Consider the following 288,358-nt stretch of genomic DNA (forward strand, 5'->3'; position numbering starts at 1 on the left):
TAAGGTACAGGCTGCAGTCCCAGGCATCTCATCTGGGAATTACCTCATCCAGAAAAAGAAAAGGGACCATGCTGTCTGTTCCACTGTTTTGAATGAGGACCTCCTCCCCAAAATGCCCCGCACACTGTGCTGGCCATTACTAAACCAATCTTTAAGCAAGAGGATGGTGCCCCCGTGGTGGTCCGTTCACAGCTAGATGGGCTGGACACAATAAGAAAAGTGGGGCTGTGACCCAAGGGGAAGGGGAGAACGGATGTTGGGTGGGCAGCCAGCCATGTCTACTGCGCATCACTAGGCATTTGCTTCAGTGGTTGTGATTTTAGAGACCCAATGTCCTATTTTTGTGTTCTCAGCTCTGAACCTCTGTCTCCTCATCTGCCTCCTGCACCACGCAAGGCCGCCATGAGGCCTGAGATAGCGCGTGGGGCCACAGAGGGCTGTAAACCTGGCAACCCATGAGCATGACCCTCAGAACGTGAGCCTTTCCTCCCAGCCCTGAGGTGTGACTCCTTCCAGCCTTGAACAGTTGTTTGCAAAGCTAGGCAGTCCTTGCAAGACCGGAGAGTGGAGACATCTCAGCACTAGGGTAAGAGTTCCTCTTGAACCTCCAGATATAATGAGACAATGTAAATACAAACCTAAGGAAATTAAACCAACAAAAGAAAAGATGCTCAACACCACTCACTCATCCTTAGGGAAATGCAAATTAAAAGTCTGGAGAAATGTCCCCTCACATCCGTTAGGATGGTCACCGTCACAAGTGCTGGCAAGGGGGCAAAGACACTGCAACCCTTGTGATGACACTGTTGATGGGAAGAGGAAACGGTGCAGCCATTATGTAAACCAGTAGGGTGGTTCCTCAAAAAATTCAAAAGAGTGTTCCCATGTGCTCTAGCCGTTCCACGTGTAGGTTTATAGACAGAAGAATTGAAGGCAACCGTGTTCAGCACCGTAAAAATAGCTAAAAGGTGGAAGCAATGCGGGTGTTCCTTGATGAGTAAATGAACAGGCCAAATGTGGAAGATCCAATGGAACACCGTTCGGCCTTAAAAGAAAGGCAAGCTACAGCATGGGTGAATCTGGAGGGCTTCACGCTCAATGAGATAAGCCCGTTGCGGGAAGACAATCACCCGTGTGTGATTCCACTTCTGTGAGTATCTAGAGTAGTCACATCCATAGAAAGAGAAAGGAAAGTAGTGATTGCCGGGGAAGGGAAAACGAGGAGTTGTTCAGGGGGTAAAGAGATCAAGCTCAGCAAGATGCGAATGTTCTAGAGATTGGCCGCTCCGCAATGTGTACGTACTGAACGCCACCGGACTGTACATTTAGAAATGGTTGAGATGGCAAAATTTATGCTATGCATTTTTTACCATAATAAAAAAAGTGTTACGTTAAAGTCTGATAATACGCAGCGCTGGATTGTACATAAAGAAATAGGCACTTACCTCCACCCTATAAACAGTGGATGGGACAAAGGTAGGGTAGTGAGGAGGGGAGGAGGGGGATTATCCGGGAGGAGGTCCATGAGGCCTGGATGAAGGATCATAATATAATAGGACCCTAAAAGCAGGAGCAGAGTCAGCTTCCAGAGACTGCCCAGTCTCTGCCCAGCAAGGACCCTCCGCAGCCAGCAGGAGGAAACTGGGCCAACCGCCCTGGCCAGTCAAGTGAACGCTGGATCTTTCCGGGGGTGAGGGCCTCCCTAGCTGCCTTTCCCCTGGCCATCAGGTAAAGGCCCCTCTCTTGTCACTTACTGGTCATCTTGGTGCAACTACCATCTACGCAGGCCCAGAGATTTGGCCGAGGCCTCTCTCCACTGCCTGTATCGGGCAGGGTTGGCTAGCTACCGAAAAGCTCAACATTTATTTTTCCACCCCAAGACAGAATGTTTCTTACCATTTTATCCAAATACCCGACTCTTTATGATACAATAGACCAAAGAAGACCACCTTCTTGCTCAGTAGGTGAAGTGTCTAACGGCAGCTCTGATCATGATCCCAAAATCATGTCAGGCTCCCTGTTCTTTTTTTTCTTTTTTTCTTTTTCTTTTTCTTTCTTTCTTTCTTTCTTTCTTTCTTTCTTTCTTTCTTTCTTTCTTTCTTTCTTTCTTTCTTCTTTCTTTTTCTTTCTTTCTTTCTTTCTCTTTTCTTTTTTTTTTTTTTTTTTTTTTTAGTGGCTTAACACAGTAGAGCTTTATTTCTTTTGTACAAGGTTCAACACAGAATTTTTTTTTTTTTTTTTTTTTTTTTTTTTTGGTCGAGCAGCAGCCCTGGGCAGAGAATGAGAGAGTTGGTGAGTATATACCAATGTGCCTGTCACAGTACCTTATGAGGACAAGCCCCTTTATAACAACCTAGAACACGGAGGCCCGCTGAAACGGAGGGAGTGCCTGTCATCCCTTCACTGCCCCCGGCGCCCCCCATACTTGGTTGGCTTTTCCAGAACCATCTCAAGAAACTTCCACGCCATTCCCAATTGCCATGTTTAATCATACAAAGGGGAAGATGTCATTTCTACTCAGACAAAACCTATTTTCCTCTGCTTCCACCTACAGGAATTTAATTAACGAGACCATATTTCCCAGTAGGTGCAGAGAACCCGGCAAACACACCGCAACAGCCGGAGGAACTGAAAAACATCTGCTTGGCCATTTCCCTGGAGGAGTCCCCTCCAGCCCTGACAGTCCAAATTCTACTGTCCACTGGTGGTACACACATCTCAAGACCTAAGAATCCTCTCCTTACTACTCAGCCCATACAGATCTTGCCCCTTTCTGCCTTACAAAACGATTATTATTTTTGTTACCATCATTGGAGATCTGGTTATCATTTGCACTGAAGTCCACATCTTTGTGCAACAAATATCTACTGAGCACACCAGGCTCCAGACTAAGAGATTCAAAGATAATACAAGGGAAACAGCTCGATGGAATATGCACGCCAGCGAAGGAGGTAAATGAGCATAACGTAAAGCTGAATGTTCTAGTGCTCGCAGGGAGGTACAAAGCATCTTGGGGTTCCAGAAAGAAAAGGAATCTTTCTGAAGAAGAAGGTGAGTTGGTGTGTTTGAAATTAAACTCTGGGGGATCCCTGGGTGGCGCAGCGGTTTAGCGCCTGCCTTTGGCCCAGGGCGCGATCCTGGAGACCCGGGATCGAATCCCACGTCAGGCTCCCGGTGCATGGAGCCTGCCTCTCCCTCTGCCTGTGTGTCTCTGCCTCTCCTTCTGCCTGTGTCTCTGCCTCTCTCTCTCTCTGTGTGACTATCATAAATAAATAAAAATTAAAAAAAAAAAAGAAAGAAAGAAAGAAATTAAACTCTGAAGAGTGCAAGAGGCCTTAACAAGTAGAGCCCGGGGAGAGCATTCCAGGTGAAGACAAGAATGGATGAAGGCACCAAGGTGTGGGAAAAGTTCAGAACGAGCAAGCTGTTCTGTATTCCCAGATAAAGCTGGGAAGGTGGGTCTAACAGTTAGGATTCTTTGAGCTGCAAGTAATAAAAGTATGTCCCAAACAAGCTTAGGCAGTAAGAAAAGATATTTCATACGTGGAGACCCCGAGAGGCAGGGGAACTTCAGGTGCAGTTTGATCAGGGCTCCATGTCTGTTTTTCTGTTCTTCTCTTGGTTCTGCTCTGCTCTGTGTTCTCCCTGCCCTGAGGGAGGCCATCCTCATGGTTGCAAGGTGGCTGCCAACTATATCCAGGGCATAGGTTCTTCGTGTTCAGAGGGAGAGAGGAAAGAATATTTTTTCTTTCCCAGAAGACCTGAGCAAACCTCTCCTCAGATCCCACTGATGCAAAATGTCTTAGGACGGCCTGTTCCCGAACCAATCAATGACAAGTGAACTACCATCAATAGGATAAAGTGACAACTTAAGCAAAACACAAGGTGGAAAGTGAGTCACAATGACTCCTCTAGAGTAGGCTTGGGCCGGTCTCGAATCTCAGCCTCAAGAGTCTGTGTGTAAAATAAAAAGCACGGGAGCTATTGATTGTGTTTCAGTAGGGGGGTAGATAGAACCAAGTTTAAGGGGAAGCTTTGGATGCTTCTACCAGAAATACCAAAGCAGGGGGAAGTGGGTGTGAAAGAACATTTGTCCGCTGCCATCCTGTCTTTTCCTTCTCTCCACGCGAATCACAGCTTCTGGGAAAGCAGCGGGTCACTCCCTTACATCAGGCGTAAATGACTGAGAAGGTCTGACACGAGTGGGAATGGAAACGAGAATTTTAATGGAAGAGACACTCCAGGTGGGACAGGGTGATTGTAGATGGGGAAAGAAAAACTAAAAATAATTCTGAAATAGTGGCTGGATGACTTAACCATGCAGTTCTGTGAACAGAAAGATGATCATCTAGGAGAGACAGTGGGGTGGCTTTGAGCTCACAAGTCAGATGCATGACTCATAGCAATGGTGATAACAATGAAATGATGCTAATAATGAAAAAATGATGCTAAGTAACAATAAAATTAGTGGTGCGGGGCCGTTAGTATATGTCAGGCACATAGCAGGTGTCCGGTGAATGTTTTTTCCCTCTGCTCTATGTGCGTATTCATTTATTCCTTACAACGGGCCCACAGGTATCCCCATTTTGCAGAGGAGGAAACTGAGGTTCGGAGTGGTAAAAGGAAACGATCCAGGGTCACGCCACGGGTGAGCACATAAGGTGGAATCAAGCCCAGGCCATCTGACTCAGGACCCTAGTCTTTCAGTCTCTATAACAATAGCTACCATTTATCAGGCATCTACTTCGCGATGGAACTTCATATACATTCTCTTTAATCCCTAAGAGTCAGCAATTAAAAGGGACAGTATCGTCCCCGCTGACCGGGTGTGCAAGCCCAAGCACGGGAAGGGTAAGAGACCTGCCCAGAGTCACACAGCTAGTAAGTGGCAGAGGTGGCATTCCAATTGCAATAGGCAGGGGCACCTGGGTGGCTCCGTGGTGGAGCGTCTGCCTTCCGCTCAGGGCGTGATCCCGGGGTCCTGGATTCGAGTGCCGCATCGGGCTCCCTGCATGGAGCCTGCTTCTCCCTCTGCCTGCGTCTCTGCCTCTCTCTCTGTGTCTCTCAGGAATAAATAAATAAAATTGTAAAAAAAGAAAGAAAGAAAACTTCTTCTTAAAAACAAATTGCAGTAGGCGTAGCTCCCAAACATGCGCCCTTTCTATGATGCCATGAGAAAGACAAAGGCGTCCTAGGGCCACAGGATCTCCATCCCTCGTCTCATCAGTGAGATTTTGCACTTCCAAGCTTGGGGACCCAGCCTTACACATTTGGGGTACGTGCCTGGTGGGGACCTGGCACATGGGTGCCTGGAACCAATCGAACTGTGAGGTCCCTGGGAATGTCTGCAGACAAGAAAAAGCTGGAAAGGCAGCGGGAGAGTCCCAACCGACTGAAACACAAAACTGGGGGAGGAGGAAGGGTGGATGGCCTACAGCGCAAGCCCGGCTGCGGACAGCCCAGCCCCTAACTCGGGAGGCTGGGAGCCCTGGGCCCAGCGCTGCACCTGCGGGCTCCAGTGTCCTCACCTGTAAAGTGGGGCTCATAGAGGCGGCCTCGGCCTGGGAGCTGCCCAGCAGGGACTGAAGATGAAGCAAGGGAGACACTGGGCTCGTGGCCTGGCGTAGGGACGCTGACTGCGGGCGGCGACGTTGCCACACTGGCTGTCGCGCTGGTGATTCCTGCAGGGGTGCGTGGAAGGCACGCGGTCCGAGCCTCGGGGACGCAGGGCCCCTGCTGCTTGTGTCTCACGGCGCCCCGCCCGCTTCGAAGCCCCACACAGCCGCTGCCCGGACCTCCAAGTTGCAGCGGGGACCTCTCCCAGACAGACGGACAGAAGCCCCAGCTGCTCCAGGGCAGAGGAGTCGGGGAGCAGGGCGGGTGCCGGGCCAGGGCTCGAGGCTCCTCCTCGGCTCTTCCAGGCCCCACCAAGCGCGGCCCCGGGACTGGCCCCGGCTGCACCTGCCGTCCAGTCGCGTCATCTGTGTTCCAAACTGGGACCGACAGCCGCTGGCCCCGGGCTCCGGCTCTCACAACCAAGAAGCAGCGGAGCTGTGAGGTCGGTGCTGCCCAGGAGCAGCTCCCCCTCTCGAGCAGGAGGGGGAGGCAAGCTGGCAGCCCGAGAGGCCCGGGGACCCCTAGCCGAGGGCCCTGGTTACCCCAGGGGGCCAGCTCTTCCCCAGCCCGGCTAGCCTAGAGCCGGCGGGAAGCAGCTTCCTCTCAGCAGCCAACAGAGGCTTCTGGAACGCTGTGAATCCACAAGGGCTTAGTCACTGAGCATTTAGGGCTGGCAAAGCCCTTCATCCAACAATCCCATTTTACAGGTAAGGAAACTGAGGCCCAGAGGGGGGAAGTGACTAGTCTAAGGTGGCTCCAAGGGGTGGGTGGGGCTGGGGCAGGAGCTTCTGCTGCACACGGGGAGCCCGGGGCTTCTCCATTACTCAAAACCACAGAGCCCGCCCCAGCCTTCTCACCTAAAAAGGGCGGGATCCTGTGATCCGGTTGGGACCTGGGACCCCAAGCCAAGGGGTATTTGAAAGAGGACCTGCCAAAAACAGATGTTGGGCAAAAATGATGGCACAGGAAAAAAAAAAAAATGTGCTTTGACAAGGAAACGTGCTCACCCTAGAGTGTGAGAAGCAGCAGCAGAGTCCCCAAGCAGAATTTATCCTCAGTCCCATCTGGGTAAGGAGCTCACACTCACTCACACACACTCAGTCACACACACACACACAGCCTGGAAGGATGAATAAAGCAAACTCTCTTCTGGGAGGCAGGACGATGGGTGGTTTTTGTGTGTCCCTTCTTTGTCCTACCCCTATTTCCTAAGTTTCCTACTTCGAGAGTGTTTATTTCTGTAACAACTGTTCTAAAAAGACACAGAATAAACAGGCAGGCGCCCGGGGCCCCAGGCCCCTCCCTCAGGCAGGCGCGCAGAAGCTCCCAGAACAGCCTGCACCCATTGCACAAGGCGTGGTGCTCTCCTTTCCGGTGAATTGGAAACAAGCTGAGACCTGAGCGCAGGCAGCCCAGGCTGGGAGCTGCAGCTCGGGCCCAGGGCACCCCTGGGTGTCAGGGGCGCCCCTGGGAGGAAGTGCCGGATGACTGCCCCCCCCGCCCCACCCCTTGCAGCTGGCTCAGCCAAGGCCAGCCCGGGGTCTGACACGTACGGAATGGGGAAGAGCAAGACGGAGGCCAGGCGGCCCCTGAAGAAGCCTCCCGGCCTGGTCGCACCCTCCAGGAAACCTCGTGGTCCGCTTGCACTTGCGGACCCACCTGTTGCACGTTTGCAGTCCCCTGCCCACTATGATGTCTTTAAGACCAAACCACTTTCTGGATTATTCCGTGATGCCATGCGGACATCCCAAGCTTCTTGTCGAGGACAGCCCTGGGAACGGCGAGCCTCGTTATCAGGGCCACGGAGCCCAGGAAGGCTTTATTGAGACAGAAGACGTCCCATACCCCATGCCCCACATCCACCCCAAGGCAGGACCTTGGTTTCCCACCTGATGACCTGCCTGGAGCCCATGAGAACATTGGCCGCCAGATGCTGCTTTCCTGAAGGACCACCACACGTTCAAGGGGCACCTCCAGTAGGAAAGTGTCCCTGGTCCCATAAGGGGAAGGCCTTCCTCGAAGGAGGAAGACCATGTGACAGAGATCAGTTCTTCATTCTGCCACCAGCTGGCTGTGTGACCTGGGGAAGATCACTTCCTGTCTCTGACCTCAGTTTCCCTGTCTTCATGTGGTGGTGACAAATGCAGAGAGAACTGAAGCCACCAGGTCTGAGGGCATCATGGAGCAGAAGGGCAGAGCGGAGGACCTGAATCGCAGCTCTGCTCTGATCCGCTGTGACCCGGGCCTGTTAGGGACACACACCCCCCGCCCCACACCACCTGCCACCGTTCCCCGCCCCGCACCCCCGCTCCCTCCCTGCCAACCTTCAGTTCCCTCGGAGGTGCAGGGAGGAGGAATTGGCTCTAACCTCTGTGTCTGGGGTCAGCAAGTTACTGCCCTCAGGTACCTGGCCTGCCACTTGTTTTTGTCTGGCTGAAAAGTATTTTGTTGTTTTGTTTTGTTTTGTTTTTTACAGTTCTAAATGGCTGTAAAAAATAAAACGAAGAGTACTACTTCACAATACACGAAATTTATATGAAATTCAAATTTCAGAGTCCAGACATCAAGTTTATTGGAACACAGCCCCGCCCTTTTACTTATGTATTCCTGCGGCTGGCCCTGGGCTGCAAACCGGGGAAGTCAGCGGTCGAAACAGGGGCCACACGACCCCCAAAGACTCAGACCGTTACTAGCCAGCTCTTTCCGAGTTTGCGGAGCCCAGATCCGATGGTCTGGCGCACAGCAGAAGGTCTGCAAGCAGGACTCTCCTTCCTCCTCAACTTCTTTTTGATCCTCTCTTCCAGGTCCCTGTTTGTCTTGCCCAAAAGATAAGGGGTATGGGCATCTGGGGAGGAGGGAGGAGGAGGGGACCCTCTTCACCCCAGATCATCAGGCTCCTGGAAGCAGGGAGACCGTGTCACAGAGATCGAACCTCCGTCGTGCCGCCAACTGGCTGTGTGCCCTGGGGCCAATCGCTTCCTCTCTCCGAGCCTCAGTCTCCCTCTCCTGTAAAATGGGATCGCGGGAACGATGCTCACCCAGCACCTGCCACAGGCCAGGGTTGTGCCGATCCCGTCAGTCGCTTCTCCAGCCTTAACAAACCTATGAGGTGGCCTCCAGCAGCACCCCACTTACAAGCACAGAAGGCCGCGCCACCGAGGCTGGGTAGCCCAGGGTTCAGGCAGCCCCGTGGCTTGGCGCTTGACAGCGGCTCACAGGCCTGCGTGCTTCCCGGGCTGCAGGGAAATCCGCTGAGACGCGGGACCTAACACCTCTGGCGTTCTGCGGCCACGTAAACTCCTTTTACCTTGAAGAAGAGGAGGGGGTGATGTTTCCCAATCCCTCCCTGACGGTGGCAGAGAGCGTGGCGGCACCAGGACGGAGGGGAGATGTGTGTGGGTGACAGCGAGCCACCCCCCCCGACGCTTGCTGCTTGCTGGCTCTCGGGAGTAGGAGCGAAAGCACCACCCCGCTCCCAAAGCCCCAGCCGAGTGTCCCTGAGACCCCATCTCCGTCGCCCCTTGAGTGATAAGCAGGAGCCACTCTGCTCCTCCGGTGGCTGGAAGCGGGTGGCGGCTGTCCCTCCCTGGCTCTGGGTGTCCGCCAGCACGTGTTGGGGCGATCGGGGTGGGCCAGCCCCTGTTGGCCAGCCAGGAGGCCGGGCCGGCCCCTCTGCCCTCCCGGGATGAGGGCGCGCCTTCTCCGTGGAGGGTTTTCTAGGCCTTGCCTCTGCTCCTGTTCCCTGTGCTTCTTCCCGCCTCTTGCTCTCACGTTAGATCCGGACAAGGATCGGGTGTCTGGGGTCAGGGGGCCGCCTAATTGATCCCCATGAGCATCTTTTGCCCTTGCTCGACGCTGGGAGGGCGGGGAGCTGGCACCTAAGGAGGTGGCTTGAGTAGTTCAAGGTCAACAGCTGGAGCTCCACAGCCCTAATCCTCCCACCACTTGCTGGCTGTGGGGCCTTGAGCAAGTCCCTCGGTGTGTCTGCACCTCTCTTACCTAGTGAGCAAACTGGGGACCGCGCCTCCCTCATCGGGGGTCACTGTGAGCATGGGGGGGATGCACGCGGGAGGCCGAGCCCTGCCGGGCATACGCCCCGTGCTCAGCACACACCATCGTGGGTCCCACCTGGCAGCCGCTTTAGCTTCAGGCACCTCAAGAGCATGGCAAAAGCCTTTTCCACATGGAAAAAGATCCAGCGGATCCTGGATCTACCCGGGATGTACTGAGGGCCTCCTAAGTGCTGGGCCCTGTTTTAGACCCAGAGAATGCAAGGATCTCGCAGTCAAGGGGAGTCTGAGCAATAGAAAGACATAGAAGCAGACCCCTGTGCTGCGCGGAGCTAGGGCCCGGGATGTGTGGGTGGCGGGGAAGCACCCTCCCACTCTGCAAGCACCTAGCGCTGGAGCGGGTGAGCACAGGGCGCGGAAGACCCACCAGAGGAGAGAAACCTGAAGCGGGTCCTCAGTCCTCCCTAGTCCTCAGAGGAGCAGGAAGACGGCTGGTGGAAAGACACAGCCCAGCGCGCCCTGTCCACACAGTCACCCTCAGGAGCCTCCCTAAAGCCCCACCATGGTGCCCAGCTGAGTACCTTGGCGTCGGCCCTGGAGGTGGGGGGAAGCATGGATGTTCCCTTTAGCATCTAACACTGAAGCCACAGCTGCCAGGATGGGGCAGGAAGAGGGAAACCCTGCAAACGCCCCAGCTGGCGGGGGGGAGGGAAACGAAGGGAAAGTGAAAGTGGGGTGGGATGGGGCAAGGCCAGGCCTCACTGCCACGGGGGGTGCCTCAGAGCAACCCCACCCTGAGCCCAGAGGACAGGCCACTGATGGCCAACGAGGCCCCAGGAGAGCTGAGAGGCCAACCTTTTAGTAATAAGGCCAACCTCCCCAAACCGCTCACAGAGGGAAGGGGACCAGCTGGGCTTGACGGAAAAAAGAGAACTAGTCCGAAGAGGTGCCATCCCTGCGGGTCTTGGCCTGGACATTTCTTCCTGGAGCCTCTGATCATGGGGGGAAGCCCCGCTGCTTGCTCTCGTAAGAACTGGAGAGCATCAGCATCCAGGGAGGTAACAGGTGTGGCTGCTCGGATGCCTGCCGCCAGCACGTCCTCCCTCCGCGCCTCCCTCCCGCCCAGGGAGGCTTCAGCCCAGTGCTGCTCAACCCCAAGCCCAGCAACACTCAGGTCTTCGACGTGGCCCCGGGCCGAGAGGAGAGAGTGCTCTCCGGGAAGCCGAAGCCCTGGACCCGAGTCCAACCTTTGCCCTTACCCAGCAGCCTGGCCCTGGGCAAACCTCTACCCTCACCGGCCTTCTGCGTCTGTAACCAAATAATGAGACCACACACGGCTTCCCCTTAGAGTTCGCTGTGAGGAATCCATAGGACGTGAAAACACACTGATGTGCTTTAACTGCAGATGATTGTGTTTTCGGGCTCCCTCACTAAGTGTGAAGTCCCCGGGGGCGAGGGGTTTTTCTGGTTTACTGTCGCATCCCGACATTGAGCACGCCTAACATGTTTGGGGGGTGGTTCTGCAGGACCGAGGGGGAAGTGGTTTCAGGCAGCCCCCCAACCTGCTCCAGCCTTGTGATCACCTGTAACTGCAAAAGCTACCACAAGCATCCCCGCGGCAACAATGCAGTGGCAAGGAACACGGCACCCTCTTCCTCACCTACCCTGCCCTTGGAGACCAGTTGCTGCACCGGACTCCCCATCGTCACCTGGCCTTCCTCTTGATTGACAGAAGTCCAGTTTAGCAAACTGTGGTTGGCAAAGCCAAAAGCTACATTTCTTACCATCCCTATATCTAGAAGAGCCACGGGACACAGTTGTGGCCAAAATGGTAAGAAGGTGTCGGATTGAGATTCTGGAAAACATCCAACAGGTTCATCTGGCGTTTTGCCATCTGCCCTTCCTCTTCTTACTGCCTGGAATATAGAATTGATGTTGGAACCTCAAGAACCATTTGTGGGGGCACGCCTGGGTGGCTCAGCAGTTGAGCGTCTGCCTTTGGCTCAGGGCGTGATCCTAGGGTCCTGGGATCGAGTCCTGCATCGGGCTCCCCACAGGGAGCCTGCTTCTCCCACTGCCCGAGTCTCTGCCTCTCTATGTGTGTCTCTCAGGAATAAATAAATAAAATCTTTAAAAAGAAAAAAACGTTTTGGAATCATGAGGACGTGATCCATATGCTAAGAATGACTGAGTAGGTCCTGGTGGCATTGTGGAGCTGCCATATAACCCCAGACCACCTGCTTTTAGAACTATAACCTTCCTGGGTGTTAAAGCTGCTGTTCTCTTCCCCCTGAAACCAGAGGTTAAGATGGGGAAGTGGAGTTTCCTATTTGTAGACAAGCACAGTTGTAACCGATACACCCTTTCTTCCAAAGACTAGGTCAGGGCCACCTTGGCCATCCTCTAGGACTCCTCTCGGCATTTACCATGCTGCACTGTGAGACCCACTTCCTCCTATTCAGTCCTCACCAGACCACAAGCTCAGGGAAGGCAGAGCCCACCATTCTGCGTTGATCACTCGTGCAACCCCTGAGCAGGACAATTTCTGGCAAACGTTAGCTTCTTTATATGCTTTTTTTGAATCAATGAATGAAAGAAGACCATAGAGATGCCTGGGTGGCTCAGTGGTTGGGCACCAGCCTTCAGCTCAGGGCGTGATCCCGGAGTCCCAGGATCGAGCTGTCCCGCATCGGGCTCCCTGCATGGAGCCTGCTTCTCCCTCTGCCTGTGTCTCTGCCTCTCTCTGTGTGTCTCATGAATAAATAAAAAATAAAATATTTAAAAGAAAGAGAAAGAAAGAAAGAAAGAAAGAAAGAAAGAAAGAAAGAAAGAAAGAAAGAAAGAAAGAAAGACCATAATTCTGATTCCAGGAGGTGTAGCTAACTTGCCTTAGCCCTAGGAACCATTATGTATGTCTGGCCAATTTTGAAACCTCTGTTGACACATCTTTGAAAAAGTCAGCTCTTAAAATGGTTTCCTAAAATACCAAAAGCTTTGTAAAAAACCTCTCCCAGCCTCCCACAGAACCACTGCTCTTCCTAACCACCCACAGCCCCTCGTGGCCGCCCTCAACTTGCCATTACACGACCCAGAAGGCACCTCACACCAATGCTTTGGCAGATTCCGATGCCAAGTGATTATCACAGCTGAGAAGCTGCGTACCCCACAGCATCTAGAGAGCTCGGAATGTACGGAAATGTGTGTATGGAAACGTTCACAGACATACTTGTCGGGTGGCTTTCCTATGTTAAACATCTCAGTTATTTCTAAACTTGTACAGTTACTTTCTCCCTGACTTCCGGAAGGTTCTGACAGTCTCCTCCTCCTCTTTCCTTTATTGTGACTCTCTCCTCAAAACCTGCTATTTTCGCTATGTCCCCAAAACATTCACACTTTTTCTGTATCCAATTTATCCAACTTAAATATCCAACTATATAACTTCATCTTCCTTCTTTTAAAAAAAGGGGGGGAAAAGATTTTATTTATTTATTTGAGAGGGAGCATGAGTGGGGGAGGAGCAGAGGGAGAGGGAGAAGCAGATTCCCCATTGAGCAGGGAGCCTGATCCCAGGACCCCGGGATCATGACCTGAGCCAAAGGCAGATGCTCAACCAACTGAGCCACCCACGTGCCCCGTCTTCCTTCTTTTTGAAAAGCACAGGAAGTGTGGTTCCTGGGTGGTTCAGTTGGTTAAGCGTCTGCCATCAGCTCAGGTCGTGATCCCAGGGTCCTGGGATGGAGCCTCGTGTTGGGCTCCCTGCTCAGCGGGGAGTCTGTTTTTCCCTCTGCCCCTCCCCCTGCTCGTGCTCTTTCTCTCTCTCAAATAAATAATAAAATCCTTAAAAAAAAAAAGAGAGAAAAGCATGGGAAGTCCATATACTAATACTGAAAATGCAAAGTCCATCTATTTCCAAACTTGGAGTTCATCTGTTCAAGATGTTTGTTGATAGTTATTGGAAGAAAATCACAGATGATGCAACAGAGCTGACTGCTAATGACCTCTTGGTTTCTTCTTTCTGGGTTCACACCCTCCCAGGAAGTTCAAGGGGCTACACAACCTGAGGTCTTCACTCTCCTTGCTCATCGACCAGCCGAATGGGAAGAGCTCCAAAGACTTAGAGGAGGATGGAGCCACAGAGGGAAGAAGCTTGGGCCTCCTGAGTGGCTACGTGAACCAGAGATCCACAGATCTGTACTAGACTGTCATAGATAAGAAATAAATTTAATGGTACCCAACCAGGACTTTGGAAATGTATCTATTATACCAGCCAGCATTATTTATAGATGACTCTTTACTTATCAGTAACCCTGTGTGTGTGTGCGCGCACACACGTCTATATGCTAAATGCTATCAGTTTACTATATTTTGGAGTTACTTACAATCCATGACTGCTGACTGTGAGTGGTTAGATCAATGGTTCTCAACAGAAGTAACTGGGAGCTTTTAAAATTTCCTAGCGTGTGGGTCTCCCCACAAGAGGTTGTGATTCAAGCTGTTGGTGGAGGAACTCAGCCTTTGCTATTTTCATAGCGCTGATTCTAAAAAGACAGGCAGCGTTAAAAGCCATAGTTCTAGAGAAGGGGTTCTCAAACTTGAGTGTGCATCAGAACACGTGACAGACTTGTGCAAGCTTTCTGGACTACCCTCCCTCCCCGCCACCGCCCCCCCACCTCGAGTTTCTGATCCAGCAGGCTTGGCATGCAGCCCGGGGAATTTTCATTTCTAATGTGTTCCCCCATGAGGCGGATGCTGCTGGTTCAGGGACCACACTGAGAACTACTGGTGCAGATCTGCGAATCCTCATCAATAAGAACAATCATACCTGATATCATACTCAGCAGACACTAGCCACTAGGAGTTGAGTGTATGATCCAACTGAGAACGAAGACACGCAGGCCTTTAAACTTGATAAAGTGACCCTTCTTACTCTGTGTTTCAAGAGTTGAAACATCTTGAACAGAAAACACATCTTGAACAGATGAACTATTTGCTTTGTTTTGCAACCCAACCGGAACACTGCATAGGGACAGGAAGAAGAAAGAATATTTGGGCAAGAGAGAATGTAATACTCTGGTTTGAGCTGGTATGTGGAAGCAAATACGTAAGTACCTTGTATGGACATGGCACCTGTAGATCTCGCCCTATTTTTATCCTTTGGTTACAGGAGATTTCCAGAAGAAGGAGGACTTCTAAGCATCTGGGACTGTGAGCAGTAGAACTCAAAAAGATGGAGGAAAGAGTGTCTATAGAAGGAATGACCTAAAATATCAATACACACACACGCACACACTCATTGAATTTATAGGGGAAGTGGGTGATCAGATTCGGTATTTCAATGAGGCACAAAATAGGTGGTAATTGAAGTACGGAAGTCTGATGACCTTTTGTGACTGCTCAATCATCTGGAACTCCTCCTCTGTCCCCAAAAGAAAAAAAAGAACCCTTTCAGTGATCTAAGTGGAACACCTACCACAGCCTTGAGTCTTCCATACAGGCGGACCTCACTAATCAAGAACTCTCTATTTGTGATATATATACATGCATATATACATATATATAAACACACAGGCACACTTGTAATATAAATGATCCTCATGGGAATAAAGCTTTTTAAATTGAGCGGAACGGACGACTTTGCACTTGGCATTGCTACCACTGTTTGTTTTACTCTTATCAGTTCTAGTACTCAATCTAATAACCACTTTTATAAGGCACTATATACCTGCAAAGAGCTATCAGTGAAACCTCCTTCTTACTTGAGGGTACTTATTTGCAAAATACAGACATTGATTCTGGCTAGTAGAGAGAGAGAGAGAAAGGAGAGAAAGAAAAGAAAAAGAAAAAGAAAAAGAAAAAGAAAAAAGGAGGGAGGGGGAATTTAAAAAGCATTGATCAGCTCACAAAACTCCCAAAGAGCCAATAAACCAGGATTAGAATTTACACAGCCAAGAACAACACACCGAATCATGCCCAGACTGGTCTCAACCAGATCCCTCCCCTGCCAGTGCTGGGCACTTGGCCACTTCTGCCTCCATTGCTGGGCATGGGCATTGCTGCTAATTGAAGCACTGCTGCTTTGGGGAGACAGATGAAGCTGCTCCTATTCCCTTCATTGTTGCCACAAGGATTCCTATTTGTTGGCTCCACTGGCCCTGTCTCTCATCAAAGCATCGTATGAGTGTGTCCGCTGGGCAGAAGCCCGGGTCACATGCAAATGCTTTCACTGCAAAGGAGCCTGGGAGGTAGTCTCTCCCTTCCACTAAGAGTCACAAGATGAGAAATTCTCCAAACACAGCAAAGACGTTGAGATGCTGGGTAGTCAAATGGAGCCATAGATGTCCATTTAGCTAGTTTTAGGATGTTAAGCACTATATAACTTTCATTTCCTTAAAAATTCTACTCTCCAGATATTTCAAAGTCATACAGAAAAATTTTTTAAATAATGAAAATGCACGCTAGTTCTGAAAGAAAGCATGTATTTTCTTGTTAGGAAAAACGCTTTCCCAGAGTCCCTGGATTTTAAGGATCCAGATCATGGATTCTGTGACTCTGAACATTTCAGTAAGGAACTAAGATGTGCATGGCGGGTGGCTGCAGAAATACTAGACCTTGTCTAGACTCGTTGTCTGGGTTTTCACTTCCTGAGACTCATTCATTCTACCTGCCAGAGTTTTGGCACCAAACAGATGGCCACTCACAAGGGTGATCGAAGAGAGTTTTCAGGGGGGCTATTTACAAAGGTGTAGATCTCCTAAGTGGAGACAAACAAGAGATAATGAAGCACCCTGGGGTTATAGGGCAAGAAGGTGTTAGGATGATTAGATCTGAAGGGGGAAAGGGAAGAAGCCAGCCCCGTGGGGTCCTGCAGCTGCGAGAGTGAGGGTGAGCGGTGACTACCACACCCTAGATACAATCCACCAGGCTTTAGCACCACATGGTGGGTGGTCCATGCACTTTACCAGGGTCCCACATCAAGGACAAAGACTGTTCAAAGAATTTCTCTGCTTTGCTGCTCCAGGCTTTCTCCAAGGTGCAAAAAGTCACTTAGTCAACACAGGTATATGGAAACTCAGAAATTCACGGAATTTGTGTTTCTAGGGGCAATTTCAATCTGTAATGAATAGGATTCAATGAAAAAATGGCCAAACTCCTTGGCCTCTGAGGAAATCCTTCCGAGGCATATGCTAACCGTTCCTCAGAGAGTCCCCAAAGTAATTGAGCCCCAGTTGTCCACGGCAACAACCAGATTATTAATACACACTCTACTGGCTTTTCTCCCTTCCTTCTGCTGTCTGGGACCAACTCCCAAGTAAACCACCAACACTCAAGTTCTTTTCTCAGGTGCTGCTTTCAAGGAAACTCAAGCTAAGACACGGAAAGCCAATCTTGGGCAGAAAGCACAATCACTGCCAATCTGCAACCTGACATGAAGAGAACTCGGGGAATAAATAATGGTATTGATCTCTCTCCACCCCACCAGTCCCTCCAGGGCCTCTTGGAAGACAGAGGTGAGAAAACCCAGGTGATGTGGTCTGTGGATATCAGTCTCACAGGGCACAGAGACAGATGGGGAATAGTAGAGTGGATTGCAGAAGCAAATCGAAACTCTCCATCTCAGCCACCCCTGTGGTCCCTCAGCAACTTCAACGTCCCTCAATGATTGTATCATTTGAGGGTGACGAATTCAGTCACACTGTCACCTGAGATCTCAAACTTTAGTCCCCACCAGAGTTTTTCCTATAAGGTAGTGGAGGAAAGTAGAGGCAAAGAAACAACTGATATAAAATTAGCTTCTACAGATCCCAATTCTATACCTAGCCATTAAGTCTAAGGCAATGACTATCATTTCCTCCTACCGCCCGTTCTATGCTTCCCAGGCCCTCTGCCAGCGCCATGTTTAGATGAAGTCCTTTACATTTGTGACCCAAACCTTCATTGTCACAGCTTGGGTAGGGCTCTCTTCATTTGGATCCCACAGTTATCCAATGATCAGGACTAAAAGGCAAAGAGTGCCAGGAGATGCCCCTGGTATGGAATTCCCCAAGCTCCATGCAGACTCATTCTTTTTTTTTTTTTAAGATTTTATTTATTTATTCATGAGAGACAGACAGAGAGAGAGAGAGAGAGAGAGAGAGAGAGAGAGAGAGAAAGGCAGACACATGGGCAGAGGGAGAAGTAGGCTCCCCGCAGGGAGTCCAATGCAGGATTCCATCCCCAAACCCTGAGATCATGCCCTGAACCGAGGGCAGATGCTCAATCACTGAGTCACTCAGGCATCCCCAAACATAGCCATTCTTGACCCCTTTGTAGAGCATCACCCCAATTTTTCCTTACTAATACAGTGACTCTCTTCTCTCTTTGTTCAGGTATATGAGGTTCCCATAATGGCTAGCAGCAAGCTCAAGCTTATGATTTATTAGAACCATAGCTGTGATCCCTGGGAGAAGCACTCCACCTTTGGGCATTAGGACTTCCAATCATATTAAGCTCAAGGACACAGGGAAGGAAGTCAAAAGTTTTTCTAAATAGGTTATTTCTTGTAATAGTGAGAGGGGACACTTTTACCTCCACCCTTGGGTTTCCAGATCTGTGCGTTCTCCAGGTGGGGGAGGTGGGATCACACGTTGGCTCTTAGTCAGATGCTACAGACTGTGGGACAGCATCCCTAACCTCACAGGGTGTTGCCTACCGGATAAATCCATAACTGAGGCTTCAGCAGACTATTTTACTATTATTTCCAGTGTGATAGGCAACCTCTAAAATGACCCCCAATGATCCCTGCTTCCAAGTATTCATGCCCTTGTGTATTCCCTTCCCCTTGAATGTGGGCAGGATCTGGTGACTCGCTTCTAATGAATAGAATTTAGCAAAAGGGATGGGATGTCACTTCTAAGATTAGGTTACAAAAGACTCTGGCTTCTGTCTTCCTCATTTTCTCTTGCTTTCCTGCTTGCTTGTTCTGATGGAACCCAGCTGGTCTGTCGTAAGCTGTACTCAGGGGAGGTCCGCATGGCAAGATACCATGCATTGGCTGGTATCTCCAGCCAATAGTCAGCAGAGATCAGCAGCCTGCCAACAGCCATGTGGGTGAGTGACTCCTCCCCTAGTTAAGTCTTGAGATGATTACAGTCTTGGCCAACATCTTGCTTTTAGCTTTGTGAGGGACCCTAAGTACCCAGGTAACCATGCCCCTTTTCCTGACCCATGGAAACTAGGAGATAATATTTGTTGCTTTAAGATGCTAAGTTTTGAAGTTATTTGTTAAGCAGCAATCAATAAATAATACACCCAGCCAGCTCCTTCTGGATGTTGGGATGTGTGGAAACACCAGTAAATTCTGTAGTCATGAACCTCATGTTATACTTTTGTTATAAAATGATTCCCTTGCTTGGAGCCAATGTTATATGGACACCATTCTCATATATAAAGCTCTCTATACAACCCCAAAAGACAGTGCTGGCAAAGTACTGAGGGTAAGAAAAAAAAACCTCTGTAAATGAAATGGGTATCTTCTCCTATGAGGACAAAACCCTATTTTCTCCATAATAGAAGGGACCCAATATGATCATCCTGCTACCAGGCTGGTCCCTCGGGAATGGAACCACATTACAGACTTATAATGGTTTCTCTTGGGGGGCCAAGTGGTCTTGGCCATGGTGGTAGCTCTATCAGCCTTGGCAAGGCAACATTTATGTTGTTGGGTCCACATATGTCACCTACTCCTGCTGCCATGACCCCTTCTTACATGAAGCCCAGGTCATCTTGAAGAAAGACTGACAACCCTCAGACAGATCATTGTGTTTAGTTGATTACTGGGAGATTCATCTGCAGTAAATGTCCTCGGTGAGAATATATAAGATACATTTATCCTCCCACTGTGTGGCTGTTCCCAGGGATCTATTCACATGCATCTCCCCAGCCTCCTTGTCACCAATCTTCCAGTCCTACTCTTTCCAAGCCCCTAACCTGTCAAAAATTCTACTCACGGCATTTCTCATCACCAGTCTTCTTGATATGCGTATGTCTGTAATAGTGTCCATGCACTTCTGTTGGTGCCAGGATCTCATGTAGACGCATCCATAAACTTGGTCTGTCATTGTCTTTTCTTCTTTAACTAACCACCACAAATTTCCATGAAATCATACATATGGTTGCAAGGAGAAGGAATAAATGCCATGGGGACTGAACTACTTGCTTTTGCAGAGTACTTGTGTCTTTCGGATCACACAGGCTTGCTGATTTTCTAACTGCATTCTTAGTCTGATCGATATTCAAAGATTTTAACCTATTCTTTTCTTTGTGAATGCATTTTTAGGGTCCTCAAAGTTAGCCAACCCTGTACCGTCATCTTTATAATCATCATTGTCACCTAAGTGACTAAGAACCACAGCCGTTGAGCTCAAGACAAAGCTGCACTGCATCGTATCCCCTGCCTCGGTGGAAATGATATAAGTATTTATAAGGCCACAGCACACCACAATAAAGAGCTCTCTTCCTCCCACAAGATAGCTGTATGTGTGCTTAATAAATGTGTTCGCAACTCAATCCCAGAATCCTATTTTGAGGAGCTATTTCCTTGGGCCTCTGCTGTACCATTTATTGCCAGTGCCCTGGCACAAAACAAATGGCACTCTGACAAAGGGATTGAAGGGAATTCAGTGAAGGTACTATTTACAAAAGTGTGGCACTCTGAGGTTGTGAACGAGGAAGTCACCATCACTCCTACATCTACAGAGAAGAAGAATGGAGTCATTCCTGGAACCTAGTGGGGCCTCTAGCTCTAAGAAAGAGCTGGCTTCCATAGAGGAGCACAACTATTATTGAGGCCTGGTTGGTGGGGTGCTGGGGAATAAACACTCTCTCATCCTGCTCTCCTTTCCCTTGGCCTTGTCTGCCATCAGCCATCGATCACAAGTCAGAGAGCAAGAGGCACTGCTGAAGCTGTACATACATATCAGCCTCCAGAATCCCAGAGCATGTGGGCAAGGGCAGCAGGTGGATCTGGAGGGGCAGATGGGGAGCATTCAGGACATGCCTCATCCCACTGCAGAGCAGCCCATCCTCCCAAGAAGGTAAGAATGGAGTTGACCTAAATGTTGGGAGGTTCCCTTTCTATGACCTTATCCCAATTCTTCAGTGTTCTTAACCTGTGAAAGGAGCAGGAGTTTCCGTGGTTGCCAAGCTGTCTTAGTACCAGAGGAGCTGGGACAGAGTCAAGACATGTGCTAGGGATGGAAAAAACTATGGCAGGATGTGGGTCATTTGACTTTTGCTTGAAGGTTTGCAAAACAGATCATTATGTCTTTAAAAATTTATTATGAAATAGAGCACAATGTTTTCAAAGTATGGTTGAAATAAAGTGAGTTTAGGGAGGTGAGGTTTCTCTGTTGAAGAAAGGCATCATTCTCACCTGCCACCAGGTGGGCTTTGGTGGAGAAATTCAAGAAGTACTAAATGACTCTCAAGAGCATCTGTCTCCATATCTGACCTCCAGGGCTCCTTAGATTCAGACTTCTCCAGGCCCCTGAGTTCCACTCCCTTAGCACTTGGATTCATTTTTCAAATAGCTCCAAATAGAAAAGCTCAAGTATGAGAAGGTAGGAAGCTCTCTCAAAAATGCATCTGAGTTTGCAAGTCCATCACACCTCAGCCCCACCCCAAAATATCTGAGAGGAATGCAGTGCTGCTCTTTGGTTAGCAATGAGCTGTTCCCTGGAGGGCTACTGGCTTCCCCAAGGGCAAGAGTTGAGTTTAAAAAAAAAAAGTGCAGGTTAAAAGGTAAGCAGACACTGGCAGCCTGGACTGTCATGGCAAAATTAGAAAGGGACAGTGGGCATAAGAGGTGGGAGTGGAGAGGAGCTCGGCAGTCGATAATGGGGGAATGGAGGTGACCATGGAGGTGGTGGGACTAATCCTGGGACTCGTGCTAAACTTCATTGTTGCTGCAATAAAGCGAAAGGAAATAGACCTACATCCATCTGGGCTACCGTTATTTACTGGCTCTGAGTCAGGCTGTGTGCTAAGAAGTGGGGACAGCAAGCAGGGAGTCAACTGCAGTCCTCCACTCTACCAGCTGAGCTATCGAAGGGATGAGGACAGAACCCAGATCGGGAAAGACGAATCTACTGGCTTGCGTGGCACTCACAACTATCAAGGTGAGGGACAAGAACGGAAAACAAGGAAGCAGACTGACTCATCAACTCAGACACTGACAGGTGTAGTGCATGAAAGAAGCTAGGGGATGGGCAGGGGCTGGCGAACTTCCCACTGAGGGTCAGATGGTAGTTTCAGCTCTGCAGGCCACCTGGTCCCTGTTGCTACTTCTTGTAGGTAGTACTCAACCCTGCAGCCGCAACACGAAGGCAGCCACAGGCAGTATGTAAATGAGTGTGAACAGATCTGACCTTCTGACCATAGTTTGCCAAGCCCTGGGTTAGGGCAAGCAGGAGGAGTGGGAGGGATGTTAGCAAAGCTCCCTGGGGACCTGAATAAAAATAATAATAATAAAAAGGACCAATCATGGGTGGTCTGGGAGAAAAGCAGTCCAGATATGACAATGAGCACTTGCAAATGCCCAGAGGTAAAGGACGTAGCATGTTCCAGGAACAGAATGAAGGCCAGTGCGTCTGGAAAGTATTAAACCGGGGCCAAAGAAGTACGAGGTGATGTCACCAAGGTAGGATGCCACTTAGTCTGGAGTTTTTCCCAGTATGACAGGAAGCCATTGGAGGGTTTTAAGCAAAGTGATGATCAGAAACGTCTGTTTCTTGTCAGAGAGAAGAAAGAGAATAGTAATTCCTTATCCAGAGAGCAGCTGGACAATGTTTAGTGCATGGCGGTAGGTATTACCTGCCTGTGTATTGGCTGGTGGCGGCACTGTGCCTCCAAAAGCCATCAAGTTCAGGAATGGATTTGCGGAATATAAAAATTAATGAAAGGGAATAAGGGGAAAGGAGAGAAAATGAGTGAAAATATCAGTGAGGGTGACAAAACATGAGAGACACCTGACTCTGGGAAACGAACAACAGGTAGTGAGAAGGGAGGTGCATGTGGGGTTGGGGTGACTGGGTGACGGGCACTGAGGGGGGCACTTGGTGGGATGAGCACTGGGTGTTATGCTGTATGTTGGAAAATTGAACTCCAATGGGAAAAAAAAAAAAGTTCAGGAATGGATGGGGGAGCATCGAAGCCAGCGAGCACCTCTCCTGTATTTTATTTTATTTTATTTTATTTTATTTTATTTTATTTTATTTTATTTTATTTTATTTTATTTTATTTTATTTTATTATTTCTCTCCTGTATTTTAGAGACCAGTGAACTGAAACCCAGAGAGGTTAAGTGCTTTGCCCAAGATCACCCAGTAAGTCAGCAGCAGAGCAGGCCAGGAACCCTAAAGAGAGAGAATGTCGGCAGAGAAGCTTGGCCCGATAACAAAGCATTCATTGTGGGAAGGGCAGGATGATTCTGGATCCAGTATGGTGATGTCACTTGGCTATATTAGTGAGCCCAACCCCATACGGGCCTAATGGAAGATCTCTGGGGAGAGATAAGCTATGAGAAAAACCCGAGCAGCAAGGGTTGCCAGGTGTCATGGAGTCGCGTGGTGGTCTCGAGCGCACGGACGTGGCCTTGGGCATGCTCGTTCTTCTGGCCCCCGTGGGCTGAAGAATCACGGATGTGGGACTCCAGTGGAAGAGGCCAGAAGTGGACAAGGGGACAGTAACAGGCACCAACTGGGAGTGACAAGGGCTTGTTTATGAGAGCCTTTCATAAAACCCCGAGAGAGCTCAGAAATACTTTAGTGACACTCCGAGAAGGGCTGACGTGTGTGGTAGCAGGTGAGACCAGTGGGACGTGATCTATTGCTGTCAAGTGCATCCCATTGTTGCCACCCTGTCCGGTGCGCTCTCAGGAAGCATGCGTCACGTTGCAAATTCAGCTGAGAATATTTGCACCCGTATCCTTGTGCATTCAGCAAATATACTGGAATCACCTCAAGTATCTATCTATTGCCTCTTCCCAAACCCTGGTTTCTCTGGGAGCTAGTACACATGGTGCTAGAGCCCCCAGACCTGTGCTAGAAGCAAGCTTTGGCAACCTCGCAACCCCGTTGGGCGGGACAGGACTATGACAGACAGAAGGGTCCTATGTTTCGTGAGGAATAGGGCAGGGCTGGGCAGCAGGAGGGCCATGCCCGGGGTCTTGAAGTCAGTCCTCAGGAGATGGGGCTCCCCTACAAACAGGGCCGCAAGGTCCCACCGGGGTAAGACCCGCCGGCCTGCCAGCCAGGGTAGCTTTCCTATTATCCCCAGACGAGGGCCCCGAGTTCCGCCCCTTGCATGGCAAAGCTAACTTGCTATTTTTAGGGGGGAAAACTGCAGTGAAATGTACTTTCCAATTTTAGGGCTCCTGCCCGGGCTCTATTCCTAGTGACCAACTGAAAAAATACCTCTCATTCTGCATGTACATATTTGAAAACTGGCCAGTGGTTTCAGAGTCCACTCCCTGGAGAGAGTTTGCAAGAGAGAATCAGTTCCAAACAACAACAGGCCCCTGCTTCCAGGAGAATGTCAGCCCGTAGTTTTGCACAGAGGACGCTAACCTTCATGGCGCCAACGTTACTACCTTCAGCCACAGGGAAATTGGAATCTGTGTTTTGCTTCTCGGGGAGATCCAGCTACGGCCTTGGGGCTTTCTGCTAATGAAGCTGACGCAACTGTAGAATGCATACGTAGGAAAAGTCAGAGCTCCGAGAAGAATGCCAGGCCTGTTGTGACTTTCTTCCAGTAGGTTCCATGTCCAGGAGGAATCACGGACCATGACAGAGGAGGCCCTTGATGCTTTCCTGAAAACAACACTGAACAGAAGATGTGCTGCATGGGCCCCAATTGCCTCTACTCGAGAGGGTGCCTGGGAAGGGGTGGATGGGAGGGAGCCACAGAAGCCAACATCGACTGGAACGTCAGATGATCTTCACAGCGGGACCGGGGCGGGCAAGGGAAGTCAGCTCTGTGGGCCCAATAGGACAGTTACATAGCTGGCGTTACTCAAAACATTTCAAATGTGCTTCCATTTTTAGGAGATGGAATCTGGGCCCTCCTTCAGGGGCTGATGACTCATCTTTAACCGAAGGTATACTTACTTAATGAGGCTGGGCAATGCCTCTGGAAGGGCCCAGGGCCTGGCTTCTCAAACTGGAGAACCTGTTCCCTGGGACTATGTGGACAATGACAGGGACACGAAGTTTAGGAAAACAGACCATATGTTTCTGGAACATTCTTTTCACTTGCAGACCGGTAGCTAAAAAATAACGTTACGGTATATAATGTATCAGTGAGGCCCATTGATGCCCATTTCCAGTGTTTCTCTATTGGGAAAATGTCCTGTACTGCGAGTCCTGCTGGAATTCACTCTTCCGTCTTCCCTTGTAGTGAGGCTGCTGGTCACGTCATAGGCCGTGCACTCACACAAGACTCCGCAGAAAGCCATCCAGGGAAGGGGGCCTTGAGGAATCCACGTTTGGGCAGCAAGGGGGGCAGAGGCATCCTTTTCCACGTGCGGTAGTTCTGGATCTTTGGTGTCATCCCCAGTGGGATCAGAGAGAGAAGCCCCATCTGGAATGAGCTACGGTGTTTGCGTTCAAGGCTGATGCCAATGGGGATTCACTGGGGCAGCCCCTGCCAGGTGGTTTGGACAGGTTTCCTGTGCGTGGAGGCCATGACTTTCTGATTCGCCTTCAAAATCCACAGTTGCCCTGATGTCTCATTGTGTCTGAATTAGCAGAAACGGGCTCTGCTGTTTTCAACCAAGAATGGGAACAGCCACACGTGGATGGATCATGGAGCCAAGTGCCATGTCCACCATCCAAATGCCAATGAAATTTCAACTTGTATTGAGCACTTTAAGCTAAGTCCTTTTTATTCTTCTTGGCTGGTAGGGACATTTTGGTGGAAATGTCTTGAATATCCCTAGCCTAAGGTAAAGTATGGGGATGGAGGGAGAAAAAAGGAAATAAATGAGAGGTGGGAAAGAGGCAACATAGAGGGAAAAGGAGGCACAGGAAGACAAATAAGTGGAAGAAATATTTGTGTACATACTTGCCCGCCTTAAAAAGGTGGAGACATAATTATCTCGTGTGTTCCTCCCGTCAACCTTGTGGCAGTCCCCATCCTGCAGATATGGAAGTGGAGGCTACGCAGGGAGGCTATGGGACCTGCCCAAGCATATGCAGGTGGATGGCAGTGTTGAAGCAGAGACTTGCCCGTCAAGTCCCGCTCTACCACACGTTGGGTCAGGTGCTCTGTTTCCTTATCTTGTTTTCCCCAACAGTAGAAGAAACAGCAGCCCAGAGAGTAAGAACCAGAAGGCCTCCTTCCTACCTCCCTCTCCCAGGGTCTTTCTCTCTAAAGCTTGTCCCCCAACACCCTCTCCACGCCAGGTGACCAGGTCATTGCGGCCCAGGGAGGCAGTCTGGCAGGCGTGGCTCTGCTCAGGCGCTGTGGCTTCAGTGTTGGAATCCCGCTCTGGGCAGCAGGCACTGTCCTCGGAGAGTGTAAACAGTCCCTGGCCAGAGGCCCTGTGGCTTCCAGGGTGCTGTTGCCTTTGGCTGGAACAGGAGCTCTGTGTCTTCTTCCCCTGCTGTCCCTCTCTCTAGGCAGTGTCACAGGGCCTGGGCCTCACACACACACATGGCTTTGTCTGGCACAACACATGCCCGAAGAGCCCTGAAAATGGGAACTGAGCTGCTGAGAGACAGCATCTCCTTTTGGAAACCTGTGCACTGCTCCGTGGCCTGTGTTGGCAGGACGGCTTGAGGCGAGGCTGAGAAGAGGGGAGACCCGAGCCCACTGAGTGCCTGTGCCCACAGCTTCTGGCCGCATGGGGCTGGAGCCCAATACCACTTGTGAGTGGGGCTGCAGGAGATACCCCAAAAGAGTCCAGAACTTAATTGCTAATAATTATGGCTATCATTTGTTGAGTACTTAGCACAGCCATTCTGTTGAGTACTTCCCATACTCATTCTATCTAAACAAAAACCCTGAGAATAAGTACTGTTGTAATCCCTGTTTTTCAGACAAAAAATGGGTTAAGGCATTTACCCGAAGTCCCACCATTAGAGAATGGCATACCAGAGATTTGAGGCAGGTCTTACAGACTATGAGAGCCATACGTACTTAATAAGTACTCAGCCTTTTGAGTTCTAGGTGGCTCACAAAACAAACAGATCTTTAGGAACAGTGAATTTAGTAGTGACTCTAAAATTTTTGTCTCCCCTACAGTTGTTTAAGGATTGTGCGTCCAAATCCAGGCTGAGCTCCTCAGTTGAGCTCCTGAGGACTCATCCATGGTGTTCCTTAGATGCCCACCGGGAACTCCACCTGGCACTCTCCTGTTCCCACAGCCTGCTAAGGCTGTCAAGAGATTAACCATGTTCATACTGAGTAGATACAAGAAACTGGACTGGTGGGATTTTCTTTATTTTATAGCCCATATGATGCTGAGTATGGGCTGGTAACATTTCAGTGCTTATTTTCAAGGCTGGGTTATGGTCTCAGACATCCTCAAGCCCTTTATCCCTCTGCCAGAGGGAGATGGAGTGATTTTTGTCCCTGTGCATAGGTTTCTACTCCATACTCCACTCCACCTCACCCCTATTTTGGGGATTACATCTCTGACTTGCAGAGGAGGAGCAGAAATAGGTAAGAGAGAAAATATCATGCCCCTTTGTCATATAAGAAGAATGCTAACTCAGACCCACCTTCCTCAGTGTCCGTTCAGCCCCTGTCTCCCTGCTAAGGTAGGAACAGGTTGTGGCAGATGGATTTTACATATACTACATGCAGGAGGCCTACATGGGTCTTGGGTCTACAATTAAATGCTGCTATGGAGCCAGGACAGAAAACTCAACCATCAGGATAACGAATACGTGGCCAGAGCTGACATTGCTAGTCAATCACAGCACTCCTCGGAATCAGGAGGTGACCTCTCAAATGCTCAAGAGATGCTCTCAGCAGCCATTACAAATCAACCAGAGTGCACGAGATAAGGCCTAGTTTTAAACATAAACCAGCCTGTGTGCTCCTTACAGGGAGAGATCCTACCTTATGGATGTTTTCATCTCCCTTCAGTGTAACCCAGTTCAGATTGGTAAAGTCTGAGTAGCCCTCAGTGCTTGTAGAATGCATAAAAGAATGAAATCGTGAATTAAGGTAGTTTTTAGACAGATGCGACTTAGTCTTCTTCTGGGTACTCGATCTTTGACGGAGGTCTTCTGGATACCAAACTTGTGCCTTGTTCACATAGATCCTCTCTTGCTACTTGAGCTCTACAATTTTCCTCAAGGAGCCCAAAGCTGAGGAGCTTGTGCATCAGTGTCCTAGAGAGCCGTTAGTGAAATAATCCTTTGCCTGTACCTTTCCTGTACCCTCTACCATAAAAGTCAAACAAGAGTCCATTGAGCTGTAGCCAGAAGACCCATTAGAATAATAGACACCAGGGTGGATTTTCTCAGCTTCTGATGACTAAATCTTTGTTCCCAGGCCAAGCTTCTCTGCTTGACTTGTTCTTCCCTTGGGATGACTTCTCTCCTAGGAGGCACCCCATGCAAATAACCTTTTAACAGACCTGCCCTATCAGTTCCTCAGAGTTTCCTAGTCATGACTAAATTCCAGCAGTGGACGCAGTGTATACCTAATCTCTTCCTCTTCCTCTTTAGCCCAGAGATCAGACGTGGCAGTTAGTTACTGCTACATAACAAACCACTCCCAGATCTAGTAGCTTAAAATAACAACCATTCCTTGCTTCTCACAAGTCTACAGGTCAGCTGGATGCTTCTACTGGTCTGGATTAGGCTTGGCTGATGTTGGCTAGGCTCACTCACGTGCCTATGGTTAGTTTGTTAGGTAACTGGGGGATAACTGGTCTAGGATGGCCTTGATGGGATGACTTGGCTCTCTTCCATGTGTTTCTGACTTACTTCCAGCAGATGAGCTTGGGCATGTTCTCATGATGAGGGCTAGGGTTAAAGAGGGAAAGCAGAAATAAATCCGTGCTTTTCAAGCCTCTGTTGGGGTCAAAGTTGATTATATAACTAAACAAAGAGTCAGTGTGAGAGTACACTAGTAAAGGGGAGATATGGAGAGGCATGAAAATGGGCATGAATGCAATCAGTCCCACTGCACCATGTTAGAGGATGTAGTCTTCACCAGTGGGAAACATTTGAAACAGTGCCTGGATGTGATCCTGACTCCCTCGCATGATGGGAAAGGTTTCAAATCAATGATAGTCATACTTCAGATGAATGTCTTAGGATCAAAAGCCTCAACTGAAATGCTCTCTGGTGTTGAGCAGGCTTTGACCCTGGTTGGTCTGCTAGGCTTTCCTCAAGGACCTCAGAAGATGAAGCAAAAAGGAAGGACTTCCCTGGAGAATCAAAGCTGGTTTGAGGGTCCCCAGCCACTTCCCCTTTGTGTCCTGAAATTACTTTATATTCACAATGACACAGACAACCAGCTTCTTGTCACTCTCCATCTCTGGCTCTTGTACCAAGCCGGGCTTCCTTCCACTTGCTTAGATTTCTACAGCAGCTGTCATCATCTGGTGATTTGGATGTAGTAGGTGTCAAAAGTGGGAGTGAGGATTCATTTTTGGGGCTTCCAGAAGCTCATTTCCTATCTGGTTCCAGTGGCCACTCTTTAGCCAAAGCAAGTTCTCAATCTCAATAGTGAAAGCATTCAGGAAGCTCAGAATGATTATGCCTTTCTGAAAGTTTAACTCCCTTCACTCCCATCCTGGACCAGCTGAGCCCTATTGCAGATTTCTTTTTTTTAAATTTTTATTTATTTATGATAGTCACAGAGAGAGAGAGAGAGAGAGAGAGAGAGAGAGAGAGAGAGAGGCAGAGATATAGGCAGAGGGAGAAGCAGGCTCCATGCACCGGGAGCCCAATGTGGGATTCGATCCCGGGTCTCCAGGATCGTGCCCTGGGCCAAAGGCAGGCGCCAAACCGCTGGCCACCCAGGGATCCCTGCAGATTTGATCATTCTCATGGGCTAGACTAAAATGCCCTACAAGGATTATTGCATGCATCAAGGTTGCAAACTGGCAACTACCTTTTGGGGAATCATCTCAACTGGAGAGATCTGAAAAAAGCAGTTCTTTTGCAAGTTTTTCACTCTTCGGTGAGGTCCCTCCTTTAGGAATGAGCAGCAGGATTTTAAAGTCTTCTCCTTCAGTGAGCAGATACATGAAAAGCCCCTATTTCTTATATCCTGACCCTTAAAAAAATCTGAAGCAATTCCAATCACCTTTCTCATTAATCTTGGATGTCAATCCCCCACCCTTTTCTTTGCAACACTCTGGGTAATCACTCCAATTGATCAGAGATGGCACCTGAAATGATAAAGATTTATCATATTGAATAAGGATGGACCAAAGATTCTAAGGTAGAAATGAGTAAAATGGCTTATTGTTATGGGTTGAATTGTATCCCCTAAAAATTTATAGGTTGAAGTCCTAGCCCTCAGAATGCAACTTTATTTGAAAATAAGCTTTTTGCAAATACAACTAGTTAAGATGAGATCATACTGAAGTATATGACCTAATCCAATTAGACTAGTATCATATAAAAAGAGAAATTTGCACATACAGGCACCCAGGAAAACCATTTGAACATGAAGACAGAGCTGTATAAGCCAAGGGAGGTCAAAGATGGCCAGCAAACCACCAGAAACAAGAGAAGAGGCCTGGAACAGGTTATCACAGCCGTCAGAAGGAACCAACCTGCCAACACCTTGATCTCAGACTTCTGGCCTCTAGAACTGTGAGACAACATATTTCTGTTGCTTTGGTGCTCAGTTTGTGGTCGCTTGCCATGGCAGCCCTAGAAAATCCACACATGGGTCAAAGAGAATCTTGTCTATGGAGCAGATTATTTCTAGAAAGTTCAAAGAGAGAGGCAATTTTAAAACAGAAAGGTAACTTGGAAACCAAATAGACAACCTCTTTCCCCGCAGCCACAAACCTATTTACAAATAAAGAAACCCAAGCCCAGAGAAGTCATGGGGTTTACCTACAACCACTGAGTCAGCTAATCAGAGCTGCGAATTAAGGTTAAGTCTTTTGACTGTCACCTCCCTGCGCCCAACTTCAGTGCGAATTTTGTTTTGCCATTTGCTTACGTGCACACCTCCTCTAATTTACCATGACACCTGGAAGGGAAGGACTGTATTCATGGACTATAGCATGGTGCCTCACTTGTAGCAACAAATAACATTGGTTACTTATAGCTAATTATTTCCAGGGTCTTCCACAGGATAATCTTCCTGTGGACCCCAGAAATGGTGCTTTTCCAAAAGCAATAGCGATTTTGGAGAGAGAACAGGAAGCAAGGTTCTCTAAGTGTCAGGCTGTGGACAGCAAGTCCCAATGGCCTGCGAGTGATCAAGCCCTGTCCTCAGTCAGCCTGAGCCAACAGCCTTCTGCTGACAACACGGTGCTCAGGGTGGAGCAAGCCACGGAGAGGCCTGCCAGGCGCCCAGAAGATCCTGGCCGGCTCCCTTCTGCAGCTACAAATTTATGTCTCCTCCCCGGCTGATATTCTTCTATCTTTGAGGCAGGAGCCCTCTTATTTATCTCTACACCCTCCACGTTGCCCACAGCCTAGGGGTGGACTCGACCATGGCAGATTCCCAGGGAGCGTGTGTCGGCTTGGACAGACCGTCTATGCAGCCGCCTAGCTGTCGAGCACAAGAGGAAAACTTACAAGGTGTTATTTTGCTAAAAATATACCTCTGAGGGCAATCTTGTGCCTTGTTATTTGTAACTCTTCCTTTCCAAAGCTAGAAGAGAGTTGAAAGAAATCATCATCAAAATGCCACTTTTCAACACTTAAAATGTCTGCCCAAGTTTAGAGAACAAAGCTTCAGCCAGTCCAGTCTCCCCAGGAAAATCTCACACGTGGCACACGTATGATGTAAATTGTGCACTGTGCTCGGTTTTCCACAATAAACAAGAGCTTAGGATGTGGAACTCGTTTTATACGTGTAGTAAGATCAGGTTCGTGATTATATTAATGTATTACAAATAGCAAATATATTAAAGGCACTTATGACCTCATAGGACTCACATTTCACTTTCACAATCCGTTTCGGTATTCTTATGGTTTAAATGGGTTCTGGGGAACAGAATATAATTTGCTATAATTGAACTGGCAGGAAGTCAGGATGGGCTTTATTTATGACAGCTATTCAAGACCTGCTCAGACTGTGTGCAACAGGCAGTCGCTGGAGTGTGTCTGGTCTGGCTCCAGAATTGTAGGGCTCAGGAGCACCGTGGACATGCAGCAGGGAAGTCAAGGATCTCTCCTCCCCACTGCCTGTCACCCCAACCCGTCGTGCCCTCCAGGAGGTTTCAACCTCCAGCACACTCCAGGGACACAGACAGGGGTAGGTGAGAGGACCCCACCAGGTTGAATACACCATGGCACCGCCAGCCCACAGCACTGCCACACTCTTCCCCAAGGTGCCATGGGGTCATCCCTCCCTGCATCTGCCCCTAGGTCTCCTACTGGGAGCAGAAGGGAGAATGGGGTCTCCTGCCCACTGGTAAGACCTGGTAAGCCGACCTGGGTGAGAGAGGCCACAGTCATGGAATGGGGGTGGGGAAGGGCAAGTCAGGCGAGGTCTGGGTCACTAGGGGCTGGAGTTGGGCTGCTGGACCACCAGTGAGCTGAGCTCCATTGTCCCATCACACTTCACCTATGAACACAAATTCAGAGATAAAAATTAAGAAATGCAAGACCGCAGCAATGTCTCGGGTTAAAGTCAAGCCAGGGCCCTTGAGCATGAGTCTCAGACAACTGCCCCAGTTGCTTGCCCAGGAATCCAGCCCCACCTGGCACATTTGCTTCGGGGCTTTCTTTTCCATATGGGCTTTACTAGATGTATCGGTCCCACGTTTAGCACGTACCGTTTCGCTCAATGCCACATAAGAGCTTGGCCAAACTAGCTTGTAGGATCTTTGGGAGTCATCCCTACCCTGGTTTCTCCCGAAGCACATAGAACGATGTTTTGGACACACGAGGCACTCACAAACACCACAAAAGTCATTTAAGTCCCAAACTGGTGTGCTGAGAGTTCAAATATCCCGTTAAATTACAGTTTTCATCAGGGCCACGTGGCCCTCCTGCCTGCCCACGGATTCCCACACAGCGTCTGAGTTAGAAAGGGCAGAAGGGGCAATCTCAAGGCACGATGCGGGAAGGGGGGCGGTTCTGAGAAAGATATTGGGTGCTGGCCCCGAGCCTCGGCGCGCTGATATACGTGCACCATAAAGCAATGTTGGGTCTTCAGGGAGAATTAGATAATGATGTGCCCTGGAAACCATAAGAAAAATGGAGACACGCCTTAAATGTTGTGGTTAAAAGCTGGAAACCACAACCTCTCAGCTCCTTACCACTGAGACTTCTTAATAACAAAATCCCTTCCTGACTCTGAGCATAATTGCCTGGAAGAGGGAGCAGGAGATGAGGTCCTTCGGCCTGCAAGGCTCAGAGGCCTGTTGGGCTGACTCACTGGCTCCCTGCTGCTTGAGGCCTCCCTGCCAAAGGGCTGCTGGGAGGAGAGTCACGAAGCCCGAGGATGGAAATAGCCCTGCTCGCTGGGGGAAAGAGGATCTTGGCGCGCTCTCTTCCCGTCCTCTTCCAAATACCGACGGAGCATTTTTGCACCTCGGCCAGTTGCCATGGAGAGCGTGTGGGGAACACATGTAAATACTCGGCATGGCTGAGACACGCTGAGGTCCTCCGGGCAGGGGGTTCCTCTTCCCCTTGGCCCTTCTCTAGCCGGCCGAGAGCTGCAGTCCGCAGCCACATCAGTAGGCCCCGTGGTTTCAGGCCTCAGACTCGGGCAGCTCGTTTTTAAGGAACCCGGCTGCTGGGAGGGACTGGGAAACACCCCACATCTAGACCATGAGACCTACGCTTGCAAGGCTGTCCCGCCGCCTGCTTTGCTCCAGTCCGTCTTCTCATCTGTAAAGTAGGGAAAAGAAAGGCCTTACCATGGGGGGAGAGGATGAGGAGAAAGGACGCATGCTTTGCAAAGACGGAGGTGCGCCGGGCGGCAGTCTTACGGCCCAGCTGGGCACCCCAAGCCTTGTCCCATCCAACCCTGTTATTGGGGGCTGGCCCCTGGACGGGGTGGCGTTCCTTCCTGGAGTTTGCACCTTGTCGTGCTGAAGGCAGGGCGACCGACAGCAGCAGCCCAGGCCCCAGGGCTTGGCCCGGGCCTCTCTCCTTCCACCTCCCGGGGTGACCAAGGCCCTCCTGCAGCCTGCCCCCCCAGGACAGCAGAATCGCTCAGCCACCAATCTCTTCTGACCCTTGAAGAAAACCAGGTGTCTTCTTATAACACAAATACCCGCCGCCCAAGGCTTTGAGAAGCCCACAAATCCAGCAGCAAGAACCTCTTCCTCAGGGGGCTCCTGAGGCCGGAGTGCCCGTGTGGGCAAGCACTGGTGGGGATTCCCAAGGGAGCCCCTCGGAGGCCAGCTCCTTGTGTGGCTCCTTTGGGGGTGTGGGAGGGGCGGCCGGGCCCAGATCAGGGTGTTGTCCTCGACGACTGACTGTCTGCTGCCACCCACGCTCTGGAGAGCTTCTTTCTCACCAGAATGTTCCTTTGTAGCTCCCTGACAACCCGACTCGATGCTGTGGTGACGAGAGGAAACAGTGCAAACCGGTCACCAGCGGGGAGGGGCTGGGTGGGCCCAGGCCTGCGGGGCCCCCCGTGGTGCCCACTCCCCGCTCCAGGGGCCTGGGGTCACGACCACTCAGCTAGCACATCACAGCCCCCAGGGGCAGCAGCCTGGCCCCGGCTCCCTGCGTCACACAGGCAGGTGGTGGGGCGAGGCTGGGACCCCCTGCCTGGGGCCCAGGCCTCCCTATCCAGATGTGCAGTCTGCTGAGGCCAGGAGCTCACCACACACTTCAGGGGAAGAACGGGGGGGGGGGGCAGGGAGCAGGGAGGTGAGGAGGGAGGGAAAATGAACAGGACCTGGGGGGGAAGGGAGACCAGCTAGGCCCAGGGCATCCCACACTCCCTTCCCCTGACACCCTACACCCCAAATCTCCCATCTGGAAGGAAATAAGACAGGCAGTCCTGACTTACGATGGCTTGACTTCATGATTTTTTGACCTCACGAGGGTGTGACAATGACACACTTTCAGTAGAAACCGTACTTGGAATTCTGAATTTTGATCTTTGCCTGGGCTGGTGATACACAGTGTGATCCTCTCCGGTGACGCTGGGCAGGGCAGCGAGCCCCAGCGCCCGGTCAGCCACGCGATCACCAGGGTCAGCGATGATACGATTGCAGCGATGAAATTATAGTTTGCATAATAAAATGACAGTGATAAAATTACAACGGCCATTCCGCTTCTCACTTTCAGCAGAGTATTTATAAATTACATATGACAGTCAACACTGTATTCTAAAACGGGCTTTGTGTTACGCGGTTTTGCCCAACTGTAGGCAAAGGTACGTGTTCTGAACACGTTTAAGGTAGGCTAGGCTAAGCTGTGGTGTTCGGTAGGTTGGGGTGTTACGTGCTTTTTAGACTTAACGATATTTTCAATTTGTGATGGGTTTATTAGGACATATGTGATCTATAATGTAAATACATATATAAATTATATTATATATAATAATATATAATAATATATATATATATATATATATCAGAATTTCCATGAAGTTGAGAAAGGAAGAATAATAGCATCTTGCAGGGTTTTTTGTTGTTGTTTACAACAGGAAACAACAGGAAAGGAAAGGAAAGAGAAAGAGAATTACAATATGAGACATCGAGAGAGGGAAGACATGATAGTAACAAGTAGGAGCAAGCTGAGACCTCATTCATTCAATTAGTAAATAGTGTAGGAGCATTTGCCATATACCAGGCCCTGTTTTAGGCATCGGGGATCCAGCAGTAAACAAAATAGACAGGCACTCTGCCCTCATGGAGCTCACATTTAAATGAGAGAAGCAGGAAATAAGAATGACAGATTTATTTTTTAAAATGACAAAATTACAAAAAAAAATTCCGAGTAAGTAAAATACATTGTGCACACACATACGCAAAAAGCAGAGGGAAAGTAGAAGAGATTTGCAAGCTTTGCTACGTATCCTAGTATAATATAAGCAGAGGGTCCTCGCTGCCAGAGGGGCAGCTGAATGAAGTCCTGACAGATAAAGATGTGAGCTGGGCTGGTTATCGGGAAAGAATATTCGAGACCAACAGGAGGCGGCTGCAAGAAGGGAAGGGGAGGTGTGGAGGAGAGAGGGTGGGGCCGCAGTGTGAAGAGTCAGTTCCAGGAGGGAAGGGATTTGCGCTTTCCGGGTGAGTTAAATGGGGAGATATGGGAGGGTCTCACGTAGAGAAGGGGCGCGAGGTGACTTCTGTGGAAGGGCCGCAGGGGCTGTCTCACGGAGAACAGCCTGGGGACTGAAGGCCGCAGATACTCTGAGTTCGAAGTCTGCTCTCCCTTTGTCAAGGAGGAGAACTGGAAAGTGCTTAAGAGGTCACAGACAGGAACACCACCCTACCTCGCTCCTATGTGATCAGAAGGGCTGAGAAACTGGAAATGAGATACTTTGGGTGTGATTCAGTGCTAATTGACGGTGTTCACACACAACCTGAAATCATCTTGGCTCTCACCGGTGGTTTATCTCCCGTCCCTTGGAAAGTGTGATGCAGAGGGCAGCCAAACATTCACCATGCAGGAATCCGTAATTTATCCGGTCCACGGAGGTTCTCTGCGGGAAGTTGCTGTTCAGCTACGACATAGGGGACGCTCAGCCTGACCTCTCCTTAACTCTGTCACCGGGGCTAAAATTCAAAATATTAAATATTTTGTGAAATACTAAAATTCAAAATATAAAATATTCTATTCAAGTGCAAGGCAGTCACCAATTGATTCACACGCAATCAGACATGCAAAAATATGCAGCTTCTTTGTGTTTTTTTTTATAGGCAATCAAATCTACTTCCCAACTCTATAGAATTTGGAGGAAAAGACTGGACTTACACACTCAGTGAGCATATTCTGGATTCTTGTACTCTACCGACACAGCACCTGGGTCTCTGGTTGGTGGAGGTATCATTGCTATGTGGCTGTGGGTGTGGGAAATAGCACGGTGAACTCTGGTCTTGGTGGTCTGTTTAGTCTGTGCTAGTAACCCCAGTTGCCCCCAGTCACCCCTGGTCGAGTTTGTTTATTTGCATGCGATGGCATCTCTAGCCAGAGGACCTTGACACAGCCACTGCCCCTAGAAATCAAACCACGGGATCTCACTGGCCTCCATTTCCAAACCTCAGGACTCTGCATTGCTGGTGATCCCTGACCTTCAGCAGATCATGTGGGACCACAGAGATATATCACCTCACTGTCCACCAAGGTCCCTCCTCTGCTAATACCACCCTATCCCACTCAAGCATGGGAGACATGCTGCCAAGACAAATGTGGGGCTTCTCCTAGGTGCTTTCAGCCTACTCCAGGTTAGATAGGGGAAAGTAGGTCACTTGCCCCAATATTGTTAGTCTCCCCATATTTTTCTGACTGCATCCCTGCTTCCCTCCCCAAGGCTTGGCCCCAAGGAGGAGGCAAGGCATCCTAATATGTGAAGGTCCTACCATGCCCCTACCTCTTTTCTCATTTCTGTACTCTCCTCTGCAGGAAAGAGTACCTTTCTTACCTTTCTGATAAGAATGTTCCCCTCATAATATTTCCCCTCTTTGCTACATTGACACCTTGCCTGCCCACTTCCTTGGGGCCATGATGGTGGTGTCAAGTGTACCCATAGAGAAGAAGACACTGGGGCAGAATTAAGAATGTAAGAGGTTTATTGGGTAGTGACCCTTCTGAAGAGAAAAGATGGAGAAAACAAGATTGCACAGGGAGAGCCTCTGACCACTCTAAGTTTTGGCCAACCTAATGGGGAATTCCAGAACACAGACCACTCATCAGAGGAAGGCCATGTTGGAAAGAAACGGCCAGGCCTGGCACCCGCTCAACCATTGGCTGGGGGCTGCCCCAAAAAGACCACTGCCCCACCTCAAAAGGTGAAGCAGATTCTAAGATGCTAATATCTTTTAACTCCACACCTTACAGCTGACCGGCAAATTCCTTCCTGAAGGGAGACCCAAGTGGCCTCCAGCACTGTCACCAGGGTGGAAAGGTTCCTAGAGATATGATCAATGCGGTGAACACTAAAATCACATCAGCTTAATATTTTCTACATCCTCCACATTACCCAAGCTCTTAAAGTCATCACTGAGCATAATCTTAGCCCACATCCTCTTCACTGCAGGTGAGGTTCATCCACTGACCACAGCATAGAGCAAGTCACACAGATTTGGCTTCTCCTTGAACCTCTGCTAAGAGCATCTGCACAAAACACAACGCTGGCGTGATGGCCCTCATAGAACCTTTGGCTTTTCACCTGAGACTTAGAGATAAAGACAAATTCCCCAAATGCCCATTTTAATTCAATGTTTGGAACCACCAGGTGCCCAGCAGTTAATCTAAATCCCCTCCCTGTTTTTTTTTTTTTTTTTTTTTTTTTTTTTTTTTAAACCAAGATAGCATTCTCTGTACTGCCGGGGAAACTTTAGTGGTTTCTCAATAGCAAACTAACGGTGATGGATGCTTACAAATCTTTAGCAAAGAAACTTTCTGTGAGTCAGAAGCCTATCATCCAACTGTCTGTTCACCAGGTTTCCTTCCTGTGAGTCACGGTAAGAAGCTTGACTTCTTCTTTCTCAGTTTTCAGCCCTTTTCTAATTCATTCAATGGCAACTGAAGTCACATTATAATTCTTGGAAGTGTTGAGAGATGCAGTTGGTCCTCTCTCCCAGACAACCCTTGGAAAGGAAGTAGCAGAGAGGAACCGGAAAGAGGTGAGAAAGAAGTCTGTATGGTTGGAGGGAGAAGCAATAAGAGACTAGAAGAGAAACCAAAGGACTAGAAATTTCTTGTTGCTTCAGAAGTCAAAATATTGTTTAGTTTTGTTATGGTTTATCACAAATTGGTGGCCAGTTTCTTAGGAATGATGTTATCAGGAAAAAAAAAAACCCCACAGGATTCCAGTTAAATCTGAATTCCAAAAAAATTTTTCATTATAAATATGTCTGATGCAATATTTCAGACATACTTATGTTAAGATTTTTTTTCATCGTTTATCTAGAATTCAAACTCAGTGTCCTGCATTTTTATTTGCTAAATCTGGCAAGCCTACCCAGGAGACATTTCTTTTTTTTTTAAGATCTTATCTATTTATTCATGAGAGACACTGAGAGAGAGGCAGAGACACAGGCAGAGGGAGAAGCAGGCTCCATGCAGGGAACCCGGTATGGGACTCAATCCTGGGACCCCAGGATCATGCCCCAGGCCAACTCAGGCACTCAACCACTGAGCCACCCAGGCGTCCCCCCAGGAGACATTTCAGTCTCATTGCCTTGAGTTGATGAGGGTGACAAGCTACCATACTGAAGAGGAAACAGAAGATAGCACCATACTCCTACTTTCTAGAAGAAAGATCCAAATTATTTGGACTTGATAGTTCCTTCTTTCTCGGGCAGCCTCTGCCTTCCAGCTCTGTGGAGCACTAAACACTTGAAACTGACCATTGGTTCAAACCAGCCAGTAGGTCACTGAAATTGGACTCAGTGTCCTAGACTTGGTCTCTTCCCTAACTAAGGTAGGCTTGAGTCCCACAATTCTACTGAGCCTCTCAATTCCCACCATGTTGGTCCTATCAATAGGATTCAGATTTTGCGTTTGTTTCTGCCTCTACGTGAGATACTGAACTCTAGAGCATTCAGTTATGGTTTTGACATCTAATCTATACTTTGCCATCTGACCCTTCCCTTAGCGCATGCCTAGGGTGGGTCTTCAAACCAAGCATGTCAACTGGGGCCCCAACTCCAACTCTAACCCTCATCATCCTGGAGCACAGGGGTAGCCAAACGATTTCTGTTAAAGGGTCAGACAGAACAATTTGGGGCTCTGCAAACTCTACAGTCTCTGTCAATTCTGGCACCATAGCATGAGCAGACAATATGTGTTCCAATAAAACTTTATTTACAAAAACAGATAATGAGCCAGATTTGGCCCACAGACCACATATCTAGAAAATCTTGTCTTTTTGCCCAAAAGTTTCCACTTAGATATAGATGTTGGCCTAGGAGCTTGTGCAAGTCACATCTTTTTACTTGATGTTATGTTGGCAGCTGCTCCAATTAGGGGGCAGTCCTATTTTATAATCTTGGTGCCCTGGTCTTGGGCCTGGCAGTTTCCAGCTTTCTTTTCTTTTCTTCCACCAATCTCTGAGGTCCCAGCATGTCTAGAGATGAGCACACTCAAGTGAGTCAACTTCTGCTTTTATTTCTACACTACAACCAGGATCCACCCTCTTTCTTTCCATTGACACTATCTTAGTTTATGACTTAGTTGTCTGTGCTTTGAACTGGTTCTGTTTCTTTTTTGCTCTTTGACCCAAGGAATCTTCATCTTTCTAGCACTGGTGCATAATAAATCAACGAAACTACCAACAAGAGTTAGGTTTGTCTTCTAATAGCTATGGATTTAGAGAAAACCTTTCTCTCTTAGGTAATTAAAAATCCCTGGCAGAACCAAGTAAAAGCAGCCAGTGCACAGCTTCAAGGATACACATGTAGGGCTTTACATTAAGAAAAATCAACATTATAAATCATATTGATGTTGCTATTAGAAGTAATATGGGGAGGCTGGGTGGCTCAGGGGTTGAGTGTCTGCCTTTGGCTCAAGTCCTTCAGGAATCCAGGCCCACGTCAGGCTCCCTGCAGGAAGTCTTCTTCTCCTTCTGCCTATGTCTCTGCATCTCACTCTCTGTGTGTCTCTCATGAATAAATAAATAAAATCTTAAAAAAAAAAGAAGTAATAATATGACCTTGGGAAGACCTTATTATGGTGTGAAAATGCGAGGTAGATTTCACAAGCAACTCAATACATGCATGAATAAATCCACCTATTCACAAGGGTAGGACTTTGGGATCTGACGAATGAATGTTAAAAATAAGGTTTAAATAAGAAAAGGACAGCAACTTTGAAAAACCTCTGCACAAACCTTGTCAATAATGCTGATTGATTGACACTGGCTGCTGCTTTGGGTCAGCAATTATTTTGATATCAATCCATTTGAAATATGCTTCAATAATTCACTCCTTTTTATTGCTGTGTAATCATTTGATAACTGTTTACTCATACACCTGTCCATGGACATTTGAATTGTTTCCACTTCGGGGTTATTAAAAATGTAACTTGATATGGTTATATGCTTTCATTTACCTTGGGCAAATACCCAGGAATAGAACAGCTGGATCACAGGTTAGGCGTGTATTTAACTTTTTAACAAACAGTTGAGCCGTTTCCTCAAAATGTTTATACTAAGTGTTGATTCAAAGTGCTTAAATTCCCACCAGTCCCCTGTAGGAGTTTTAGTTTTTCTATATCCTCACCAACACTTGGTATGACCAGACGTTTTTCATTTTAGCCACTCTAAGATGTGTGTAGTGGTATTTCAATACAATTTAATTTGCACTTCCCTAATGACTAATACGATTGAGAACTTTTTCATGTGCTTACTTGGCATCTGATATTTGATGTGATAAATTATCTGTTCAAATATTTTGCCCATTTTTTAAAAAATTGGCCTCTTTTGGGGGGGTCTTTTTATAGTAAGTTTGAGAATTCTTTATATAGTTTGGATCCAAATCATATCAAAATATGTAATTTACAAACATTTTCTTCCAGTCTATACTTTGAATTTTCATCCTCTGAATGAGGCCTTTCAAGGGGTTATTTTGTTTGATTTTAGTGGACTAGGATATGGATATCTTTCTCTCTCTCTCTTTCTCTCTCTCTCAAATAAATAAAATCTTTGAAAATTAAATAAATACACATATATGTAGAGGAAATATTTAAGACAATTATGTAAGGAAAATCGTAAAGAGAAATAGAGTGGTTAAGTGGCTATACTTTACTCAAACTAGTAAATGTTGATGTCAATAGACTGTGATAAGCTATGTGTATATAATGTAATACCCAGAGTAACCAATAAAAATACTACTATACAAAGAAATACACTAAAAAAGACTGCAGGTAAATAGGAATGGAATTCTAAAATAATATTCAAGTAACCCACAGAAAGGCAAGAAAGCAAAAATAGAGACATGAAAAACAGAGTAAAGGAACAGGCAAGATACAAAACAGCAGACTTAATGCCCTGAGATATCAGTAACTATATTAAATCTAATGGTCTACATAAACCAACTAAAAGACAGAAATTGGCAAAGTGGATTTAAAAATATGACCCAACTATATGGAGACTATAAAAGACTCACTTCAAACATAATGATGTAGGCAAGTTGAAAACAAAAGGATAAAAAGATATACCATGAAAACAGTAATCAAATGAAAAAGTGACTATATTAATATGAAATAAAGTAGACTTCAGAGCAAAGAAAATTAACGGAGCCAGAGAAAGACATTATAATGATAAAAGGGTCGATCTACTAAGAAAACATAGCAATCCTAAATGTGTACCCATCAAACAAGAGAGCAGCAAAATATGCGAAGCAAAATTGAAAGGACACATAAATCCAGTTATTCTGGGATACTTCAACATCCCTTTCTCAACAATTGATAGAATACTAGACATAAAATTGGCAAAGATGTAGGATTCAACAGCACTATCAACCAATAGGATCTGATTGCTGTTTATAGAGCACACTACAATAGCAGAATACACACTGTTTTTGAGTGTCTAGGAAGCACTAAAATCAAACAAAATAACCTCTTAAAAGGCCTCATTCAGAGGATGAAAATTCAAAGTATAGACTGGGAGAAAATGTTTATAAATTACATATTTTGATATGATTTGGATCCAAACTATATAAAGAATCCTCAAACTTACTATGAAAAAGACCCCCCAAAAGAGGCCAATTTTTTAAAAAAATGGGCAAAATATTTGAATAGATAATTTACCACATCAAGTATCAGATGCCAAGTAAGCACATGAAAAAGTTCTCAATAGTATTAGTCATTAGGGAAGCGCAAATTAAATTGTATTGAAATACCACTACACACATCTTAGGATGGCTAAAATGAAAAATCTCTTATCTGTTTACAAAAATTCCTTTAGCCCTTCTTTCAGGGTAAGGCTGGTGACAAATTCTCTTGTTTTCCTTTGAGAATGTCTTGGTTTCCTCTTTGTTATTGAAGTATATCTTTGCTGAATATAATAAGATTTTATGTTGTTAATTCTTTTCTTCCAGCACTTGAAAAATGTGTTACTTCATTTTATCCTCCATGGTTTCTGATGAGAAACCCACTGTCATTTGAATTGTTTTCCCCTTATAGGGAAGGCACGGCTTCTCTCTCACCGCTTACAAGATTCTTTGTCTTTAGTTTTTGGAAGTTTGACTATGGTGTATCTTAGTGTGGATTTATTTGGGTTATCTTGCTTGGGAGGTTTTTTGGCTTCTTGAATCTGTGGATTTGTATCTTTTGCCAAATTTGAGAAGTTTCCAGACTCTAGTACTTTTTTTTTCTTTTCTTTTCTTCTCTTTTCTTTTCTTTTCTTTTCTTTTGGGCCTGCCTTCTTTCTTTTCTTCTGGGACTTTGATGATATGGATGTTAAATATTTATTTTATTTATTTTATTTATTTTATTTTTTAAATTAAATTAAATTAAATTAAATTAAATTAAATTAAATTAAATTTTATTTTATTTTATTACAGTCTCACTGGCCCTGAGGCTCTGTTCATTTTTGGTCTTGTGTTTCCCAGGATACAACTGGGTAATTTCTATTGTTTCACCCTCCAGTTCACTGATTCTTTTGTCCTTCCCATTCTTCTGTCAAGCCCATTCACTGAGTTTTCATTGCAATTATCATATTTTTGTTTTAAAATTTCCACTTAATTCTTTAAATTTTGTATTTATTTGCTGAGACTTTGTTACTTTGCTGAGACATTCCATATTCTCATTTGTTTAAAAAAATGTTCCTAACTGCTCCTTGAAGCATTTTTATGAGGACTGCCATACAATGTTTGTCAGATCATTCTTACATTTTTGTCATTTGGGTGACAATATTTATTGATTTTCTTTTTCCATTCAGTTTGAGAATTTCCTGGCTCCTGGTATGACACGTGATTTGTATTGAAACCTGGACATTTGAATATTTTAAAACTCTGGATATTATTAAAGCCTTCTGTTTTGGCTGGCTTCTGCAACATCTTCCTGACAGTAGAAGAGGATAGGGCCACTGCCTCCTTACTGCCATGTTTCCCACTTGACCTCTATTGATACCCAAGGGGGGCTCCTCATTATTATTGGCTAAAGGTGGGTGTTCCAACTCCCTACTAGGGTTCCCCTAATATCTCCCTGGTTAGGAGGAGTAGGAGTGTCTCATTACTGTTTCCCATGGAGCTTCCACTGATACCACAGGAGGAGTGGTCCCACACTGCCACAGTGGAAGTACTGATTCTGCACTAGGCTTCATCTAACACCACTCCTGCTTGGGGGACCAGGGGTGGCACCTCATTATTGCTGAGTGGAGAGGCAAGGTCAAGCTTCCCACTGGTCTCCAATGATACTGTAACAGAGTTCTAATTACTACATGGCAGGATGAAAGTTTGGTTCCCTACTTAGCTTTTTCTTTCTTTTTTTTTAATTTTTTTAAATTTTTATTTATTTATGATAGTCACAGAGAGAGAGAGAGAGAGAGAGAGACGGGCAGAGACACAGGCAGAGGGAGAAGCAGGCTCCATGCAGGGAGCCCGACGTGGGATTCAATCCTGGGTCTCCAGGATCGCGCCCTGGGCCAAAGGCAGGCGCCAAACCGCTGCGCCACCCAGGGATCCCTACTTAGCTTTTTCTAACACTGCTCTGAGAGGGATTTGGGGAGGTAGGGGTGTAGTGTTAGGTGGCCTTGTTACAGCCTGGTGAGAGTAAGTCTAAGCTTTCCACTAGAACTTTGCCGGTATGAGTGGGAGTGGGGTCATAGTTTTTATATGGTGTTTGCTTAGAGGAGAGCAGTTATTATCCAAAAGCTCTCTATCTTGCTAGGCTACTCATTTCCTACAACTTTGGCCAGAGGGAGTAGACTTTTGTTGTGGCTTTTTTTGTCTGTGTCTGTTGGCATTTCCAGGTTGCCAGGTTTTCAGCTCCAACTCTGAAATATATGAGATGAAAGCTCACCAATATTTTGTTCCATGGGTCCTAATGTTCCTATATAATCTGCCTTTTTCCCTCCCATCTTAGAATCTTACATTTATTTTGTATATATTGTCCAGGGGTTTTTGTTGTATTTTTCAATTGTTCCTCTAGGGAAAAATATATCTACTCCACCTTCCCATCAATGGAGTCACTCATTTGGTTTTGTTTGTTTATTTTGGAGTTATTCTCAAATTTTGTGTATGAAAAATAATGTGTTCCAGCAGGTAATATTTTTGTCCTAGGTTTAAAAGAATTACATGGTATTCTTGTTTGAAAGCAGATAGTCACTTTCCAGTTTACTAAACCCTTCACATTGGGTTTTCTTAAAGTGTCACATGCCTGTGTTCAGAAAAAAAGTGCCTTTGATGATAGTGTATTCTAGTAGGCAACATAGCTGCATAATCACTCCCCCCAAAGATTCTCTATATGACAGCTGTTGTTCAGACATGGGCTCATCCCCAGAAGTAGTGAATTCAGCAGCAGGTTCTAGATGTGATTATAGTTGATCAGGAAATATGAAGATATTGTTTCAAGACAAGTTACTCTATAGTGAAGAACCATCTTCACTGGCCTTTCTAGGTAGACTGACCACTGGCTGCTATGTTACTTACAATGTCAGTTGTTTCTTTCCTCATTTCTCTCAACCACAGAGCTTATCAGCCCAAATATGTTTTAACTATTTCTACCTAGTTTTCACCACTAGGATTATGTACCAGTTAAATTTTAGAGTTGGGTAGATCCAAATTTGAATTGTGTAATTTTTCTCACTCCCACTCTTGTGGCTGGATGTAGACTAGACCCTGTGACTTAGCAGGGAGGGAGAGAGGGAGAAAGAGAGAGAGAGAGAAGAAAGAGGAGAGGAGAAGAGGAGGGGAGCAGAAGGGAGGAGAGAGAAGAGGAGAGGAGAGGAGAGGAGGGGAGGGGTAAGTGGGGAGGAGAGGAGAGGAGAGGAGAGGAGAGGAGGGAGAGAAGAGAGAGAATTGAGAGAGAAGATATATCCTCTTCTCGCAGACAAGATAGAAAGAAAGAGGAAAGGCCGAAAAAGGCTGAGAAGAGGAGGGGAGGGTTTTTTTGACTTTTTTTGCTTTTTTTCGGGGGGCTTCTCTTCCTTCGTCTTTATCTTGCTCTCGTCTCCTCTCCCTCCGTCGTCCGCTCCTCGCCTCTCCTCTCCTCTCCTCGAAAGAAGAAGAGAAGAGAAGAATAGCTTCTCCCTAACAAAGGATGCTCAGTAGCTCAGTGCAAAAGACCATCAAACTAGCTCACAAGAGAGAATGTTAGTCCAAGTCTGAGATGCAGAGCTGGTGTGTTGAGGACCAAATTAGTTGATAGGAGTTTTCCCAGGATGGGATGACTAGGCAGCAAAGATGGTAAGGACACCATCAGTATAGCAGTGAACAAGGAAAGACTGAAAACCAGTTCAGGAACTAACCTTACAAACACAATCCAGTCACTGTGGCATCCCTCTTATGCTCAGCTTGCTGTGAGTTGTTAGGGGAAGCCCCCCTCATATGAGTCCACGTTTGTCAGTGGTGATACAGAAGAAAGGGAAAGAGCCGGAGCAGGTCAGCAAGTCCTGTGCTGATGAGATTGTGTCAAGCTGGGTCACATATAGAGCTTTCCCTAGGACTAAGACAGAGAGCTAAAATAAGGGCAAGCAAAGGGCTTTGGTATAGATCTCATTCTCTAAGTCCAGGAAAGCAATATAAGAAGAGAAAGTGTCAACCTACATTGCTTTCTTTGGACCTTTAAAACATCATCTCTCTTAAGGAGATGACATTATCCACTTTTTTTACCCCCAAACAAGGCTCCAAGAGTGAGTTTGAGACCATTCTTTCAAGGACAATGTCACAAAGACCTCCCCAGACATTACATGGCGTCATGGAAAAGGGGGTGGGTGAGTATAGAACAGCTGCTGGGTAGAAGACCAGTAGAGTCTGTCGTTGGGGCAATTGGGCCATTTCTTCAATTTACTTCCCTCACTGAGGCGAAACCACAACATTTGAAAGGCATTTTAGGAGACATGGTCTGCATTCATGAGATCATGGATAATGCTGATGTTGTAATTCAGAGGCAAACAATTCCATTTTAAAATCCAGCTGTGACTCTCCAAAGAATATTTCCTAAGTTACATGTAAAAGCAAGTCATTAAAACATGTGACTCGCTTTTATTTCTATGTTTAGCCCGTAGTTCATCAAACCTCGCCCTCTGGGCTGGGAGCCCACAGATATCTCATAACACTTAATAAAGTGTGTAATAATTTGGATGCATTTGTTTATTTCTTTGCCTCTCCCATCACTTTTACTGTAAGACTCATCTGCCTTTTTTTTTCCATTCTTTCCGAGGCACACAGCCCCAAACCTGGGTAGTCATTCAAAACAAGACACTTAATGAATACAATGAGTGAATGAAAATCTTGGATGCATAAGCTATGAGGTAGCTCTTTGGAGTCCGAAAGGTACCTACTACTATCAATGTCTTTAGCAAATTTTTGTTTAGCACAAAAACATGGTTTTTGATTCTTGTCTCTGTGGGTTCTGATGAGGAGTCCCCTGAAATCCAGAGCGCTATGGGGAGAAGGGCCGGCGAAGGCACCCTTCCATAGACTTCCATAAGTGTTTGCAGGTGGAGTTTGGACACAGCAAAAACCGTTGCTTTCTTACCAGTTACGAGAAACAGAGAGTGAATGTTACTCACTTTTGTGTTCTAGGACCCTGGTTGAAGGTAAGGGGGGAAGGTTTTGTCTTTCAAACTCTCCAGGGATTTCAAACTTCCCAGTTCTTATTGCTGTGTGCTGAGTTCCCCAAGCTGACTCAGAGGGAACCCCATCCTGAAACAGGTGGGCACCAGCTGCATAAACACTGCCTTTTGCTTTCAGGTGGTGGGTTACTTGAATGACTGTCCCTCTCAAGTAGCCAAGCAAAGAGTCAAGTCTTTAGTGAATTCAAGAGAAAGGGAGAATGGGAGGCCTCAAGACAGGCACCTGCCAACTGGGACTTCGAAGACCATGGAATAGCTATGTCTGTCCATTGTTTCTTTACCACAAAGAGGAAGGGAAAGGAAAAAAAAGAATCAACTAAGAGTGGGAAGGAGTGGGTAGAGAAACCGAGTATGTGTTAGAATCATTTAAAAGAATGACAGCTAAGATGGGAAAATGATGGTGTCTCTGGAAAGTGAGACGAGGCGCTGGAAAGTTTACGTCAATAAACCCCATCTCTGCTATTGTTTCTCCAACTTCCCTCCTGCCCGTGGGTGCTTTTCTTGGCTGGGACTCCCTGAAACAAGTCCTAGGGAGCCTGAGAGGTGACAGTAAAGCTGAGGAAGGGAGAAAACCAGGAGGCACTCCAAGAGCTTCTTCCCTAACACTCTTCTTTGCTTCCCTTGTTTTTTGTTTTGTTTTTTAAAGAAGGGGAATATTTTTTTATTTATTCATGCTAGACACACACAGAGAGGCAGAGACACAGGCAGAGGGAGAAGCAGGTTCCCTGCAGGGATCCCGATGGGGGACTGGATCCCAGGACCCCAGCATCACACCCTGAGCCAAAGGCAGACGCTCAGCCACCGAGCCTCCCAGGCGTTCCTCTTCACTTCCCTTGTAATCTAGTCTTACAAATAAAGAGCAACCGTGGAAAGAGGTTGTGACTGCAGCCTTCCAAGGCTCCTGCCAGCTGTTTCTTTTCTTTGCTCAAACCATCAGATCCTATAAGGTTCTCATGAGCTTCCTAGCAGAGGCCCTGCTCAGATGATGACTCATTATAAGGGGAATGGAAAACATTATGAAAGAATTTTCAGCTAATGGGTAAAATGTGTAGGACAGCTCCTATCCAAGCTCCTGCTGCCTCGAGGACCACTTCTTCCATCCCTCAGTCTCCGGCTTATCCTGTGAAAGGATGTTCTGTTTGTCCAGGGCCTAAGCACTCTTCTGGAAGGACAGAATACGGTGGGCTGGACCTGTAGATAGGCAAAGAGAACCCCAGAGGAGGAGGCTGTGGGTGCTTGGCAAGTCTATACAGGGTGGAGAAGCTCACCTCTAGGTTGCTAGTTCAAGCCCCAACTGAAGGGAGAGGAGGAAGAAAGGTAGCTGGAGATGGTTGGTCTCCATTGAGCTCCAATTTTTAGGACACCATACTGCCCTGTGCATCCTCTCCCTGGAAATCAATCAGTCCTCTGGCGCAAGGCAAAATGAGGCCAATCCCTCCAGCATGGGGACAGCCCCTTCGTGCAGCAGAAGCAGAATTCAGGGCAGGGCTGATCTCAGAGGGCCCTTCCTTGGACAGCTTCTCTTTTCTACTTCTACTCTCTCCCTAGGGGATCTCATTGAGCCTGTGGCTTTATACACCAACGCCCAAAGTGACATCCTCAGTCCCAACTGCTTGGAGTTCCAGCCTTGTTATCTCCAACTGCATCCTAATAATCTCCCCTCAGATGTCTGACAGACATCTCAAACCAAACATGTGCAAACAGCATTTCGGAACCTTCTACCCACACCCGTTCCACCCACATGTCAGTTGACAAGAACTCTGTTCTTCCAGATGCTTAGGCCAAGAACTTCGACTCCTCTCTGCACACAACCCAAACGGTAAAACCTTTTTGTCTCTACCCTAAAATCTCACTGTCTTCACTGCTGGTCCAAGGCACTGTCGCCTCTCACCTGTGTCCCACTGCAATGACTTATTTTGCTCCTCCCTCTCCTCTCTCTATTCCCATCCAGGTCCCTGAGTGACTTAAAATTTAAGTCAGATCGGGTCATTCTTTCTGCTCAAAACCCTCCAGGAGCTCCCATCTCACTCAGAGGAGAAGCCCAACAGCCTTAGACTGGCCTAGGAGGCCTCATGATCTCAGGCTCCTATCCCATCTCTGGTCTTAGCTCACTCCTCTCTTGCCCCACCAGCCTTCTGGCTGTTCCTCCCAGCTCAGGCTCCCTCTGCAAAGGGCACCTTTCTCCCAGATGCCCACATGGCCACTAGTCCTCTCCTCTGGGTCTCTTGCCTTTGAGTGAGAACTTCCCTGACCACCTTCCACAAACAACAAAGCCTTACCCTTGGCACCCACTATCCCACAGCCTCTGTCTTATTTTTCTGCATGGCATTTGCTCATTTTTGTGTGTATTTTCTATCTCTACCAGAACAGGGCCTTTCCTCTTTTGTTCGCTGCTGTATCTGCAGTGCCTAGAATAACATCTGAGTCATGTAGGTGCTTCATAAATATTGTCAAGTGAATGAATGCATGAATTTCTGATCCACATTCACCCTCTGATCTCAGGATGAGTGTTGTTCCCAGGCTCAGCACGTCAGCATTCTTAACCATAAAGCAAGGGAGGGCAAGGTTTGGGGGTTGTATTTGAGGACAGTGTTTTTTAAAGACCTTATGAGGAAGACATTACACTTAAAAAAAGAATCTGTGAAAATCCATTCATTTTTTTTCCATTGTGACTGACTCATTTAGTGAGAACAAGAAGTCCACGCAGTGGGGAATGTGGATGGGGGAGTGATGTCAGAAATAAGGAGGGGAGCACATTTTGCCATTTATTAAAATGAGTGTTACCCCCTCATTTCATTTCTTTAGATAAACCATCTGTTTTAAGTACAGCATACACGGAGAAAGGTGCTCAAACTTGAAGTGAGTTATTGAGGAGTTATTTCAAAGAGAACACACCCATGTACCCACCTTCCAGGTCAAGAAATAGAACATTACCAGCGCCCAGAGTTCACCTCCCACCCCTTCCCACTACTGCCTTCTTCTTTAAAAAGATCACTATTCTACCTGGTAACACCATAGATGAATTCTGCTAGGTTTTGAACTTTATATAAATGGAATCAGACAATGTGCAGTCTTCTGTAAATAGCTTCTTTCATTCCACACTATAGGTGTGAGACTCACCAATGTCGAGGGCAGCAGTGGTTATTTTCGTTCTGTGCATATTCCATTCTATGAATATGCCACAGTGTCCTTACTTGTTCCACTCTTGATGAACATCTGGGTTGTTTCCATCTTGAAGGTGTTACAAATAATGTTACAAAGAATATTTTTGTGCAGGCCTTTGATGAACGTAAACTCTCATTTCTGCTGGATAAATATCCGGGAACAGATTTGACAGGTTTTGTACACATTATGTTTACACTTAGCATTCTGCAAACTTTGTCCCAAATGGCTGTATCATTTTAAATGCCCACCGACAAGGTATGTTTTCTAGTCGCTCCACATCCTCACCAACACTTGGTACTGTTGTTCATCGTTTTCACACTTGTGGGTGGCTAGTGATATCTCCATATAATTTTTATTTGTATTTCCCTGATGACTAGTTGAGCCCATTTCATGTGTTCATTGGCCATTCTATTTTTGTGAAGAACCTACTCAGGTTTTTTGCTTAGTTTCAAATGAGGTATCTTTCTTTTCTTTATATAGAGTTCTTTATATGCTCTAAATTTGAGCCTTCTATCGATTATCAGCATATCTTCCTCACTCTGTAACTTCAGTTTTTTTTTTTATCTTCTTAACAGTATCTTTGGGTGAACTAATATTTTTTACCTTAATAAAATTCAATATATAAATATTCTTTTTTTTTTTATTGGTGTTCAATTTACTAACATACGGAATAACACCCAGTGCTATGGTTAGTACTCTTTTGTGTCCTATTTACTGGTATTTGAAGCTATTCTCCTATGTTATCCATCCGAAGCTTTCATCTATAATCTACAGACCACAGAGGATTGATTTTTCGCTGGTATGAGACAGGAGTTGGGTTTTATTTTTATTTATTTCTTTCCTTTGGATATCCATTTGATGCAGGATCATGTATTGATAAGACTGTCCTTTTCCCACCACTCTGACGTGCTCCCTTTTTCATAAATCAAGTGCCTATACATGCATGGCTCTGTTTCTAGATTCTGTTCCGCCTATTTGTCTAGTGGTGTGCCAATGCCAGTGTCTTCAGCACTATCACTTTATCAAAAATCTTGATGTTCTTGATATTGAGCTGAGTAAGTCCTCCAACTCTGTTCTTCTTCGAAGCAGTCTTGACTATTCTTGGTTCTTTGTATCCCTACCTTACTTTTACATGGAATAGAAAGCATTTTTTTAATGTAAAATGTCTTTCCATTTTGGTGGAGCCTAACTTTGTCCAAGCCACCAGCTCTGAGCTGCCGTCCTAAAATCCATCCCACACTTCATTCCACAAGTTGCCTCTAGTGTGGTCTTCTCTGCCATGCCAGGCACTGCCTGGCCCATCCCTCCTTTTCCTCCTTCCTTTTTTTTTTTTTTTTCCAAATGGCACTTTCCTGTGTGTACAGTAGAGCAGCGCACCACAATGTTCTGCAAGTTTCTTCTATTAATACTACTTTCTTTTACTTCTAATAATAAATGAAGCATATCATGTTCTTCTTTTTATGTGAAGCATGTGCTAAGTGCTTCACATGCATCATCTGAGTTAATCCTGCCTCTCACCATCATCTCAAGGATCCTACTTCCCCCACTTACTGTTCCTTCTCTCTCAGCTTCAATGTCTCCATAGAACATAGGTTTTCTGAGCTAGAAGGAATCAGAGAGATATTTGATTTGAAAAAAGGAGAAATTAATGCCCAGGAAGGGAACTGAGTTAGATCTAGCCCTCCTTAGCTAGGTAATGGCAGTAAAAGGGTTAGAACTTGGGTCTCTGGCTTCCCAGTCACTATGCTTCTCCCACACACACATTTTCTAGTTCTAGCACCCAGAAAACAGACTCTCGAGCTGTTGCCCACTTGACTTCTTCCCCATTTCCATTTAAATTTCTTCAAAGACTTGTCTATGATGTTAGCTTTTTCCACTTCCTCATCTCCCTCTGTCTCCTCGACCCACTCCAATCTTACTTCCTTACAGAAACTGCTCTCATCAAGGCCACCTGCCACTTCTAAGGCACCTAATCCAATAGTTTCCCCTCTCCCTCACATTGCTAGACCTCTTAGCTAATTTTGACCCACCAGATTGTTTCCATTTCTCTTGCAATGTTCTCCCCTTCTTTTGCCTTCATTTGCTACACCTCCTCAGATTTTCTTCTACCACACTGACTGTTCTTTCTCAATTCTCTTCAGCTGGACCCACCCCCTCCCCTGAACATTAGGCTTCAGAGTGCCTCAGGTTTGCTCTTTTACCCATATTTCTATCCACACACTCTCTCAATGTGACTACATTAGTCCTATGGTTCCAAATGCACCTTCTGACGTTTCCCGAGTTAGTAGTTCCAATCTTGCCTTCCTTCCTGAGTTCTAGACCTTTAACTTCTTAATTGACATCTCCGTTTGGATGCTGTCTTAATTGAGTCCTCCATAAAACAAAGCCCAAGGCAAGGATTAAGATTCTGACAGTTTAATTGAGAGGTGCAAATCCTTAGGTATTGGGTATAAGAGAAAGAAGGAAAGGAGGTAAAGGTGTGATATGATGTGAAGAGCTGTTATTACCATCCTGGCTTCCACCACAGAATGCTGCCAAGAGACCCAGCAGGTCACTCAGAAGTTGTGTTCACACACCATATGGGACTTCTCTGGAAGAGGTGTCTGAAGATACCGTACGCTAGAGTGGTCCACAGGAGAGAGAAAAACGAAGACTTTGACTGGTTCCTTTTTAGCTCCCATTTCCCCTTGCTTATGGTTCACCTCCAGGTTGTAGCTCTACACTTCTAGTATGCATAACCTAAACCCTTGCTGGCTTGCAGGAAGACGCCTTGCAGAGTGATATGCCATTCAAGTCTGGACGTGGGGGAGTGACACAGAGCTGATGGAGCATGGGCTGGGATGGAGGAAAAGAATGAGGCTACACAATGTTTGTGGTCCAATATACATCAGACATATCAAAATGAGCATGATTAAACCAAACTCTTGATTTCTTCCTTCCAACCTAACAGATTCCCTCCTCCCTCCAGGCTTTCTCATCCTAGAAAGTGGCACCATTGTCTCCATTGCTAAACCTTAGTTGAGGAAGCCATTGCTGAAATGGCCTGTGAAGGGGTCGCCTCACTTCCCTTCTTGCTTCCTTTCAATGTATGCTTCACCCTACAAGAGTGACCTTTCTAGAGGCAATACATCAGGGCTCTTCTCCCCAGCACTGGGGCTCCGTTCCATCATTCGGCTCTGTGATCAAAACACTCACTAGGAAAGGCTTTTCCTGACTTTGGAAAGAGGCTCCCTCCCCTAACACTGCCTGCATTACCCTGTTCCACGCATCCTTAGTACTTACCACTCCATGAAATGATCTCATTATAACATGAGCTCCATTCAGGTCAGACAGTCTATTATCTGTCCCCCTGTATCCATAGCACCTTGTATAGTCCTGGGTACCCAAGAGGGCACCATAAATGTTCATTGAATGAAGAAGTGACATAATCAACAGTAGGTGAACTGAGGGCCTAATTGTGTGGCAAGGAACAAATCTATTTGCCTGACTTTTCATCCAGTTAAGTCTTTCTAAGACTAGAAATTCTTTTGAGCAGGGACTGTGGGAAAACTGAAGAGCATTATTTAGGTCTTGCTGGAGTTCAAGGTGAGTCTGGGGATAGTCAGTCCTTCTGACTCCTCTTGTTTTAAATTAAACTTCTGTTTAGAGATAATCGTAGATTCACACCCAATTTTGAGAGGATTCAGAGAGTTCTCTTACACTCACATTCTGTTTCTTCTAGTGGCACACCTCACAAAAGCTATGGCATCATATCACAACCAGGACAGTGATACTGATACAGTCAAGATACAGAAGATTTCCATCACCATAAGCATTCTTCATGTTTCTTTTTATAGCCACAGCTACTTATCTCCTGCCCCAACCACTGTCCCATGCTTCTCTTAGAGATTCATCCAAGTTGTTGCTTGTGTCAATATAAGTATATCTAATTTATTATTATTATTATTCTTTATTATTTTACAGATTGAAGGTTTGTGACAACCCTTCCTTAAGCAAGTATATTGGCACCATTGTTTCAACAGTGTTTGCTCACTTTGTGTCTCTGTGTCTCATGTGGTAATTCTCAACAGCATTTCAAACTTTTTTTTTTTTATAACAAACTTGTTATATTGAATTGCTGCAATGCCAGGATAAAATTTGAGTGGATGAGGAGTTGCTTCTTATGGATAGGCAAAGAAAGTGGTCTTGAGATGGAACCTACTCCTGGGGAAGATGCTATGGAGATTGTAGAAATGACAACTCAGGATGTAGAATGTTACATAAACTCAGCTGATAAGGAAATGGCAGAGTTTGAAAGAATCTAAGCTGTGGGTAAAATGCTATCAGACAGCATCACATGCTACAGAGAAATCATTTGCGAAAGGGAGAGTCAATGGGTGCAGCAAAATTCTTTGTTATTTTCTTAAAGAATTTGCCACAGCCACCCCAACCTTCAGCACCCACCACCTTAACCAGTCAGCATCAAGGCATCCTCCACCAGCAAAAAGATTACGACTTGCTGAAAGCTCAGATGATAATTAGCACTTTTTAGCAATACATTATCTTGTAATGTTTACACATTGTTTTTTTCAGACATGACGGTATTGCAAATTTAATAGACTACAGTGTAGTGTAATAGACTACAGTGTAGTGTAATTTTTGCATGCACTGGGAAGCAAAAATATTCATTTTACTCACTTTGAGGCATGCCTGTGGCTCGTTCCTTTTTTAGTGCTACATAATATTCCATGATGTGGCTATGCCGCAGTTTGTCTAACCATTCACGCATTGAAGTACAGCTGGATTGTTTCCACTTTGGGGATATTACCAATGAAACTGCTATAAACATCGTAGCACAGGTGTTTGTGTGAAAGTTAATTTGTCATTTCATGAAGATAAATGGCAAGTATGGTAGTTGCCTATTTATTTCCTAAGACACCGCCAAGCTGCTTTCCATAGTGGTTGTACCATTTTACACTCCACCAGCAGTGTATGAGTGATTCTAGATTTTCTACATTCTCACTGCCCTTTGAAAAATCGAGGGGTATTCCTTAGATTCTGCTAGAGTTTGGGGATTCACTGGTCAGCCTTCTTCCTCCCCTATTTTTCTAAAAAGTTTGGCTCAGTTGAAAATTAATGATAAAAGCCAACTATCATCTAGATAGAACAGTCCACCAGGCATTTTCCTTTAAGAGAAAAAGAAAGAGGAGAGGAGAGGAGAGGAGAGGAGAGGAGAGGAGAGGCAGGGATATTAAGGAGAGGATTAGATAGATAGAGTAAGTATGGAAGTCTAGAGAACTCAGCTGCCTCTCGTCTGCTCACGTCTTAGCTGCCTCTTTCTCTTGCGCTTCTCTTGCCTCTCTCTTCTTCTCTTCCTTCTCTATCCTCTTCTCCTCTCCCCTCTCCTCCCTCTCCCTCTCTCCTCTCCTCCCTCTCCTCTCCTCTCCGCTCCTCTCTCCCTTCTTCTCTTCTCCTCTCTTCGCTCTTCTCTTCTCTTTCTCTTCTCTTCTCTTCTCTTCTCCTCTCCCCTCCCCTCCTCTCCTCTTCGCCTCTCCTCTTCCTCCTCCGCTCCCCTCCCTCTCTCCTCTACCTTACTCAGCCAAGTCTCGAGAAAGCTCTCACATATTTCTCAGCCTCCCCAGTCCATTTTTAATAACATCAGAAATGGTGACCATCGCTTGAGGCTTTGGAGGAGTCGTCTTGGGGCCAGATTTCTGTCAAGGCCTTGGTAAGCCAGGAAACCACATACTCAAGTCAAATCAAGTGGGTAGAGGACACCCTGACAAGTCCTGTGTAGATTCTAGGTAGAGAGCTCTGTGGATGGAAGCAGCAACAGTAGAAAGTCATGATGCCTTGCCTGAGCCCACCCTGGGTTAAAAGCTGCTTCTCAGGAAGGGAGAAGTGAGCTCTCATAGGTAGGATTGGGGCCATGCTGGGGTTTTCTCTTTGGGGGCTTGACAGGATAAAACTGAGAAGCAGACAAGTCTGCTGTCCACTCCTGCCAGGATTGCCCACAGTGTGGTACTCTTGTTTCCTCCAGAGACTTAGGACACCTTAGCTCTCCTTTGCCTTGCCTTGCTCTCACCTTCTCAAAGTCATCTGTTTCTAACATCATAGCTCTTTGTATTTTATTCAGCACAAACTTTTATATGGTGGTTCCTATTTTCCAGGCATTGTTTCATACACATTAGCTCCACTAAAACTCTTAGTGACTCCATAAGGTAAGAATCATTAATGTCCCAATTTCACAGGTGAGGGAATTTAGATACAAAGAAATCAGATAACGTGCCCAAGGTCACATAGCTCATAAGTGACAAAAGTGAGATTCACACCCAAGCAGCCTGGTTCCAGAATCCGTGTTCTTAATCATTATATTATGAGGACTGTCTACCATTGACAAATATGCTTTAAATGATTCTCTTTTTCAAAGCCATTGGTATTTCGGTAAAGGTTGAGGTGCCTGGCAGGCACAGTCCATGGAGCATGTGACTCTTGATCTCAGGGTTGTGAGTTCAATCCCTCACTGGGCATGGAGGCTACTTAAAATAAAGATTAAAAAATAAAAATAATAAAAAATTACGTGGGTATACCAGTAAGGAAAACAGCTTTTTGCTACAGGAATGAAACATTTAAATGTGGGGCTTCAGACAGCATAAAAGAGACATCTGGAGGCACCACTGCCTTCTAGGTGCTTTTTATCTACATCATAGCCTGTCTCCCAGGTTAGGGCATGTACAGGACCCCCACAAGGAAGAATTTATTGCATATAACAGCATTATCTTGTGGAGGTTATTTCAAGGAACTACAACTAACATTTAAGTGGCATTCCTATGTGCCAGAAACTGGGCCGGGAGCTGTGCATTATACCAGCAGCTGTATGGGACACGGGATATTGCTTCCCTTTTAGAGATGAGAAAACTGAAGCATCACGTAGTGAGGGGCCGAGGAATTTGATTGCCATTGCTATGGCAGTCCTAGCTAGGTCTGTCCGAACCCAGTCCTAGGTCTATCTGGTCTCTTCTTCAGATTAAAAAAAAAAAAAAAAAAATGACTAAAAAGTTAAAGCTTCTAGTTTTCTGTTCTTTATTTTTGGTTGGCATGTCAATTTTGGCAACTGAAGGTGAGACTAGAACCTTCCATCTCCCTACCCATGAATCAGTTACTCTCCCAGGTTTTCACATTGCAGAGTATGGCACCGCCAGTAGCTAGGTGCTCAGATAAAAAACCCAGCACTCGGCCTCTATTACTCCCTTATCCTACCTCCTTTCTGCAAATTACCAGCAAGTTCTATCAATTTTGCCTCCAAAGTGCACCCCGAGTCCATCCACTTCTGTCCATATCCACCAGCAGCCCGTGAGTCCAGGCTACCACCATCCATTGCCTCAACATCGTCAGCAGCGCCTTCTGAGCACACACCTTGCTTCACCTGCAATCTACCTCCAAGTAGAAAATGTGTATGATCTTCTTAAGATAAGGATTTGATCTTGTCTCTTGCTTAAGATGCTTTCTATTAGATTTGAGGCCTGCTCTCTAACTAACCCCCAGCCAGAGAGAAGAGGCCATGCTCCTCTGCACTTGGGGTCGTGGCTGCCACTTTCTCAGAAAGTCCCACTGAATCTGCATTAGACACGCTCCCTCTGCTAAGATTAAACTTATCAATCCATCCACCCAAGACTCAGACCGGCACCCGGCATACAGTAAGCACTCAGTTAACGCTAGTTCTTGCTACTGCTTTGATCATTGTTCTAGTAGATACTCTAAGAATGTGTGTGTGGGTGATTAGCTATAATGAAGTAGGAAAGAGGACTAACATTATGATCTGGGCCCCCAGGAGCGTCTACGAGGGGAAGGTCAGCTGTTTTTAGAGGAACATGGGCTTGTAAATTCTTCTCTCTGCCTGAAAGTCAGAGCTCTTACTGCTATTGCCATGCACACAATTACTTTGTGCCTGACGGAAACGTGTAAAACAATAGCAATGTCAAATGTATTTTGAGAAAATACAAGAGTACTTAATATATGGTTAGAGGCAACGTTTAGACTTGTCTGATTTTCTTAAACAAATCTCACCCTGGCTCTTACAGTCTCGCATCACTTGTTTTTCTATTAGCAAAAAAAGTACCTAAAACAAAGTTTGTCCTCTTTTTAATTTTCCGGTATGCTTGTTAACAAACTGAGAAATAACTTCGAGAGACATGAGAAGAGGGGAAAGAGCGAAGAAACGTTGGGTTGAAATCACCCACGAAATGGATCATTGTTCAATTAAGAACTGCTTTTTAACAGTGGGAGAGGGGACAGTCCGGAGACCACGCCCACCAGGTGGCCCGGCCGGACTCCTCTTTGGCAGCCGGAGCTCTGCTTTATGCACAAAGATGTCCTGTCCATCGTAGCAGGCCTTGTAATACCTCCTGTCCAGTGCCGGGGCCTGCTTCCGTAGGTCACGGGTCAGCCATCTGATGAACTATGACAAAGCCACTAAAACGACACTGGCAAAGACCTTCCAAAACCTGGGGAAAGCCTCACGTTACAATTAAGTGCATAAAGGCGGCCAGTGAACAGCACGCGTGAAAACCATGCTAGCTGCCCTGTGACACTCACTTTATTGTGGGCATCATTGCCAAGTGTGAGCAGATATAGGACGGGCTTGGAAAGGGGTCAAGGTGGGCACCGTGCCATCGACCCCAAGCTCTTCCTCCTGTAATAGCCAGGAGTGGAGACACACCGAAATATGAAAGGTGCACATGGTTGCAGACTTTTCTGTTTTGTTCTTCTGCTTTTTGCAAGTGTTCTCACACTTTAAAAAAAAAAACAAAAAACACTTTTGGTCTCTTAACATTTCCCTGGAAACATCTAAAAGGCAGCTGCTGTGGTCTCCCATCATCCCCCTTTCCCCCGCCCCCAGACCCCCACAAATGTGTAAATAAAGCACAATCTTTATGGCTTTAATTTATAACAGGCTAAACTTTCCCCCGTAAGTTGAAACTCTGACCAGAAGTTTGTGGGTGGGTCGGGTGTTGTGGGTTTTTGTCTTTTTTTTTTTTTTTTTTTTTTCTGTCGTAGCCTCTTTTGGCTGATAAACTAGCACTTAAGTGTTTCCCTTTTCCAAACCTCCAAATGACAAGTGTCTTTGTGGGGAGGTGGCAGGCCAACCGTCGTTGCCAACACAACGGTCCTGGGGACACTTATTTTTAGTTCGCTGTTTAAACAACGGTTAGGCTGGGCAACCAGGGGCCTCGAGGCCCAAGCTTCTAGGATCCAGAGCGAGGGGCTCTTAGGGAGAGCGCCCGGCAAGGTGGGCAGCACTCTGCGGGAAGGCCCAAGCACCTGCTCCCTAGCTGGGCCAGACGCAAGGCAGGTCTCTTGTCTTGGGTGAGAAGATTGAGACCCACTTTTGACACTGGCGAATGGGATCAAGGATGCTCTGAAACAGAAACATGTGGCCTCCAGTTGGACGAACGCAAATCCAGGCAGCCTCAGGGAACTAATTATAGCGCCGAGGCTGATGATGAAACGCAGAGACCGTCGCAGACATCTGTTCTACGGCGTGCTCAGCATTCTGTTCATCCTCCCAACAAAGCCTGAGGCAAGGTGTCTCACCTCCTGCTGGTCAAGTGGTTGGCATGTCACCAAGTGAGGCCAATGAACTCTCCCCAGGGAAGAGAGATCCTGAGTGAAGTGACCTAAGGGACCTCCAGCCAACGGGGAGTCCATGCATTTCTCTGACCTGCTTCCCAGCTTCCTGGCCTGTACAAAGCCAGACCTTTCAGCTTTTTATTTGACCCTATGAGTTGCTCTGTGGCCTAATATGTGTGTGTGTGTGGTATGATAGGTGTGTGTGTGTGTGTAACTTTTCATTTGTTTTTTGATTAAATTAGCCAAAGTAGGTTTTTCTATGCTTGGAATTAAAGAACTCTACCTCAGATGAGAACCTCAAATATTTCAATATGCAAATATGCATATCTCTGGCTCTGGATGGAAGGTCTACTTCTCTCTCCGCCTCCTCCACGCCAATGTCCCAGCCCAGATACTTTCAACTTAGGGGAAAGTGAGTCCCCCCACCTTTAAACAGGAGCTGTGATATGCTCAGTTTTATGAAAGCATCAGTGATTTTTCTCCCCCTTCCTTTTTCTACGAATGCAAGCTTCGTACTATTTCCTAACCACAGGCAGCCAGGTGACTCATCTCGAAAGGACCCTTCAGAGAGGAGAGGGAGTGAGGGTCTGCCCAGGACCCGTTTCTCGTATTGCTGCTGTCGGACCTGACTTTGCTCATCCTATAGTCCTTGAGCTGGAAAGCAGGCTCTGGCATTAAGCTCAGAGATTGACCACCTCTAGCAGAAGTGTCTTGGACACCATGAGAGAGGTGTTGGATGTCAAAAAGCAGTGCTCTCGACAACACCGGGTTCTGTCACAGGTAGTGTAGAAAGAACTAGCCTCACCCATCTCAACAGAATCTGGCTCCTCTGTCACAGTAACTGCAGGGGCAACATCAACATAGGTGGCATGGGATGGGCAATGACCCCCTACCACCACCATGGCCACTGCTGCTGTTCCTTTGCACAGCGTGGACAAGATCTCTCATCTCCATAGCATATATTTAGGTTTCAAAGCATCTCTTACTTCGCTCGATGCACCTCAAAATCCCTTAAGATAGGAAAAGCCAGCAACCGTGGTCTCATTTTATGGATATGGAAACTGAAGTAAGTGCTGGAATGTCACATTCAATCCTATAGGATATTATCACTGACGGTTACAATGGTGGTCATAGGTGTCAACTTATCAGACCTCTCTCCCAGAATCTCTTTACAGCACAACAGAAACAACAGCAGTTCATATGTATGCTCTCTGTGGATTTCAAATTTATTCAAGTAGATGCAATTGTCCTCATTTTCATGGTAAAGGAACTGGGGCTCAGGAAGATTAAGTAGTCTGCCTACAACCACATAATTGGTACGTGGTTGAGTCAGCCTAGGGACTCAAACAGTCTGACTCTGAAGTCACCCTCCAGACTAGAAAGCCACATGTTGGTTGGCCCATTTTTAAAGGAAAAAAAAAAATCCACTACAATCAACTGGCCAGACCCAGAGGCTTTGTTCTGTTCTAATCTGACCCCCATTTGTAACACTCATTAGTCTGAGAGTAAACATCCCATACCCACCACCGGCAGAAGTGGCTCTTCACAATTATTTTCAGCTCAGAGTGAAAAGGTGCAAGAACTCAAAGGAGAAGATGTCCAAGCCCATCCCAGATGGCTTCAAGGACTTGAGTAAACACTCAGCTCAAAAATGCTAACAAAGTCCCCAGCCTTGGCTGCTTACCTCAGCCTGTGGGTGCCAGGCCAACAGAAGGAGTAGCCTGGAAAATGTCAAGGATCTAATCAGTTCATGCTGAAACCAAACTTGACTTCCCTCTGCAGTGTGTATCCCTGCCATGTTGGTCTGCACAGCCCGACAGACATCCAAATGTGGCAGGAAACCCAGTGGCCTCGGTCAGCGACATGTTCTTTTCAAAGCGGTGTCCGGAGGCTACGGAGGGAGTCAGGTCGGACAAGAACTTATGAATAACATATGATCAAAGCTTTGCTAAGACTTAATATCATTCAAATGACACCCACAGACAATGGAAAGGTATTTTGCTCTCACAGGCAACACAGGGCAACCCGGTGAGCGCAAAGACCTTGGTCATTGGCAGCTCTAGCGTCTCTCAGTGCCTGTTCTTCTCTTGGAAAGTCTTCTTCAGACAGTCATCGCCCCCAACTATCCTTCCTCCCCAGAACCAGGGCTTCTCCAGTGTCTTCCACACTGCCTGTCTGTCCTGCCTGGCCCGTCTCTATGCTGTTTTTGATAAGAAGGGATCATAAAGTGTGTTTCCCCTATGGCTGTTCACTCCTGCAAAGTACTAGTGACTAAACCAAAGCTGATAAGCTATTTCACGGTTTATATGCTGCCAGGTGATAGTAACTTAATCAGGTTTCTCAGGTATATTTTGAAATTTACCCTACTAATAACTAGTGGAATTTTCTGGTGTTCTGGGAGGTTGTGTAGCAGGGCTCTTTCATGCTTGCTTTTATGCAGCAATCCTGTCCTTTTAGACAGGGTCATGTGATGACGGCATGTGTGGCACGTATGGACTAAGGCATTTGTTTCTCAGCGAGAGACCTTCCAGCATGTTCTCCCTCTGTTATGGAAACTGTGAGTCATTTGTTGAAATAGAGGTGTCATAGGACTAAAGGCACCTGGATTCCTGAGGTATCATGTGATGTCCCAGAGAACCATCCAGACCCACAATGGATTTTGGGTGAAAGTAATAAGCTTCATTCATGTTAATCTGCTAACATCTTTGTGTGATTTGTTAGAGCAACACGGTCCATTATATCCTGACTGTTACAGCTGCTAACTCCTGACCACTTTCAAATCATAATCCATACTTTGGTTCCTGTCTACTGTTAAGAGAGATGTGTTTTGGGGCACCTGGGGGGCTCAGATGGTTAAGTGGCCGACTCTTGATCTTGGCTCAGCTCATGATCTCAGGGCCCTGGGATGGAACCCCAAAGTGGGCTCCATGCTCAGGGGAGAGTCTGCTTCAGGATTTTCTCTCTCCCTCTGCCTTTCCCCTGCTTGCTCACATGTGCTCTCTTTCTCTCTCCCTCTCTCTCTCTCTCAAATAAATAAATAAATCTTAAAGAAAAAAAGAAAGAAAGAAAGATGTGTGTCACTTACCTGCGTGACTTTGGACAAGCTACTCTCTTTTCTTTTCTTTTTTTTTAAATTTATTTTTTATTGGTGTTCAATTTATTAACATACAGAATAACCCCCAGTGCCCGTCACCCATTCACTCCCACCCCCCGCCCTCCTCCCCTTCTACCACCCCTAGTTCGTTTCCCAGAGTTAGCAGTCTTTACGTTCTGTCTCCCTTTCTGATATTTCCCACACATTTCTTCTCCCTTCCCTTATATTCCCTTTCACTATTATTTATATTCCCCAAATGAATGAGAACATATAATGTTTGGCCTTCTCCGACTGACTTACTTCACTCAGCATAATACCCTCCAGTTCCATCCACGTTGAAGCAAATGGTGGGTATTTGTCATTTCTAATAGCTGAGTAATATTCGGTGTCCAACGAAAGATGAATGGATAAAGAAGATGTGGTTTATGTATACAATGGAATATTACTCAGCTACTCTCTTTTCTTAGAATAAGTCTCCATATTCTGTGTAGGACAGGATGGCTGGTCTTCTGGAGATGTAAGATTTTACCTAAACGGCAATCCAAAGTTGCGTGGTACCTGTTCTCTAAAGATAACTACTGAATGTCAAGGCATGCTGATTTGTCCCAAAACAAACAAAAATGTTTCACCCAAGCCAAATACTTTTTACCTGATTGTTTCTATAAATAAGCATGAGGGTCAAAATCCTGCGTTGACAGTACATAAGCACATTTTGAGGAGGCTGGAGATTGTACCAAAAGGACACAGTATCCCATTCTCCTTTCAAACTGGCCATTCTAGTACCCTCGGCTAGCACTATTTGTCAAACCAGAGCTGCTTAACTGGAGCAGCAAGCAGATTTTTCTCAAGATTTATTTAGAAGTTAAATGGGAAAGTCCCACTTAAGAGGGCCACATCATCTTAAACAGTATTTCTCAGCCTTTTAAGCGAGGACTCCTCTGCAGTGCAAAAACTTTCCCTTGATGTGTGTGTGTTTGTGTGTAACTTAGTGTCCAGTGATCTAAAAATGCACTATTGTAAAAAGTAAGTTTTAGTGAATTGTTATTCATATATTTCAAAAATAGCACATATATTATTCAAAATATATAAACATATATATTCAGGCCACAGGCACATGTGTATACTTGCAGACCCCTGGCAATAACTCTGAGGTTCCCCCAGGGCCATTCACACCCAGGGGCTGGGAGCTGTAGACTTAAGGAATCTAAGAGAATGCTGCAATCTGTATTTGGTTCTCATTCGCTGCCCTGCCCCCCCCCCCCGCCCCCGTCTCTAGTTCTCTGGGAAGAAGATGCTAAGATAGAATTAGGGGGCAAAAGGTTTGGGATGGGGGTGGGGGGAGTAGCACATAGGAAGAAATGTGAGGAAGCAGGAATGGTCATGAGGAAGACACCTTATGGGGATACTGTCTCTGTTGGCCCAAAAGGTTGCTCTAGAGCAAGATCACCAGTTGGATCCAAGTCCTCATCAGGCAGAAATGGCCAAGTCGCTATTCCATGGCCCTGTTCCTTTACTGACTGGGGCCACTCAGAACAGAGTGTGGCTTTGGCTCAAAGGTTGCTCACAGAGGAGACTGTGAGCTAGCTACCGTCCCAGTAGCTGGGCTGTGAGCCCTTCCTTGAAGGGGGATCTGGGTTGTGTATCTGTATCTGCGACACCCCACCTTCCCCCTAATTCTGTGAGGCAGTTTTGCCCCTCACAGTTATGCATAACTCTATAAATGACAGTGTGAACTGCCCTTGGAAAATAGGCCATCTCTAAACCAGCAAAATCAGAAAGGAAATTATAACCGTACGTAAGCATAATTGAATCAGCTAAAAGGTGAGGTGCCCCGAGGATATGGGGCTGCATGTTGTTTAAGCAGAGTCTCCTTATGCCGAGGGAGCTCACTGCAAATGTGAAATAAGACCAGAGAGGTGCTTGCAGCAGCAATCTGCTCATCCTCTGCAACGGACGTGAACACTCGTGAGTCCGCGAGCACTGACTGCTTGGGGGGGGGGGGGGGGGGACGTCCCTGTGCTGAGAAAGCAAAACAGTCATGGGATGGTGGGAAGTGGCCTAGAGAAGGCATTTCAGGAGGGGGTCGAGTCTGTGTGTCAGTGCCTTCGCTGGGCCCCGGCTCTGAGAGGGCGTTGAGCACGTGGCCCGAAGAACAGACGGAGAGGGCTCCAGCTGGGGGGAACCGTCTAACACATCAAACCTGAGAAGTGGGGCATGTTGTGGGGGGCATGTTCTGTTAGTGCAGCTTCAAACATGGAACAGTTAACCCCCAAAGATTCATTTTTCAGGAGCTGCCCTGGTGGTTTCCCGGTTAGAGTTTGTGTAGACCAAGGAGAGCAGAGGGCAGATGGAATAAAAGGAAGGCTAGGCCATCCTTTACCCTTGCCTCCAGCCTCCTTCGGAAGAGTGGCCCCATCTCTATCTGGTGTACATGTTAGGATTTTGTGTAAGGTTACATTTAAGAAAGGTTGCTTGAGGAAAATGAATGAGTCAGATAACTACAGTTTCCACGGCCTCCCCTGAAACTTACTGAAATAGAATCTCCCAGGAATGGATGTGTGCTTCCAAAATGCTGCTCAAGGTTTCTCCGGGGAGGATGGACAGCTGGATGACAGATGACATAGAGAGATGATAGACAGATGATAGATAGATAGATAGATAGATAGATAGATAAATAAATAAATTTACCAATATAATAATGTATAATGCACAGTGTGCGTTGTGTACAGGCACACAAAAGCAGAAAATTTTAAATAAATATAATAGAGACTCTAGTATTTTCTTTTTGCACCCAAGGGATCATTTTCATTTCCCATGATGCACACACACCTTACACTGGAGCATTCTCAGTCTTGTCTATAAGAGCAAGAATGTGTGGGAAATGAGGGATGACCTACCACTGCTTACAGATGTAAATCCACTCCACTATTTTTAATGGCCTCTGAGACACTGAGATACTGAGTGGTACCCTCCATCCTGGCCTACTCCCTCCTCTGTTCCACGGCTAGGGCCTGGAATAGAGTACATAGTGACAATAGTTGATTACTACACGGTGGGAAAAGGGTACGTGTCTTTTTCCAAACCAGACTGATTCTTCCTCCCTCTTCCCTTTGAGCACAGATGAAATACAATTTAAGTGGATATTTCGAAACTGAGCTCTCTTCAGTTACCCATGTTTAGAACAGCGAATGGAGCTGCTGGAATGCCTCTAGCTCAGCTCTGAAAGTCAATCATAGACATGCAGTCACTGATAACTGGGACAACAACTAGAGAAGGACCAGTGTGAGACGGACCAGGGCAGCATCCCTGGATATCAACGGAGAGGAGATTGCAAGGCCTAAGCAGGCAAGGGCAAAGTTCATCAACACCCCAGGGTCTAAGGAGGCCTGAGACAGGCACCAGATGTGTTTGTGTCACTTCTGGGACTCAGCTTCTATTTTAGCTACCGATAAATAAAGGACAGTTTCCAGGTATGCTATGTTTGGCTAAACCCTAAACTTGGACATTAAGTATAGCCCTAAGGTTCCCAAGACTACATTGCTCTAAACCACAATTATTCCACACATGTTGGATTGAAAAGAAATTAAAATTAGAAGCACAAAGAAAATGAAATAAGTGCCTGTGGATTTCCCACACAACCTGCAAATCTCCCTTCACTATCAGTACAACGCAACAGTTCTGCTTCTGTTTTGACAGCTCTTTCCACCTTGGGGACCCATTTTCAGTATTATTTCCCCAATGGGTCTCCCCCTCACACACACACGTTTTGTTCATTCACAGTCTCTCCCCACCACCACGCCTTTCCCTCCAAATTCCTGGATGCCAATCTGCTTTTCCAGCCCCACCTCCAGATACATGTACAGGCTTTGCCCCAAAGCCTCCCCAGTGAGCAATATCACTTTCTGGGGATAGTAAGCACTGACTCATTGCCTCCTTCTCACCACAGTTTCCAAAACACAGTCTTATTTCACCCTTGTCTCTACCCAGATCTCCATGGGTCTGGGCCACCACGTTCATAAACAGACTCCTAATGGGGGATTCCCTGCTCATCTTCCCAACACCCTCTCACTCCCCATCCCTCCTCTGATGACTATCCTCCCAAAAGTTTGAAGAAAGCAGAGCTTAAGGAACTAGGACCCTTCAGAATCTATCCTTCTCTGTATCTCAGACTTTTGGTCCACAGAGGAAAACATGCTTCTGCAGTTAAAATAAGACTCAGAGATCCTTAGAGAATATGGCACTGTGAAGACAGGATGGTACCCCAGTAAGTTCCATCTTAGTGTCCCCACCTGGGCAGGAACAGAGTAACCTAAAGATTAGCCATGATTTTCACTGAAGTGGGTAGCTACATGAATTTTACTCTTGTTCTCTCAGCTCCAGTGAGAAATAGCAAGAGATTTAAATGTGAGTAGTTGAAGATGAAAGTTCTCAATTTTTTATGTGAAATACAAGTATATTTGTCCCTTGATCAGATCCATGCAAGACAACTCCTTTATAAGACACTGATCTGAGGGCTGCGTGTCCGAAAGGAGAATGATGCTATACAGCAAAATCCATCAGATTGCTCTTTTAAATGTTCCCAAGTTGAAGCAGCTTGAACTGGGTGTTCCTACCTCTTTCAATCCTCCCCCCTGCCAGAAAACTGGTCTCCTGGTGACTCAGAATTAGTTAAGGATGCTCCCCCACACCCTTACTGTCAAGATCAAGCCTGTTCCCTACTGATTTCCAACACTGATCCCACAAGCCCTCAGGTTTCACCTCTACCAAGTGTTCAGAGCTTTTTGTTTGGGAAGCAGGGGGCAGCATGTGTAACAAGCAGGCCGTGCCTTTAAAACCCCTCGAAGCTAATGAACAGCTCTGCCCCAGCCTTCCTGGAGGAATTTATTGAAGAATTCTTTAGTCCACCACACCTTCATTTTCCAGAAGAGGAAGTGCCTTCTTGTTCTTTGGAACTCCTGCTTGTCTTGGCTTAGATTTTAGAGAAAAATGTCACCTAGAACACTTAGAAACGCATGCTCATTATCAGATCACTGAAAAAGAACAACACCAAACCAACACACACAAAAAGGAGGGTGTGTAAAATGTCTCCTGTGAATAAAATAGGGTGTTGCCCCTGAAGTGATGCTAGGGGGACTGCCGTTGGGACAGGGTCCCTGCAAGGGGTCTGCTCACCTGGTCACCAGGTCTCAAAGAAGAACTTGCATTTCACAGGGCCTCCAGATGGTGCCCTGCAGATCATCCAGTGTTCCTTCCATGACATGTTCAATCATATTTGGGAATTAGCATCCAACTCAGAGGTTTCCCAGTAACACAGAAGCCTGCTTCAGGGTTGATCCGAAAATATGACATAAGCCCAGTGCTAGGTAGTCACAGTGATTCAAGTAACCAGAGGCAAATCAATCTCTCTTCTGCCTTCATCTACCTCCCAAACAGGGCTCTCAGCCAGGACTCTGTGGCTGCCTCTGTTCCCTTTTCTGATGCCATTCCTCCAGAACATGTGAAGGAAGCAGAGCTCAAGGAGTCAGGACTCCCAGAATCCAGTTCTCTTCTGCATCTCAAGACAGTGACCAAACAGCATTCATGATGTCAAGGAAGACTCGGAGGCTCTTAGGTAAATGGTATCATAAAATTCAGAGTAGTTGGTACAGTCATCTCGAACTCCAGTTCCCCACCTGGGCAGGAATCTCAAAGATGAGCTAAATTGCTCCAAAGAATGATTTCACTCATTCATGCGCTCACTTATTCAATTAACTTTATCTTTGTGGTCATGCAGATCTGAGAATAAACAGCCATTGGTGCCCACAACTCCTCTCATCTCCTTGGAAAACGAAGATTATACAGGCACTTCTCTGGTTTTTGTTGTTTGTTTTTAATTTTTTTCTAAAGCTGGCGACTTACCAGTGCCATTGAGAATTGAGGGTTAATTCGCCCCTCATATGTTGTATGATCCAGAATCCTTGAGCATAAGCAACAGAAATCAATGCTGGATTAGCTGAAGCAGAAAGGACATTCGTTGGAAGGGTTTAGGGACATTCGCAGAATAAACGGGAAGGCGGGAGAGTGAGGCTTGGGGAAATGCAACAACTAGAGCAGCTCTGGGGATAAGGGAACAATAAGCACCATCGAGATCATGTCTTATAAAGAACTCATTCAAGACATGCTCTTGATACTACCCCTGGTGTAGCTATCACCTCCTGTTGTCCCTGTCATTTCTGCTGATAAATGTATTTCTGTGAGTCCCTGCAGCCCATGCCATGACCAAGAAGACTCCATGACCTGTGGAGGAGCATCTGATTGGGTAAGTGGAGGTTACAAGCCCACGCTGCCAGAACTCAGAAGCTTCCTCTTCCAGCTTCTATAGGAGGAGGTAGGGCACTGGGTTCTAACACAAAACACATTGGGGTGGGGGAAATCCCCCCCCAAAAGGGAGTAGGAAGGTGGACAGCCAAAAAAAAAAATTAGTTGGCATATACCACATATTTCAGTCTCCTCTGAAAAAGCCAAATCTATAGTCACTTCTTGTTCAGTTCTCTCTCCAATCAGATCTTTTAAGAACCTGATCTTATACATAAGAAAAACCCTTAGCTTGGGACGCCTGGGTGACTTAGTGGTTGAGCATCTGCCTTTGGCTCAGGTCGTGATCCTGGGGTCCTGGGATCAAGTCCCACATTAGGCTTCCTGTGGGGAGCCTGCTTCTCCCTCTGCCTGTGTCTCTGCCTCTCTCTGTGTCTCTCAGGAATAAATAAATAAGTAAAATCTTTTTAAAAACCCACAAAACTCTTAATTAAAAGGCCCACTTTGGGCCACAGAGTATAGCCCAATTTCTCTCTCACATTATTTGGTCTCTTCTGCCAAATTCTGGTAAATACATTGTTTGTGCTCATATCTATTATACCCTCAGACACTTCCAATAAAAATTTGATGTGGCTCACAAACTTTAATATATTGTAAAACAGGTCAATGAAAAATAAGAACCAGTTAGGATCCTGTGTGGTAGCCACTCCTCTCAGTGTTTCCAGGAAAGAGGGAGGCTAACCAAGAAATATGGAGGCTGTCTGGGCTCTTGCATTCTGTTGATGGGTCGATGGCAGTGCTCTGGGCTGATAGGCAAGGTTTTATGAAAACGGAGATGGGTTGGTTGGGTCCATAGGTATGGAGCATGGCTCTTATGTATTCAGAGCAAGCAAGAAGTAGGCCAGTTAAGGGGCCTAGAGTCATGGCAGGGCTTGACCAGGTGGCTAAAGCAAGACCATGGACAATGGGCTGCAGGAGGAACCCCACAGGCCTACTGGTTGTTAATAAGTTATGGCTGAAGCCAACAGGGTAGGGATGCAAGGGTTGAGTTGAGGTCAGAGGACAAGGCTGGGATTTCACCCAGAGATAGGTCTCTTCTGGCAATGGGCTCTGACAAGTGCTGATCCTTAGAAGGGAAGCAGGAAGTGGTTCTTCCAACGGTTAACCAAACCCACTGCCATCGGAATGGCAGTTCTGAATCTTCATCTACATATTACTCTTTAATCAAACACACACACACACACACACACACAAATGTTATGTTTTGAAATGAAACTTCCGGACAGTTAGATATGGTAGGAGACCTGACTTTTATTTGAATCCAGCTCTTTCACTAACTAGCTGTGTGATGTTAGGTAAGTCAAATTTCTCAGGGTCTCAATTTCCTTCTATTAAATGAAATTGGGCCAAATATTGCCTAAAGATTCTCCTAGCTTTAGATATTGCTAGTCTACTTTCAAGTGCCTGAGTGTACATGTGCGCACACAAACACACACACACACACCCCATGGGTGATGCTCTAAGTGTGCTCCAAGAAGGAAGGCACAAAACACTAACGTTGCCGTGCATCATCTCTACCCTGAAGCTGGCTCTGGAAGAGGCGGACTTCCTCACAAACCACAGCTGTTGAAATGGCTCCAAGGGAGTTGTACTTAATTCCTGTTTCCTAACATCCTGGCTGCAGGGCCCAGCAGGACCGATAATGGGGTACTTCCCCCAAGTTACTAACCACAAACTGAAAGGGAGAAAACCATGCTACTCAAGGACTCAGCCAGTAGTAGGTAACTGGGGCCAGAAATAATAAGGCTGACCTGGACAGACTAGTTCACAGCTCGAGAATGCACCATGGTAGCCCAGCTAGGATTTCCTTTTTTTCCAAGACAAACCATGTCAGCTCTGATTAATCTCTTGGTTGTGGCTAAACACCTCTCCCTCAATCAGTATTCCCAAGATTGCAGTGTGCTCCATCATCAGGGGTTTTTGAGGAAGTCTTTGAAATTATTCAACCATTCTAAGTGACATGCATTTACCAGCCTCTCTGAGTGACTGGTTGTCTTTCTGTGTCAGGCCCAGTATCAAGCATCAGGAATATTACAGTAAATCAAGACTGACATGGCTTGTGCCTTTATGAGACCTGCAGTCTCACAGGGGAGTTGAAAACATACAAATAAATGTAAATCTACAACGAGTGACATAAAATAAGAAGCAGAGTGCTGTGCAGCAGTAGACAATAATGGGGGGGGGGGCAAATGGGAAGATATTTGCATAGAGCAACTAGAGGTCTCTCTGTGAAGGCGGCATTAGAGCAGAGATGTGAAGGATGACAAGGAGGAGCCAATTTTATGAAACACACGATAGAGTAGGAGCAGTGTACAGAAAGTGTGTGGGGGGTGTGTGCTCTGAATGTGTGCATGTGTCTGATGTGTATGTGTGTATGTGGTGTGGATATGTGCATGGAGTATGTGTAGGATGTGTGTGGCATGTGCTCTGTGTGTGTGTGTGCATGTGTGTGACACATCGAGAAGTGAGGAGAACAGCAGCCGACTGGCAGAGGGAAGAGAAGCTGGTAGAAAGCTCCACTGATGGAAAGACTGGAGAGATGTCCAGGAAAGACGTGTGCCTGGCTGGGGCACGGAGAAGATGACACGAGATGAGACGGGTGAATGGGACAGAAGCTCGATCACACAAAGCCTTTCCAACAATCTGATATGTTTTTCTTAAACTTGTTTTTCCAAATTCAATAGGGAGGCAATAAGACATTTTAGACAAGAATAATGATGATCTTGATTCCACTGTGTTTGTTTTATGGGCAACAAAATAAGAATACACATAAAATTTGAAGCAAGAAGTCCAGGTAGGAGATTATTGTAGTTCAGTGAGGAAAGGATGAGAACCTGGATTAAGTGAGTCAATTCAGCCCTCTGGGGGACACTTGGCAGTTGTGTCTGGAGACATTTTTGATGATCATGCCTGGGGGTGGGGGTATGCTGCCCGCATCTAATAGGTAGAGGCCAGGGATACTGCTGAACACCCTAAAAATGCACATGACAGCCCCCAAACAAGCAATTATCTGGGCCCAAATATCAAAAGCACCAATGTAGACAAACCCTAGGTGATGACTAGGAGAAATGAAAAGAAGTCATTGGATTTAAGATGCATTTGTCAGCTGAAACGCCAAAGAATTCCAAAGAGATTAAATGAAGAGCATGAGAGAAAGAAATAATCCAAAAATGGCTTTCAGATTTCTGTCTTGAGCAACATAACATGAAAACATGTTAGATGGCTAGGTATTAAAATTTCTATCTAGTAGATAAAATCAATCGCATAGTTTAAAATTCCAGATTTACCAACTGTGGGTTGCAAAACACACAAGGATTCTGTCACTGTCCTCCTATTGACAAAATGAGGATTACAATGTACCTACTCGAAAGGTATGTGATGAAGGTCAATGATTCCACCATGTAAAGCGTTTCAAACAGGACTGCCATGTGGTCAACAGTCGGGTTTTAGTTGTTGTTACTATTGTTAATAATAATATTATTACAGCCTAGACCCCATGAAAGCTAACCATTCAAGTGGAACATAGGAATTTGGGAGCCATCAGCATAGAGATGGCTCCACCAACATAGACATCCTCTAAAGCCTTGAGGTGAGTTTATACATAGGAAAGGTCCAGGGCTGACCTTGGATACCTTGTTGTTAGGATATTGGGGGTATGAGCTGAAACCAGCCAAGCAGACTAAGAAGGGTCAGACAGTGGTGAGAGGAAAGTCAAGGAAAGAGAGCATTTCCAGAAGTGGGTGCTCAACCAGGTTAAGAAGAGGATAGAAAAGCATCTCTTGAATTTCAAGGTCATAGGTGACTATGGAGGAAGGTAATTGAGGAGACATGATCACGATTCACCCATGAGCCAGATCCAAGCAATCAGAGGCATCTCACCTCCCTCCCTGTCTGTGGAACATGGAACATGGGTTCCACATGCCTTTCCTGCTCCCAGAGGCTGCTCCAAAGACACAGCTTAAGATTGTGATGTGGTGTCGAGAATGGTCTATGTGTGCGGTATTGAGGAGGTGACTGAACCCAACTAAAGCCTCTTTATAGACTTAGAAGATTTGGCAGCAGGGATCCATTCATCTTGCTGCTGCCCCAGTACGTCCTCTTTGCTTTTTAGAACTGCCAGTTCCCACTCTTTCTTTGATCTCTTCCTGCCCTCTGCATGGGGGGGCTAGCTTCAGATTAAACCCAGGAAGCTGGGGATCCCTGGGTGGCTCAGCAGTTTAGCATCTGCTGTCAGCCCGGGGTTTGATCCTGGAGTCCTAGGATCAAGTCCCATGTTGGACTCCTTGCATGGAGCCTGCTTCTCCCTCTGCCTGTGTCTCTGCCTCTCTCTCTCTGTCTCTCATGAAAAAAAAAAATAAAATCTTTTAAAAAGAAATTCGTTTAAAAAAATAAAAAATAAACCAGGGAAATTCCCAGGATGTTACGAACCAACAGTGACGTTGACAAAAATGACTTCAGTTAAGAAGTGGGAATGGAAGCCAGCCTGGACTGAATTGAAGCTTAAGGGGGAGAAGACATGCAATAGAGTATTGGGAACTTTTGGGGAATTTTGGCTAAGAAGAGCAGAACTGGCAGGGGGCCTGATATATATATATTTTTTTTAAGATTTTATTTATTCATGAGAGTCACAGAGAGAGAGGCAGAGACACAGGCAGAGGGAGAAGCAGGGTCCCTGGAGGGAGCCCGATGCAGGACTCGATACTGGGACCCCAGGATCACGACCTGAGCCAAAGGCAGATGCTCAACCACTGAACCACCCAGGTGCCCTTATTACATTGTTTTTTAAGATAAACACTATTACATTCTATTTATATACTGATGGGAATAACATGATAGAAGGTGAAACACTGGCAATGCAGGAGGGAAGGCCATAGGTAACGCACCAAAGTCCTTGTGAAGATGAGAGGAGGCAGGAGAGAGTGGTCTTGGGTGAGATGGGAGACAGCAGGTGGACGCCGTGTAGACAGGTTTGTAGGTTTTTTTGTTAGAGGAATGCAGGTAGCCCATGTCTGGCCATTTTAATTTTCTAGTGAAGTAGGGCCAGAAAGGACCCCCAGGGAAAAGTAAAGGAAGAGAGTGTCTTTCGAGTACAAAACGGTCACCTGGGAACTACGAAGGCTAGACTTCTAGAGAAAAGTGGTAGGCTTGCTTTGAGACTTTAGATCATGAATTTTAAGTGACCCCAGTGAACTTTACTCCTTGCTCTTCCCCTGCAGTGTCTGGTTGTTCCGACGGAAGTGCAGAGAAGGCAGGAGGTCGAACGTTGGATCCATTGAGGACTTGGGCTTTTGCCAGATGAAGAAGGCCTGGGGTGGGGTGGGGACATGGGGATTTGCAAGAGCCTGATTGTAATGGTGGCCCCGGAATCCAAGCTGAGATAAGAAGGGATGAGAGAGAGAGGGAGAGAGTTTGGTTAGCGAGAAAGCACACGTCGTAAAGGGCCAGGAGAGAACGAGAGGACATTTCCTCCCCACCTGGACTGAAGTACGTGGGGTGTGAGCGAACAAACAGCCTCTGGTTGACAGACCTGGAAGTGAGTGGTGGACTCGTGAGCTGCCAGGCCTTGGGGCCACCAAGTGGAATTTAGGGAAGAGGTCAAGTCAGCTCCAACCCCTATTTGCTTTGTACACGGCGAAGTCTTACACAACCCGAGGTCCAAGCCTGCTTGGTTAAAGCCTCTTCACTCCCATCCCCCCAACTCCCCACTTCCAGGAAGGGGGAAGATTTTCAAAAGTTTGTTGCTTAAATAACCACAGAGTAAGCTAATTAAGCAGCACCAGTGGTTTAAACAAAAGTCCATACTTAGCACCAATGTGGATTAGGTGGAGGTTGTTTTTATGAAATCCACCTTGTTTTGAGAGCATTCCTGCCCCCCCCACACACAAAGCCTTCAGTTCAAAACATACTTTTAAGTTTTGTTTTAAATACTCTAGATTCAAAATACCTTAAGAAGAAAAAAAAGAGAGAGAAAAGTTGTCCATTAACACCCTGTTTGCTGTGGCCTTTTATTTATTTTTTTATAAATTTTTAAAATTTAAATTCAATTTAACGTACGCTGTATCATTAGTTTCAGAGGTAGAGGTCAGTGATTCATCAGTTGCAGACAACACCCAGTGCTCATCCCATCACGTGCTCTCCTTAATGCCCATCACCCAGTTACTCCATCCCCTTGCCCCCCTCCCCTTCAGCAACACTGTTTGTTTCCTAGAGTTAATTGTCTCAAGGTTTCCTTTCCCTTCTGTTTTCATATTATTATTTTTTTTTTTCCTTTTAAATGTGATCTTCGTCCTTACATATGGCAGATCCCCCAACACTATTCATGGTGATAGTTTGAGATCAGGGATAGCATTGCAATTATAGTCAACACTTATTTAGCTCTGACTGCCTTAGGCATTGTTCTAGACCATGTTCCTCCATTATTGCATATGATGTTCACAACATATGCAACATATGCATGGGGTTTTGTCCTATTTTACAAATTAGGAAAATGAGACAACAAAGTGGTAAATGACTTGTCCAAGGTCACCGGTAACGAGGGGGTAATGACGAGGTCTGCAGAGCTTGCACTCTTAACCATTTGGCAATGCTACCATACACTGCAAATACACAGAATTTACTCTTCCTTTGTTGTCCAGAGCAGATGCCACTGGCCTGTCACAGAACCATCCTACCAAACTTGGTCCCTAATCTGTGGCTCTGGAAACTCTAGCTGATGAAGGTTGACACCAGAAAGGGAATCTCTCTGCTCTTCTAGGGTGACACCCTCCTCCCTTGGTTGTTTCTATTCTCTCTCAAACCCTATCTCTGCCCTGCTCTCCAGGTGCCACTTTGGCCCTCTATACTCAGCATATGGTCTTGGACTCTTACAAGTCTGTCTCAGGCTGAGACTTGTTCCCAGGTCCCTCTACCCTTCTTCTGGTTCCTCCTCACTCGCAGCGTGTCCCAGGCTGTCTCAGGGAGTGATTCCGTTGGTGTTGATAAGGCAACTGCAGTGCAGAGGTCAAGTAGTGGCAATAGGTAGGACAGAAAGGGATCCATCCTCCAACTCCTCAGTTCCAATTGTGCTACGAAGATTTCTGTGTGGACAGTAGAGATACAGAGCTTTAGGCATGGTGTCCTGTTCTGAAGCTCCTACAGTTGGAAACATACCACTGAATTATCCTGTCCATATCTTCTTACGTGGCCCAAAAATGCTCCCTCCATTTTAGTCGACTGAATTGTAAACACAAGAAAATCTTTTCATTTTGGAGGAAAAACTTGGGATATTTGTCGAGCATTGAAGATATTAATTGGGTGGGGAGGGGTTGAAAAGTAATGGGTTCTAGCTAGCTGTGAATGTTGGGAAGTTGTTGAGCCTCTCTGAGCTGTGGTTGGTCCATCAAGCAGGACAATTAAGTGGAGGGCCTCTCAGGTCCCTTCCAGTCTCAGCATTCTGTGTCAGTGCAGCCTGAGTTCCAGAGGTCCTTGTGTTCTCCCCAGTTACTCCCAAGGGTCACCAAGAGCTGCTCTACAAATATTGATGGGGCTTTTGTCAGTTTCCATAGGTCAGATGACATCTTATCTCTCCTGTTGTGGCTCTGCCCTTTCTTTTCTTTTTCTTTTTTTTTCTTTTTTAAGATTTTATTTATTTATTCACGAGAGACACACAGAGAGAAGCAGAGACACAGGCAGAGGGAGAAGCAGGCTCCTTGCAGGAGAGCCTGATGAGGGACTCAATCCTGGACCCCGGGATCACGCCCTAAGCCAAAGGCAGCTGCTCAACTACTGAGCCACCCAGGTGCCCCAGGTCTGCCCTTTCTTTCCTCCATGGCTGTTGCCTATGGTGTTCCCCGAATTGCTGGTTCTGTGGGGTTTAAAGTCTCTTTACTTACCACCGTCACGGCCACGGGGTATCCATGTCCTCGTGGTGCCAAAGCTCTTTTAGGACTTCTACACACTAGGGCTGAAACCTAAAGCAGAACTAACAAACTCTACCACTGACATCTGAACCCTGGCCACACCAGCTAAGAGGTATTGTCACGTTATTGTGAACTCTTGAGAGGGACCACTCAAACTCTGGGCTGCATGTCAGTCTCTCCTCTATTTACACAAAGAACAATATGAGTTGGCTGAAGACTCAAGACTCAACAAAATACAGGATTGATCTAATCTGTCCCTGGAAACTATTGAGACAATCCCATTATCTGAGGAGCCAGGACAAGTTATAATTAGAAGCCCAGTGAGTCACGGCTCACGGGAGTTAGCTCAGAGGCTCTCGCTCATAAAATGACAGTTTGACGTCTGTTGGGCTCATCCTGGACATCAGAATTCAGCCTTGTACAAGGACTGCGAGAATTTAATAGAGACGAGTAAGATTCATGGAGCACGAGAATATTCATGCTGGGCCCAGTCTCCCCAGGAAGACAGAGCATCAGACACAGGAAGTACAGACAAAGTGATAAAAAAGTTTTGCTAGAAAAAAATTCCCTTCACCGCACACAAGTTCTCTTTAATTTTTCTTAAGGAGGTACAGTTGCTAATTTAAGCCCTTCACATACTTTCCCAGCAGTGAATTAAATTTATGAGTTTACTGAACATCCTTCCAGGTCCGGTGGATTCAGGAGAATGAATTTTAGAATTCCAGCTTGATTACCCACTTGCTGCCTTTGTGATTGTGAATAAGCCGGTCAGACTTTTTAAACCTTTGTCCCCTTATTTACAAAATGAGGTTTGTATGAACATTAAAAAAATAAATAAAAATAATGCATGTAAAGCATCTGGCTCAGGATCCCACACATGGGTGTTCAGTCAGTGTGAGCTTCCTTTCTAGTGGAAGTCACCAGATGATACCAGCTCCAGGTCTTCTGTCGGACACAGAACACACCCATGCAAAGTGCTAATGCCGGTTCAGCGCAGCAGACACCTTGTCTCAGGAAAGCCATTAGAAACCCCCAAAGTACTATATTTTTCTCCTGGTAAGTAGCTCACTTCCCACAACTTCCCACCACTTTATATTAAGTGAGCCCAACAAATGAGTCACCACTACTTACAGACGCAAATTTGGGAGCCACACCCAAAACAGAGGTATCTTAACTTTTCACAAGAAGCTGTCAGTCCCACCAAAAAGAAGGCTCAGGGAACCCACAGTTAGAAAATCTCAAACTCCCAAGCTATCTCTGAATTCATATGCAAATCCAAAACCTTAGCTCGTTTTTTTTTTTTCTTGCAGTGAGTTTTTATTTATTTTTTTTAAAAGATTTTATTTATTTATTCATGAGAACACAGAGAAAGAGAGTGAGAGAGGCAGAGACACAGGCAGAGGGAGAAGCAGGCTCCATGCAGGAAGCCCGACGTGGTACTCGATCCGGGTCTCTAGGATCAGGCCCTGGGCTGAAGGCGGCGTTAAACCGCTGAGCCACCCAGGCTGCCCCTTGCAGTAAGTTTTAATGACAGGGGAGTCACTGGAGCATTCAAACTTTTGCTAAACTTGCTGTTTGAGGGTAGGTGGTGTGGGTCCAGAGGGGCCCAGGAAGATAGGCCAATCACTTTCCCTCTTAGGTAAACGGGCAATATCAAATTAAATTTAAAATAACACCCTACTTGTTGGATCATTTAGAAGGTGATTATTAACTTTTTGAGAACATCTACCATGCCATAAGTGAGAGTCACTGGAACATTCAAACTTTTGCTGAACTTGCTGTTTGAGGGTAGGTGGTGTGGGTCCAGAGGGGTCCAGGAAGATAGGCCAATCACTTTCCCTCTTAGGTAAACGGACAATATCAAATTAAATTTAAAATAACACCTTACTTGTTGGATCATTTAGAAGGTGATTATTTAGTTTTTGAAAACATCTACCATGGGTTTTAAAGGATGACTGATTTTCATGAAAATTTTCAAGAGTTTATCCATTGTAGAAAAATACAATTATTTGTATAAAAATACAAAAACAGGGGATCCCTTGGTGGCTCAGTGGTTTAGCGTCTGCCTTCGGCCCAGGGTGTTATCCTGGAGTCCCGGGATCGAGTCCCATGTCAGGCTCCCTGAATGGAGCCTGCTTCTCCCTCTGCCTGTGTCTCTGCCTCTGTGTGTGTGTGTGTGTGTGTCTCATGAATAAATTAAAAAAAAAAAACAGATCAAAGAAGTCTGCCATGTGCCAAGGTCATAGCTGAAGAAAAAAAGGTGCACTTGACATATAAACTCTCCCAGCCTATAGAAAACATAGGTATGGTATTTGAATTTATACCTCTTGTGTTATATGAAAATCCTACTCAAGGAATTAGCATAAAACTTGTGTAGAACTAGTGAAAGCCCTAGAAGCACAAACTAAAACAAAACATTTATTTATAGGCTCTTCCAAAATCCAGAGGACATGGGCCTTCTGCTGAAGATAAGCTCACAACACCAAAAGAAGAAAAATGATAAACTATGTGAGTAAATAAATACCACTGGAGAGGGTCATTGGGTTCCATAAAGAAAAGAGTTAGCACTTCAGGTGTTGGACTTGGTAGATCAATCTAGAAGAGACAACAAAATAAGTATGTTTAAAATAACTACAGAGTTTTAAGAATGGAGGAAGGAAGTAATAAGATCCATAGAGAAAGCAGAGAAAAGTACAGCAAAAGAAGACAAATTTGCAAAAGAACCAAAAGAAAATGCAGTCAGTAAAATAAAGAATATACAGAACATTAGAGATGCTGAGAAAATTAGTGATGGAAGACAGACCATAGAGTACATTGATTATATCACAGAGAACAGATGGCAAATACAAATGAACAGATAGGAAATATGACAACTAGATTGAGAAAATCCAGCAGATATAAAATCAGGCTGCCACAATGCACAATTCTAAAGGTCATTCCAATCACCAGGAATCCAATATACATTTTTTTTGACTTTTCAATATATCAGCCTTTATTTAATTAAAGCTCCAAAAGGTGGAAATTGAGAGGAGAGAAAAATGGGGATACACTGATAATTTTTTAAAAAGATAATAGATTTGAAATTTCCAAAATTGAAGAAAGATATAAATATTCAGTTCTCAGAAAATGTATATAAGATTCCTAGCCAGGATAAATAAAAATAAATGCACACCTAAACAATTTGCGAGGAAAATGAAAAACATCAAAAACAAAGAAAAACAACCAGAAATAAAAGAGATTACCTGAAAAGTAATGAGCAATCAGGATTACTGGCTGTATGACTGTGAACAAACCTGCTGAGCTTTCTAAATCTTGGTCCTCCTAATTTATAAAATGGGGTTTGTATAATGCATGAAAAAAAATTAACAATGTTAGGCAAAGCACCTGGCTCAGGATCCCTGATTTTTTTTTTTTTTCAGCAACACCATATGCCAGGAAATAATGACATATCTTTAAAATGCTGAGGTAGCAGTTCTGTCATTTAAAAATTCTAAATCAAGGATGCCTGGGTGGCTCAGTTTGTTAAGCATCCAACTCTTAGTTTCAGGCCATGATCTCAGGGTCATGGGATCAAGCCCCGAATAAGGCTCCTTGCTCAGTGGGGAGTCTGCTTGAGATTCTCTCTCTCCTTCTCCCTCTGCCCCCTCATCCGGCTCTCTCTCTAAAATAAGTAAATAAATTTCTTTAAAAAATTCTAAATCCAGAGACATTTCATTCAATAATAAAGTACAGTTCATTCACACAGCAGAAGCTCACAATAGAGAGAGCATTATAATACATTCTTAAGTAAAAAACAATTAAAAAAAACCTTTTATGTTAGGGAAGAGGGAAAATGGGTATATCTTTAGTTTATAGTAATAGTATATTAAACACTAGAAGGCTACCCAACAAATGAATATCTTGGTTACCTGTGGAGGGAGGAGCTGAATAGATGAGGATAAGAGTGCAAGCAAAATTTCTCACCAATTATACCATTGATTACCTCTTTAAAATTTTTATTTAATGGACAAATTTCTGAAACACAAAATCTGTTTCTTCTGAATCATGAAGAAACAGAAAATCTGAACAGAAACCATAACTAGAAAGGAGACTGGATTAATAACCAAACACCTTTCAACAAAGAAAAGCACAGGGCCAAATGGCTTCATTGGTTGATTCTACCAAACACTGAAAGAAGCATTAACATTAATCTTCCTCAAGCTTTTCCAAAAAATTGGAAAAAGAGGAAACATTTTCAAATTAATTCTATGAGGCCAGAATTATTCTGATACCAAAAACACAAGAAAAGAACACTACAAACCAATATTGAATATTAATGCAAAAACTTTCAGCAGAATATTAATAAACAGAATCCAACAGCATATTATAGGTTTAGTTTATACTATGACTATATAGGATTTATTTCTGAAGTGTAAGGATGGTTCAATAATATGAAAAGCAATCAGCATACTACATTAACAGAAGGAAGGGGGAAAACCCCACATGATTATCACAGATAATATAGAAAAAGTCTTTGGCAAAATTTAACACCCTTTCATGATAAAGAAAAAGCTCTCAACAAAGTAGGACTAGAGGGAAATGACATCAACATAATAAGGGAGTATATATAAAAATCCCACAGCTAATATCATACTCAAAGTGAAAGACTGAAAGGTTTCCTCTAAGGTCAGCAATGAGACAGGATGTACCCACTTTTGCCACTATTAATCAACACATACTAGAAGTCCTGACCAGAGCCATTAGACAAGAAAAAGAAATGAAAGGTATCTGAATTAGAAGGAAGAAATAAAATTATCTTTGTTTGCAGATGACATGACCTTTTATGTAGAAAACCTAAATATCAGACACACAACTATTGTAACCAGGAAGCAAATTCAGCAACATTGCAGGATACAAAAATCAACACACAAAAATCAGTTGCCTTTTTATATATTGACAATGAACAATTTCAAAGGAAATTAAGAATTCCCTCAGAATAGCACCAAAAAGAATAAAATACTTAGTAATCAACTTAACCATGGAGGCAAAAGACTTATACATTGAAAACTACAAAATATTGCTGAAGGAAATTAAAGAAGACACTAACAAGCGGAAAGACATCCGGTGTTTATGAATTAGAAGACATAATGTTGTTAATACCACCCAAAGTGATCTACAGATTCAATGTCCCATTGAATCCCTCCTCTTAAAGTCCCAACGAGTATTTTCCAGAAATAGAAAAAAATCCATAAAGTGTACATAAAATTTCAATGACTCCCAAAGAGCCAAACAATCTTGAAAAAAGAAGAACTAAGCTGGAAGTCTCACACTTCCTAATTCCAAAACTGATCACAAAGCTACAATAAACAAAACAGTGTGTGGGGTGGGGGTAAAGACAGACATACAATCAATGGAATAGAGTCCAGAAACACTCACAAAGAAGATCAAATGATTTTTTTTTTTTAAATTTATTTATGATAGTCATACAGAGAGAGAGAGAGAGAGGCAGAGACACAACAGGCAGAGGGAGAAGCAGGCTCCATGCACCGGGAGCCCGATGTGGGATTTGATCCCGGGTCTCCAGGATCGCGCCCTGGGCCAAAGGCAGGCGCCAAACCGCTGCGCCACCCAGGGATCCCAGATCAAATGATTTTTAACAAGGGTTCTCAGACCATTCAATGGGAAAGGGACATTCTTTTCAATAAATGGTACTGATAAAAAGTGGGTATCCACAAACAAAAGAATGAAATTGGACCCTTACCTTACATCTTCTACAAAAAAATAACTCAAAATGAGTCAAAGACCTAAAATATAAGAGCAAAAGCTTTAAAGCTCTTAGAACAAAACATAGGGGGGAAAGCTTGAAGACATTGGATTTGGTAATGATTTCTTGAATATGACTAAAGTCATAGATAACAAAAGAAAAAAATAAATTAATGAGTCTACATAAAAATTTGTAATTTGTGTGCATCAAAGGACACAATCAACAGAGTAAGAAGGCAACCCAAAGAATGAGAGAAAAAAAAATTTAAGTTATATATCCGATAAGGGGTTAAGGTACACAATACATAAAGAATGCCTACAACTCAACAACAAAGAGACAAACAACCCAATTAAAAATAGGCAGAGGACTGGAAAGAAGAGATTTCTCCAAAAAAGATATACAAATGGCCAATAAGCACCTGAAAAGGTGCTCAGCATCACGGATCATTAGGGAAATGCAAGTCCAAACCACAATGAGATAACACTTCACATCCATTAGGATGCTACTCTAAAAAGCAAAAACAAAATAGAAGATAACAAGTGTTGGCAAGGATATGGAGTCATTGCAACTCTGTGTGCTGTTGGTGGGAATGCAAAGGGGTGCTGGCACCCTCAAAAACAGTATGGCAGTTCCTCAAAAAATTCAAAATAGAATTACCATTTGATCTAGCATTTTAACTTCTGGGTTTATACCCAAAAGAACTGAAAGCAGAGAGTCAAGGAGCTATTTGTACATCCATGTTCATAGCGACATTATTCACAAAAGTCGAAAGGTGAAAGCAATGTGTCTGTGGAGAGATGAAATGATAAGCAAAATAGAGCAAATGCATCCAGTGGAATATCACTCAGCCTTACAAAAGGAAGGAAATCCTGACACGTGCTCCAACACGGATGAACCTTCAGAATATAAGGTAAGTGAAGTAAGCCAGTCACAAAAGGACACATACTGTAGGATTCCGCTTATATGAGGTACCTGGGGGAGTCAAATTCATAGAGACAGCAGGTAGGATGGTGGTTGCCTGGGGGTGGGGAGGGGAAAGTGAATAGTTATTTAATGGGCACAGAGTTTTAGCGTTGCACAATTCTGGAGACGAATGTGGCGATGGTGGCACAACAATGTGAATGTACTTAATGGTGCTGAGCTTAATTTTTCTGGTTATGATGGTAAGTTTTCTGTTAAATGTATTTTGTCATAATTTGAAAAATTATTCAAGTACGCTCCACAAAAAAGTAATTCAGGAGGCAGAGGTTAAATAAAAGGTCAGCTTAGAGGCACCTGGGGGGCTCAGTCAGTTAAAAGTCTGCCTTCAGCTCAGGTCATGATCCTGGGTCCTGGGATCAAGACTTGCATCAGGCTCCCTGCTCAGTGGGCAGTCGGCTTCTCTCTCTCTTTCTCTCTGCCCCCTCCCCCATTTGTTTTCTTTTTCTTTCTCAAATATATACATAAATAAATATAATCTTTTTTCTAAAAAAAGGTCAACATAAAGTATTTCTACCTAAGTGGGAAAAGGTATTTTTACTAAAAAGCTTTAACAAAAAAAAAAAAAAAAAAAAAAAAAACCACCTCTGAAAATTTACAATATGGTACAAGAAACAAATGTTCATTGTAGAAAATAAAAAATATATATAGGCAAACAAAAATAATAAGAAAATATTAAAAGCTCTATGGTTTTCCATCCAAATGTAACTATGGCTTTTTTTTTTTTTTTTTTTTGGTGTATATCCTTTAAATATGGTGTGTGTGTGTGTGTGTGTGTGTGTGTGTGTGTAAAAACATACCAATGAGAATTATTATCTGTGGATATAGATGCAGCTAGAATAGGCAAGGGGGTCCTTTCGACCCTCTGGACCACTATGAAAAGCTGCTTAATCCCCCAACATTTTATTATGAACATTTCCAAACAAACAAGAAGTTGAAATAATTTCATAGTGAGCATTGAACATCCACCACCTACATTCTACCATTAACATTTTATTATGCTTATTTTATCACACATATATCTATTCTTCTCTCCATCCAAAAATCTGCCTTATTTTGTAAAGTTGCAGATGCCCATACATATTATCTCAAATACTTCACATCATGCATATTATTGTGTTTTGACACATAATTTATAAACAGTGAAATGCATAAATCCTCAATTCACTGAGATCTGACAAATCCATACAGCTGTTTAATCCAAACCTACCAACCTATAGTTCTTGACCATTACCCGAGAAAGTTCCCTCCTGCCCCTTCCCAGTCACCTCTGCCCTCACTCTCCAGAGGCAACACATGCTCAGATTTCTTTCCACCATAGTTTAGTTTTACCTGTTGCAGAATTTCATGCAAGTAGAATCAGGCTTCTACTCAACATAATTAACATGTCTTACTCAAGAGCTCAGAGTGGTTTAGGGACAATTTAATTCCTTCTGGTCTCCAGAGACAGTGGGACACCCATTTAATGGTGCTGCCATCCCTGCCGGCCACTTGATGTAGCAAGCTAGTTGTGTGCAGGACTTTCCACAGTCTACAAGATGGATGACCATTCCAGGCCACCATTTGCTGGGGTCAGAGGAAAATGGAAATCAGAAATTAGGTATTTATGAATAATGTGCGGGAAATAGCAGTCACCCATTTAATTCTCCTGGAGAATATCTACAGTGTAGTCGGAATAGCCTTGTGCTGTGATTTTGTCATTAGTCATACAGTATAAATCTACAACTATTTATTTATTGTTTGGCAATACTTTAATTTTGCAATAAATTCTTTTCTTTTTAAGAATTGAGAGTGTGTAAGAAAGAAAGAGAGAAAGAGCACGAGTGAAGGGAGGCCTAAAGAGAGAGGGAGAAGCAGGCTCCCTGACTGAGGCAGGGCTCGATCCCAGGACCTTGAGATCATGACTTGAGCAGAATGCAGATGCTTGACCAACTGTGCCACCTGGGAGCCCTTGCAATAAATCCTTTAGGCAACAAAAAGCCATACATTTTTAACTAAACTAAAAGTGTACCTTTCATGAAAAATTAAATACTAAACTTCTGTGTCTCAAGACAGTCGATGATGACAAGGTGCACAAAACATGTTTGGCATTTACTATCCATGCAGAGGGTCACAGTGAAATCACCAACCATCTGGAAACCAGAAGATAAAAATCTGCTGCTGAAGACACATCAGCATCTATGCAACCCTAGGTGGGATTTAAAGAAGAACGTGCCCACGTTAAGAGTAAGCGGCTACTCCTTCCTTTTATATATATATGTGCAACAACATTGGCTGAGATGTGCCAGCTGCTCAGAAGTGCAAGGGTAGGAATGTAAACATCTACAGTTTTCATGGACCGAGGGTCAAAATCAAAGCATAGCCTCCTGTGTCACACTGAACTTGGAGGGAAGTATAAATAAGATATGTTCTGCAATGTATGAAAGCTGCTGGAATCTGAAGACTCTTCTCCTAGCCAACGATTGCCTTTGAAGTTTGCTCGAAGACAAAATGACCACTGGGAACAGCTGGTCTCATAATTTTGAGTATTTAAAGCACTGCAATTCCAGTCCATGAGCACTAATGTAATTTGCGAAAACAGTACACCCACAATTGGCATGGAGCTGAACACTTAACAAGATCTCTTTTCCACTAGAGTGTATTGTTGGCTAATTGCTCTCAGCCATTAGCTGGAAGAGACACGGGGAGAAAGAAGGCTTTGGAGGTGCACAGAGAACCAGGTGATTTAATTATTTCTCACATTTCTTTTTCCATGGTAGTTAATTAGCAAACATTCCTTTCTCTACCTTATCTCTTTGTTGAGATTGTATTAACAAATGTCTGGTCCAATTTGTACAAAACCTATCTGATTAATTCATAATGCAGAAGAGCTTATCAGGTTGCTTCCATTTCCCTTTGCCCAAGAATGATTAGCAATGAGATATTTCAAACATACAGAAAAATAGGTAAATAAAATCACCTAGCTTTAATAGGTGTTAACACTCCCCTGTACACACTTAATGTGATATTTTTAATAAAGCTGTTAAGTCATCACTGCCACATTTACAAGAATATTGGCCTTTAGTTATAACGTAGCATATGAACACATCCTCGTGTGAAAGTCTGACATATTTCTCTGAAGTGCTTGCCTCGTTTTCAGCCCCATGGTCTTTACTGTTCCAATATGGCCCGGTCTGCAGGCCAGGGATGAGACCAGATGGTGTAGTAGCTGCAGTGTGGCTTTGGGGCCATACATATCTGATTTCCAATCCTGATGACCAGCCTAGGGGTGGGCAGATGTTTGTACCTAGTTTCACATTTATAAGATGGGAATACTACTATCTACCCATAGATAGTATTCTATGGAATAGAACACTATAGTATTCTATATACTATGGGAATACTATATTCTATGGGAATACTACTATCTACAAAGAGATGTTGCGAGGTGATGTTAGTAAAGCATTGGAAGGTACCTAGCTGAGGGTAAGAGGCTGTTACCAGCTTGTGTATCTGTTGTACATGCTAATCAACTCCATAAACAATGGGTCTATCACTGAGGCTGTATTTACCAGGAAGCAGCCAACCACTAACCAGATAATTAACAACTTATTTGTGGATTAATGCATACTGGCTTTCCATGTGAGCCTGGATTTAGCAAGTAAAATGGTGGTCCTTTTTTAAGCAGCTGGGGGTGAATTTGCCCCATGCATCTGCTCTCAAAAAAATAACAGAATTTTATAGAGTTTTATAGCATTTACCATTATAGAAAGTCAAAATTAGCCCATGAGGTAAGGGAGCAGTTAGTTACAACCATGAAGCAAGCCTCTTTGTGACCATGGGCATTATTTGTTATTTCTGTGAGCATCTTCTCTTCTGTCCTTAGATGTATCTATTATTTATCTCTAAAGCAAATTGCCTTTAAAAGATCATATTGTTGGGATCCCTGGGTGGCGCAGCGGTTTAGCGCCTGCCTTTGGCCCAGGGCGCGATCCTGGAGACCCGGGATCGAATCCCACGTCGGGCTTCCGGTGCATGGAGCCTGCTTCTTCCTCTGCCTATGTCTCTGTCTCTCTCTCTCTCTCTCTCTCTGTGACTATCATAAATAAAAAATAAATAAATAAATAATAAATATCATAAAAAATAAAATATTTATTTATAAAATAAAAATATCATAAAAAATAAATAAATAAATAAATAAATAATCACATTGTTTAACATAGTGGTTCTCAACCATGGCTGAGCCTCAAAAATCATTGGTGTTCTAAAAAAATCTGTCTGTCCGTCCATCCATCCATCCATCCCAAGGCCCCCACCCCAGCCATACTGGGAATCTCTGAGACTGGAATCTTCATCTCCTGGATGAAGTGGAAGGGATTAATGTTACACCCAGGAGAGGCTGTTAGAGATCCAGGGTGGAGAATCACACTGGGTTAACTACCTAAAGTGGTACCTATCTGAAGGGTAGTTGAAGACTTTGGAATTAATCAGGAAATCTTTTTTTTTAAATGACTTTGCAAGCAAGATGATGCTATTCCAAATCTTCTGTTGCAAATTACGTCTTTCACAGGAACGAAGCATGCTCAGGGTCCATCCAAGCACAATGTAAATCAAAACACATGTCCACAGCTGGAGCAAAAGCATTAGGACCGTCTAACCAGATTCCATTGGAATGAGTCTGCGTGACACCATGTCAAAGTAATTGTGCACGATTCCCCTAAAGAAAGCTACACGAAGGATAGCCAAAACACAAAAAAACAACTGGATTTAACTCAATTTTCTAAAAAAAAAAAAAAAAAAAAAAAGTATAACATACACACTATCTTTTGCAAACAAAAGCACACCAAATGTCAGAAAGCAACATAAGACTACATCGTTTTCCAGACATGAAGCCCAGACTTTTATTGACCAGTGCTTCCAAAACTCACCTTCTCTCCCCCTTTTCTTTATCCCAAATAGCTGTCTGCTCTCTCAGGTAATCAGGCAGAGAAATGCATCTGAAGATGGAGACCATTAAGAAATCACACTTCCCTTTGTTTATTGGTTTCCATGGCAAGAGCAAAATAAAAGACAATTGTGTTTCAAAACAACAACAGTAAAAGAAGCAACATCTGTGTCAGACAGGCAAACCTCAGAGGGAAAGTAAAAGTCACACTGCCTGCCATGCCCTTCCCCAAACCAAGCGGCATGATACGTAATGGCATTGGCTGCATGTAGATGCTCAGTCCAGAGACTAAGCTACTCCTGGAAGGTACTATCTTTTATATTTTCTTTGGGGATTCTGTCGCTAAGCTTCTCTTTCATTTGACTCCCAGAAATCAGATAGTGAAATCTCTGGGGCTTTCCAGGCCACCTAATTCAAAGTAACCAGGAACCTGAGTTGGGTCAGGTTCTGCACTGCAACCTCATCCTTCTGGGTCCCCTCTGCCTCGCACCCAACGAGCCTGGCCCAGGTCAACTGCAGCTGTGTGCTTGCCTTTTCAAATAAGGGCTCCAAGTGTCAAGTCATCAGCATCCTCAACCACTCAACACAGTGATAGTATTCTCCTTGATTAGCCCCCACAGCCCTATCTTAGAAAAGTAGGAAATTAGGCACAGATTAGAATGGTGAAAGCAGTAGTTTCTAATCCCCTCCTTTTTTTCTTTTTTTAAGGGAGGAAATTCCCTCAGTGGATAATCCACTTAGAGCAAAAATGGTACCTCAGTGTTGGGCTTGCCCCTACATTCATTCATGTTGGTACTTTTTATTTAAGTTTTTATAGTAGGTTCCCCTCTGCCTAAAAACCCAAGGGAAAAAACCCAGTTCTTTAATTTACTCACATCCTGCTATGTTTTTTTCAGGCTATTCATTTCCTTACCCAGCCTCATCTTCAGAGGCAAGGAAGCTGTAGTTTGGAAGAAAGGGGGAGGCAGGTCAACCAGAAGTTGTCCCAATCTCAGAGGGAGAGGACCCTGATCATCAACACGAGGGGTGCCCTAGGCTATTTCGAAATGTCAGCAGACTCAATTCTAGAAGAAAACACCATTTACTTCCCAACGTGCTGGGGCTCAGTGGAGCATAAAGAATAAATTAAGTAAACTAACTGACAAAATTTGGCAATTGCCAGTTCCTGGGAACTTGAGAAACAGTAAGGGGTATCCTCAACCTTCAGGGCCATGAGGAGACTATCTTGAAGCAGTAGAAATAAAGGAATGATGTGCTCTGCAGATTTGGAGAGGTCCTCTCGGGTCCTGGGGGTACTCCTGTGTCCCTGGCTCTAGAAGACCATCCAACCACCAAAGTTGACAGTTCCTCACAAAAGCTGGCACAGATTAGAATGGTGAAAGCAGTAGTTTCACCCTTGCTCCACTTACCACTCGGGCCTATGGACTGCTTTTATTCTAGGGGTGATTTTTTAAATGCTTCTCCTCCTGCCATGGCTAGCACACTCTGCCCCATCTCGATCTTTGTATCCAGGTTTGATTACATGGAAATGAACTCTGAGCATCATCAAGGAGCCACAGATGGGGGAAGGAAGAAGAGGCAGTAAAGAGGGGTGAGAATGCCTATTTTGGTTGACAAAGATGGTCATGATCTTGGGGTGGGCTGGGGGGATTTTGTGTAGACAATATGTAAGACAGGATCATAAAATAAAGGTGCCCATTTCACTGCCTGGCTGGTGAAGCCAGTTTCACTACTGTGCCGTCACACTTTATATATGTATGAACCACAGGTTGGTTGGTTGGTTGGTTGGTTGGTTGGTTGGTTGATTTATTTATTTATTTATTTATTTATTTATTAATTTATTTATTGTCCTTGCTGGCAGATCCACTTCTAGCTCCTTCTAGGCAGCCTCCCTTGCTCACTAGTTAGCCATCAGTTGCCTCCAAAGTAAAGTTCCATGGCCTTCAAAGTATGGGAGCTCTGGCCACTTGCTATTTGTAATGTTGCCCCCTAAAATCTTTGTATCTCCTGAGCTCACACACTTCGGTTTGGCATTATATTCCTAAACTATAAAGTCCTCCACATTATGGCCATTCAGTAGGTTTATAAGTAGGTAAGACTAGTTCATGGAGGAGAAGGCCAATTTGCTCCATGGAAATCTGTTCCTTGCATTGCCCAGGACCTGTGAATAGTTAGTTCTCTTTCCCTAATAGTCATTTGACTTTGGAGAAAGATCTGTCTTTTCTCTGGATTTTCGTTTTCTCCTCTTTACAAATGAGAAGCTGGCTAGTCGATATCAGTCATATTTCTTTCAGCTGTATGTTCTATGCTTTGTAACTGTGAGGTTGAAGATCAGAGAACTTGCGCACCCCCAAAGGGCGTAAAAATAATAGTACATAACACACACTTTCCATGTATGAAGTCATTGAATTCTATGATCCCATGAGTATTATAATAATTATGACTCCTATTTGTTGGGTGAGGAAAAAGGCATAGAGGTCGAGCAGCTTAAACTGGGTCATGAAGTCACAATGGGGTATGAACCCCAGCTCTAAGCTACACTAGGAACCACAGCAGATACAGGATGAGAATCAATCACAAGTTATCCGCCGGCCAGTAGCAGTTACAAGGGAGCCAAGACTAAAGCTAGCCAGTGCCCTCTCCACCACCTGCTGGATTCTCCTGCACTATTTAGGGCACATGTTACCATAGACAAACACAGGTACTTCATGGCAGTGGTGTAAATTAGGATGATTCTGGCAGCAAAAATCTAGAATCACAAAGATGAAAATGACCAGTTTGGGATTTCTTTGCCACCTACTGACCTGTCAGTGAATTGATGCTATTTGAGGTAGAAAATACTCAAACAATCTCGGGTGAGGAACACAAGTGACCAGGCAAAGAGACCCACCCCCAAGACTAGTTTAGGGAAATAAGCTGGGTCTGCCAGGGTCTTAAAAACACAGCCACTCTTGAGGTCCTGACTGCCCTATTCTGATGTCCTAGGTGTGCTCCTCAAAAGCAAGTGCCTTTCACTGAAGCCAACCCTAGCCCACAGAGATCTTTGCACAGGAAAGATGACATGCTCACTCATCTTTAAATAGGTTCATTAAGAACCCCAAACTCAACAAGACTCTCTCTACCAGCAAAGTTCTTCCCAGTTCACTCCAAGAAGGTAGTAATGTAAATTTGTAAGGCTATTTTGAGTCTAAACGCATTGCCAGTAGGGCCTGAGGTTTTGAATTGGGCCTCTCTTCAATGCTTATTGAAACATTACTGAATGTTGAGTGTTGAATGGTGTTCAGTCTTGTGCCCTTTGGGTTTTTTCCATCTTAAATCCTTTCGGAGCAGGGTGGGGCTGAGCTGGGAACTAGTATAAATCAGGTTGCAATCGTCCTTGTGCAATCTAGCACATCCACAAGTTAACACCACTATTGGGGAGAAACCAACTCAACAGTGCTGCTTGATACAGCTTCAGACCACTCATGGTCACTGACAGGCCTATGGCCAACTGGGTAAGAATTCTATATATTGATACTTTCTTTGACCTTATCTACCCACCAGCTATGCGGCATACATGCTATCATACTGAGTGAAATACCTTTCTCTCCCTAGAGCTAAAAGGACACCATTATAAGAAGCTATATAGATTCTTTGCCACCATGTCACTGATTTACCTACCGTACTTTGTAGCCCAGATCTATGAATCATCCTTCCTAACTTTTCAGCTAACAAAACATGTTCCTTTAGATACAATCTCTTCTTTATCTAGAGTTATTTGTTCTGAATCTTGATGCATTCTTAGGGCATTATTTCTTACTGAAGGCAGCTCTCCCTCAGTGTTTCATGATAATTTTTATTTCAAGCTCTTTATGAATAGTAAGCTTGTCTTTTCTCAAGGCTTTATATTCCTAGGACTATCTGAGTCAGTTGTCAGATTTGTGGCATTCATCAAGTACAGGCAAAGGGACCGTATTTCCTTGCCTCTTTTCCATGGGTCACTGAACAGTGCTAAAATTCTGAATTTCTTAGAACAGAACTCAAAAGCAGTCTCTTACTTTCCCTCCCTTTTCTTCATTAGTTTTAATTTCTAAGTAATGCAACAGATCGTTTGTTCATTCCAACATTAATTGAAGAATTACGAATGAGGGAACACAAGCAACCAGGCACTTTGCTGGGGATACAGAGATGAAGAAACATGGTCCACTTTCAGGAAGCTCTTTGTGTCAGGCACTTTGCTGGGGATACAGAGATGAATAAAAGTGGTCCACTCTCAGGAAGCTCACAATATGGTGAACAAGATCAGATCATGATTAGAAAAGCAGTATGTGCTCCAAGGTCTGCAAGGCATTGATGTGCAGATTCCAGAAAATCCATCCAAAGGCCTAGAAACGATGCTTGACCTGAATGTTAAAGGATGAGTAGCAGTCACTTTGGAAGAGCCCAAACAGGTAGGCTGATGCGGGTGCAGCAGTGGAACATAATTTTTTTTTTATAAATTTATTTTTTATTGGTGTTCAATTTGCCAGCATATAGAATAACACCCAGTGCTCATCTCGTCAAGTGCCCGGGCACTGAGGTGGGCAGTGGAACATAATTAAGAGAGTGGCTAGAGAATCATGGCCAGATCATGAAGGGCTTCATCCCTTGGGCTAAGAAATTTGACCTTTATCTTAAAAAAAGAGATGAACCAATAAAGGGAAGAGACAGCAGAACTGTAATATAGAAATGGTATCGTGTATGAAAGAAAGAAAACTCTGGGAAGTTCGCAAAAGTCAGTAAGATTCTGTGTCCCCATTTGCTTCATCTGACATTGATTTTTGGCCCTTGGGATGGCATTACAGAGCATGTGGAGACTAGTCCGGGCTCCACGCCAGTTCGTGGTGCCAGTCTGCCTCTCCGGGAGATTTACCGCAATGACCTTCTTCAAACTCTCAGACTGCTGTGCTTGTTCTGTACTCTGCTCTGTACAGTGATCATCCGGGCAGCCGCCTTCCTGGAACACGACCTCTTTGCATAAGGTCACAAAATAAGGAATCCAGATGGTGGAGAGCAGTGTAAATGGCACTTGGAGACGGGAAGAGAATGTGTGTGCAGAGGCAGTCAGCATGCCCCACATGTGCATCTCAAAAACCGGGAGGCAGGAAAGGAGGTGGGAAACGTGGGGAAAAGCGAGAGGAGAAGATCCATTGGTTCTCTTCCATGAGAGCACTGCTGCACGTTCTATCACGCATTTCCACATAGGAGAAGGTAAGTTACACTGAGATAAACTGTCTCAGTGCAAAGATGAAGCAGTAGCAAATAAAACAAATCACATGGGTTTGCTTGCTTCTTTTTCCAATCTCTGTTCTCCAGGCCCATAGCAGTCTGCCTGTCACATCAAGTTAAACATTCTGCCTTGGAAATCATGCAGTCACAGAGCTTAAGGAAGCTTGCAAATGGAAATGTCATTACTTTAAAGAAAAAAAAAAAAAGGTCTCAAGTCCTGTCCTAATCACCTCCTATTATTGCTCCTATCTGTAGCATAGCCTGTGCACTAATGCACTTCAGACTCACCAAAAGCCTCGGAAACTGCTCGGGAGAACAATTTGATACCTAATGATCCCTGAAAAATTCCTTTCATGTTTTTCTCTGGACACTGACTTTATATATTTTCCTTGAGAAATTTTGGGTACGGCTAATTAATATACACACCAGAAATGTTACAAGCGTGTGGAAATTAGTTTATCTGGTTTCATGAATACTGGCTCCCTGCTCCACAGGAAGCCATGTTTTTTTCCTCTCACATACACATTTTATGAGAGATTTCTCATAATAAATTTAAAAGTTTAAAACTTTCACCCGAGCTGAGGTTCCTCAATTTTCATCAGTAAGTTCATTGGCCAGGATGTGTTACAGCGACAAAAGTGATTTCAAAATTGCTGGCTCAGTGACTCTCAGCATAGCAAAGAAGAAAAGTCTTTCATGTTGTTACTGTCCTCAAACATACCCTTTCTGCTCAGATGTAACCCCTAGTTCCTCTTATTTGGGCCACATTTCCTATTTCACAGCTATACAGAGACAGGTTCTGGAAACTGTATGGTAAAGGTAAGGTTCCTACGTGTAATGCAATAGGTATATTTCTACAAAACATGCACGAACAAGGGTTTTGTAAGCACCATTTAAAACTATTGGAAGGGTATTTTCTAGGGATCTTTCTGTGGATCTTTTCAAAAAACAAGAAGCCCTTTAGAAAAATATCCGTCTCTACTTCATGTGTTCTAATTTCAGGTTTTCATGGACTAATTACAAAAACTGATGGAGGCCACCATTCTTTTTCCTTGATTGAGCTGACTTCACACCCACATAAGAGCCAATCATGCTTGGCTGTTAAGCTTTACTAAACAAAGATATTTGCAATATAGACTACTGAAACAGAAAACTTCCCCATGAGTCAGTAGCCGACCCCAGCAAAAGATTTCATGGTTCTGACTAACCAGCCCACAACCTTTCGTACCCAGTTCCGCTTTTTTTGGTGGTCTCTACAGTCGAATTTCTAGTTAGGAACTGAAAAATTGGTTTGGTTTCAACTTCCGTAGGGTAAGTAGTGGTACTAGCCATGATACCCTGGGAGTTTCAGGATCTCAAACACGTGAACACTTCCCCTACCTGAAGCCCCCACTCTAATCTCTGCCCCATGGCATTCCAAACGGACATTGTATATGAGCAGAGAAGGCCAGGCAACAAAGACATCTTGTTAGTGGGACTCCTGCATCAAACCCTGGGGAGCTGGCTTGGAATGTCAGCACTCTCACTAAAGGATTAGTTCCTAATTCTCCTGAATCATCTTAATCACCTATGGAGGTCTGGGTTTTGTAGTTTCAAGTCTTGCCTCAGACCAATCTCCAGGCATAGGGCCCTGGATTCTGTATTTTAAAAGGCATATTGGCCACGGTCCCCACTACCCTGTCTCTCCTGTTCCCACTACCATGGGCATTAAGGAAGTATGGGTTGGAGTTGGAGAGTGGAAAGCCAGCGATGTCTGGAAGCTGCCTTATACCAGCTTGGGAGAGCTGACTGTCAAAAGCAGCAGACTGTTTCAAGAATTTTGCAAGGCCTTATTAAAAGCTAAATCATACAAGCTTATTATTTAATAATTATCAAAACCAAAAGCAATACTCACAGTTCATCACCTCCTACTCATTTACTATTATCTATGTTCTTACATAGATACACCAATGGTGTATCTATGTTCTTGAGGTTTTTCACATCTATTGTATCTGTACCAATGGTGGGCATCTGTACCAATGCTATATAATGGTGTACGGCTGCGTGCCTCTTCCCAACTCTGCGTTCAATGACATCACATTGGTAGCTTGAGGGCAGAGCATTTATACAATAGGCAAAAGCTAAAAATCAGGGCTTGATTTATTGTTGACTATCTCCAGGCTTAAGAAAGTGACAGGAAAATGTAAATAATGTAGACTGAACTTAAAAATATGTCACACGTAGGGGTTCAGGGTGGCACAGTCAGTTGAGTAGACTGACTCTCGGTTTCGGTTCAGGACGTGATATGGAGACCTGTGTCTGGCTCCCGGGCTCAGTCAGTCAGGAGTCTGCTTCAGATTCTCTCTTCCTCTGCCCCTCCCACTAGTGCTCGCTCACTCTCTCTAAAATAAAGAAATAATTCTTTAAAAAGCAAAGGTCACATCTATAGCTGGCAGATTGCGAATAGCACAAAACTTCAGGAAATACTCTTCCAGTATCTGAAAATGGCCCAATTTCAGTAAAGAAGTGGCTCTCTCTTCACTGACAAACAAGTGAAATTCCAACATATCCCTTTGTTGTTTTAACTTTCATCTTAGTCTTTCATATAAAGTAAAATCAAGCAACATTCCTGCTGGAAATCATACTTATTCATCAACTGCAATTACAGTTTGGCTATGGATAAAAGAGTTCCATAAAAACCAACGATTGCAGTCTGTGAGAACCAATGAGCTATATAAAATTTACAATAAAGAGGACTGTATGTTCTATTATTATTTATGAATTGCATATTTTATTGCATATTATTAATGTATTTATACATTATTATAATTCATAGTATATATATTCTATTCAATTTAATTGTATATTTTAGTATTTGTATCTCAGTAAAATTTATAATACTTACATTTGATTATATGTAAATATACATTCTCCCCCAGAGAGCCAGTTGTTAAACATTTACAACACACCACTGCCTAAGCCAAGAACAAAAACAGGTTGAACAGCTTCCTTGGCTTCTATCCTATAGGTCCACACCCTTATCTTAGCCGTTTAGTTTACCATTCTCCCGTCAAGAAAAACACCAAGAACTGTACAGGAATACAAATCAAAAGGAAAAGAGATTTTCCTAAAGATTCAAAACATAATTTAATCTACTTAATCCAACTCTTCCAAAGAAGGCTGCTTTCCAAGTAGGGACAGCTTTGGGCTGATCTGACCACACCTGCCACGTGGAACACAAGAAGAACCCTAACAGATGGCAGTTTTGGCATCATAGCCTAATACATATCATCCCCCTTGAAGCTACATCAGATAGTTCCTTGGGAGCAGAGGAGAGGTGAATATGAAGGCATCCAAGTAGGTAGCGAACAAGAGGAATTTGACTCTTACTGTCAACTGTGGTATATGTTTGGGGTACATAACAAAAGGATCAGTGAGGAATTCCACTTTTCATCAACCAGATTTCTACTTTTCATCATTTACACATGCGTGCCATGGCTCCTTACATATTAAAATTGTCATTGCTTGTGATTTAAAAATGTCTTTCTAAAGGTGAAACAGAACAGTTACCAAGCCAAGATGTACAGAAATCTTAAAAATTCTGTTACTTTGGGGGCACCTGGGTGACTCAAGTCAGTTGAGCATCTGATTCTTGATTTTGGCTCAGGTCATGATCTCAGGGTCATGGGATCCAGCCCTGTGTCAGAGTCTGAGTTGCGCTCTGTGTGGGTGTGGAGTCTACTGAGATTCTCTCTCTCCCTCTCCTCCTCCCCCCACCTTCGTGCACTCTCTCTCAAAAAAAAAAAAAAAAAAGAATTCTGTTATTTGGTAGTTTTGTTGTTTGGTAACTTTAGATCAATGCCAATAGCCAACACTAATCACTAAGGAGTTTCCTTTAGTGTTGGAAAAATCGATTGCAATTAAATTTTCAGGTTTTCTTTAAACTAGAATTTAAATAAAAACCTGAAATAAAAAAAGCTTTCTTAAAAAAAAAAAAAAAAAAGGCCTGTCCTATCTCTAATCAAATCAGATTCCTGACTGCCCATATTAATCTTGGCCCTTGTCTAAGTGTCTACTTAATTCCAAAACTATTTTTCCATTTGTTAGTCTTACCCGTCCCACCTCACCTTCTCCCTAATGATCTTGCTCTTAAAAACCAAAGAAGCAAAAGCCCACCAAATGCCTGTTGTTATTGTCTAGGTACAATGAGCTAGAAACCTCTGGTAAAAGAGTCATCCTTCATTTAGAGAGTGTAATTTTTCATTTATGAAAGAAACACAATTGATGCAGATAAAGAAGTTTTCAGTAAGTTGCTTTTGAATGTCTTATGTACAGTATTGTAGACATGAATGCACGAAGAGACCCCTCTGACCTTCAAGTAGAAGACTCTGCTACCAGCATAAAATGTTCACATATCTATCCACGAGAAAGGGAGACTGGTCTCAGACTTCATCCTCTAGATAGCATGATGTTATGTTAATCCTGACGAATGTTAACATTTTTACTTCATTAGTATGTTCTTGAAACCTAGTCACAGAACTGCTCCAACAAGATTCCCCAGGCCCTTCAAAAAGGAATGTTTTTGATGAAGGTCAGACCACACATTCGGGGATTGGAAGGAAGGAAGATGTGAGAAATCCAATCCGCCAGGAATCCTACCAGATAAGAGCCTTGTGTGACGTATTTTGAATTAATAGCCTTGAAGGTGATAATAAGGATGAGAGGGGTGCTGTGATAATACTTCAAACAAAAACATATCCAAGATACTTGCAAAACAATCCAGGAAAAATCAAGATATGTTTCTACTTACCTGGTATCTGTCTGGTATCTTATCTGGTATCTGCATAGAAAGAACATGTACTTTTAAGTACAAAGACACTTACTATGTTTGTTTTTTTTTTTTAATGATTAGATAGATATTTCTTTATCCATGACTTGTTATCTCATAGAAAAACTAAACAACTCTGGTCATCACCCAAAAACTTGCCCTGTATATAAGAATGTGTAGGTGTTGTCCTATTTGATTACTCATCCACATGAGCTACCATCACTTCACGAATCAGATTAAAGGAACACACCACTCGTTAATACAAAAATCTAGAGGACACTAAATGTCAGATTACTTTGGCTTTAGCCAGACTCATTTCTATGATATTCCTATAGGAGATGCTGAGTTCACAGAGAGGCATTTCCTCAACTCGTGTCTTTGTCATGTGCTTAGCTCCAGAATTTCCTGAGACTGGCATCTTTAACAAAATAAGTCTTTTGCAAGGGTCTGGGGCCAGACTGCCTGCCTTGACTCCTGTCATCACCACTTGGTGTCTGATCTCAGACAAGCTACCTAACATGTCCTCTGTGAAGTACTGATAGTTCTGATTCCTATCTCAGGCAATTGTGAGGATTTAATGAGTTAATAATACTTTATAAAGCATTCAGAAGAATGTGTGGAACATAATAAGTTAGCCATTTGAATCATATTATTATATTTTCGCGCTCAGCATGTGTGGTTGGAAGAAGAGAAAAGGTCTGCATCTACTTAATGAAAACCAATAACTAGAAAAACTATATCAAAATATCTGCCTGGAAAACATATGTCCTGAACAGGATTTCCCAAGTAAAAGAATACTTCGGTTTTTATTAATATGTGTTTATTTATTTTATCAGTTTTCCACTTTTAAAACACTTTAGGAAGCTATTCCTTCTAATACTTCCCAAAGTTATGAGGATTCCTTTAGGAAACGAGGAAGCACACATACCAATGCCCAATCCCCCAATGAATACTGAGTTTTCATTTTGCCAAATTCACAGGCTCATATATTCTCAGCATAAAGGAATGATGGCTTCTGAAAAGCGGCCAAAATTGAAATTTTATTTTTTATTTTTTTTTCAAAATTGAAAATTAAAAAAAATTTTTTTTTAATTTATTTATGATAGTCACACACAGAGAGAGAGAGAGGCAGAGACACAGGCAGAGGGAGAAGCAGGCTCCATGCACCGGGAGCCCGACGTGGGATTCGATCCCGGGTCTCCAGGATCGCGCCCTGGGCCAAAGGCAGGCGCTAAACCGCTGCGCCACCCAGGGATCCCTCCAAATTGAAATTTTAAAAGGAGAGTTTGAATCTGCTTTCAGGAACAGATATATCTATAAAACTTAGCATATATTTTCACTTTTCTGAAGTTGTATCAAAGCATTAAAGTATGAGAATACCTGGAAACTCAGTTCTGATTAGCATTTAATTAACAGGTTGAGATAAAATGCATTCTTATTACTTTACCAGTAATTAATAGATGACTTGGTGTCAAAATGAAATGCCCACGGATTGCATAATGTATTAAGTAATGAAGTCAAGTTAACTGCGGAGGAAGCAGAGGGGGGCTGCATAGGGCTCATGGGCAAATGGAAGTTTGCCTCAGAACCTACTAATTTGATACTTAGCATTAAAGATACTGAATTATCATTCATAAAACTTGATTTTCACTTGTTACTATCATTTTGCTCAGTTAGCTAGAGACGGCAAAGGTGATCATGATTCTCTGAAAATAAATTTAACAGATGGCCCTTGAGATGTGAAACAATGAGCTTGAAGGTACCTAAAGAGGTGTGTGTCCTGGCCGATGACTTACTCCATTATCAGAAGGCATTTGCATGCACAAGATACCTTCAAAAAAGCAGAGGCTGGACAAGAGGTAGGGAAAGAGGTAATATTAAAATATATTTCAATTAAACCAGGCATGAGTGCTTATTCCTAAACTCACTTAACCTTCTTTAGGCATGAAGACCTTGGCAAGAACATTTTCTTGCAGGTAAAGGGATGTAAAGTTTTCTCTGCCCACACAACTGCCCAAGGAGTAGCTCTCCTTCCAACTAAGTTTCTAAGTTCTGTTGGAGTTAAAGTTACTAGAAGGATGTGTATAGGTACTGGGTCAAGGTCATGCAGGATGGACTGCTGACACTTATACATTAGGTATGTAAAAGGTGCCAAATATTTGGCTACTGAAATTTGAGAAGTCAGAAAACAAAAGGAGAGGTGGGCTAAAAGCACTTAAAACCTGCTTCAAATGTTATCTCCTGAACAAAGTCTACCTCTCAACCCAGGCCCTATGCATATACTTTGAAAATGGAAGTGACCGAGTTGCCTATTGCTTATAGGAGTTTAAGTTGATTGAGGGCGATTTAGCTGTAAATCCTAAGTGCTGATGCACAGGAGATGCTCACCACTACCGAATGAATATTCAATTTCACATTTTACTTTTGCTTCACACTTTAGTTAACGGTCTCTAGGAAATAGGGGAACTTATTTGAAATGAAATATTTTCAATATTACCTCTAGCTTACACAGATTTCTGCCCACAAAGCAGGTCTAACAGAGACTGCTATGCTTGAGCTGTCTTATTATTTGGCGTTATTCCACCACCAAAATAATGACATCACATTTTATTCCCCCCCCCCTTCCTGGTTGGGCTTGTCAGTTACTAGTTCATTGTCTCCCAGCTTCAAATTTACCCTTCAATGCCTACTCTAAAATAATGAATGCAATTATTTTAAGCATTTCCCCTTTAACTGTAAGAACGATGTTAGGCTTACTCAGAAGACACACAAGGGTACAAGCAGGTGTCTTTGCCCCTGTCATTTGTCCAGAATGGCCCTGCCAACACCATGTTCCCATGGTCCTCTCAATATTCAGATACCATGCGCTCCAAGCCTCCCACCCACCATGGCACCCTGACCCCCGTGGTGTAACAGTCCACTGGCTGAGCCTCACCTGTGCCCTGTAGGGCTGCTTCCTATTTCCCTGGTGAATGTGGGCCTATCTGGCCTTGACAGCCCGATGGACTCTGCCAGACAGTGAATTGCAACCAGTATTCCCGACTAATCAGGTCAATATACAAGACTGGACCCTGACTGATATGGTTGTCATCACAGAAGTCTGGGGCCTCCACATGAAAAATGGGAGAACTACTTTTGCTTCTGAACTTGGGACCAGATTCTAAGGTATTTATTAAAAGTGAAATGTTCTCTAGATCATGTTTTTATCCTCAGAGGAACTCAGCCCCAAGTTTAAGTCTGTATTGTTCTAAGCCTTCCATTCAGAGGGAGAAGTTTTTTTTTTTTTTTTTTTTTTTTTTTTTTTCAGAGGGAGAAGTTTTAATACTGAAGTTCAGCACCTCAGGTGAACAGGAGTTGTCCATATAAAAACAAGAATACCTCAGCACTTTCTGCAACAATTACCAGAAACATACAAAGTGAACTACTACAGAAAAACTAGGAGCTGATTTAAGAGTGGTCACATAGCAAACACGTCAGTGTCAGGACTGAGGAATGGAACCTTCAGTTATTCCAAGTGGAAGACGTGTTAACGTGTGAAAACTGAACTAACTCGGCAACAGTACTACAATTCACACAGCTATATACTGCACTGTGGCAAGCTCGAATTTGGGTGCTGCACGGACCTGGGTTCATCTCAGCTGTGGCACCTGAGTTGTGTGTGTGTGTGTGTGTGTGTGTGTGTGTTTTGCGCCACCCGTGTGCCTTTAGCTAAAGGATATAAGCTCTGAGTTGGTTTCATCACCTCGTCTTGCGATGATGATGTCAAAATTGGATAGATCACCTACCTTAAAGAATTGAGAAGATGTTAAACAAGATCAGCAACCACTGTAGTTAGTTTTCCCTCTTGTTTCTTCATTTTATAGGTAAGAATACTGAGGCACAGAAATAAATAAAATTCTTGCCAAGAGCATAGCGGTTTATAGGTGCTAAGTGTGCAAACCAGGGGACAAAACATGTACTAAAGCAGTTCTATGGAGGAGAGTAATTTATTAAGTGCTATCCTATACTCTCTTGACAAATGTCATTCATTACCAGACTGTTGATGAGCCACTGAAACATAGAATGCAATTTATGCCATTAAACATTTAACGACTTACATTTATAGAATACTCTATAAGTGCTATGACTAGTATTTCACTTAATCACAACAGCCTTATCTTTAAAAGACTGATTTTTTAGTGATAAAAATTCTTTAGTAATAAAGAACTCCACAAATCAAGGAATTTTAGAAAAATAAATTATGTGTAAATAAAGGCAAATCACCACTAATTAATAACTTTGTGAATAATTTCTCAACTTTTAATAAAAGTCCAGGTTTCCGGGGATCCCTGGGTGGCTCAGGGGATTAGCGCCTGCCCCTTTGGCCCAGGGCATGATCCTGGAGTCCCAGGATCGAGTCCCACATCGGGCTCTCTGCATGGAGCCTGCTTCTCCCTCTGCCTGTGTCTCTGCCCCTCTCTCTCTCTCTCTGTGTCTCTCATGAATAAATAAATAAAATCTTTAAAAAAAAAGTCCAGGTTTCCTTTAGTTGTATATGCCATACGTAGTAGAGGGTAAGTTAGAAGTTTAAAAGTATCTAAAAAATAAAAAAAATAAATAAAAAAAAATAAAAGTATCTGCTTCCCAAGGAAGGAAAGGCTGCTTGAACATGTTGCAAAAAATATAGATGAGTGATAGAATGTGAAAGTAAGCTTTTCATATGATCAAAGAATAAAAGACTGCTACTAACAGAGGCTAATCATTATTTTTCAAAACACATCTTTATGCCTTATAATTTCATTCAATATTACAAGTCTAGACAAACCACACCTTTCCTCCAAACCTGCGCCTGTCCCCATCTGCTGAAACCAATGGAAGTGCTAGAAAACACAACATAAAAGTCCACAAAACAATTTAAAATTATTTTATTGGAAGACTGCTACTTTTTACACTTATAAAAAGTTTAAATGGAGATATACCATCTGCTGGACATAAAACTTAACCTTTTGGAGACCGATGACATGGGCCATGGGGGACTGTTTGGCCCAGGAAATTACATCATTCTTGCTGCATCACCTGACAGCACATGCCCACCCCATATATTCATAATACACCACAGCAAACTAACATTACAATATTCTCTCTTCTTTAAGCCCCCTGACTTAGTGGAGAATTTAGTCAATTCACGCTCTCATTAACGCAATAGCTTCCAGATGGTTTCCTGCTGACTGCTGTCCTCTCCTTGTTTTGACCTGCCTTGCACATTGTGGCCAGACTAAGCTTATAGCAATTGTGCACTGTTGCTTCCTTCTTCAAAAATCAACAGAATTTTCCCATTGGTAAGGTCATATTAAAATTAATGGTTAATTCTTACCTGAAACATACTTGTTTCTTTTCCTTCTTCAGGTCACCTGAGACAAAGTCCATCGTGATGCAGTGTGTAATGAGGACACCTTTCCTTTGAACACGAAGATTTAAATGCTATTTTAATTCTTCTCTCACACTCTAACTACAATCCATTAACTCACAGCACCACCTATCTTTCAATTAAAAGGTTAGAAAACTAGGTTTACTTTTAACAGAATGCCCAAATGATGTCTGGCCTACACAATTTACTGTGAAATTAAGTCCAAAATGCAAAAACAAACGAAAAAAAGTCTAAAAATAAAAGTTCCATTTGACACGATATACCAAGGTATCTGTTCCAGTCCATATAAATCTCTTAGTAATGTCTCAAACAAAAAAGCTGGGTGAGCAGTATACTGATGCACAGTATACTGATTCCACATCAGTATACTGATATTCACAGAATAGTGAACAAAACTACATTTGTTAATGTCAACCAGAAATTGCAATTGGAGAAGCAGGGCCATTTGACTTACAAATTCTAATATTCATTGATATTTATTTTCATGCCCAAGTGTTAACTGAAATGTATTATCACCCTTTTCTTAGAAGTCTTCCCAATATTTTACACGTTTTCCCTGTTTAAATGAGAAAAAAGATGACCAGATATTAAATTCAATGTTTATGTTCTCTCAATGTGATAACTATCAGTACAAGGACATATCTATTATATACATACAATAAAATATAACTATTTATAAATAAATACAAATAAATAAATGAATAAAATGGGGGTGGGAAGGGAGCCTGCCTGTGTAGTGCATAGTTTGTTCTGCATAGTAACCCAAACCAAGCTTACCGTTCTTCTTTCTCAAATCAGTGTTATGGCAATTTCCTTACATAATCAATATAAATATTCAAGCAAATGAGCATTTGTACCAAAAGCTAAGATGTCAACCTATGAAAAATCAAAATGTCTCAAATGTACACTGCATTCCTCCTGTGTAGTTCACAACTTAATAAGGCAGGCTGCACCAGGCATTAGCGTCCATTTTACTGATAGGTAAATGGATGCACCACTGCTTACGCACAACGGTGCATGGGAAACAGAACTCCACACCAGCGCTTATATATGTCTGTCTCATGTTCTGTTCCTCAGATACAAAAATTAGGAAAAAATACTGGGGGGCTGGTGTGGCTCAGTCAGCTAGGTGTCTGACTCTTGATTTCAGCTCAGGTCATGATCTTGGGGTCATGGGATCGAGCCCTGCCACTGGACACCATGCTCAGCTGGGAGTCTGGTTGAGATTCTCTCTCTCCCTCTGCCCCTCCTTCCTGCTCACGCTCTCTAAATAAATAAATAAAATCCTTTTTAAAAATTAGGAAAAAAACAAATAATTTCAGTTAAAACCATAAGTAATGTAACTTATAAAAGTTATTTTGAAAAAAAGCATTTGGTTATAATTTTCAATGTAACTGTCACTATCACAAAAGTTTTGAAGACTACTTTGGAAGACTACTACTCTTGTTAACCCTGAGTAATTGGGTTACATGTATTCTTAACAATTGATACATTGGGGCCCTAGTTGTTTTAGAAGCTCTTTTGTCAGAGTCTAAGTAGTGTGGTGTCTACCATACAACTTGTACCACGTGGCCTTTTTTCTTGTGATTTCTGGCAGCAGACACTAACACAAGCCTTTCTGGGAGTGGTGAATTAAATTACTACCCAATTTCAGTACAGTTAACTTGCGAATTGTAGCAAAGTTGTTAAAAGAGAAAAATAAGCCCTTCTAATTTTTACAATAATTAGTGAAAATTTCATACTACTGACAGAATAAAAAGAAGAGTCCTTTGCCTACTTTGTAAACTTTCCCTTCCACTCTCTTTCAAAGTTTTATATTTCATATCCATTGTTTTCCTAATATCATCATATCTTTCCTCCTGTAGAATTCCTTATAAGCTGTTTCAGGCAAATTACTAACCTACTTCAAGGTTCTGCTAAACTTCTGTGTCCTAACATTTAAAATACAGTAGAATTTTTATTGTTTTCTCACATTTTATTGCACAATACAAACTTGATTAAAATGCACTAAAAAAACCCAACATTTTGTGTTGAAAGTAACACTAATTTAAAATGTTTGGTAGGAAATAGCATAATTTATTTTAATATATTCCAACTTAATACGAAGATGAATAGTTTATTTCAGAAAGTTTAGATATCTTAACTATAGTTTATTACTGAAACAAATTTTTTGGTCTCTCTCTTGCTCTTATTTTTGACTTTTTAATTCTTCTTTAGAAGTTCACAGTGTCATAGAAGTGAAAAATAAGATTGATAGAAACCACTCTAAGACCTATGGCTTTATATACATAAAAAATTCAATAATGTTGCCATAACCCCTAATACAATGTGATCCTTACTTACTATTATCCAGAATAAACTGTACATATATTAAATTGTTCAAGTATATCTACAGCAGGGCTTATAAAAAGTGAGGTCCCACTGCTTAAATTAATGGGCTTCTCTCTGAAGATCACTTCTAACTTCAACATAATTAGTTCTAACAATTTTTTGACTTTATAATTTATTATACATTCTCATATTGTCTAAAATGCTCAAATGAGCCAAACATTTAATTTACATCAAGTTTAATTCCACTTTAGTACAGCACCAGAGGTTAAAAATGGATCTGACTAACCAAATGTTCTTTTTTATTAGTCACAGTTTATTTATTTCTACACCATTAAACCCAAACTGAAAATGAAGACAATCTGGGCCAAACTCATTCACCTTTTTTAAATAAATAAACAACTCACCCACATCACGCTTATATGCCTAATTGTTTTCCTACAGTGTAGATTCTGGTAACAGCTATACAATTAACTAAGCCAAAGCCAACTTCTTATTTTGGAGGACTAGGCCAGTCGGATAGGATTCTCCAGGTTTGCCTTAAAATTTTCAAGAAACCTGGTAGCCAGTTCATCGTCCACCACTCGACTGTCACTTGACATTGTGACTGTTATAAGCTGGCGCTGCTGCAGCCTGTCATTCCCCTCTTCATCCTGCTCAAGCTTGAGCACAGGTCGGAATCTCCCAACAGCCAGAATGCAGGCCTGAGGAGGGTTGATCACTGCAGTAAACTCGTCGATGCCAAACATGCCCAAATTGGAAATACTAGGGGAAAACAAAAAGCTCTGAAAGTGGCATGTCCTTAATCAAAGAACCCTTTCCCAGAAGCCTATGTTCTCATTCTACTAAAACACTGTGATATAGAATCTTACACCAAGTTATTCCAAGGCCAAAGACAAAGATAACTATTTACAGCAGTATCAAAAAACAACACACTTATAAATAGTGTATCTAATATGAACATTCATTCAGCATGAACTGGAAGTACTTGGAAGTGGGTTAGGACAAGAAAAAGAAATAATAAAATATAAGAAGGACTGGAAAAAAGAAATAAAAGTCATTATTCACAAATGAATTGAGTGTGTATACACAGAAAATCGAAGATTCTACAGATAAACTAGTAGGTGAATTTAGCTAAGTCACTAGATGAAAAGGTCAATATAAAAAACTATTTTATATCTATATACACGTTGCTGTAGTTAGAAAATGAAATTTTAAAATTTACAACAGTAGCAAAAACCAAATATTAAGAAATACATCTAATGAAACAAATATAAGACCTCTATATAGATTACAAAACAGAACTGAAAGAAACCAGAGAACTGAATAAACAATGGTTTATACCATGTTCACTACCTAGAATACTCAATGCTGTAAAGATGTCAATTCTCCTCAAACTGATCAAAAGATTTAATGCAATCCCAATCAAAACTCCAGCAAGGTTGGGGTGCCTGGGTGGCTCAGTCAGTTAAGCATCTGACTGATTTTTGCCTCAGGTCATGATCTCACGGTCCTGGAATCAAGCCCTGCATCAGGCTCGGAGTTCAGTGTGGTGTCTGCTTAAGATTCTCTTTCTCCCTCTCCTTCTGTCCCTCCCCCCACTCATGCTTGTGCTCATACTCTCTCCCCCCATAAATAAATAAATAAATGAACAAATAAAATGTTTAAAAAAATAACCTCCAATAAAGTTTCTATGTATGTGTCTATATACAGAAAGTGATATGTTGATTCTGAAATTTATTTGGAAATATAAAGAGCCAGGAAAGACAACTGTGAGGGTGAAAAAAATTAGAAGATTTTCCTCACCAGGTATCAAAAGTTACAGTTTGGTGGTATTGAGCAAGGGATGGACAAACTAGCCGATTAAAGACAGAATACAGAAGAGACCAAACACATACACAGTCACTTTCAGTGCCATGGAGCTATAAGCTTTTCCAGAAGTGATGCTGGGTCAACATAATATCCATATGGGGGGTGGGGGGAAAAATCATGACCTTTTATCTTCACACCACACACAAAATCCAGTTTTAGATAGATTGTGATCTACATGTAAAAAGTTATAAAGCTTCTAGAAAATAACACAGAAAAATAACTTCATGATTCTGGGATAGGCAATAATTCCACACATAAAACAAATAGTACCAACTATAAAAAAAATACTAATGAATAAAATTTCATTAAAATTCAGAACTTGTGTTCATTAAAAACACCTTGAAGAAAGTTCCTAGAGCAAGGGACAGAGTGGGAAAATGTATTTGAAATAGTATGTATCCTATAAAGGTCTGTGTATCTGGAAATAAGAACCCTCACATTCCATTTTTAAAAATGGACAAAAGGCATCAACAGGTACTTTATCTGATAAGTTACCAGGTACCCAAAAGGCTATAAATGAAAATAGTACTCAGCATAACTAATTTGCATTTCCCCGGCCACAAAGAGTACAAAAACATGCTCTAAGAACTGTTACAATTTAAAACCTGACATTACTAAGTGTTGGTGAGACTATGAAGCAATGAGAATTCTCATACACTGTTATTATAAGTATAAATTTGGAAAAACATTTTGGAAAATTGTTGGGCAGTATCCATTAAGGCTTTTAATTCAGGGATTTCATTTCAGGTCAATAAACAAATATACTCACCATAAGACACTAATAAAAGAATGTTCATAGTGCCATTATTTGTAATAGCACCAAACTGTAAACAACAAATGCCCAACAGTAAAATGGATAGTGGCATACTCATACAACATATGATAAAATACCATATACTGCAATAATAACTGCTCCACACTGCAATGTGGTTAATCTCAGACATTAATGTTGAGTAAAAGAAGTCAGACACTAAGGAATATGTTTGATTTATATAAAGACCACAGGGAGCAAAACAAGTCTATGGTGATGATTTTCAGAATAGTGGTTACTTTGGCAAGGTAAGGGAAGCTTCTGGGATGCTGGTAATGGTCTATTATCTTGCTTTGGTTGGTTATACAGGTTTCTCCACTTTTTGAAACATTCATGCTATACTCAGTATACACACTGTGTGTGACACTTAAAAAAAGAGCTGATAATAACTAAAGGGCGTGTCACTATTTTCCTCCAAAGTACCTTAAAATGAGAGAGCACAAGTAGAAAACGTTGAGGTTTATAAATGTATTGTATTTGTAAATATATTTTTTTAAAGTTGCAGAAACTGGATGTCATTCTGAGAGTACCTGAAGAATTAACTAGCTAACCCTAGTGAGTTCCTAGTAGCCTTGATATGTTGCTTCAATTAAAAAAAGTGTTTCAAAAAAATGAAAAAATGAATTAAACAGATTGATGACACAGACTTCTAGGTCTGTTATCTGTTTGATGCTACTGATAATTAAGAGTTTAAATTTTACCTAAAAGATCCTCCTTGGTATTCTTCAGGTAACAGTTTCCCATCTCTTGCTTTCTTTGATAGAGCCTGGGAAAGAAAAACACAAATACAGCATGACAACCAACATCATGTTACAGGGCTGATTTTGTCACTTAAAATATTTGGATAGGGTATGCCTTCATCTCTGATATGCCTTGACTTGACTTTAATACAATTAAAAAATGAACAAGTGCAGAGAGTCTAAGAAGCTAAAAATGTAAATCACAGCTCTACAAAAATTACTTCCCTTTAAAAATTCTTCAAGTGTTAGAATTACCCTGTACGCCATTACTATGTAGAACATTTCAGTGTTTTCTATAGAAAACAATGAAATTTATTCTGTTTACAGAATTTTTTTCTTTTAAGACACAGTACTAGAAGAAGCCATTCCTGTCAACCCAGTTGGTTTTAAATAATTGTCCATTGGCAACAATCCTATAACCAATATTAGTTTCCATCTTTCAGTATTTCTTTACATGTAACATATACATATATATAACTTCAGACAGTTGTAAAAAAAGTAGAATTTTGTATTTTACTCTCAGTATTCTAAGCATCTTTTGTGTTGTTAGTCTTTATAATTGTTTTTTTAATGTCTGCTTAACATTCTAAACACTACATCTGCCATAATTCAATCATGTCCCCAGTGTTTTACTTTGGTTCACTGACTTTTCAATTATTTTATATAAATTTTCAGAAGTGGGATTACAAAGTACTAGAACATAAACATTTTCTTGGTTCTTGATTTACAGCTGAAACATTTCCTGAATGAGCTAGTACAATTTGCACTGCCTTGAGATATAGAAGAACATAGTAATTTCGTGTCACTATTGGCAAAACTGATTTCTAAAAGCTGACAGAAGACAGATGACACTGAAAGTGACATTAAGTAGTTAAAATTTCCTTTACTTGCACTTGCAATTAACCACACCTATGCTAATTTTTATTTTTAAAATAATGCTTCAAAAACAAAGGAATGGAGGTTGAGTTGTTATATATGAAAAATTAATAATGAACTAACTTATGAATGGAAGAGAGAAATGAAACTACTGTCATTTGGGGAGATGAAACAAATCTGAGGCTTAATTTTCTGTACTATATAGCTAACACAGGTACAATTACAATCACTGTTGGCAACTGTTAAACTTTAAACCAGAGATGACTTAATTTTTTAGAAAAACATTCTTTAAAAGTCTAAAAATGTTCTCAACATATCACTGTGACTTTCTGACAACTGAGATAACTACATGTTTATACCAGTTGGATGTAGTTATTTATAAAACTACTTGGATCCAAAATGAAAACTGAAAAGATGAACTTAGACTTGTATGGTCCTTGGATTATCAGAAATAGAAGACAATCTACAAATGTATTTTTTCTGCCTAAAGCAATGTGACTGCTCACATGATATAAACAGGCATGTATCATATGAACTCTGAAAGGCATTTCTTTTAAGGCAGATGATCTCAAGAATCCTGATGAGTTACCAGGCTAAAACAAATAGCACAGATACTCATTTATAAAACTGGATTGCAAGTCCCCATAAATTTTTTTTTTTTTTTCATAAATTTTTTTTTTAAAAAAATCTCTGTAGACCCTAAACATATCAGCTGGACATTCTTAGCAATGAACTCTAAAAGCCTGGAATAAGAATAATTCTGAGGAGGATCACTGGTTTTGAAAATAGTTAATTCTCACTGGGATTTCCTAGCAATGTAAACTTAATATCAAAACACATGTTACCTGAAGCCTCCAGCTTGAAAGGATGTAATACAAGATGACCAGCAAATATTTTTACAATAGGTTACATTCCTTACTAATTTAATTAAAAAATTTAACTGCATAAATCAAGGAAAACTTTGCCTTACTTTTTAAAATGGTTACAATTAGTGAAGAATTAAGAATGGCATGGGATCTAAGGTTTGTTACTATATTACTTTATGTTTAGAGATACAAACTTGAACTCAGCAGAGGCATGCCTATAGCACCACACAGTGACATCCCTGAGATTATCGAGGGTCAAGAAGTAAAAACTTAGAGCAGGTGTTCTTAACTCAGGTCCATAAAAGGAGTTCCAGAAACCTACAAACTCCTTGAAAAATTAATCTCAGTACAGTTATTTTTTGAAAATTAAAAAAAATAAATTCACTGGGCATCTGTGATCTTTATGCACTCTTGTAAAATTGGCTATATGGCAAGAACAAAATCAGACAGAAGGGAACAGAGAAAGATCACAAATAAACAAGGGAGCCTCAAAGACTGATCAGTTGCATAAAGATAGTAAAACAGGTAATGTCAGAAAGCTACTTTAGCTATGGAAGCCATAGAAGGCCTAAGAAAGGGGCATCTGAACCGAGAAATGCCCAGATTTAAATAAATCCTCACTTCTACTGTTTTCTAAATGCATTACCTTGGGCAAATTTCCTAAAGGCACTAAAACTCTGTTTCCTCAATATTGAAATGGGGAAATGAAGGCTTCAACTGTAACATAGGACTAAGACAATTAAATCAAGTGCTTGGCCTAGTATCTGGTATATCCTAAGAACAAGAGTGGAGTGTTCCTCACAGACAGCAGGGTGGGAGAGAGAATGGGAAGCAGAGAGAAGTAGCTGGAGCACAGTAAACCATAGGATTGGTGGGAATCCGAGGGAAGCTTCAAGGACCACCAGAGAGGCCCTGGGACATTCCAAAGGGTTAAGACTGCCCTTCCCATCGCTGAGAAGCTGCTCACATAGCCTCCTTACCACCGCATCCTAGGTTCTTCCAGGATGTATTAGCATAGTAAAATTAGTAACTTGGTCAAAGTCAAAGAAACCTTCTTGTAATGGTTAATTTTTAAAATTTAACATAAGAAATATACAAACATTAAAAAACAAGAAAAACATATAAAGAATATTAAAGTAAATTCTAACTCTATAGTTAAATGCAGTCTCATCTGAATTTCACAAAAACCCTAAAATAGATGAATTCTCATTGCTGTTGAAGACTTTTGATGAATAAAAGGCACATAACTATCTCAGTAAACCAATCTATATTACTTTGATTTTTGAACTGGTCAAATTACTGCTCAATTAAGAAAAACAGTTGTATTTTTATCTATAAAAACATACTGCAGATCTTTTCAGTGGGTAGTTAATTAATTTGGGGATGCCTGGGTGGCTTAGTGGTTGAACATCTGCCTTTGGCTTAGGTTATGATCCCGAAGTCCTGGGATCGAGTCCTGCATCGGGCTCCCTACAGGGAGCCTGCTTCTTCCTCTGCCTGTGTCTCTGCCTCTCTATGTCTCTCATGAATAAATAAATAAAATCTTAAAAAAAAAAGTAGATTAACTTGTGTTCATGTATTTTGGGCAAGTTTATGTATATGTGTATATACTATCCACTCTCCAAAGAAATCTTATCTTCTACTTTTAATTCCTCCTTATAACTTGTTCATCCACTATGCATATAACTGGTCTTTGGTAAATGAAAAAAGAAAAGCATCACTTAACTAAATGAATCTGAAATTTTCAATTCTAACACTATAAGAGCCACAATGTTTCTGTCAAAAAATACCTTTGGAAATTATAGTGGTTGTCAGAGCTGACCTACTGCCTATGTTCCTGTCTATTCAATGGGATATTTTGGGGGAAATCAGACTCCTCCATATGGGAGCTATAAAAACTGCTTTTAAAGAAACTCAGAAAAAAATTCAGTACTTTTGCCTCTGGAATATTAAGTACTTTTAGTGGTTTCCATTCTAGAGAGGAAATGAATAAAATCAATTTTGAAGAATAAAACACTGAATAGTGAAGTCTCTCCATTACAACCTTCATAGAAATATGGTTTCAGCCTTAACTTTAAAACTATCTAAAAAAACAAACAAACAAAAACTATCTAAATAGAGTTGAATTTTAGACTTTGGGAAATAAAGCATTCACCTGTAACTTGAATATAGTTGATCCTCATTTATCTGTATATTATTTCTGAATTTTTGAATCTTAAATGTTCTTAAAGTAAGTCATACTTGAATAAAAACTTAAAAACTTTCATATGATTGACGGTCACTTGGAAATACATCACAGTGTGACTAGTTCATGTCAAGACTTTACCAGAAAGTAAATACTAACACTTTGAAAGCACAATATTTCTTAAGACATACCTTTACAGAGTCAGCAATTTCCTGTATACCCTTAGCAGCAGCATCTTTTATGATTGGTGTAATTAAACCTTTATCTGTTGCCACAGCCACTGAAATGTCAATAAAGGGCAGTTGCTTGGGGCCCTCTCCATCCCAGCTTACATTAACATCTGGCATTTGCTAGGAAAAGGAAAAAACATGTCACTCTAAGGAAACAGCTTTATTTATTTATTTTTATTCTTTTTTAAGCAGTAGCTTTAGTAGACCAAGGTGGTTACAGAAAAATAACATTATTATGCTTTTCTGAAAGTGAATATAGGTGGACAAAAGCAAATAAATGAAGATTCAGTTTGAAATAATGGTTTGGATCTCTGTGTTAAATGTCTTCTATGTTCAGGAAAAATAAACACACCATGTTTTTTAAGGCAAGCTTCAAGAAATGCTGATGTACATGTTTTGATCTCTTTACAACAGATGATGTTTAAAAAAAGGTCTCCCTTTGTTAAACCTGATTGCTAAAAAGCATTTAACATTTGTTATATATACTTCCTGCCTCATATGCTGACCGAAATGGCCTTGAGGAGAAGAGGGGAGGGGACAGGGTAGCGACATTCAACCACATTACTCCTATGGCATGCAGGAAGCTCTATTTTCTAGCACAGCCCTGGGAGAGATATCAATCATCTGGCCTTTAATAAGTGACTTCTCTATTTAAAAGAGATTTCCTAGACTTCATAAACATATGACAAACGTATGAGCATGCTTGTATTTAACATATATACACGGAGCATGAAAAGAGCAGAAGAAATCAGTAAACACCTGGAGACAGTATAAACTGACACTGTTGCCAAGTATCAGAGAAATTAAGCTGAAAAACAGAAATTACAAACTAATTTCTTTTCTCAAAAATTCTTTGCTTTGATAACAGCCTACCTAATCATACTTATGGCTGCTCCCTGGAGATGCATTCCCCACCATACATGGGCTTCTCACCGTCCTGCTATGCTCACTCCCACTGCATTGCTTTATTTATTTATTTATTTTTAAAGAGAGAGCGAGAGAGTGAGCACGCGAACACATGTGCGAGTGGCCGGGTGGAGGGAGAGGGAGAGGAAGAATCTTAAGCAGGCTCCACACCCAGCGCAGAGCCTGACCCAGGGCTCCATCTCACAACCCTGAGATCATGACCCGAGCCAAAATCAAGAGCTGGACACTCAGCCGAATGAGCCACGCAGGCACCCTCTATGGCACTGCTTTCAACTGCTCTTGGTCCTTCTCTGTCTCTTAAGGTTCAGCTCATTCATTCAAAGTAATCAAAGCTTGTTTATGTTAAAATAATAAAGACTGAAGTCCCTAACCCCCAGAAAATGTTAAATTCTTCATAGGAAACACTATGGGCCTTAATTAAAAGAGGAAAAAAAAAAAATCTCTCCTAAGTGAGAAATATCTGGTAAATAAATGTAATTACAGAACTACGTAACAAAAACCTATGGGCCTCAGTTGTAGTCAAAGGAAAAATTCATATTCTTAAACCTTCTTATTCATATTCCTAATTATAATAATTACACATTCACATTTTCTAACAAAATATTTTCAAAGAAAAGTCTAACCTAATCCCATTCTAAAGCTCAGGAAATGACAGAAGGAACACATAAGGCAACAATATAAATAGACTGAGGACACAAATATGCAATAATAAAAGACAGAGTTTAAAACAATGCCAGCATTGAGAACATTAAAATAATATAAGAAGCAAATTTAAATGATGGGATAATAAGTTTGGGAATCCAGATGAAGTCAGTGATTTTCTGGGAATACAGAATTTCCCAAAATCAATTCAAGAAAAAGCTGAAAATTAAACAGTTCAATAATTACAGGGGAAAAATGAGAAGGTTGTCAAGGCTCTTTCCCCCAAAATAGAACTAGACTCATATTTTTACTGGTGAATTCTATAAAGCTTCAAGAAATAAAAACCTTTATAATATTGAAATAAGCACAGAGAAAGGAAAGGGGAGAAGTACCTGAATTCACTTTAAGAAGCCACTAATTTAAAAAAAAAGCTTGACAAAACTAGCACAAAATTTAAATTACAATTACTTATGTTCTCCTGATACAAAATTATGAAATGAAATGTAATGAACACTAGAGATTCACTTAAGGAGGGCAAGAATGATTCATAATTCATGATGTAATTCAAAATATTATCTGGTCAAAAGGCAAAAGCCATATGAACACTTAGATATGAATGGCTAAGAAAACGTATAACTTTAAAATTCTCTATTACTGTACTGTTCAAGAAATAAAAAGAAATATCTTGTAAGTATATATTAAATACAGCACTTAACAAACACAGTGATCCAGAAAAACAGCCCAGTCACAGAAAGACAGGGCAGAAAATGGTGCAGAGCGAGAAGGCAGGAAGCCTGGGTTTCAGATCCAAACCCAATTCTAGACACCTGCCTCAAACCTGCTCCTCTCCCACTTTCCCAATGTCCGTACGTGAAAAACTCCATTCCTCCCACTGCTCGGGCCCAAGTCCTTACCCCTTCTCTCGCGTCCCACATCCAATCCATTAGCAAATCTGGTTGGCTTTACCTTTGAGATGCACCCCAAATCTGGCCTTCACCCCAGCTTCACCTCTAGCTGCTACCTTAGTCCAAACCACTGTCCTTGTCCACAGCCTCCCAGGAGAGCACACGGCTGATCCCTGGCCTCCCCACAGGTTGTGTTCCACAAACCACCGGAGGACCCTCTCCATCAGTCCTCTCTCAAAACCCTCTGAAGGCTTCCTTCTTCATCAAAAGAAACTCCCTAGTCTTCCCGGGCCACCAAGGCTTCATCCACTTTAGGGCCCTCGCAACTCCTCCCTCTTTCTTCTGCTTAATCTCATCTGCTACCTTTCCTCCTCCAGAAACACTGTGTCCCCGGCACCGCAGCATGTTTCTCCCAGCCTTTGGCCTGCAGTTTCCTTTGCCTGGAGCACTCTTCTAGCCGAGAGCTCTATGGCTCACATGCTCTCTTCCAGGCCTTGGCTCCACCACCACCTTGTCAGAGAGGCCTTCCTGGCCGAACTGTGTGCACCATGATACCCCTACTTATTCTGTAGCACTTTCTCTTTCTCCCAGTACTTTCACTATCTGACAAATACTGGTCTCTTCCAATGAGACTATAAGCAAAAACGTGTCAGCTTTTGTTCACCACTGTTTTCCTAAATGTCTATAATGCACTCAGTACATGACAGGAAATCAGTTACTTACTATTGGCTGAATAAATGACCTTTATTCTGCTATAATTAGCTGTGAGTCCCAATGATTCTCAGTTTCATCTGTAAAACTGAGGGCATGAGATTAAATGACATAATATTTTCAGCAATAAGATTATATAATTTTGGGGACTTAAAAGTGACAGTTCTATTTACCATATAAAAATCCCAAGATATGAGTCCATTTTAGAAGCCAAAATGATTTGGGGTCTACTACTTACTTTAAGAGTAACAGCTGCTGCCTTGATTATAAAATCATTCACTGATACTTTAATGTCATCTGAAAGAAAAACAAGCATAGCAAAATTAGCGTTCATAATGAAATTTTAACATTGGCCATTACGATTTCAAACTTGTTCATTAATAAATTACAATGAAAAATATTACAGGTTTTTGTTTGCTTGCTTAGATGGTACTGAGTCTCCTAATTACAAAAACTTCTATATTATTTGAGGTCCTGCATAAATAATATTAACCACAAATGTAAAAGATTACTTCTGGACCATGATTACAATTCTTTTAAATTGCTCAGATATCATACACGAGAACCTGAAGGACACATTATAAACATAATTAAAAAGAAAAGAACCAACTCCTATGTCACTAAAAACACAAATGGTCTCTCTACGGTGATTCATTTTTTTTCTCTCTCACCCTTTTCAAATGTCTTTATCCTGCATATGCTTTATATTATTATTGATTATACTTGAACAGTGGTAACATACAGTCATTTTAAAGATCTCTATATCTATCTATCTACCTGTATCTAGAGAGGGAGATTTTTTTACTAATGGAGTGTATACCAAAAAAAATTTAAGACCACTGAGCTGCTTTTTAACTTAACAAAACAGGATATAGCAAAGGCCAAAGATGAAGCAATGTTGGCACAGGTCCTAGTGCATTGAACAAAATGAGGTTTTCTGTCTAGTTTTATGGTGATTCCATTTGAATCAATTTCCTTCCAGTATACATAATGATTTCAAGATAAAGCTAAGGTCCCCTCCCTTCCCACAGAGCTGATCATAACGAAAGCATCTGATTTACACTTTTGCTTTTCCCAGCGGGTAGGAAAGTGTTGCAAAATGTAAACTACACTTGATTCTCTACTGCAAGAGCTTCTAGAAAAAGAGTTTAAGATCAAGATCTACTCAATGGTATGTGGCAAGATACACAAATCCTGTTACTATAGTATCATGGAATTTAACATGAACAATAGCTCATTCTAAAGGCATGCTGGAGATTTCAGAAAGACATGAAATGAATTATCATAAATCCAAATACTGCCAAACTGTCATGGTAACCACCACCTGCTCATCCAATTTATAGCTCTTTTAATTCAGATTTCCAGAGACATAAATATTTTTGTTTGCTTATTTAAAACCCCTTCAGGAGTAGAAATATCAGTGGACTTCCAGTGCTTACAGAATTTTAATGATAGCCACTGAAGACATGGTCAGTATAAATTCAAGTATGTTGACATATTTTATGAACTTATTATGCTTACCTTTCAGGGCTCCCTTAACCTCCTCTGCACTTTATCTACTACCCAGAGGTATTCACAGTGAAGACTTCCCAAACCACCATTAGCCAATGCCAGATCACCTATTTACTGCCAGAGTGCATAACGCTCACGTAAATTCTCTGCCCTCAACATACTCTAACATTGTGTACTCCTGAGCTGGTCACTTTCTTTGTTGTGAAACACAATTCTCTTACTGGCTTCCTGTATCACTGTATTCTTCTGTTTTCTTCCACTCTTTATCACTCACTCATTTTCCTTCCATTCCTCTCAATGGTGGCACCTTCTCAGGCAAGAACTGTCTGTTTCATGGTTTTGATACCATTCATACAACGATGAATCCTTCAAATGCTAACTCTTATCCTGATGCATCAGAAGCTTCAGACTTTTATATCCAATTTCACATATGATACTTCTAACAGGCATTGAAAATCAAAAAAGTACAAAGGAGTTTTTTTTAAGATCTTTTATTTTTAACTTTTTTATTATGGAAATTTTCAAATATATAGAAAAGAGATTTCTTGGTGACATTGAGAAGAATAGGAAATAGTTTGTGAAGGAATATCAAACATTTTCGCTTACATATCATTATAAAACAATAAAGACACACTTATAGAATGTTATATAACTATATAAGAAAGAGTACTGGAGATAAATAACGTGGGCTCTTTGAAGACCCCCTAGAAACTTCCTAGCTGCAAGGACATACCAAACTTGATACTAAACTAATTCACCTTTCCACTGAAATAGTACTGTTTCCTGCCTCATGAAAGGAAGAAACCAGAAAAAATACTCTCCTAGTAATCTCTATATTATGACTAAGCAAGTACACTTAAAACCTATAGGGAAGGTGCCAGGATTAACTTTTTGAATATTGATAATTTTCTCGGAAGTAAGCTTTCCATTTATTTCCTTGAACTTTTAAAAGGGGTCAGGTTGTCTTCATCTGAATTCTTCAAAGTCTGTATCTAAACTGAAATATCAGTCTGTTGTTGCTTGAGATGTAGAAAGCCACAAGAGAAAATTTTTCCCACCCTAATAGGGCAGGGGGAAAAGTAGGGGTTACAAAATCATAACATAAGTCTGTTAGGAAGTCAAGGTTATAAGGCAAACAAGTGACTGAACGTCAAGGGTGATGACTCCCCTCGGAGGATGGACAAACACATGAAATGATTTAACCACTATCAAAGTATGAGAAAGTATGGACAAAGTACGGGACAAGGCACGTGAACCGATGGGGATATCAGCAGAGATATGGAAACCATAAAAAACATTCAAATGGACAGTTGAGGAAAAAAAGCCATGCAGTTAAAGATAAATAATTTTTTGTTAAGCTTCAGAGACTAAACATAGCTGAGAAAAAGTCAATGACCTTGAAGCTAGATCAACAAAAATTATCTAAACAAAAACACAAAGAGAAAAAAAAGGATGAACAAAAAAAAAGAATTGGGGCTCTAAGAGCTTTGATTATAAATGTTCAACTGTTTGAACTGTCCAGAGTTCCAAAAGAAAAAAAAGAAAAACACATGGAGAGAAGTGAAAACTAATGGTTAATTTTCCAAAATTAATGAAAGACTACAAACCATAAATCCAACAAGCTAAGAGAAACCCAAAGAGGATAAACACAGTTTATTTATTTTTGAGAGCCAGTGAGCGAGTGCAAGGGGACGGCAGGGAGAGGGTGAGGGAGATCAGCACAGAGCCAGACGTGGGACTTGCTCTCATGACACCGAGATCATGACCTGAGCTGAAATAAAGAGTCAGACACTCAACTTGAGCCACCCAGAAGCCCCTCATTTTTAAATTTCTTTAAAGCATAGTTGATTTGCTAAAGCAAAAACACATCGAACATATATGCTGGGGCTCACACTGCACCATATGTAGAAATAAAACAGGACAGTAAGAGCACAAAGAATAAAGGGCGGAAAATGTAATATATTGTGAAGTTCTTACATTATACATGAAAGGGTGTGATAAGAAGAGATGGGACAAATGAAAACAAAGGACAAAATTATTAAATGTGAATGGTCTAAATAATTAAAAGACAAGAGTATAGGATTAGATAAAAATCAGAAAAATTATATGCTGTCTGCAAAGTTAGTTTGAATATAAAGACAGAGATAAGTCAGTAGTAAAAAGATACAAAAAGATATAAAAAGATTAGTCAGAAAGAATAACTGTATCAATATCAGATAAGGAAGGCTTTGGGGTAAGAAAGATTATATCATTAGTGGACAGGGACATCCATGACAAATCTATTCATCAGGAAAACATCAATATCTTAAATGTGTTATGTGCTTAATAACAGACCTTCAAAATGATTAAAAACTGACAGAACTCAAAGGGGAAATAGATGAATCCATAATTATAATTGGGGGTTTCAATACTTTTTCCAAAAATTGAAAGAACACATAGGAAATCAGTAAGAATATAAAAGACATGAACACTACTACCAGTCAACTTCACCTGACATTTAAAGAACATTCTTCCTCAAAAGTAGAACACATTCTTTTCAGGGGCCCTGGGTAGCTCAGTCGGTTAAGCGTTGAGTCAATTTTAGCTCAGGTCATAATCTCAAGGTCTTGAGTTCAAGCCCCATGTCAGGCTCTGTATTCAGCTCAATCTGCTTGAGATTCTTTCCCTCTCTTTCTCCCTCTCCCTCTGCTCCTCCCCTCGCTCATGCACTCTCTCTCAAAATAAAATCTTTTAAAAAAAGTAGAACACACATTCTTTTCAAGTACACATGAAACATTCATCAAGATAGACCATATTACAACTATAAAGTCTCAAAAAGTTTAAGAACATTGAGGTCATACAAAGCATGTTCTCTAAGCACAATGGAGTTAAGCAAGAAATCATAAAAGGCTGAAAAGTCCCCAAATATTTGGAAATTATACTCCCAAATAATTCATGGATCAAAAAAGATATCTTAAGGAAAAATAGAAAACATCTTGAATTGAATGTGAAGAAAACTAAAAGACATCAAATTTTGTTGAATTCATCTAAAGCACTGCCAAAAGGGACCTTAAAAGCATTATATACTTATGTTAGGAATAAGGTTTATTATACTATATTATACTTTATATAATATATATAATTATAATATATATTATAGTATAAATATATGTATTTATTATATATAGTATAATATATATATTACACATTATACAATATATATCTCAGCTTTCACCTTAAGAAACTAGAAAACAGGGGGATCCCTGGGTGGCGCAGCGGTTTGGCGCCTGCCTTTGGCCCAGGGCGCGATCCTGGAGACCCGGGATCGAATCCCACATCGGGCTCCCGGTGCATGGAGCCTGCTTCTCCCTCTGCCTGTGTCTCTGCCTCTCTCTCTCTCTCTGTGACTATCATGAATAAATAAATAAATAAAATCTTTAAAAAAAAAAAAAAAAAGAAACTAGAAAACAAAAGAGCAAATTAAACCGAAAGCAAACAAAAATTATAAAAACAATGGAGAAAGTTAATGAAATCAAATGCTCATTATTTGAGAAAATCAATAAAATTGATCAATATCCAGCCAGACTGATCAAGAAAATAAGGAGACATAAATTACTGATATTGAAACTAGGGACACAATTTCAGATTATGTAGAGATTAGAAGTATAATACGGTAACATTATGAATAGCTTTATGCCAATATAGTAGACCTCCTTATCTGTGTCTGCTTTCCACAATTTCAGTCATCCGTGGTCAACAGTAGCCCAGCAGATGATCCTCCTGACTTACTGTCAGAAGGCCACCAGAAGCCTAACACTGTGTCACAATGCCCACATCATTTACCTCATGTCAGCTGATCACATAGGCATGTTATCTCACAGCATCACAAGGAAGGTGAGTACAATACAGTAAGACATTTAGAGAGAGACCACATTCACTTAACTTTTATTACAGCATATCGTTATAATCGCTCTACTTTACTATTGTTGTTAATCTCTCACTGTGTCTAATTTTTAAATTAAAGTTTATCATATGCATAGAAGAAAACATAGTATGTATGGGGTTTTGTACCATCAGTGGTTGATCCACTGGGGGTCCTGGAATGTACTTCTGTGGAGATGAGGGAGGACTACTGTAAATTTCATTACTGAGGTAACCTAAAAAAATTCCTTGAAAGACACAAACTACTAAAGCTCATTCAAGAATAATCAGAAAACTTATACCTATTTTTGTTATTTTTTTATTTTTAAAAGACTTTATTTATTTATTCATGAGAAACAGAGAGACAGAGAGAGAGAGAGAGAGAAAGAGAGAGAGAGACACACACACAGGCAGAGGCAGAAGCAGGCTCCATGCAGGGAGCCTGACGTGGAACTCAATTCCAGGTCTCCAGTATCAGGTTCTGGGCCGAAGGCAGTGCTAAACCACTGAGTCACCCAGGCTGCCCAACTTACACCTATTTTTAAAAATTGAATTCATGGTCAAAAATCTCCCCACGAGAAAATCACAGGCCTAGATAGTTTCATTGGTGAATTCTACCAAACAATTAAAAACTACCTAATTCTACCCAAACTATTCCAGAAAATAAAGGAGAAGGAAACATTTCCCAACTCCTTCTATGAGATCTGGTAACAAACCCAGAAATAAACATCTTCAAGAAAAGAAAACTACAGGGTTTTCTCATGTGTACAGGTATAATGATTCTTAGAAAAATTTTAGAAAATGGGATCAAGAAATAGGTGAGAAAATTAATGACAAATGAGTTTTATATGAGGAATACAAGGTTAATTCAACATCTAGAAATCAACCAATATAATTTACCAAAATAATAGAGTGAAATGGTATATACACAAAAAAGCATGTGATAAAATTTAACATCCACTTATGCTTAAAACTCAGCAAATTAGGAATATGAATTTCCTCAACCTAAAAAAGGAATCTACAAAAAACCTTCAACTGACGTAAAAGTCTGAATATTTTTCCTAAGACCAAGAATAAGGCAAAAAATCTGCTTTTACCACTTACCATTCATTATTGTACCACAAGTCTTAGCCAGTACAACAAAGCAAGAAAATGAAAGCCATACAGATTGGAAAGAGAGAAAGAAAACATAAAAATTTGTATGTCTCCCAGCAACCTTAGTTTTAAGTGATTGCTGGGAGGTACATTACCAATTTCATAACCTGAAAGTTCATTTTGAAGAAGAAATTTAAAAAACTGTAAAGCAGAGGGATATCTAAAATATGTATGTAAAATCTAAAACACTCTTAAATCATTTGGGGATTTTATACTAAAATGTTAAGGACTGCTTGGTTCGGATATCATACCAAAAAGTATGATTTACTCAGTACTATGGAACCAGTTTGTTTCTTATAGGCAAAGTGAGCCAATTCTTTTCTCTAGCACTAAAATGCATCCAGATGATAAAATTGAAATAAAAAGCTATACATGTACCTTTATAAGTAAAGGACTTCATGACAGCACAGGTATTAAGTAAGTTTAACTTTACTAACCTTTGACCAGACTTTGTCTAGCTTTTAAAACAGCTCCGAGGTCACAGTCAGCAGTAGCATATGCATGCGGCACAGTACTCTTAGATTCAGTTAACCTCTTGGCAATAACTCTTCGAATATTGCTAGCAGGGATTTCAGTGAATGTGCCCTGCAAATAAATTACAATCTGTCCATTAAACCATAAGTGGAAGGGGAAAAAACAAACTCCATAACTAAAATATATTCAGTGACTTAGCTTTTGTTAATAGATAAAGATCAATATAGGAAAGTACTATTAAAATTTCTTAGTATAAGGAGGAATATAAGAAATCCAAAGAGTTTTAACTTTATAGTATATGACTGTAGGAAATAGTAAAACTCATGTTTTAGTTGTAAGTGGGTCATCTTATGTTACTATGTTTAAGATGATCAAAAAGAAATCTCCCAAGTCATGAATAATTCTTCCATTGGTGTGTGTGTGTGTGTGTGAAACAGAGACAAAGAGATAGACACACACACATACCACCTGTAAGCAGCTTCTGTCACAAATACCATGCCTTAATAAAACTCAAAGCATACAATAATTCAACAAACCAACAGCAGACTATTCTTACTTATAAAAATGGTACACAGTAGAAAAAGATAATTCAATATATTAAATAATCTGTCAAACTATTTCCATTTTAGTTTGTAATTTATATAGAAATTGCACAAGTATCATATTTTCCAAAAATTCACAACATGAAGTATAAGTGAGATATTAAAATCCTCTTGTAACTTTACTTATTGTAGCTTTCCGTTCTGTTCCTTGAGCCTCTGACAAAAGCAAGATGGACCTTACACTACATGTGATTCTTTCCTTACCCTTCGCTCCATTCTGGGACTAGATCACAATCATATGAGAATAATAACTAAGCAGCTAAAAATACACTTGATTTCTTAGGAAACATTTTATGTTGACAGAGTACTTGCTCAAATAGAATAAATGCTCACTCTATACCACAAAACTTTGAAAGTAAGATTTATCTTCTGAATTTGAATAGCCTACTTCTTACAAGTATAAGATTTGATTACACATATTTTTTTTGTATGTGCAGTAATGAAGTATGAACTTATTAAAAAATTTTGCTTCCCATGAAATTTATACTATTTGCAACTATTTTTAAAATATCATACTGGAATACATTTCTCCACTAGAAAGAACAGGATAGGTTTGTGTGTTTATTTTTTAAGTGTCCATTCAGTTTTACATGAACCTGATTATCCTGCATTTCTTCCAATGGGAAGCAAATGACATGAAAGATACTAAGAAAGGGAGGTAAAAAGAGGCAAAATGGAGTATTTTGACAGCAAAAATGGGCTGCTATCCTACCTGTATCTGAGAAAGAACATCTAGGTATGTGGCCTCTATAATTCTTCACAGGGAGACTATCAATTCCCTCAGTCAAAATAAAGCACCCACAGAAGATGGCTAGTGGCACCTACCAGTTAATAGTACCACACCCAAGGAAGTGCCATGATTACAGAGCATACACACATGGTGCTGAATCTGGAAGTTAGCACCACACAAACAAATCGGGTTTGAACTAGGCATCTGCAAAACAAAGCGTATGGAGTACTTTTTTTTTTTTTTTTTTATCACTTTCAGCTACTACTAAAATGGATTCGTAGAATTACTTGTAAAAGAGACAGTAATGGTTTTATTTTCTTTCTCAATTAAATCTGAAAAATACAAATCTACTCAAACGATATTACCGGTACATTAGGTTGTCCAGGAGTTGACACTGGTGGGATCATTGGCCGTGAGTAAGGTGGTGTGGCTGTGGCCTGTGGGGGCAGAGGCACTGTGGGAGTGGCTGGAGGGGCTGGAGTGGGTCTGGATTCAGTAATCTTGCCGGTTTCTTTCAACTGCACCAGTTTGAGAGCATCCCTGAAGATAAGAGAGAACCATGATTAGCAACAAGGATAAAATGTTTAGTAAGTGGGTATGAGGTATAGAGGGAAGGTACTGAACTAGAGATCTCAAGGCTAAAATGCAAAATGAATTATTTTAGATAAGCAAATCTTATCTGTTTTGCTGATTTATATTATCCATGCACTACAATATTTGGACATTTGCAAAAACTGAACAACAATTCAAATTTATCAAAGTATTGGATGTAGGTATCTTTAAAAAGGAAACTGTCTTTTTTTTGGGGGGGTCGGGGGGAGTATCATTTGGTAGATGAACTATTCATAAATTAAGCCATACTCTCATTCTTTACACTTGGTCAAGTAATTTTCACATGGCATTCAGAAAATGTCAAGTTTATCACAACTTTTACTACGATATTCACCAAATTACTGGATTTTCTAGTACAAATTACCTTGTTTATGGCCAGGAAATCACACCATTTTAAGTATTGTTCAATATGCTATCAGCACCATCTAATGAAATAAACCTAACCCACAGCATCACTCAGAATGAAAGAAAACTAAACTAGTAATAGACTTACCTTGCATTAATGGTATCTTTGTTTTTTAAAAGGATTTAATTAGATTACTATATATATCAAGCTTTTGATCTATGTAAGTTACAGTGGGTATGAAGTAATATATTCTCTTAAAACGGCTTTTTCAAAAATTATAATATTTGATAATTCAAAAAATACTTTTCAAAAACAAAATTTTATATTTTACAAACTATTTTTAATCTAAATTTTTTAAAAGGTTCTACATAATATAAAAACAACTTCGTGGTGACACAAATTTAAAGGCAAATAACATTCCTTAAATTCCTGAAACATAGTTAATTTTGTTACGGTTTTTTAAAAGAATTATGAGGGGAAAAACCTAGCAACTGCTGGACACGTTTGAAATGACAATCATCCTCTCCTACACAAAATCTCTTCCTTAATACCTTATGGCAACATGGTAGGCAGAATTCTGAGATGGATGGCCCCAATATTCTTGTATATACAGAATTATTACCTGATGTACACACCTATATAATCTCTTGTGAGTATGGGTCGGCCTGAGTATGATGGATGTCTCCCATGATTTGGTTACGTTACAAGACAAAAGTGATGGATTTTGCAGACATAATTAAAGTCCCAAATCAGCTGACATTAAGTTAATCAAAAAGCAAAAGTATAATTACCCTGGTGGGATTAGACATCAGATAAGCCCTTTAAAAGGAACCAGGAATTCCTGGAAGAAGAGATCCAGATGGACAGAGTCTCCTGCTGGCGCTGGAGAAGGGAGTAGGCATTTGTGAGCAGCCTGTGGAGATGACCATGAGGTAAGGACCTGAAGGATGCCTCTAGGAACTAGGACTAGTCCTTGGTTAAGAGCCGGCCAGGGGCCAGACTGACAGCCCCAAGGAACTGAATTCTACCAACAACCATGCGAGCCTGGAAGAGGACACCCACCTTTAGATGAGACCCTAGTGTTGGCCAAAACCTTGATTTCAACCTTGTGACCATAAGTTGAGAACCCAGCCATGCTAGGCCCGGAATTCTGACTTACAGAATTGTTAGATGCTAAATAGGTCTTAAGCTGCTACATTTGTAGTAATTTCTTACACAGTAATAGAAATTTTTTTTTAAAGATTTATTTATTTATGATAGACACAGAGAGAGAGGCAGAGACACAGGAGGAGGGAGAAGCAGGCCCATGCCGAGAGCCTGATGTGGGACTCGATCCTGGGACTCCAGGATCGCGCCCTGGGCTAAAGGCAGACGCTAAACCACTGAGCCACCCAGGGATCCCAGTAATAGAAAATTGAACCAGGAATCCCCCATGTGTATTGATACTGGTTTTAGAAAAGAGAGTTCATCCTTTCTTTATACCTGGTCCAAAAAGGGGTGCATGGAGTTAACCCTAACTACAACTAACTTACTTGTTTCAAAATTAAAGAGTTGACATTTAACAAAGGAGGTCAGATTGATAAAGAAGTCTTACATCTTTTACCATCTCAGATCCCTAATAAACATTGAAAGTGGGAGTAAAAGTGAGAAAATGAGCCTCTTATGCCAACATTGTGTAATTATGTAATCCTATACCAGTCCTGTGAGGGAGGTATTATCACTCCCAATTCATAAATGAGTAAATAGGCTCAGAGAGGTTAAATTCCAAATCTAAGTCAGTATTTCTCAGTTACCTACTCTATTCTAGGTGTTGAGGATCCACTGTTAAACAGGACACTTTATTCCACAGGGGAGTCTATGTTAATCAGGCAAACAAATGGCAGATATAGCTGCACTATGAAGAAAATAAAGCAGAATAATGATGAGTGATAGGTGAGAGGAGGGCTTCTTTTAAAATAGGATGGATGGTCAGGGAAGGTCTGAGGATGTGGTGCTTGTGTGGAATGACATGAATGAGCAAGCAGCCAAGAAGAGCTGGGGAAAGTATATTTCTAGGCAGGGAAAATACAGCTTCTTCTAACAACAGAAGGCAGACCAATGTAGAAAGAGGAGTGAACAAGGAGGAGAGGGTTAAAAGATGAAATGGGGGCTGGCATCAAACCCAGGGATGGCCAAGTCCAGAGCCTGTGCATTTTCTACTACTTTACTCACACCTGTGCACATAGTACACAAATTTTCTCGCGTGAACAGACTAGAATACAGTACATCTCAGGTTAACAGCAAGTCTGGGATTGAAGGAAAAAATGTGATCTACCTAATCTAAGGCAAAATATAGAACCTCCTGACTCTGGCCTCGAATCCACCACACAAAAAAGTAGCAGGGGCCTAACCAGACAGTGCTGGTTCTCAGAGCACAACATCATGATCGGAATGGGAAGAATGAGGGAGAAGAAGAGGTGCGTGGCCTAGGGAATGACCTTATACACGGTTAACGCTTTGACAAGCTTACTTCTGTTTGGAAATTAATTTTTAATTTACTTATATTCGTAACCAAAAGTACCATTTTCCAGTTAACTATGATTAACATTTACATGTGAAATAAATGGCTGCCAATATCATTTCTGAGGATTTATGCCATGAGCCAAAACCCTTGCCAGATAAATAAAAATATGAATATTGAGGGGCGCCTGTCTGTTAAGCATCCAACTCTTGATTTTGGCTCAGGTCATGATCTCAGGGTCATGAGACAGAGCCTCACATCAGGCTCCACGCTTAGTGGGGTGTGTGCTTAAGGGCTTTCTGCCCCCTCCCCCTACTGGCATGCTCTCTCTCTAAAAATAAATAAAACCTTAAAAAAAAAAAGAGTATTGATCTATAATAAGGCCTTCTGTTGTTGATTCAGAAAAAAATCCCTTCACCAAAAGATATTTAGCTTTTAAGAGCTCTTACAAGTCATAGCCTAACACTACTAGTCCCTTTCCATTATATAAGGTAATTAAATACATCTAACAAAACTAATCTGGGTTTTAAATCAAATTAAAGGGGCACCTGTGTGGCTCAGTGGTTAAGCATCTACCTTTGGCTCAGGTCATGATCCCAGGGTCCTGGGATCAAGTCCTGCATTGGGCTCCCCACAGGGAGCCTGCTTCTCCCTCTGCCTGTGTCTCTGCCTCTCTCTCTGTGTCTCTCATGAATAAATTAATAAAATCTTTAAAAATCAATCAAATTAGGGGATCCCTGGGTGGCGCAGAGGTTTGGCGCCCACCTTTGGCCCAGGGCGCGATTCTGGAGACCCGGGATCGAGTCCCACATTGGGCTCCCGGTGCATGGAGCCTGCTTCTCCCTCTGCCTGTGTCTCTGCCTCTCTCTCTCTCTCTCTGTGACTATCATAAATAGATAAAAATTTAAAAAAATTAAAAAAAAAACCTTTAAAAAAAAAATCAATCAAATTAGAGTTTAGCATCAGAGTGGCATATCCAAAACACATCCATACCTTTATATGGGGATCACTAATTTACTCTCAGGCATCAGTTAAAAATAAACAAACAAAAATAACAATTGCAGAGATTAAAGACTAAAATATTAATGCCTGAATGTCTATTTAAGAAAAGATTTGTCACACTAACGGACACATTTATATTTCACTATGAGCATAACTATTTTATCAAGAAACAGGCAATTTAGTTTTATGGTTGCAGTAATTAAGATTCTTGGGTAAAAGGGCTCTTGGTAAGAATAAAAGTAAGAAGAAGTAATTAATCATAAACAAGTAAACAGAAAATCAATTCTGGCCACTGCTTCACAGTAAATTTTTACTGCTAACTTTACACTTACATACCTAATAAAGTGTAAATGTTAATTATTGTTTAATAACAGCCAACAATTTAGTTTCTATAATGCAGAGAATGCTTTTAATGATTTCTGTCCATGAAATAATTAATCAGATTCTACTTGAAGATTTAGATAGGCATTAAAAGCTCTAAAAATTAGAAGAAAAACAAATATGCCACACATTTCTACACAAAGGCAGACAATGCCCTGGTAATTTACTCAGGGTAGAACCTTCTCTACCAGGATCCCTTAGAGAGTAATTCATTTCAGTGAGCTATGACTTAGTTTTAAAAAGAAATACCACTAATATTTAATATAATTATATATTAATTATAATATATATTATATATTTATTATACTAATATAATACATGCTACATACTCACCTACCACACCTATCAAATTTTTGATGCTGTGATATGAATACAAACATTTACTACAACTATGATGTAAGACACAGATATACCAAAGATGTTAGGTTACAGACAAAGAACAAAAATGTATTCTCTCTCTGTGGCCCCAGCACTAGCTTTCTTAAAATACATACACAAAGTCAAATCTATATGCTTTTGTGCAACATATATTCAGAGCTATATGTTTGGACAATATATTTGCTCCACTGCAACATTTAAAATAGCAACCCTAACACTGAGGATTTACTTCATAAACACAATGGATCAGAGGCACTTCCTCAACAGCTGGAACTATTCTACTTGCATTTTTAGTTGAGAATGGAAGAAGGAAGGACGTCCCTCCAAATTTCAAGAACTTGTGCTAAGGTACTTTAGGGGAAGCTTAGCCTGCAATTTTTCAATCTTATCAGAAAATGACATTTTTGTAGGTGACAGCAAGTCGGTTTTTTCCAAAGTCTACTTTAAACTTAAAACACAGGCATCTTTAGTAGTATATAAAACAAAAATCCTAAATAATGTATGCTTTCAGGATCTATGTTTCTCATGAAACCTTTTGTAAATGTGTCAGATTTTGAAGACAAAAGGTTGACTTTTATGGTGCAGAGTTAAAGAATAAGGAAAGAAAACTGAATTAGAAGGAGGAAGACGGCAAAAATATTAAAAATAAAACTATTTTAATAGTGGTTCCTTGGGGTATGCAGCAAGACAATACCATTTTGTTCTCCTTAATAAATGTTACATTACTATAATAACTTCAATTCAGGTTAACAAAAAGATATTTATTTGTTCATCATATAAGCACATATGGAAAGAGAAGGGAAAAAGGGAAAAAGGGAAAAAGGAAAAAAGGGCTATTTCATTCCTCTACTGACACACCACATAATGTCTTCTAAAATATCACCTAATAATTGACTTCCAAAGACTTTTCTCAGATCACACCTTAACTTTTTATCCAGCTCCTAGATAATCCTCCAACACAAGAAAAGCTGCCTTCTAAAAGTTTACCTCCTGATTATCTCAATTATAACTACTGGTCTACTGCCTACCAAACCTCCCTCTTAAGTTCTGAACTGTCTCCTGCAAATAATCTTCACCTCACTGATCCTGATGCCTATGTGAATTGTCAGCACTGACAAAAGGCTTCAGAGCTAACATGCACTCACTCCACCAAGACAAAGGTCTTATTTATATTTATCATTTGTATTTAATACCTAGTATTTGTATTATTATTATTAGTATTATTATTTGTATTTATGGAGCCAAAATTTCATTACCCAGACCAGAATCTCAAATTCATTCCTTGATTCATTGCTATCCTGGTCTATGCTCCACATTCTATCCTTTAGGAAGACTTCTGGATCCTGTCCTTATAATACTACCCAGATCAGTAATCTCCCTTTTATTTCTTCCATTTACATTCAGGCATTTTACCTTTTACCTGAATTACTTTATAAGCCTATTAATTTATCTCCTAACCTCAAGTTTTTTTCTGCTCCAATGTGTCTTATACAAGTTTGCAAAAGTAATCCTTCTAAGGTACAGCTATGATTACTTTATCAAAGATTTCACCAAATCTTGATGAATTAAATACAGATTCTCTGTCTTATCCCTCAGAAATATAGGTAAGTCTACCTGGTTATAAAGGAAGGTGCTTTATCCCATTTTTATGGAGAGTTTACTAAAACTCTAGATTGAGGGCAGTCTGGGTGGCTCAGTGGCTTAGCGCCGCCTTCAGCCCAGGGTGTGATCCTGGAGACCCAGGATCGAGTCCCACGTCAGGTTCCCTGAATGGAGCCTGCTTCTCCCTCTGCCTATGTCTCTGCCTCTCTCTCTGTGTCTCTCTCATGAATAAATAAAATCTTGTAATAGAAAAATAGATTGTTAGATTAATAAAATAAAGGTACAAATAGTAGGATGGATATGGTGGGGGGACTAAGCTTAACTGGCTATGAGAATACTTAATTTTAACTTTTTATGGCTAAGTGAAACCGTTTAAGTCTTTTAACTAAAAATTCATAGTCTAGTATACAACTTTTCAGTCAGAGATCAGGACAGCTGATTTCCGACTCATGTAGTATGGCAGGACTCACAGTATGTGTTTAAGAAAACAACATACACAGGTCTGATGAACAAATCAATAAGGCTGTAACACAGATAACTGAAGCTACCTAAGAATTAAACCTGGATTGCTCATCATAAAAGAAATGCCCCAAAATAAACCAATGCTTTAATGAAGAGTAAAATAAACCCAATGAAAAAAGAAAAAAAGAAAGAAAGAAAGAAAGAAAGAAAGAAAGAAAGAAAGAAAGAAAGATCGATCCATCCATCCCTTGGTCCAGCACTGCCACTTAATAATTTCATAACCTTCATTCATCTCAACTTAAAAACTTTTAGCCAATATTACTGATCACAGTTATCAACAGTAAATGGGGAATAAGCATATTGCTTTAAAATGTTAACTCAAGTTGAAGAATGTAATATTACTGCCAATAGAAATGTAACACAAATGCGCCTGGGTGGTACAGTTGGTTAAATGTCCAACTCTTTGCTTTGGCTCAGGTCATGATCTTAGGGGCTTGAGACTGAGCCTTGCTTTGGGCTACATGTTCAGGGCGGAGTCTGCTTAAGACACTCTATATCCCTCTGCCCCATCCCCCTCCCTCCACGCTCTCTCTTTCTCTGAAATAATACATACCACTATGGCAATTTTACATTAGTCATATGTCTGAAGGATTAATCTTTGTCCTCCCCACTAGACTAAATTTCAATAGAGCAGGGGCCATCTGTTCTCATAAACTCTTGAAAGAAACAAAATGTAAACAAATGGAAAAACAGATCAGTGTTCTGGAATAGGAAGACTTAGCATCATTAAGATTTCGATTCTTCCCCAAGTTAATTGTAAAATGTGATACAATCCTGTAAAAACACCATCATTCCCCTGTGCCTGAATTGTTTAAAATTCATTTAGAAAAATTATAAAATAAGACTAAGCCAAGAAAACTGGTCCATTGGGGAAAAAAAAAAAGAACGATGATAACTCTAACAAATTTTAAAACCTACTATAAAATATTTATAATTCTGAGTGTGGTACTAAACAAATTAGGTGCTAACTCATAGACAGTGGACTAGAAAAGAAAATCCAAAAAAAAAGCCAACAGCATATGGAAATCAGTTTGATTATCCAAGTGACTAAAATCCAAACAGATAAGAATGAAATTATTTTTAAAAGTATATTCCCAGGTTTAAAAAATTTAAATGTGATTGCAAACTTATTTCAAACCAACATAAAACAATATAAGAAGTTCACTGCTCTGTAATCTAATTTTCTGCATTTATCACCATTTCTAAGGATCCAGCTTAGTGACCAAATTAGAACCATTCTTCATTAATGCTGTAATTACTTCAAAACCACCCTTGCACAGAATACAATTTTGTACTCACAAAAGCAATTAAAAAGACAAAAGAACAGTATACGTCCTTTTAAATCTTAACACTGAATAAGCTCTTCTTTAAATACTTTTAGAAAAAGATGATCATGATAAATAATGGAATTGGTTATTATAAAAAAGCACAAACATACTCTTTAGTGAATATACCCCGAGGGCCAGTGGCTGTGCCCTGGCTAGCATCCAGGGCGTGTTTTTCCAGAATATTACGGGCAGCTGGACTTAAACGGAACCTAAGAAGAAAACAGAAGATTAACAAAACCAATAAACACTCATATTTGAGTCAAATATACCTAAACATCAAAGGTTTTGCCGATAATTAGAAAAATAAAACTTATAATAAAGTTAAAAGGACTCCTGTTGATAGTCGCAGTCAAGTAAATTAATCTGTACTAATCTGGTTTATTTTACTACCAAAACATTTTCATACACATTTACTTAGTTACTATTTCAAAATATTCTTTTAATAAGAGTAAATATTCAAAAGGACAGAGCTTCTATTTTTACTAATATTTTTCACATGACTCTTCATTAAATATATCAATAAGGAAATAACTGTACTCTTCCTTCACTTTTTTGTGGTAAATATACAAAAGATTTACAATTTTAAATGTTTTTAGGTATACAATTGAGTGGAATCAAGTACTATACCTGTTGTGCAATCATCGCCATCATCCATCTCCAGAACTTTCTCTCACACTGAAACTCTGTACCCATTAAACAATAACTCCCCATCCCCTACCCAGCCCCCAGAAACTAGCACTCTACTCTCTTTACCAATGTGACTACTCTAGGTAACTCATATAAGTGAAATCACAGTAATTGTTCTTTTGTGATTGGCTTATTTTACTTAGCATGTCTTCAGGGTTGATCCATGTCTTGTTATGTGTGTTTGTCAAAGCTGAGTAACATTCTATTATATGTATGTATATAGTACATTTTGGACACATGAATTGTTCCTACCTTTGGCTACTATGCATAATGCTGCTATACGTGGCTATACAAGTATCTCTTTGAATTCCTGCTTTCAATTCTTTTGAGTATATAGCCAGAGGAGGAATCACTCGATCATATGGTAATTCTACTCTTAATTTTCTGAGGAACTGCCGAACTGTTTTCCACAGTGACTGCACCAATTTACATTCCCACCAATGGTGCACAAGGGTTCTAATTTCCTGATACATCCATCAACACTTATTATTAACAGCAGCCAATCCAATGAAAAAGTGGTAGCTCATTGTGATACTGATTAGCAATTTCCTAATGACTAGTGACACTAAGCATTTTTTCATGTTTATTGGCCACTCATGCATCTTCTTTGGACAAAATGTATTATCTGAGTACTTTGCCTATTTTAATTGGGTTGTTTTGTTGCTGAACTGTAGCTTTCATATATTTTAAAAACTCATTATTATTTACATGAAAACATTTTTATATTACATATACTCCAAAAGAGTAAGAGGCAGAAACTTATGTTGATTGTTAGACATGGAAACTGAAATATACCAAAAGGTGACACAACTACTAAGTATCTACTCTTTGACTGAGACCTTTAGGCAAAGCAGCAAATACAAATGACTATACAGTCAAATAAAGAAAATGAGTCAAAGGGGTTGGGTCCAGAAGTTTATAATCAAGAAATGGAGAGGAACAAATGTGGTACTTGCTGCATTTCAGATAAATACCTCTAGGTGATATGGGCTCAGTGCCATCAAATCCTCAGATTTTTCAGATGAAACTGAAATTTTAGATTTTTTTAATGTAAAATTAACTACAAACAATTCAAAAAATTTATTTAAAAAATCACTGTATGGGCCAATAGTGTGCAATTCACAGGTCTGCTGGCTTTTTTTAAGGCTCCATATCCAGTGTGGAGCCCAATGGAGGGCATGAACTCACAACCCTGAGATCAAGACCTGAGCTGAGATCAAGAGTCAGATTCTTAACCAACTGAGGCATCCAGGCACTCCAGGTCTGTTCGTTTTTAAACCTACACTTCGGGGCCACACACTCATTAAGTCTCTAGTGATGAATCTTCACAAAATGACAGAGCACACACTATGATCTCTGCAAAAGGAGAAGAGTAGTTAAGTACATCCATTACCCCGCCTTATGATTTCCATGGTAAAGAAGAAAAAATAAAGGGAAGTTAAAGCAATGCTATGAGAAATGCTATGTGTGGGCATGGAAATTTATTAACTCAGCATTTCAAGAACACTGACAAGAACGGACTCTGGTAAACTGAAGGAAAAGATTTGAAAGCGTATGCATTTTTATTCAAGTTCAAAAGTGGTTCTTAAGAAGACTTTCCTCCATGAAGAGCTTCTCCTTATAAAGGAAAAGTAATTTTGTGTAATTGTGGAGAATGTTAAACGCATGAACTTATTAAAATAAAATCTTCAGACTCCGTCAATTAAAGCCATGTAAAGCTGAAGTGAAATGGTATGCACCAAGTACCTGTGTTATACAGGGACAAAACTGGGCTCAAATCCTCCAATCCGTGTCAGACACTCAAATGAAGAATGGCCATAAAGGCATGCATGTTAAGAGGCTAACTCCATTTTGTCAATTATATGTATAAAACCGGAATTCACACTGCGGTAACTAGAATTCCATGGGTGGAAACATGCTATGAAGTTTGGTTCATTGAACCCCATGCTGGAATCCTAAAACTGACTTCAAATTCAACATGGACACAGACTGTTTGCTTTGATCTCAGCTGGCTGAGCAGGGCTTTCATACCACCTGGAACATGGCAGGTATTCAATAACTACTTGTTTGTTGAATGAATGAAAGGAAAATAATCATTCTCAGATCTCAGTCACCTAAGGGAAAAAGGGAAGATCGGGATCCCTGGGTGGCGCAGCGGTTTGGCGCCTGCCTTTGGCCCAGGGCGCGATCCTGGAGACCCGGGATCGAATCCCACATCAGGCTCCCGGTGCATGGAGCCTGCTTCTCCCTCTGCCTATGTCTCTGCCTCTCTCTCTCTGTCTGTGACTATCATAAATAAATAAAAATTAAAAAAAAAAAAAAAAAAAAAAAGGGAAGATCAACCACTTCCTACATAAGGTGCAAAGATGTTTTAAATATGGTAATGACTAAAATATCCTAAAAGCTGCTTTAACATTTTTTTTTTTAAATCAGCATCCAAATAAACATACTCACTGCAGTTTTCCCAGTATGTGTTCCTTTTTGACAGGAGTAGAAATCTGTGGTTCGGGTGAGGGGGAAGGCACTGATGGTTTTGAAGCTGGTGATGGAGGACCTTCATCTTTGGGGATTTCAACATGTTTCCAATCTTCTCCTTCTTCAACTAGCAAACCAATTAGTGAACCTAGCCGTATATTTTTAGATCCTTCTTCAACCTATATTTTAAAAAGAAAATAATCGCAGAGATGGAAAGGCTTATGACCATATGAAGTAGTTTAGGTAATTCTGTATTAATTAATTAGAAAGATCTCTTAACTTGAGGTAAAATCTGCTTTTAAGTCAGCCTGCCTCCTCCTTCCACCTGCCACTATCCTTGCTTACTTTCCCCCTTTCTTCACCACTTTCCCCATCCCAGTTATTAATGGTACATCCTGAAATAAAAAATCTAGAATTTCTCCTCTGACAGCTTTCAAATATTTAAGAGCAATCATTACCATCTTCCTTTTGATGTCAATCAGGACAAACAGGAGACTGTGGTTTCATACTTCAACTATTTGTCTTTCCCAGATAGTTTCTGTATGATAGCTCAGGAATTCCAAGAGCTCACAAGGAATTAAGTACCCGAAATTAATCTTATTACTAACATTAATGTTAAATATGTTCAGTAAACTTAGTCGCTGGAAAAAAGTATATCTCATCGTATAAACAGACTTGGTTAACTACTCTGGCTAATGTTGATTTCTCTTTCCTTACACTTAATTTTCTTCCTATGTATCTATTTACAAAACCTGAGATATAAAATACAATCCCATGAATTTTTACAAGTACATTAAAAACACGGTGGTATCTCAGCTAATCAATTTTTCATAGCTAATGCCAATTAAAAGGATAAATAAGATTGAAGTTTTCTTTAAAAAGTGTATGTATTTCAAACATTTCAGCAGCATTAATTTATAAAGGGTTGTTTTAGTAAGAGAAGTCCCTAGAGAACCTTCAGATGACAATGTTTTTAAGTTCAGCTCTAGAAGAAAATGTCATATCTTCAAAATTTTTATTATTCTCTTTACATTAAATAAAGTTCATTGCAGATGTAATTTAATGAATACTAGAATGAGAGGCTATAGGATATTCACTAATAAAGTAATTATAAATAAGAGTGTAACTCCTAAATTGGGCTTGGCATTCCTGATTAACATTAAAATTGATGCTTATTATTAGTATGTGCACTATTTATGTATAGATGAGGAAAGTGAAGCACAGAAAGGTTAAATGACTTGTTCAAGATTATAAGGCCAGTAGGTATCCAAGCCAGGATTCAAATGCAGTCCGACATTACAGGTAAGCATTCAACATGCCAAGTACCAAATCTGTAAAAACTGCACTCACAGAAAAAAGATGATCATATAGCAGTTCAACATCATGCTCCTACTTTAAAAAACAAGCAAAAAGAGAAGAAGATATAGACTGGATTATAATTTATTTAGCTTTTAATTCATGGGAAACACAGACTCATTTACCACTTCAATGTCATTTACTCAGTTCAACATGAAAAAATTAGAACTGAGAATATTTCCCACTTAGTAGAATTTGCTCTGAGCTTTGAGGGTTTTCTCAATTAAGAATGTTATAGTCTACAGAGGAGAATCAACTGAAGGTCGCACAACTTCAAATTTCAACCATAAACTTTCAAACAATGAAATGCAACTTTGAAGGTGACCAGGCAATTTAATGAAAAATAAGGGGGGGAAAGGGACCTAACAATAAAACCATGTTGAAAAAATACATTCTTAAAAAAAAAAAAAATACATTCTTTAGAGAAACACCAGTGATAGTATTAGAGTGAGATGCAGCTAAGAAATTGATTGAACAACATGAAAGTTACCAAAAAATATATATTTTTTGCTGTTTTTTAACTTTAGGATGATCAACAAAAGGAAACATTTCTTTTTTTAAGCTCTATGCCCAACATGAAGCTTGAACTCACGACCCAGAGATCAAGTCACATGCACCACCAACTCACAGCCAGCCAGGAGCTCCTAATGGAAATTTTTTGTTTTCCTATCCATGGATTTTAGTTTTCAGAAAGAATTCTATTCTTGAAAATTATTTTGAATAATAATGGTCTATCAACGTAATAAAAACCTATCAATGAATGTTTTGCCAGTCAATAAATTAAAATTTCTGAAACTTACATAAGTTTAAATAATCTTAACCCTTTTCACCCTCAAAAACATCCTCGTTTGTAATAAATCATATAGTAACCCTACATATGGTAGAAGCCAAACCAGACAATCCTCAATAAACTCTCCAAATAGTGGCTCAGCCGGTTAGTGTCTGACTCTTGATTTCAGCTCAGGCTATGATTTCTGGGTTGTGAGATTGAGTCCTGCATTGGGCTCAATCATTAAGGTTCTCTCTTCCCCTCTCTCTGCCCCTCCTCTCCACCAAAAAATAAAACCAAAAACTCCAGATATGTCATCCTAATATTCTACTTTATTGACTTAACATTTAAAATACCTGCTATCGGGGCAACTGGGTGGCTCAGTGGTTGAATGTCTATCTGCCTTTGGCTCGGGCCATGACCCCAGGGTCCTGGGATCAAGTCCTGGCTCTGGCTCCCTGCAGGAAGCCTACGTCTCATCTGCCCATGACTCTGCCTCTCTGTGTCGCTCATGAAAAAATAAATAAAATCTTAAAAAAAAAAAACCCACCCCAAAACACCTGCTATACAATTTTCTGAATAAATTTAAGACTAAGCTTATGAACTGGTACATATGTAAAACTTTAAGGTTATCTGTACTAGTAGCTAAATAAGATATTAACAGCTTTCTCATTAACTGAACTAAACTGGAAATGAATCATAAAATAATCTAACAGCAATTATTCTTTATTAACATTATTAAAAGCTTCTAAGCCTGTTTCTGGATCTAACTGAAATGTAATAAATATTTTATATCTAAAATGGAAATCCAGATACAAAAATTACTAATGAGAACAGAGATATGAAATTGGGCAGGGGGAGGTGAACAATACTAAAACCCTTCAAAGCCTATGTAAATAAATCTCCATGAAGAGCAAGATACGTAATAATTTCTAATGGTTTCAAAAATGTGTGCAAGCTAAAAGCCAGAGTTTTATATGATCACTTGCCTTTTAAAAAGATCAATCTCCAACTCATTGATTTTCAAAGTAAAGATCTCTCTCTATATTCTTACAAAAAATCAGTTCATTATGTGTACTCAAATGAGGAATATTCCACAAAGAAAGACACAGGTGTAACTTGCACGGCGGTGGAAGGGCTGAGTGCAGAGTATGGTAAAAGACTAAAAAACCCAATAATATCACCCAATATCACCTTGATTTTTTCTTTTAATCCATAAAACTGTTACATTGTGACATGAATATGCTCCCATTCCTATTATTCAAAACGCATGTGGAATAATAAGAAAGCCATAAAGCCCTAAAATACACAATCTTTTCTTTGACAAGGAAATAGCCATTTGTTCTGCTAAAGCCCTTATCAATCATATCTCCCTCTCAGCCCCCTGCCTTTTCAGAGCATTAGAGGCCAGATGAATAGGCACTACTGACCTATAACACCGTTAACAATTTGAAATGCATTATGAAGCAGCTAACTGGGAAAAGCTATCAATTCTGGAAGGCTTTCATAGTCAAACAACCCAGAGCTAGGGCCAACAACACAGCTTGCCGAATGCACACAATAAAATGTAGCTGGGTGCATTACACATGGTAATTCAAACAATCATTTCCTTTTTTCAAAATGCTGCATAAATTAGTTGAAACTGTTTTTGGTATGAATATATTTTCCTTGTTATGAAGGTATAGAAATTTTAGCTTTCCATCCGTATTTCCTCTAAGGAAGTATTTTCAACAATATGTTTTAACATGGCTGTTAATATTGTAGATGAGAATCTACAAAGAAGTTTTGATAATTAGAAGGTAAAAAGCAACATTTAAGTGACTAGAAAAAACGGAAAGGATTTTCTAGTAAGAAACACAAATGAAAAACTGTGTATAGATCTATATCTAATTAGGCTATAACATTCCAAAGTGTAGTCTTTGGATAAAATGTACAAAGGAAGGTGCTGTATCCATTCTCAAAACAGAGGTGAGCTGGTTTTAATCAGAATTAAAAAGAGATATGCAGTGTCTCCTCCAAATCAAACTACAGAGACACAAATGGATACTTACTGTTCAGTTGCAAACAACCAATTACAAATTATTTAGATGAACATACAAATTGACATGGGGATTAATAGTCACTAAGAGCTGAGTAATTATAATAACGAAAGTAGCAATATTTATCAATGCTTGGTGGGTGACGGGTCTTATAATGAGCGTATACAGATTATTCTCAATCTCTATTACTGCCCCATGGCGCAGATATTATAATCTCTATTATGAAGAAAAAGGCACAGAGAGATTAAAGAATTTGCCAATCACAGGTGGGGGTGGCACCTGAGTGCCTCACTCGGTTAAGTGTCCAACTTGGTTTTGGCTCAGGTCATGATCTCAGGATTGTGCGATCGAGCCCCACGTTGGGTTTCACACTCAGTGTGGAGTCTGCTTGAGATTCTCTCTCTCCCTCTCCCACCCCCTCCCCCTGCTTGTGCTCTCTAAATTAAATAAACCTTAAAAAAAAAGAATTTGCCAATCATTACATAACTAATAACCAGCAGAACTTATTAACTCTATGAATCAGGCAGTGGGGTAACTCCAGAGCCTACAATCTTAGCTCCTACAACATACTATTACATGTTCTAGAAGTTAAGAAACATAATCCATCAGTGAATATACCATGCAACCCTAAATAGGGTTTAGCATTTCAATTCTCATATAAATTCTAATTATTTCATTATAAAAACAAAATAGCTATTATAGAATATTTAGACAATACAGTAAAATAGAAAATATAGGGTAGGAGGATCATTTAGTTCCATCTTCCAAGAACAACTGACATTTTTATAACTTTATTCTAATCTTTTCTATACATATTTTTCTTTAAAATCCTATGAGATTATAATCATTACCCATACACAATTTTAAATGCATTTTTTTCAAAAAATTTTTGAATTTTTATTGATGTATAACATCATGTAAAGAAATTACATTTTTTTCTAGAAACAATTTCTAACAGCTACATGATATTCCACATTTTCTTCTGTTAACCTTTCTTTTATTGCTAGACATTTTGACTAAAGGTCTGTATTAATAGTTTCTGCTTCTAGCTATACCATTACAGATCAAGGTATAGCTCCATATTTTAAATTAGTTATAAAGTAAAGATTGCCCAGAGAAGAGTATTTAAAATTACTGCATATTTTTAAATTTAGATCGCAAAGGAAATGACTTTGGTCTTGCTAAACCCACAAGCCTATTTTCCATTAAAAAGCTTACAAAACAGAAAATATACTATCAACAGACAAGACATTCAACTATACTCGAGTATGTGGAATATTCTAAAACATATATTTTTATATTGATACATTTTTAAATGATTACAAAAATGTCCAAACTGTAAGGATAAGTCAGAACTGGACAGGGCCATTGAATGTGGCTATGAAACCTGCAGACAAGAACCTGCACAGGACAACTTAAGAGAACAAAAGCTGAACAGATGGTCACTTTACACACTTCTAATCCTAGGAGTCCTGGGGATAGACGAAGATAGGGTTTCTTTCTGATTTTCTTTCTTTTTGATTTTACCACTGCATATTTAGAAATTGCTAGCTCTAAGCTTTAATCTATTGCTTTGTCTTCAAATTCTCCCTCAAAGAGCTTTCTCTCTTCCCAGGCCAGAACGGTTCTCATTTTCCACTAGGGAACCCAAAATACTGAGCACCACTGTCATGGCTGAAATATTTCTATGTTGCCTGATCATCACTGGCTATTAACAGACCTTCAGACTAGAATATTTTAAACATCTGAATTAAAAATATACTATGTAGATTCAGATAACACAACACTATAAATACACTATTAAAAATAAAAGGTGACTTTAATTCAAGGAACTTCACATGTTAGAGATCTTCATCCCGTTGAAGACAATCAAAATGAAAACTTACCACTATTTTGGCCAAGATGCCATCATCACTTGCATCTAAGGTAACCACAGCTTTGTCAGTCTCTATTTCACATAAGGCATCTCCAGTACTCACAGCTTCACCTACAAAACAAGACTGGGTTTGTTTTGTTTTTTTAAAATATGAATATTAGTATATAGGCTGGAGTGTGTGTTAAGTACGTAAAACACGAAAAATGAATACCAAAATATTCGGTAGCTAGCTCTAGGTTGTAGAATTATAAGTAAATCTCACTACGTAAGTATGTGTTTGCATGTGTCTTTATGTATGGTTTGTTATATTTTCCAAAAGGTCTATAATGGACATAAACTACATTTGTTATAATAAAAAAAAAACTACAAAAGATCATTGAGCAGGTATTAAAAATGAAATCACATTTTAGAAACAATAGCAACAAATGCATATTTCCGTCCACAAATCAATTCTGGACCCATTTCTTTCTTTTTAATATATTTTGACTATTATTCCGCAAAGAGAAAAGTTTTACAATTAACAGCACTTCTGAGTTAACATTGTAGGGTAAGTTCAGAAACCCTGTTGGCACTGTAAAACATAAATAATAAAGCATATTAAACAAAGACAGACAATGTCAAAGACACAACTGAGGTCAAATAAGAAACATTTCTGTGCAACAGAAGCAGTATGGAAACTCAAAAATGTTAAGCAAGACCTGACTTGCTGTTTCTGGATCAAGAAACAGGTGGGAGTGGTTAGCAGGGAGAATGCAGCAGTTTCTTTTGGAATAAAGAGAGCTAAGTGATTTGCTGAAGACAGGGATGCAAATCAGAATCTCCCCTTAAGGTTCGGGCTGGGTCAGTGCCCCCACTCATAACAGGAGGCTGATAGAGGCGGCAATCAAGACCTGTTGACTAGGACTATGACTTTAATCAGAACTGTAGGTCTAGGAAGGTGGGGAACAAAAACATCACCTCAATTCCAGGATCTGAGCCAAGCCACCCTCTGGCTCCATTATACTGCACCTACGGATATCTCCAAAATCAATAGCAAAATCCCTAGACTGGGTGTGGGGAGAGGGTGAGAATGGAGGTGGATGGGAAGACACTGAAACACAAATGAAAAGCCTTCTGCTGAAAAAGAAATGACAAAGTTCCAAAAACATTCCAAAAAATTTAATGCTAAGAAAGAAAACCACAAAACCAATAATGGAAACAGAAATTTGTTTCAGATGCAATTTACTGAGTGCAACCTGTCAGAGATTTTTAAATAAGTATTTGAGGATGTTTAGAAATACAAAATGGAGATAAAAGATCCATCACAAGAATAAGAGATAAAAAACAATGTACAGAAATGAAACAAAATGACATCACATAGGAAGAAAAAAACTAGAAAATTTTGGAAATGAAAAAATAGTCATTGAAATAAAAAGAAACAATGGGATGTACTATCTAGACTGGACATAGTGAACTGAAGTAGTAAATTAAAGGCAGCATTAAGGAACTACCTTGAACTGACTACAGGCAGAGAAAAAGGTTAAAAATAGAAGAGAGCAGTAAGAGACACAGACAGAAGCTGCAAAGTTTACTTTATTCTGTCAAATGGATTTTCCAGGGCAAGACTGGAGGGAAGAGTGGCAAAGCAATACATGAAAAGAAAATTGCTGATAATTTTCTACAATGGAAAAGAAATACATATCCTCAACATGATGGAGCTCTGAATGAGTTTAGAATAATTGTAACCTAGGATGTATTGCCTAGAAGAGGGCACTGGGAGCCTTGTAGCTTGCCTGAAAATAATTGTATCTTGACTGGGGGTGGTAACCTGGTTATATGTGCAAGTAAAAATTAATTGAGCTTATTATGCTTTATGCAATTTATACCTCACTAAAAAAAATTTAGCAGAAAAAAAGTATCAGACTGTATGAATCCACATTAGATATACTGTAGTGAAATTCCATACAATAAAAAGAATATTAAAAGCTACCAGAGGAAAAACAAAAAAACAAAAAAATCCAGATTACTTCAATGGAATGACAGAGAGCCGACTTCTCAGAAGCTGTAAGAAAAGTCAGAAGCCAATGGAGGGAAAAGCTGAGGAAAAGTAACTATCTAGAATTTTATATGCAGCCAACCCATCAATCAAGAGTGGAGGAAGAGTGGGCACCTGGGTGGCTCAGTCAGTTATGTGTCTGACTCTTATTTCGGCTCAGGTCACGATCTCAGGGTTGTGGGTTGTGAGACTGAGCCCCAGGTAGGGCTCTGCCCTGGGGTGGAGTCTGCTTAGTATCCTCTCTCTCTCCCTCTCTGTCCTTCTGCCCCTATTCACCCTCCCTCCCTTTCATTAAAGCAAACAAATAAATAAAGGAAAAGGATTCTTGAGACATATAAAGGCTAAGAAAATTCACCATCTATTAATGAGCTATTAAAAAATGCAGTTCATCAAGAAGAAAAATGGACACAGAGGAGACCCATGGACTATATGAAACAAGCTACTACAGAAATTGATAGAACGGTAACTATGAATCATTTAAAAGTTAATTTCTGAGGGTTTAAAAAATGTAGAACTCAAACTCTAAAAACAGCATAAGCTGGATAAGGAAATGTTTAGTTGATGGGTAAAGCATGCTAAGGACTTTGATATAAATAGGCACAAAAAATGTTTAAGAACTCTAGATATTGGCAAAATTAACTATGTATCCAAAATACTTACTAATGTATACCCCTCCAAAAACCAGAAATATAATCTTCAGCATTCCACAAAGCAGAGGAAAAATTAAATAAAAACTATTATCCAACTGAAGACAAGCACATGAAAAAAATTTTAAAAAGCCACACCGAAATTATAGAAATAAGTCTGAATGTATCAGTAATTGTAATAAATGTAAACAGATTAAAACAACCTACTAAAAGCAGCAGAAATGATCAAAATGAATACAAAAAAATAAAATCTGGATAAATGTGGCTTACAAGAGACAGACCTAAAACAAACCAGGATAAAAATACAGGTATAGAAAAGCATGTAACATACAAATACACTCCCTCACATATACACCAGAAACAGCTGGTATAGCAGTATTCATAGGCTCACTCAATAAAAAGACATAAAGGAAAATCTAAAATGCTAAGATAAATATGCTCTGAAAGTTCACTGTACAGAAACTATTTCATTGTATACCAAGATGGTGACATAGATGGTTATATTATCTCAGTTAAAACAGTTTAGAACTATCAATATAAACTATTTTAATGAAATAAACACATCTGTTAGATGATATTTACGGAACACCAACAAGGTGATTATTGGCCTAACCTCAAACAGATTTTCCTACTCAACAGATATTTAATAAAAATGCTTTAGGGCACTGAGGATACAGCAGTGGTGGGGGGGGATAGTTAAGATTCTAACCTCAAGAAGCTTGCTTACTTCCTAGTGACAAACTGGAAATTATGGTGGGATTAGATAAAGTTAGGATGCTATAGGAACACTCAGGAGGGGTATCTAATTTAGTTTTTGCAAGGTGAAAGGCTTCCTAAAAAGTAATATGTACATTTACATAATTATGTATATTATATACATATTATATATAAATCTCATAACATAAACATCATAATATTTATATATAATACATATATAAATCTGAGCCTGAAAAGATGAAAAGACAATCAAGTAAAGAAGCAGTGATCCAAGCAGAAGGCACAACATACCCAAAGCCCAGGAGGCAAAAGAGAACAGGAAACTTTGGAGGAGCTGGCTACTAGTACCTGAGAGAAGCAATGAGAGATTAGGCTGGTGAGGTAAGCAGAAATCAGACCAAAAAGGAACCTTGTATGTCACACAGAGAAAGCAGATTATATCATCTTACACACTTCTTTATAGTGACAGATGTTTTCATAGTTAACACCTAGAAATTCTGTCCATAAGAAAACAGTATGTTTCATCACTTGTGCTCACCCCCTGCAAATTCTAAACACCCTTTAAGAACCATAGATAAAACGCACACACACACACACACAAAACCGAACCAGATTAACCATTGATGTCAACCTAGATGACTTTGTTCCTATTCCTGAATTCCTACAACAGCTGTGATTAATTTGAAATGAATCACAAATTGCATTATAAAATGTTATACTGCTACAGTTACTTGTTTTTTTCAATTGGGTTTTCCTACTTTTTACCAGGCTATGAGTTTCTTCACAACAGCAATAAGACACCTCTTAAGTGTTTTACATTCTACCTCATTACCCTGGACTCCAACTAGTGTTTCATATATAATGAGTTTGAGATTAAAACACTTGAGGAAAAAAACTGCAGTAATTTCACAAATCCTCATGTCATCATAAGGTATACATCAAACTATCGCTTGTATTTCATTTGGTTCTAAAATTTGATTTGTAGCATGCTTCTAACAGTAAATATCTTGGTGGCCTATTTCCTTTCTGTGTTTTAATTATATGTACACCTACTCACATAACATAGACATATAGATTAGTTATATGAGAATGTCAAGAGAGAGAAAATGGAAAGAAACACAAAGGGTCGATCCATTATACAGTGAGCTTTCCCCAGAAACCATAGCAAAGTTTAAAACATTGCATTAACTATATAAGGGCACATTACCCCTAATTTTATGAAACTAATGTTCTAGCTATCAGTAATCAAACATAATATAAATATCACAAGAAAATTTTGAGTCTAATAATAAGCCGTGATGACTCTAAATAGCCTCAGTTTTGGCCTTAACAATTTGGTGCTATAATTGAGAAAAGATGCAAAGCAGAGTGGTTACAAGGAACTTTTCCAACTCAGACACAGGTTTGATTCCAAGCTCTGACACTTGCAAGCAATCTTCACCAAATTACTTAATCTCTCTCTCAGGAAGGTTTTGAATGCATAGCTGTTAAAGAAAAAAGATCATGGAACTGGAAATGTTAGGTTAATAACTCTTCACATACATCTTCAAATAAAACACTTCACAACATCTTTAGATAAAAACATTAGGTATGCTATTGAGGACCATCAAGAACCAAGACTCATTCTCACTCCCTAACCCATACTGTCATTTCAAACAGATCATTCAGCAAACATTAGTATAGAAGACGTTATACTATGCACTGTTAACACAATGTTAAGACACGGTGCTGTCCACAAAGAGCCTGGTGTCTAGAGGAGAAGGCTGAAAAGCCAGGCCCGAGCATCATGGATGATGTGAGGTGACAGACGGCTCCTGAGCTGCCATGTTGCAGAGATGGCAGCTTTGCAGTGTCCCTGCCCCATCTCCTTGTGGCGCATGTCAGCAGCCGAGGTGGAGCGGGCCCGGAGCGAGAGTGCGGGCCCCAGGAGGGGCCAGAGCAGAGGCCCGCCCGGGGGCCGCTCCCCAGCACCGAAGCCAGCATCATCGTTGGTTCCTTTGTCCAGATGGGTGGCTGTCGGAGCTGAAGCCTGGAGTTACAGAGGCTTCCCTTTCTCTTTTTAAATTCTGCCTATGAAGTAGAGTCCTGATCAAACACAATGGTCATGTTTATGAAGTAAACACATCCTGTGACTTTAACAAAATAATTCGGTCCTGCCAAAAATTAACAACAAAAGTATTTATTGAGAAGGTGTATATGGTGGTAGTGGTGGGAGCGAGCTAGCTTTTATCAGTAAGACCACATAAAATCACACCTACATGAACATTAAAGGAAAAAAAACCTCTTCTTAGTGCTTGGTTGAAGTATAGTAGCAGCTACGATTTGAGAAAAATAATTAAATTGTTTACACAACAAATACTAGGTAAGTAGGTAAATGACACTGTACAAGACAGTATAGTAAAAAATAGTAAAATCAGACAGACCTGCTTCAAGAAGTTTTTAATGGGACTGAAGAGTACAAATAAGCAGGCCATGGCCATCCCACCCAACCAGGGCTTACTGTAGTGTGGGATGACAGACCAGGGGCCCCTAGTCACTGTTTGCCAACCCTTTTCAACTCATCACACAAACACAAAATATTATTTGCACAATCAAAAACCCCAGGCAACTGTGTTCCTAGGCCATGTGAGGTCCTACCCTGAGGGTTAAGGGCAGGAGTAGCAGTTTGAGAAGGGAACAGCTGGGCAAAGTTAACCTCCCTTATATCCTTCTGACCCCTTACATTTTATATGTTGCTCATTTAAAGTGCTCAACACACTCGCGGCTAGGGGTTGCCCACTATATGGGACAGGGAAGACAGAGAACCTTTCCATCGGCAATCAGTAATTGCACTCACTAATTCTAAAATACTGACATAAGAGAAATATTAACAGTAAATGTAAAAAAGCACAGATGGAATGCTGTTCAGCAATAAAAGGAAGGCACTGCTGAAACAGGCTACAACATGGTAGATGGAAGAAGCCAGTCACAAAGAGACGGCACATTATAGGATTCCACTACAGGAAATGCCCAGGAAAGGCAAAATTTGAGAGCCAGAAAGCAGATCACACTAGGGATAGGAGAAAGAAGTGACTGCAGTCAGGCACCCAGGATCTTCTGAGTAACAGAAATGCTCTGAAATTGGATTTTGGTGATGTTGCACCACTCGTTCTACTTTAACTAAAAATCATGGAATTGTGCATGTAAAATCACCAAAATCTACGATATGTAAACGGTATCTCAATAAAGCTGTTAAAATTGTAATATACTGGAAAAAATAGTGAAGCTACCTGTGAAATGCATGTTTCAAAAGTTTTCCATTTTAGCACCATCAACATGGATACAAATCCCCAAAAATAACAGATATCAGAGCTCTTCTACAGGAGAACCCAGACCCATTATAGCACCACAATGGTACCTACGGATAACACTTCCAACACTGATAAACTCCCTCAAAACACTTTACTTCAGAATCTTATACTCTACAATGAGATACAGTCTAAAGACTTACACAAAAACTATCTGAGATAGTCGTAATTCGCAGTCACATGACAGAAGGAACGTCCACATAAAATGACAGTCCCTGAGGGAAAACATTAAGAGCCGTAAATATGACTGATGACACACATCCTTGTCTATGTTCCAGTACTGGGACTAAGTACATACTTGCCATACTGCCTCAACCTAGTTTTGTTCCAGTATTTCATGGTATGCGCTGAAATAGCTCAAGAAAGAAAACAATGTTTTTCATACCCTCAAGTAATCGCTCACAAAGGGGGGGAACCAGAATGTCTTCTTCCTTTTGTCATTTTAGCAGATTATTTCAACTGGTGAAAAAATAAGCTATATCCATGTCAATTAAACTGAAAATATCTGAAACACATTTTTCTCTCCAAATAACACACTTGTAAACAAAGATGTGGAATTACAGTTCAGTTCACCTTTCAAGAGATTCTAACATTGTGCATGTTACCTATTGTTGTGTCTTCTCCACAAATTTTATAATCCATATTCTTTTCTTAACCCCAGACTGAAATTAGGTATTGTAATACTTGTTATAAAAATGCTTCGCTAACATTCATTAGATCAGCAAAGATGGGAAAAATTTATATATTATTGCATATTATCAAGACTCCAACAAAACAAAACAAAACTGAGTTATCATAGAATTCTGAAGTCAGTTCAACTCACCCCCGGATATTTCATGGCAGAGCGGGAACCCCAAAAGACAAACCATGATTCCCAGGCCAGAGTTCCTTTTGCTGCATCTTTATCACCTTAGCTTAAAACATACACACCCCTAACTGCCCCTTCCCCTGATGACACTAGTAATTGTGAATTACAGAGTCTCCAACTTTCAGGAAACATTAAAAGTCTATAAGACCAAACTGCTATCCATTAAAGGTTATCAAATCATTAGCCTTTGCTTAAAAATAAACTAGACTTTTAATTAGATATATCACTATTCTTTAGGAAGAAAAATTCAATCCTCTTAATGTTTGAAGGTCTAAACTCATTGTTTCAAATAAGAGTGACCATGCATTAAAAAGATCTCAAGATCAAATTTTTTAAAACGCAGCTAATAAGAGAAAAAAGCATAAAGTTTGAGGCAAGATTTTAAATGTTTTTAATACAGAATGACTTAACCAAGCTATCAGAAACGTATCAAGCACCAAACTTAGACATACAGTCACATAAATGTACTATACTGTACATAAATGTTAATGAAAAAAAGTAAGTCATGCTCAAAAGCTCACAATGAATCATAAACATGGTGAACTTAAAGAAAGAATAGTGTGAATTCCTGAGGACCAAAAATTAAGATTACTCTCAATTATTTACAATATATTAGTAAAGAAATGTTTCTCTTCAATTGGCAGAACACAATTTTAAGAGCAACCTTCAGGGAAACATGCTCCAGGGGCTTAAACACATCCTGGCTTACCCTATGTGAAAACAGCACAGTGTAATCAAAAGGAAAAAAGAACAGGATGATGAGACCATATGTCTCCTGGCTCTCATCATATTCTCCATATTCTAGTGGATGTGAAGAACTTAGATTGCCAGTGAGCCAGTTGCCAGTGAGCTAGAAGTCTAAAAGATAAATGTGGTCCAAAGAATCCCTCTTATCTACTTGCCTCAAAATGTGAAAAAATTTAATCTTTTTATAATAACCCGAAAAGGCTGTTCGTGTCTGAATCATTATGTAATGACACCAACACTCTCATATCGAATGTGGAAATAGCAAAAGCTCTGTAATTCATCAGAAAAAAGAAACCTAAAAATAGACTCCAATTGATTACATTATTTATAAAGGCGAAACTTTCTTAGATACTGATAATTATTTTTAAAGATAGCAGCCATGCAGAGCCAATTGCTCAGAGTGCTTCCTAATGAAGCACTGGCTCTTTCACTTATGTGATCTATGTCTTCCTCAAATTCTAGACAATTCTCTGCACTTTTGTCTTGAATATTACCTTTTTCTCATTCTCTTTTTGTTCCTAGAATTCTTGCTACTGGATTACTGGATGATTTTCATTTGATTCCCCATGTCTCAACTTCTTGTTCATATTGTCTACTGCTTTCTCTAGGCTGCATGCAAACTAAGTTGCATACAACTTCTGTTCACTAATTCTTTGTTCAAACTTTAATCCAACCTTGAGTTGTTCGTTTTCTAGTTTTAAAGACAGTATTTTTCATTCTTAGAAGTTCTGTTTGTCCTTTTCAAATCTGCCTAGACTCTCTGGAGAATATCTGTCTCTTTTCAGATTTTCCATTCCTTGTCTTACATGTTTAGTCATTTTAAACATATATTTTCATGTATCTAATAATTCCAATTAACTGAAGTTCTAGTAGGTTTAGTCTTGCTGCTTGTTATATGCTTCATGATTTTTGCTCCTAAAAGACTATCATGTATGTTATTAAATTTGATATTGTGAACTCTTTGTAAGTGGGACTTTATCTGGGAATCTTGTATGGCTTGGACTGGAGGCTGTGTCCTTCCATAATAATGGCCTTTGCCAGGTAACTCAGGAAGATTATCAGCCCAGAACCACTTTACCCCTGCTCTGGGTTCCCAGAAAATGCAAGTATTCTAAATGTGAACCTGAAAGCCTCATGAGGACAGGCCTATGAGAGCAAACTTTCAAGGAAGTAGGCATTCTTATTCCATACAGATCCTAAATCAAACAAATGAATCTGCTTGTTATCATATAGCATTAAATTCCATCCATAAGCTGATGACTCTCAAATTTCTATCTCCGAGTCAGACTTCACTCATGAACTTCAAATCCAAAACCAATTGTCTATTCAACACCTTCACTTCAATGTCTAATAAACATCTCAAATTTACCACATCCAAGCCTAAACCTAATTCTTTTTATCCCTCCCCCCCCACCCCCCCGCTGCCCCCAAAAAATCCTGGTCCTAATTTCATTTATTCTTCTTCTATCTCAGGACCAGTGGAGCACCTGGCTCCAACTCCCACTCATCACTGTGGATGCTACTAGCATTTGATGATTCCCCTTTTTTTGTATTTAAGCATTACTTACCATTAAGAAATCTGTTTTATAATTTTCTATCCAGTAGTGAGCAGAAGCCTTACCTCATTCCTTCGATGGTCATACTGACCCAAAGTCCTCAGGGAATTGTGAATGAGCAAAAGGGACTACTTAAATCATCTATAGTTTGCTCTTGATATCAGAGTGCCATTAGGGCCTGCTCCATTCCGTGTAATCTAACAAGACTCAAGAAAGCACACAGAAATCACCTCCTATAAAATAATCATGAGTGTGGATACACCTTGGCTTTAGGATAAGGACCCTTACAGACTGATAAACTAACAAATGGTATTTGAGATCCTTCCTATAATCTATCTGACATCACATACATACTATGCCTTAATCCAGCCCGAACTACCTACTATTGCCAAAATATATGTCATAACATCTCACTTCCAAGATTTTGCCAAATTGTATACATTATTCAAAGTGTCTTTTCTCACTTTTTAAAAAACAAATAAACAAACAAACAAAATCCATGTATTCTACAAGGACCAGGTCAAATAGTATCTCATCCGTCACATTTCTTGCTTTTGGCTTACTCTTCCCTTGCCAACAAATTTACTGATCAACCACTTATGTTGCCAGGTGTGTTCCAATTACTATGCTAGTCATGAAAGAGAAAGACATACCAAGCTATATTCCCTGAGGAACAAAATTAAGTAATGCTTCCAACCAGACGTGATACCTTGCACAGCAAGAGCCAGTCACAGTCATCTGGATAGCCTCAGTGTATCATACCTCCTAACCTCCATGCTGGTCTAATCCATGGTCCCAAGCTCCTGCTGTGAGGTCCATTTTATAATCTACCTTGCTGCCTTTCCTAGCATCCCAGTCTCCCTCAAAGAACTGAGGCCTTCTCCTAAACTCTCAAGTTCATTTAGCTACAGTTCAGAAGTAAATATCTGTAGTCTTCTTCCCAGTCCCCATACTTTGTCATCACTGGGAAAAGTGATACCATGAATGGCTCTCTCTCCTGGAATCACAGCATAACTGTTAGACTCTGAATTCTTGCCCACTACCTAAACTCATTCAATGTTATTTTACAAAGCACTGAACTGGACCACTCAATAGCAGCATTTGTCTGGATGACCTCTGTGCCTGATGAGTCACATACAAGTCCTTACTAGGGCTACTCTCTGGAATCAGACATGGCATCCTAAGCCATGTCATCCATAGGCTCCCCTCATTCTGTTTTTAACACCTGGTTCACCACTTCTTAAGCTGAAGCATAATAATGACTACAGGGAACCATCTGCTCCATTTTTCTGTATATCTAACAATCTCTAACAGGGACTAGAGATTCATCCTCTTTCTTCCACAAAAGTTTAACATGTTGCACAATGAGTAAAGCACAGGGAAAGATGGTTGTATCGAGTGCTGAAAAAGCTACCCCCAGTCAATACCTGCATGGGAGAAGGTTACTCTGACACATTTGGCAATGACCAGAGGTGGGGAAAAAAAGGGAAAAAAGCAGCCACGAGAAATATAAAGCCTCCTTCTTCAGATGCCTTCACATGAATTGTTCCTCTGCCCCTCTGTATGATAGAAATATAATACATTTTACTATCGAGTTGTGCTAGAATCCTTGTCTACTGCTCTTCTTTTGAAAGTTTTATTATGCTTACTTATTTGTTCTTGTCAATAAAATTTATAATCAACTTGCTTTGCTTCAGGAAACACACACACATATATAGATAGCATCATCATAAAGCCACAGTGAACTTAAGGGGATCAACAAGTTTATGATGTTGAAACTAAAAGCTAAGTATAAAAACTTAAAACAAATGTCTCAAAATATTTTACCATTCTCTGCTTGTGAAAAGACAGAGGCTAAACCCAGAAAACCTTTGCTACATTATGTATTACCATGGGGAAAGTTTATTTAAACAAACTTAGTGGAGGATATGATTTGTATCGTGTTGTGCAATACACCTGATTGGAAAAGAATCCAAAACTATGAAGTAACACAAGGTGTTAGTAATGTACCCACTCACCTTCCTTTTTCAGCCATTTTACAATGTTTCCTTCTTCCATCGTAGGAGACAGTGATGGCATCAGTATCTTAATGGGATCAGCTGAAAATGAAGAAAAGTAAGATTAGCCACAAAAAAAGAATGTACCTCATGAGGCATCAATAAAAAGTTCAAATACATTAACATCAAATTCAGTTTGAGAAAGAAAATATTTCAAAATCTAAAAGACTCAAGTGGTCAAACTAAGCATCCAGTAAATAGTAAGGAAATGTAAAATTCTCATTTTTTTAAAAAGATTAAAACTCTTTTTGGAATACTTTCAATTTCTTTTTCATAGTTCCCCAATCCTCTACATGTATTTTCAAGCCAGATGCTTGTAAGATTAAAAAAAAAAAATGATTTATGTTTTACCTCCTTCTCCTTCACGGTTGTCACTGCAAAAAAATATTTACAAGGAACAAAGGAAAAGACAAATAAGAAAAAAAGAAAAACAACTAGGGTTCTGATAACCTACAACAAAGTAATCAAGATTAGACTTTAAGAAATTGATTGTATCTTTTATTTTCCTCTACTATTACACTATCCAAGTAGCAAAGGTTCTTGCCTTAAGTGTGAAAGATTTGCCTTGTTGAACAGGACCAGGCAAGCAAACCTGCATGGTTAAATTAATCTCAGATTGTGTTCCATACAACATTTCAACTGGAATCCAAAAAGGTAGACTCAAACCAGGGTGACCCCTCAGTGAAACACAGCTACTTTCTCCCTAGATATCAAAAAAAAAAAAAAAAAAAAAGCACACTCTAGATATTTGTCCAGATGTGCTTTCCCAACAGTTAGTTGTCCAGTGTCCAGGACCATACTCCAAGAGCACATAACTGGTATAACTCATAACTCATATAACATTTATACTAATAAAGCAATTAATAGCATATACCAGCTCCTTGCAGTAGTCACAGTAAAAAATTACAGTCCCTGAAACCTTCCACAGAACCTATTTATTCTCTCCTCAGATTATTCAACTCTCTGACCCAAAAAAAGCAAAACACTATATAGTACATCTAATATATTTCAAATGTGCAAGAGCACAGGATAGGGGTTCTTTTTTTCCCACTGACATTTTAGGGTTAAAAGCAAGGGAACTGACCACTAATGTTAGAGGAGGTTCAATATTTCCTTTGGGAAACTAAACTAATTTACAGTAACTTCAAGCAGAGAGTTCCAATGGCTTCATGGTAAAAGGAGTTCCATCTCCGAAACATTTGGAGAAAAGCTTCTATCCTCTCTCCACCACACACACAAACCTGAAATGAGAAGTCTTCTTCTCATTTTCTCTTAAGAACTGCCTGCCTTGGGGTGCCTGGGCAGCTCAGTTGGTTAAGGGTCTGCCTTCAGCTCAGGTCATGATCCCAGGGTCCTGGGATCCCTGCTCAGCAGGGAGTCTGCTTCTCCCTCTGCCTCTGACCCCCACCACCACACACATGCTCTTTCTCTAGCTTGCTCTCTCTCGTCAAGTAAATAAATACAGTCTTTAAAAAAAAAAAAAAAAAAATTGCCCCCCTTAAGGAACTTGCACTTTCCTTTCAGCTCTTCCATGCCCAAGGCATAAGGGGACCTGCCTTTCAAAGGAAGACAACAGGCCTACCTCTGTTCCTGCCATCAGGGCCCACCTGGTGTGAGGAAGCAATTCAGCTATGTGTGTTTGCTTTCTATACATAAACTGTCCTCAACAGAAGCTCAAACTCTAAAAATGGGATTATACTGGGAAGCCCAACTGTAAAAGGCCACAGATCTTCGTCACATCCTCTAATCCAACAAAACCATCACACTGAACTGTGACTTTGAGCTCCATCTGACTTTTCTGCCTCTCTCTCAATGAATATCAAACTCTAAGGACAGAAAAGTAGAATTATCACTCCTAATACCCCAAAATCGGTGGAGTCCAAACCAAATTCTAAGTCAACACATCTATTTCGTCAATGAGACAAGTACAAGCCACCAATTAAGGGCTTTGAATTCTTCTTGCCTAGCTCTCAAGGCTATACTCTACACACTGCACTACTTCTCACCATTAATTTATGATCCTTACAAATATGGACCCTTACAAATATGGATCATCAATTAATCACTGGTTATTCATAGTCAACACACCCAGAAATTCAAACACAGCAAATCCAGTATCTCAAGTCCATCTGAACATATCTTCAAATGTCCCAACAAACACTTTCCCTACCTTGTGCTCACAAAAATTCTTGTATTAAGAAACCACTTTTACTACTGACAATGAATATTTTGTATGTAGAGGAAAGCAGGTACTCATTAGGTGCATAATATCTTGAAAATAAGGGAGGAAAAACAGCCACAGTGACTTTCCTAATTCCTGATAAATCTTTAATTATTATCTATTAATAATTAACGTATTATCAATAAGCCATATTTAATATTAAAATCTGATTTATTGTTAAAACACAGTTATCACAGAAGAGACTGGTGAACATCGGCCATCAACTCCTGTGCTTTATGTCTCTCAAAAACTTTCTCGGGACGCCTGGGTGGCTCAGCGGTTGAGCGTCTGCCTTCAGCTCAGGGAGTATCCTGGGATCCTAGGATCGAGACCCACGTTGGGCTCCCTGCGAGAAGCCTGCTTCTCTCTAGTCTCTCATGAATAAATAAAATCTTAAAAAAAAAAAAAAAAAAAAACACTTTCTCAACAGTTTCATTTAATTTCCCAGCTACACCTAGTTGAAATTCAAACCATGACTGTAGTATGGCTTAAAAACATCTTCGCATTTTTTTCTTCAGTAAAATAAATCCTCATGGACTAAAATAGGCACATTAAATCCTGAATGAGTAGAAAAGAATGCAAACTACTATGCAAGACCTTGGTGCAGTGCCATCCATAGTGCAAGATTCCTAAGTGAATTAGAATTCAGGGATGTGCATTTTAGGAAAACACAACACACACAGGCAAACTTAACATTAGTGATGCATCTCCAAATCTGAACCATAACAAGCCTTTGCTTAATTACAAGAATTCTTAAAAAGTTCTCAAAGCCTGATAAACTAACCCCACTTAGAAATAATAAAATGAGCTTTCTTATCCTCTACATTATATGCCTCTTTCATTTTCTCATGGCTTGATGTAGAAAATAAAAACATTTACCTTCATCAAAAAAAAAAAAAAAAAAAACAAAAACATTTACCTTCAAAAGATTCAGCAAGTCCAAGCCTCCACACTTAATTTTTTTAAGCTCATACTGACAAATGGAGTTGAAAAAAAAAGCAAACAAAAAAATTACCTTCTTCTAGCACCATGATAAGAAGTCAACCTTTTTTGAAAAACACAGCTTCAAAAAAAGGCCCACTATATTCTTTGCATCAAAAAGTTCAAGGCTGGTGTTATGAGATAGAATATTTCATAATCACACACATATGAAATTTATATCAAATAGAGTTCTACTTTAAAGCAACAAAATAAATGAACTTCAATGATTTTATGTCCAGATTCCAATCTATGACAAACACTAAATCAAGTCTTTGAAAACAAAATCTCGTTTCAGTATTTTTATACCTTGGTTCCAGTTGCCATGATACAATTCATATTTATTTTATGATTCTATCTCTATTATAGTCTCTCACCTCTGAGACCTTCACTTTTCCATTATTCCTGACATTAAGGACTACATTATGAAACTTCTGTATTTATTAAGGATTATTTTCCAAATTACCACATCAAGAACTCAAAAATTTTCATATTTTAAAAATAAAAAGAACATAATCATTCCTCATACAGCCACCCTTCAAGGATGAATTGAAATTGCTTCTCTGAATAATGACAATAAAATATAAAAATTCTGTAATAGATCACTATCCTTACTCTGAAATGAAGGTGACAAAAACCAAAGAAAGACATTTTGGACATCTCTCTAATTTGGTACTATCTCTTGACTGATTACACTAGCTTACTATAGAAAGTAAAATGTGCAATGTAGTTTCTGATTAATCTAGCCAATCTACCCTCAGATTTTCATGCCAGAAAACCACTTCAAAACATAAACATTAGTTTACTAATAATAATGGTACATGTTGCATTCTAGTATATTCTCTTTTGACTGGAAGAGTATACATATATTTTCCAAATATATTTTTCTAGTGGGAAAGCAAGCATGCAATCAAATCAGCTTTGAGTGACAGGCTGAACAAAATTAATATCTCCCCCTTATAGCTGTTGTCAATTCTATTCAGATAGTATGGGCTTTTTTCTAGACTTCTTGGAACTTTGGCCTACACTTGGTATTTTTTATTTCGTTAGAAATTAAATATAACTTCCCTTTTCATTCCAGTAAGTAGTGCGTCCTACTATCTTCCTCCTGTCAAACTGAGGCAGCCTTGAAATGAGCACCAATTATATTTCCTACTAATAACTGAGGACAACTATGAATAAGAATAAAGGAAATGTGCTTTATTCTTCACGAATCATACCAGTTATTTCAATTAATACTCAAAAATACACTCCAATTTTAGTGAGAATTTACCTCTTTGGTAGTCATTTTAGTGTTAGTCTTTTATTCCTTTCTATGAAACTAACAAATTCATAGCTAATGGCTTACAAAGTCTGCCATTCTATAGTTAAAAATGTGTTTTAAAAATTTTAAGATGACTACAGCAATGTACATTTCCAGTTTATATTTAAAACAATGATTTGGGATCCCTGGGTGGCGCAGCGGTTTAGCGCCTGCCTTTGGCCCAGGGCGCGATCCTGGAGACCCGGGATCGAATCCCACATCGGGCTCCCGGTGCATGGAGCCTGCTTCTCCCTCTGCCTGTGTCTCTGCCTCTCTCTCTCTCTGTGTGGCTATCATAAATAAATAAAAATTAAAAAAAAAAAAAAATAAAAAAAAAAAAATAAAACAATGATTTTTAAAAGTAGAGTCTCAAAAGTCACTAAAACTGTCCTAATCTTTTTCGTTCTTCAACAGAATGACACAATTAACATTTTTTGCTTTGTGTATTGCTGCTCTCCTTGTACTATCACGCACACAAGCTATCTACCAGTCATTGAATTTTCTGTTTCTCAAAGCAATTTCTACATTTCTCCAAATCTGCTCTTTTAATCTTTCTGCAGAATACTTCTGTCTTCAACTTCAAATATATTAATCTAATTCTACTTCTTGTCCCCAAAAGAACTTTTATCCTATGAATAAAACACTCATACTTCAGTAAAATCAATTATACCAAAGCTTTAAATTGATGATCTATATATACATCAATTCTAAAAGATCTCCAGATTAAAAAAAAAAAAATCAACATAAGCAAACTCTTAAAATACAAAAGCAGAACAGACTGCTTTATGGTTAATATGAAGCAGATCTAGTTCTATCACTGTGACTAAAATAAAGGAAATTCATCAGTTTACATGTGACACCACTTGAGCATCAGGCTCTCTAGTCCATTTATACGACTATTACTCAAATACACAAAAAATTCTGGACAGACCAAGTGAAGAAGTAAATTATACAATATTTTCTTAGTGTGCCTCTCTATTCTTCACATTAATTTGCTTCTTCACTAATAGGGAGAGATGCTACTCATTCAATCACCTTTCTTTCCAATGCCAGAACTCATTAAATATAACTAATCTTTAAAATATCTGTCAAAAATAAAACAATCCTGCCATCTGCAGGCTGGAGGAAATAAAGCACAATGAAGTACAAGTAATTTAAAAATCATCACCAGGGCCCAAAAATAGTATTAACACTGATCTTTGAATAAAGGTGGCTAAAGCAAATTTTTTAAAAAATGAGTGCTTGTCACATGTCTTCTTTATTCAAACAGTGATTTTGGTGTAGTACCAGCATAAGAATAAATTAAAATGTCAAAGGACTGCAGAAAATACATGGCTAATAATAGTTTGTAAAAATAGCATTTACAGCTCCTACCATGGTAAAACGTAGCCCACAAACAGTATATATGGCATAATCCATTTCCTACCTGCTTAGCTTGTACACACACAAAGACTGAAAGGATATCCTCCAAAATGGCAAAAGTGGTTCTCTGGTTGGTGATATTATATAAGTGCTTTTTATTTCTTTTATTTCTTACAATGTACATTGTAACAAAAAGTCAGTCAGTCTCAAAACATTAGCTATTTGTTACTGACAGGTGGCACAGAAAAGGTGAAGCGGGTGGACTCTGCAGATACCCAGAGTTGGCTAGATGGATCATAATATCCCGCTTTACAACTCCTTCCTCAAGTAATGGAAGACTGAATCAGTTCCTTTCAAATCCCCCGCCTAAAGGTGAAGGTTTCCTTTCTACTCTACTCTCTCCTTTACCTAATCCCGCCTCATTCTCACAGCTGCTCTAAGTCTTGATCTGCTTTAACTGTAGTACACATCTGAAAGCCAAACTCTCATTAAAATCATCAGCAAATGTACCTTCAGCGGTGCTGTCAGAACATTCTCTACCAAAGCTGAGGAGCCAATTAGGTCTGAGCTCCTGTTATCCTAGCCCCAGACCAATAGGAGGCCGGAATCTTGACCTCAAAAGGATTATGGTTTAAAGGGTCAGTCAAGATATACACACATGTACTAGAGGGTAGTAGACAGAAATGCCCTAGGAACACTGCAGAGGATTGAGAGCTGAATACTAGCTGATCAAGAAAGGAAAAAAAAAATCTGTGCTAGTATCACTTCATACGCATTAGAAGGGCTATCATCAAAAAAAACAGAAAACAAGTGTTGGCAAGATGTGGAGAAATTAGAAACCTTGCACGTTGTTGGTGGGGAAAGTGAAATGGTACAGCTGCTATGGAAAACAATGATTCCTCCGTGAATGAAACATGCCATTACCATTTTATCCAGGCCTCCCATGTCTGGGTATATACCCAAAAGAACTGAAAGCAGGAACTTGAACAGATATTTGTACACCCATGTTCACAGAGGCATTATTTGTCACAGCCAAAAGGTAGAAGCAACCCAAATGTCCAACAACAGATGAATGGATTAACAAAATGTGGTAGATACATTCAATGAAACATGATTCCACCTTAAAAAGGAATGAAATTCAAATACCTGCAACAAAACGGAGGAACCCTAGTGAAATAAGCTAAACACAAAAAGACCAATGTTACAGGATTCTACCCATAGGAAGTACTCAGGATATGCAAGTTCCATAGTGACAGAAAGTAGAATGGTGGTCACCTGGGGCTGGGGAGAGAGGGGGAAAGGGGATGTATTAGGGGATACGGAGTTTCAGTTTGGGTGGTGAAAAAGTTCTACAGGTAGATGGTGATGATGGTTGCACAGCAATGTAAATGTATTTAATGCTATGGAACTGAATGTATAAAAATAATTAAAATCATGAATTTTATGTATATTTTGCCACAATAATTTTAAAAATTTGTGCTAGGCAAAGAGAACAAGGTGAGGGAATGAGCAGATATTCCAGATGAGGGGAACATCATTTGCAAAGAAGGTGAGAATTATAGTTCAGTTTAGCTGGAGAGTAAAATATAATGCAAATGAAAAGTGAGCAGGTAAATTAAAAAATATGTTGGGACTACTACCTTATAGTAGTCTATAGTACCTTACAGTACTGTACAGTACTTAACCTTAATACCTCATTAATGGGTTTGATGCTGTTTAAACAGCAATGGAAAGCCACAAAAAAATTTTTTTTTTTTTTGTTAAGATTTTATTTATTTCTTCATGATAGTCACACAGAGAGAGACAGAGAGGCAGAGACACAGGCAGAGGGAGAAGTAGGCTCCATGCAGGGAGCCCAACGTGGGATTCGATCCCGGGTCTCCAGGATCGCGCTCTGGGCCAAAGGCAGGCGCCAAACTGCTGAGCCACCCAGGGATCCCTGCTGTGCCACCCAGGGATCCCCCACAAAAAATTTTTTGAGCAAGAGAAGTGACCACAATTAAAAACAGAACTTGCTTGCATTTCTGTATAAACAACTAATGTTCACAAATTTATAATTTACAGGAAAAAAAAAAAACTGCACATGCTTTGAGACAGTCGCAACTATAAGCTTCACAGAAGAATTGAAATAAAGGATTTTAAGTACAAAGTGAAGCTACCCATGACTTTGTTACCTATTCTTCTCTATCCACTTAGACTATTTGAGAGATTGAAAAGGCACCTAGGATCTTCCATTAGATCTTCCAAATGTTAGGCTTTACTTCTAGCAGTGGTAGAGAGAAATGAGAGACATTTCTGGAAGATCATTTCATGACACAGGAGTGAAGTAGAGAAGGAGAAAGACAAGGAGATCGGTTTGTTCATTTATTCAACAAATACTTATTCAGCGCCTACCAGGTGTTGGGTGTTCTTCCAGAGGTTGGAGATAGCAAAAGTGAATAAAAACAGGCAAAACCCCTTCCTTCATGGAGTTGACATTCTAAGAGGGGAAACAGAAAATAAATATGACATGTCTGGCAGTAGTAAGGAGTAAGAAAAGAAAGGCAGGTAAGAGGACACAGTGATAGTGGAAGAACTATTTTATCAGTTAACCAGAGGAGGCCTCCTTTAATAAAGTGAGCAGAGCTGAATGGAGAATGCCATCCCTGGATCTGACAGAAGAGCTTTCTAAACAGAGGAAAAAAGCAAGCACAAAGAATGAGCAGAGTATGCCTGGTATGTCTCAAACACGGAGGAAGCCAGCATATGGGAGTAGAGTCAGCAAGTGAGGACAAGTGTTGTGAGGTCAGAGCTGAGGCTGGGGGAGTGGAGGGTTCCTGTCATATGGGGCCTTGTAAACTACAGTCAGGACTTCAGATCTCATTCTGAGTTTACGGAGAAGTCCTGGAGGGTTTTTAGCAGAGAACTGACATGATCTGATTTATAATTTAAAAAAGTACTCTGGATGGCTCAGTTGGTTCAGTGTCCGACTCTTGATCGCAGCTCAGGTTTTGATCTCAGGGTGCTGGGTTCAAGCCTTGTGTTGGGCTCCACACTGGGCATGGATCCTACTTAAAAAAAAAAAAAAAGGCAGCAGCACTCAAAGCTGTACAGGGAACAGTCTGTACTGGGCCAAGGGTGATGATGGTAGAGATCTGTAAGATCCGTACTGGGACACTCCTGCAATAATCTAGAATAGAGGTTGTGGTAGCTTGGACCAGGCGAGTTGGTGAGGAGTGGTCACATTACATTTAAAAAGTAAAACCAACAGGAATTTCTGATAGACTGGATGCACCATATGAAAGTCAGGAGTCAGGGATGACTCTAATGAGCACACGTGAAATAACAAAAAACAAAATGAGATGCCACAGCTCCAAAAAGAAAATCTTTCTTCCTATCAAAAGTGCCCAAAGAGCCTTATAAACTATGTAGACTTGATTCTCAAATGCATACAGAAAAATCCCATTAAACACCAGGTCAGTTATTTAGACCCTGTGCTTACTCTTGGGCACAGCACTACTAGCCTTGGGCCACAATCCAGGGAAACTACACTTGCTTCTTCCAAGAATAAAAAATTATACTCTCTCTTTTCCCCCATCTCAGCATAAGAACCATCATATTTATAAACAATACAGTACTTGGTTGCTTCAGCACTCACCTGAAGTATAAAGTACAATGACTGAAAGGTGTGAGTCAGGAGGGTAGGGAAAAGATCTCCCATTTGCCGTTCTAGAACTACTTGTCAGCTTTCCTGATACCACTGTGTGTACTTCATCAACAGGCTTGCTTGTGCTCAGGCTTCCACCTGGGTTTAGCCAATGGGCAGCATAAGCAGGAGATGGGAGAAAGGAGAGGGAGGTCAGGGAATTTATTTCCCCAGCTCACTCCCTGTGGGGTCACCCTGGCTGTTGGATCCTTTAACTGAAGGATACCCCTCCACTACAGGTCCTGCCCACAGGCTCCATCCTTTCTAGCTCTGGCGACTGCTCCCTTCCCATGCCTCTTCATGCCTGGGAGTGGGGACAGCATCTTGCTCTAAATACCCCTTAGTACAGCATCATCTCTACAGCCTGAATTCACAGAAAGTTGTCAGTAAGTTCTCCCCAAATTACCCATTTTTTGACTGCCATCTATTCTCTGCCAGGCCCTACAGAAAGACTCAGAAGGGTAGCACTTAAGTAATGAGAAAAATTTCAAACCACAGGGGAGGTCAGTCCATTTGACAAAATAGTATAAATCCAGATTTTCAAATTACTGTCTTTATATAAATGTATTTTCTAGCCATTTGTTTATAATAGGAATCCCTACACAAAATCATACATTTCTTGTTCTCAGATATGGTAAATATCCTTGCAAAGAAGCACTATTTTCCACAGGAAATGACAGAAATGTTTATGGAAATAGCCTGGAGACTAGGCAGTGTTTATAGATAAATTACAGGGAGACCCAGGAGTTTCCTGGAACTACATAGAAAATTTTGCATGTACACATTCTTCTCAGAGAGTGGTAGAGCTTTTATCAGTTTTCAAATAGATTGGTGCCCCCAAAAAAACCAGCACTAGAGATTGCCAAAGAAGCTCTCCTGAATTATAAATATGCCAACCTGAATTCTTCCGTAAAATGTTTCATGTAATACAAGAAAGCCCTTGATTGCAGTAAAGTATTGAGCAGATCACTAGCTATAGTAAATGTACTGCCTACCAAGTAAAAGATAAAATAAAATAAAATCACCATTCCTTCCATTTTGTTTAAGGAGTTTGCTGATTCTTTCATACACTTAGTATCCAATGGTGCATCTGGAAGGAGGCTGGCCAGAACTGTCGGTAGCCAATGGTGTAGAACTACTTCCTCTAAGTGTGAGAAACCAAACACGACAGAAGAGGTTTCAGCTTCCAATACCGGTCTTCTCACTATTAAATTATAAAATTAAAATTCTACTTGAATCCATTTATTCTGCAATATTGGAACAGGACAAAAAGAAATCACCACTCGAGTCTAGCAAAAAAAAAAAAAAAAAAAAATCAACACATGCCTAAGTTTGGGGGTTTACACATTTTGCTGAAAAGGCAAATGAAATGAAGCTCAAGACAACAAGGCACACTTACAAATATAGGTGGCCCACAAACAACACGTGTTTGAGCTCTGCAGATCCACTTAATTGCAGGTTTTTAAAAAATAAGTATATTGGGAAATTTTTTGTAGATTTGCAATAATTTGAAAAAACTCAGAGACAAACCACATAGCCTAACCAAAAAATTTAAGAAAAAGTTAGGTATATAAGAATACAGTATATGATACACATAACATACAAAATATATCTTCATCAATTTTATGTTTTCAGTAAGGCTTCTGGTCAACAGTAGGCTACTGGTACTTAAGTTTTCGGGCAGTCAAAAATTATCCACAGATCTACAGTAGAAAATTATACATGGTCAATGCCTCTAACCCCCATGTTGTTCCAAGGTCAACTGTATATCAATTAGAAACTTACAGATGGGAGGGCATTAACACATGCTCTAACTCTCTTAAATGGTTCCACCACCCTTTATACACAGTTCAGAATTTAAACTGTTCTTAAAAACTTACAATTATCAGATTATCACAACTATCACTGAAATACTATTTCATAATGCATGTTACTAAAATGTTTCATTTCATTAAAAAAAAAAAAAAAGCTGTTCACATAGAATATATACATGGTGAACAAAGCTTCACCATGCTGACACTGTTCTGCTGATGGCTATGGCTCAGCCACCACAGACACTGAGGTAGACTGGGATTGAGGAAACAGGCTTCGGTGTCAGGCAGCACTGGGCTGAAATTGTTCTATGTTCTATCATCAGAGCACAGCTTTGGTGGCTGGGAGGACTAAACAAGCTGTCATGTAAAGTGCTGAGAAGGAAGGGTACATGGTACATCCTTAGTGGTCAGTACCATTTGTTACAGTCAAACCCTCTCCCCCAACTTCTTTCTTGCCAGAAAAGATCAAATTTTATTCAGTGGTATACCTTTCTTGTGAACACGTGCTCTGAGTTAGTGACCCCATTGCCCAGTGTCTTAGTCCCTTCAGAATGCGGTAACAAAATACTTGGTGGCTTATAATTATACAACATTTATTTCTTACAGTTCTGGAGGCTGGGAAGTATAAGATCATGATGCTGGCAGATGTGGTGCGGTGGCTGATGAGGGTCCACTTCCTAATTCACAGATGGTGCTAAGTACAGGGCATAGGTCATTGTTTATGAAAATGCTGCCAATACACACCATTTAAGGAAACCAAAACTCCAAGGGTGACTCCCATGGGCAGACTTTAAGATCCTGGATGGATGGATGAAAGTAGAATTTTTTCAGTAAGTGCACTTAATTCATATAGTCTACGGATTACCAAATAGTTGCTTCATTTTATGAAACTACAATTTCTACCAAGCTCAGAGAAAAATGAGCCAACACCATGTAATTCAAGTAGCTCAAGGACTGCCACATGTATTCACCATGGCAAAACAAAAACCTGTACGTGAAAAGTCAGGAAACAAACTTGGATTCACATTAGGGAAAAAAACCCACAAAACGAAACAGGATGTTTCGACACCAACAACAGCTACTGAGGTAGGGAAAATAATACCCTTGCGTCCCCGCTCAGCACCCCTGAAGATGTCCCACATCCTAACATCCAGAACTTGTAAATATGTTATGTTACGTGGCAAGGGGGAATTAAGGTTGAAGAAGGAAATAGGTTGCTTAAAGAATAGGTGTTGAGATGGGGAAAAGAATCCTGGTGGGCCCAATGTAATCACCAGGATTCTTATACATGAGAGGAGGAACTAGGAAACTAAGACGGCTCCCCTGGGATGGTGTCCTCCCTCTAGCAGATGACATTCGGGCGGAGTTAGATATGCTGCTCATGGTGTGCAGGAAAGGAGGTAAAATGTCATGATGCTTCAAATGAGGATTGCCTAAGTGAGTTTCCATTTTCCTTTAAACTGGTTCTAAAGAAAACCCCTGAAACTGCATACACTTTTTTGTCTGTCCCTTTTTCTGTAGAGAGGGTCTAAGGCATTCAAAGATTCTCTAAAGAATCTGTTTTACAAACAAGGTTAAGAGCACTCTTGTTAATGCAAATTGGGGTAGCCACTCTGGAAAACAGTATGGAGATTCCTCAAAAAGTCAAAAAAATAGAACTACCCTGACTCAGCAATTGCACTACTATGTATTTACCCAAAGGATACAAAAATGCAGATTTGAAGGGGCGCATGCATACTCATGTTTACAACAACAATAATCAACAATAGCCAAAGCATGGAAAGAGCCCAAATATCCACTGCCTGACAAATGGATAAAGATGTTTTATATATATATGTATATATGTCATGGAATATTATTACTCAGCCATTAAAAAGAAATCTTGCCATTTGCAACTATGCGGGTGGAGCTAGAGTGTATTATGCTAAGTGAATTAAGTCAGTTCTATAAAGATAAATACCGTATGATTTCATTCATATGTGGAATTTAAGAATCAGAATGGATGAACACATTGGAATGAAAAAAAAAAAAAAAGAGAGGGAAACAAACCATAAGAGACTCTAGAGAACAAACTGAGGGTTGATGGAGGGAGGTGGGTAGAAGATGGGGTAAATGGATGATGGGTATTAAGAAGGACACTTGTTATGATGAGTGCTGGGTGTTATACGTAAATGACAATTCACTGAATTCTGCTCCTGAAACCAATATTACACTATAGGTTAACTATCTAGAATTTAAATAAAAATTTGAATAAAAAAAAATACTCTTCCTAAATTATTCCCAACACTGAGCTTTTACCGTTTCATGATTTTCTAAGGTGGTGAGTCTCAAGGGGTAGCCCATCAGGCACCAACACAAAAACATCAAGACTCTCCAAAGGTTGTAAAATGACGATGGCTGAGCTCCACCAGGGACCAAGTATCTGGGAGCTGGAGGAAAGCTCAATATTTAATAAAATGGGGAAAGGCAATAACAGGGAATTCTACACACGGTCAAAGTACTACTACTCCAAGAGATATTTTTTAATGAAAAATTAAGCTGAAGAAACTGAAATAAATTGCTCCCATTACCAAATCTTAAAATCTCAGGGCACCCATCTCACCATGCGACTCTGTGTAACTGATATTTATCTATCTATCTATCTATCTATCTATCTATTTTCTGAGCCTCAGGTAGCTCACAGTATGTAAGGCATGCCTAGTGCACCTGATTTTTTTTTTTTTATATTAAAATTCGTACTGCGGGGACGCCTGGGTGGCTCAGCAGTTAAAGTGTCTTGCCTTCAGCTCAGGGCGTGATCCTGGGGTCCCGGGAACGAGTCCTGCGTGGGGCTCCCTGCATGGAGCCTGCTTCTTCCTCTGCCTGTGTCTCTGCCTCTCTCTCTGGGTCTCTCATGAATAAATAAAATATATAAAAAAAAAAAAAAATTTTCGTACTGCGGAGTGCCAGGATGGTTGGCATGTAATACATCACACAGACACAAAAAATGTCAGCCATATCCCCTGCCCACATGTGAAAATAAAAATAAAAATAAAAAAATAATAATGACGATGATGGCCTAATAATGAGGATGAGGATGATGCCCGGTATTCTATACTGTTAAATACTAAAAGGCTTCTGTTAATAGCGTTCGTGTCGTTACTTAATGCCAATTTTCTATGATGACTTCCCCTCCTAAATTTCCACTCTTTCAGGCGCACGCTTCTCCCTAAAGCATCCTTCCGGACCCCTGTCGGGTGACGCCGCGGGCACCTGCAAATTAAGTCGGCGGCGAGTGGTCGCCCGGGGCAACCCGAGGGGCCTGGAAGGGAAGACGTCCCCATGGAAACGGGCCCAGAGGACCGCGACGAGCGGCTCCCGGGGGCTTCCGAACCCCAGCAACCTCGGGCAGCGGGACAGCTCTCGGGGGGCCGGAGGCGAGGCTGGGAAGTGGCTCGACAAGAAAAGCACACCTAGGGCTTCGTCTCCGCGCGGCGCAGGTCACACACACCCCGGGGCAAGGTCACCGAGAAGCCCTCCGACCGGGGGCCCGGGGGCGGACTCCGCTCCCCCGCGGCCAAGCCCCGCGGACCCCGTCCCCGAGAAGAGGCCCCGGCATCACACACCCAGCTGGGCCCCGAACCGAAGAGCCCCCGACCCACAGGCCCGTTACTCCGCTGCCCAGAAGACGGGCGACCCCGACCACTCACCCCGCAGCCGCTGCGTGCTGTGAAGCCATCTCCAACTGGCCCCGCGGCCGAGAGGCCACCCAGAAGCGCCCCTCGCCAGCGCCAGTCTCCGGCATCCGCCGAAGCCCAGGAGGTAGCGCAGCCCCCGAGGGTCACAGCCCAGCCTCCAGGAGGCCGCCATCTTCCCGGCCGCGTCGCGGGCTGCCCGCCGCGGAGCCTGATCGCCCAGTCGTCAAGGCCCTCCCAGGCCCCGCCCCCTGTCATGTTGGCCACGCCCCCGGGCTCCGGCGGTGCCTGCAGAGGCGCGAGGCCCCCCTTAGTCCCGCCCCCACCCCGTTGGCCCCGCCCCCCGCCCGGATGTCCGGTCCGCGAGGCCCTCCGAGCCCCGCCTTCCGCCGTGTCTGCCCCGCCCCCGGGCTGCCCTCGGCGCCGCCTGATTGCCGTTGCGGCCTCCCCGCGGACCGGACGGTCGGTCGCAGGTGGCACCGAGCGCGGGTCCCGAGGCCGCGCGAAGCTGGGAGGCCGCGGGCTCGCGTCGTCCGGGCCATGTCGGGCTGCCACGCTGCGGAGGGAGACCGCGGCTCGCGCGGGTGCGGCGCGCAGGTAGGGGCGGGGCCGGGGCCGCGGCCGCGGGGTTGGCGGGCAGGTGCGGCGCAGGTGGGCGCGGCGGCGGGAGGCGGGCGCGGGCCGCGGGGTCGGGGCGCGGGGTCGGGGCTGCGGGCCAGAGGCACCTCCCAGGGGGAGTTGCCAAGGGAAGCAGCCAGCGCTGGAGCGGAGGTGAAGCCGAGACCGTCCGCACGAGCCTTGGATTTCCTGCGCCCTCGGCGACCAGCCCGGGGCTCGGGGCTCGCAGGCAGCGGGCGGGCTGCAGCCCCCCCCCCCCCCCCCCCCCCCGCCCCGCGCTCTGCCTGCCTCGGGTTCCAGTGCTCCTGGGACGATCGCGGAAAACCCAGCCTCGGGCTGCATCATCTCGGTCGCCGGGCACGCTCCTCGCCCACGGTGTCCTGGAACACTCACGTGCTCAGGGACACAGCAATGGTGAAGACAAATGGCCTGGGGTCCGCGGGAAGACTAGGCGAACACACAGCTACAGTGCGCGGAGCCCTGCTTTCAGAAGCAGGGAAAGCCCCCCCACCCCCACCCCCACCCCCTCCTCTTTTATTCCTTCTTAAGACTGAAGGTCCGTCCTAATTAAAGAGTAAGAATAACATGATATGTTGTAGTGAAACACTTGCCAGATCGCTCCCCAGGTTAGCAAAGACTGTGAGGCTGGCGTGCTGGACTTGGGGGGCGGGGGGGAGTCGCATGGGGAGGAGGAAGGCCTGGCATATAGGACACCTAGCTGGGCAGGTGAGGAAGGGAACCTGTTAGTAGGATCGTTGCTCAGGGGTTTCAGCAGCACATGTGCTGATGCCCCCAGTAGATAAATCTTGGTGAAATAACCGCCTACCTGAGCATCAAAGACAGTCGTCTTCATCAAGGGGTCTGAGAATGAACAGGAATTCTCGAACCGAGCATAGCCGGCAGCAATTGGGCGAACAGGCATGTTTTTAGTTCAATCATTGTTCATTAAAAAAAAAAAAAAAAATTTGTCTTTTGAGCTGACCTTTCAACATGGGGAACACTTCAGGCTGCTCTTAAAACTTTAGAACATCTAATGGCCCTGGGCTCATCTATTCCTTCATGCAATCTGGGTTGAGCTGCCCAGTGAGTACCACCGACATGTATGCGCTTGCCAGGGTACCACAGCTCCGCCACTCACAGGTTTGCAGATTTGCATATGCACTTAAATAAACCACTTTCTGTACGCTTGATTCAGTCCCTGGGCCACGGTTTGTAACCTGTGATGTAGGACTTTTGTAATGTAGGCGATGTGATTTTTTTTTTTTTTTAAGATTTTATTTATTCATTCATGAGAGACACACAGAGACACAGGCAGAGGGAGAAGCAGGCTCCATGCAGGGAGCCTGACCTGGGACTGGATCCCCGGTCTCCAGGATCACGCCCTGGGCGGAAGGCGGTGCTAAACCGCTGAGCCCCCCAGGCTGCCCAGGAGATGTGATCTTAATCGAAACAGTGCTTATTGAGCAAAGCACTGTGACAGGTGTATCTATATAGCAAGGGCATGTTCCCTATTCCCTACCTTTTAGGGGGAGCTATGCTTAGCTGGGAAATAAACCAAGAACTACTTCTATTTTGTAATTATACCTTAGCTGTCACAGTGTCCTGTATATATTCACCCTGAATATTTGTTCTTTACTATTACAACACAAGGCCTTCCAATACCCTTCCCTCTGTTGTCCTTGACCTCATCAATTCTCCACCCTCCCCTCCACTCTAGCATCCTATTCCCATGGCAAAATCCTCCCCTGCCCAACCACTGCCCCTTCACCCCACACTTTTTTAGGATGAAGAACTTTTCTTTCTTTTTTTTTTTTTTAGAACTTTTCTTTTTTTACTCACACAGTTCCCTCTGTGTAGCCTCTATCATAGGATCCTCCATCCTGTATTACAAATAATCATCTTTATTTAAATGCCTCCCACTCAGAACCCCTAAGGGACGGGGGAGGGTGTCACTCAACTACATACGTTTGTGTCTCTACAAATATTATTGTGTCCTTGCAGCTAGCTCCTGAGCACCTCGTGGCAGCCCCCTGAGGAGCTTCCCTTCACATAGCCTTAATTGACTATCCCCCAAACCTCACCATCTTACCTCATCCTCTCCCCTTAAGCCAACTTCGAAGGTAACTTTGGCTCCAAAATCACAAAGAAAATTAAGCTATTGGGTGTGAACCTCTTAACTTCAATCTCTGCCTCTTTCCACCAATGTTATAATGTAAAGGTTAAGCACAAGACCTCTAGAATCTGGCTGCCTGTGCAAATTTTAGTTCTGCCAGTTGCCATCCAGGTGGTCTTCGACACAATAATCTTTCTTAGAGTAATACAGTTGTTATAATGATTAAGTTAATTGTGCAGATAAAGCCTTTGGAATAGCACCTGGCATAAAAACTCCATAAATGTTAACTATTTTTGTAATTACTTACATTATTACATATTTTCCTGCATTATTCTTTCTCCTCCTAAGGTAAATACTTCCCTGGTCCGATTCAGCCATTCTGTCTCCACAAAAAGTTTGACCTGTTAGTTAGGCTTTTGCTTTCCCATGTCATTAATCTCTCCCCCTCCTCTAACTTTACCTTTTAGTGTGTAAAGAAAACTCTGTATTAACCAGTTTTCCCTTCTGTTTCCCTATCCAGCCTTTCACAGCAACACTGTGAAAGAACTCTCTGCCTCTAAGTTTTATTCACTTCTTAAACCCACTGAAATCTGGCTACTACACCCAGTCTCTTGAAACAATTCTTTTTTAAGTTTTTATTTTTTCTTGAAACAATTCTTAACCTAAGGTCATGATTGACCTAATTTACAAATATAGTTGGCCTAGCAGAACCCCAACACAAAATGAACTCTAGTAGCCATTGTTTTTGCAGTTGCACTGAGCTGCATTCCTAGAGAAAAACCACAAACTACCTATATATGAAGCCTTGCTTCATATTCAACATTTCAACCTCAGACTGGCATGTAACACTGCCCAACAACCATCCTGGTTTCCCCAGTACCTTGCTGCCCCACTCCCCGAGATGACTAGTTTATACCTTTTATTATCTTTTCAGGCCTCCCATACCCTGTCCCCACATTGTTACTCAACTGATAACTTTGTTTATACTTAAGAAAATAGAAGACAGGGACGCCTGGGTGGCTCAGTGGTTGAACGTCTGCCGCCTTCAGCTCAGGGCATGATCCCGGGCTGGGGATGGAGCTCTACATCGGGCTCCCTATAGGGAGCCTGCTTCTCCCTCTGCCTAAGTCTCTGCCATTCTCTCTGTTTTCTCATGAATAAATTTTAAAAACAAACAAAAAACCCGACAACAACAAAAAAAGAAAATAGAAGGCATTGGATATGAACTTACCTTTCTTCCACAAAGCTTATCGATCTGCTTAAACATAAACCCTTCTCCTTTCTCAAGATTGAAGAAGCCCAGTCCCTCCACTCATGCTCAAGATCTCCTTCCCTTCTCACATTCAGAAATTGTTTCTCTCCCTCTCCCCGCCTGTCCTACCATGGATCAGTTCCCTCTCAGCAAGAGTGTTCTCAGCAGCTTGGCTTCCAAGTCCATGGGTGATCCAGCCTTTCTATTCCTTAAGCCTGTCAAGCACTGTGTCACTCCAGGGCCCTTACGTCTGCTGTCTTCTCGACCTAGGGTACTTGCCATTCCCCGATACAAAACCTTGTGTGTGCAAACACATTCAGCACACACTCGGGTTTTTTTGTTTGTTTTATTTTTTTTTTACAGTCTGTAGGCTTTCCTTAACCACCTTAATCAAAGTCAGTCTCTGCTGTTTCTCTAAAGTTCCTTGTTTGGTTCCTTCTTCCTACTTATTATAATTTATTCTTTGCTTTTTAAAAACTATCCCTCAGAATGTAAATTTCTTTAGGGCAGGGACTTTGTCAAGTGTTCATGGCTGAACTGCCAGGAAATGCATGGCGTACTCCCACTGTGTTCAGCAATCCCCCCCCCCCCCCCCCCCCCCCCCCCCCCCCCCCGTGAAGCTTTTCCCAACTCCTGCTCCCTCCCACCACTAGCTTCTCAACCCTCCTCCAGTAGCTTGTTTGGACTGCCTTGTATTATATATTGTCTTGTCCTTTCATAACTTCTTTATTAGATTGTGAGCTTCTCAAGAATAAGGGTTTTATCTTAGTCATATTCATTTCTTCAGGGCTTGCAGTAAAAATTTGCTGAATGAATGAGTGAGAAGGTTCTATAAGTACCAAAGGAGAGGTACATAGAGCAAATGCTGTGGTATGGAATTAGACGAGGGAGTGAGTGATCCCTTCCTGCTGGGATGATGAGAGAAGGACTCACAGGTGAAGTGGGTAGGGAGTGTGGTATCAAGGCAGACAAGCAGGAATCTGACAGCTAGAGTTGGGATCATTAAAAATCCAGCATGAGCAGTAATAGTGCAAAGAAAAAAAAAGATGCACTTAGTTAGCAAGAAAATATGTCTTAATTAACTAGTGCTCCATAACAAATACTCCCAAACCTTAGGAATAGAACATAAGTACTTACTGTCTCACAGAGCTTCCGAAGATTAGGGATTCAGAAGCATTTGGCTCAGGGTTCTGGCTCGAGGTTTCTCATCAGGTAGCAGTCAAACCGTCTGCTGCTGGAGCTACTGTTTATCTCAAGGCCTGATTACAGCTGGAGGGTCCACTTGCAAGTTTGCTCACATAGTTGTTGGCAGGCCTCCATTCTTCACGGACATTTGTCCATACACCTCCAGTTCTTCACCACGTGGCCTTCTGCGTAGGCCCAGTACCCTTACTATGTAACACCTGGCTTGCTGCCCCGGATCTTCACGGACATTTGTCCATACACCTCCAGTTCTTCACCACGTGGCCTTCTGCGTAGGCCCAGTACCCTTACTATGCAACACCTGGCTTGCTGCCCCGGAACAAGTGATCCAAGAGAGAGCACCCAAGACAGCAGCTGTAGTGCTTATAAAACACTAAGCTGATCTCAGAAAGTGATGTACTTTCACTTCTGTTGCACTGTCTGTGGGTCATGCAGACCAGCCCTGGTACAATGTGAAAAGGGACTACACATCGGGGTGTAAATACCAGGAGGCAGGGATCATTAAGAGCCATCCTGGAAGTTGACTACCCCAGCTGGGTTGACTAGAACTGAGAGATTTATATAAACATAAACTGAAGGGAAATATCTGAAAGACTAAATTGGGGGAAGAAAGCAGAAGGACTGAAATAAACAGACCAAGGATGTGGCATCTGAACATTATGTGATTGGAGGAATGGGGTTCAGTGATCAAAGTAGTATATTCTTCTAGCTAACTAACAGGAGAGTGGAGGGTAAGCTAGAGGAAAAAGAGAAGAAGGAGAAATTTTAGGCAAGAAGACCAATTAGGGAAAGATACCCTTATTCTTCCCCAAACATCAGTCCCTTGAAAGAGTTTTTACTCAGCTGTTGCAAAAAAAGAAAAATAAGGACAATGAAAAAGCGAATTTCGTAAAATTAATGCATTCACCTTAAAGGACTGCCTTTTTTTATTCTGAGCCGATCTTTCCTACTTTATGTTAAAAATGTGCTTTCTTTTTTGAAAAAGGTGATAATAGATGAATAAACATAACAAATGTGATTAACTTGGCAACCTTATGTTGGTCCCTAAAATTGAAACAACAAACTGCTGGCCTATCTAGGGAAGTCTGGGAATCAATGATTCAGATATTCAGCATAAGGAAACTGATCCCCGGGAAGGGTCACTGATTTGCCTGGGGGCACCCAGCTATTGGAGGGGGTCAAATCTGAAGCCAGGCTCCAGGTCCTCTCATTTCTTCTAATCAGTGCTCAGCTGTTGTGAAGAAGGCAGAAGGGAGAAATAGGGCTCTGAGTGGAGGCAAAGTTGCAAAGAAAACCAGTATGCACAGAGAGGAGAATGACAGAGAAACAAAGCCCAGAGACGGAGAAGATGCTGACATCAGATCCCTTCTTTAGACCAGTATCAAGAATTTTGAAAGACAGATGAGCAAAACGAGATCACTAGGTGTCTTAGGCCCATCTCTGAGCTGTTGTGCACTCCGTAAACTGTAGAATGCTGACAATGCAGATGATCATTGATCGTAGAAATGTGAGCAATATTCTGCCCTTCCATTTGTTGCTGCCTGGTGGATATTGTGCAGTTTTTCCTTATGTGTAAATCCAGGATTCCTGATTACTTTATAGGGATTTGTGTTTTGCGTTCTCTTTGGAAACAGCTGTATCATCTTTCTGATTCCATCATTAGTTGATGGGTTATATAATATCTGTGATTCGTTTATTTTGTATTTGTGTGAGAGCCTCCCAGGAAAACCTCTGTCCAAGCAATACATGTCTCTGTTATGCTTAAATTGAAAGAAAAGATGGTGGAAGGGATTAGAGTCATTGTTAGCTGTGAGCAGGTATCTCAGTGACAGTGGAGTTGACTTCCTTAAAATAATTAGGTTGAAAGATTAGAAAAATAAAGTATTGACTCAACAACTTTTTAGGCTTTAATGTTTTTAATGTATACAAAATACTGTTAAATGTTTCTCCCTTTTTCCTTTTTGTCTATTCTTATTGAAATAAGTATTCTGATATTTACTCTCTTACCGTTCTGAACAATTTAGATGACTGCATTTTACCCAATATATCTGTTAGTTCTCACTGCTCAGTGATTATTTTCCTGGAAATTATAATTTTGTGGGTTTGAACAGTTGAATGAAGCTTTATTAACAGCTGCCTTATCATTGTTATTCCTGTAGCATGAAGCCGGCTAATTGCTGTAATAACTCAGTACTGGAAAAGACAAAAGGAAAAGGGGAGAGACCCATAATAACAGACCATTTTCTATAATGTTTGCAACTTGCTATGCAAATTGACGGTTTTAACAGTTGGAAGACTGCAGGAGTCTTCTCATTAGCTGTACTTTAATATATAATTAAAATAGCATTTGTATCACTAAAAAAGGAAATAGTAAATTATACAGGGCATGGATAATTCTGGCTAGATTTTGTAAGGACAGATATAAGGAAAGCCAATACAGAATTATTTTTTTTTTAATTCAAGAATTTTTAACACTTCAGAATGGGAAGGAAGGTAAAACTTCCAGTCATAAAATAAATGAGTCACAGGGATGAAAAGTACAACATAGGGAATATAGTCAATAGTATTAATAACATTATATGGTAACAGATGGTGGTGAGCATTGAGTAATATATAGAATTGTCAAATACAGTATATTGTACACCTGAACTAATATAATACTGAAAAAAAAATGGGAGGGAAACTAACGTTGACTGTCACATGTTATCCTGGATGCTTTATCTTCATTATTTTCTCTTTAAAAAAAAAAAAATGACTCATCCCATACCTGGAAGCCTGTAGCACTATATCTCATTTTACCTCTTACAATGTTTTCATTTTATGGATTAGTAAACTGAAATCCAAAGTCCTATATAAGCAATAAATGGTGTAATGTAGGTTTGACTTTATGTCCATTAACTCCTAAGCCTGTGTTGAATCAGAACTTTAAAAATTTTGGGGATGCCTGGGTGGCTCAGTGGTTGAGCGCCTGCCTTAGCTCAGGTCCTGATCCTGGGGTCCTGGGATTGAGTCCCCGCATCAGGCTCACCACAGGGAGCCTGCTTCTCCCTCTGCCTGTGTCTCTGCCTCTCTCTCTGTGTCTCTCATGAATAAATAAAATCTTTAAAAAAAAAAGAACTTTAAAAATTTTTAACATTCCCATGTCCTTAATTTTATATTTTGAAGTCCACTCCATCAAATTATCATTTATAACAAAATGCAATGCATATGTAAAGTATTAACAGTGAATTTGGAAAAACACCATAATTTCAGAAAGCCAGTTAAGTAGCTGAAAATTTGGTCTGTTCGATAATCATCCCTGTTCGGACTCAAAAATGTTTTTCCCCTTTACTCAGTACCAGCATTTAGCTAGGCAAGATTCCTTGCTGTGCTTTTGTGCACAAAGGGTCTGTTTCTTGTTCACCCTTACCTGGAGTGTGTAGCCCCTTGTCTTGTCTCAAACCTATGGAGGGATTTTCTATTAGATATTCCATTCTGAGCACATCCTAGGTTTAATCTCATGTTTCTAGCAGCTTGCATAGCTATCAGAATTGAAGCTTAAGCTCACCGGAGTTCTGCAAATACCTTCAGGGGAATTATGACTTCAGAGCTTCCCTCCCAGGTAGACTCTCACCCTGGTTTCTTTTATGGCCCCTGTGAAACCGTACTTCTTGCCAGCTCAGCAATTTAATTTGAAATGTTTTTAAAAACTATTCAGCATTTTTGTTATTTTCAAGTTAAGAGTCATATGTCATATTGCTAAAAATAAAAATATTGTTTTTTGCTTTCATTAATTTTGATTTTTAAAAATGGGGGAAACATTGAGTTTTTTTCCTAAAGAAATAATCATTAGCCTTAATAAAAATAAGCTCTTATTTTAACTAGACTTACTGTGCTGATCATTTCACAATATATATAAATACCTATTCTTTATATTATCCACTAATGTAATGCTATATGTCAATTCTACCTCAATAAAAATATGTAATTAAAACTCAGAATTTATCCCAACATACATACATTTGTTCCTGTGTACACATATCTTCATTGAAATGGGCCCAGAAAATACTCATTATGATTGCTTCTGAGTGAGTCCTTTCCATCTTATTTTCTTGACTTTATATTCCATAGTGAGTATACATTGCTTTTGTAATAAGAGAAAACAATGCAATCACTGTGGAAAAAAGATTTTAGAATAAAAATAAAACTGAACTAACAATGAATATGAACACATAGCTCTCATATGTATATCATGACTTAATTGAATGTTTTGTGTTAAGAAATTCACTGGACAGACTGAAGCATGTTCCTCTCAGCCCTAGATTCTGTTTTATTTCAGCCATTGTAGTAGACATTTATGTAAACTGGGCATTTCTCCACCTTGTTCTTGCAACCTGTCTCTTCATGCTGGACTAAATGGCCTTATTCTTAATAATTCCAGGTTGCAACATAGTAGATCCACTTTCTAAACATTAAAAACAAAGTATGTTTTATAATAGTTTTCTCCCTCATGGTACCTTCTCTATGGTAGATTTCCTTAAAATTCCTTACATTAGCTTTTTTTTTTTTTTTAAAGGATTTTATTCATCTATTTGAGAGAGCACAGATGGGCCTGGATACGCGCATGAGTGGGGTTTGGGGAAGAGGGAGAAGGACAAGCGCACTCCCCGCTGAGCAGTGAGCCCCCTAAGGCAGAGATCAATCCCAGGACCTTGGGATCATGACTGAGCCAAAGGCAGATGATTAACCAACTGAGCCACCCAGCTACCCCTTACACATCAACTTCTTAACAGAGACGTCAGCTAGAAAATTCACTCGATAACATAATGTCTCTTGGAAAAATCATTATCTTCTTTTTAAGGACAAAGAACATCCAAGATACCTGATCCCAGAGCTTTGCAAACAGTTTTACCATTTGGGTTGGGTCACTGGGACTGGAGGAGGAATTAGCTTGAAACATGGGTAAGTTTGGGGCTAATTTCACTTCTGGGAATTGTCCAAATAAGTAGCACATGAAGAGCCTAATACGAGTTCTATCCAAAGAACAACTGGTGCCCAGTTTTATGTGATACTAAAAATACTTAGTTTCTAAATGGAGTAATGAATATTTGCATTACTAAATAAGTGTGCAGAAGTTGTAGATACAATAAATACCTAAGGATTTAAGAACCACAGTTTCTAATCAGAATAATTTAGTCCTCAGTCTTTGGAGTACCAAAGTTAAATAATATGCTGCAAGTATGTTCATATGGCTAGAATTAGAAAAGGTCCCCCCTAGGTGGACAGGATTTGTTGTAAAGGTTCAAATACATATTTTAAAGTCACTTAAATATAGATTATGAACCATCAAAAATACTAAACAATACATTTTATTGTCAAAATGCAATATGCCTTTCTACATGCATCATCTGTCATCATTAATAGATAGCACCTGCTGGCCTTTGTTGCTTAGAGGACAAAACCAGGAATGAATAGCATCTGATTGCTCATGAGATACATCTAGTGTTTTTCCTCCAAGGGGAAGTAGTATGTAATCTACTGACAATGAAAATGCAGGTTATGGAATCTCATTCTTCGCAGTGTTTCTGGAAGAGGATGATTTTTTTTTCTCCTGAAATGTTTTAGGAATAGTATTGTCTGAAGGCTGAATGTTAAACTGAGTAACTTGATTTATTTTTTTACCCTAATTCACTTTCTTTAACAAAATTGAATTACTGTTAACACTGATCTAATATTGAACATATATAAGTAACAGCCCCTAGGAGGCTGCATTTCCCAGAAAGGAACGGAAGGCAAAATTTAATCAGAACGTCTAAAACAAAAGGGTTTTTTTCCAGCATACCACAAGATGATGCCAGTGAAATTTCATCTTTTTTTTTTTTGTATATTTTGTTATTAGAGTTCAATTTGCCAACATGTAGTATAACACCCAGTGCTCATCCCGTCAAGTGCCCTCTTCAGTGCCCGTCACCCATTCACCCCAACCTCCTGCCCACCTCCCCTTCTACTACCCCTTGTTCATTTCCCAGAGTTAGGAGTCTCTCATGTTCTGTTCTCCCTCTCAGATATTTCCCACTCATTTTTCTCTCCTTTCCCCTATAAGCCCTTTCACTATTTTTTATAATCCCCAAATGAAATTTCATCTTTTTCAAATTACCAAGTAACTCCTGGAATATATGCTGATCTGTGGACAACACCAGTAGGGGCCTTAACTGTGGCAGTTACGTATGTAGGGATGCACTCCATCTGGAAGAAGCATGTTCCTCATGGGACATCGTACATCCCTCCGTGCCTCCTCTCTCACCATCAACCCAGTGCTCCTGTGTCAAGTCAGCACTTCACAGGTTTTCAGGCGATGCCGCCAAAACTTCCAAGTTGACTTGTTCAGAGCAAAGCCCTATGGTAACATCATTTGTCTTTGTTGTTTCATTTATCCATGTAGTTGTGTTCCTAATAATTTGGTTTCTCAGTACTAAATCATACTCTGAACATTACCTTTAGATAACTGCTTTTTATTTGCATATACAGAAAGTTTATGTAGGTACAAAATAGAGCTTTCTACCAAACTGAGTCACTATAACCATTTGCTAAGTAGGTCTTTTAAAAATGGAATCTAGATAAGGGGTTATTGCAAATCTGGAAAGGGATTTATTTTTTTTAATCATGAAGACATAAAAGACTGTGTACTTTCTAGAATTTTGCTAACCCATGCACTGAAATTGTGTGTGGTCACTCTAAAACATTCACTGGTACCTTTTAAAATGAAATGGTTTTTACAACACTACAATAAATTTATGGGGACATTGCATCATAAGCTAAAATGCTTTGCCCTTACTTAGATTCTTAATGGGTGAGGAGCTCCTCCTGGAGGTCACGGGTGGAAACAGCCACAATTTTACGGCATGGTTTGGAATCCTTAAATTTGTGCTCCACAGAGTAAGATGGGTAATTTGTAGTAAAATGTCTAATTCTTTCCCTAATATTTAAATGACTTCATAAACCCACATCATTAACTTTATTTATTCCCTGTTATTTTCATACTGTTAGTGAAACTCTGGTTTTCTTTGTCTGATGCTTAAAGCAAACTATTTTGGAATGAAGGATCAACCCAGTAGATTATGTTTGGGCATAGAAAATTATTTACTGATTCCAAGGTTTGGCCCAGACCATTCTAGATTATTCTACTTGTGTGTAGTCCCAAAAGATGTATATAAAAGCTTAAGATACATATGAGAGTTAAATCAGAAGGAAGAAATGGAAGGCCAGGAAAATGACAATAATCATAAGCAATTCCAAGATACTCAGTAGCTATTGTGTTTAGGTTGGTCACTGACATTCACATTTAGTATTTCCTGTTTTCATGGTATGATATCAGCATGTGTCAGACACTAATCATGTGGCATGCTGTCAGAACTAAAATTAATAAATGCGTACTGTAGACAAGATAATTGAGGTATAGTTAAGATTTAAATTTTTTTAAATAACTAGACAGTTAATAAAAATAGAAGCAACTGACTACCTATATATTATGAACTCTTGTTCATGTGTCCCCCTCCTTACCAATGAGTGAAAGAGCAGGGAGTATAGACAAATTCCAAAACTTAATGCCTTCAAATTCAAAGTGCTTTGTATTTGCCTCTTACAGCACCAAGTAAAGACTTTTAGTCTTTGGCATGTTTCCCTCCTAAAATAAAGGCTTTATCGCCTTCTTATTTTTATCCAGATATCTCCTTTGTAGGTGTGAAAATACTTTTTTCCACAACCTATTTATTTATTTAGCTAATCTTTTAATTACCCAAATCAGTCTAAACTGATTTCTGTTTTCACAAAGGCAGCAATAAAAACATTTTTGATTACCAAATCAGTTGAATAAACAGAATATCCTGGGTTTTTCCACTTTGTAGATGGATTTTATTTACCAACAGTCTGTGTTGAGCTTTATATGGGTCTGTTCCCAGGATTGCATAAATCTCTCCCCACACAAGAAGAGACTTATCCTACAAGTCCACTCACTTCATACCACACATGATTCTCGAATTTCTTCCACCATTACCCAAGGACAAAAGATGTGGATACCTGGTATTTGGACAGGGCCCTTTTTAACAGTATGATTGCTACCAACTCCACTGTTTACAGAGGAATGTCACTCCATGGTTTTCTTAGGCAACAAAGATCTAAAGCAAGCTACGTCCTGAAAACAAATGACTGAACGTAGCTGGCTATGCTTTGGATTTCACTCCCATTATCAGGCATTTGTTTTGTAGACTTTAGTTTACAAGTGGACCCTTAAAGGAACTTTCATTTTTATCAGTCACAAGTCTAGGTTTAATAATAACCCCAACTGGATTGATAGCTTGATTCAATATAAGCCATCATCCTCATTTTCACTAGGAAACAGTTAATATTCAGTTGTCCCTATATCCATGCCTCAATGGCAGAAGCTGGAGTGTGCAGGTGCTGAGATTTCCTTCATTGGCATGTATGTGGCAGCTCCTTAATATCCTCTGGTAGCAGCTGAAACTGATAAAGGAGCCAAAGGACCTTTGTTGAGGGTGGAGAGAATTTAGAGAAGATGTTGAATTTCCAAATCCTATTTGAGAGTACTGTCTGATAAATGGTACATTATAGCATCTCCCTTAGCATGGAATTCTGTAACAGAGAGCTCCAGATGTAACATGCCTTTTATATTTTTAACTTTCTGCAGTTGTTTTAGCTTCATTACCGAATATTTTCACAAGAACGATGGGCTTTTCAAAGAGGAAGCGTTTGTTCCACCCAAAAAGTAGCCCTGTGTTGATGCTGTAATTTAATAAACGGTCCAGCAGGGGTCCCTGAACTTCATGTTTTATAAGAGCATTTCAAGCAATAAAATTAAACTTGACCCCTGCAAGACAGAGATCTACTCCTCACGAGCATATTTTCTTCTGATTGGATTTTATAATAACTATTCCACGTTTAATAGGAAAAACTGCTAGTCATGCTTAAAGATGATAAAGACCTGTGTTTTCAGAGTTGCTTATTTCCCCTCACCAGGTAAGTCTGGTGACCATTGATTTTGCCCAGTAAAAAGAAATATATGTGAAAACTATCAACATTTTACTGTGCCACCAGCATTATAAAGACATTACAGTAATTTGGTATTCTTTCTATACAGCATATACTGTTAATTAAATCAAGCAGCTTTCTCTATGACTTGATTTATAAAGAAAATTGATGATTGGGACGCCTGGGTGGCTCGGCAGTTGAGTGTCTGCCTTCAGCTCAGGGCGTGATCCCATAGTCCCGGGATGGAGGCCCACATCGGGCTCCCTGCATGAAGCCTGTTTCTCCCTCTGCCTGTGTCTCTGCCTCTCTCTCTGTGTCTCTCATGAATAAATAAATTAAATCTTAAAAAAAAAAAGAATATTGATGATTGGACTGCAAGAATATACTTGCCTTTGGTCAAAAGCAGAACAGTAGAGCTAAATAAATGCAATTTCTGTATTTTGTGTTACCAGCGATGAAATCTACATTGCTCCTTCAGGAGTGCAAAAGGAACGGATTCAGGTATGTTAAAGGGATGCTTCTTGACCCCAAATATCTTTTCTTCTCTACATGACTATTGTTTTGTGAAATTGAATTTTAAAAGAAGTTTTTTTTTGGGGGGAGGGGTAATATTGTTGACCCCAAGTATCTTTTTTTCTCTACTTGACTTGTTTTGTGAAATCAAATTAATTTTAAAAAAAAGTTTTGAGGGGGGTAATATTGTTATAATTTAAGTAACTAATCGATAAACATCCGTTAACTATTAAAAAATTTTTAAGGTGATTAAGTAACCTCCATGAAACTAATGTTTTGAATTCTCATTCGGCCTCTAGAGGGCACAAGTGAATAGCAATCTTTACACAGTTATTATAATTTTGCAGCAATTGTAACACCATCTGTATCAGGCTAGTAGGGTAATCACGTTGGTAGTCTCAAATGGACCGAACTGGCTCATTTTTAACAACAGCAAAACTATTCCAATCTAAAATTATAAAGACATTTCAAATTTTTGAGAAGTCTCATTCCATATTAATGCTTAGAAGATTCAAAATCTAGTTAAAACAGACATATAACACTTAATTTTGATCTAAGGCATAATTCTTCATTAATGAAACATATATATTCTAGTTTGTAACAAACCCTGGCAAAGGAAAGTCACAAGTTGGAAGCTTGCATGCCCTACTAAGAAAAATCTGTGGATATACTTAACTGCTTGAACTTTAAAATAATATACCTTATTGAGGTGAACATTTCTAAGTGCCAGTTAAATTTCTCAGGAGATTAGAAATTCTACTCTATATTTTTCCTCATATCATGAAATATGAACAAGAACTGTAGCACCCATCTCAGAATGATGATTTCTTTGTATAGCTTCTCTGAAATATAGTTGTGAAATTGTAGGGAAGAATCTAAGAAGCTACATTAACGAAGTAACAGCAATATCATTACATACATATGAAATTTTCCACATCAATTGTTTCTTCGAATTCTAAAGGAAGACTTTTAACTCTCTCGAGATTATTTTTATCAGTAGAAAACATTTTATTTCGCAAAATGGCTAAAACATTTTGAAAGAGAAACTATAGATATTTAAAATATGAGTTAAATATGTATACATATATATTAGCACACACAAGAAAGGGACACTTCTAACTGATAATGTATAAGCCTTTTTTTTTTCTTTCCCCCCCTCTATAAACAGCCTGAAGACATGTTTGTTTGTGACATCAATGAACAGGACATAAGTGGACCTCCACCATCTAAGAATCTTAAAAAAAGCCAGTGTACTCCTCTTTTTATGAATGCTTACACAATGAGAGGTAGGCAGAAAATGGATTCAATGTAAAGAATATTTGCTACAGAGTAGGTTCCCTAAATTGTAATTATTGTTGTATTTAACATTTCTTGAATACCTACCATGCATAAGAATTTTAAATATATTAACACATTCAGACCTGAAAATCAGCCTTGTGGAAGGTCCATTGTTACTCAGTTTCATATACTGGGAGATTTTCCTAAAATAAATAGCTCATGAGTGCCAGAATTCCAACCTAGTATGACTCCACTAGATTGTTTGATTGATTAAATACTGTATTTATAATCAGATTCCCACTTCTAGTTTAAAGTTATACCTCTGGGAACTTATAGTGGAAATAAGCCAAATTACAAATGAGGGGATATTGTAGCCTTTAGTGGGACTGGCCCTCTCTTTCTTAGAAATGTACAAGGGGTACCTGGGTGGCTTAGGTAAGCATCTGCTTTCGGCTCAGGTTACCATCCCAGGGTTCTGGGATCGAGCCCCATGTGGGGCTCCCTGCTCAGCATGGAATCTACTTCTCCCTCTGCCTCTGACCCTCCTCCTGCTCATGCTCTCCCTCTCTCTCTCTCTCAAATGAATAAATAAAAAATCTTTTTTAAAAATGTACTTACTGTACAGGGACGTCTGGGTGGTTGAGTGTCTACCTTCACCTCAGGCCATGATCCCAGGGTCCACCCTTGTAGAAACCTGCTTCTCCCTCTGCCTAAGACAGAGACTCTGTCTATCTGTGTCTCTCATGAATACATAAATATATAAAAATATTTTAAAAAATAAATTAAAAATGTACTATACAATAAAAGTAGGAGCCTTATTTTAATTCCCAGAATTTTTGGTAGAAAATCAGTCTGGAAAGGTCGAACCTAGAGGACAGTGTGAAAATAGAAAATTATAACTGGTTCAACCATAGCAATAAAGTCATAAGAACCATGCTTTAATATAGCCACTGAATGAATTGAGTATGTGATCATGCTATATTCTGTTCCTGGACTTTGTCAACTGCTCCTAAGAGGGTACAACCTCAGGGACAGATTCTAACAGCATGAAGCACCTTTCCCAGCAAAAAGCTAAATAAACATCCAATTGCAAAAATGGCCATTACTGAATTTTATAGCATACAAATCCTTTTCAGGTAAATCCATTACACTTAAACTTAAAATCTCTACCACCCCTTATGCTACCAGGACGTGGTCTGCACTAAGAAGCCTGACTTGATGATTATGGGTCACATTGACCTCGGTTCAAATCCAAGTGCTGCCACTACTGTCTGTGAACCATGGACAGTTATTTCACATCTCTGAGCTCCACACTTCCTTGACCATTAAGGCGGGGAGATAGAATCTACCTCTCTGATTGTTGTGATGACTCAAGATCAAGAAGTAACATATAAAGGGGATTTGTCCAGTGCCTGGCACAGAGGAACCCCTAATTAAATGGTAACATTTTCACTATGATCTCCGTGATTTTTTTAAGTTGTTTGTTTGTTTGTTTGTTTGTTTGTTTTTTGAGAGAGAGAAAAGAGAGAAAGCACAAGGATGGGGAGCAGCAGAGAGGGAGAGGGAGAAGGAGACTCCATGCTAAGCAAAGAGCCCAATGCAGAGCTCCATCTGGGATCATGACCTGAGCTGAAGGCAGACGCTTCACAGACCGAGCCACCCCAGGCACCCTGATCTCCATGATTATTATAGCTGTGCTTCACACCATCTAAAGCTACATCTTGAGCTCGTGTAAAAGTACCGGGCATTGCCCTGATGCAGATAAAGCTTAAAACGCCTTTTGCTTTGCGGCTCTTCTCTTACTATTTCTCTCTTCCTCCCTCCCTTCCTACCCTCCTGCCTACTGCCAACTTATGATTCCATGCCAAGAAAAACAAGTTCCAAATCATATACAAATAAATATATGTGTATTATATATAGATTTTTTTTTCTTTAAAAGGTATCATTTAGTTTTCACTGATCATGTGACTTTTTTCTTCTTCCTCCAGGAGCAGGTGCAGTGATTCATACTCACTCTAAAGCTGCTGTCATGGCCACCCTTCTCTTTCCAGGACGAGAGTTTAAAATTACACATCAAGAGATGATCAAAGGAATAAGGAAATGTACTTCGGGAGGGTATTATAGGTATTTTTTTCTACTTTTGCTTAAGTAATTTGTAAAGTATTTTTATATCTTTTGATAAAGAGGCTATTGATCTTTTCATGCCTTTAATGAGATATTGTGGAATCTACGTTAAATAGTAGCCCACTTACTATTATAGTATTATATATATCTCTTCTTCTCAGTGACACAAATCAGATGCCTCTCCTCCTCCTCCCCTACCCCAGTCCCAACCCCAACCTTGGTAAATTATTAGCAACATGAATAATGAAATATTTGTCAGAGTACAGTGAAAAACCCTTGGCTGAGCTTTCTATAGAGACAGAAAGATTATGTTCTGTAAGGAAGCACCCAGAGAGCAAGATCTCCTCACCTTCACTTGGTATCCATGAAGCTTCAGCCCTGACTGAAGTTTCTGCTTCATTTTGTTTAATTTAGTATTTCTAGAATATTTTCATATTTATTCAAGTCGTACAATTATTTCAATTAGGTAGATCTCTATATTTTTATAATTTTTCAGTATGGAAAGTGACATAGATGGTATGGAACCTTCTAGATAAAATCAAATAAATCCACCAGTCCACCAAAATGTAACAATTATTCACCAATCTAGAATATAGGAATGGGAAGAAATGTGTCCTCAGTGCTCAAGTACAAGCTAAGTAGTTCACTTAAATGTATTGGCACTCTTCTGAGCTTTTTAATTTGCTAAAGGGCCTTATCTTGCTTAGAGGAAATGGGTGCCAGTTTTTCTAAAGTGTTCTAACAGCAATATCTTATTGTTACTCCACGTAGCAGAATGTACAAGTTTAAACTAGTATGCCGAGAACTTAATATGGTTTGATTTTGGTTAATATTTATTGTATGCCTACAGCATTCCTTAGCACTGTCGAATACCTATTTACAAAAGTTAAATGTTTAGATTATGAAAGTGTACATACTAAAGAAAGTATAACCCCAGATTGCCTTTCCATTCCGGGTCTCGAAGGAAGCATTATGTGTGCTATTTACGTCCTCAGCATTTGATGGCTTTGGTAAAGAAAGAAAAGTAGGTCAGAAGGAGGTATGAAAGGGTGCCTAAGAGGAACAGCACAGTAGAATTCCACCGCCTTTAGAATTCTGTGAGGAAAAGAACGTCATGAAGGAAAAGATGCCATTGTTTATGCACCATAACATACACATTTCATAGATTAGTCTAAATGTTTCAGAATTTTAAGAATACAAACTTTTTTGAGATACCCTTTGCAATTCTATTTGAGCCTGGCTGGGAAATAAGTAACAGGGTCATTATCACCACTCAGGGCACAGAGCTAGTTCTTTTTTTCAGTCCATCTTGAAAAACAAAACTTTCAAATACATACCTAATTCTCAGGGGAGGTTCCCATATATAAGTGTAGTTGTCCTCGCTTCTGGCAGCAGTACACCTATGGTGGTGTGAAAAGTTCACCGTGTAATGATCAAAGGACCATCCTGGCTCTGTTCCTCATTCAACTCAGAAGGATCAGTGTTCTCTCTGTAAAGTGGGTGGTTTGGATTGGATTGCAGGTCTTATTTTCTGCGATATGATTTTATCCCCGAAAAGATATCTGATTATTCAGTATAGACCCAAGGAAAACATATGTTTGTGATTCTCTTGGCCAATATTAGGAAAGATTTGGGATTAGCAGTTCATATCCATATTTAAGAATTTTTTTTAATTACCTCTGTTTTACTTAAATGAAATAAAATCTCCATACTGTTAACGACAGTAGTTGGCCAAGTTATTTATCATATGACAGCTACTTAACCTATACCTGTCCTAAAGTTGCAACTTTTGATAAAACTCTATGTAGACCTTTTTTTTTATTAAGTTTGGCCATTACAGAGGTAGTGAAAAAAGCACATGTTGCATTAAAGAGGCAAGAGAAATTCATGTAAAAGGGAAAACATGTCCGAGTTTGACTGGGTATAAACAACTTCGAAGATGGACTTAATTTTACCAGTAACTAAGTTACTCACTTAGATATTCTTAAACAAACAGAAAGGAAATGCATATGCCAATTTTATCACATGTATTTCCTGAAAACAAGGTGGAAACAAAATAAGTTCTAATGCCATAAACTTGAGAATGTTCTGAAAATGCCATACTTTTAAGAGTTATTTCCAGAAGGTTCTTGCTATCCCAATGCCACACTACACCTGTATTTATTTATTTATTTATTTTTGCCTGAGACACTTTGGGGTCTTGCAGAGATAAAATGATTTTGTAGCTTTGGGGAAATTCATACTTAATAAGTAGTTAAATTGTTAATCCTTTCTATGCTTTTGGTTCTTGGATCTATCATTTCTCCTCTCCTATTGAAAATATTAGGATTGTCATTGCTTCAAGGAAATACTTGTATGATCTTGATAATTTCTTTGTTAGGTTTTGGTATCCTATACAAATTTCTGCCACTTATACTTAGAATTGGAATAATACCTGCCAAATTCCCAAGGCGTCTTTTGATACAGCTGTTTATGCAAGATATACAGAGTAACATGCAACATCTTGTCCATAATTTGGAGTGGCTTTCAGATATAAAGAGAATGTCTGTTTACTTGAAAAAAAATTATAAACTTTGCATATGTATACCTTTATTTGTTTTAATGGAGAAAAAATTGCTTGTTTTGCCCCATAGGTATGATGATATGTTAGTGGTACCAATTATTGAGAATACACCTGAGGAGAAAGACCTCAAAGAACGAATGGCTCGTGCGATAAATGAATACCCAGACTCCTGCGCGGTCCTGGTCAGGCGTCATGGGGTGTATGTCTGGGGAGAAACCTGGGAGAAGGCTAAAACCATGTAAGTATCAAACATAGGATACTTGGGACGACAAGTCACATACTCTAAATATGAAAGGGAATGAAGTCTGTTTTATGATTTTAAAGGAAGTATGATTTTTGGTTGTGTGTTATTGGTCAAATAGGTTTAAATTTTAAAAGCTTACTATTTCTAGACACCTGACTTGAATTGTGTATTCATTTATTAAGAAATATTTATTGGACAAGCTAGTATTTGGCAAGGTGCTATGCACTTGACAAAGAAGGAAACACAGATCTCATTCTCCAAGTTTAGGGCTAGAAGGAAGAATAAAGTTAACCTAAGTTATATAATGATTTGCTTCACTAATTTCAAAAAGGGACACGTGGCAAAAAAAATTTAATTTATCTAAGTAGTATATTTTTTATTTCCTGAGAAGCATGTAATATGATTGCATGGTTCAGTATGATTCTTTCTATGTTTTAATGCTGGAGGCAAAATGAGAAGAATTTGGCCTGGAAGTGAGAAAAAAAATGCACGAGGAACAAAGTTGTCTTGATGGACAGGAGAAATTTGATTGATAGGATTGGAGAACTCTGTTTCTCTGAGACCTTCAGATCTTTGCCTTTTCTTTATAGGTGTGAGTGTTACGACTATTTGTTTGATATTGCCGTATCAATGAAGAAAGTAGGGCTGGATCCTACACAACTTCCAGTTGGAGAAAATGGAATTGTATAAGCCAAATGAAAGTTTAATGATATACACAAAGTTGATCTTAATTATTACTCAAATGAAACTTGACTATTCTTTTTAATGAATTGAACATTTCCATGATACTACTAACGTGTCACTACTGAAGATGACCACCCTGACTCTCTTCTGACATTGGATGATATTTGCTTATATTCTTGTAATTTTAGATGACAATGCAGTGAAATAAAGAATTTCATAATGAATGGGTTTTTTTTTTTACTTTTTCTTTTAAATCCTTAACAGTGAAACAGTTTCATTTAAAATAATTCCTTTTTTATGTACACTCCCAGAGAACTCTGCTTTACTCTTTAAAGTTACTGATAATAGAGAATTCATGAGAAAACTTCCATTCGTTATGAAATAAGCATTTTCATATTTTAGTATTGGCATCGTAACACTTACGTGGAAAGTTAAAGCCAAATGTATCTCTCAGTATTGATGTTAAAACAATTTATAGATTTCCCCTGTATGATCTAGTGCTTCCCTGTGATAAAACATAAAGCACTCATTATATTGGAATCAATTGTGAAGTTCCCGCTAACTCTCCTAGCCAAACAAAGCCTGACTAAACCAGTGATATAATCAGAAAGTGCTTTCTTTAGGGTAGCCAAAAGCAACATCACCTTGATCATAAAAGTTTCACTTGGTTAAGGCTTTTTTCACTTGAGGGAGAAAAATCAGTAATGCACCATGTCCACAATCTTAATCTCATACACCCCCTCTCCGTTCCCAGTCCTCTACCCTTGGAGTTCATTTACACTGGTTCTTTCACTCCAGCCTCTCGATCATAATACCCTTTGTCATTATCCAGAACCCCGTTCCTGTCCTTGCTTCCTCCCTTATGAAGCCTGGATGGCAGCCTCACATTGGCACCACTTTACCACAAACATCCTAACCCCCTTGTACCTTGCTCCGTCCATCACTCTCACCTGGACAGCCCTCAGCCCTTGTGAAGCCACGTGCTTGGCACCTGTACCTGTGCAGCAGGGCTTGATAGAGAAACATTACACAACTCTGTTGACTGATCTCACTTCAGATTTAGAACCACAAATCTCAGGCAGGCACTCGATCCTGCGAAACAAACTTTCTGTAATTCCTTAGTAAATTCATTTTTCCAACATCATGACTGTTCCTCCTAACCCTTTCATCAGCTCTCCAGCATTCTCCTCCTCCACCAGATGACAACCTCTCATACTTGAAAAGATAAAAAGAGAGTCATTCCAAAGAGAACTAATCTTTCCAGCTCACGTTCCCACCAACCTTCCTGCCTGCAGCCTTCTTTGCCACTTCCCTTGTACAGAGTTGGTTCTAAAGCCAATTCTTCCACTTAGGCCTTCAGTCCAGTGCCCTCTGACCTTCTCAGGGGCTTTGCTTCTGCAAGGATCACCACATTTATCCCATTATTCTCTTGTATTGGCAATTGTTTACCCTCTTAACAGGATTTTTTTTTCTTGGTATAAAAACATACTAAAATATCTATCTTAAAACACACACAAACTTTGCCTTCAACCTTCAGCTCATCCAGCACCTTCAGAGCAAAAATTTTGTAAAGAGCTGTCCATTTTTCTATCAACTGTTCTCTCACTTGTTCCTTGACCCACTCCCTCCAACCAGGCCACAGCACTCCACTGAAACAGACTTACCAGGAGTAACAACCCCACCCACCCCCCACCACCATATCCTCAGCCTCTTTGAAAGCTTCCTTTACTTCTTTGCTCTGAATGAAACCTGTCTCTCCCCTAAGACCCAGCTTCCCCTGAGGCTCTCCTTTCAAAGGGTGTTACTTCCCACTTCCTCTACCCCTAGGGTGAGATAAGTGCATTTCTTGAATGTGAAATGTCTTTCCCCTTCTTTCATTCCATCATACTCAGCAAACCTTTAGTCACGGCTAATTCCAACTACACATCTGCACCTGTGTGCCTTAAGGTGGCTGAAGAAAAACACATAACCATGTTAAGGTCCAGTGGGCTTTTAATGCTGCCCAGGAATTTTACTTCCCTATCCTCATCCACTCATCCCCCACTCTCCTTGACAAAGGTCTCTTCAAACTTCAAACACTTCCTCCCTGCATATTCACTCTTGGCCTATGACCCTGAGTGCTATTCATTGAAAAAAAAAAAAAAAAGAAGTCATCATGAGAGGGCATAGCATAATATATAGAGCTGTCAAATCACTACCTTGTACACCTGAAACTAATGTAACATTGTATGTGAACTATACTTCTATTTAAAAAAAAAATCAATTACACAGAAGAGCTTGCATGGGCTTGTACCTGTCTGCCTGGACTCTGATGATGAGCTGTCCGTGCTTCCCACTAAGGCTAGCCTCTTCACTTAAAGAGATCTCCACCTCCTTCACAAGTAAGGACAATACCCACGACAGAATTTCCAACTGCCTGAAGTCCTCTCAAGCACAGTTAATGGTAACGCCATCCTTCCAGTTGCTCAGGCTCATAATCTTGCTATGGTAGTTTCTTTGACATGCTATCCATCTAGCTAATCAAATCCTATCTGCGTTAGATAGTGTATCCAGAATCTCTCAACTTCTCACCAGGTTCACTGTTAACCACTGTTAATGGTGCCCAAGGAACACCATTTCTTTTTTTTTTTTTTAAAGATCTTATTTATTTATTCATGAGAGACACACAGAGAGAGAGAGGCAGAGACACAGGCAGAGGGAGAAGCAGGCTCCATGCAGGGAGCCCGATGTGGGACTCGATCCCGGGTCTCCAGGATCACGTCCTGGGCCAAAGGCAGGCGCTAAACCGCTGAGCCACCCGGGCTGCCTGGAACACCATTTCTCACCTAAACGATTGCAGTTGCCTCTTAACCACCTTCCTACTTCAACCTTTGCTTGGCACCCCACTCCTGTCCCCGAGTCTACTCTCAACACAGCAGCCTGCACAATCCTGTCAACATGGAAGTCAGCCAGTGTCACTCCTCTGCCCAAAACCCTGGCTTCCTGTCTCACAGTGAAGGCTCCACCCAGTCTCCCCCATGTCTCCATTGCCTCATTCAATTACCCTCCTCACTTAACTCTGCTCCAGCCACATTGGTATCCTAGTGAGTCTAAACTTTACAGGTAATTTCTTTGGCAGGTGACTTCCCCCTTTCGATGCTCTTCCTCCAGACATCTGCATAGCTCATTCACACCCTCTTCTCAGTCAGGTCTTCAAATGTCACCTGTGTGGTTCCCCACACCCACCCACCACCCTATTTTAATCACAACCCCCTCCCCTACCCACCTCATCTTGAACTCTTCTTCCCTGCTATAGTTTTAGTTGTAAAGCACTTATAACCAACTAGCGTGTTATTGTAAAAATTAATAAGGGGGAACCTCACTAAAAAAAAAAAGTCAGTAGGTTTCCACAGGGGGAGTGAGCACACCCTACCACTTGGTAGTCTACTGCAGACCCATCAGGAAGTGATGGACTTGACCCTCCGGGGACTTGACCTTGCACATGAATACTGCTCTACTGCTCCAGCTGGGAGAGGCTAAGCTTTCCGTGTCCCCCAGCAACAGCTCAGCCAATGAGGAGCCACCACACTTTGGACTCCCAGTTTACTCCAATGGACTTTTAGTTCCTAACATCCCTTCTGAATTACCCCTTTTCTCCTTAAACAAGCATGTCTCTCCTTTGTATCCCTGTCCCCTTGCCTATGGTTTTGCTACAGCCTGTTTGTCCCAGATTGCAATTGTGTTTCTTCACCCTGGAGTAAACCTATCTCTTTCAGGTAAAATAACTGGTAGCTTTTACTTTTATGGTCAACATTGTGATTTAATTGTTCACCTTTCCCCCCTCACCAGAATATGAACCCCATGGAGGATAGGGATTTTCGTCTGTTTTGTTTACTGGTCCCTTGAGCAGGATCTACTATAGAGTTGGTACTAAATAAATATTTGTTGACTAAGAGTTACCAACTTTTTTTCTCTCTGTATTTTGTCTGACTTTACAGTTGCAAATTCCTAGTGATTATTTGCTCCTTGAAACGTTTTCCTAGGCTTCCATGACCCCAGGACTTGCATAATTTTATACTCACCTCATTAGCCAGGTCTGTGGTTCTTTTCTTCAGTATTTCTCTTCTATCAGACCACAGTGTTGGAGGGCCCCAGGGCTGTCTGCCCTTAACCATGCTCTTTATCTTTACTTTTTTTCCTGGGAAATCTCAGTCAGCTCCACAGCTTTAAATATTACCTACATGCTGATGACTCAGTATTCTATCTCCAGCCCAGACCTCTCCTTTACATTCCAGACTTGTCTCCACCTCCTACTCCTTACCCCTTAGATGTCTAACAAGTATCTTCAGCCCATCATGGCCCAAAACAGTGCTATTGATTTTCTTCCCTATAAGTCATCACCCTCCCTACCCACCCCCAAACATTTTCTGGATGCTTATGCTAAAGAACTCTTTGAGGCAGACCTGTCTTTTTCACTACAACCAAGAAAAATGCCTAACACATGTTAAGCCCCCAGTAACTATTCGTTTTCTGGGTCCTAGGTTTTATAGTTTTTGGTTACTTCAGCTTAATATCATTTTCCTCATTTTTAAAATGAAGCTAATGAATGAGGTAAAGTACATTAAAGAGCAAACCACAGTGTTTGACCTTTAGTAGGTCTCCAATACTTCAATAAATATTAATTATCCTTCTTTCTATAAGTCCCATTTAGTTCTCACAAGAGTGTTTTGAGGGAAGTATTGTCCCATTTTTTTTTTTTTTTTTTGGATGAGGAAATGGAAGCTGAGATAGGAAAAATACATAGAATATAAGAAAAAGTATATAAATGTCTTACCACAGTGCCTCAAACTATAAATGCACCTAAGACATTTAACTCAAACTATAAAATCTGTCTCCTAAACAGCCCTCACTTAGCTATCCTCCCGGTAATTGTAATGCAAGGAAGTCATTGGACATCCTACTACACTATAGCACCTCTCCCACTGTATGTTTCTTACCACTGGAAGTGCAAAAAAGATTTGCAAAACCTGATTTTGAGGCTGAGAAATAGCTGGTGGAAATCTGTATCACCCAGTTGATTTTTTTTTTAAGATCCCTATAATGTGGATTGCTAAGAGCTGAGGTCAAAAAGTAAATACAAATTCAGCTCTGGGGGAGCTTATTCTCAGCATCTGACACATGGGTGTTGAGTGAATATTTGTGCACAGGGGCAACAGGCATTCTGTTAAGGCATTCACAAATGCCCTTGTGACTGGTGTTCTCTCTATTATTCCTAATTCTTTAAATAAGGAGGGGAAAGGTTGGTTATGAATGAAGGATTAAACTGGTAAGAGATCTAGATCAAACACTTTTATTTCATTAAGTGCAGGACATTCCATTGGCTCTCAGATTGAATAAGGGATTAACATATTTTCATCAAAAGTATGTCATTTTGTTTTTCAACTGATTTTAGAGCTGTTTTGTCCCACCCAGCTCTCTTTTGTGAGAAGTACCTCAAAATAATATAGTTCCCCAGCGAATGTCCCAAACAAGTAGAAAGGTAAAGTTATTGCCTAAACGAGAGTTTTCATCTTTTATTTCAATTTGCTCAAATACTCCGCCTTAGATGAAGAAAACATATTTCATCAGCAATTCTAGTCAAAGTGGTCAGATATGGGACTCACAATTGGTAGCATTTTTCGAAAAACAATTAGAATTCTCCCTCCTAGGTTCTTTAAAACAGAAAGAGAAAGAGAATTTAGTTTTATTTCATTGATCTATAATCTAAAACCATTGAATCATCACATTTTCAGTGATAATCACTGAAATAAGTATCCTTTTATGTGGTTATAAGTTTTAAGCAGTATTCACCTCTTACACTGTCACAGTTCTGATTGTGTAATTTTGGAATTTTGTGTTGTTGGAAAGTATATTTTCTGAAAATTCAATAAACTTGGCTTAAAAAAGAAATACAGTTTTCCACCATTTACTACTGTTAAATTATAAAAATTCAACGAAGTAAATTCCAAGGATCTAACTTACTGGCTTTCTTAATCGATTCATGAATTGGGCAACATCGCATCTAGCAAGTAGAGAGGAGTTCAGGAGTTGTATGAAAAAGCAGATTTATATAGGAAGGATAGGCAAGAAGCTATTAGCCAAAGGAAAAGATTGTTTCAGGCAAGATCATCTTTGCTTAGGGATAAGGGCAGTGGGTTTTATCAGGCAGGGTTGAGAGGGTCCAAGTGACAGATTGCCTCTCTGATGTTGGTCAGAACATTCCTGACTCATGTAGTTAAGACTATATTTCTGGAGAGGTTGAAACTGAAATTAGGTTAGGTAGGTATTAAGCCCACTTTGATGACTTGGCCTAAGTCACATCATTTGGTTATGGGGCCAGTGGTTCTCTATTTAACACTGCCTCTTTATTTAAAATTCTATGGGATTTTCATTATTAGACTTCTAGAAGCCAGAGAATAAGCAGGGAAATTCTTAGCCTTAATACTATGTTAATTTCCTGAATAATTATTCTTGAAGCATCCTCATTTACAAGTAAAGGTTGTGAGGATAAAATGAATGTATTCATGTCATTAGAATAGCCAGGTGCAATTGTAGTAATCATAGCAGTTTGTATTTTTAGGAGTCTAAGCACTGTGGTAAGGACCATCATTTTATTTTATTTTTTCATGATTCAACAAATTTTAATTTGTATACATGAATTCATTATAGCATATTTTCAATTTCTCACTACCCTGAAAGGGAATTACCTTCTCCTGACACCAGTATACAATTTTTTTTTCTTTTCAGATTTTTTTTAAAATCCTGATTAATTAACATACAGGGCAATATTATTTTCAGGAGTAGAATTCAGTGGCTCATCACTTACATACAAGACCCAGTGCTCATCACAAGTGCCCTCCTAAATACCCATCACCCTCCAAGCCCAATTCCCACCCACCTCCTTCCATCAACCCTGTTTGTTCTCTGTCTTTAAGAGACTCTTATAGTTTGTTTTCCTCTCTTTTTTTTCTCCTTCTCCTATGTTCATCTCTTTTGTTTCTTAAATTCCTCATATGAGTGGAATCATGTATTTGTCTTTCTCTGACTTATTTCACTTAGCATAATACACTCTAGCTGCAACCACGTGGTTGTAAATGGCAAGATTTCATTCTTTTTGATGGCTGAGTAATATTCCAGTGTGTGTGTGTAGGGGGTGTACCACATCTTTATCCATTCATCAATTGATGAACATCTGAGCTCTTTCCATAGTTTGGATATTAATAATGCTGCTATAAACATTGGGGTGCGTGTGCTCCTTTGAATCTGTATTTTGTATCTTTTGGATAAATACCTAGTAGTGCCATTGCTAGGTTATACGGTAGCTCTATTTTAACTTTTTGAGGAAACTCCACACTGTTTTCTAGATGGCTGCACCAGTTTGCATTCACCAACATCTATTGCTTCCTGTATTGTTAATTTTAGCCATTCTGATATGTATGAAATGGTATCTCATAATGGCTTTGATTTGTATTTACCTGATAGTAGTAATGCTGAGCATCTTTTCATGTGGCTGTTAGCCATCTGGATGTCTTCTTTAGAAAAATATTTATTCGGATCTGCTGCTCATTTCTTAACTGGATTATTTATTTTCTGGGTGTTGAGTTTGATCAGTTCTTTATAGATTTTAGATATTATCCCTTTATCAGATATATCATTTGCAAAAATCTTCTGCCATTCTGTACGTTGCCTTTCAGTTTTGCTGATTGTTTCTTTCTCTGTACAGAAGCTTTTTATATTGACATAGTCCCAATAGTTTATTTTTTTGTTTGTTTCCCTTTCCTCCAGTGATGTGTCTAATAAGAAATTGCTGTGGCTGCAGTCAAACAAGTTTCTGCCTGTGTCCTCCTCTAGGATTTTGATGGATTCTTGTCTCACATTTAGGTCTTTCATCCATTTTGAATTTATTATTGTGTATGGTGTGAGAAAGTGGCCCAGTTTCATTCTTCTGGATGTTGCTGTCCAGTTTTCACAACACCATTTTGTTGTTGGAGAGACTATCTTTTTTCCATTGAATATTCTTTCCTCCTTTGTTGAAGTTTGGTTGACCATATAGTTGTGGGTCCATTTCTTAGTTTTCTATTTGGTTCCATTGATCTATGTGCTAACACCATATTGTCTTGATCACTATAGCTTTGTAATAGAACTTGAAGTCTGGAATCATGATGCCTCCATCTTTGCTTTCCTTTTTCAGGGTTGCTTTGGCTACTCAGGCTCTTTTGTGGTTCCATACAAATTTTAGCATTGTTCATTCTAGCTCTGTGCAAAAATATTGGTGGTATTTTGACAGGATTCCATTAAATGTATACATTACTTTGGGTAGTATAGGCACTTTAACAATTTTTGTTCTTCCAATTTGTAAGCATGGAATGCCTTTCTATTTCTCTGTGTCCTCTCCAATTTCTTTCATAAGTGTTCTATAGTTTTCAGAGTACAGATCCTTTACCACTTAGGCAAGGTTTATTCCTAGGTATCTTATTGTTTTTGGTGCAATTGTAAATGGGATTGATACCTTGATTTTTCTTTCTGTTGCTTAATTATGGTGTTTAGAAATACAACAGATTTCTGTACAATGATTTTATATCCTGCAACTTTGCAGGATAAATTTGTGTATGAGTTCTAGCAACTTTTTGGTGGAATCTTTCGGGTTTTCTACATAGAGTATCATGTCTGCAAATAGTGAAAGTTTGACTTCTTCCTTGCTGATTTGGATGCCTTTTATTTCTGTGTCTGATTGCTGAGGCTAAGACTTCCAGTACCATATTAAATAGTACTGGTGAGGGTAGACATCCTTGTCATGTTCCTGACTTTGGGGGAAAAGCTCTCAGTTTTTCCCCCACTGAGGATGATAATAGCTGTGGGTCTTTTGTATATGGTGTTTACGATGTTGAGGTATGTTCTCTCTATCCCTACTTTGTGGAGGGTTTTTATCAAGAATGGTTGCTGTAATTTGTCAAATGTTTTTTCTGCATCTATTGAGAAGATCATATGGTTCTTATCCTTTATTTTATTAATATGGTATTCCATGTTGATTGATTTGCAAATATTGAACCACCCCTGCAGCCCCAGTATAAATCCCACTTGATCATGGTGAATAAATCTTTTAATGTACTGTTGGATTCGATTTGTTAGTGTCTTATTGAGAATTTTTGCATCTCTGTTCATAAGGGATATTGGCCTACAATTCTTCTCTTTTAGTGGGGTCTTTGCTTTTGGAATCAAGATAATGCTAGCCTTGTAGAATGAGTTTGGAAGTTTTCCTTACATTTTTATTTTTTAGAACAGTTTGAGGAGAATAGGTATTTACTCTTCTTTAAATGTCTGGTAGAGGGGTGCCTGGGTGGCTCAGTCTGTTAAGCATCTGACTCTTGATTTTTGTTCAGGACACAATCTCAGTGTCATGGGAATGAGCCCTGTGTTGAGCTTTGCACGCTAAGTTGGACTCCATGCCCTACACAAAATCTGCTTGAGATTCTCTCTCTCCCTCCCCCTCTACCCCTCTATCCTCCCCCACCCCAAATAAATATAAAAAGATATATATAAATGTCTAGTAGAATTCTCCTGGGGAACCATCTAGCCCTGGACCTTTGATTGTTGGGAGATTTTTGACTACTGTTTCAATTTCTTTGCTGGTTATGGATCTGTTCAAATTTTCTTTTTTTTTTTTTAAGATTTTATTTATTTATTTACTAGAGAAACAGAGAGAGAGAGAGAGAGAGGCAGAGACACAGACAGAGGGAAAGGCTGTGAAGCATGAAGCAGGCTTCATGCAGGAAGCCCGACATGGGACTCAATCCCAGGTCTCCAGGATCACACCCTGGGCTGAAGGCAGCACAAAACCGCTGAGCCACCCGGCCTGCCCCCCCCCTTTTTTTTTTCTTTTTTTAAAGATGCTCAAATTTTCTATTTCTTCCTGTTCCAGTTTTAGTAGTTTCCATATTTCTAGGAATTTGTCCATTTTCTTCCAGATTGCCCAGTTTGTTGGTCAATGTGGTAAGGACCTTTAAATACATTATATCCAGCTTTTATAATAACCCTTGAAAGTATTATTTCCCTTCCTTTTACAGATGAAGAAAATTAAATTCAGAAGTTAAATTACCCAAGTAAAAAATTTACCAACCAAGCTCATTCAGTAAGCCTTCTGCACTTTCCCACATTAACTTTATCTCATCAATGTAATATCAATTGCTTTTATGGGTATAAAGAGAGTTTGCCTCTTAAAGCATATGTGGCTTCTGAGATAGGCATTGGGGACTTAGAAATCTAAGAACTTTTAATATGTTCACAAAGAAGCATCTTTGTCTTTACTGACCTAATACTTCCCAAATCTTTGGGGACCATTTATCGATGATGCATTGAGTTTCCATTTATTATTCAACTGTATGACTAATTTTTATCCCTTTAAATGTACATATAGTGTTCTATTCCTTCTATTAGTTTACTTATCCTTTTACTTTCCTACTTGATATCATTTTTTTTTTTTATCTCCAGAAGGAAAAATAAAACTAAGAAAGCATTTTCAAGTGACCTACATCTTAGGTTTGAAAGTTAGTGAATAAAGAGAAAATTTCCAATAGTCAAAATTACCTTAAAAATTCTTTTAATCACCCATAAAATATAGTACCATATATGTGATTTGTGAACTTAGCCTAGTCTTTTTCATTCTTTCAACAGTAAGTATTTATAGATGGTCCTCAATCATACCTATTTCCCATTTTGAATATATGGACCAAGTCATCCCCAACAATTTATCTACTATTTGAATAATGTGGGTTTTTTAAAAAGATTTTATTTATTTATTTGAGAGAGCCAGAGAGCACAAGAAAGGGGAACAGTAGAGAGAAAGGGAGAGGGAGAAGCAGGCTCCCCGATGAACAGGGAACCTGATGTGGGGCTTGATCCCAGGACCCTGGGATCATGACCTGAGTCAAAGGCAGACTCTCAACCAACTAAGCCACCTAGGTGCCCCTAAATAATGTGTTTTAAAATCACTCAAATATTTTTCCCATTGGTTTCACAAATGTTCATTGTTGGTTTCAGGTTTCATTGCATCCATCACATTTAAAATAAGAAAAAAGGGATATTGCCCTGGTATACAGCCTCTTTAACTTTTTCATATATAATACCACTGGAAGTGGAACTCACTAGCTAGCTAAGATTCCTTCTCTTTCTTCAGGTATGAATGAATGATTCAATTAATAAATTTTTCTTTCCTATCCTCTAAATATAAAAAGTTGTGTGGGTGTGGGTGTGTGGGGGTGTGTGTATAATCTTATGCTCATTTTGGCTTCTGTTATTTAATAAAAACTAGGTAAAAAGCAAAGTATCCTATCCTAAGGAAATACAGTATATTAGTGTAATAAGTTCTCTCTGGAAGCAGGCAGTTCTGTTGGTGTCCAATGCAAGGTTCTCCCAGTTGAAGCATTGATGGCCATCTGTAAGCCTATCTGTTTGATATAAACCTACTAAAAGAAGGATACACCAAAGGAATGAAATAGATAGACATCCCCAGGGCACTGAATGCTCCTGTCCAACCCTAGGTGGGAAATCATGATCCTTCAAATGATATGGCTGCAAAACTAGGAAAATAAGTAGATGTCAATAGATGTGGAATGAATGACTCTTGCCTCCCCCCCGCCCCATAAATATTAAAGCAGGTGGGAATTTGGAATAAAATGAAATGTCTGCCTCACCTCCTCCTCCCAATTCCACCAGGAATGGAATGAACCTAAGAAGAATGAATGCCATATTAACTTTGATATTATGGACATAATTGATCATGATAGTTAATGGGCTAGGACTGGGAAAGTCTTAAATCCCTGCTTGGGAGAGCACTGAAGGGGGAGTTATAAGTAAACAAATCAGTCAAATATTACATCACAAAAGAGGAGATTAGAAAGAATAGGATTCCAAAATCTTGTTGAGGCAATAAAGCTTATCTAATATCTCTTTATTGAAATGTCTTTAATTTTTATGAGTCTTCCCATTAGCAAACTCTGAATCACTTTATTCATTTACTATGTTTAATAAAAATAATTGCATAAAATCTTGTAGTTTAGCAAACATTTCCACTCTCCTAGTCATCTTCTCAACAGCCCTGTGATTGCACTGTTACCACCTTCCACCCACACATAGAAGTTTCTGGGGAACTAGCACCCTGTCCTACTGATTCCCATAGCTCTGTGCCCACACATAGCAGACAATCAAAAAGGCTTTAAAAAAAAAGATTTATTTATTCATTTGAGAGAGAGAGAGAGCAAGCTGCAAGGCAGAGGGCGAGAGAGAATCCTCAAGGGGAGCCCAATGCCAGGCTTGATCCCAAGACCTCGAATCATGACCTGAGCCTCAATCAAAAGTTGGACACTCAACCAATGGAGCCACTCAGGTGCCCCCAAAAGGCTTATTTTTTAAGTATAAACCTCAATATTACAAATGAAAACACAGATTCCAAAAGGTTACCTTGATAATACATACCTGTAAGTCACAGAGGTGAGAATTTGCCCTAAACCTTTGGCTCTAAAGTCTGTGACATTTGTCCGACCTGGATGAACAAATAATCTTTCAGCAAATTCAGATATATGCATTTGATTTCTACATTTTTAAATCGTTCAAACTTAAAATGTACATGGGGACATTTTTAGGTTGACATCTGTTTTTATTCCTCATATAAATTCTTTCTGGCATTTTAGTAAAACTGCATACATATTTTAACAATATTCATAGAGGTGGTTAACATCAAAATATTAGAATATTAGGATGTTATTAAAGAAACAATTATTTTCCTTTCCCTACAATTAGCATAGGCTCCTGATAACCTCTGTCTCACGCAACTTAGAAATGTGCTGATTCTGTTTTAAATTCAAACTTCTAAGGGCTCTGCACCTAAATGACACTTTCCAATGGCACTTTCAAAACCATTCGTTTTACAGGATGCCAGATCGAACTCTGCCCTTTAAATTCTCTTTACAGCAATTATTGCAGTTAATTTAATCACATGGTGTCTCTAACTGGTGATCTTATCACACAATGGAATGAATGAACTCATTCCAATCTGTGTTCATCAATGTCATAGCAGCAATCACTGTGTGCATAGAAAGTCTCTGAAAAAGACTTCTTTCCTCCATTCTCCTAAATTTCAGGACCTCCTGTAATCTTCTCCTTTGCCTCTTTTTATCCAGAGAGCAAAATCGAACTCTTACCTCACTTAACCAATTTCCCTTCCCAGCCAAGAAGGACTGTTAAAAACCTTGTTCTGTTGTGAAAGCTGGCTGCTGTGAAGGATATTGCTTTTGCCCCGGGTGACTTCCTAAGAATTACCTTTTAGCATTTACAATGATTCTGACTCACCACGCTTACAAATAAGTGTGATTTTTAACCCAGGCCTTAACTACTTCTAGCTGTTAATCTTCAATCATTCAATGCCATTCCCATATTCTTTAGGCATTTTTCCTATTTACTTAAGAAACAAATCACCACCTGTAGTCCCAATATGAAATAAAAACATGACCCTTAAACCAAACCCACAATATACGAAAGTGTGTATTATCACTTCTAATCTTTCATAATGCTTTCACACCCTGAGATTGTGGCTTTCCTATTTGTTCTCCTTTTTAATTTCTTCTGCCCACCTTTTACATAATAAAGGAGATTTTATTTGTTGCTTTATTCCCCTCTCCTACTCGCTGGGGGGACTTTTCTTGTTTCTCTTTTTTATTTGTTGAACATGTATCTTTTATTCTATTCCTTTTATCTTCCGTCTTGACTTATACTTTCTCTCTGGCACATATTCTCAGCATATGTGCTAGCTAGCACTTTTACTATTTTACATGAACCTTGAGCAGAATCACTTCTCTTTCTTCCATTGTTTGACTGACATTTCCTAGGGATCTTTTTTTAAAATATTTTATTTATTTATTTGAGAGAGAGAGAGAGAGAGGTGGGGAGGGAAGAAGGAGAAACAAGATGTCCCGCTGAGCGGGAAGCCCAATTGGAGGGGAGGGGCTCCAACCCTGGACTCTAGGATCATGACCTCATGAGCCAAGTCAAACCTACTGAGCCACCACCCTGCCTGCTATCCCACGGAGTTCTGGAATAACCGACGGTCACCAAGTCCTACCTGCCCTCTGGCTGCAGGAGTCAGCACTTGATCTGGCCCATCGTGGCACACCATTCCCCTGTCCACAGGGAATGTTCCAAGTTTGAGTTTCTTGACTCAGGCAGAGCTGCAAAGCCATCTTCCCTGCCACACAGAAGAACTCTGTCTCTGGTAGAAGAGAACGAAATCAACCAACATTCAAAGAGAAACGTAAAAAGCAGATATGAAAATCGAGCTCTGACAGAGAACTATCTACTGAAATAGTGAGTTTCAGTACCAGGATTCAGCAGTGCCTCCGATTCACCTTCAGCCTTTTGAGTCAGAAGGAGTGAACAAATTAGCTTTTTTTTTTAATTTCAGTTGTTTCAAGATGGGTTCTTTCATAATAGAATCTCAGCTGATACCATGTCTGACTAATAACAGAAGCTATACAGTCCTGTGAAATAAAAGGTTAACTTGGATGTGGAGGGGATGCAGGCTTCTCTGAGCAGGATTTCCTCCAGGATTGGCAAGCAGAAAGGATGCTGGTATATCCGTGTAGCTCGGAAGCTGTGTTGGTTCATGCACAATTTTTCCCCACACATTGTTTTAAAGCCACCAGGGCAAGCTCTCACAATGAGAATGTTCTAGAACCATATGAAAACCTTGGGGGAAAAGCTGAAAATCTGCAGAAGTTCATTCTTTAATGCAAAGGAAAAAAAGATGGCAGGGGTGGGGGATGGTGAGAGTGGGGCTGATTTAATGATCTCAAAAGCTATTCTTGGGGATCCCTGGGTGGCTCAGTGGTTTAGTGCCTGCCTTCGGCCCAGTGTGTGATCCTGGAGTCTCAGGATCAAGTCCCACATCGGGGTCCCTGCATGGAGCCTGCTTCTCCCTCTGCCTGTGTCTCTGCCTCTCTCTCTCTCTCTCTCTCTCTCTCTCTCTCTCTCTGTGTCTCTCATGAATAAATAAGTAAAATCTTAAAAAAAAAAAAAAAAAAGTTGTTCTCATTTCGTTAAGTTGGCCAGGGGGCAGGTGTCATGAAGATACAAGAAATTTCCCCTGACATAAAACAACGGATTAATGAGGAAAGCTTCAGACTAAATCAGATTTTATATTTGCTGAAAATAGAGTCTTTTAGAAGCAACACCTCATAAGAACTACATCTTAAAGGAATTCTAAGGAAATAAAATGATTAACTAATGGTGATGCTCAGTGTGAACGCTGAGGAGAGCTAACTGTGCTAGCGTTTTTATTATTACTTTTACTTGTGCACTGGTGTCATGGTCCCATAAATATAGTAACATGAGGTGCTTTGCCTCAGCCTTGTTGATTCCATATGCCATACACACACACACACACACACACACACACACACATATTTAATGTATAGCATTTATATTTTATTTATATATACCTACACTCATTCTGAAAAGGATTGAGGACCATATACAAATTTACATAATAAGATGATTTGTGGAGAAAGGAGAGGAAAAGGAAGAAATATAAATATAAACAATTAACATTGAAGGATAAAGTTGAGACTAAAACAAAATGCATGTTTAAAGCCCAGTGTTTAAATAAAATCTTTAAAAAATGGGAGAGGGGGAATCCCTGGGTGGCTCAGCGGTTTGGCGCCTACCTTCAGCCCAGGGTGTGATCCTGGAGTCCCGGGATCAAGTCCCGTGTCAGGCTTCCTGCATGGAGCCTGCTTCTCCCTCTGCCTGTGTCTCTGCTTCTCTCTGTGTGTCTCTCATGAATAAATAAATAAAATCTTAAAAAAAAAAAAAAGCCCAGTGTTGGTGGATATACTGTTCAGATTTTGTGAAAAATCAGATGGCAGTTCCATAACAACTCAATTTATTAATATTACTATTCATCTCGTGCTGCCCACCTGGTTCTGTTGGCTTAGATAAAAAAAAAATAAGAATATAAACTCAGTAGAATTTAAATATTTTTACCCATTTGATTAACAAGAGGTACGGTAGACTTTTAGATCCATAAGTAAAGGAGTTTTATTTAGCTTTCACTTTTGGAGCTTAAGGATCCTGGTACATAATAGGTGCTCAATAAATATTTGTCAAATGAGTATTTTTTTAAAGACATTATATATCCTTAGGTCTTGAATTCTTAATTTATTTCCATTTTGTTTATTGAGTAGATTTTTCAACTTAAATTCATGTTTGCAAGGTACATATACATTTAACATGATAAAAATATTCAAATAGTGCAAAGGTGCATATCCTTGGAGTACTTCTTCCTTCTACTCTGTTCTCTCTTGGCTGCCTACTTCCTCTCTTTGGAGGAAACCAATTACCAAGGTCTTGTGCATCTCTCCACAGACAGTTATGCAAGTATACAAATATGTCTACGTACATTTATCTTGGACACAGAGATGTAGGACCAGATCCCTTTTCATGAAAGGACTTGTTGCTCCAGCTTCTATGAGTGCTGTCCATAGACACAGTCTTTAGCTGTCAGCCCCATTCAGAGATCATCTCTGCTATAGAGCTGCTTACCCAAGGCCATGATCTTCCCAGGGCAGCCCACATCTAATGACTCAAAGAGAAGGCTATTTCAGCCTGACACTGGCCATTTGTGATGGAACAATTTAATTCCAGAATTCTTTCTTCACAGGGTGACTTATCCCTCTGTTCAACACTGCTTCTGCACCCCCACCTGCCACAGGTAGGATTGCTAATAGTCCTGGTTTTCTGAGGACACAGGGGGTCTCCAGGATGCTGGATATCCAGTGCTACAATCAACATGCCCCAGGAAAACCAGGATAAATTGATCACCCTATCCACATGTGTTGATCCTAAGGATACCACCAAATCAACATTCTGTACACTAAACCTGATCTCCAGGTCTGTGTCCTGGGCTACTCAGCCTGTGACAGCAGCAAGAGTGGTCTGAGAAAGCAGGGTTAAAATAGAGATGGTGAGCTGAATCTCTTATCACCAAGCTGGCATCTAATGGTAGGTGGATCCAATAGCCCCTGATAAAAGGGGATGGTCCAACTGTGATAACCTTCACCGACTGTAGTTTGGGTTAATATACCAAGGAAGAGAAAACACTAGCACACACAGTTTTTCAGGCTTTTGAAAATTATGGATGTAGCAGTCATTATAAGGACAGTAGGATTGATGGCTACTGTGACCATCATTCTGGTAAAAGATAATAGAAGGCTGACAGCGATTAACAGGCAATTGGAAGCCAACAGTAAAGTTAGAGGCTCCCATGGCAGCCAAGAGACCCTCAACAGCTAGAGTAGAAGAGCCAGAAAAGCTGAAGAATAGGCTCAGGTTTTAATTATCAGAATATCTGAGATGCAAAGAATGTTCAGCTACCAACTTGGGCCAGTCTACCATCACAAGATCAAGGTTCTTGATGGGAAAGAACAGACTTGGGCATATTGGATAGGAAATCAGCATTGAGATCAGCATTAATGTCCCTGAAAATCTTTAATTCCCATATTCCCTGAATTTTCTGAGCCTGCAAAAGTCAATTCTGCTTCCTATTAAGAGCTAGCACTCCTGCTGGCCTCTCCCTCTCAAGACAGTATCCCCCAAGATCTACTCCCACCTCCCCCTCTTGGCCATGGAACCAGGATTAAGTTGTAGAATAATCCAGCCAAGGTTGTGCTATAAGAGAGGAAAGGGACCCTCAGGGAGCAATAATACCCAGCTACAGGTATAGGCAGGACCCAGGGCTGTGCTGTGGGATTCTAAGGACTTAAGGTGGGGTACCTGAGTGTCTCAGTCAGTTAAGCATCTGCCTTCAACTCAAGTCATGATCAAACCCCAGATTAGGCTCCCCACTCAGTGGGGAATCTACTTCTCCCTCTGTCCTTCACCCCATTCTCTCTCCTTCTCTCTCAAATAAGTAAATAAAATCTCTAAGGACATAAGGATGAGACATAAAGCTGGTTAGAGGAGAGTTAATTTATTTTCCTTGGCAAAAGAGGATATATCTAAGCGCTAGTAATTGTTAGATTCAGAGTCCGAGGTGACAATGATAGCTGGAGACCCAAAGTGTCATCATCATGACCCTCTGTTAGAGTGAAGTCAGAGGGAGCCAAGTTATAAATAGATTGTTGACCAAGTTCTGGCTCACTAAGGGCCCATAGGGCCCATGGACCCACCTACTGGTCATTTCTAAATATATTAAAATAGATGTAGTGGTACAACCCCCACATTGGATTCTTGGCCTGTGAAGTACAATCTATCAATCACAGTATAGAAGGCTAAGTAGAAATCATTAAAACTGCCACCTACCCCTGTTCAGCCCCCAGCCAAGATACTAAATAAAAAACAAATTAATATCCTTGGAGGAATAACAGAAATTAATGCTATCCTTAAGGATCTAAAAGAGGCAGGAGTGGAGATCCTTGTTTTATCTCCACTTAACTCCAGATTGAGTCCCTACAAAAATCAGGAGCATCTCTTGATGGATGACAATAGATTATCACAAATCCAACTGCAGTTATCATACCAGATGTAGCATCTTTGCTAGAGAAGATTAACATAGCCTCAGATACTATGGAGCCATTGATTTTTGTATCAGAAAAGAGGGTCAGAAAGAGTTTGTCTTCATGCACAATGGGCAATAGTTAGAGTTTTCCTCCAGGGCTATGTTAGCTCTCACTTCCATAATATAGTCTAAAGAGATTTTGACTTTCTGTATATCGTACAAAACATATATTGATCCACTGCATTGATGTCATTATGCTAAATGAGCTGAAGGAGCAAGAAGTAGTAGCTTGGATGGGAGATAAACTAGATTCTGGGACTTGACACATGAGGAGAAAATTTAAAAGTCCAGTAGTTAGAGGTGTTCTAGGATATCTCATCTAAAGTGAAAGACAAATGATTACATCTTATACTTTCTACTAAAAAGAAGAAGGCACAATGCCTAGCAGATTCCTTTGGGTTCTGGAGGCAACATGTTCCACACATGGAAATACTACTGTTCCCGTCTGTATACTGAGAGTCTTGGAAGGCTGCCAGCTAGGAGTGGGATCCAGAGCAGAAAATAATTCTACAGAATCTTTAGGTTGTGGTGCAGGCAGCCCCGGCTTGGGACACATGACCCAGAAGATCCCATGATATTGAGAATCTGTGGTGGAAAAGATGTCATGGGTAGTTTATGGCAAGTCTCATTGCAAGAGTTACAGTGCAACAAGTCCTGGACGTCTGCAGTGGAAAATTATTTGTCTTTTGAAAACTTTAGTGTGCTTTTGTAGAGTTGTAGAACTTGTCTGTGAGACAGCAATGGTGATGGTTAGTTTTATATGTCAACTAAGTCAGGCTATGGTGCCCAGATGTCTGGTCAGACGTCAGTCTAGATGTTTCTCTGAAAGATATTTCTTTTAGATGTGCTTAACATTTAAATCAGTAGACTTTGAGTAAAGCAGATTACCCTCCATAATGTGGGTGGACATCATCCAATTAGTGAAAGGCTTTAAAGGGAAAAATTGTGGTGCTCTGAGGAGGAAACAATACTGTCCCCAGACTGCTTTCAGTCTCAAGATTGCAATGTTAGTATTTCCTTGCATCTCCAGACTGCTGACCTGCTCTGCAGATTTTCTACTTGCCAGGCCCTCAGTCATGTGAATCAGGTTCCTTAAAATAAATCTATCTCTCTATATGTATGTGTATGTGTGTATGTGTGTATGTATAACATATATAATATATAACCGATATGTAACCAATGTATCCCTCCTATTGGTTCTGTTTCTCTGGAGAACCCTGACTAATATACCACATGACCATGCATCCAGAACACCTGTCATTGTGTGGGGTTTTTCAGATCCACCAAGTTGCAGTGCAGACAGGCCTAGCCACAATTCAAAAGAGAGCAGTGGAACACCTGGGGCCAGGCATGAGTTGGCCCAGAGGTCACAAGAAAGCTGCCAGAGGTTATACACTGAGTTGACCTGTAGGTTACATGGTGGATTCTGTACCACCAACTGACAGAGAAGAAAAAAGCCTGGACTTGCTTTATGCATGAGTCAACTCACTATATGGGTATAAGCCAAAAGTGGCCAGCAGCTGCACTCTATTTCCATCTAGGGGTGGCCTTGAAAGACAGTGGTGAGGCAAAAATTCTTTCAGTGGACAGAGTATGTAGTGATGAATGTGTCACCCACTTTGTATGGACAAAAGAAGTGGTCCGGCCTTAAAATATATACAGACTCATTGGCAGCCACAAATGGCCTGACTGGCTGATCAGATGCCTGGAAGGAGAAAGATAGGAAAATTGGGATCAAATTGGTTTGGAATGGAAGCATGAGGATAAACATGTGATATCAGGCATGAAGTGTGCAGATTTTTAAATCACATGTTAATGCCCACCAGAAGCACATGATAAAGAAAAAGCATGAAACAAGTAGACAGCATGACTCAGCCAGTAGATGTCATCCAGCCTCTAAGTCTCTCTGATTATACCTCCCACAAATTGTTTGATTAATTATTTAAGAATGAACAAATCCTCATTGGACCACACCCCTAGTAACTAAAACCAGCCACCAACTTTGGCATTCACAGCCAAGTTTTATGGAAATATTTGAAGACTCACAGCAGGAAACGGTAACCAAGGGACAGATCTAGAGGCTCTGATAGGATCATGACTCTTCATGGCTATGAGCTCATTCTTCTTCCATGCCTAGACTTGACCTGGAATTAAGTCTCCCTGGGCATTCAATACTAGGATGCATTTACCCAATGAGTATGGTGATATTGTCACCTTCAAATGAGCTACCGGTCACTTCGGATCCAGTGATCTTTCTTCATCCATGCCTACTTAGCAAGGACTCCAGCCAGTAGCCACACTGACACCCTCTCAAAGGAGCTCAAACTCACATCGTTGGAAGAAACCAACCTTCTCCCCTAAAGAAAGTTTATATAGCTGCCTTCACTGGGAAAACATGAGGGAGTCTAACTAGTATGGCTGCCCCAGCAAACTGTCATTTTTCTACTAAACTTTTACTACCATTTTATAGCAAAGACAGGGTACTCAGGTGGAAATATCCAAAAGGTAGCTGGAAAAAAAAGGTCTAAGCTTTGGAAAAAGAGTATCTGAAAGATCTCAACAGATCAGTGACTCACCCATTCATTCACTCATTCATTCATTTATTTAACAATATTTATTGATCACCTACTATATGTCGAGCATTCTGCAAGATGCTTGCGATTTTCAGTAAATAGGACAGAGCTGGTCTCTGTTGTCATGGTATTCAGAATCTGGTGAGATCATAGAAGGATTAATTGAAGCCATGAGTATAGGTGATCTTTCCAAAGGCAAGGAGAAAGATTGAGTTTTGGGGGGGCACATTCTAGAGTCTAAAAGAGAAAAAATAAACCAACGTGGGAAACAGAGAAAGAGGGAGTGGAAGAGTGGAAATCAGAAAAGCATAGCATCCAGTTTAAAATGTGAGAGTTTCAAAAGGAAAAGAGAAGGCAAAAGATCATCTGCTGTAGAAAAATCAAGAGTAAGATTGAGAAAAAATATATATAGCATGATGTTGTTAAGAATATGAACTTAAAAAAAGAATATGAACTTAATTTCTGAAAAATAAACTTTGGGTCCTGCCTCCTTCATTTACTGTGAATGTGACTTTGGTGGGCACTAAAATGCCTTCTTTAAGGGCTATATAAGTGAGATCACGTATGCAAAGTACTCAGTATACTGCTTAATAAATAGGGGTTTGTTTTTTTCTTCTGTTTTGGGGTTGGTTTTTTTTGACACCTTTGAATTTGGCAAAAAGGAGAATCAGTGTATTCTAAAAAATTTGCCTGAAGTCCTTAAACTTTAAAATCCAACAGGCTCTTCATAAGAAGTTCTAGCATCTGACTGTATCTCAGACCAACAGTCCTCCACTACACACCCCTCTGATAAGATGTAGGAAGAGGGGGCAATACAGGGGACATTTGTGATAATAATTTAAGGCCACCATTCAGCGCTCAGATGCCTCAACCTTATAGCTTAGAGGATGTGGTCAGTCACACAGCTGGAAATCGAAGCAAAGTATATATCCAGGTTCTCACAACTCAGAACTTAGGGCTGAACTGGACTCTGTCTCACACAGCCAGTGTAGAACAAGAATAAATCAAGCATGAGACTCACTCCAAGGTAGAAGGCCGCAAAATATTTTTCTCTTGCCCTTGCTTGGACCTTGGAGGCAGGGTATTGGGACAGAACTGTCAAAAGAAACAGTAGGGCCAGCATAGAAAGCACTGACAAACACAGATCCCAAAAGGGAGATGGCTGCACTTGGGGAAGACTGGAAAATGAAAGCCTGATGTCGGAGGGTTAAAGATAAGCCCCTTTTCTGGGAACACTCAGAGAAATTCAGTGTGTAAGAACAGACACAGGGATTTCTGGTTGTCAACTTCAGCTCGAACTTAGACCAATTAGGTCCTGTTTGATGAGTTGGTTTCTCAAACAAGCAATCTGTCTCAGCTATTTCCCAGGACCTGACTTTCTCATGTTCCATAAGCAGAGAGGATCATCTGAGATGTCAGTGGAGAAGGCTCTACCTTCCAGTCTGCCCAGTCTGCAGATAATGATCTTGTCCAGAAGATTGCCAGGCAATTAAGAGCAGTTAGGGTTCCAAATCACACAGTCCTTATTCCAACTGGGGAAGGACCATTCTTTCTCTCTTTCTTTCTTTCTTTTTTTTTTTAAGATTTTATTTATTTATTCATGAGAGACACAAGAGGCAGAAACATAGGCAGAGGGAGAAGCAGGCTCCATGCAAGGAGCCCGATGTGGGACTCGATCCCAGGGTCTTGGGATCAAGCCCTGAGCCAAAGGCAGACGCTCAACCACTGAGCCACCCAGGCGTCCCATCTTTCTATGCCTTAGCTTAGGCAAATAGAACAAACACTAAAAGCCTCATTCTCTACCATGACACTTTCCTAAGACCCCCCTCCCATCCCAAATCTATTCTAGAGCATCTTCTACTGTGTTCCAGTTGGTCCTAGCTCTTATCCTAATGAACTAAGGGGGACTGGACCTTCCATTTCCGAAATGGCTTTACCAGCCCATGTTCACATGGCTGGATTTACCACTGGGCCTACCTTTGACCTACTGCGTGTGCATCTGTGCCAGCCAGGGCAGCAGAGGGGCAGGAGTGGAATTGCCAGAATGTTCACCCCAACAGAAAGGAAGAGGAACAAGTGTTTATAGTGATGTCTGGCTGGTAGATCTTAAAGATCCCAAAACTTAAGGCCCAATTACGTTAATCTACATATTAGCCTCATGGCCATACAATGAAATTTCAAGGAGAGTCCTTGCCAGGGCCACCTTCTGAGTATATTGATACCTGGTATAGGTCATTGGCTGGTCATGGGACAGTCCAGCCCATTACAGTGATAAAATGGATTTTTCTACAGATTTCCACCGTGAGATTTAAATTTAAATAAAAAATCTTGACATTAGGTTGCTGGGTCGTGAGGATAGGAATAAAACAAACATTGCATTTTAATTTTTGCTCATTCATTTGTTCAACATGTATTTGATGAGCATTTGCTGTGTGCTGGTTATGGTGCTAAGTACTGGAGATGCAGTGTAAGCAACACCAGTCAGGTTCCTGCCCTCCCAGAGTTGAAAGAAATTAGGCAAATCATCTTACAAGTAAATAAAAAAAGTGTAATGCTCCAAAACAGGGCTATGGGGTAGTATGAGAATGTAGCAGAAGGAAGTTTGACCTGGTTTTGGTGGGACTGATGGTGGCATTAAGGCATATCTTAAAGTTTAATTGCCAAGAACCCAGAGGCATTAACAGCTCATCTCACTGGTAGCCTTGGGAAAGCCTTCGTTATGGTGTCCTCCTCTATTCTTCTCAGGCTGCTCCGTGTTTCTTTCTGGGTGACAAGAGAAGACTGAAGTATCCACACAGGTTTGGGGGCACATTTGGATAAAGAAGTCATCCAAGTAAAGAACATGATTTTTTTGATTTACTAAATTGAAGGCTGACTATGCTCGTTGCTACTTTCTAAATGAACACCTATCAGCTAGAATCACAATACATCCATTCTATTCAATCCTTTTGACACATAATTGTGTCAAATTCGTATGGTTTGGGCTAACTGTATAGAGGCTTCAGAAAAAGAACTTTTAAGTACTGACACGAGAGAACAGGGCTGACCCTTAAAACCACGCGATGAGGAACCGTGCCCAAATGGTGTTTTTGCAATCCAAGGTTCAGGGAAACTCTGCAGTAACACAAAGGTGTAAAAGACCGCTAGACTGGGTCAGGAGGCTTTGGTTCTAACTCCAGTGAGACCACGAATATTTCCTCTTTGACTTCACCTAAGCTGCTTTCTGCCTCTAAAGCAATAGTTCGCCATCTGGGAAATGAGGGGTTTGACCTATAATGTTTAAAGTTCCAGCCCTTGAGACTCTTTTCTACTCCTTGCTACTGTAAGAGCAAGACTGAACAGTAACACATTTTTATAATCCCAGCTCCGAGTACAACTGTCTCTCATTTGCTGTGACTCCCTCTGTGGACAGGTGCAGACAAATGGCAACATGGCCCATATCTGTCCGCCCATCGCATGTGCTCCATATGGACCAAGATAGGAATAGATGCACCTTTCTTGGTCAGATGATTTGTGAGTTAAGAACTCAGATTTGGATCCAAGTTAGCTGGCCTTAGCCATTTACTCCCTGTGTGACCTGGGTAGCTTATTTCAGCTCTCTGAGACTCTATTTGTCCATCTGTAAAGTGGGGATGACAATCATTGTGTCTCAGGGTTTCATGTGTCTGGCATGTGATAAATGGAGGTAAATAACTTTGTGGTTATGTGCTAAAATGCTGGATCCATACACCTGGGTTTGAATCCCACGTCCACCATTTATCAGCCTCACGTCCTTGGTCAGATTACTTACCTTGCCCTGAATTTCACTTCTCAATCTGTAAAATGGACATGATCATTACAGCGGTACGCATCAGGTGCAATAATCCATGAAGCACATCGAACAGTACCCAGCTCTTCTTAGAACTCAATAAATTTAGCTATTATTGTTATTCGGTGGTAGATAATACTCAGAGTACACATTACACATCAAAAATGCAAACATTGAGCAAGAAACCATTATTTTTTTTTTTAATTTTTTTATTTATTTATGATAGTCACATAGAGAGAGAGAGAGAGGCAGAGACATAGGCAGAGGGAGAAGCAGGCTCCATGCACCGGGAGCCTGACGTGGGATTCGATCCGGGGTCTCCAGGATCGCGCCCTGGGCCAAAGGCAGGCGCCAAACCGCTGCGCCACCCAGGGATCCCAAGAAACCATTATTGAGAACATCATCCAAGGAGTCAGAAAAACGATTAACCTAACTACTAGCTAAAGCAGACACATTAATTACTGAGCATTTTGTTTTTCACCCTTGATGAAAATAGAGATACTACTGCTCAGCCCTTAGAAGCTAAATCCAAAGGAATCAGACGCTTTCTGAAGTCCAGTTGGGCCAGTGGCCCGCACCATCTCCACTCTGCTCATCAACATGACCACGTGCCAGCCCGCAAACCCTCGAATCTCCTGACGGAAGAGCAAGTGGTAACCACACAGGGCTTAGGCCTGCCGAGAGTGAGGTCATGATTCAGGGCTTTGACTCCGTCAAACAGTGCTGACAAAGACACCCTGTTTTCCCTGACAGAACAGAATCATATTACTGCACACACAAGTGTCTCACACCTGGGAAAGATGAAATTACACTAAAGCTTAATCCTCCGAAACCAGCTCAACAAGAAGTCACTTAAACATTTAGGTTAGGAGTTGTCTCCTGGCAAAGAAAATATTGCAAGGCCACTGGGCAGTTTTAACTAATTAGAAGGGCCTGGCTTTGTCAGTGGAAATAATGTTTGATCCTTTATTCTCTTTATTAATTATACCTTAAGAGGTCTCAACACAGCCTCTTTTAAATAAACACACTTGGGTCTCCTGCACTCATCTTATTAAGGGAAGAAATCAGTCCCTCGGTGGTTACATAAGCCTATGAAAGCAAAGGACATTGATACCACATATTTCATTAAAAAGAAGTATATGAATTCATCCCTTTCAGCAAAACTGAGCCTTGCTTTGATGAGAGCTGGTGACAATTATTTACATGCTAGAAAGCACTCGCTTGGTTACAACCAAAACTGGCCAGACAGAAGTTTCACAGTCTTTATCTCTGGGCTTAAGTCAGAGAAGGCCAACATTTGGAAGGGCGTTGAGACAGAAATCTTCCAACGAGCTCCGCTGCACGCCTTCGCGGGGACACACACTTTCTCTGCCAGCGGCCTGTCCTGCAGGAAGGCTGATGACCAGCGTCACACAAAGAAGTCAAGAGGTTTTAGTTTGGAGTTTAATGGGGAGTTAAATCCATGGAATATCTACCAGTTGATCTTCCTACCAAATGCAAAACAATGCAGTGGTGCGGCAGGGGGACAGAGGGGGTGGTCAACCAACATTTTAAAACTTAACAATTTGGAATCAGATAATACAAAGCAAAATATTAAAATAAAAAATGGGGTGTGGGGCCCTGGGTGGCTCAGCGGTTGAGCATCTGCCTTCTGCCCAGGGTGTGATCCCAGGGTCCTGGGATCCAGCCCCACATCTGGCTCCCCACAGGGAGCCTGTTTCTCCCTCTGTCTATGTCTCTGCCTCTTTCTCTGTGTCTCTCGTGAATAAATGGATAGAATCTTTTTTAAAAAATTAAAATAAATAAAAAATAGGAAACACATGGCAAACACTCAAAAGACACCAAACTTACACAACAAAAAAATAAATGTTCATAATCTCTCTCTTCCCAGCTGTCCCCGTTTCCTTCCCAAGGGGCACCCAGGGTTACCAGCTTCTCATGATTCTTCCAGAAGCATTTAATCCATTCCCATTTCCCGAAACATGCATGCTCATACAGATGGTGAAAACCTAACCCAATATTCTCTATCTTGCTTTTCCCACTGTATGTGGAAGATTTTGGTGTATCAATAGGTATGGGACAGACTCGCTCTTTTTAAAGACAGCAAAGAATTCTGCTGTGTAGTTGCCCCATAATGGATTTAACCAGTTTGTTAGTGAAAAAGATGTAGTCCCCCCCGCCCCAATCTCTCCCTATCACAAGCAATCTTGTAACATACATGTCCTGGTATGCACAACACCATATCCATGTGCGGATGTACTTGCCGAATGAATTCCTAGGAGTAGAATTGTCCGGGGGAAAAAATCCGTATGTGTGTAGTGTTGAGAGAATCTGCCCAATTATCCTCACAAAGGTTTTGCCAATTGACCCTCCTACCAACAGTGTCTCTACATGGCTGTTTCCCACACACTGGCTGGGCCAGTGTGTTACCAAACCTTTTGATCTTTGCCAAACCAACAGTGACAATTATATCTTACTCTTGTTTGCATTTGCATTTTTCTTTTAAAAAGGCAGAGCACCTTTATAAATGGCTTAGATGGCTTTGCTTTAAACTATCAGTTCATGTCCTTTGTCTCTTGATTTGTTGGTCTTTTTTCCCCCTTACTTTTAATTAATTTTTTTTTTATTTTGAAGATTTTTACTTATTTTTTATTTTTAAGTAATGTCAACACCCAACGTGGGACTCAAACTTACACCCTCGAGATCAGGAATCACATGCTCCACGGACTGAGCCAGCCAGGCACCCCTGCCCTTATTTTTTTTTAATTGACATATAACATTGCATTAGTTTCAGGTGTACAACATAATAATCCGATATGTGTATATATTGTGAAATGGTCGCTGCAATAAGTCCAGGTAACATCCATCACCACACAGAACTCCCTTATTGATTTGTAAACACACTTAGTACATCGAGAAAAAGGACTGTGCTGTACAGTGCAAATATTTTATCCTCGTGTGCTGTTTGACTTTTGACTTTGTGTCATTTCCTTCCATGCACATTAAAAAACTTTTGTTTTGCATTGTTGAGTGTATCAAGCTATTCTTTAATGGTTTGGGTGGAGGGAAGTGGGGAGAGGCCACGAATATTCAACTGACCAAAGTCAAAACTGTCCAGGGACCAAATTCCTCAAAATGACCCACATATTTATGTTTTCTCTGCTTCCCTTTCAAGCCCCATTTCTATAAATCCTCCCTGGCGCATTGAATTCCAGCCATATAAACTATCTGCATCTCCCAAAATAAATCATCTTACCAGCTTGTTTGTTTTATACATACAGATGATGGCATAGGCCTTTCTTTCTACATGGAATGTATGTCTTAATCCTGTCCTCTCCAATTCATCTGTTGGGCAAATTCCTGTTTGATACAAAGCAATTCAAATATCATCTCCTTTGTGAGATGCCTGTTTCATCATACCTGTACACAACTAGTTATGTAGCATTTTCTATGAGCCCCTCTGGCTCTGATTATACGGTTCAATTCATACCTTAAAAACACCAGTGATGTGGGCTCTCAAGCCAGGCTGGGTTCAAATCGTGCCTCTATTCCTTATTTGCCGTGTGACTGACCTTGAGCAAATTCTTTATCTGTAAAGCGGGGATGATAATAATACCTCACAGGATTACTTTGGGAATTAGATGGGTTAATCTTTGCAAAACTGTTAAATAGCACTTGTGTTGAGAACAGTACTTAATGCACAGAAAATGCTTACTAAATAAATAAAAACCTATTGAACCCAGTGCCTCTAAGCAACAGACAGTAAACCTGCAGAAGGCAGCTGTGCTCCAATTTATCTTCTTTCCTGTCTATCTTCCTTCCCAGACCTTGAAGATCTTGAAAGAAAGGGCCAGATGCCATGCTTTGCTCAACAAAGTCCTTCCACGAGAGATTGCTGTGGGAACATTCAAGGAGATAAGTGGAGTAGAACCAAGCGACGTCCTTGGGAACGTTTCCTGTAAAGATTTAAGTCAGTGGAAAAATACGGATTGTAGATACAATTCAAAAGTATCCTAGGAAGGGGAAATGACCCTCACATGGGGCCCTTTGAGCCTTGGAAGTCCTAGGCAGCTCTTATCAAACATATTAACATATACCCACAACAGTCCCAATTTGGAGGCAAAAACATTTGAAAGGCTCTTTCTAATTTGGCTTTCAAAATTATTTCCGACGGGTAACTTCTTTGATTCACACTCGTTACAACTTCTCAGCAATCGTTGGGTACAGAAGGAGAAATTTTAGGTCGGAAAATCCAATCCGCACGTTGTTTTTCATTGTAATGAGATCCTTATGAGTATTAACTTTCATAATTGATGAAGTTGACAGATGCTGTAATTTGCAGCGATGCCAGTCAACATTTTAAGATTCTGATTTCACAACTTCCAGAGTTTGGAAGCATAACATTTCTTTCTTTCTTTCTTCCTCTTTTTCCCCGGGTCGCAGGTATTTTAATTGGTTCTGCAAATGTTCTCGCTGCGAGCCCAGGTGCTAAGGCCCGTAGTGCCTAATGGGCAGAGCCACCCTGCTCGCTCCAGGCCCCGGGGGCAAGTGCGATCCAGCTTTATGCTGAACAGGGCAAGCTTATTTTCTCTGTTGAAACCAAGTATTTCTGTGGAGGATTAGTTGGATACAGCCTTCCTCGGGGAACCAGCTGTTTTTGTAAGTGAATGCTTAGTTCAATCAGGAGGTGTGGCTGGAGGGGAGACATTGTCCTTCTCGAAATCTGTGAAAGGTCACCAGATGTAGGCCCTCATTTAAAAAACAGCTCAAAGTCTGTTTTTTAAAATATTTTATTTATTTATTCATGAGAGACACAGAGAGAGAAGCAGAGACACAGGCAGAGGGAGCCCGACGTGGGATTCGATCCCAGGACCCCAGGATCACGACCTGAGCCAAAGGCAGACGCTCAACCGCTGAACCCCCTGGGGGGGGACCCTCAGCTCAAAGTCTATTAACACTCAGCCCCAGATACAAGATCCAGGATCAAAACTACTGTTTTCTGTCACGAGCCAGTTCTTCTGGCACGAATGTCCCAGCTTCTTTGACACCTGCCTTAGAACCTTTTCTCTTTCATTCTCAGGTCCCCCTGGTGCCAGATGTCACCTATCACACCCCTGGGGACTGGCTGAAAGATCTTATCTTTGAACGAAGAGCAGGCAAAGGTAAAAACAGACAGAGGTGAAAGACATCACTTAACCTGATCCAGGTGGTGGGAAAAGAATGCCAGAAGGGACGATCCAGCCAGACGTGAACATCATGTTTGGCAGGCAGTTAAATGAACCGCCCCGCGGTACAGGAGTAAGGATTGGTGTTTTGCACAACTCGAGGGGGCAACATTCACTCGCGGAGTCGTGCAATCTCGTGGGCCTGAGAGCAGTGGTCACCTGCCTCTTGTGTCCAGGGAAGGGAGACGCAGAACCGTCCAGGAGAGGGGACAGTACCCCAGCAACTGGCCCGTACGCTACGGGCATTCCCAAACAGCCCTTTGATTTCATGCCCAACTCTTGCTACACCTAAGATTTGCATAACCCCGTCCTGGGGAGATTTGGGGGGAAAACCAAGATTGAACCCTGGAACCCATGCCAAAGCCTTCAATCGCTGGAGACTGGGAAAAGGGCTTTTTTTTTTTTTTTTTTTTCGTTTTAATCTAGTTTCTCTTTCCCAATAGCATTTAAAGGACCAACGTGTTCTGTTCTGCAGCCCTGGAACTCACAATTCATGGTAAGTCATTACCTGTGAGGACTTTATAAAGGTTATTGGAAGCTCAGCTTTACAGTAAATGGAGTATAATTTACACAATAAAATGCAGTCCCTTGCTTAATTACTTACCTCACCTATAGGGAGTTTTAACTCGTTTCTCCGGTCAAGGGTTTTACTTAGGGCCATAACTATGGAGCTGACATGGCTATGAAACACTTTTGAACCCCCCAGAATAAGACTTCTTGACTACACCTAGAGAGCAACTCGCCAAAAACAATGAATGGTGTTTCACAATCTGAGTAGGTGTACTTCATCTAGCTAACGTGTAAACAAAGGAGCGGTGAGTTAACAGCTCTGTAGTTGGGGGGGCGGGGGGGTGGCTCAAGAGCAAGCTCAGCTGCTGGAAACTCAGGGCAGCTTCACTCGAATCCTGTGACACTGCAGGATGTAGGCACAGCAAGGTGGCTTTGGGTCTGGACCAAGGGGGGGACAAAAGCCTCCTTTCTCTCTCTGGAGCTCACCCATGTCCATGAGGATGTGATGCCAAGAGGTGGGACTCCAGAGCGGACTCCGAATCCTTCCATGTAGTGTTTTGATTCCAGACTTTTTTTGTCTTCTGTTTAAAACCACCGGAGACTTGCAGGTAGTCCCAGGGAGGAGAAGATCAACGTTGCACTTCCACCTTGTCCTCTGGTTACCATCGGGGGGATTGCGTAGCAGGAGGCCAGCTTGACTTTAGGGAGCAGAACCACCCAGGCCCAACCAGACGAAGGAAAACAGAAATCTTGGAAGAAGAAAAATAATATTGGAAGGTACTAATGGAATCACTGGAAGAGTAATGATCCGCATGTCGATAGCTAGCACTTGCCCACGCTTGATTAAACGGGGACCGCAGAGCCTAGCAAGTTCTGACCCCCTCCCCAGCTGTTCTGGAAACCCCTGGCTGATGTGCCGTGGGCATTTGTTTTCTGTTCCAGCCTCTGTGTTGATGACATCCAGTTCCCAAGATCCCCTCCATGATCTCTGTGACAGTCCTGGTGTCTGGGCTCCGGCTGTCCCTTGCTGCTTCCGGAGCTGCTAACCCGAAAGGGGCCAACCTGGTGCTGGCTTTTCACCTGGGCCTTAGAGTATCCCAGGACTTACGGAGCCCCCTGTGAAGACAGCTCCTTCGGCTTCTCCTGCATCCCTTCTCTCTGGAAGACTTCAGACTGGACTCCCACCGGATCAGCCCGGTCCATGCGGGGACTGGTGTCTGAGACAGACACGATTCTCTTCTCTGCCTTTCCTTACCCCTTCTTCTCCTCCAGCCCTCCCTCCGCTCATGTCAATACATCAGAGTGAACCCCAATAATCTGCATTCTAATGAGTACCCACAGAGGCCAGATATGACCTGCTGAGAAGCAACACAGCGTGCATGAAAAGGCTGCATAGCCTGGTGGCTAAAGATGAGTCAGTCATATCTAGATCTGAATACAGGCTCTACCACTTACTATGTCCTCTCAGCAAGTGACTTAATCTCCATGACCCGGTCTCCTCGATTATCAAATGGAGCTAATAATAGGACTTAGCTCATAGGGTTGTGGTTAGAATTCCACGAGATCATTCATTTATGTATTCCTTACATAAATACTTTATTGAGGGCCTATATTGTTCCAAGCACTATTCTAGGTACTAAGGAAACAGCAGAGAAAACAAAAAAATACAAAACAAACCCAGACTTCTGTCCTCGTGGAGCTTAAATTCTGGTTGGGGAAATAAACAGTAAACAGAAAAATAATATAACGTTGGTTGTGATAAATTCTATAAAGCACAGAGCCTGGTTAGGGCATGGAGAGTGACAAGGGCTGAGATAGCACAGTCAGGAAAGGCCTCTCTGGGGGGGTAGCATACGAACACGATCGGGATGTAAGATATTTAGCCTAGATCAGACATGGAGTACTCAGTAAGTGAGACCATTCACAATAGTACTTTCCAGGTTCATGTTCTTGAGAAGCTCATAGACTATGTGCCTGGAAGTGTGACAGGCCATTTATTTTATTTTTAAAACTACGACTCTAAACAACATTAAAAACAACACGTCAGCTCATTTCACAAACACAACTGCTAGTATTTTAATTATTCTATCTCATTAATTCTTGGTGTCCCACCCCTGGCCACCTTTCTACTGGGGGCCAGAGCAAGGTCCAGGACTGGATGTCTTGACCACTGGTCCACTACCCCACAAAAGTCTGTCGGTGCCTGAGAAGGGTAGCAACACACTTTCCAGCATGGGGCCACACTTGGCTTTCATGGAATCTGGGCTATAGATGGGGAAAGAAGGGACTGGGAAGGGACTGGAGCACATTCAGTAGACAGCTCTACCACTCAGGACCACAATTCTGTTGGTGGTGGATGAGCCAGTGTACATAGCATCATTGCAGTATCATCTCAAGTTATCAGGAAACTTTGAACCTCATATTGCTGTGAGGCAGACTTTTTCAAGGTATGTTCCTGGAAATATTTGTTCTGTAGGGTTCCATGTTCAAAATCTTTGGAAAACACTGCAGACCAAATTTCTCTCCTGGAGATTCACAAGGCGTATCAACAGAGTAGATTAATGGATTAGAGAAGGTCTGTGGTAAAGGAACTTGATGAGCCTCACCTGACCTATAATTCTCTGGCTACAGAATCCCTTTTTTTTTTTCATTAACCTGCACTTTTGGAAACACTAACATAAAGAAAGGGCAGTACATTTTAATCAATTCCTCCCAACTCATCGTTCTAAAAAAAAAAAATCTTAGAAATAGCACAGGTGTAGGCAATCAGTAATATGGGGTGAGTGGCTCCATACATAGGGATCAAGATCAGTGATGCTGTATCGAATACACATTCAACTCCTATTCAAACTTATGGGCACAAAGGAGTGCTCTTTTCAAGAATCACAGTAACATTTGATATTTTAGAAAGGTTTTGGAGTTCCTTTTTTGGAAGACCCACTCTCAGAATTAAAAAATTTGGAGGTGGAAAGTAATCTTCAAGAGCATATGAAGCCATGAGTTCTGAACCATGTCGTCAAGACATTGTGAGGTTTGTTAAGAGTAGTTTTTAAAACACGTGATAGCATTACAGATTGTGAATGATGTTTCAAAAAACGAACTAGAACAGTGTCAAGGTTATCGCTACTATATTACCCCCTTTTACTGCATTGCATTCCAGTATTCTTTTTTTGAGTGAGAAGAGGAGGTGGAGTTACAGCCAGCCTGCTGGGAATTGCCCAGAACCCATAGCCTCTCTTACTGGTGCCAAGGGATACACCCATGGGAGTGTGTCCTGCGTGTAAATCTTATCTGTCTGTTATCTGATGGCAGAAGCTGAAAACATGCTGAGCTAACACAAACCCCACATATTACGGATGAGAGCACGAAGGCCTAGAGAGACAGAAAACACGCCTAGACCATTCAATCAGGAGACAATCTATAGAACCAAGACCTAGGTGTTCTCTTCTGGCCCTAGACAACTTGGTCTCTTTGGAAGAAGCTGCTTCACCTCATGTTCCTCAGAAGAGCCTGCGATGGGAACTATAGTATTAGGGACTTACTGATTTATGTTATAGGTTCTTTTTTTTCTAAGATTTTTATTTATTTGAGAGGTAGAGAGAGTGAGAGAAAACATGAGCAGGGGGAGGGACAGAGGGAGAACAGACTCCCCACTGAGCAGGGAGCCTGATGTGGGGCTCAATCCTGGAACCCTAGGATCATGATCTGAGCCGAAAGCAGACACCTAACTGACTGAGCCACCCATGCTTAGTCCTCTGTACATTATGTGTTCTATCTATAACATAAATATCTCGTTCACTCAATCCCCACAGGATCCTTCCGTGTCACCCAGTAAAGGGCCCAGTATTCCAGTGTGGAATATATTACCTCCTAAACCCAAAGAGGTCCAGCAAGCACTATGCCCTTTTCTTTGTTGTGTAAGTTACAAAGCACAAACACTTGACCTTTCCGTTAGATAAGATAATCCAGTATGGATCTGATATTATATCCAAATCATCGGATCCCTAAAACCTTCACCAATGTGGCAAGTCCCTGAATTCTTAAAGTACATATATATGTGTGTATGTGTGTGTGTGTGTGTGTGTGTGTATTCATATATGTATATTTGCAAAGTTATCCAGAGAATTTGTCATCTCTCATCAGGTTTGATTAATATGATGTCAATATAGTGGACAAAGGTGATGTTCTGCATAATTATCAGATGGTCTACATCCCTTTGGACGACATTGGGACTGGAGGGGGGGTGGAATGGATGTGGTCTTAAGGTAAAACTGTGAATGTATGTATATTGTTGCTTGTAACATATGCACGTCCGTTGCTTCCGATCCTCTCTTCTGATGGGTATTTAAACCACATATTTGCCAGGAAATAGCTGAATACCATACACATGAGGATGTGTCAATCTGCTCTAGTGAAAAACAGCTGAAGTTGATGGGTATTACTCAGTTAAGTTTTCAGCAGTACCTAGTTATACCTCATGATTCCGTTTTTCTGGGGCCAGATTGATAAATTAAATGAGGATATAATGGGGGCTACCACCCCTACATCCATTATGTCTTCAAGGATGGTAGTAATATGTCGTTCCTCCTACGAGGTAGAGTGGGTATGCTAAATTCAGCGAAAGGTGTAGTTTGGGAGACTGACACATGGCCTTTCCTACTACAATTGCTTTTACTCTGTAGGTCATAGAATGAGTATAAATATTCTGCAAATTGCTGAGAATATTCTTCCCATTGATACATTTGGGAGCTGGGAAAAAGACCACTGGATGGACTCATGGGCTCGGTTTATCAACTATGAGACAAACCTGGGTTGGGGCTCGTGTATTACCTGCCTTGCATAAGCCTCTTCTCTGAAAAGGGTCCTGATGACACTTTGGGTTCTCTAGTATCAGGACCACTTCTGAACTTGTATCCAACACACTTGAAAGAACTGGATATTTCCCGTTCCTTGGTGTATAACTAACTACCTGTGTAAAGACCTACAGGTCTTTTTGGAGAATCGCTACAGTACATACTTGCTATGATGCTTCCATATCTTGTCACACGAAGACCCAAACCCTTTTACAGTGGGATCTGGATCTGAGAATTGACTGAGGTCTGGTCCTGGGTAAGAAACCCTGGGACAACATGACCTATAAGCCACCTTCACAGATGACTTCAGGTCGACCTCCCTGGATGCCATTCTGACGTTGCTGCCCATTGCAGGAACTACATTCACCCTGGCTTCTGATAGTGAAGTGTTACCATCTGGCCCCCGCTTTTCTGGGATGTCGTTATTATCATTGATACTAGGGAGACTGGTTCTGGAAAAGCTTCTTCTATTATCATCCCCAGCTGAAAGAGAGCAGCCTCTACGGAGCTTCTCAATAGTACTGGCACCTCATTCTAAGATACTAACAATGGCCACAGCCATCTATCAAACACATCTCCTGAAGCCCTTCATTCCATTTTGACAAATATCCTCTTGTGCTCCCACCTCCTAGCATCTTCATGACCCACTCTTAGGCATGCCCACACAATCCTTGATGGTACACAGTAACCAGTTCTTGAACCCTCTTTGGCATATAATTCCTCTCCTCTCTTTGCAGGCTTGTCACTTTCCCCATAGTGTTATGCTGAGATTTGACCCTAATTATAAGGCAGGTGGCCAGGTGGTAGATGATCTTAAGAAGGGCCCATATTACCTTATAAGGCACTAGCTTCATTTGAGGCTATTACCTTCAAAAAAAAAAAAAAAAAAAAAAAAGGAAGGGGAATCTATCTATCTTCTGACAAGGGGAAGTGCAGCCATTTATGTAGGCCAAGGGGGGAGGTCAAGGTTGTCAAGTGCATGTTCCCAGATGTCTGTATTCCAAATCTTAGGCTCCTACTCTTTTCCTATCATCGTTTTGTCTTTGGCATAGACATTTGCCTAAACTCTGAATTCAGTCCTGCTTTGAAGTTCTGTTCTCCTCACAGTAAAGTTCTGTTCTTCCTCTTCAGCTCCACCTGCCTCTGGCTGCAGAAGATGAGGTCTCTAAGCGTCACCAAAAAGGCTCTCAGCTTTAAATTGCTGACTTATATTTAATCTTTGCATTTCCTCTCTTCAGGGAATCAATGGCACTTAGCACCAGTCCTCCAATTCTACAGTCTTGGATTTGCTCTTTGCTCCATACCTCTCCAATGCCAGAGACACGGCACTGACTAATGCAGCCCCCAGTTCACCACAAGTGGAATTCTTAGCCATTGTATGCTATAGTGTGCCAGAGAGTCTCAGTACTCCCACCTACTGCCAGGGAGGATCTTTGCTGTCATTGAGTCAGTGAGATATTCACTTCTAGGTCCCCATCTTTAGAGTCTATTTCCTACTTCGCATGCAAGGCCCATAAAGGAGTCCTGGATATTTGTTATCAAGTGGTATTCTTATTAGATTAAGTCTTTAAGTGATAATTCTGATGTTGGCAACACTCACTTTGGGGCATAAGCTCAGGAATGTGTGAATAAAAATCAGGTTCATCTCATTTGATAAAAACAGATCATAAAAAGTGACCGATTTATACTAGAATAAATTTAAATCTGCCAAAAAAAGATTTTTAAACGATGTTCAGCATCCCTTGAGATTAAAGCAAGGGGCTCTCTCCTCTGCTTATCACGTTTGCAAAAATGCTACTGAGGATGAAGTGAGAAAAACAGTCTTCAGGTATTTGTGGTGGACCTGGGAATGGGTATAGACTTTTGGGAACATAATTTGTCAATATGCATCAAAACTGAAAAAATTGATACCTCTCCCAACCTAATAACCTCACTTCCAAGAATTGATTACAAGGAAATAATCAGTGATCCCCAAAAAGCTATGTGTTCAGGGATACTCCTCTAGCATTATTTTATGCTAGTGAAAAATTGAAATCTTAAATGTTAAAAAAATATAAAATGAGGATTTAATGCTACAACATTTAGACGATGAAATACTGTGCTTTATGATTACCTAGGCGTGGATTCCAATTCCAATTCTGTCTTTCCCTAACGTTATAACTCTGGGTGAATTAATTAACATTAATTAATTTTCTTAAAATGGAAATTGTCATAGTTCCTATCTCAAAGGGTTGCTATGTGCAGTACTTAGAACAGGGACTGGCTCACAGAAGTGCTATTATTATTGTTTAGGAGATACAATATAAGGATATGTTAATGTATTATATAAATATTTACATATAATATATTAGCCAATTGAAAAAGTAGTTGTCTACCTACAATGTGGTGCCAGTTTTTTGATTAGCCATATTCATAGGTCAAAGACTGGAAAAAGTAAAGAGTTAAACCATAAACATTTTGCTCTCTGGCTTCCTTTATGTTCTTGGAAATTATTGAGGATCACAGACAAGTTTTGTGAGTTATAGTTAGAGAGGGTTATTATATTCAAAATTAGAAGTAAAAGATGGAAAAGCACAGGTGTGCACAAGCACATGAGCTGTTAGAACAATGGTGTGATCATGTGTCCTGTACCTTCTGGAAAACTCGGCTCTACACTCATGAAAGAGCAAGCCATGAACCAAACAAATAATGGTTTGGAATTATTATTAAAAGAATTCAGACTCTGTGGACCCCCTAAAAGAGTCTCAGGGACCCCCAGGGGGTCACACTCTGAGAATGTTACACTAAACCATTAACTATTAACATAAACCCTTCATATACTTTTCTTTATTGTCTTCTGTATTATTGAAACTCTCTATAATAAGCATATATGAATTTATAATTATAAAATATAAGAACAATTTAAAAATATATTTGTCATAGTCATGTCACATGAACACACATTCGGTTGGATGAGGGGTTCTTCTACCTAAATGGGAGTCCTGCATTTTCCTGAGCTCTGAGACAATTCTTAGAGATGTCCAAGAATGCAGGAGCTAGTGGTTCTATGCAACTGACTTTATTTTGGATGCTTCGCAGAGGCAGACCATTACCTAAAGAAAATGCTTTAGAAACTCTGAGGAGGAAGCCAGCTCATAGACAGAGGGATGGCTAATGGCTAGTTTTTTCTGACATGCTTATGCCCAGAGTAGGGGTGTTGCTCCACATAAACAGTTTAGCCACTGATCAAAGAAGCCTGTTCTGGACATTGTCATACATGGTGATCACGTGGTCTCAATGATGGTCACCTTGTTTGGTTCATTTCTGGGTGCTCAGGGCTGAGCATAGCATGTGACACGTAGTAGGCATTCACTCTTTGCTAAATGAACCATGTGTGAGCAAGAGCAGCCCACGGGCGGCCTATAAACTGCCAAGAAGTGCTATAATAATAGTTTCTTCTTCTTTTTTTCTTAAGATTTTATTTATTTATTCATGAGATACACAGAGTGAGGCAGAGACACAGGCAGAGGGAGAAGGAGGCTCCTCGCAGGGAGCCCGATGTGGGACTCCATCCCCAGACCACAGGATCATGACCCGAGCTGAAGGCAGAAGTATTCTTCTCTCCCCCTCCCTCTCCTTTTGCCCTTCCTCCTGCTCATACATATATGCACTCACTTCTTTTCTCTCTCTAAAATAAATAAATAAATCTTAAAAAAAAAAAAAAAAAAAACGAACTAGGGGTATCTGGGTGGCTCAGTTAAGTATCTGCCTTTGGCTCAGCATCTCAGGGTCCTGGAATCAAGCTCCCTCAGCATGCCTGCTCAGCAGGGAGCCTGCTTCTCCTTCTCCCTCTGCCCCGCCTGCATCTGCTCTCTCTCAAACAAATAAAATCTAAATATCAGTAAATATAATAAAAATAAAAAATAAAACTCCACCCTTAGAAATCCTTGCCTCTGACTAAAGCCTGTGAGATGTGGTTTTCTGAGCATAGGTTACAAAGCCTGTGGGGACTAGAGGTTGGCAGGAGGAAGGAAGAAGGAGCCTGGAGTAAGTTGAAAAGGGGAACTGGAGAGGTTGGGACCCAACGTAGGTGTGGAGAGGCCACAACAACGTGTGGCTGGAGGAATTGAAGACCCACACAACCACCCCCACTGGAATCTGAGCCAACAAGGGGAAAAGCTGTCTTAACAGGCTGAGCTGACACCAGAGCTGCCTGGAAACCATGTTTGGGAAGGATAGAGGATGCAGATGGGCTCAGTCTTCTGTTAGTAGGTCAAAGACCCTGCAAAGACCTCACTCATTCAAGATGGCAGCTTTCATCCTCCCCACATCTCAGCAGAACCTTAAGCAGCAGAACAACATGCTTTTCGCTTTTTTTTATTTTTTTATTTTTTATTTTTTTGCTTTTGGCTTTCAATGAATTCAAGCAAGATGGAGTGCAAGGAACATGACAAAAGTGTCTCCTGGTGAGAAGGCACATTCTCCATAAAGAACTAGAGAGCGAGGAGAAGAGGTAGGAGTAGATGCCAGCCCAAGGCAGGTGAAATAAGTCAAGAAATGTGATCAACAAAGTGGCTGAGTGACTGGAAAGTTTTTTTGTTTTTTTTCAGGCACTATAGACAGAGACCACAGTAACTTGGTGAAAAATGTTTGCTGAGTGTGTATTAGAATGCTACTCCGTAGCCGGTACCTATAGAGTATCTGCTTGGAATGTTACTTTGGCCCTACCTCCTGCCCTTTGCATATGCTGTGTCCTCTGTCCGGAATGCCTTTTCCACTTTACCACTTACATCAAATTCACTCTTTAAGACCAAGCTCAGAAACTCTGCCCTCCAGGCCACCTCCTGTGATTCTTTCTACCCTCCCACCCTTGAATGCCCAGCAAAGTGTGAATTTTGCTGCAGGGGATCCATAATATCCTATGCTGGGTAGCCAGAAAATGTGCTTTTTTAATGGACAGGACTCAAAATAATTTGCCCCTGTGACCATCGCCCTGGCTGAGCTGATGTTTCTTTTCTTTTTTTTTAAGATTTTATTTATTTATTCATGAGAGACACAGAGAGAGAGAGAGAGAGGCAGAGACACAGGCAGAGGGAGAAGCAGGCTCCATGTGGGGAGCCCGATGTGGGACTCAATCCCAGGTCTCTAGGATCAAGCCCTGGGCTGAAGGTGGCACTAAACCCCTGAGCCAGCCGGGCTGCCCTGATCTGGTATTTCTTCAAGGGCTAAATCTTGTTCATCTTTGCGTCCCCAGGGCCTAGCACTTAGTAGAGGCTCAGTAAACATTGGTTCCATTAATTTTGTTGATTGTCTACTCCCCTTGCCCCAACCATTGACTAATCATAGACATTTAAGTGAGAGGCAACTCTTAGAGCACAAAGAACAAAGTCTTGGAATCAGAACGGATTTCTAGTCCGGGCTCCATGACTTTCAAGATCTCTCCCCTTCCAGGAGTTACTCAAACTTTCTGAGTATAAAAGGTCACACAAGAGTCGGCAGGGCTAGGCTGTTGTCTGGGCCTTGATAAGGAACAAAGTCGATTGACCCTGGGGATTCCATAGAGCTGAACGTTCAATTCTAAGCTGCAATCCTTAGTGGTCCCTGAAGGGGGCAGTGGGGAACCTGCCCTGGGACATAGCTGAGAACCCATCATGCCCTCTAGGGCAGGCACACACCAGGGCAGGCTAATGACAGGGGGCCTTTGTCCAAAGTACCTTAGGTGGAAAGACCCGAGATGCCCTTGCAGGACAACAGGAGTGGCTGAAGGAAGCAGCTTTCACGCAGCTGGCGCATCCATGTCTGAGGAACTCTGCCAGAGGCTGGCCTCTGGGGTCCAGTTTCCCTCACCCTGTCCTGTCTGGAGCATGGCCATCCTAAGGCTTCTCATCCTAAGAGCAAATGACCACAACACTAAAAACCTAATGGAAAAGAGTGGTTGAACAACCAGACTTTAAGGCCAAGGAAGGGAAAAGGTGGGAATGAGGAAGAGACTAGAAGGGTTTAAGGGGATCAGGACTCATGGGGGCTGGATGTTGAAGAGGCTGCCCAGAAGACAGGGTCCCCTAAAGGACCAGGAGAGAAGCCCTTCAACAGGTGGTTCAGTCAGAATCCATTCCCAGATTTCAGTCTAAAGGAGGACTCTGAGGGACCACAGGGCAGTTGCAGACAAAGGAGAAAGCAGCTCTATATGTCCTTCTGGATTCACCATTAGTTGTAAGTGAACTATGTTGAGCAATGAACGGGCTGTGCCTTCCTGCCCTTCCAATGTTTCGAGCAAAGTCAGGGCAATTGGTAGAGATGGCTAACTGTCCTCTTAGAGGAGATATTTCCTTCTTTCCTTCCTCCTAAGCAATAGACTCCCCTCCACATTTCAGCTGAACATGCAGCTATATTGACTAAAGATATTTAGTTTCCCAGCCTCCCTTGACGCTAAGCTTGACCATGAGACTAAGTTCTGGCCCAAACAATGGATGCAGAAGCAAGCATGCAACTTCCATGAAATGTTCTTTAAGGGGGAGGGTGTGTCCTCCCTCCTCCTTCCAACTGTCTGGGAATACAGATGTGATGGTGGGGGCTAGAGCAGCCCTACTGGGGCTATGAGGTAGGATCTTCATGTTGAAGATAAGAGAGCAATAATCTAGAAGAATTCTTGGCCTTTGAAGACCGTGAAGTTGCCACCGTAGCTGGCAATGCATACCTCAAAAGGGAAACAAACTTGTACCTCTTACTTTGGGTCTTTTGTCACTCACAGCCAAGCCCAGTCTTAACTGATACAAGGTGTTCCACAATAGTTTCAAAAGCCAAAGTCCTCTGTTTCCCTGGGGCAGGGCGGGGGTTGCCGGGGGGGGGGGGGGGGGAGAGACATGCAGGTCAATGATATGGAGCAACATCTGTTGAGGGCTTACTCTGTCTGACACTGTCCTAAGCACTTTACATGCATTAGTTCATTTAATCCTCACAATAATCCCATGAAGTAAGTGTCATATTGTTCTTAGTTTATAGATGAAGAAACAGGAACGAGGCAAATTAAGTCACTTGCTCAAGTTCACATGGTGAGCAGTAGAACTGGTATCTGAACCCAGTCAGCCAGGCTCCAAACTTCAACTCTTAACCACTTGTGTTAACTAAAATTTAATCATACCAGCAGTCCAAATCAAATCAGTTTTGCTTGTTCCCTGTCCTGCTCCAGATCCCCTGGCCTTGCCGCTCACAGCCCCATTCCCTTCCCCTGGTGACATTTACCATGTCATGATAACTCCTTTCATGACTGTCTTCTCAAAAGACGGACAGTCAGTGAAGTCGAGCTCTGTGTCCGTCCTGTTCATTGCTGTATACTTGAGACCTAATTGTCCTTGGTATTCAGTAAGCGCTCACCAAGCATTTGTTTATGGGGAGGGATAGAGGGAGAGAAAGAGGGCGAGGAGAGGGAAAGAGAGAGGGAAGAGAGATAGGTAAGGATGGGAAAGGGGAGAAGGGGAGGGTGAGGAGGATGGAGGGGAGGCATGGGGGGAGGGAAATGGGTAGGAGGGAGAGGCTTAATCAGAACCCTTCATCCCCTTGCCCCCCACCCCCAGCTTCTGGCATTATACACCGGTGGAGCCCTTTCTGGACTATTTCAGCCCAGCAGATCCCAGTGCCCCCTTGAACCTGGTGAGCCCTCCATGGGGAGTAGAGAAGTAGGACGTATCCATCGATTCATCAATAGATCCAATAGGACTTCCTATGCACCAAGCAACTTGCTCTGATCGGGGGATATTAAGGTGATTGGGAACAATGTCCTTGACCTTGTGCAGCTTAGAGCACGGGGATAAACATAAACAAGAGCACAGAAAAATAATAACAACTAAGATAAGTACTCTAAAGAAAGAAGGGGCATGCCCTGAAGATGGCATCATCTGGTAGGCCTCTGCTGTAGTGGTTGAGGGGTGAGGATGGCAGGAACTTTCCATCAGAAGCGGCATCCCTTGGGGAGGAAGTGATGTTTGAGCCGCAGCTGCTGGGTCAGGTGAACCCGGGCAGGGTTTGTCAACCTCAGTACTATTGACTTTTGGGGCCAGTTCATTCTTAGTCTCGGTAGTGGGGGGAGGCTGTCCCGGGCACTCTACCATCTGTAGCAGCAGCCTTGCCCTCTCCCCACTAGATGCCAATCATAGCACCACAACTGCCCAGCTGTGACAATCCAAGTGTCCCCAGACATTGCCAGATGTCTCCCACGGGGCCGAATCACCCCCAGTTGAGATCCACTGAGCAACGCCAAGAGGCCGGGTGCTTGGGGTGGGAAGGGGAAAGATATGTCAGCAAGGAGGCCCGGGGTGGGAGAGCAGTGTAGCCAGAGGGGCTGGCCATGCACTGAGAGGCAGGCGGGGCCAGATCCTGGAGGCTGAGAAAGAAGGAAATGAATTTTGTCTCCTCCCTGGTAAAGAAAACCTGCAGAGAGAGGGTGGGAGCCTACAGGGCCAGTGACAGGATCTCCTGACTCTAATCACTGGGATCCAAACATGAAGAAAGAAGCCTCCATAAATCTGGAGCCCTGAGACAATATTAATGGAGCTGGGTTAGCACATGCAGCCCATCCACCAGCTCCAGGGCTGACGAGGGGATGACAGATGAACCCCAGTAGGGCATGAGGATGTGCCAAGGGCTCCATTTAATAAATCAGCTGACACTCCCCTGCATTTGCATTGCTAATGGCGAGACCCAAACCTCAGCTGTTGCTGCACGAACTTGTCTGCTGCCATCCCATCCGTGGCTTCCCAGGAGAGTTGGCAAAGGGCGGCCAGGTGCTGAGAGGTTAGGTCTGAAGCACATTGCAAAACCAGCCTGGGGCTGGAAGGTCAGTAAACTGTCCAAAAGCTCCGGCCACGGATATGCAGGCTTGGTGTCCTAAAGGGGCACCTCGAAGCTGAGCCAAGGGGCCCCTAAGGCAGAACCACCCTGGAATGGGACACCCAGGGCATCCAGCTCCCACACGCATCCTTTTCTGGCTCTGGAGCAACCAGGCATTTCACCAGGAATTCATTTGCCAACTAGCTGTGACCTCCAGGAAGTCAAAGTTAACTATTTGGGAGCTGTTTTCTCCAAAACATGCTGAATTTTTTCTTTTCCTCTGTATTGGGGTGGTGGGGTAGGTGGGACTGGGCAGGGAACACCAAATGTCAGAATCATCTAGGAGCCTTTTCGATGTATACTCCAGGCCCCATCTAGCCCTAAGGTTCCCACGAGCACTCGAGGGAGTGTGTCCTTCAAGGATCTATGCTGCCGAGTCTTCCTCCTGAGGCAGATTCCAGGATAAATTGAAGCCACCCTGCCCCTGATCCTGTCTTTATTTAAAAGGCTGGTATGTTTTCCTTTCGGACTTTTTTTTTACATTAATTTTTAGTTTTAAAAATATTGCATTGGAATATTACCTTGATGACCAAGGTTTTCAGTGCCCCTTAAACGACTATTATATTTTAAATTGTGGCAAAAGAGTCATAACATAGAATTTAGTGTCTGAAGCATTGGTAAGTGTAAGTGTAAGCTTACGTGCTCAGCGGCATTAGACACATTCACACTGTTGTAAAACTAAGAGTGCCACCCGTTTCCAGAAGTCTCCATCTTCCCAAAGTGAAACGCTATATACTCATTGAACAGCAACTCCCCAACCCCTCCTCCCCACAGCCCCTGGCAGCCGCCATTCGTTCTGTCTTTATAAACGTGACAACTGGAGATACCCCGCGGAAGTGGAGTCCATCATATGGTACTTCTGTTTGTGACTTGGCACGACGTCCTCAAGGTTCATCATGGGGTAGCACTTGTGACAACGTCTTTCCTTTTCAAGCTGAGCAATTCTCCACTGTGTGTGTGTGTGTGTGTGTGTGTGTGTGTGTGTGTGTGTGTTTACCACATCTGTGCAGCCATGGATCTATCCATGGGTACTAGGGTTGCTTCTACCTTTTAGCTTTTGAAAATAATGCTGCTATAAACATGGGTGTACAAATATCTGCTTGAGATCCTGCTTTCAATTCTTTTTTTTTTTTTTTTGGTAGATACCCAGAAGAGGAATTGCTGGATCATGCGGTGATTCTCCTTCATCTCTTGAGGAGCCGCCATATTGTTTTCCAGAGCAGCTGCCCCAGCTTACACTCCCACCCCCAGAGCACAAGGGTTCAATTTCTCTTCATCTTCCCTGACACTTGTTCCTCTCTTTTTTTATTTTTTTAAGCAGTAGCCAACCTAATGGGGAAGGTAGTAGAGCTCTTACCACTTTGCACCTGAGGAGGTGTCTCACTCACCTCCCTGCAGTCCTGCCCTGCGACTTTGTTACAAGTTGACACTAGTGAGTAATACTAGTGAGCCTCTGATCTTTTTTTTTTTTTTTTTTTTTTGGTAAAGATTTTATTTATTCATTCTCCAGAGATACACAGAGAGAGGTAGAGAGATAGGCAGAGAAGTAGGCTCTCTGCAGGAAGCCAGATGTGGGACTCGATCCTGGGACTCTAAGGGATCGTGCCCTGAGCTGAAGGCAGACGCTCAACCACTGAGCCACCCAGGGATCCCCAGTGAGCCTCTGATCTTGACAAGCCTGTTTACAATCCCGCAGGTGGGCTGGTTGGGAGAAATATACTGTGCATCGGAATAGAAGCCTGGCTCTGCCGCAGGGTCACTATGTGACCTTGGGCAAGATACATAACCTGCCTGTGCCTTAGATGCCTCGTAGATGAAAAGGATGACAAAAATTATTGTCACAAGGATAACTCTGATAGAATTGTCACAAGGATCCCACGGAATAGTATACACAAAGCTCTTAGACACAGTGAATAAGCGACAGGTACTGTAATCAGAGATCTCCCCTATGGAGGTAGCTGGTTTTTTTTTGTTTTTGTTTTTGTTTTTAATAAACATCATTTTGGAATAATTTTAATTTACAAAAGAAGTTGCAAAGATAGAACAAGAGAGTTCCCAGGTACCCTTGACCCAACTCCCTCTATCATTAACATCTCACACCAATCACGGTACACTTGCCAACGAAGGCATTAACATTGGTGCACTACTAGAAGCTAAACTGCAGGCTTCATGTGCACCTCACTGCTTTTCCACGAATGTCTCTTTTCTGTTCCAGGATCCCAGCCAGGACACCACATGGCATTTAAAGTGTAGCTTTTCCTATTTCCTTATTTCACTCTGCTGGTGTTTCTGGGTTTTTTTTGTTTTGTTTTGTTTTGTTTTTCTTTCTGCCTGAAGAGTGTCTTCAAAAGCTGGAATTTGGATGTCTTTAGAGGAGGCAAGGCTGTCCTTGCTGGCCTACCTGGTCACCACCCCTAGGTCATGTGCCTGCTTGGGACATCTGCATTTACCTGCCTGCCCCAGACCTGAGAACCTGTCCCCTCTGGATTCGGTGATAGCTCAGCCCTTCCCTTCTGAGAGACTGTAGTTCCATGACTGATTGTCCTGGATCTCCAAAGATCTTGGATTGAAATTCCAATACAGTCAGGCAGCCAGTCCACGTAAGGCAATTTATGGATAGACATCTTAGCAGAAATTAGGTGATAGGGAGGAAGGTCTCATGGGAAGTCAGTGGAGTATTGGAAGTTGAAAGATGAGGCAGGGGTTGGAGAGGCCCTTCCAAGGGCAGGCTGGCCAGGTATGGATGGTAGACTTATCCATCTTATGTCATGATGGGGTGGGGGGAAGCCCTGCCCCTTCCCACTCAGCCCTGTGCCTTCCCTCCCACCCCATGCCCCTAGCATCATGGGTCTGTGAGGCCCGCTGAGCCCATCACACTGCTCCTCTTAGGCCATCCCCCTGGCTCTGCCTTTTCCCTTTCCAGGATGGAGGTAACTCAGATCCTTGGTGGTTGGAAAGAAAGGTTAGAAAAAACTCAAGCTACCCAGAACAATTTACGAAGGACCTTGTCTTTGCCCAGGGCAATGCAAAGTACCAAGCAGGGATTTGAGAGTGAAGGGCTCACACCTAAATCGAGCACAGCAGTACTTACAGTCTTGTTTTTGACTCAGAAATAGATGAAAAGCTATGAGCAATGCCGTACCTTGTTTTATTTTCTCCGTCTTTATACATGTGGATGTGCACACCCAGAGTCTCACGTAAGAGTCGCATGACTGGTACCTGGACATTTGCAGAAGTCCACTAACCAATAGCACAGACGAACAGAGAGAGGTGACAGGTTATTAAAAATAAAACGTGGGAATGTCTTCCTAACTTAAATTCTTGCCCTTGCTTATGGGCAGAGCTTACAAGATGCCTCCAATCTCAGCCACACAGTCTCCTCCCTGCCCTCACCCTAGTGCCAGTCTTGGTGTGACAGCATCGTTGGGTCAACAGAATGAGGTCAACAGAATGAGGTCACACAGACCTCATTTTGAGTGCCGGCCCCCCCGCTAACTCTCTGTGTCACCTTAGGCAGGCTTCTCAACCTCTCTGTGCGTCAGCTTCACCTGTGGAGTGAAGAGAATCGTAGCCCCTGCCTTCCAGGTTTCTTGTGAAGTTAAATGAAAGGCAGGGAAAACAAAGTGTGCCCAGTGCTGGTGTGTGATCAGTGCCCCAAACGTTTGGCTCTTCTCTGTGTAGAAGGCCCCGACATGGAGACAAGCGAAGGGAACAGGTAAGCATGAGCAGAGAGCTCTTGTGGGTGCTTTAACCCCTAAAGGGCTTGCACCACAGCGGCTCAGTATTTCTGGCAGGAACCCTACAACGCCTCCATTTGCCAAATGAGAAGAGTTCAGCCCAGAGAGTCCAAACGATGCATCAGCGGCCACACAGCAAAAGAGACCTATAACTGGTCTGGACTTCGTGGGGTGGCTAAGAGCAGGAACCCTGCAACCTGTACTCTTGGCCACCCTTTCCCCGACCCCCCACCCCTGCATCTGGCAACCACCAATCTGCTTTGTTTCTAGGAGTTTGGATTTGTTAGGCTCTGCAGGTGGAGATGGTAGAGCACTTGTCTTTCTCTGTCTGACTTATCTCACCCGGCACGATGCCCTCGAGTTCCGATCACGTTGTCCCGAACAACAAGACTTCCTTCTTTTATGTGGCCAAGTAATATTCCGTTATATTCCACTACGCCATCCCACCGTGTTATCACATTTCCTTTATCCATTCACGTTCAGCGATGGGCACTTCGGCTGTGTCCGCGTCTGGGATCCTGCCAACGTTGCTGCAGTGAACGTGGGGGAGTGGATGTGTCTTTGATGTGGCGCAGTGACGACAGGGCCCAAGACTGTGTTGGACACTTGAAAGCTGTTAAGTGAGTAGATTTTTTAAGAGTTTTCACCCCCCCCCCCCAAAAAAAAACCAAATGGAACTATGTGAGGTGATGGATGCCAACTAAACTCATTGTGATCATTTCACAATATGCACCGATGTCTGCGCTCGCTCTGGCAGCGCGGATACAGCATGCACACGTATCAAACCAGCACGTTGCACACCTTGAACTTATACAACCTTCCGTGTCAGTAAAGCTGAGGGGGAAAAAGAGTATGAACCCTGGTGTTCAAACCCTGCCGGCCTGCCTGCCACCTGGGACAGGCTGTGTGCTGAGGGGGGACACCTGGGAGGTTGATCTCAGTTGCTTCCTGTGTAAAGGGGGGGTGGGTAACGATAGTGCCCCGAAGGGTTATGAAGACTCGGTGAGGAAGAGTGTGGCACGTGGTCCCTGGTGGTCCATAAATATGGACAGGAAAAAAATACCTTGAAAACTCAGACCCTCTGAGTCCAAACCTCCTGCTCTTTGGACACAGAACTGATGGAAAGAAACCCCCTTCCTCAACCCCCACTTTATGGACAAGAAAACTAAGCCCAGAGAAACAGAAGGCTTTTTTTGGTTTCAGCTTCGGAAATGAAATCAGGGGAAATACAAATCAGGAGATTAAAAAAGTAATAATAAAGCACCAGCAGTGAAAACCCAAAGGGACAAGAGATCGGGGGCCAGGCCGACCGGAGGCAGAGGGAGCAGCCCCAGGCCCGAGAAGGCTGACGAGGTTAGCAAGACGGCGGGCTCCCCCCGAGAGAGGCCAGGGGCCCACGGCAGGTGGCAGGGCCTCCGGGTCCCTTGGCTGCTCTGGGGGCCCTGGGGCTGCGCCCCTTGAGGAGGTGGGCTCCCCAGCTGCCTCCCTCCCAGCTGGTTCGCTGTGGGGCCCAGAGGCCTCGGGCCCCAGGCTCCCCCACACGCCCCGGTGTAGACTGGCGAAGTTGGGGAGTTCAGGAGGATCTGACTACCCAGAGAGCACCTTCCCTGAAAGCAGGGGGCTGGGGAACCAGCCTAGGCTGTACTCTGCTCTAGATCCTTCCAGAAACATGGCTTCTCCTCTCCAGGCATCCCTGTATGCCGTGGCTTAGGTCTTACACACACACCCACGCCCCCCCCCACACACAGACACGCGCGCGGGGGTGGGGTGCGCAGGGGCAGCTGCCAGGGGTGGGCTGGGAAGGGCTCCAAGGCTGTTAGCTCTCACCTCTTGGAACCCTCGCCCTCCGTCGTGAAACAAGGTGTGTGTGCGTCTCTAACCTGTCCCCGCACCCCTACCCCCCAGCCGTGTGGTGCCAAGTCCACTGCCCCTGCCCCTCCTGCGAACGTGAGGCCTCCTTGTGTGTTCCTCCCTGGTGTCCGGGGGCCGCCGGCAGGTGTCCTCGAGTGGCCTCGGAAGCCCCCCAGACTTGTGGGCCCAAGGTGCAGCCTCTTGCCGGTAGGGGAGCCCGGCTCCCGCTAACCTCGCCAGGTCCCAAACCAGATCTCCCCAGCCAGCCCACACCTTCCTTACCTCATCCCACTCCCGATGGGCAATGCTAACTGGGCCATTCCACCTGCTGGGCTCCTCGTGCTCTGCTGGAAGGCCGCATGTGGCTGAACACACACAGCAGGGAAATAATCTTTTCTGAAAAGATAATCCTTGGGGCGCCCCGGAGGATCGGTGGATGAGCGTCTGCCTTTGGCCCAGGGCGTGATCCCGGGGTCCTGGGTTCGAGTTCCACATCTGGCTCCCTGCATGGAGCCTGCTTCTCCCTCTGCCCATGTTTCTGCCTCTCTCTCTGTGTCTCTCATGAATAAAATAAATAAAATCTTAAAAAAAAAAAAAAGATAACTCCTCACCACCACAGATGCCTGGAACACAGCAGAGTCAGGGCGGGATGGTAGATGGGAAGAGCAATAATCTTTTGAAGAAAAACCTGGTAGATCTGTTTTATTTTTTCTAGTTTTAAAAATTAAATTCTGTTACATGCAGTCACATGTACCCTTGTCGGGGTGCAGTGTTAGGCGTTTAGACTAATGCATACGTACCTGAGGCCCCCCCAACGATTAAAACACGCAACAGTTCCACAGCCCCCCAAAGTTCCCTTGTGCCCCTGTCATGGGTTGAATTGCATCCCTGCAAAATTCATATGATGAGCTCCTAAGCCCCGGTGCCTCAGACTGTGATCTTAAGTGGAAATCGGGTCTTTACAGAAGTAATCAAGTTCAAATGAGGTCTTCAGAGTGGGTTCTAATCCAACATGACTGGTCCTTACAAAAAGGAGAAACCTGGAGACACACACACAGCCAGAGAGGGCCGTGTAGACACGAAGACAGCCAAATGCAAGCCAAAGAGAGAGGCCTGGCGCAGTCCTCCCCTCTCAGCCCTCGGGAGGACAGCCCGGCCAGCACCTTGACTGCAGACTTCTGGTCTCCAGACCCGTGAGACAGTTAATTTCTGTCTTTTAAGCCACCCGGTTGGTGGCACTCTGTTATGGTGGCCCTAGCAAGGAACGTGGCCACTTGATGATCACCCCTGTCCACCTCAGCTCCTGGCACTCGCCGATGGGATTTTCATGCCTATAGATCTGCTTCTCCTACAAGGTCCTGTGAGTGGGATCATGCAGGACATAGCCTTGAGTCTAGCTTTCTTGGTTCAGGACAATGCTTCTGAGATGCGCCCGTGGTCCTTCCCCACCCTCCCACCCCATTCCTTTTTATCGCTGAGGAATATTCCATTTTGTGGATATACCACAGTTCATCTATCCAGGCTCTAGTGGAAAGAGATTCGGGTTATTTCCACAGTTTGGTTGTTGCAACAAAAGCCCCCATAAATGTTCACAATGTACATTTTTTTTGTTCCACACGTGAATGTAAGTTTTCGTTTCTCTTGGATAAACACCTAGGGATGGAACCTCTTAGTCCTACGATACATATCTGTTGGCATTTGTAAGAAGCTACCAAATTGTTTCCCAAGTGGCTGTTCCATTTTTGCCATCTTGCTGGCCACGTGTGAACATCTTAGTTTCTTGCGATCTCTTCGCTGAACTTGGTGCTGTCCGTTGTTTTGTTTTTGCCAACCTAGTAGGTATGTACAGGTATCTCATTGTGGTTTTATGTACACTTCCCTAACCTCTCAAGACGTTGTGCATGTTTTTCTGTGGTTATCTGCCATCGGTATAATTTTTTTTCTGTGAAGTCATCTATTTTTAAAAGTTTTTGCCATTTTTAATGGGTTGTTTTCCTAATGTTGAGTTTGAAAGGATAAAAAAGCCCTCTATCAAGCATGTGTTTTGCAAATATTTTCTACCACAGTACACACTGTCTTAATTTTCTTAATAGTATCTTTTGAAGAGTACAAGGTTTTAATTTTGTATTTTTTAATCTATTTTTTTGTTGATAGATCTTGCTTGGTATTGCATCAAAATCTTTGCCTAACCCAAGGTCACCAAGATTTTCAGAACACATGCTTTTCATCTGACTGAGCAGCTGATTCTGACCCTGGACAAGTCATTGTGCTCCTCAGCCTTCGTTTACCCCTCTGTGAAACGTGGGGATTGAAGGGACAAGTATTTTTTTCACTTTCTGAAAGTGAGGGAGCTGAGACTAGGCATGGGACCCTGGCATAGGAAATGGGTACAACGTTTCTGGGGGCCCTGGCTTTCTGGAGTCTCTTGAGCAGTGCTTCCCTGCCTTTCCTACACTAACCAATCACCCCAATCACCTATGTTCACCCCTTGTGAAAACATACATTCTGATTCGTGGGTCCGGGATAAGGCTGAGATTCTTTAGCTCTCACAAGTTCAGGTGCTGCATGCACTGCTGGTCCAGGGATCTCACGTCAAGTAGCAAAGCTCCAGAATCCTCTCCTGGGACAAGATGGGGAGTCCACCTTTGTCACTTAAGACTGAGGATTTCTACAGCTTGTTCCTTCCCAGGAAAGCAAAGTTCTTCCGTACCAGTGATTCTCTTTCCCTCCTTTCTATCTGTCCTGTTATCACCCCCCAGTTAACTGATGACCACACCAAGGCCCAGGTTTGAGCCAAATTCACTAGAATGCAGCAGAATCAGGTGGAGAAGGAGGGTGCCACCAGCTGAGGACTAGCAGCATTGTGAGCCATACGATAAAGTCTGTGTTATACTTAGAACTTGTTCTGTTGCATCAGAAACTCAAACTGGCTTAAGAAAGAGGCAGACGTTTTTTGGCTCAAGCAACCGAAAAGTCTGAGGTTGTGCTGGCTGCAGGTGCAGTGAGAGCCAGGTGTGCGAATGCTATCATAAGCAGTGTGGCTCTCTAAAGCTTTGATTCCATCCTCCTCTGAATTGGTTTCACTCCCAATGGGCACATACCTCATGTGTCATCATAAGATCACTAGCTGGCTTCTGTTCCATCAGCTTAGCACGACCAGCAGAGAGGTGGTTCCTTCCCCAGTAGTTTCAGTAAAAGCCCTACATTTGAGTTTAAATGGTTTAGCACAGACCACATGCCTGTTGGTCCATGTAACAGTGACGGTAGCCAGCAGGACTATGGGGTACGACAATGTGGAGGTCCAGGCCTAAAGGGGTGAAGTGTGGGGGTGAAGTCAGCTTTCCCTGAACCACATAGACGTAAAAGATGGAAAGAATGGTCCCCCAAAGAAAAGGGAATGTTGTTTTGTTGGATGGCCAAACAACAGTGTCCACAACAGTCACTGTGAATTCATATGCATGGAAGTCTATGGGTTTAAAAAAATTGTTTTTCTGTCTCTCTCAGGGGGAAGAGGAAACAAGGACCTGTAACTCTGGCCCCTCAGGAAACACTCTCATTGTGCCTTGGGTGCCATGACTCCTCTTTAGCACTCAGCGTACATCAACTTCTTGAACTCCCTCCCCGCACCTCCAACACCCAAGATTTTCACGTTACCTTTCCCAGTCTGATCAATGTATTGCAATGCTAAAAATTTATATTCCTGCCCTCCTAGAGGGTTTTTTTTTTTTTTTTACTTGAAATGAGGATTATCACAGAGGGTAATGCTCAGCACAAAGTGTGCACTAAAGATGGAATTTCAGGCTTGAGGGACTTGATTCTCCTAGGAGGACAGGAAAGGATTATCCTTCTTGGTCTTATCAGATTATCCAACTGGTTGTGCTGTCCCACAAAGTCGGCCCAGTTCATAGCCTTCTGGCCCTAGAGCAATCCCCTCTGTCTGGAGGTGGCAGTGGAAACAGGTGGAGTCACAGCTGGGCTGATTAAAGGCGATGTCAGGACTGTCTGGGGAGGAACCTCTAAACAGGAGTGCAGGTGGCGAGCCTTGCCTAATTATCAATGTGACAAGCCTGTAAACTGAGACCTCAGGAGGGGAACATTCTTGCTTTGTCTCTGGCAGACAGAAGAGGCTGGTTGGGGCTTGATAGCCATCAACTGCAGTCTTTCAGGTGTTTAGAAACACCCTCCCTCCAACCAACCGTCAGTCTGCAGGCAGGCCCACACGACTCCCCAGCTGGAGGAGGATGGCTCTGGCTACAAAAGAACCGGTTCTGGCCAGGGACGGGGACTGTTTTTGTGTGTGGGATCCGGTTGACGTGCTGTAATGTCAGGTTAGGCTGATTGGGTATTTTACCGAATGACACAAATTCCACTTTCGGTAACAGTACCCCAATGTCAATAATGAAGGTAAATAGATTGTCTTAGGAAATGAGAAAATAGGTGCACGGTGTCCCAGCCTCCCCGCTCCCTGAGTGTGTGAGCTAGGAGACCACGCTTGGCACCCATCCGTAGGCACCTCGCCCTCCCTCCCCGGCGCACACAATGACCCCCTTATGTGCTACCCGCCAGCCTCCCATGGGCAGGGCGCTCGGTGTGTGGGGAGTTTGTACAGTACTACTGTACGTGGTAATAATTAACTTGAAATGGCATTTAAGACCATGAGATGTGGTGTGTGCCGCTCTACCCTTCATCCCTCCAGCAAACAGAATGTACTGACTCTAAACAGGTAGGACCAGTTGCTCCCAGGCCCTCAAAGACACAGTGTTCTGCTAGGGAAGGAGCTGAGCATAATGGGCCCATTGAGTCTGGAGGCAGGCACTTTCCTCTCTCGGCCGCACGGACCCAGGGGTCGGGACTCGACCCCAGGGGCTGGTGGGTAGGTTCGGGTTTCTAAGTGGGCCTTGTTCACTCACTGGAAGAGAAAACTCCAAAGCTGAGCATGAAACTCTGGGCACTGAGCAGAAAGCTTCAGTTTCCCCCGTAGAAGTCAGGGGCTGAACTATCCCTCTGAGTGGCTTCATCCTTAAAACAAGGCTTTGTCCCCTTAGGGCCCTTTGTATAATGACTAGTAAGGTGGGCGGAAGTCAAGCTTTCAGAGTAGCTGGGGTTGGGGTGGAGTAAAGGCACAGAGCAATTAGGTAGTTCACTCAAAACACGCAGCCAGCTGGAGTTAGAACCACCCAGGTGCCCCTACACAGGTCTCCTAGTTTTCATGTTTTGGCCTCATTGGAAGCAAAGGGACAACTGCCTTTTCTTGGGTCATTTGATTCCAAGCAAGGCTCTTCGTGCTAGGAGTCCAAGGGTCACCTGGACCTACCTTGTGCGCTACTACTTACCCAGTAGGAGAGAAGAAGCAAACAGAGTAAGAGAAAGCAGGTTCCAGTCCAGCTCTGGGACCCACAGCTGTGCGACAGTGGGTGGAGCCCTTCACATCATTGGACCTTGGCTTCCTCATCTGCAAAGAGAGGGAGCCGGGACAAGTGTCCTCCCGAGTGGCTCCAACCACCCATGTTCAGTGGGTAGACTGCTGCATGGGCAGGTGCCACGAGCAGGTTCCCCTCCTACCAGGAACACCAGGGAAAGCACGGGGTGGTGGCGGGAGCTGTGGCAGGAAGATGCTGGAAGGGAAAAGAAAACCCCACAAAGCACACCAGTAATTTGGAGCTTCGGCCTTCCTTCCAGGGACTAATAGGAGCCCTCTTGAAAAATGATAAAGTGCTAATTAGGATCTTAGAGTTTGTTTTATTAAATTTTTTCATTTTCGGGTCCTGGGTCTTCAAATGTAATGACCTGGCCAAGGTCACAGAGAAAAGGGGCAGCAGATCTCCTGCTTCTTGTCTGCTGCTCTTTCTAGGTGCTCAGTAGCTGGTGACGAGACCAGCCCCCAATGGGCAGCGGCAACGGTCAGAAACAGATTCCTGGGGACATTGTCATGGTTAGGCCGTGACCTCAGTCGTTGAGCTCAGACCCTGTGCTATGCCCATTACTTACATCAGTGTCATTTTTTTTTTTAATTTAAAAGCTGATGACAAGTATGCCTGAAACTAATATAATGTTATCTGCTGATTAATGTCTCAGTTTTTTAAATAAATATTTTATTTATTTTTGTGCACACCTCTGAGAGAGAGAGAGAGAGCACAAGCAGGGGGAGGGCCAAGCAGAATCCTCACTGAGTGGGGGGCCAAATGCAGGACTCGATCCCAGGACCCCAGGATCACACCCTGAACCAAAGGCAGATGCTCAACTGCTGAACCACCCAGGTGCCCCTATAATGATGGATTTTAAAAAATGACTCCAGCATTCCTGACTAGAGAACAGTTGGAGAACAGGGCACCTCCTTATGGGCTGTGTGGTCTTTTCTTGATTCCCTGGGGCGAGTCCTGGAGACAGAGACCTAGTCATCCTTCTTTCAGCCCCCAAAAAGGGCTTCTTCTCCCTCCACCGTATTACTGGGATTCTAATACCCTGTTCCCATCCAGAGTGAGAGTTTATCTGGAATCCTCCAAAGAGAAAGAAAGCAGCGTGGTCCCTTTCTGCCGAGGCAGACAGGACGTTCGCCCCAAGGTCGACCGTGTTTCTGTGTCTTTGTGTGACCCTTGAGTGGGGAGAGGTGGGCAGATGGAGAAACTGAATTAATCACTTTCAAAAACAACCCAGAGCAACTTGAAATGCTTATCTCTGCCTCTCACTGCAGAGACTCATTCCTGACATAATCCTCGAGAGTGGCAATGAAGAAGGGTGCCTATTTTCTAACTGGATAGTCCAAATCCAGTGCCAGCAGTGTCGGCCACTGGCCTTCCCTCCCAGAACCCTAGGCAGAGGCAGAGAGAGAGAACGGGGTGCCTGGTGTGTCACCAGATGCCTGCTTCACTCTGGGGGATCATGACATCCGGCCATAGATATGCCCCCGATGACATTCAATTCTAGGAAAAAAGTTCAGCTTTGCCGAAGTAGAACTAGCAGACCTCAAGGGAGAAATGTACCCAGAGCCGTGCGGCCCCTGGGACAGGCCTGCGCTGGAATCATTTGTCTGTGACCATGAAGATGACCAGGCCTTGCAAGCCCAAGTTCACAGGACACAGCCTATGAGGGTTTTGATTTGCCTTCAACAGACGGCGCCCGCACCAACCACCGCAGCGGGAAGGCCAATCAAGCTGTGTCCCCTGTCACTCTCCCTAGTACTTCTGACCACAACAGCTAGTAACCACTTCCTTGCACAATTATTTGTTACCAGCAGCTGCCTCTCCCAGCCTGGCAGCTCCCCAGAGGACACTGAGTGTCTAACAGATGCATCGACACCTAGTACAACGCCGGTGCGCAGTAGGCATTCAGCAAATCCTTGTGCAAGGAAGAGCTATGTAGAGAGCATTACATCAAAAAAATCTATAGGATGAGGGTGCCCGGGTGGCTCAGTCGGTTAAGCGCCTGCCTTTGGCTCGGGTCATGATCCCGGGGTCAAGGGATGGAGCCCTGCCTCAGGCTCCTGGCCCTCCCTATGCCTCTGCGCCCCCCCCCCCTACTCGGGCTCTCTCTCTCACTCTGTCTCTATCTCAAATAAATAAAATCGTTTTAAAAATCTATAGGACAGTGTTAGAAATTGAAGTGATCTTACACGTTTATTTCAAACCCAAAAAGTGAGGCCAGGAGTGATAACGTGACTTGCTCGCAGTCACCTGGCTGGGTAATCAGAGGGCCGGAGCTAGAAGCCAAGACCACCTGCTTCAATCTGCTCATCCAGGGGATTTCCTTTAATGACTGCTCTTAACTAAAAGTTATGTGAAATACTAGCTCTTGTGTGGAGGGTCCCAATCCACCCGCCTCCAAACACAGCTGGGGTCTCTACACTTCTCTGCATCCCTAGTACCATTACTCTAGGACAAACCACCAGCCTCTCCTGCCTGGAATTGGATAATCTCTTTATTGTCACTTGCCCTGTCCCCATCCTCCTGCCACCATGCGCTGGAGGGGCCCTTTATTCATGTGCATCTTGGCACGTCATCCCCCTGCTTCAACCGCACCATGTCGCATGTCCTGACTGCAAGCGCAGTCACCTCTTACAAGGCCTACAAGCCCTGCATCGTCTGCCCCTCCCTCGCCTCCCTTGCTCCTAGGTAGAGAAAAGCTGGCCTTTTGCTTCTGTCGCTCAGACATCTCAAGTTTGCAGCTCTTCGTGCTCAGAATGCTTCCTGGCAGGTCTGCTCGTCAATCTTCTCACAGAGTGTCATCTCTGACCACTGTGTATAAAGTACGTGCCTCCCACGTCCCCCAAGCCGCTATCTATCCCATGAGTTCATTTTGGGAGTTCCACGGCACGTTTCGCTCTCTGAAATGGCCTCCTTCCCTTTTCACATATGCATCCAGTTAGCCAACACAGAGCATGTCATTAGTTTCAGATGTAGTTTATTCATCAGTCTTTTTTTTCTAAAGATTTTATGTATTTATTCATGAGAGACACAGAGAGAGAGAGAGAGAAAGAGAGAGAAAGAGAGAGGCAGAGACACAGGCAGAGGGAAAAGCAGGCTCCATGCAGGGAGCCCGACGTGGGACTTGATCCTGGGACCCTGGGATCACGCCCTGAGCTGAAGGCAGACCCTCAACCGCTGAGCCACCCAGGCGTCCCAATTCATCAGTCTTATATAACACCCAGTCCTCCTTCATGCCCATCACTCAATCACCCTCCCCCCCCAACCTGCCCCTCAACAACCCTCACTTTGTTTCTGACAGTTAAGAGTCTCTCATGGTTTGTCTCCCTCTCTGGTGACTTCCCATTCAGTTTTTCTTCCCTTCCCTTATGATCCTCTGCACTATTTCTTATATTCCTCATATGAGTGAAACTATATGATAATTGCCTTTCTCTGTTTGACTGATTTCACTCAGCTTTTTTCCTTTGTTTTCTCATATGTTATTTGCCAAGCCATACCCCAAGGTAAGCCCCATGGGAGTGGGAACGTGGTCTTGTACACCCCTGTATGTCCAGCACCTAGGTCAGCACCCGTATACATTCACTGCATTTGTTGAATGAATTAGTGTCTGCAACCAAAGTGGTTTAATTGGAGGCACTATCACGGATTTATTTTTGAAGGTTGTGGTGAAGAATCAACTCATAAAATCCAAAGTGTTCGCTTGGAAAGGGAAGACACTGGGTGGGTAAAACATTCCCACAATTGGCCAGCATTAGAATCACCAGGAGGGCTGGTAAAAATAGAGCTTCCTGGGGTCCACCCAGCAGCTCCCCGTGGAGGAGGACACCCAGGCTGAGTCAGGAAGCTGTTGGCTACTGACAGGAAGTGGACCCGATTGGAAAACCACGATAGGATCGTGGGCGATAGGATCCAGAGCCAAGTACGTGTTCTTAGCTTTGACCTTGTACCTGCACTTCTGGGAAATAATCCTAAACACAGAAACAACTTTGTGTACAAAGATATTTATCTCAGCTTGTTTATAAAAGTGAAAATTTTACAACAACGTAAGTATTCCAAAGTAGGGGAGGTGATTAAGGAACCCATGATAGAGCCACATGATGGACATTAAAACGAATACTTATGATCATGTTTCTACATAAAAGGGATTCTTGCCTTTGCTCTAGTCTGAATGCTTGTGTCTGTTGGTACCCAACCTCAGGAGCTTCCTGGGAGAAATTTGAAACTGTCTCTTGTATACGGAGCTCGGGGAGAGATGGAAGAAAGAGGCAGACACTCCAAATTGGTAGGCGGCAGGTGTGATATGCAAGGGAACTTAGGGTGGAGGCTTGTCTTGGGTGGCTACGAGACGAGTAGCTCTCCGCACCTACCTCACAGAACCGTAAAAGTTTATGCAGAGGCCTTAACAGGATTCCATCTTGCACACAGTTCAGATGGTCTCAACAACACATCACTATATCTCAAGGCTGTGTCCTTGAAACAGCTCCTAGTGTGGGACCGTTGGGCAGAACATATATTCCAAGTACAGGGAAGGGGATAAGAAGCCTCTGATTGCTCCGGTCCCACTCACACAGGTCTACCTGTGGTCACCTCCTCTCCGTGACCTCCTCCAACAGTGTCCCAGCTCCAAAGTCATACATTGAAATCCTAACCCCAGTGTGGTGGTATCAGGAGGCGCAGACTCAGGGAGGTGCAGACTCAGGGAGGTGCTTGGTTCATGAGGGCAGAGCCCTCGTGAATGGGATCAGTGTGTTTATAGAGGAAACCCCAGAGGGCTAGCTCTCTCCTTCTACCACAGGAGGATACAGTAAGTTGGTAGGCCACAACCCTGAAGAGGGTTCTCACCAGAAATCCAACCGTGCCGGCACCCCGACCTTGGACTTCCAGCCTTCAGAACAATAAATTCCTGCTATTTAGAAGCTATCCAGTCAGTTCTATTTTGTTACAGCAACCTGAGTGGACTAAGACAGCTTCCTGTGAGAATGTAAAATTGATCATTTGCTATGATAGCACAACACGTACTGGCAGCTGACTACCTAGGTTCCAGTTCCAGCTGTGACCCACCAGGTGTGATCCCGGGAAAGCTACTAAGCCTCTGTGTTACGGTTTTCTCTTCTTAAAATGGAGATCAATAATAACACACATGGTAGGCCCTCAATAAATATTATATATATATGGGGGGAATACCGAAAGGGATTATATTAAAATGCCTGCAGGTCCTATGCTGGCCTTGGTAGATATGAGTGATTTTTCTTTTCTCCGCTTTCCAGAAGGTGGTTCTATGATTTCTATAACTGATCAAACATCATTGCAGTCAATCTCCAGTGCAATGCAAAACCGAGCATTTTCATCGAGGCATACGGAGCACCACTGTAAGCATGGGGGTAGAGGGCAGGAGTGGAAAGAAAGCAAATGCACCAAGGAATCTTTTCAAATGTAAATCTTTTCAAATGTCTTATATTCCAATATAAGATACAAGTGAATAAAGATGGTAGCAGTCGCTCATACAACACCTATTTGCCCAAGCTTGTCCAGCTGCCCTATGGCCAAGCTGCATTTAGGCCCCAGACAGTCCAAGCTCCAGAGTACATGCTCCTCACTCTGAGCCACACTGTTCCTTTAAAAAAAGAAGGACTTACAAAAAAGATGCTTTCACATCTCCTGTTCTCTTTCCTCATAGGTCAATCCTACAGGGTGGGTTTCAGCTATTCACATATTCATTGCATAAATATTTATTGAATGTCTGCTTGCAGGAGAACAGCTCTCCCTGGTGCCCAGGCAGCTTTGCATGTATTTACACAGCCCATGCAGGTTCATGCCCCAGTTGCAGCTTGTCTGGGTCTTGACAGGAGGCCTTGTGGTCCTCCCGGAACCCAAGAGCATATGAGGCTTTCAAAGAGCTGCTCAGAGGCTGTCTCCCCTCCCCTTTCTCTCTCCTATGGGAGGCTATCGTGAGACCATTTCTGACCACCTCTTGGGTTCTGATGACTCTTAGGGCTTCCTGCTATAGCCTCTTCAGAATAGAGCTGCAGAATATAAAACCACTTGGGGGCAGTCTAGAATCCAGTCCTCAGCAATGGCATATCCCAGAGTTCACATTCTATTCATCAGTCCTCTTTGGTCTATAGGGATGAGAATCATGGAAGACTGGCTCCATTGGCTTTCTTCTTTGTTGTGTAAACCTAAAAGTGGCTCGGTGTTACCTTTACCAGTCAAGCGACTCAGGCTGTGACTCAGCCTTACCTTATCAGGTAAGATGCATCTGTGGATAAAGCTCTTATGGAGCTTATATTTTAGAGGAGTGACCGACCACAAAGATGGGCGGAGTAAATAGGTGAAGCCTTTCTTTTTTTTTTTTTTTTAATTTATTTTTTATTGGTGTTCAATTTACTAACATACAGAATAACCCCCAGTGCCCGTCACCCATTCACTCCCACCCCCCGCCCTCCTCCCCTTCTACCACCCCTAGTTCGTTTCCCAGAGTTAGGCAGTCTTTACGTTCTGTCTCCCTTTCTGATATTTCCCACACATTTCTTCTCCCTTCTCTTATATTCCCTTTCACTATTATTTATATTCCCCAAATGAATGAGAACATATAATGTTTGTCCTTCTCCGAAGATAAGAAGCTTTTGCACAGCAAAGGATACAGTCAACAAAACTCAAAGACAGCCTACAGAATGGGAGAAGATATTTGCAAATGACATATCAGATAAAGGGCTAGTTTCCAAGATCTATAAAGAACTTATTAAACTCAACACCAAAGAAACAAACAATCCAATCATGAAATGGGCAAAAGACACGAACAGAAATCTCACAGAGGAAGACATAGACATGGCCAACATGCATATGAGAAAATGCTCTGCATCACTTGCCATCAGGGAAATACAGATCAAAACCACAATGAGATACCACCTCACACCAGTGAGAATGGGGAAAATTAACAAGGCAGGAAACAACAAATGTTGGAGAGGATGCGGAGAAAAGGGAACCCCGATGTTTATAGCAGCAATGAAGCCTTTCTTATAAGAGAAGGTGGTAGAGATTGTAGAAAACAGTAAAAGGAAAGGGTTAAGCTAAGGAGGCAGATGGCTGCATAAAACAGGGCGCAAAGTACTCCTCATACTCTTCGTCAAGAACAGGAGATCTGAGGAGACTTGACGAGGTTGAGAAGATTAGCCAGAGGGAAGAGCTGGAGCAACATGCCTGGAATGTTCAAGAAAGGGCGGGGGGTGACGCTGGCTAGAGTGTTGTGAGGCAAGGTGGGCATAGTGGAGGCAAGGAATGAATCACGAGGCAGCCATGGGTCAGGTCTGTTGTGGCCTTGTGAACTATTTTAAGACTTCGACTTTTCACCAACAGATGGGGGAACCATGGCAGAGTTTGTGTTCTTAATCTTTTCGTTGTAAAATAAAATATACAGCATCCCACACCAAACAAATGTATAGCTTGGTGAATTATCATGAGGTCTAGACTCTTTTAACCACCTTCCAGGTCAAGAAGGATACCTGCCAGTCTCCTCAGAAATGCTTCCACGGGCTCAGTCCCAATCAGCATTCCCTGCCTCTGCACAAATGTAACACCCTTTGGCTTTTCTGTTGGTTAGTTGCTGGGTTTCTCTATGTTTACACCTCATTCTGTTAGTTTAATCCTAACGTGTTTCTCTATGTTTGCATCTCATCACCTTACTTTAATCCTAACGTGTCTCTTAAGTCACTTTTAGCCTGCGGGTCCTCCTCAGCCTTTTCTTTCTCTTATAGTTTACGTGTTGGAGTTCTAGGTCAGTTGGACCTATAGTTTTCCCCTCTGCTGGATTTTGTTAACCATTGCATGATTTTGAGCAGAGGAAGGGCATGATCTGACCTAGATTTTAAAAGGCTTACACTGCCTATTGTGTCTAAATTGTAGGAGGACAAGCATAAAGCAAAGAGATCTCTTAGGGGCTACTGCAGAAGCTCATGAGAGACAATGTGGCTTAGACCTGGCAGGAGAACTGGAAGAGGCAATAGGTAGTTGGATTCAGATTCTGTTTCGAAGATACATGAGCCAACAGGATTTCCTTATATGCTCGACATGGATTGTGCAAGAAAGTAAGGAGTCAAGAATGATTTTTTTTAAACTGCTTTATTGAGATAGTCACATACTATAGTATGGAACTTACCCATCTAAAGTGTAGTGGCTTTTAGCATATTCAAAGAGCTGTGCAACCATCACAGTAATCTAATTTTAGAACATTTCCATCAAAAGAAACTGCATGCCCAGAAGTAATCAGTCCCATTCCTACCTGGCAGTCCTTTCCCTTCCAGACTCTGGCAACCACTAATCTATTTTATGACTCTACGGTTTGCCTATTCTGGACATTCCATATGAACAGAATCATATAAAATGTAGTATTTCATGACTGACTCCTTCAATTAACATCATGTTTCCAAGGTTCATTCAAGTTGTAGGAAACATCAGTACTTTATTCCTTTTTGTTGTTGAACCATATTCCAGTGTATGGATATGTCATATTTTGCTCATCTATTCATCTGTTGATGGAGATTTGGGTTGTTTCCACTTTAGGCTATGAAAAATGCTGATATGAACATTTGCATACAGTTTTTCTTTGGACATATGTTTTCAATTTTCTTGGTTATGGATCTTCAAGTATCATATGGTAGGATTGTACAGTAACTCTATGTTCAATCTATTGAGGAAGTGCCAAACTGTTTTCCACAGTGGGTGCATCGTTTTACATTCCTACCTGTAATGTATATGGATTCCAATATCTCCACATCCCCACCGACACTTATTACTATTTGTCTCTTCGATTATAGCTATCCTAGTGGATATGAGGGGCATCTCATTCCAACTTCTATTTGAACTTCCCTAATGATTCATGATGTTGAGCATTCTTTCATGTGTTCATTAGCCATTGGTTTATCTCCTTTAGAGAGATGTCTATCCAAACTCTTTGTCCATTTCTTAATTGAGTTATTTACCTTGTTATTTACCTTTTTATCATTGAGTTGTAGTTCTTTATATATTCAGGTACATGTCCCTTGTCAGCTGTATGTTTTATAAACATTTTCTCTCCTTCTGTGGGTTGTCTTTTCACTTTCGTGGCCTATGAAGCAAAAAGAGTTTTTAGTTAGGATGAAGTCCAATTTCTCCATTTTGCTGTTGTTATTGCTTGTGCTTTTGGTGTTAAGAAACTGCCATTTAACCCAAGTTCATGAAGATTTACTTCTAAGTATTTATCTCAGAGTTGTATAGTTTTTGAGACCTGTAGTTTAGACTTTGTATGTTTAGGTCTATGATCCACTTTCAGTTGATTTTTGTGTAAGGTGAAAGGTAAGAATCCATTTGGACCATTGATTTTTCAATCTTTGGCAAGGGGATATCCAATTGTTCTAGGACTATTTGTTGAAAAGACTATTCTTTCTTTCTTTCTTTTTTTCTTAAGATTTTATTTATTCATTTTACGGAGAGAGAACACAAGCAGAGGGAGAAGCAGGACCCCATTGAGCAGGGAGCTCAACTCAACACAGGGCTTGATCCCAGCACCCCAGGATCACGACCCAAGCTGAAGGCAACTGTCTAACCAACTGAGCCACCCAGGCACTGCAAGACTATTCTTTCTTAATTGATTTGTCTTCATCCTTGTTGGAAATAAATTGACTGTAAATGTCAAGTTCTATTTCTAGACCCTCAATTCCATTCCATTGATTTATGTATCTATCATTATGCCAATACCACATGGGCTTGATTACTATAGTTTCTAGTAAGTTTGGAAATTGGGCAGAGTGTGTTCTTTTACAAGATTGTCCTGGCTATTCTGAATCTCCTCTTTCATTCCTGACTTTAATGATTTGAGTCTTTCCTCACTTTTCTTCTTGATCATTGGAGGTAGAGGTGTGTCAATTTTGTCTGTTTTTTCAAAGAAACAACTTTTGAGTTTGTTGATTTTCTCTAAGTTGAAGGAAATGGATAAATTCCTCAAAAGATACAAACTATCATAGATTACTTAAGAAGAAACATTTTATCTGCATAGGGATATACCTAGAAGACTCTGAATTCATTGTTAAAGCCTTTCCCAAAGAAATTCCAAGATCAGATGGGTTTATTGGTAAAATCTCCTAAACACTTAAAGAAGAAATGAAACCATTTTTTAAATGAATGTTTTCAGAAAATAGAAGAAGAAGGAACATGTCTGAAGTTATTTATGAAGGCCAGAATTACCCAGGTAACCAAAACCAGGAAGACAAAATTATAAGAAAAGAAAATTACAGACCAAAGGAACACAACAATCCTCAGTAAAATTTTAGCAAGTCATATCCAGAATATATAAAAAGATATTAAATACATCATTACCAAGTTAGATTTATCTCAGATATGCAAGCTTGGCTCAAAACTCTCTTTTTTGGAATCAAGTAATCAATTAACAAACTAAAAATAAGAAATCATATGATCATTTAGATCAATGTAGAAAAATAATGTCCTAAAATTATTTTTAAAAGGTTCAGAAAACTAAGAACAGAAGGAAACTTCAACTACTGAGTACCTACAGACAGTACCATACTTAATGTTTGATGTTCAATGATTAAGGGTTTGTGTAAAATTGTTTTCATTTCTTCTTTAAATATTAGAGTTCACCAGGAAAACCATCTGAGCATGAAGCTTGGTGGAGAGGGGAAGGCTTTTCATAAACAATTCAAGATTTTTAATAAATATAGAACTAAGGCAAGGATGTTTATTAACTTCTTTTACTTAACATTTTACTATGTTGGAGGCAGTGAAATAGGGCAATAAAAAAATTTATAAAAGACGTAACGATTGGAAAGAAACAAATAAAGCTATCTTTGTTTGCTAACAACATGATTGTGGACGTAGAAAAGCCTAAGGAATCTAACCAAAAAAACCAGTAAAACTGACGAGTGAGTTTAACAAGGTCATAAGATACAAGATCAACATATAAAACTCAATTTTATTTTTAAATACCGGCAAAGATCACCTGAAAATTAAAATGGAAGCCCAATCCTATTTACAGTAACATCAACAAACATGAAATACTTAGAACTCTACTGAAAAAAATATGTGCAAGATTTGTATGCTGCAAATTAACAAAACCCACCTCTGAGAGAAATTAAATAAGGTCTCAAATAAATACAGACCCTTCTCAGGCTCATGAATTGGAAGGCTCATTATGATGCCAACATCCATCCTAATTGATCTACAAGATACAGTGTAATCCCAATCAGAATCCCAGCAGGCTATTTTTATATAAAAAGTCTGATTCTAAATGTATATTAAGTAGCAAAGGATGTAGAATTGCTGAAACAATTTTAAAGAAAAGAACAAAACTGGAGGACTCACATTACTTAATTTTAAGGCTTTCTACCAAGCTATAGTAATTAAACAATGTGTTCCTGGCAAGGATAGGTATATGGAGAAAGGAACAGAATAGAGGGTCTAGAAATAGACTTATATATCCATGTAAAATTGATTTTTGGACAAACATGCCAAAGTTTGTGCAGAAGGAAGAGGCTTCTTAAATACACACTGAGGGAACTAATGGGCAGCCATATGCAAAAACATTGAACTTCTGCTTTTCCTTGTTCCATATACAAAAACTAATTATGAGTGTATCGTAGACAAAAGTCAGACTTAAAGCTATAACATTTTTAGAAGAAAGTATGTGATCTTTGTGATGTTGAGTTACACATAGATTTCTTAGATATAAGAAACACAAATCATAAAAAAATGGATAAATTGGGCTTCATCAAAATTAAAAATTTTTTTCTCTTTGAAAAGATAGTGTTAAACATATAAAAATGCAAGCCACAGTCAGGAAGGAATGTTTGCAAAGACCTGCAAATGTAAATGCTGTGTAAGCTTTATTCATAACTGTCAAAACCAGGAAACAATCCAAATGTCTATTAACTAATTAACAGATAAACAAATTGTAGTACATTCGTACACTTGAGCTCTGCTCGGCAATATAAAGGAACAAGCTGATGTTACACGTAACAACATGGATGAAGCTCAAAGGCACTGTGCTAAGAGAAGGACGCCATACATAAAAGGTTGTAGGCTAGCAGGAATCCATTTGTATGACATTCTGGAAGAGGCAAAAATATAGGGACAAATACCAGATCAGTAGTCATTAGAGGGGAATAGAGAGAAGGGATTTACCAGAGAGAGGCACAAAGGAACTTTTTGAGGCAATGGGTATGTTATATCTTTTTTATTTGGGTGGTGGTTACATGACTCTACACATTTGTCAAAAGTCATAAAAATGTGCACTTAAAAAGGATACATCTCACAGTAGGTAAATTATATCCCAACACATGTGACCACAGGAAAAATAAAGGGAATGATGAGTGGAATTGCAGATGTCAACAAGAGACAACTCTCTCAAGAAGCTTTCCTGAAAACAAGAGCCATGCACTGGGACATTTGCTGATAGGAGTAGAGTCAAAGCGAAACAAAGATTTTAAAATTTATTTTGCAATTATTTGTTGATGATGGAAGCACGAGCAGTGGGTTTGTTTGATGAAGAGAATAGCTCAGGAATGGGAGAAGACAATTATTGGATCAACGTCCCTGAATCAGTGAGAAAAGATGGGATGGGGAGCATAGTGGAGGACCTGGCTTTAGACTGGAGCACAGACAATTCTCAAATGGTGACAGGACAGAGGAGGGCACAATACAAGAGTCTAGTGCCAGCAGTTGGCAGATGCTGTGGTGGGAATCTGGAAGTTTTCTTCTGATGGCTTTAGTTCTGTCCATGAAGTAGAAGGCAAGGTCGACAGATGAGAGAGTTTACTCTTACTACTCGCTCACCTGAACCCGGCCACCTGTCTTCATCTCCACTAGACTATAAGCAGGAAAGGACCACATCGTGTGTATGATAATATGCGATACTTCAAGTTCAGCGGATGGATCGGGTCATTGGACCACTCAGTGTCAAGTAATTCCATTTTTTGTTGTTGATTTGTTTTCTAGCTGAACTGATCAGGAACTTTGGGATCAGATTTTTCCCCAAAACCCATTTTCCTCTTTATCAAGTATCCCCATTTCAGTAAATGCCATGATCATTGGAATTCTGTTTCCTCCCTTTACCCCCATCCCTCACTGCCTTCGTACTCTTCAGGCCATGAGCATGTCCCCTCTGTTGTTTCTTCAGGAACATCTCAAGGAACTGACCACTTCTCCTCATCTCCGTTTCCCATTGCCTTAATCCAGACCGTTGCACTGCCATCCTTCACCCGGAGGACTGCACAGCTTCCTAAATTTTCTCTTATTTAATCTGCCTACACCCACAGAATCTATTCTCCCTCACGGCATTCACAGTTCTGTCCCCCCCTGAATCGTGCCTACTTCTCAAACCTCATCTCAAGCCTCTTCCCGTACTTACTTCTGTCCAGTTGCACTGATTGTTTTCTCATGTCTTTGAACATCCCCTGCTCTTTCTGGCACAGAGTATTTTTCTCTGCCCTTCTGCCTGGAATGCTCTCTGTCAGCCTCTTGAATGGCTCGCCCTTTCTCATCTTTAAGATCTGCCTAGTTGTCACTTCCTCAGCGATGCCTTCCTTGACTACTTCATATACAGAAGGTCTCTCCCACCCAACTTCATCACCCTTATAATGCTCTAATCTCTTTTGTTCTGCTCCCATCTCCACAATCTCTTTTAGCATATTTCTCTGCTAGATGCAAACGGACAATAGCCTGATCATGTGTAAAAATAAAACTTTGGCTTACAAGCTGCAGCAACCTGCCCAGTAAACCAACCCCCTTACCTACAATAAACAAATGAGGAAGCCAACCTGTTTTAAGTCAGACTTGCAGGGAGCCAGATTGCTATCTCTGATGACAATCCAGGAAGCTGAACAGTAACTTCTGTGACAATTGGCCCCTAAATAGCCAAGACTTGATTAATTACTAAAAGCTTCCCTAATTTTTGTCTCTACTTCAACCTTGGAACTAATCAGAGGAAGCCTCATATGGACTCCCTAACCAATCTTATAGGATGTCCAGCTTCTAGATTGTGAGCCTACAGAGGAAATCTAAAAATCACTGGTTAGATGGTCAATCCTTCCTCAGCGTGGCTTTAAACTTATTCCTTGCTATCCACTCTTACACCCTCCATGCACACTTTTCTCAACCAAATCTTCCCCTGTGATAACATGATTCCCCTGCTATAGAACACGATTTGAAGTCCTTTCTTCTCTATGAAACTTTTTTGCTTAACCCCTTAGTAACTCTCCCTTCCCTGAATTCATAGAGCACATACCAACTTACTTGGCATTTAATTTCTTTCAGTTCAAGGGTGTCTATTTTCCTTGGATTGATGGTTATATTTTTTTTGTAGAGTTTCTGTGTCTAGCACATGCTATAATAATAAAGATAATTATGATAACAAATAACTCCAAAGGATATATTCTGCTACTATTCCTAATTTATAGATGAAGGAACTGAAGCACAGAGAGACCAATTCTCTTGCCTAAAGAAATGAATTGGTAAGAAGTAGAGTTGAGACTTCAATTCAGTTCTGCCCAACTTATACGGTATATGTCAGAGCTCTAGACCATGTGAACTACTTTTCTTATACCGTACACATGTTAGGTTATCAATAAATGGTTCTGAAAGTAAATAACCAAATGCAAAAGTTTCATAAACAGAAGAGAGAAGGGGGCCGAACTCTTTAGGATGGTTCCAAAAGGTTGAATGGAGCAAGGGACTTGGTGACCTACCCCAAAGTCTGCATTCTACCCCTAGCCCCTGCTGTGATCGGAGGGCAAGTGCTTTTGTCTCCAGAGCTTCTTCACTCATCTCCTGTTACCTTGTTCCTTCTACCTGCTTTGAAGCTGTTTCCCAAGACAGAACCAAAGAGTGGCTGTGGGATATCTGGTGATAAAAAATTAGAAGTTCTTTTCTTGGTGGTTACGTTAAAATGAACTCAACTATCCTTTTTGAGGTATAGTGCCGCCTGCCAAGGTGAGAGGCAACATCTAGCAAGCACCAAGAATGTCCTCTAGCAGACTGTGATAAGGAATCATGGGATAGTAATTCAGCAAAGACATAGACCTTCCCCATGCCTGCTGCATCAAAGCCAGGATTAACAACTGTGTCATGTGCTATAGAGTCCTATGTAATTTTGAATACACATTGAGTACAAGGGTTGGGAAAATTTTTTCGACCAGCTAAACAAGAGATGTTCCAATACTGCTGTACCTGCAAAGATGTCAAGAACCCATTCCAGAGGAGATCTGAAAGCACTTGCAAAAGCAGAGTTGGATTAAACAAATATAAAGGTAGTCTTGTTTAGGAATGCGTCTTTGAAGGGTAGCATCATACCTGTTCTGGAAGCGTGGGAAATTGTGATGTATGGCAAGTAGAATCCTTGTTTAGCTGCTGCAATGAAATCTGTGAGCTTACCAAAGCACCTGGCACTAGGAAAGTCCCCAGGGATGGCTAACTCCAGACAAATGCCCTTCCACACTCAGCCCTAAAATGGCAGCTGCAAGCCTTGCTTGATGTGGTGCTCTGAAGGAGCTGGAGGGATGTGTCATCACTGAATCACTGAGAACTATAGTCCCAGTGTGATCTCAACTATAACAATAGATATAAATATATAACATATATAACAAATACAGAGAGATGTGCATGTACTCACCGAATTGTTTAGGAAAACATTCCAGAATTCTAGCTACATTTAATTTTCCTTCTCCATACTTTTCTGGTTTTTAAATTTCTTCTATAATGAGCATCAATTACTTACATTAGGGAAAAAAAAAAACTTCCTTCTCATATTAAAATATATTGACACAGATATAGCAAATTCCTCCTGAGAGCAGCTTCTGAGAAATATTCTCTTATTCATAGGGTGTTTAAAGCTCGTAGATTAAAATTTTATTCTGAGAGAGACACAGTAAATTTGTTCATTTACTACCTGGCCAGCAGCTGCCAGTTTAAGACATGTTGGAGAGCTGACGATAGTTTTTTTTTTTTTTTATTAAAAAGGAGTACAAAGTTGCCATTTATGATTGGAAAACTTGTCATCAAGTTTTGCAAGGCAGATCAATATTTCCTACGTGTCTATGGCTTTCTCTGTATCTCTGTACAGTTGACAGTCTCTCTCTCTCTCTCTCTCTCTCTCTTTCTCTCTCTCTCCCTTTCTTTCTCTGTCTGTCTGTCTGTCTCTCTGGGCTGAGAGGGACCTGAAACTCCTCTGTACACATTTCACTATCAGCTCACCAAGATAGATGCAGGGATGATTACTTAAACAAAGGTGCCCTCCCCAGAAGCTGTCAGAAGCTCTCTGATCTTGGGAGGATGTTATTAGGAAGGGATTTTCATAGTAAGCAGGCCTGAACTCCCACAGTCCTATTGACATTATACACCAAAGGGTAAGTTAGCGAAAAAGAATTTCAATCAATGTCTGGGATAGGGTCAGGATTAGTTTAAGTGATAATTACTGAGGGTAAAAGGCAATGAGGAAGGCATTAGTTATCATTAAAATAGAGTTATAGGAATTTAGATTTTGAAAGTAAACTTGGAAACAATCCAATCCGAATCTTTTATTTACAAATGAATAAAGGGCAAAGCAAGCCCAAAGAAATTATATTTTAAATGAGGTCATACAACTGCTTTTTTGCAGAACTGGCCTGGTACCAAGGTTTCGAGTGTTGTGGTCTTTCAGGCACATAACACTGCTTCCTATTGCGAGTTAATATTTCTTATGAAAAAAAATTGACATCATAGATATAATTCTTAATGGTTTTTCTGTTGACATTAATTCATAGCCAATATTCACTGTTTTAGTCTTTTTAAAAACCCTATATTTATGTGGGAAAAAAAGCAATGGAAGATTAATGTTTATCATCTGAATTTCATTTAATTGCTATACCCTGTATAGTTTAGATCATAAGACCCCCATGGACCAAGGCACTCAATGTCTTTCAGGAGCAGAACACTCAGTTCATCATTTTGTTTTTACTGACTCATGAAGAACCCACTTGAAATTCAAATTTACAAACTGTTGTCATCACCAAAAACAGGCTTGAGATTAGAGTTTAAAGTTTGGGAAAAAGAGTGATGGTTTCATTTGGCAGGAGACAAAGAGATGTGAGGAAGAGAGATTTCTTGTTTTCTTTGGCAGAAATTAAGAGATGTCCTTTTTCGGAATCTAATGGCAATGAATTGAATTATCTCCTATGCTTTTGAGTCTCAGCTGTGGGAAATTCTTTTTTTATATAAATTTGTTTTTTATTGGTGTTCAACTTGCCAACATATAGAATATCACCCAGGGCTCATCCCATCAAGTGCCCCCCTCAGTGCCCATCACCCAGTCACCCCCACCCCCCGCCCACCTCCCCTTCTATCACCCCTAGTTCGTTTCCCAGAGTTAGGAATCTCTCATGTTCTGTCTCCCTTTCTGATATTTCCCACTCATTTTTTTCCCCTTTCCTGGGAAATTCTAATGAGAGAGAGAGAGAGAGAAGGAGGGAGGCAAAGTGTGCATGTGCACATACGGTGTAAGGGGTAGAGCTGGGGGCTTCAGATTTATTGTCTTCTCCTTTCCATCATGCCTCTTCTCTTTGGCATTACTGAGATCACATGCAAACCATATTTGGCAATTTTTCTTTTATTCTTTTGGTGGACTAGGAACAGAACAAGTTATTTCCGGTTGGTTTGGCTCTGAAAACCTAAATTGTCCTGGTAAGAAGCTTGGTGCAGTTCTTGGAATCCTAGGTACCAAAATAGCCACTTAACCCCTCTGCCATGCCCTTGTGGTTGCTGATAAGGTTTGGAAGAGTGAAGGAAGCGAGGAAGAACAACCTGATAGGAATAACCCCAGCTGTCTGGCTAATCTCACACCTCTGGGTCATATGAAAGCACACGCCTTCTTTGGAACCAAATGGTGTGTTGGGTTGCCAGAGTTAAAAAGTGCTTTCCCCCTTTGACTTGTTTGGACTCAAAGGTGTTCTTTGAACATCTTATGATGAGGAAAAGAAATACAGCCATTGGGCAGCCCGAGTGGCCCAGCAGTTTAGCGCCACTTTCAGCCCAGGACCTGATCCTGGAGACCCGGGATCGAGTCCCACGTCAGGCTCCCTGTGTGGAGCCTGCTTCTCCTTCTGCCTCTCTCTCTCTCTCTCTCTCTCTCTCTCATTAATAATAAATAAATAAAATCCTTTTAAAAAAATACAACCATCATTAGAGCCCAATATACACAAACAACTCCTTCTTTGCCAACCAGTGAGGAGCACACATGCAGCTCTCCTAGCTTAAGGGTATGCTCCTTATCTCTCTTCCAATCTAGGGGAACATGAAGGGTTAATTCCATCAGTAACATACAAAGTCAAGCCCCTGGGTCCGGGGGTGTCTGGGGACCAGGGCATTCTTAGAAATCAAATTCAAGAATCACAAAGAGTATTAGTTTGGGGGTGCCTGTGTGGCTCAGTGGTTAGCCATCTGCTTTGAGCTCAGGTCATGATCCCCAGGGTCCTGGGATCAAATCCTGCATCGGGCTCCCCGCATGGAGCCTGCTTCTCCTTCTGCCTGTGTCTCTGCCTCTCTCTGTGTGTGTCTCTCATGAATAAATAAATAAAATCTTAAAAAAGAAAAAGTATTAGTTTGGAAAGAGACCCAGTTGGGAACTGACTCTAATGAGAAAAAAAACTAGACTGAGGCTGCTGGTGGTGAATGGCCCACTTAAGGTCACTGGAGTTTTCAAGACAAATCATGATTTCAGCTGGACTCTTCAAGCTTCTGATTCAGTCCTCTAATGAGCACAACATAGAGATTTGGGGAAAATACTAAGAACACTTATGTAAAAACTCAGATATTTTCCTGACACCTCTGGGTTGACCAGAACTTAGTACTGCTGCCTTGACCTGTTAGTCAATAACCTTGAAGCATAGACATAAATCAAAACAACTCATGTGAATCAGTTTAACCTGAAGATATTAAAAAATCATCAGTGCACCTGGGTGGCTCAGTTGTTGAGTGTCTGCCTTTGGCTCGGGTTGCGATTCCAGGGTCCTGGGATTGAGTCCCACATCGGGCTCTCTGTGGAGAGCCTGCTTCTCCCTCTGCCTGTTCTCTGCCTCTCTCTATGTGTCTCTCATGAATAAATCTTTAAAAAAAAAAGTAGAGAAAAATCAAATGATTAAGCCTCTACCATAAGTTGCTTATCTGTGCTTTCCCTTAGAAAATGGCCTATCTTGGTTGGACAGGCTTCTCTTGGTGGAGAGCTCAGCAGAGCCGGTTGGATCAATTAGCTGTTAGGAAGAGCTCACATGGTCAACATTTTGGGGGCTGAGTTATAACTACCTGGGGGTAATTCTGTCTTCCAGCAGGCAGCACGAGAGATTATGTGTGTGGAGAAATGCTACACGGTGCATTTTTTTCCTCTCTGAGCCTCCTGATGTGCTAGTACATGTATGGACAGAGAGCAGCGCTTCGGCTGGACCATCCCCAGCAGCTAGCAGAGCGCACTCTCGGTGAACTTGCTGAGGGGATGAATAAGCCACTGATTTCACTGTACCCCACAACTGTGAGGCAAGGCACAGTAGAGGGTAAGGACACAGAACAGATTTAAAGGAAGATGATCTCTTTGGACCCAGAATGGAGATGAACTAAAAAAGGCTATTTAGGGACTAAGCACTAGTTCTGGCTCTTTGTGTAGAAATTCAGGTGGGCTTTTCTCCAAATTAACGCCTCTGACCTCATCTGTGGCCCCTCCAAGCCTTGCCTTCTCTCTGAAAAGTGGGATTAATATCCAATATCATGGGGTTGCTATAAGGATTAAGTGTGGGAACCTAGGCGAAGTGCTGAGAATGTCTTGGGTTAAAGCTACTATGAGTGCCTCCCATGGACTAAACATTATTCAAGGCACTTTGCATTTATTACTATCCATTATATTAACCCAACGAGTCAGATACTGTTATTATTCCCATACTGCAGATGAGAAAATTGAGGCTCAGACAGGATCCGCTCAAGGTCACACAGCTAGTAAATAGTGGAATCAGGATTGGAAGCCAAGCAATTAATTCAAGAGCATTAACCGCAGGGCTACACTGCTTCTCGCAAACAGGAGCATTTAGCACCGTGCCTGGCATATACCACATGTCGATTTATCATCGATCAATACATGCTGCTCGGGATCCCTGGGTGGCGCAGTGGTTTGGCGCCTGCCTTCGACCCAGGGCACGATCCTGGAGACCTGGGATCGAATCCCACTTCGGGCTCCCGGTGCATGGAGCTTGCTTCTCCCTCTGCCTGTGTCTCTGCCTCTCTCTCTCTCTCTGTGTGACTATCATAAATAAAAATAAAAATTAAATTAAAAAAAAAATAAAAAAAATAAAAAATACATGCTGCTCAATAAATACTGATGGATACAGCTATTTTTGTATTCAGTTAGCTGAATGATTTGCTTATTTACATTTTCTAACTGTGACTATAGTGTCATTGACAAATCCTGTATCTATTGTCTCCTTAGCTTTACTGCATCTATTATCCATTAATAATCCATATTATCCATTTTATCCAACAATAATATTATCCATTACTGCTTTTGGTAGAAAAAGCACTAGTCGTGCAAAGCAACTCTCACTCTTGATAATCACAGTGTAATCACACCGCATGTGATTATCTAAGACTTAACGCAAAAAAAAAAAAAAAAAAAAAAAGACTTAACGCATAGGAATTCAACTACGTATGCTTGGCAGGAAGGTTAAAATCCCACGTTAACACGGTAAAAGCAAATTCTGCATTTACAAGTTCTAGGATGTACTGTAAATTGCTGACCGCACGGTACATTTATACACAGACATTATACACAGACATTGTTTTTAAAACTGAGGACTCAGTACTTTGTGGGGACTGAAAGGTATTTTCAAGGGGAACCTTGAACAACTGGGACTCTCACCTTACATGCTCCCCTTGCAGCCTGACTTGTGTGCAAGGTGAGGGTCCCCTTGACCCACACACGCATCATATTGTCACCAGTGGAAATGAATGGGAGAGTGGGGAGAGCCAGTAGCCACTCCTGCTACTAGCGACAATGGCAAGGAGTCAGGGGATTGTTTAGCTCCATCTGTGTGCCAGGAGCCACCGTGAGCCCCGAGCACGGATAATCTCATTTGATGCCCACAGCAATCCCCTAAGCAGGTGTGATGGAGATGGTCCTGGGGCAGATAAAGAGCAAGGCCGAGAGGCTTTATCAAAAGTGTGTTACACAGCAGCCAGCACATACTTTCTGATTTTCATCAGAACCTTGCAAGAGAGGTTTTATCCTCCTTTCACAGGCAAGGAGCTAGAGGCCCACGGGGTTAGGCAGTTGGCCGAGGTCATGGAGCCGGCGAGTGACTGAGGCAGGCATCGCAGCCCCAAGTCTGTGCTCACTGCACCCCACAGCCCTCTCTCCAGGGAGGGGCCAGCTCCCAACCAGAAGAGGCCTTCACGTCTCCTTTTGGCTATTCCGAGGGCACGATGAGGCATTGGCCTTACTGGCCATCACGACGACCATTGGCTCTCCTGTTTGTCCCCTCACCTCTCTCTTAATTGCTGGGGATTTTATGAAGATCATCGTCAAGTTTATAAACTGCTTTGACCTCCTTGCAAACAAGATACAGAGTAAACTCCTGGCTGCCCGTGGCTTTGGCCCCAGTGCAAGACATTACTTACAGTATTTGCCTAAAATCCTAGAAGTTACTACACAGCGAGAAGGTGGCTTCTTTCCCGCTGTTCTCGGTCAGCTTGCTTTCCGCCCAGAAAAGCCCGAGGCAGAGAAATGAGACAGTCTTTTCTTTCTCAGTAGAAGGCTGATGCTTCTGGTTGCAAAAGCCAGAACCGGAGAGTCTGCCTTTTGCTTCAGCCTTTAGTCCAGTCCATCGTCAGAGGCCCTCGGTCTCTAGGCCTCCACACCCTTCCACTTGCTGTGCTGGCATCTGAGACATCATCAGGTGTTGCCCGGGAGGGGTGCCGATCTCTCCCGGTTTGCCTGGGACTTTCTAGGGTTTAGTATTGCAAGTCCACCTCCAGGGAACCCTTCAGGTAGAGGCTAACGGGGCCGGGTGGCCTCTCCACTGGGCTGGGCAAGCATAGTAGCCTCCTAACAGGCCCCCCATTCTGCCCTCAGATTCTTTCTCCACCTCACAGCTCCCAGCAACCTTCTGACATCATAAATGGTTGTGTCAGGCCCCCCCTACTTGAAATGCTGGCTTCTGAAGAAAATTACAAAGTCTTACCTCAGCCTACAGGGTTGGCCCTTTGCTCTTTCTCTCATCTCAATGCCGTCTGAATGCTCCTCCTTCCCCAGGCTGTTGGGTGTCAGTTCCTGACTCTTCAGGCTCTTCTCCCCTGGCACCCTTGTCCTTGCTATTTCCTTTGCCTGGAATGTTCTTTCTCCAACTCTTTGTATGTTCACCATGTGTAATCATGTACATGTGTGATAATCTGATTGCTATCTTCCTCTCAGCACTATGGCTCCGTGACTCCCCAGGTTATCACGAAAATCCCCGCTGTCAGCCCCGGGGCTGACATCTAATCCAGCCATATGATATATTCACAGAATGAATCAATGAATGGGCGAGAGAACAGATGGAGGACTTTGCTAATAGGATGTGCTACTGGGATTCCACGCTCTGAAAGGTCAGGGTTGCCAAGACACAATGAGGAAGGTTCCATGAGGGTCGACAGGAGACAGAGGCCAGGGCATGAAGAGCTTCACAGGCCATACCAAAAGTTGTCCGAAGGACCATGGGGGAACTTCTGAGGGACTCCGAGCCATCAACTGCCATAATCCCAAATATATGTCGAAAAACTGAAGGTTGGAGAGGTGGGGAGAGGCCCACTCAGCAAGCAGTCCCTTTAACCTTGGGCAGCTGCAGGAATTAGGGTGTGCTGGTGGCAAGGCTTGTGGAGCCAGCTGGTTATTATTGTTCTCTTGATTAATTTTCTGGAAACAATCAGCCAATTATGATTCAAAGGCTTCTGCAGCTCTGGCCCATAACTAATTGCATTTTTAAAATGTGTTTAATCACAAATCAGTGATTAAGTAAAGGGCCTCATTGATGACAAGATTGGCTTCCTATAGGAGCGAGCCAGTGGTGACATTTGTCCAAGGTTGAATTTTATGGTGTATTGCGTTGCGCTCCCATTCAGGAGCGATGGCTTCTACTCAATAGCGCATTGTACTAGTTTTACGCTCAGGAGCAATGGCGTCTATCCAATTGTGTACAACCCTAAGCTCACACTCAGCAGAGCAAAGGCTTCTATCCAATAATGCACAGCACTAGGTTCACACTCAGGAGCAAGGGCTTCTATCTACTCTGAGGAACTTAGAGCCACAGTTTAATACATTGAAGGGGGGGGGGCAGAAAAGCAGGTGCAAGGGGTAAGCAAGTGCTTCTCTGTCCCCATGGGAGCTCCTTAAAGTCAGGCACTGTATTTTGTCTCCCTCTATAGTACCTTTTGAATCCCTCTATAGTACCTAGCACACTGTCTTGGATGTAGCAAGTGCCTAATGAATACTCTTTGAATTTAATCCAAGGTCCATTTCACCCCCAGAATTCTATGATCATATGAATTCTTGCCCAGGCCATTCTTAAGTGGTCTGTTGTGTGGAAGTGTAAGGCTCTCGGTGTAGTGTTTCCTAAGCACCCAGGAAGCTTGCAAACTCTAGAAGCACCCGCTGGCCGTGGCTTCCATCTGAGCTCAGTGGTCTTCTTCAAGAATAACAGTGGGTTAAGTCTATCCTTTATCTCTCAACGAGGCTGGGCCAAGAGCCTCTACCCTGGGCTTCTGCAGCATGACTTTCATACCTTTATCATCACATTAACTATATTATATGGAATTCATGTTTATTCACCCGTCTGCCTCACAAGGCTGTAGCCTCAGTGGGATACAGGGCGTGGCACGCTATAAGCATCCAATGCAGATGATTATGGGGACTTCTGACTCATCTGCTACTTGTGGTTAGCTTAGGGATGTACAGGCCTGTGGGACAATTCATTGCAGCAGCTGAAGTGTCCCTGATCCTACAGGACACCAGAGGCAGGATACTGTTCTTCCCCTCCATTTTTCCGCCTTTATCTCCATCTGCTCATCCCACCGGCATTTCAGAGTCAGTATATTCTCACCCTGAACCGAACACTCCCTCTGAAACCTGTTTCTCACTTTGTTAAAGGCTTTGCCACCAAAGCCTTAAACCACTTTCAACGTTTGCCCTTGAAAACTGCCCCCTGCATCCAAACAGTTGACCAGAGACTTCAAGTTCACCTTTACAGTATCTCCACTGTCCTGGCTTTTCTCCTCCTACTGCCCTGATCCAGGCGCATGATTTATTTTTAACACTTTACTATAGAAAATCTCAAACATATACGAAATAAACAGAATAGTATAATGAACCAACTATCACTCAATTTCTACAATTATCAGTATGCCCTCCTCCACCCCCTCCTCAATTATTATTGTATTTTTACAGCTATTTTCTAAGAAAGGTAAAATTTAGGCAAAGTTTACACGTCACAAATCTTTGCTGTATGATTTGAAAATTGGGGAGATCCCTTCAACTTATGCTTCTATCATAATCTAGAGCATTTTTATCTCCCAGTTTTGTGTCCCTGACCACTCTCTCCCTTCCCCAAAAGCGACTCACTGTTCGGATTTTTGATCTTAGATTAGTTTAGCTGTTCTAGAAGTTCATATAAATGGAATCCTACACCATGTACTCATTTGTGTCTGGCTTCTTTCACTCAAGATGATGTCTGTGAGATTCCTCCACAATTTTCATTCATTAGTAGCTCATTTTTTTTGATATTGCCAAGTAGTATTTCATTGTATGAATAAACCATAATTTGCATATCTATTCCCCTATGCGTGTGAACAAAACTACAAGGAACATCTATGCACAGCATTTTTATGGACCTACTTTTTTGCTTCTATACAGCAATACGTCCTGGGTATAAAATATCTGAGTCACCACCTTAGTTTTTTGCTGGATGGCTACAGTATTCTCCTAGCTGTCATGACTGCCACCTGGTGTCAGCCCCCAAATCTGGCCACCAGGCCAAGTTCCTCTTCCCAAAGCAGAACTCCATCCATGTCAACAATCCACTTAGGAAGCTCTATTGTCTCCCGAGTGAAGTCAAGCCTGCCTGGCCTGACCTTCAAGACTCCCCACAATTCTGTCTCAACTCTTTTCCCATGTTTTACTTCCTGTGTTTTCCATCATGCTTTCTTGGAGCTGATGACTTAGTCTCTTTGATCTTAAGCTCATATAGGACTGTTGCTCAGAGAACCCCATCTTACTAGACTCTATAATCCATGGCAATGTCTGGCTCACAGTGGGACTCAAAAAAATTTGCTGAATGGATATCCAATGCTGCTTCATGTAGAGCTCATACCTCTAACTGTAGGTTCAAGAATACGTCTATGATGTAACTATGGCTCTCACTCTAGCCTTCTAGAAGGTAGGAGATGAAACCAGGTGACATTTCTCTGGAAGTGAAGATTCTGGGATTCTGGGAATATTACCAAATCCACTAAGTCCAGACATTCCACATGGCTCATGCCACTGATCTATCAAGAATAGGGCACTGAAGCGTATAATGGAAAGAACACAAGAATGACAGTCTGCTGTCCCAGTTTTAGTTTTACATATACCATTCACTGTGTGTCCTTGGGTAGGTTCATCACCTGAGCCTCCACCGTGCCTTCTGGGACACTGACATGGCAAAGAAAAGTGACCTTGGTGATCACTAAAGGTAAAAGTAAATTCACCCTGTGAGATGAAATTTCACAAGTAAACTGGGTCTGTTGGCTTTTTTGTTGTTGGAAGGCCCTTTGGCCCTTTGTATTCTCCTTGTACCCTTAGTTATCCCTAAGTAGAACCTGACATTACCCCTTGCCCCAAACTATTGATACCAGCAGCCAGAGTATATTTGGAACACCAAATTCCTGCTAGCAGGACCTCACCCACTGGTGGGAAAATTTGGTATCTGGGAACATTTTTGCCTGAAGCAGAGGTATTTGCTTCAGAGTACACCATCGGTAAAAGTGACTCCACAGGTCGTAGATTATTCATCTAGCGAATAACAGTTATAGAGTTGTTGAGAGTCATATCACCTTTTTCTACAGACAAAATAAAATCTCTATCACCACATCAGAGACACTAGTCACCTTCTAGCTCTGTGACTTAATGTTTCTTTGCCTCTATTTGCTCATCTTTAAAATAGGTGAAAGGAAGGAAAAATTCTTCCTCTACCCCTCAAGGTCTTCCAGCCAGACTAAAAATTAGATTTGCATAACACAGATTAACAGGAGAAAGACCCAAAATTGGATTATGTGCACACAGAGGTCTAATAATAAAATGGAGACCCAAAGAAATGATCAAGACAGCCAGTTTTAATACATTTCAGAAAGAGACAATAAATTTGTGAGGAATTGACAGGATAATGAAAAATAGATGTTTGGGAACTTTCATTAGTAAGGAATTCTAAGCGAAATTTGGGCTAAGGTAGTAAATTGGAAAAAAGCAAACAAGGTTTGTTTTTATAGCTTCCTGGGCTTTAAAATCCCTATCTCTGGTGATAAGAATATCTTTTCACATCTTAATACAGAGAACGTATTTTTCACACGGGAGATTTGTTCCCTGCTTTCTGGGGGATACAAGAGGATCTGAGTGTGCCACCACTGGCTGTTTCTCAAGTAGCTTTCATTTAAAATAATCCATATGCCAAAGTGGCATATTTTGGGGCAGCCTACCCTTGGCTGTGACATGGGAATAATAAAGTAATAATGACATAATAAAGCCATTAGCCACATCTTAGGGGACAGATGCCTTGAGGAATGTGGGCTCCACACCACATTCTATTAGGTTTTAAGGGTGGCTCAGCAGGTTCACCATTTCTTCACTCTTCAAAACACATTCCAAACGCAAACAGCCTAAGTGCAAGCAGCCCTTGTTCTCTGTTTTCTTGGAAATGGAAGTTCTACACTAGAAAGCTCTTTTCTCTGAGTCTCCATCCCTCCCATCCCATCCATGGTTGTCCTCCATGAGTGAAAGCACAAGTGGGCAGTGGACTTCTTGTACCCTCTTGGGAAGAAGGAAAGCAAACTGGCAAACCCTGGGGAGGGCAGAAGCCTAACCCCCTTGAGCATGCCCTTTACCATAAGTGAAGGAAGGAGCAAAGACGAGAACAGAGTGGCCACAAACAAAAGCCAGAATTGTTTGAGACATGGACCCTTTTCAGGAGTCTTCAAAGCCATCCTTTCACCAAGCCTGGCAGGAGTACAGTATCGAGCCTGGGTGTTAGCCAAGCCTGGCCTGAGTTTATTCTTGCCAAACTGTTTGTTGTCTTTATTTGCCAAGACTTAACTAACCGAACTTCTGTTGGTCTGGCTGCCCCTCTGGAGAACTGGAGCTATTGTAACCTGCCACATGATCCTTCCATGGAACGTGCCAAAAACTTGACCCAAGGCAAGTATGGCTGATTCTCTTTCCCTGTTCAGGCTGCTCTTTTTCTTTCAGGCATGTTGTTGTTATCATCGTCATTCGTTGTTGTTTTGCTTTGTTTTATTTCATTTTATCAGTCACAACTCAGAGCTAAGTGTTTGGACTGAAGTGGAACAAAGTTCACTGACCCAAGGGGAGGATTCCTGTTGGGGGTTCAAAAAGGTCCCTAAAAAGGCCTTCATGGAAACTCTCTTCCTTAATTTACTCACCATGCCTCGGAGAGAGGCACCTGGTCTCTGCTTCTCCCACACCAGAGCATGGAAGCCATGGACCAGGGATTCTCAGAGTACAGTCCCAGGGGCAGCATCGGTTTCCCCTGGGAACTTGTTAGAAATGCAAATTTGTGGGCCCTGTTCCAGAGCCACCAAATCAGCAATCTGTATTTTAACAAGCCTTCTGGGTGATTCTGATGTACACTGAGGTCTGAAATCAATGCTCTAGGCTACGGATTCTCACCTTTGACACAATTTGAGCCAGATAGTTCTTTGTAGTGGCAGCCGTCCTGTGCACTGCAGGATGTTTAGCAGCATCCCTGGCCTCTACACACTAGATTCCACTAAACCCCCACCCTCATCCAATGGAACGACCAAAAATGACTCCGGCCCTTGCCAAATGTCCTGGAGGTGGAGGGAGGAGGTAAAATCATCCATGGTTGAGATCATGGACAAACTGCTTGTGGTTCCTCTAAGCTCTTGCATCCTCTGTACCATATTGACAAACAACTGCCAGCCTCTCTGGGTGGCTCCTTAGTGCACACTAATGAGGAGCACAAAAATACATAACCACTTAACAGCAGATCTTGTTTTTCAATCTTGATAAAACTCTCCTTTGAATCAACCCCCAGGCAAGAGCACGTGACTTTGACTAGTTCTCTTGCTCATCTGGGTTTGTAGTCAAGCAAAACAAAATAAAAAAACCTTCACAGTTGGATCTCTCCTCATCCTTTTATTTGTTTGCTACCCCCAGGGCAGAAGAGATAGCGGAACCTAGTTCAGAGATTCAGGGTATACCTGAAGTCCAGAGTGAAATGAATGGTTCATCTGCTCATCTTTGCTCTCACCTCCAAAATGAAAGATTTCCTTGCACACTCCGGATGCTCTTGTGGTGGAATTTCCATCCTTGGGTTGTTAGTGTTGTTGCATTTGCGACTTGCATTTGAAGGGAGCCCAAACCAGGAAATTTGCTATTGGGCTTTATTCCCACCATTGTCATTTCAGGCTTTTGACAATATTTCCACTTGAGGAAGCTGGATCTGGCAAAAATCAGTTTGGACTGACTCAGCCAAACCTAAAGTCAATTGCTCAAACTCCAACTAAAGGTCACAGTTAATTTGCTCACTTGGTTGGAATCTATTGAGCATCTACTATATACCTGCACTCTGCTAAGTCCTCAGGAGGTGGAGAGAGAAACATAGAACCTTCACCTGGGGACTGTTCATTGTCAGACAAAGGTAGAAGCCATTTCAAACAGAATGCAGTCTTTGACATATAAGAGGAAAGAGCAGAACCTCCTGGGAGTATGCTTCAGTGTGGAATCCTCAGTGTCTGGCACATAGTAGGGGCTTAATAAATATTTGTTAAATGAATCTTAGAGGGGAACTATTCTACATGGAAGGTTCAAGAAAGATCTAGCCAAACATAGTGCTACTTAGGTTTGCCAGGAAAAAAACAAACTTGAGTCATGCAGAGGAGTGGGAAGGGTATTTCAGCCCAAGAAAGTAGCAGGTACTAGGAGAGTGGACAGAAACCGGCATACAGCCTGGTATAGACTTTAGGAAGGTCTGAATGAATTGTCTGAAGAAATGTTTTCTGGTTATATATTGCTATATAACAAATTACCCCAAAACATAGTGGTTTAAACCATTCATTTTGCTTCTGTTATAATTTTATGGGTAAGGGATATGGAAAGACTTGGCTGGATGGTTCATCTCTCATTCACTGGCATTAACTGGGGTGAGCAGGGCTAATGATCCACTTCCAAGATGGCTTCTTCATTGACATCTCTGGTGCCTTCTGCTCTTTGGCTTCTCTCTCTCGTTATCCAGGGCACTCCACATGGTCTGGTCTTCTCGTGACATGGTAGACTCAGGGCAGTTACGCTTTTCACATGACAGCCAGCTTCTTCCAGAAAAAATATTTCAAGAGTGTGTGCTCTAAGAGACCCAAGTGGAAGCTGCAAAATGTCTTATGATCTAGCTTTGAAAGTTCTAGACTCTACGTTTGCTGTATTCTAATGATCAAACAAGTCACTACAGGCAGCCCAGATCCAAGAGGAGGAGAGAAATAGCCCCTTCCATTGATGGAGGGAAATGGCCTGTTTACAGGAGAGGAGAAATTTAATAAAAGGGAGCCCTCTTGGAGAAAAGTTTCCTCAGTGGGTACCAGGACTCGAAGTTGGGACTACAAAATCAAGCCTAAAGGACTTGGAGCAGCAAGCTAAGGGGTGAGCCATCTACCCTGGATTGTGTGAGAAGCCACGGAAAGGTTTAAGCATGGAGTTAAGGTAGTGGTATGATCAGACTTATCTTAAAATTATCCATCTCGGATAGCTATGGCAAGTGGGGTAAAATGGGATGAGACTGGGGACAGGGAAGCACAGTGAGATGTCGGCAGCCTTGAAGAGCAAAAGTGACTTGGGGGTGGGGAGCTGAAGCCTGGGTGATGATGGTGATGGTGACGATGCCTGGGTGATGATGGTCACGATGATGATGCCTGGGTGATGATGGGCAGGGGCATCAGGTAGGGAGACTCTGAGGAATACTCTCAAGTTATCTGAGGCCTTCTGACACCTTTCCCCACATAACCCAAAATAGCTTCCTTCAACAGGAGAGAAGAAAGGTATCGTTTTTCATTCCAGGAACTGAATGTGGGTAAATGGCAGCTGGCAACTGAGCTTGTCTTCAGAGGCTTAATGGCCACACTTTTTCAGGTTTGTTAGGAGCTGCCACTGAGGAAAACAAACAGGACTGGTGTGAAGCCCATTAGAACAGGCCCTCAGAACAAAGGCTCCATTTGGCAGCTGTTGCTCAGAGCTGAGTGAAATAAACAAAAGAGTTCGTTGAGCAAACATAAAAGGAGCTTAATTGATGCAATTAAGGTGAAATTAAATAAAGGAAGGTTTTAGCCCGAAGTTCATGGAATATTTTTCACAAGGTAGTCACTGGAATAATCATTTGGGGCTTTTAAACAAAGAGAAGCACAGGATGTGGGAAATGGCCCAGTTGACCCTTGGGAGTGGACCAAACCAAGTGTGGTGATGTGGCTGCACGTGTGCAATTGTTTGGCCCCAGCTGTCCAGTCTTGGGGTGAGCGGGATAGTAGGGTGAGGCTGGTAGGACTCAAGAGGGTGGGGGCAGATGCAGCCACTACGCGAACAATTCAGCAGGACCCAAATCTCTTGGTTATCACGTTACTCTGCTGTGTTTACTTCATGCCACTATCTGCGGGTATCCTGTTCGTTGCACGCTTCTTTACTGCCCGTCCTTCCCATTCACACACACACACACACACAGGCACGCATGCACACACACAAACACATGCACACGCACACACACATACACATGCATGCATGCTCAAACACACATGCACGCACACACACAAACACACACATGCATGTGCACACTGTGGGACTCTGGGTCTTCTTGGAACTTAGCTTTGGAGATGCCTATCCGGCTGGCTTAAGACCCGAAATACTGAAATCAAAAGCAAATATTTGTACCTCACACATGTTCCAAACCACTGCCCCGACCCCTTCAAACTGTCCCATGGGAAACCTATGCCTAAAATCAACTCAAAAAAGTACATTTATTTAACAATTACACAGTACTTACTATAGGCCAGGTATAATTTCAAGCATTTTACAGACATTAACCTCATCCTCATTACGATCCTATGAAGTAGGGATACTCTTATTTCATTTCACAGATGAGGAATGCTGACAGAGAAGTCAAAGAAGTTGTCTGAACCTGTACTGGGGAGCCAGGATTTGAACCCAGGCCTGTGGACACTAGCAGTCACACTCTTTAACCCTACACTAGAGCCCCTAGAATTACAGTCAAGGAGTAGCTACAGGAGCTGGGTGTCCAAGCCCACTGGCTGTGCTAGTGGGACCGTGAGTCCTTGGTCTGCTTCCTACCATAACTACTACTCTCACCAGCACTGGCTGCTAAGTGCGAAGCGCATCCTCGTGCCCTAATGGTGGATCAGAAGAGAGACATCCAGAAAGCCTGAAAGCACACGCTGATCAACTAACACTGATTAGAAAGGGGGTCTTTCAGAGTGAAGAATGAGTACATGGTGAGAAAGTTCCAGCCCTTTACAACTAAATGTATAAAATGTATAAGACTTCAAGACACTGGGACACTTGGATGGCTCAGTGGTTGAGCATCTGCCTCCAGCTCAGGGCATGATCCTGGGGTCCTTGGATCGAGTCCTGCATCAGGCTCCCTGCTGGGAGCCTGCTTCTCCCTCTGCCTGTGTCTCTGCCTCTCTCTCTGTGTCTTTCATGAATAAATAAATAAAATCTTCACACACACACACAAAAAAATCTTTAAGAATCTGATCAGAGAAAAATTTTAAAACTATATGGATAATAGGAGAAAACACAAACATATGGGGTTAATTTTTTTTCTTTTAGAAATCATTCCAGTTTAATTACTTCATTTCACAAATGAGGAAAGCAAGGAGTCAAGAGTTGTTAAATTTTAATGTTCATTAAAAATATCCAAGGAGCTTTGTGAAAAACGCAGACACTGAATCCCTACCAGACATCACAGATCGGTAAATACCTGATACATGAATTCCAGTGTGGTCCAGGAATCTGTTATTCACAGATTTAAAGGCAGGAGTTGGTCTCTAGGTGACTCTGATGCAGGTGGTCCAGGCATCACACTTAGAAATACACCAACCTAGAAATGAAAAACTTTGTTCAATTGAATTCATATAAAGGTCTAAATTTTCCTATAGCTTGAAACATTTGTAGACTTCAGTGAAAAACCTTCCATTTCAAAATGAGTCTTGAATTCTTTTTTTTTTTTGCTATTTTTTTCATTTGACTTATATAATATCTTTGTGTAGATGTCATGTGATTGACTTGTGTCTAATATGACTAACTCAATGACCCTTAGTCCATTTTCCATATTATGTGAATGAAGCTACCAATTATAATACAATTTCTTTAATTTTGGGATGACAAAAAAAAAAAAAGAAAAAAAAAAAAGAAAGACTTTGCTCAAGCCTGGTATCTACTCAGTGACATGTCCCTCCAAGCCGGCCCGTGTCTGTTTGCTTTTAAACACTTCTTACAGATCCAGAGCCACTTTTAGGAATATTATCTATAGTTAGCATATTACCTATAGTTAGCATAGCCTTGTTTAATTCTTTTTTCTGTGTTTATGATTTAGAAGAAAGCTCAGCACACAAGCTACCGAACTTCAAGGAAGCTTCCCTTGGTATTTGCTATGTTATGATTAGCACCAAAAGGGTGAAACAGAAAGCATGAGCACATGAGTCAAACACTTGTTCTCTGACCCATCTGTTCTCTCACAGAGTTAATCTGAAAGGGAAGACATCTATTTCCAGATGTGGGGCAAAGGGAAGAATGATAGCCCAAACTCAAGTATTATAATTTATTCCATTTAGAGCTTTTGAGAATCATTTTTACTTTTTTTATTTTTTTTTTTTTTACAATTTCACTGAAGTTTAATTTACACAACGTTAAATCCATTTGTTGTACGTGGACACCCCAGTGAGTTTCAGTAAATTTATACAATCCTACACCACAGTTCCAGTTCAAAATACTTCATTCACCCAAAAGTTCTCGTGTACTCATTTGCATTCAATCCTGCTCCCACCCTCAGGGGCAGGCAACCACTGATCTTTCTGTCTCTATAACTTTTCCTTCTCTAGAAATATATATTAATGAAATCATAAAATAAGTAGTCTCTGTACTTGGCTTTTTAACTTAGCATAGTATTTTTAAGGTACATCAATGTTGTTGCACATATTCCATCTTTTTATTGCTGAGGAGTATCCCACCATGTGGATACTCCACATTTTGTTGATCAGTTCACCAGGTGATGGGTGTTGAAATGTTTCCAGTTTTTTTGCTATTATGAAAAATGCTGCTTGGTCTTACTTATACGAGAAATCTAAAACTGTTGAGTACTGTACATAGAAAAAGGGGTTATAGAAAGGTGGTTATTAGGGGTGGGACGGTGGGGGGATTTGGGAGGATGCTGGTGCAAAGTCGTAGTGATGTAGAATAAATAAGTCTGGATATCTAATGTCTAGCATGATGATTATAGTTAAGAATACTGTATTGAGAACTGGAAATTTGATAAGAAAGATTTCAGGTGCTCTCATCATACACAAAAAGATTATATGAGGAGATGATACACTAATTGGCTTGGCTGCAGTAAACATTTCACTATGCATATGTATATCAAATCATCATGTTGTACACCTTAAATATATACAGCTTTTATTAAGAAAAGAAAAGGAAAAAATGCAGCTAGAAATTTTAAGGTACAAGTCTTTGTGTGGACACTTTTTTCATTTTTCTTGGGTCAAATTCTAGGACTGGAAATGCAGGGTCATATGGTAAGTTTATATTCAATTTTAATTTTACTTTATTTCTTTTTTAAAAAATTTTATTTATTTATTCAAGAGAAACACACAGAGAGAGGCAGAGACATAGGCAGAGGGAGAAGCAGGCTCCCTGTGGGGAGCCTCCCCTGCAGGGAGCCCAATGCCCTGAGCCAAAGGCAGACACTCAACCACTGAGCCACCCAGGTGCCCCATATGTTTAATTTTTAAAGTAAATTGCTAAACCATTTTCCCCCAAAGTGACTGAACCATTTTGAAGTGTCACCAGTGATATATGAGAGTTGTTCCATTGCCTCCTCAACACTTGGTATTATCAGTCTTTTTAAATTTTTGTTACTCTAGTCAGTATGTAGTGCTATCTCTGTAGCATCATTTTTCCCTAACAGAATATGATATTCTGCATCTTTTCTTGTGCTTATTGCAGTTCACGTGTCTTCTGTGATGAAGTGCCTGTTTCAGATCCACTGGCCATTTTAAATTGGGTTGTTTGTCTTAATATTGAGTGTAAAAGTTCTTTATATATTCTAGGTATAGCACCATTATAAGATATATTATTTGTACAATTTTCTCCCAGTCTATGGCCTGCCTTTTCATTTTCTTAATGGTGCTTTTTGAAATGCAAAAGTTTCTAATTTTGAGGGAGTCCAATATGTAAATTTATCTTCTTTTATAGACTGTGTTTTTTGATGTCATTTCTAAGAACTATTTCCCTAACACTAGACATGAAGATATTTTCCTGTGTTTTCTTCTAGGAATTTTATACTTTTAGCTCTTAAGTATAGATCTGTGACCCATTTTTAATTAATATCTTATGTGTAGGCAGGGTCTCTGTTCATTTGTTGCATATGGATATTCAATTATTCCAGCTTCATTTTTTGAAAAGACGATCCTTCTGCCAATTGAATTACGGTGGGATAATTATTTCCGGACTCTATATCCTGTTGTGTTGGTCTACATGTCTGTCTTCATACCAATACTGCACTTGATTGCTGGAAGTTTATAGTAAGTCTTGAAGTCAAGTAGTGTAACTTAGTCCTTTTTCAAAAGTATTTTGACTATTCTATGTTCTTTGAATTTTTATATTAATTTTGGAAATAAATTTCTCTATACAAACAAATCTTCTGGGATTCTGTAGGATTTTGTGTTGAATTTGTAAATGAATTTGAGGAAAATTATCATTTTAATAATACCAAGTCCTTCCAATCTATGAAAAGGGTATGGATTTCTATTTATTTAGATCTCTAACTTCCCTCAGCATATATTGTTGGTTTGAGTATCTTTCACTGCTTATGTTAAATTACTCCTAAGTATTTTTATGTCATTATGAATTACTTTATTTTCTTAATATTACTAAAATTTTTGTGTTATTATTTCTTCTTGAGTCAATTTTGATAATTTGTGTCATTCTAGGAATTTTTCCATTTTTCTAAGTTGTTAAGTTCATTGGCATTAAGTTCCTCATAATATTCCTTATAATATTTCAATTTTTAATTTCTGTAGGTTCCATAGTGATTGTAGAATAGTGGTTTTTTTCCAGTTTTAATACTTTGGGTATTCCCTTTTTTTCTTGGCAAATCTAGCTTAAGGTTTATTAATTTTATTGATCTTTACAAATAATTAACCCTCAGGGCACCTGATTTCTACAAAGAAAATAATTGGGGGTGCGTGATTTCTACAAATAAAATAATTGGGGCTCAGTTGGTTAAGCGTCTTCCTTCAGCTCAGCTCATGATCCCAGGGTCCTGGGGTTAAGCCCCATGTCAGGCTCCGTGCTTAGTGGGGAGCCTACTTCTCCCTCTCCCTCTGTAGCTCCCTCTGCTTGTGCTTTCTCTCTGTTAAATAAATAAATAAAATGTTAAAAAAAAAAAGGAATCATTTTCAGCATCATTTTTTTTCTTGTTTTCTATTTCATTGATTTCCACTCCAATTTTGTTTTATCTTTCTTCTATTTACTGTGGATTTTATTTACTTTTCTTTGTTTCTTCCTTCTTCTTGGAAGCTTAGATTATTGACTTTATGTCTTTCTTTCTTTAGAATATAAGTATTTAATGCTATGAACTTTCCTTGCAGCACTGCTTTAGCTGCATACCATAAGTCTTGATATATTGCATTTTTCTTTCAGTTAAAGATATATTATTTTCTTTGTGATTTCTTATAGCCTGAGATATTTACAAATGTGCTAATTTCCAAATAGTTGCAAATTTCCAATTTTTTTCTGTTGCTGATTTTTAAATTACTTACACTGTACCTGATACTTTTACATTTATTGAGAATTTTTTTATGGCCTAGAATATGATCTATCCTGGAGAATATTTCATGAGTTTGCTGCTTTGGGATAGAGTATTTTATGAAACTGCATGTGTTGGGGTGGAAAGTGGGGGAATAAAATAATGAATAAGACATGATTCTTGTCCTTTAAGTTTAAATCTTGCAGAGCAGTGGTTCTCAACTCAGTGCAATTTTGCACCCCAGGATACATTTTGCAATGTGTGGGAACATTTTTGTTTGTCACAACTGGGGGGGGGGGTGGCGGTATGCTATTGGTATCTAGGGGCTAGCTGATCTGCCAAACATCCTACAATTCACAAGATACCTCCAACAGCAAAGAATTATCTGGCCCAAAATGTCAATAGTGGCAAGATTTAGAATCCCTGTTGCAGAGTATATAAAAGGCATTTTGTTAGAGCTTAAGACAGTAATTTCCATGCTATAGCAATTACTGTACTGCGGCTGAAATCAATCAACCCCTTAGCAGTTGCCACATCTCTCATGTGTTTATTTGTTTGTCTTTCCCACTAGACTGTGAACCTCATGAATGTTGGGATCCACCCAAATCTTTATGGTGGTTAAACGCAGAGAGAGGATCTGGAGTCAGACAGACTTGGATTTCAATCCTATATCTTATATTCACTAGATATTTGACTTTGGGCTAGTTCTTTGACCTCCTTAAGCCTCAATCTTCTCAGTGGTATAATGTGAATAATGTGCCTACAATAGGATTACTGGGACAACTAATAAACTAATCAAGGGAGGCAACTGGCACAGTCCTGGCATATATAGTCATTACCTTATTATTGTTATTGTTATCTCCAGCACCAAGCCCAGTGCCCTGGAAATATGTGTGAACACATGAATGAGTAACTGAGTCACAGTCTCTTGCCTTCCTTCCTCCAATATAGGGAAATGGCTCTACAGAGTTATTTTTACTTAGATGAAGATGGCCTCATCTTACTCCTGGAATAGGGCTTAGTTTCCACAGAGGAGGTCATGGATGCCCATAGAAGATAGGCAGAAGCCAAAAGAACAAACAAGTGTAAGACAAATACACACTGACCTCAGTTCCATCCTTGAGATCCTTTTCAGCCACATATGAAGTAGTCATATGTGGAGGGAGCAAGGTTCATGCCCAAAAAAAGCCCCACAATACTGTTCAACTGGCACCACTATGGGCCATCTTTCCCATTTTTGCTTCAGAGAAGGAGGTCTCTCTTCTTCATGTCCATCACTTGCCATGACACTGTCTACCCTACTTCTGAGTCTTGGATACTTCCTCCCCACTAGAAACCTCTCCCAGATATTCCCAGACAACCTTTTCTGATCAATGTTAATAGCTGTTGGACCCCTATCTAAGCACATCATCTCCTGTCACCATCTACTTCTGAGAGACCTGACAAAGATCACATCTGCGAAACAGTTTGCTAATTAATGTTTAAAGTGGTGGGTGAGGGCAAAACTTTAACATCCTGACTTCTCCCTGTGTTTGCTTTTAAGGAAGGAGTTCCTGGTGAAAGAAAAGACACCTCAAGCTTCTAAAGAACCCCATGGTATATAAAGCAGGACTCGTATGGTACCCGAGAATAGCTAACCAGCCAGGAGGATGATGAGTAAAGATAAAGTTTACAAGAAAGGAGGGTCAAGTCCATTTAACATAGTGTACATGACTCCATTTTACTATCTAGTTCCTACTGTGGCCTGAGTTTAGCAAACATCTCAGGAACAGACAAAAATCTAGAGCCATCCCTCTTAATGAAATTGATTTATGGGTCATAGATTGCTGTCTTTAATACTCATAAGCCCCCCCCCCCCCGCAAAAAGCCATTATTGCCTTTATGGAGTTTCTCTATATATTTACCTAGAAACTTGCCTTCCCTGATGACAGTATACATCAGAGATCAAGGCTAAGTAAGAACAAAGTGATCTGAATGTAAACAAGATAAAGATATGAGCAGCAGAGAGCATTAAGAACAGAATGGTGGCCTTATTTCCCAAAAATCATGACAAGAATTTCCATTTTCTGTTGTATTAACACTATGACTTAGAATAAGTATTTCTACTTTGTTAACTCCAAACATAACAAGGAAAATAGTAAAAACTGACATTTAAAAAAACATTTTTGAATGCTGCATACGTTTTGGGTACTTTTCTAAATCCTTTACATGTATAAGTTAATTTCATCCACTCATTTAACACAATTTTTTGGACCATGTACTAGGGGCCAGGTACCGTGGTATGTTCTGGGAGTATAGTAATAAACAAAGTCCTCAAAGAGCTCTGTCTCCATGAACTGTACACTCCCTTGGGGAAGTCAATAAACAAGTAGATGATATAATATGTTAGAAGGCAGAAATCAATGCTTTTGAGACAAATAAATCTGGGCAGAGGGACAGAGAAAGTTGGGTGTGGGGTGCTACAATTTTCAATCAAGCATTCAGTGAATGCTTCACTGCAAAGCTGTCATTTGACCAAAAACTTAAAGGAAATCTCACAATTAGTAAGACCAAATCCAAATAGTGTTGCTATAGGGTGCTCTTATTTGTTTGTTTGTTTTTTACTGAACCTTGGGCCAACACCCTAAGCCCCTAGGAAATCTGTATGAACCTCTACATTGTGTAAAATGATTGAGCCATGGCCAGGCAGCAAGCAAGCCAAACATGAAGTCACTCATCCAGTCCCTGGTCCCATTTGTGAGGATCTAAAAGCTGTTGATTTTCCAGACTACTTGGAGGAGTTCAAGGTATGCCTTTGAGGTAGTGTTGGCATCATGGGCATTTGGAGGAGTTTTCTGTAGACCCTTTTTCCCCAGATGGATCACAATGTGTCTCCCCTTCTTGTAATTGCTGTATTCCCCAGAATTGGAATTTCTTACTGCTAGATCTGGATGCTGATGATCAGAGAAGCCTCCTTGATGTGAGAAAAAAAACGAAGGGAGAAGGCCTTCCAAGGATCTGGGGAGCCCCAATCCCTGAGCCTCTGAACTGCCTATGACTTTGCTTCTATCACATTGTCTGGCTTCAACCTAGGCTCTTGTTTTCCAAGTTCTTTCAGACTCCTTCCCCATGTCTGTCAGTTAATGTCCCTTCCACCACCTCACCGACTGCCCTAGGCAAAACCAGCTTTGACAGATGTGAATCAGTCACATATACCTTAGTTTGACTTTTAATCTAAGGGGCTTCTCTCAGACCTAATTGTGCTTTAAGACTTATTTTCAACGCTGTGAGCATAACTTTTAAGTATCAAAGGGGCAATAAGCAAGTGAGAAAAGTATTTGGGACGGATGGCTCTTGCTTCCTATATAAATATGAAATTGCTATTAACTTGTGTTTTATTACAATTTCCATTAGCTACAGTCACAAGAGCTCAATGATCACCATTATTTTTAAATTGATGGAACCCTAAAGATTCAGAGTACCCAAGATGGAAACCACTGAAATGATTTCACCTTCTCCTCTTATAGATGTTGAATGTAAATTTTATTCTACTACTGATTATTATGGTTTAAGTTTCACATTTACTTTACTATAAAAGGAAGGGAGAGAATGAGGAGGGAAGGAGGGAGGGAGGGACACAGAAGGGAGGGAGCAAGGAGAGAAGGAAGAAAGAAAAATTGAATAAGCTTTCCA

At 41.8% G+C, this 288,358-nt stretch overlaps 3 protein-coding genes, 5 long non-coding RNA genes and 1 other non-coding gene across 21 annotated transcripts; 3 read left to right on the plus strand and 6 right to left on the minus strand.

Annotated features, from left to right (window-relative positions):
* Positions 1-22,926: 22,926 nt before the first annotated feature.
* LOC111090942 lies at positions 22,927-35,357 on the minus strand. 4 transcript variants are annotated; one of them, XR_005373363.1, is made up of 7 exons: positions 34,790-35,357; positions 33,606-34,329; positions 32,251-32,383; positions 31,416-31,465; positions 30,408-30,561; positions 29,933-30,017; positions 22,927-28,641 (listed from the first exon to the last, which is right to left on the minus strand). XR_005373363.1 is itself a non-coding variant. In XM_038563036.1 (2 exons), exons 1-2 carry the CDS (start codon positions 35,050-35,052, stop codon positions 33,651-33,653), a joined length of 942 nt encoding a protein of 313 aa, XP_038418964.1. In that variant the 5' UTR covers positions 35,053-35,357; the 3' UTR covers positions 33,302-33,650. The 4 variants fall into 4 exon arrangements, 1 of the variants encoding a protein (XP_038418964.1); XR_005373364.1 differs by lacking the exon at positions 22,927-28,641 and having other exon boundaries at positions 29,568-30,017; positions 33,606-33,654; positions 34,089-34,329; XR_005373362.1 differs by lacking the exon at positions 22,927-28,641 and having other exon boundaries at positions 29,568-30,017.
* A 23,621-nt stretch (positions 35,358-58,978) lies between these two features.
* On the minus strand, positions 58,979-106,125 carry LOC102153255. 2 transcript variants are annotated; one of them, XR_005373369.1, is made up of 7 exons: positions 104,865-106,125; positions 104,321-104,370; positions 99,494-99,523; positions 76,782-76,990; positions 66,091-66,164; positions 62,151-62,357; positions 58,979-59,627 (listed from the first exon to the last, which is right to left on the minus strand). It is a non-coding gene; the product is annotated as an uncharacterized LOC102153255 (long non-coding RNA). The 2 variants fall into 2 exon arrangements; XR_005373368.1 differs by lacking the exon at positions 104,321-104,370.
* Positions 106,126-106,973: 848 nt separating this feature from the next.
* Positions 106,974-171,486, minus strand: PDHX (pyruvate dehydrogenase complex component X). Of its 4 annotated transcripts, none has more exons than XM_038563037.1 (13): positions 168,339-168,390; positions 166,806-166,984; positions 164,490-164,574; positions 156,193-156,273; positions 144,268-144,368; positions 138,197-138,396; positions 135,166-135,264; positions 126,750-126,924; positions 125,016-125,163; positions 118,250-118,308; positions 114,788-114,946; positions 110,631-110,695; positions 106,974-108,011 (listed from the first exon to the last, which is right to left on the minus strand). In XM_038563037.1, exons 1-13 carry the CDS (start codon positions 168,373-168,375, stop codon positions 107,753-107,755), a joined length of 1,647 nt encoding a protein of 548 aa, XP_038418965.1. In that variant the 5' UTR covers positions 168,376-168,390; the 3' UTR covers positions 106,974-107,752. The 4 variants fall into 4 exon arrangements, with proteins under 4 accessions (XP_038418965.1, XP_038418967.1, XP_038418968.1 ...); XM_038563039.1 differs by having other exon boundaries at positions 168,199-168,344; XM_038563040.1 differs by lacking the exons at positions 166,806-166,984; positions 168,339-168,390 and adding an exon at positions 165,035-165,072.
* Positions 119,244-171,580, plus strand: LOC111090943. 4 transcript variants are annotated; one of them, XR_005373374.1, is made up of 4 exons: positions 119,244-119,324; positions 119,418-119,480; positions 123,246-123,396; positions 170,789-171,580. It is a non-coding gene; the product is annotated as an uncharacterized LOC111090943 (long non-coding RNA). The 4 variants fall into 4 exon arrangements; XR_005373373.1 differs by lacking the exon at positions 170,789-171,580 and adding an exon at positions 166,828-166,972; XR_005373375.1 differs by lacking the exon at positions 170,789-171,580 and adding an exon at positions 140,101-140,484.
* MIR1343 (microRNA mir-1343) lies at positions 149,539-149,649 on the minus strand. The gene has a single exon (NR_128813.1). It is a non-coding gene; the product is annotated as a microRNA mir-1343 (primary transcript).
* Positions 171,581-171,705: 125 nt separating the features above from the next.
* On the plus strand, positions 171,706-193,108 carry APIP (APAF1 interacting protein). Its single transcript, XM_038563041.1, has 7 exons — positions 171,706-171,865; positions 181,295-181,395; positions 185,931-185,979; positions 187,160-187,277; positions 189,258-189,393; positions 192,027-192,194; positions 192,791-193,108. Exons 1-7 carry the CDS (start codon positions 171,809-171,811, stop codon positions 192,888-192,890), a joined length of 729 nt encoding a protein of 242 aa, XP_038418969.1. The 5' UTR covers positions 171,706-171,808; the 3' UTR covers positions 192,891-193,108.
* Positions 178,149-195,581, minus strand: LOC119864210. Its single transcript, XR_005373376.1, has 4 exons — positions 193,308-195,581; positions 190,731-190,882; positions 180,454-180,607; positions 178,149-178,647 (listed from the first exon to the last, which is right to left on the minus strand). It is a non-coding gene; the product is annotated as an uncharacterized LOC119864210 (long non-coding RNA).
* Positions 195,582-221,863: 26,282 nt separating this feature from the next.
* On the plus strand, positions 221,864-225,351 carry LOC102153659. Its single transcript, XR_005373371.1, has 6 exons — positions 221,864-222,546; positions 222,968-223,049; positions 223,556-223,608; positions 223,819-223,927; positions 224,231-224,399; positions 224,565-225,351. It is a non-coding gene; the product is annotated as an uncharacterized LOC102153659 (long non-coding RNA).
* Positions 225,352-238,919: 13,568 nt separating this feature from the next.
* On the minus strand, positions 238,920-270,483 carry LOC100683493. 3 transcript variants are annotated; one of them, XR_005373367.1, is made up of 5 exons: positions 270,021-270,483; positions 257,327-257,451; positions 248,262-248,380; positions 241,420-241,690; positions 238,920-240,580 (listed from the first exon to the last, which is right to left on the minus strand). It is a non-coding gene; the product is annotated as an uncharacterized LOC100683493 (long non-coding RNA). The 3 variants fall into 3 exon arrangements; XR_005373365.1 differs by having other exon boundaries at positions 240,470-240,580; positions 257,339-257,451; positions 270,021-270,482; XR_005373366.1 differs by lacking the exon at positions 270,021-270,483 and adding an exon at positions 267,319-267,380 and having other exon boundaries at positions 240,470-240,580; positions 257,339-257,451.
* Between the last annotated feature and the right edge of the window lie 17,875 nt (positions 270,484-288,358).

Source organism: Canis lupus, chromosome 18, assembly GCF_011100685.1.
Source record: "Canis lupus familiaris isolate Mischka breed German Shepherd chromosome 18, alternate assembly UU_Cfam_GSD_1.0, whole genome shotgun sequence".
NCBI classification, from domain to species: Eukaryota; Metazoa; Chordata; class Mammalia; order Carnivora; family Canidae; genus Canis; species Canis lupus.

Excerpts from the sequence above, each read along its gene's own strand:
- LOC111090942 (XM_038563036.1), bottom strand. The coding sequence starts at position 35,052 with ATGGCCGTTGTAATTTTATCACTGTCATTTTATTATGCAAACTATAAT. Across the intron at positions 34,330-34,789 it reads AATCATGAAGTCAAGCCATC|CATCGAGTCGGGTTGTCAGG; the intron begins GTAAGTCAGGAC and ends TCGTCACCACAG.
- APIP (XM_038563041.1), top strand. The coding sequence starts at position 171,809 with ATGTCGGGCTGCCACGCTGCGGAGGGAGACCGCGGCTCGCGCGGGTGC. Across the intron at positions 171,866-181,294 it reads CGCGCGGGTGCGGCGCGCAG|GACAAAGAACATCCAAGATA; the intron begins GTAGGGGCGGGG and ends CTTCTTTTTAAG. Across the intron at positions 185,980-187,159 it reads TGCAAAAGGAACGGATTCAG|CCTGAAGACATGTTTGTTTG; the intron begins GTATGTTAAAGG and ends CTCTATAAACAG.
- PDHX (XM_038563037.1), bottom strand. The coding sequence starts at position 168,375 with ATGGGAGTCACCCTTGGAGTTTTGGTTTCCTTAAATG. Across the intron at positions 166,985-168,338 it reads AGTTTTGGTTTCCTTAAATG|TGAGAAGACCGGTATTGGAA; the intron begins GTGTGTATTGGC and ends ATAATTTAATAG. Across the intron at positions 110,696-114,787 it reads AAATTGCTGACTCTGTAAAG|GCTCTATCAAAGAAAGCAAG; the intron begins GTATGTCTTAAG and ends TTTCTTTCCCAG.